Here is a 278,659-nt window from a genome sequence, read left to right as displayed (position 1 = left end):
TTGAACCTGAGCATTGTTCTGCTTCCTGTAGGAGTAATTCCTTCTTGGCGGGTTGCTCTGAAGCTCCTTGAAAAAATGTCTGTTGAAGTTCTTAGCTTAGAGCCTGGCACATGCTCAGTAATGTTAGTTTGTATTCTCCTTTCCCAAGAACAGCAGACAGCTTCCAGGGGTTTACGGAACTGCTACTCTGTCCTTATTGAAAAAGCATGGAGTTTGTCACGGGCCACTGGAAAATGTCTTCTGGGTCTAGGCCGGCTGCCCGCCCAGCTGCTTACGCCCAACAGCACTTGGGTGGAATCCTGGCAGCTGCTGATTTCTTCCTCCCCCTCTATAGGGTGAAGGCCATGCCGCCCCCTGGGAAAGTTCCTCGGAAGGAGAACCTGGGGCTACAGTGTGAGTGGGGGTCCTGCTCCTTTGTGTGCTCAGCCATGGAGGAGTTCTGCGAGCACGTCACTCAGCACCTGCAGCAGCACCTGCAGGGCTCCGGGGAGGAGGAGGAGGAGGAGGAGGAGGAGGACCCGCTGGGTAAGGAAACGGGACACAGCAGGGGAAAGAGCTCGAGGGTTGGTGGAAAAGCTGATTTTCCTTGCTGCACAGGGGGAAGGCAGCCGGCAAGAGTGGTGGTTTATTTTCCTAATTGTGCTTTTTTTTTGCTTTGTTTATAAAAGCACTGTAGACTCATTATAGAAAACTCATTCAACAAGGATATATGGAATGAACCTGCCATCCTGCCATCAAAAGTCAATTACTGGGCTCCCCTGGTGGCGCAGTGGTTGGGAGTCCGTCTGCCGATGCGGGGGACGCGGGTTCGTGCCCCGGTCTGGGAAGATCCCACATGCCGTGGAGCGGCTGGCCCCGTGAGCCATGGCCACTGGGCCTGCGCATCCGGAGCCTGTGCTCCGCAATGGGAGAGGCCACAACAGTGAGAGGCCCGCGTACCGCATCTCTCTGCATGTGTATACATAAATTAGATAGATATGATTTTATTTTTTTGAAAAGGATCATATTGTACAAGCTGTTGGCAAGCTGCTTTTTTCACTCTCTGGTAGTGTCTTTCAATTTTTTTTTTTTTTTTTTTTTTTTTTACTGTGACCACCAGTTAGGAATACATCTTACTTATATCACAACCCTGTACACAAAAGTTAAAAAATACTAAAAACAATACTTGCCTTTATTAAATTCTCTCTGAATTGTTCTATCTTATTCTCTTTCATTAAAAAAAAGTGTGATTTGCAGTCCCCTAAACTGATTTCACTACCCACTAATGGGTCACAACACAGTTTGAAAAACTCTGTTCTACAGAAGGTATAGAGACACCTCTCCTTCCCCCACCTCAAATTCTGTTTTGAGTCTAGTGACTGCGAACTATAACTCATAGCTTCAAAAGTCAAGTAATATTTATACAGAAGAGAAATTAGGGGATTATTTTTAAAAATATCTACTTTTCAAAACAAGTAAACCCTTATAAAGCAGTGGAAATTTGGTGCTTAGACAGATGCTAGAGAGACAGGAAGTGGAATTGAATAGTCCTAGGGAATAGTCCATCCTAGGGAAGGCCGATCTTGGGCAGCATATGGGGGAAAGAAGGACTTGCGGTTTGACAGGAAGGAGTGGGAGGTGTCTCAGGTTCTCGGGAACAGCAGAAACTCGGAGCCACTGTAGCAAATGCCAGCCACACCTGCTGTCTCTGAGTCACTGGCACTGGGACATGCACACACTGTCCCCCTACCTAGACCGCACTTCCCCTCCACCTGGTTGCAGTCTAATATTTATACATGTGATTATTTGATGTTTTTTTTCTCCCTGACTGAAAGCTGTACAAGGACAAAGACTGGGACTCTTTTTTACTCGTCGTTGTATCCCTGGTGCCTGGCACACAGTTAGTGGTCATTAAATACTAGTATTTGCTGAGTGAATTCCTGGCATACCAGGTCAGTCTGGCATCCTCCCTTGCTGCTAAGTGGACGGAGAGCTCTGGAAAGTATCAGACTCTTCCTTCTAAACCCCTTTTTGCAGAGGAAGAATTCTCCTGCTTGTGGCAGGAGTGCGGCTTTTGTTCTCTGGACAGTTCTGCTGATCTTGTGCGCCATGTCTACTTCCACTGCTACCACACCAAGCTGAAACAGTGTGGGCTGCAGGCCCTGCAGAGCCAGGCTGACCTCAGCCCCTGCATCCTGGACTTCCAGAGCCGCAACCTCATCCCTGACATCCCTGACCACTTCCTGTGTCTGTGGGAACACTGTGAGGTCAGCAGGCAGAGCCAGTAATAGGGGTGGAGGGAAGTTGGGGATCTCAACTAAAGATGCCTTGACCCTCTCAGGAGGAGGAGTTGTGGCTCGTGGTCTTTCAGGGATGCCCTGTATTCCTGAGGTTCCCGCTAGCAGCCCTCCTACATTTCTGGGTAGCCCCCTTGCTCAAACTTTCCTATCCCCACCAAGTTAATTTGGGAGAGAGCCGAGAAGCCCCCTTTGGACACCTAGGGGTAAGAGTCCCTCCACCCACCCTCAGTCCTTACCCCAAGTTGCTCCTGGCACAGAGCTCCTTCGACAATCCCGAGTGGTTCTATCGGCATGTGGAAGCTCACAGCCTGTGCTGTGAATACCAGGCAGTCGGCAAGGACAACCATGTGGTGCTGTGTGGCTGGAAAGGTAGGGCCACTCTTTAATTTCTGACCTCTAAAGAAACCTTGGGGTTGCTAAGGGGCCAGGGCAGCTAGGGGTGGGACCAGTCCTGCAGGGCAAGGTTGGCTGCTGACTGGAGAGACGTGGGGGTACCAGAGCCTACTCTGAGGGTTTGTAGCTGAACCTGACTGGACCTTCCTTCCCAGGCTGTACGTGCACCTTCAAGGACCGCTTTAAGCTTCGAGAGCACCTCCGTAGCCATACCCAGGAGAAGGTGGTGGCCTGCCCCACCTGCGGGGGCATGTTTGCCAACAACACCAAGTTCTTAGATCACATCCGTCGCCAGACCTCGTTGGATCGTAAGCGGTCGGAGCAGGGGCATGGGTGCAGGCTTGGAGTGGAGGTCGGGGGCACATTCCCAGGAGAGGGGACCCCTGAAGGTATCTGCAAGTTGGCTGCGTCTACCTTAAGGGCTCAGTCACCTACCACAGTCTCTGCTGATAGAGACTCATTAGACGTTGTTATTCCATGCTTACTGTGTGCCACAGCTCTTATCTCAGTGAATCCTAGCAGCAGCCCCATGAGGTAGGCCTCTTGTCCACGCTTTTGGCAGATGAGGAAACTGAGGCTCAGAGAGGTTAAATCGCTTACCTGAGATCACACAGCTAGTAAGTGGTCAAGCCGGAATTCTAATTCAGCTTCTCAACTCCAAGTCCCATGCTCTTTCTGTGATACTATGTCCGTCCATAGTTCCCTAAGCTCCCCGCTCCTCCTCTGGTGGTTCCCTTCTGCCTGGGATGGTTCCCCTCTCCCAGCTTGCTCTCCTCTCTGTGCCTCTCCACCATCCCTCACAACCCACCCTCTCTTCTGCCCGCCCCACCACAGAGCAACACTTCCAGTGCTCTCACTGTTCCAAGAGATTTGCCACGGAGCGGCTGCTGCGGGACCACATGCGTAACCATGGTGAGTAGCTGGCCATGCCTCTCGTCCCGGCCCACCCTCCAAGCTTCCACTAGCCCTCGGATCACAGCCTCCTCTCTGCTCCTCAGTGAACCACTACAAGTGCCCTCTGTGCGACATGACCTGCCCACTGCCATCCTCCCTCCGAAACCACATGCGCTTTCGCCACAGCGAGGACCGGCCCTTTAAATGTGACTATTGTGACTACAGGTAAAGGGAAACGGGGACTGGAAATCAGAAAACTTGTGTTTCAGGGTCCCCCATGCCCTCTGACCCCTCCTGACCTCTCTCGGCAGCTGCAAGAATCTGATCGACCTCCGGAAGCACCTGGATACCCATAGCAAGGAGCCAGCCTACAGGTGTGATTTCGAGAACTGCACCTTCAGTGCCCGGTCGCTCTGCTCTATCAAGTCCCATTACCGAAAAGTGCATGAAGTGAGTGGGGCTGATGGTGGGGAAGGGCCAGCAGAAGTGTCGGGGAGCCTGGGGTTCGGGGGGAATCTAGCCTCACTCTCCCTCCCCTCCCCCCCAGGGAGACTCAGAGCCGAGATACAGATGCCATGTGTGTGACAAATGCTTCACGAGGGGCAACAACCTCACCGTGCACCTTCGCAAGAAACACCAGTTCAAGTGGCCCTCAGGGCACCCCCGTTTTCGGTATGCTCCTCCCAGATTCCCACACTTTTTCTTCATACCTTTCAACAATTTAGAGACCTTGAATTTGATGGTGCTTTGATGTCCACCATCTCCATTTAGGTTCAAGGAACCTCGAGAATAGTGGTGGGGCAAAGATTATTTTTCTGATTTTTGAATCCAAGGCACAATGCCAAAAACAGTAAATGGCGCCCAAAGCCCTGTAGCCGGAACCAGGGTGTGAGCCCAAGGGTCCTAATCTGTAGCTCCATGGCCTGCTCATAAATCCTTTGACAACACTACTGTCCAGTACAGATAATTCCTCCCTCTCCCCTTCCCTCCCCTCCCTTTCCTTTCCTTTTTTTTTTTTTTTTTTAAATTTATTTATTTATTTATTTATGGCTGTGTTGGGTCTTTGTTTCTGTGCGAGGGCTTACTCTAGCTGTGGCAAGCGGGGGCCACTCTTCATCGCGGTGCGCGGGCCTCTCACTATCGCGGCCTCTCTTGTTGCGGAGCACAGGCTCCAGGTGCGCAGGCTCAGTAGTTGTGGCTCACGGGCCTAGTTGCTCCACGGCATGTGGGATCTTCCCAGACCAGGGCTCGAACCCGTGTCCCCTGCATTGGCAGGTGGACTCTCAAACACTGCGCCACCAGGGAAGCCCTCCCTTTCCTTTTTGAGTAATGATCCTTCTTGCCTTTTCTTCTAAATATTCCAATAAAGACCTCTTTTGTCTTTTACCTCCATCACTTAGAATCCCAGAGCTGCTTCTTTCCCCCATATTTGTCCCTTACCTCGCCAATCTCCAGGCCATTTCTGCCTCCTCCTGCCCTTGTTTGCTGCCCTCTGTGCTCCTCCTTCACCAGGTACAAGGAGCATGAAGACGGCTACATGCGGCTGCAGCTGGTTCGCTATGAGAGTGTAGAGCTGACACAGCAACTGCTGCGGCAGCCACCAGAGGGATCGGGCCTGGGAGCATCACTGAATGAGAGCAGCCTGCAGGGCATCATTCTAGAAACAGTGCCAGGGGAGCCAGGACCCCAGGAAGAGGCTGAAGAGGAAGAGGAAGGTGGGGGTGGTGAGGGGACAGCCCTCTCGGCCTCTCAGGACACTTCTAGCTCTGTCATCCACGTGGTGAATCAGACCAGCGCCCAAGGTGAGCGAGAGATTGTCTACTATGTGCTGTCTGAAGCCCCGGGAGAACCACCTCCAGCCTCTGAGCCGCGCTCCGGGGGCGTCATGGAAGAGCTTCAGGGAGTAGCTGAGGAGCCACAAGTCCAGATGGTGTGAAGGCTGCAGACCCTGACCGTTGCTACCCCAGACCCCAGCTGGGGTTTGAGCCGGGCTGGTGGCAGTGCCCCTAGTGGGCAGCCCTTGCCAATGGATGCCTTGAGGAGTGGTGCTGAGAGCGGTGCGGTCCACTCTGGACCCGGCTTGCATCATTCGGCAGACTGAGGGACTTCCCTTTTGTGCCAGGCCACATTCTGTGGGGATCCTGAGGAGTTTGGATCCTTTGGGGGGGCACCCTGGTTGTGTGTGTTCTTGTAGAGGGGGCTAGTGTCAGGCTTAACCCTAACCCCCAGACGTGCTAGAAGAGTGATTGAAATCCATAATCAACTCACATCCATTCCTGTCTTTAGGGGTCCTTAGGCCCAGGGGTGACATGTAACTGATCCCTGCAAGGGCCCTTTCCTCACAACCAGCCAAGGCATTTCCCTCTAAATGGTTCCTCCTGCAAACCCCAAGGACTTTCATGGTCATCCTCAGGGATGGGATTGGAGGCACTGAGTATGTGCGTAACAATTGTTTTTGGTAATAAAAGAAACACTTGGGCCATTACTCACGTCTTCTTCCTTATGTTTGGTGGTATTAACTAGATAATGAGGAGATACAGCTGCCCAGAAGAGGAGCTGAATAATTAGGAGCTGAATAAACCCCTTTTAGTGACTGGGGTTTGTTTTGTTTTGAACTGTCCTCTTGTTCCCTGCCCCCCTCCCCCACACCCCACCTTTGGTGAAACTTCTTCATTTCTTCTTGGAACATCTACCATCTCTATAGAGGTCCCAGGCACAGGCCAGGAGTGGGCAGTAGAACACTCTAGGACGGACGAGTGGGGCTTGCCAGGAAGCCAGAGCACCCAGGCTGGCCCCACGCTCTGAGTGCTGGTTAGAAGCCAGCGCCTCTGGGTTGGGGGTTCTTTACCTGTGGAGCTGTGGGACTAAGAAGGAGGCTTAGGGCGGAGGGTGGATGTGGAAGCCCTAGGGAATAGCAGGTACTGGGGGTCCAGGAGCCAAGTTAGAAAGTTGTGTATCTGAATGTGCATTTTCCTGAGGAAAGGGGTCTGTTTTTTCAGTAGATCCTCAAGGGGTTGGAACCCTCCTAAACAAGAACCATTTTTTTAGGCCTGTCCAGTCACATCTTAGTGCTCTGTGTCGTTCTTAGGGTCTCTGCCACTCTCAGGGGGTCAGGGAAGTACTCTCAGGGGTCTTGGATGGGCAGGAAGCTGCCCCCAAAGTGTTGTTTTAACACTTTTTAAAAAGGACTAATTCTTACTACAAAAACTGTGTGCCTATTGCTGAAAGAATTAGGAAAGAGAAGTCTCTTCATTAATTCCATCAGCCATTTACTGAGTTCTTCCTATAGTCCGGGTTTTGTGACAGGTGCTAAGGATACAAAATGGATAAACCCAGGCAGGATCTGCCCCGGAGGGACTTGCAGTACAAAGGCGAGGAAAGACCTAAATGGAGTGAGGTAAGTGAGAGGCCTGTCAGGAGTGAGTGGAGTGAGAGGCCTGTCAGGGTTCATTGAGGAGGCTCAAAGCAGGAGCTGACAGTATTACTTGGCCAAGGGATCAAGAAGGGCTCTGTCAAGGAAACAACTAGAGCTACCATCTACAAAGGGGTGGCCGGTTTTTTCTGAGCAGAGGAGACTAGGTCTGTAAACGAATCTAAAGGGGTACTTTGTGGTCTGCAGCACAGAGGGCAGTGGGTTGTGGAGAGAGACAAGACTGGGAAGGAAGGCGAAGCCGCCCAGAAGGACTGCATCAAGTTTTAGAACGGTGATTCTGCCAGTGATGGGGAGTGAGAGAGCAGGCAGATGCAAGTTAGGGGGCTGCTGGTGCAGGAATTCAGGCAAGAAATAATGAGGGCTTTAAGGTCAAGTCAATGTAGATGTTCACTTCGCCTCTGCAAGAGCCCCTTCAAGAAATAGCAACATGTTCTCTAACACCATATACGAAAATAATCTCAAAATGGTAAAAGACCTAAATGTAAGACTGGAAACCATAAAACTCCTAGAGGAAAACATAGGCAGAACACTCTTTGACATAAATTGTAGCAATATTTTTTTGGATCTGTCCTAAGGCATAGGAAATAAAAGCAGAAGTAAACAAATGGGACCTAAATAAACATAAAAGTTTCTGCACAGAAAAGGAGACCATAAACGAAATGAAAAGACAACCTACAGAATGGGAGAAAATATTTGCAAATGATATGACCAATAGGGGATTAACATCCAAAATATATAAACAGCTCATACAACTCAACGTCAAAAAAACAAACTGACTAGAAATTGGGCAGAAGAACTGAAGAGACATTTTTCCAAAGAGGACATGCAGATGGCCAACAGGCATATGAAAATATGCTCAACATGGCTAATCATCAGGGAAATGCAAATGAAAACCACAATGAGATATCACCTCACGCCTGTCAGAATGGCTGGCATCAAAAAGAACACAAAGAACATGTTGGTGAGGATGTGGAGAAAACAGTACACTGTTGGTGGGAATGTAAGTTAGTGCAGCCACTGTGGAAAACAATATAGAGGTTTCTCAAAAAACTAAAAATAGAACCACCATACCATCCAGCAATTCCACCCCTGGGTATATATCCGAAAAAAACACAAACTAATTTGAAAAGAACGTGTACCCCAATGTTCATAGCAGCATTATTTACAATTGCCAAGTATGGAAGCAACCTAAGTGCTCATCAACAGATGAATGAATAAAGATGATGTGGTATATATATACAGTGGAATACTACTCAGCCATATAACAGAATGAAATTTTGCCATTTGCAACAATAAGGATGGACTTGAAGGATATTATGCTAAGTGAAATAGGTCAGACAGAAAGATAAATACTGTATGATATCACTTATTTGTGGAATCTAAAAAATACAACAAGCTAGTGAATGTAACAGAAAAGAAAGAGACAGATATAGAGAATAAAGTAATGGTTACTAGTGAGGAGAGGGAAGGGGAGAGGGACAAGATAGGGGTAGGGGGTTGGGAAGTACAAACTATAATGTATGAAATAAGCTACAAGGATATACTGTACAACATAGGGAATATAGCCAATATTTTATAATAACTAAATGGAGTATAAACTTTAAAAATTGTGAATCACTATATTGTACACCTGTAACATATAATATTGCACTTCAACTATACTTCAATAAAAAATAAATAATTTTAAAAAGAAAGCAGGACTTCCCTGGTGGCACAGTGGTTAAGAATCTGCCTGCCAATGCAGGGGACACGGGTTCAATCCCTGGTCCAGGAAGATCTCACATGCTGCAGAGCAACTAAGCCCATGCACCACAACTACTGATCCTGCGCTCTAAAGCCCATGAGCCACGACTACTGAGGCCGCACGCCTAGAGCCCGCGCTCCGGAACAAGAGAAGCCACTGCAGTGAGAAGCCCGCACACCGCAACGAAGAGTAGCCCCCACTCACTGCGACTAGAGAAAACCTGTGCACAGCAACGAAGACCCAATGCAGCCAAAAATAAATAAATGAATAGATAATTTTATATATATGTAAAAAAAGGCATTGAGAAAGATTTTTCTTATTTTTTTTTTAAATGGCAACATGGAGGAGAGAGGAAACGCAAGTGAAGACTTCCATAAGCAAAGCCACTGAATCTCCAGGCTCACGCCTCTAGGATGCTGTATCAATTTCAGCACCCACACCCTGTCCTTCCACTAAACAAGTATAATTCTGCTCCCCCATCAGGCCTTCGGGTAACTGAAGACAACGGAGGCTTCTTCGGGCTAAGCGCCCTCAGTTTCTTCTAAACCTGTGTCGTGTAGTTTGGAGTCCCCTCTCCACCCCCGTGTCCTTGGGGCCTCTAGTTTTGGTGGTTACACCATGCTCTCAGTTTAGTATGAAGCCGCTGCCCTCGGAAGCCCCTAAGCCTTTACATGTTCTGTTATTGCCCAAGCTGTGCTTCTTCACTTTAGATGTTTGCAGTGGTTATCTTGGACCCAACAGCAAGCCCTCGTGTTTATCCTCATTAAATTTTGACCTGTGAGACTCGGTGGACAACTGTCTCCAAGTGGTAGTGTAAAAGGTTGAATAGAACAGGGCCAGAGGCAGACCCCAAGGGCAAGTCATTAGAGGCCTTTCTCCCAGTCTAGGCGAGATGAAGCCTAAAGGCTCTGAACCCTGATAAGACTGTGGTGCCCCATTCTCCGTGTATAATTCAAAATGAAAATATTAAACCCGGAAGCAACTACAAGTAAGTACATGATTATACTTTCAAAATATATATTTATAAACTATCAAATTCTGGTCTCAATTTTTTTCTTTCATTTTTTGGGTGCCCTTGGTTTGCTGGTGTTCTAAGCAGTGGCTGGGGCTGCCCCTTGAGGGATTTCTCCAGCATTACTGATGCCATTCATTCCTCAGCTGAGCAGTGCCTTCAGGATCAGGCCAGCACCCCGTGAAAAGGGCCTTCCCTACCAGTCATACCAGTGACACCCACACCAAATCCCATTGCTTGGTCTGGACCATGGGGAGTGCAGGAGACATTTTGACCTGCTACCATGTGATTCCAGTTCTCCAGGAGGAGGGGATCCTGGGCTCTGTGTGCGTGCGTTAGAAAGCGCCGGACCGGAGAAAGGGGTTATTGAGTCTAAGCAGCGAGAGGCCTGTGGAAGAATATAGAGGCTGGGGGTGGGTGACAGCAGGTCCCTGGAGGGAGGAGGGTGCCAGTACTAATTCGATTGCCTTAAAATTTCATCTAGAGTCAGACATCATGGTGCCTGAAGATTAAGGAGATACCCTGTCTTACTCTTCTCAAAGGGGTGGCGGTAGGAAGAGAGGGCAGGTGGCCCAGGAGTGTGGAAGCTGATGCTTCATTTTTCTTAATTAGGGCAAGTCCATAACCTCACACAAGAGCACAGAAGAGCTGAGTGGGTAGAAAAGAGAAATGATTCTCCAAGATGAGAAGAGGGAAGAATAGTCATGGGGAATCAAGTCATTTCTGTGAGATTGTGACCTAGTGAATATAGGCTCCCAATGAATGAATGAATTTGCTCAAGATCAGGAATCCCACGGTGCACTTTGCGAATGAGGAGCATACTCATTTCATGTACAGTAGCAGAGGGGTTTGAGGCTGAGAGGGAAGGTAGGGGGAGATTGTGAAAACTTTTCATAGCATGCTAAATAGCTTGAATTTCTTGACTGAGCAAGGAATATGGAGGACAAGTAGATAGACAAAGCTTGGAAAGTAATGGAGACATCCCTTGGAGTAGAGGGAAGGCAGGATGGGAGGGGATGTGAATTTAGTTTGTAGGAGGTGTAAGGTGTGAGAGGGATTTCATGCCTGGCAGTCTCTATTTCCTTGATAGAGTAGGGATGAATGTTGTTGAGGGATAATTTGTTGGATTAAGGAGATTTATAACAACTGTCAAGTTTTAGAAATGCCATTTATAGATATAGGAGTGAGATAGATCACCTAACAACTCAGCAGAGGCGGAAGACCAAGATCAGGCAGTGGCAACTTCAACACAACCAGACACTTATGTAGCAGATACCAGCACCCCCGGAGCAAAAGCAGAAGACAGACCACTGGGTTGATCCTTGGCCATGGCTTGTCTGCTTGGACATGAATTGCCTAGGGTCAAGGAGCAGGGGTAATTAGAGCATCCAGAGAAGGATCGTGAGTTCAAAACTGGGCAGGGAGGCCCTAGGAGACTAGTTAGAATCAAATACAGTGAGCCTCTGAAGATCAGAGGGCAGGAGGGAAAGGCGGTCAGAAAAGGGACATTTTTAAAGTATTTTTTTAATTGAAGTATAGTTTCTTTTATAATTAATTAATTAATTAATTAATTTTGGCTGCGTTGGGTCTTCATTGCTGCGTGCAGGCTTTCTCTAGTTGCGGCGAGTGTGGGCTACTCTTCATTTCGGTGTGCAGGCTTCTCATTGTGGTGGCTTCTCTTGTTGCGGAGCACAGGCTCTACGCACGTGGGCTTCAGTAGTTGTGGCACACGGGCTTTAGTAGTTGTGGCTCGAGGGCTCTAGAGCGCAGGCTCAGTAGTTGTGGCGCACGGGCTTAGTTGCTCCGCGGCATGTGGGATCTTCCCGGACCAGGACTCGAACGCATGTCCCCTGCATTGGCAGGTGGATTCTTAGCCACTGTGCCACCAGGGAAGCCCTGCTGAAGTATAGTTGACTTACAATGTAGTGTTAATTTCTGCTGTACAGCAAAGTGATTCAGTTATATATATACGTTCTTTTTAATATTCTTTTCCATATGGTTTTTCACAGGATATTGAATATAGTTCCCTGTGCTATACAGTAGGACCTTTTTGTTTATCCATTCTATATATAATAGTTTGCATCTGCCAACCCCAAACTCTCAATCCATCTCTCCACCACCCTCCCTCCCCCTTGGCAACCACAGATCTGCTCTCCATGTCTGTGAGTCTGTTTCTGTTTCATAAGTAGGTTCATTTGTGTCATATTTTAGATTCCACATATAAGTGATATCATATGGAATTTGTCTTTCTCTTTTTGACTTACTTCACTTAATATGATAATCTCTAGGTCCAGCCATGTTGCTGCAAATGGCATTATTTCGTTCTTTTTTATGGTTAAGTAGTATTCCACTGTATATATGTACCACATCTTCTTTATCCATTCATCTGTTGATGGACATTTAGGTTGTTTCCATGTCTTGACTATTGTGAATAGTGCTGCTATGAACATAGGAGTGCATGTATCTTTTCTTTTTAATTTTATTTATTTTTGGCTGCACTGGGTCTTCGTAGCTGCACGTGGGCTTTCTCTAGTTGCGGTGATCAGGGGCTACTCTTCGTTGCAGTGCGCAGGCTTCTCATTGCAGTGGCTTCTCTTGTTGCGAAGCAGGGGCTCTAGGTGTGCAGGCTTCAGTAGTTGCAGCACGTGGGCTCAGTAGTTGTGACACACGGGCTTAGTTGCTCTGCGGCATGTGGGATCTTCCCGGACCAGGGCTCGAACCTGTGTCCCCTGCATTGGCAGGCAGATTCTTAACCACTGCGCCACCAGGGAAGTCCTATCTTTTTGAATTATAGTTTTGTTTGGATGTATGCCCAGGAGTGGGATTTCTGGATCATATAGCAACTCCATTTTTAGTTTTTTGAGGAACCTCCATACTGTTTTCCATAGCGACTATACCAATTTACATTCCCAGCAACAGTCTAGGTGGGATCTCTTTTCTCCACACCTTCTCCAGATAGATTTTTTGTAGATTTTTAAAAAAATTGTTTATTTATTTATTTGGCTGTGCCGGGTCTTAGTTGCGGCATACGGGAACTTTAGTTGTGGGATCTAGTTCCCCGACCAGAGATGGAACCTGGGCCCCCTGCATTGGGAAGGCAGAGCCTTAGCAACTGGACCACCAGGGGAGTCCCGTTATTTGTAGACTTTTTAATGATGGCCATTTTGACCAGCGTGGGGTGGTACCTCATTGTAGTTTTGACTTGCATTTCTCTAATAATTAGCAATGTTGAACATCTTTTTGTGTGCCTATTGGCCATCTGTATGTCTTCTTTGGAGAAATGTCTATTTAGGTCTTCTGCCCATTTTTCAATTTGTTTTTTTGTTGTGAAAAGGGACATTTTAAAATGGAGCTAGTTAGGGCTTCCCTGGTGGTGCAGTGATTAGGAATCTGCCTGCCAGTGCAGGGGACACGGGTTCGAGCCTTGGCCCGGGAAGATCCCACATGCCGCGGAGCAGCTGGGCCCGTGCGCCACAACTACTGAGCCTGAGCTCTGGAGCCCGCAGGCCACAACTACTGAGCCCATGTGCCACAACTACTGAAGCTTCCGCGCCTGGAGCCCGTGCTCTGCAACAAGAGAAGCCACGACAATGAGAAGCCCGCGCACCGCAACGAAGAGTAGCCCCCACTCGCCGCAACTAGAGAAAGCCCGCGCACAGCAACGAAGACCCAACACAGCCAAAAATAAATAGATAAATAAATTTATAAATAAATAAATAAATAAATACAATGGAGCTAGTTGGAGTGCCAAGTATGTCTACAAGAAGTAGGCTGCTGAGTAGAGATAGGGGCATTGGAATAGCGGAGATCAAGGGAAATAAGGCATTTTGAACACCTACCAGCAGTGGCCTTTCTCCCCACCCTCCAGGGGAGTTGGCCTTGTGTTTGGAGCAGGGGAACAAGTCCCAGAGAAAAGCTGGGCAAACAGGCTGGTCTCAGGCAGGTTCCATGCAAAGGGTACAAAGGGGTGTGGTGGGAGTTCAAGTTCTAGGGGAAGGAAGACGGCAAGCTGAGACTGGGAGGCAGAAGGTGTGTGAGTTCTCAAGGAAAAAGAGACAGTGACTCGGGCAAAGAACCTCGGCAGGTTCGAAGAACTCCTCATTTTCTTCTTATCAAAAGGAAATGGGGCTTCCCTGGTGGCGCAGTGGTTGAGAGTCCGCCTGCCGATGCAGGGGACGCGGGTTTGTGCCCCGATCTGGGAGGATCCCACATGCCGTGGAGCGGCTGGGCCCGTTGAGCCATGGCCGCTGAGCCTGTGCGTCCGGAGCCTGTGCTCCGCAACGGGAGAGGCCACAACAGTGAGAGGCCCGCATACCGCAAAAAAAAAAAAAAAAAAGAAAAAAAAAAGGAAATGGCGGGCTTCCCTGGTGGCGCAGTAGTTGAGAATCCGCCTCCCAATGCAGGAGACACGGGTTCGAGCCCTGGTCCAGGAAGATACCACATGCCGCAGAGCAACTAAGCCTGTGCGTCACAACTACTGAGCCTGCGCTCTGGAGCCCGCGAGCCACAACTACTGAGCCCACGTGCCACAACTACTGAAGCCCGTGCACCTAGAGCCTGTGCTCTGCAACAAGAGAAGCCACCGCCATGAGAAGCCCGCACACCGCCACGAAGAATAGCCCCCGCTCGCCGCAGCTAGAGAAAGCCCGCTCGCAGCAACGAAGAGCCAATGCAGCCAAAAGAAAAAAAAAAAACTTATTTTAAAAAATTTAAAGAAAAGGAAATGGAACTACGTCACAGGTAAGAAATGGAGAGATAAATACCACATTTTAAAAATATACTTCAGTATTGCTTGATTTTGTTATATATGTTATATTCTCATATTTTTTAACAATAAGGATTTTTTTTTAAAAGGCAACAGCCGGGACTCTGCCTAGTAGGTACCCCTCCACTGCCCGGACTCAGGTGCCTATACCCACCTTTACTGACTGTCTCCAGCAGCCTCCCGCTTTATCTGCCACACTCTCCCAGGCCTGAGCTGCAGTTCCCCAAGTGGCCAGCAGAGGGTCCTTCCACTGACAAATACAGTTGAAAATCTTTCTATCCAAAGATGAGAGAGAGAGAGGGAGACTGTCAGGGTGGACCAGAAACCTGGGGTGGTGAAAGCAGAACTGGGTCGGTTCCAAAGTCCACAATCCAATTCCTTTCCAGCTCCCATAGGATCCTGCTATCCCCCTTTCCCCATAAGTCCATAAAGCTCCTTATCAACTGCTTCTCCCACAAATCCCTGCCCAGAGCACCCTGTGTCTGCTAGATTAGCTCCCAGCACTAAGCTGAGGCAGGAATTTTCTGCTTCTGCCTTGCTCCTCACAAGGCAGTTATCACCAACACTTACCTATCTGGGTCTAGGGCACCTGTTCTGGATGGAGGCTGGCTTGGTGGTGGGAGGGGAGGCTCTGGGATGGGAATTGGGGAGGATCCTAGAAATAGGAGAGGATCAATTGCAGGGAATGGAGGAGGTCTATTTGAGGAAAGGGGAGGAGGATCCATTTTGGGCATTGAGGGAAAGACCATGGTAGGAGATTGGAAATTCGTTCGGAGGATGAGAAATCAAAGCATGCCCCCAGATTAGCAACATCAGCATAACCTGGGGACTTATTATAGATGCAAATTCTCTGGCTCTATCCCAGATACTGACTCAGAAACTCTGGGAAGGGGGCCTCGTGATCTGTGTTGTAAGGAGCCCTCCAGGGGATACTCATGTGTGCTAAGCTTGAGAACTACTGCTCTCGAGTTACAAGGTCTCTTCCAGGAGTTAGAGGTGTGCGTTCTACGGAGTCAAAGTTCTGTCTTGGAAGGTATGTGGAAGGAGTTGGGGGTATCTCCCAGAATGGGAAGGGTCTCTCCTAGTGGACCTCTAGAAGGTTGGAAAACTTTTATATCCTAGAATGGGAAGAAGCCTGTTCAGGGGAGTGGAGACGGATCTGCTTCATAAAATGGGAAGGTGACACTATTAGGGAATGAGGAAGTTGGACATAGTAGATCAAGTCATCGTTTAGAATGTGTAGTCTAGGTTTTGGATCCCTGGATCCATGACATGAGCTGTGTGACCTCATACTTGTACTTAACATTTCTGAGCTTCAGTTTCCTTATCTGAAACATGGGAGGATAATACTGGCCTCATAAATTTGTTGTGGGGACTGGTTAGACTGTTTATTCAATACATGGCTATACAGTGGGTTTCCTGTGCACAAGTTCTGGGAATTCAGGGGAGAAAGAGACAGACCTAGCTCTTTCTTCAGAGATCATATCTCTATGCTGAGAGCCTAGCACGTAGCAGGTATTCAGCAAATGTAGTTTCCCCTCCTTTGCCAAGGAAATGGGAGATTCTTCTGCAGGAAAAGAAATGACCTTGAACCATGGTAAGTCTGACCTGGAGAGTAAGGATGTATGATCTGTTCTTGAGAATTAACAATCATCATCTATTGCTAAGCACTTGAACATTTGAATCTCATAAGAACCTTTTCTTCTGAGAGGCAGATATGTAGGATTTTTTTATCATCCCCATGACATGGATGAGACTCAGAGAGGTGGAGAAATTTGCTTGAGTACAAAACTAGTAAAAGCACAAAGGGTAGAATGCAAATCTCCTGACTGCAAATTCAGGACATGGAAGATGTGTTCACAAAATGGGGAGAGGGTGTCCTGTGTCCTAGAGAATGGGGAGGCCTGTTTCAGGGAAGAGAAAGACTTTTAGTGGCTGCATGACAGGTGTTCTAACCCAGGGAATGGAAGGTTCATCAGGGCAGTGGTTCTCAACTTTGCCCACTCAGTGCGATCAGTTGGAGAGCATTTTAAAATACTAATGCCTGGATCCTACCTCAGAGATCAGCATGAACTGCTTTGGAGTGTTATCTAAACATCTTTTTTTTTTTTTTTTGCGGTACGTGGGCCTCTCACTGTTGTGGCCTCTCCCGTCGCGGAGCACAGGCTCCGGATGCACAGGCTCAGCAGCCATGGCCCACGGGCCCAGCCGCTCCGCGGCATGTGGGATCTTCCCGGACCGGGGCACGAACCTGGCAGGCGGACTCTCAACCACTGCGCCACCGGGAAGCCCTAAACATCTTTTTGAAAGTCCCCAAGTGATGCTAACTCTCAATCAGGGCTGAGGACTACTGCTCTGGGGCAGGGGGTATGAACCGCACAGGGTGGAAAACTGGCAGAAGGCTTGGAAATGTTGGTCTCTGAAGATAGGGAAGGCTGTCCTGAGGAATGGGGACAGAGCATTTCTAAGGGAGGGGAGGAAATTTTCCTGAAAATTGGAAAGTTGTATGCCAGGGAGTGGGGGGGAGTGTCATTAAGCTATGGAGTTATCTTGAGAGAATGAAGAGCCTGTCTAGGAAGTGGAGGGAGACAGTCCATTTGGGAATAGGGTTCCCAGAGGCTTCATAGCAGAGAGGACTTTAGGGTTTAAGCCGTGTTCTGTTACCAACTAAATGTGTCCTCTTGACACATGGTTAACCGTACTATGCCTCAGTTTCTTTATCTGTAAAGAGAGGTTGTAACACCAGCCTCATAGGGGTATTGTGAGGATTAAATGAGAGAATGCAACTGTTGGGGGGGACTCTACAGTAGAGCACTGGGGGTTAACTTGGAGAATGGGGGTTCCTGAGGAACAGTGGTGATGTGGCGCATGGGGTCAGGGGAAGGTAGAGAGGGCTGTATGAAACTCTAAGTCACAGGGTGGGGCCTGGAGACGTCCTGCAGGGGCCGCCAGCCTCCAGGCTTCAGAGAGGCTGGCAGAGGGGGGGACCAGCGGGCGAGAGGTTTGACTGCTAGTAACCTCTCGTCTGCTGCAGCAAGGAGAAGCCTCAGCTACAGCAGCAGTACCAGCAGCCTCCCCTCCCATCCGTCTCTGCTGTGGGACAGGTGGGAATTTAAAAGCTCAGGTCACGTGTCTCTGCTGGTTAACCTACTTACCCCTTGAAGACTGGGGCGGGGGCAGGCGGGGGCCAAGAGGAGTTGCCTGAGGAAGGCGCGGAGCAGGGGAAAACCCCAAGAGTGCTCTGGGCACTTTTGAAGGCTTGTCGGGTGAGGGAGAGAATGCACACGTATGTGAGAAGACGCCAAAGACAGTGTTCTGTGAGCCCTGTGCACGCCCTGGCACACATGTGCCCCCAGCATCAGGCAATGCCTGTCTTAAAGGCCTGAATTTGCCTGGGAGCATAAACATTTCTACAGTTGGAGCAGGCTGTGCTCTGGGTACCAGTTTAACCTTGGAGCTGCCTGCAAGCTCTCCCAAAGCAGCCACGCTCTGTCTCTTTTTAACTAGTCTCCTCGCCCTTAGAGAGGGAAAGGGTAGGCGGGGGAGGGGTGGGGGGAGGGAGGATGTCCCACGATTCTTGCTTTCAAAGCATTTTTATCTAGTTTGGGGATTCCCAGGGGATGCCTGAGCTCAAGGGCCAGAACTGAGGGAAATTAATGGGGGGTGGTGGTGGTGGTGCAGACAGGCTGACAGCTCCACAATCCCTTGAGAGTGACGGAATCTGCACCCCCAATTCCCCTCCCCCTCCGCCACCACAGTTGTATAGTCTGTAATCCAGGGACGTGTCCCCACTGAGTGACTTCAGCTCTCCCTTCCTCAGTGCCACCAAGTCGGCCCTTCGCTACCAATTCCCCAGTCCCGGGTCCACAACTGCACTCGCTGCGGCACCCCACGTCGCCGACGCGTCGCTCCCCTTCGCCGTCCTCGCCCCCCGCGGGCTGCGGGGCGGCGCGGGCTCTTTAAGAACAGCGGGAAGGGCGAGCAGCAGCTTGGAGGAGAGCGCAGTCGCCCGGCGGGTTCGGGAGGACAAGGTACCGAAGATCGGGCTCAGGGAACCAGGTGTGCGCGGCCAAGCTGAGTAGGGGCGCGCCCCTGTCGCCCCTCCCCAACCCTGTCATCTCTCTTCAGACCTGAGGCCCGAGCCCTCCCCTGTCGCCCGCCCCGGCCCGGCCCCGGCCCGGCCCGGCCGCCGGGACCGGGAGCCGGGACGCTGGTGCCGCAGCCGAAGGCAGGTAAGAGGGCCTGGAGTCTCCATCCTCCGCCCGCGGCAGCGCTAAGCATCTCGGCTCCGCACCGGCCCGGGGGCACCTCAAGGTGACCAGGCTTGCGGAAGATGGGAGGGGGATGAGCCCGCCATGGGGGGCTTAGTTGGCAGTGGGGATTTTGAGTCCCGGTGGTGCGCCCATCTCTGGGGAGAGCCCAGGGCGCGCGGACCGAGGGGCGCAGGCGGGAGGGGCTAGCCAGGGCGTCTCGCCCAGGGATGGGGAGGGAACGCAACGGGAGGCCCAGAGCCTCCTCTTCCTCCGCCTTCTCCTGGTCCACCCTGTGCTCACCCTGCTACCCTGACCTCCTAGCCTGCAGTCTCCGCCAGCCTCCCCTTCCCACCCACCCCCCATCCAGTCCCCTGGGGCTGCTGGCCTGCGGGGTAAGGAGATTAGAGCCTCCGTGGGGAGGAGGGAGCGGGTGCGGGCTTCGAGGGGCCGAGCTGGGGCCAGGCTAGGGCTGGGGCTGCCCGGGACCGAGGAGAGGTCGGGACTGATCGTTGTTGCGCGGGGAGTGGTGGTTGGGGGAGGGCAGATGCTCTGGCGGTGGGATGTGGGCTGCTCCCAGTAGCTGGTCTACTCTGAGAAGGAGGTGGGGAGTGGGGGCGAGGGCACATTAGAAAGCAAAGGAGCTCTGAGCCAGGGATCGGGGTCTGCCCCAAATTGAGCAGGCCCTCTCCCTGCAGGCCGGCGGCGGCGTGATGGCGGAGAAGGCGCTGGAGGCCGTGGGCTGTGGACTAGGACCTGGGGCTGTGGCCATGGCCGTGGCTCTGGAGGATGGGGCGGAGCCCCCTATGCTGACCACACACCTGAAGAAGGTGGAGAACCACATCACCGAAGCCCAGCGCTTCTCCCACCTACCCAAGCGCTCAGCCGTGGACATCGAGTTTGTGGAGCTGTCCTATTCCGTGAGGGAGGGACCCTGCTGGCGCAAACGGGGTAAGGGAGCAGCCTGATGGGGAGTTGTGAGCCCCCATGAGTTGCCCCTTTGGGAGCATGAGGCCTGGATGTCCCCTCATCTGCAAATCCGGCAGGAGCGGGTCCACTAAAATCTATGCACCTCATTCACTGTGCACACAGCTGAGGTGCCGGGGGTCTGCACTCCCCCTACACCTGTAAGCACCATGGGACACTAGGTTCAATTGGTTATTTCCTCTTCCAAGTTGACACTATCACCTCTGGTCCATGAGGAGTTTTCCTTCGTTGTTTCAGGTAGAGCTCCTGCCTCTGAGGGCTGATATGAGAAAGTAGGGGCTGTGCTGCAGGGGTTGTCCTCAGTGGTTAGCAAAAATCCTTGGACCTACAGAGCTCTGCTAATTTTAAAAGATGTTCTCATTCCTGTCTTCTTACTTCGTTCTTGCCAAAGTCCTCCGAGACATGGAAGGTGAAGGCTTGACAGGATAGATGACATCCATGTATTAGTAATAAGGAAACTGAGGCCCAGAGAAGTTGAGTAACTTGACCAATGTCACACAGCTAATAAGTGGCAGACTTGGGACCAGAAGCCAGGTTTTCCAACTCTCCATGCAGCGTTCCTTTCTCTCTCTTAACTTCCCTGTTAAGCATTCCCATCTCCTCCTTGTTTCTCCCATTAGGACAGTGGGGTAAGGTCTGGCTGGGGCTCTGAGTTCCTTTGAACCCTAAGCATCTCCTGCATCCCTTGCAGCTTTTGCCCCCCACCCCACCCTCCCTGCCCTGGGCAGGTTGAGCTGGGAATAGGGAAGCTGGGGTTTTCTCCAGAGCCCGGGTGTGGATCAGAGGTGGAGCTGGGACATTGTTCTCTGAGGTTTAAGAAATGTTTGGGGTGCTTCAGAGCAGGGCTGAGCCTGAGCTCTCTCTGCACTCCCTACCCTCACTCCCACGAGGGACCAAAAGGTCACAGGGCTTGAACCACTGGAAACTGAGGTATCCGGGCTCCGTGCTCAGCACCTTAACCCTAAGCAGCCTCTCGGCTACCTCCAATGAGGAGGTAGTTGTTATTTTCCTAGCCCTCACAGTTTTAAGGAGAAATGAAGATACAAAAGAAATGTGTCTAGATGGGCCAGCTCTCTTGCTTCAAGCCACCAGCCACAACAAATGGGCACCCCTGACCAGGTCCTTCCCTGCTTTGTCCTTGCCAGCCCCATTCTGCTTTACTGGCCATTTTGCCGTCTTGTCCATCCCTTGCCCCTTTCTCTGCCCTCTGTCCTCCCCTTTCTGCCTTCTCTTTTCACTTGAATCCCTGTCCCCTTCTCTGGAGGACAGAAGGCAATCAGAGGTAGGCAGAGAGGAAAAAGAGCAAGGGGCGTGGAGAGAGGGAGATTTCTGTCTTTCCCACGTAAGGATTTGTCACTCACCTCTCCTAATTACAAAGGACATTTCTTGATTTTTAAAACCCTTTTCTATTAATTATTATTAATTATCTTACTTATTATTCATAGTAACCTTATTATGTCCTTGGGAGGAGATATACTATCCTTATTTTATAGATGAGGAAATGGAGGCCCTGAAGGATTGACTTCATAAAATTGTGAAGAGAGTTACTGACTGAGGCAGACCTAGAACTGTGGTGGGTCTCCATCCTGAAGGCATGGCAGGCCCCTCCCATGCTGAGCAGTTGTGGTCCAGCAGGAGTCCCAAGACATGGGTTCCTAGCCACTTGTAAGCTGTGTGACTTTGGGCAGGCTGCTTACCCTCTCTTGGCCTTACTTTCCTCATCTGTAAACAGGGATGATAAGAATACCCACCACACAGGCTTGTTGTGCGGCTCAGCTGAGATGTTAGCTGTGAAAATGCTTTGTGAAAGGCAAGCATAGGGTGATACTTGAATTCGGCAATAGTGTTCAATCGAGTGCTTGGTGGGGATTAAATGAAGGGAGGGGTCATCACTGTCAATTTCTTCCCCTGCAAAAGAAATTGCTTCCTGTGAGTAGCTCTGAAAGGCATACACTGGCACACACAACCACACATCTTCCTAATTGACGGTGATGATGAATGAGGCAGAGGGTCGGAATCCATGACTTCCCCTCTCCCAGTAAAGAACTTGCTGTGTGTGTGACCTTGGGTAAGTCACTGGATGTCTCTGGGCCCCAGTTGCCTCATCCATGTTGCTACAGCAGTGACTGAGGCAATGAGCTTTGTAAACTGGAAAGCACCATACGGGCATTTGGTGTGATCAGGATCCCAGAGTGGGCAGCAGCTGATCCCCTGTCTGACCGGATATGTCCAGAGGGACGGCTGGGTTCTGTGGAGGGAGGGTGAAAGATCACATCCCTTCACTGCCTCTGCTAAGGAGGTAGAATGGAGAGGGAATTGGGCTCCGTACGGGTGGGAGGAGGGTGGTAGTGAGCAAAGTACCTGGTAGGGGATTGGTGTTTCCGCCTCACTGAGGCAGGTCTGCAAGCACAGCAGGCAAGGCCAGCCTCCTTGGCTTCATTCCTCTCCACCCACTTGTCTCACCAGTTGACTCCATGGAGTCTCTGCCCTTTGTTCCCTGGATTGTATTACATATATGCTGTTGTATAGCAGAGCTTTTCCTCCCAAAGCCTGGAGAGCCTCTGCCTTCCTTTTCCATTTTGAAATGCTGTTCATCCTTCAAGACTTAGCTCAAATGCCACCTCTTCCATGAAGCCACTCCTGATTTTCCCCTTGCCCTTCCATCCTCATCAATTCCATTTTCTGCATTCTCATTGCACATGATTTGTACTTCTGTTATAACCCTTATTTTATCTTTCTTCAGATCCATAGATGGTTTCTTGTCCATCTTTTTAACCTAGACTATCACCATCTTGAGTGCAGGAACTATGTCTTCCTCATTCTTTTGGTGCACTGTCTGGTACAGAGCTTGGAATGTAGTATATATCAATAAGCGCTTGCCAAATGGGATTAATTATAAAATGTCACTTGTTTTTAATGGGCTCTATGTGCCAAGCACTGTGTCATATGCTTTACATATATTATCTCATTGAATCCTTATAGCAACCCTATGAGATAGGTATTATCATCCTCATTTTACAGATGAGGGACCTGGAGCTCAGAGAGGTTAAGCAACTTGCCCAAGGTCACACAGCTGGTAAGTGCGGAGCCAGAATTTGAACGTAGATCCACCCAACTCCAAACTGGTTCTCTTAATGCATATGCTGCCTCCCAGTGAGTGAATGAACGGTGAGACTTTACTGGGCCATGTTAGGGTCTGCAGAGACAAGCCTGGTGGGCAGAGAGAGCACCCCGAAGAAGGCTTTTTAGAATGAGGCCAAGGCTCTGAGAACACACACTCATAGAACCAACACTTACTGAGCATCTAGTATGTGCCAGCCAGTCTGCTAAGGTTACAAAGACCCTTCCCCCAAGGAGCTCACTGACTAAGAGGCTGGAGGAGGGGAATGAGGGGCAGGCACATGAAGTAACAAACGTGTTGACATATGAGAAGTGCTGTGGGAGTGCAGAGGACAGCCAGCCAGCTCAGGCTGGATCGCTGGGAAAGCCTTCCTGGAGGGGATGAGCGAGTGGCCGCTGTGTTTACAGAAGAGTAGAGTCTACTGTAACTTTGATCTCCTCTCCACGCCCATCCGTCAGATGTGGAGGTTTTCCCACGACCTTCAGAAGAGCACTGCCGGGCTTCCCTGGTGGCACAATGGTTAAGAATCCGGCTGCCAGTGCAGGGGACAAGGGTTCAAGCCCTGGTCCGGGAGGATCCCACATGCCGCGGAGCAACTAAGCCCGTGCGCCACAACTACTGAGCCTGTGCTCTAGAGCCCGTGAGCCACAACTACTGAAGCCCGCGTACCTAGAGTTTGTGCTCCGCTACAAGAGAAGCCATCGCGATGAGAAGCCTGCACACCGCAACGAAGAGTAGCCCCCCGCTCGCCGCAACTACAGAAAGCCCGCGCGCAGCAACAAAGACCCAATGCAGCCCAAAATAAATAAATTAATTAATTAAAAAAAAAAAAGAAGAACATTGTCACCTTGGGTACTTTGACATTAGTGGTGGTCGTTTCTAGGGGGACGGGATGAGAGGGTATAGGTTATTGTTGGGGCTCTGAGGGTCTCTCCTCCATCCTAACCAATTCACAGTGAGCAGGGACTGCCTATTTCACTGACAGCCATGGCTCCTAAGAGTTTGGGGTGTCTCTGTTCACTGTAGCCCTGATCAAAAGTTCCTCCCTCCCTCACTGCAGGTTATAAGACTCTCCTTAAGTGCCTATCAGGTAAATTCTGCCGCCGGGAGCTGATTGGCATCATGGGCCCCTCAGGGGCTGGCAAGTCCACGTTCATGAACATCTTGGCAGGATACAGGTGAGGACAAGGCTGGGGTAGAGTGGGGGCAGGACCAGGCAGAGGGGTCCCCTGGGGAGCACAGAAGTTGTTCTGAAGTGACGCTGAGCCCCATCCCCAACCAACGTTCCTTCAGGGAGTCTGGAATGAAGGGGCAGATCCTGGTCAACGGGAGGCCGAGGGAACTGAGGACCTTCCGAAAGATGTCCTGTTACATCATGCAGGACGACATGCTGCTGCCACACCTCACAGTGTTGGAGGCCATGATGGTGAGAGCAGGGTGGCCAGCCCCTCCTCCTAGTTCTCCCTGTATCTGCTGTCCCCGTCCTTCCCATTGGCTAAGGGGTCAAGCCTGTGCCCCCTCCCACACATATCTGATCCGCCTTCTCTCTGGGCCCCAGGTCTCTGCTAACCTGAAGCTAAGTGAGAAGCAGGAGGTGAAGAAGGAGCTGGTGAGTGGGGGAGGGTGGGGGGAGGGGGATGGGACAGCTGCCCTTTTCAGTGCTGCTGAGTTCTGGGGCCCCCGAGTTGGGTGGTAGGAGAGGGGTGGCCAAGGCTGGGACATCATGCTTCAGGGAGATGCTTACTTAAATTGGGGTGGTGCTGGGGGAAGCAGAGACTCTGAAGCTGACCTGGGGTGGGTGGGCGGCCGGGCCAGGTGACAGAGATCCTGACAGCACTGGGCCTGATGTCCTGCTCCCACACGAGGACAGCCCTACTCTCCGGAGGGCAGAGGAAGCGCCTGGCCATCGCCCTGGAGCTGGTCAACAACCCACCTGTCATGTTCTTTGATGAGCCCACCAGGTATCTCTCCCGCTCCTCTCCCACCAGGATGCCTCCTCCCCTCAGCCCAGAGCCAGGGCTAGAGGCTGCATCTGCTCCACTGCTGGAGACAAGAGCATGTGTTTGCAGCCTCCTGGGACCAGAGAAGGGCTCCACCCCTGCCAGTCCTGTTGCCATAGCAGCCCCATCCTTCACCCTAGCAGAAATCCCGATGTCCTCCTTGACAGATGTCGCCTCGCCTGCTCCTTCTCTCCCCCACAGCCAATCAATCGCCAAGTCCTGCTTTTTCTACGTTCTTTTTCCATCTCTCAGATTCACCCCACCCCCATTCTTAGTGCCAGTGCTTAAATTCAGGACATCATCAACTCTTGCCTGCATTTCTGCAATAGACTCCTATCTCCTCATCTCCAGTCTCTCCCAGCCCATCCTTCTTCCAAACTGCAACCAGAGTGAACTTTCTAAAAGAAAAGTCTGGCAATACTCACTCCCCTGCTTAAAAATATGCAGTGATTCCCATTTGCCCTCAGAATGAAGTCAGAGGACTTACAAGGTCCTGGTCTGAACCTATTTCTCTGGCCTCACGTCTTGCTTCACACTGTCTTGTATTTCATGCTCTAATAATACTGAATCACTTATAATTCTCTTAGTCCAGCCATGTGTTTCATGCCTCTGAGCTTTGCACATGCTGTGTCTTCTGCCTGGAATGCCCTTCACCACCGCACCTGCCCTTCCTCCCTCCCTCACCTGGCTTCGCTCTTTCTTCTGCCAGACGCACTCAGGAACCTTTTCTGACTCCCCTCCAACACCTTTGTACAACAGAGCTGAATCCTCCCCCCACTTCACCCCATGTTTCTACAGCATGGTGCACATTACCTCAAATGATCTGTGCATTTCTCTCTCTCTCCCTCCCAACCAGAGTCTATGTCTTATTTATTCATCTTTGTAATCCCAGTGCCTGGCATTCAACAGGTGCTTAATAATAGCTTGTTACACCTAACAGTACTCTGGGCTTCTTGGTACCTCCAAATGCCTGAATCGTACAGTGTGGATGGGATAAAGCGATGGCCAGGGTGACCCCCTTCCTGCCAGCTCCCTCGCCCTCATAGCAGCTGCCCCACCCAAACAGTCCCTTCCCTTGTCTCTGCCCACCTCACCCCGCCCCCTGGTGGCCTCTCTCTGGACAGTGGTCTGGACAGCGCTTCCTGTTTCCAAGTGGTGTCCCTCATGAAGTCTCTGGCCCAGGGGGGCCGTACTATCATCTGCACCATCCACCAGCCCAGTGCCAAGCTCTTTGAGATGTTTGACAAGGTGAGGGTCTCTAGGACTCAAAGGTGACCGGCCTGCGATAGGGAGAGGGAAGGGGTCCGTAGAGGTGTCGTGGGGCCTGCCTGACCCGCTCGTGGTGTTTTCCTTGTCCTTCTCTTTCTGCCTCAGCTCTACATCCTGAGCCAGGGTCAGTGCATCTTCAAGGGCGTGGTCACCAACCTGATCCCCTATCTGAAGGGGCTCGGCCTGCACTGCCCCACCTACCACAACCCAGCTGACTTCAGTGAGTGGGGGCCTGTTGGTAGGGGCTGGGTTATGGTGGCGGGCCAAACCTGGGGGTTCAGATCATGCATTTGGGCCTCCCAGGGGCAGAGATCTCACTGTCGCCTGCCTTCCGCGCACACCCTAGGAAGGGCTGGCTTGCCCTTGGGAAGCAAGGATAGATCTTAGCTGAGCACACCCCTCTGTGTCCCCCAGTCATCGAGGTGGCCTCTGGCGAGTACGGAGACCTGAATCCCCTGCTGTTCAGGGCTGTGCAGAATGGGCTCTGTGCCATGGCAGAGAAGAAGAGCAGCCCTGAGAAGAATGAGGTCCCTGCCCCCTGTCCCCCTTGCCCTCCGGTGAGTAGGGGTGGAGAGGGCAGAGTGCAGAGTGGGGGAGGAGAGAGAGGACCTTGGACATGGCCCTGCCAAAGAGGACATGCCCCAGAGGCATCACAACCACTGGGTACTTAGAAAGAACCCAGGACTTGGAATAGATCTGCTATTAGCTGTGTGACTTTGGGCACATTACTTAACCCCTCTGAGCTTCGACTTTCTCATTCATTTGTTCAACAAATTCTTACTGAGCATCTGTAGCACGTTGTCCTTAGTGCCACCTGGTAAGCAAGACTGAAGCTGTCTCTGGCCTCGTGACCAGTGTGGTTTACTATCATCACTAACTTGGAGGTGATGATACTTATTTCACAGGGTTATTGGGGGGACTGATTAGATCATCACACAAAGCTCTTCGCACCGTAGCTGGTACAGTTGGTGTTCATTCCATGCCAGCTCTTTTCCTTAAGTGAGATACTATAACCCTGGAAGACTGGGAGGGTTATTGTTGCTGTTGTCATCATTATTTTTTTTTGTCATCATTATTATCATTGTTAATAATATTGTGAAACTGGTGGCATAAAGGTATTATACCCTTAGGGTAAATGTTTTCAATGGATTAAAGAGTAGTGACTGGGGAATTCCCTGGTGGTCCAGTGGTTAGGACTCTGTGATTTCACTGCCAAGGGTGTGGGTTCGATCCCTGGTCGGCCAGTAAGCTGCGCAGTGCGGCCAAAAAAATAAATAAATGAATAAAATAAATAAAGAGAAGTGACTGATCTATTAGTAGCCCCCATGGGTGTCCTTAACTCCTTTCTATCTCCTCCCTCCCAAGTTTTTTCTCCCTCTTTGTGTCTCGCTCTGAATCCCACTCTGATTCACACCGCTAAGGCCAGCTTCCAGGTACCCAACTCAATGGTGGAGAATTCTGGAGGACCCTTGCCCCAGGGACGGGCTCAGGGGTTTTCCCACCAGCTGAGCTGGGTGCGTGGTGGGGGGTAGGGTAGGCTCACCTGATCCAGTGTCCTCCCTCCAGGAAGTGGATCCCATTGAAAGCCACACGTTTGCCACCAGCACCCTCACACAGTTCTGCATCCTCTTCAAGAGGACCTTCTTGTCCATCCTCAGGGACACGGTGAGACATCAGGTTGGGGGAGGGGAGGCTGGCATAAGCCTGGCCTTGTTGGGTGTAGGATCCCAGCAGCTGGGATGGTGATGGGGCCCCTCCCCCAACAGCTCCCCCTAATGCCCCCTGTGGGTCCCTGTGCTTGTGAGGGCATGCCCACATTCCTACCCAAGTGTGACCTGCCCATCCCTAGCCTGTGATCCATCCCCACTCCTCGTCATCACCCCTCACACAGGTCCTGACCCACCTGCGGTTTATGTCCCATGTGGTGATCGGCGTGCTTATTGGTCTCCTCTACCTGCACATCGGTGACGATGCCAGCAAGGTCTTCAACAACACGGGCTGCCTCTTCTTCTCCATGCTCTTCCTCATGTTTGCCGCCCTGATGCCAACTGTGCTCACCTGTGAGCCGAGCTGCCCTGGGCGTGGGACGGGAGTGGGAGGCACGGGGTAAGCCCAGGGTGCTGGACAGCTGTGCCTAATCGGCCTGTGTCCTCAGTCCCCTTAGAGATGGCCGTCTTCATGAGGGAGCATCTCAACTACTGGTACAGCCTCAAAGCGTACTACCTGGCCAAGACCATGGCCGATGTGCCCTTCCAGGTGAGCCTCTTCCTCCCCCGCCACTGCCTCCCTCCTGTCTTGCTCCTTCCATCCTTGCTTGCTTGCCTCCCTTAACCTTGTTACCTGCCATCCTTTCCTTGACTTCTTCTCACTTAGCAACAGGTGGTGAGCACCTACCATGCACCAGGCTCCATGCCAGGCACTAGGGATATAGCAACAAACATGATGGAAGTAGTCCTGACCTTGTGGAACTTATGTTCCGGTGAGAATAAGAGAGGACAAACAGAAAATGATGAAAATAACAGCCCTACAGATGACTCTGTGAATCTTATTCGAGGCAGTAGAGAATAGCGTGGGCTCTGGAGCCGTTCTGCTCCTCGTTAGCTGTGAGACATTGGGCAAGTCACCTAATCACTCTTTGCTTTAGGGTCTCATCTATAAAATGGAATGATGCTTGTATCTACCTCGGGATTGTTTATGAGAAGGAAATGAGTTAATACATGTAAAGTACTTCCACTACCCTGTTCCAAGCACCAGGGCCACCAATAATCCGTAGGGCACCTTTAAGCAAGTTAGAAAACGTGTCCCTTCCTCAGGGTGGAGGCTGCACTGTGCTAGGGTGAGAAGAGCTCAGCTGGGGCTCCACCTCTGGTTGCCTCTTGGTTGGGCGCCTTGTGCAGGGAAGAACTTGCCCTACTGTACGTGGTAGGCTCGGTCCCTGTCCTCCAGGAGTTGATGGCATCCAGGGGAACAAAACCCTCTCATATATACAGTTAATTAATTAACAATATAAGGAATATGCTGGTCCAGATGGGAAGGACCTTCAGAGAAGTCACCGTGCCTGAACGGGTCCGAGCGGGCCTGATGGAAGAGGTGAGACTGGAGGATGAATGAGGTTCTCAGAGCCGGGGTGGAAGGGGATGTGTCAAGTTCATGCGACTGCGTTAACAGGAGTGCAGAGGCCGGAGCAGGCACGGATGCTCTAGCAATTGCTGTCCTGGAGGTTCTGCCTGGGGGGAGTGGAGGGTCTTGGCCTCTGCCCAGCCCTGTGCGCACTCCCCAGGTGGTGTGCCCGGTGGTGTACTGCAGCATCGTGTACTGGATGACAGGCCAGCCAGCTGAGACCAGCCGCTTCCTGCTCTTCTCAGCCCTGGCCACCGCCACGGCCTTGGTGGCCCAGTCTTTGGGGCTGCTGATTGGAGCTGCCTCCAACTCCCTACAGGTGAGGGGCTGGTGGGTGGCGACCCCCAAGAGGGGGGACGGAGTCTGCTGGAAGGAATCAGGGGCTGGCCTAAGGAATGGGATGGATCTATGGGAAACCTGGGGGCCACCCCAGTCCTGGGTCTGTCCAGATCACCCCTGTGACGGCCCGGTCGCCTTCCCTCCCCTCCAGGTGGCCACATTTGTGGGCCCAGTTACCGCCATCCCTGTCCTCTTGTTCTCCGGTTTCTTTGTCAGCTTCAAAACCATCCCCACTTACCTGCAGTGGAGCTCCTACCTCTCCTATGTCAGGTCGGTGCCCCTTCCTCACCATCTGCCCCTGCTCCTCCCTGTAGGAGGCCACGCCCCAAGCGTGAGAGATTGCACCTGGGCTCTAGCAGTTTGCCCAGGGAGCAGGGTCCCTGTGCTCTGTGTCCCGCTCTGATGCCCTTGCTTGCCTAGGTATGGCTTTGAGGGTGTGATTCTGACCATCTATGGCATGGAGCGAGGAGACCTGACCTGCTTGGAGGAACGCTGCCCTTTCCAGGAACCACAGAGCATCCTCCGAGCGCTGGATGTGGAGGATGCCAAGCTCTACATGGACTTCCTGGTCTTGGGCATCTTTTTTCTGGCCCTGCGGCTGCTGGCATACCTTGTGCTCCGTTACCGGGTCAAGTCAGAGAGATAGAGCTTTGCCCTGGCCTGCGCCCCAGCCCCTGCAGCAGGAAGCCCCCGGCCCCGGCCCTTTGGGACTGTTTTAACCTTGTAGACTTGGGCCCTGGCTGCTGGTGCAGCCGTCCTCCCCTCTCTCAGATCCTCCACAGGCTGGCTGTTGGACTGCGCTCCCAGCTGTGGCCCTGGGGCTGGGGGTGCCAGGCCTCCCCGCCACGCCCAGGAGTCTTCCCAAGTTGATGCGATCTGTAGGTCTGTAGCTTCCTCCCTCCTCTTTCCAACATCTGCATGCAAAGACCACGGGGAGGCTGCCACCCGCCTTCTGCCCCCACAACTCCCCTCCTCTGTTGTCTGTCTGGGAGCCCCAGGCTCTCCAGGCCCCCTGACAACTGACCAAAGTGGCCCCCCTGGGGGTCCCCACCACACAAGTGTTTCTAAACTGGGCTGTTATAAGGTTGGTGTTCCAGGGCTGGGCCCTGGTGGGGTCCCCTGGATGTCCCATTTGGACGTTGGAATGGAGCAGGGATGGACTCTGGAAGTCTCTTCCTCCTCCTCACCTCTCCCTGCCCCTAGACCCTGGCTGATTTGGACAATCTGTTGGGACAGAAGCTGGGTTTTCTGTCTGGATCATCCCTCCCAATCCTGGGGATTGGAGAGGCCTGGCGCCGTGGGCTGTCCCCTGGACTCCTCCCCGTCACCTCTGGTGGGGGCTGGGCCTGTGGCACCTCTGCAATAATGTCTGTGTTTCTCTCCCATCCGCCACTGGAACTGGAGAATGCACTTTATTCTCGGGGGTGAGTGGGAGAAGACCCAAGCCTCCTTTCTCGCTGCTCGCCTGGTCCCACAATGCTCCCTCACCTCTCCTGAGTTACAGGCACATATATGCGAACAGGCAATCTCAGCCCTACACACGCTCGCTGTCCCGCTGTGGCTCACAGGAAGAGTGATGGTGGTGGTGACGGTGGGTGCTGTGGGAAGGGCTGTGTCAACCTCCTCCTGGGGATTCCGCATTGATTCTAAGGATGAGGCTGGTGCTGCCCGGGGCGTCTCCAGGATCTGCAGGTGTCTACCCACCAGTCTTCCCTCCCTCCCTCCGTCCCAAGCCAGGGGTGGCACAGGGCACCAGCTCCCTGGAGTGCAGGAGCCCACACGAGCACAAGCATGAGCATAAGATGGACTTGGCCGCTGCCACCCCATGGCTCTTCTTTTGTGTGTCAAGCTGGCGGTCTCACTCCCCCTCTCCTTCCATGGCCACTTGCTGCTCATTCAAACTCTTGTCCGCGTCTCTCCACCTGCTTTCTATCAGCCAAGGTGGGCCCTGGGCACCAGAGCAGCATGCCCACGGCACCAGAGCGACAGACACACCTAGAACATGTCTAGCTTTCCTGGGGGTGCGGGTCCAGGCTCATTCTTCTTCTGATTTCACCTTCCCCTAGGGCTCTTGTCCCCCCTTTGTCCTGTACACACACCTCTCTACCTTCCTTGCCCTGCCACGGATTCTCCCCATCACACAGAGATGCCAGTTGTATTTGTGGGAGTTCACCCATTATTAATAAAACCTATATTTATACAGTATGCAGTGTGTAAATGTGTGTGGGTCTGGCACCTGGTACCATGGGCCGTGAGAGCTCTTGGCAAGTCTATGAGCTTCAGGGAGGCTGTGGCAGGGGATGGGAAGTCAAGCTGGTGAATGTGTATCTTATGGGATATTTGTATCAAGCTTCACGTCTTACAGATGCTTATGTTCATTATCTCAAGGGAGTGTCAGGTCAACCCTGCATTATCTCTCACGACAATCCATTTTGCAGATGAGCGAACTGAGACTTGGATTAAGTAACTTGCCCAAGGACCCTTAGCTAATGGAAGCGGGAACCAGCTCTGACAACCAGGTCTTCTGCCTCCGGACTCCTCATCCTTGGCCTCGGCCCAAGATGCTTGTTACTGGTGGATCTGCAAGCTTCGTGCAGGGGCTCTGTGTCTGTTGCATAGGTGCATTCTTGCCTGAGTGATATGTGACTCTCTTTTCAGAACTCACTGAGCCCTGGTTCCCCAGTTGTGCCTATGGGGGAGTGGGGAGGTTAGGGGCTGTGAAGGCAGTGAGAAGCAGAAAGCCCCAGGGACCTAAGCCCCAGGATGAGGGTGGCAGGAACCCCACTGGGCTCAGCACAACTTTCCTCATTTCTTCCTCGCTTCTTTCCTACCAAGCCACACTCCCATGGCCAAACCATCAACCACCAGGACTACAAATGGCTCTGGTAGCCTGAGATTTGGAGTAGGCAATTGTCCAGAAGGTCTTGAGGGCTGGTGGCAGGATGACCCAAGAAGCAGTACCTTGTCTCTCCCTCTTCCCTCCTGATCCTGAGCTTGGGGACTAAAGGAAGGGGCTGCCATCAGTCCTGCTGGCTGCCTGGAATACCCTACTTGTGATATGCCCTGGGCTAGGGTAGGGCCCCATCTATGACCAGATGGGTGCTTGCCTGGAGATGGACTAACTTTGTTTCTTATGGGGGTGGGAGCGGGGCGGGGGTGGGAAGTGGGGCATGGGAATGGGAAGTGGGAAGTCTGAGTCCTAGCTCCTGGAATTCTAGCTAGCTTGAGGGGGCTCTCTGGGCGCCACCTTCTCCCTGGAATGATACCAATACGTGGCTCCTAAAAGTCAGAGGGCACAAAATTCTGCCACTATATAGTCTTTCTTAAGATTCTTCATTTTTACTCTTTCTCTTTTAAGATGAAATTTAAAATACTCCCCAAAGAGTAAAATTTGTAAGTTCACACATCTGTAAGTTCCCCTTGGAGCTAAAGGAAATGAACAGCCATTCCAGAGCCAGCAAGGGCCATTCAGGCCCCGAGAACATTCGTAGAGCGGCTCACATATTTGGGAAGAAAGCTCTTTTGATTCTTGGAGCACCCCCATGAGGCTACTAGGATGAGTATGATCATTTCCTCCTTTTACAGAGAAGGAAACCAAGGCTTGGAGAAGCGACTTGAGCGAGCTCTCAAGATGCTGTGCTCTTTGCCCTGGAGAACCACCTGCAATTTCTCCCCCCACCGGTCTCAGTAACCTGCAGAGGGGGGGCATCCAAGCATGTTTTGAAATGGGCCCACTCTCCCTGAATGCCGAACTTCCTGGACCCAGAGATCATTTCCTTCAACGCAGCTGCCTTCTGTGACCGGGTCTGTGCAAGGTGCTGGAGGGCAGAGATGACCAAAGCCCTTCTCTGCGCTGTGGCTCTATAGCACCTGCTGCCCCAACCTGAGGTCCAACGACAGAGCACATGCCCACAGTGTGACTCACAGTACTTCTGTCTGCAAGAGGCCAGTCAAATTATATGTTATTAATAAAACCTACATGGCTGTCGTGCCCGCTGAGGGGTGGGGGAGGGGAATGTCTTGCTCTGAGCTGCGTCCAGTAACACAGCCAGGGGCCTGTCAGTCTCACGTGGCTAGGTAAGTGGAGTGAAGCTAGAGGAGTCCTCCAGGCCTGAAATGTCACCCCTAAGATCACATTCACAGCGTTACTCTACCTCCTCTGCCCGCACCCCATCCTACTCCTCGTTCAGATCTTTGTTAAAATCAAATGTGCTCTTTTCCGTGCTGCCTGGAATGCCCTTCTCTTCTCTGGCTTTTTAAAATTTTTATTTATTTATTTTTCCGGGCCTCTTACTGTTGTGGCCTCTCCCGTTGCGGAGCACGGGCTCCGGACGCGCAGGCTCAGTGGCCATGACTCATGGGCCCAGCCGCTCCGCGGCATGGGGATCCTCCCGGACCGGGGCACGAACCCGTGTCCCCTGCATCGGCAGGTGGACTCTCAACCACTGCGTCACCAGGGAGGCCCTATTTTTATTTTTTAATTGAAGTATAGTTGATTTACGATGTTTCAGGTGTACAGCAGAGTGATTCAGTTATACGTGTATGTATATATATACACATATATATTCTTTTTCAGATTCTTTTCCATTATAGGTTATTACAAGATATTGAATATAGTTCCCTGTGCTATTTGTTGTTTATCTAATTTATATGTGGTAGTGTATATCTGTTAATGCCAAATTCCAAACATATCCTTTTTGGTAACCATAAGTTTGTTTTCTATGTCTATGATTCTATTTCTGTTTTGTAAATAAGTTAATTGGTATCATTTTTTTAGATTCCACATATAAGTGATATCATATGATATTTGTCTTTCTCTGTCTGACTTACTTCACTTCGTATGATAATCTCTAGATCCATCCATGTTGCTACAAATGGCATTATTTCATTCTTTTTTATGACTGAGTACTAGCTTATTATTATTTATTATTATTTTTTTAAAAATATTTTTTGCCTTTTAATTCTTTTTTTTTTGGGGGGGGGATACGTGGGCCTCTCACTGCTGTGGCCTCTCCCGTTGCAGAGCACAGGCTCCGGACGCGCAGGCTCAGCGGCCATGGCTCACGGGCCCAGCCGCTCCACCGGCATGTGGGATCTTCCCGGACCGGGGCACGAACCCGCGTCCCTTGCATCGGCAGGCGGACTCTCAACCACTGCACCACCAGGGAAGCCCGCTTATTATTTTTTTAATGTTTATTTATTTATTTGTTTTTGGCTGCATCAGGTCTTAGTTGCTGCACGTGGGCTTCCCTCTAGTGGAGCAGGGGGTCCAGAGTGCGTGAACTCTGTAGTTGCAGCCCGTGGGCTTAGTTGCCCCACAGCATGTGGGATCTTATTTCCCTGACCAGGGATCGAACCCACGTCCCCTGCATTGGAAGGCAGATTCTCAACCACTGGACCACCAGGGAAGTCCCCCAGCTTATTTTTTAAGATCTAGTTCAAATGTCACCTCCTGTGCCAGAGGCAGTTAGTAACTTCCTCTCCCAGGCTTTCCTAAGGCTTCTATCTCCCTCTGAAGTACCATCATTTGGGCCCCCTGGAGAGGAGCTGCTATGGTCTGGTCCCTGTTCACCTTGTTCTGGTTGCTCGATACTAGCCCAGTACCACGTGTTCAGTGAAAAAACAGATGTTTACATGTATAAGTGAAATATCCCCACAGTCCTCAGTCTGGACGGAGGGTAGAGATCATAAAGCCCTCTTCTCAGCCCTGCCCAAGGCTCCTCTCTACCAGTTCCCGACTGCACACCTCCGTTCAGTACAGCCTGTGTTTGCATGTGGAGGGATACCCTGGCTGTGGGTGGTGGGAGGCTCCTCCATCGGTTACGTGGGCCCTGGGTGTGCCCGGTATGGAAGCATAGGGATGAGGCTGGGGTCTTTGAGGACCAGGAAGCCCTAGGGCCAGGCTATGGTTGGGTGCCAGACAAGAGGAGCAGGTTGAGGTGGGAGCTGTCCCTCAGCCCCATTCTTCTGCCTGCCTTGACCCAAATGACCAGAAGCCACACACAGAGGTGTGGGGTCTGAAGAGAGCCAGGTACAGAGGGAGGACCCAAGAAGACCTTGACTCAGATCTCCGTTAGGAGGCAGGCTGAAGCGGTGAAGAGGCACAGAGGGAAGAATGCCCTGGGGATGGGGGATGGGGGATGGGGGTTGCCTCGGGAAGGCCCCGGATTCTTGTTCTTCCCCTTCCTAGTTGGGTCACCCTGCGCAAGTCATTTCACCCTTCCGAGCTGCAGTTCCTGCATCTGTAAAATGGGCATAACAAGAAGCCCTGCCTGGGTGAGTAATGCGATGGAATTGGCGCTCAGTGACCTGCAGAGGGCAGTCCCCGAGGCAGGGCCCGCCTGGATGGAGGGCTGTACCACTGAGGGTGCGGGGAGGAGAGACAGATGGCGAAGAAGTCCCCGCCCCGGGCCTGCTCTCCGGGACACTAGCCCCTCTCGCCATCTCCCTCCTCCCAGTACTCGGCGGCTTGGAGCGCCTGGGATCGTGCTCGCGCTTGCCCGCTGCCGGGCCGGATGCCAGGGCTGGCAGGGCTCCGCGCAGGCGGGCGGGGCGTGCAGGAAGCGCCGTGCGCGCCGGGGCCTCTGGGAGCAAGCGGGAGACTCTGCCGGCGACCGGCTCCCGGGCCTGGGCAGCGGCGGTAAAGGTCTAAGTAGCAGGGGCGGGGCGGTGCTGGGCTAGTGCCACTAGGAGCTGGCGGCTGGGGACGCGTGGGGCGCAGCCGGTGCTCTGAGAGGTGGGCATTCAGGCGGGCTTTACTCTTGGGCTCTGAAACCAACTAGAACTAGGAAAGCTGGGACCCAGTTTAAGAGGAGGAGCTCTGAACCTGTGCGAGCACAGACCCCGTACCTTTCCTGCTGTGCCCTCTCCTTTTCTCACTGCCCTGGAGACCAGCGGTGATCTTCCGACAATTGGCCTCATATCCCCATCCCCACCGCCAGTCCCATCTAGAGTCAGAGGCCCTGCAACTGATTTTATCCCACTGAGCTAGTTTCCCCAAGCTTTTCCAGCTTTCCAGGGCCGTCTCTTAACCCTTCTATACTCCCGCCCCCGACGCCGGGACTCCTGGTCTGAGCCCCAGGCTGCGCCTCCACTGGTTGGCCCTGCTGGCAATAGGGCCCAATGCACCCAATTCTCCCTAAGTGTGCTCTGCCCTTAAGGAGTCACATCTCAGTGGAGACCAGGTGCCAGATAGCTGTATGCTTCATTTAAGGGAGCTCAGAGGGATCAGGAAAGACTTCCCAGGAGAGAGGACCTTTGACCAGGTTCTGAAAAGATTGGGTAGGATTCTGACAGGGGAGAAAGGTCATTTCAAGCTGATGAAAGAGTATGAACAAAGTTAGGGAAGTGGGAGCAAGAATTCAGTAAGCCTGGCCGGTGAGGTACGGGTCAGGGGGAAACTCAGGAAAATAGCTGGTGTGGGCCAGGTGTTTGGACGCTACATAACCTAGGATTTTAGGGAGGCGATTGGGGTCTGGGATCAGGGATGGTAATGGAATGAGACTGAAGGCAGAGGCCACTAAGGAGGAGGAGGGTCTAAGTTAGCACAGGGTGGTAAGGATTATGCAATAGGAACAGGCTGTCAAAGTACTGGGAAGAGGAACCGGCAGGGCTGTTTCCACTGTGTGAAGGAGGGGGGAAGGATTTGAAGACAAGTGGAGGAGGGGGGAAGGATTTGAAGACAAAGAGGTCAGATTTCGAGTAGAAATCACGTGATTGGGAAGATTTGCAGTAAAGTAACTGGAAGGGGAGGAGGGATGCTGAGTTCAGTTCCGCGAGCGTGCGTGCGGCTTGAAGCACTGGCAGGATGTCCATATGGAGATATCAAATAGGAAGTCATTCATTCATTTATCTATAATTTATGCCAGCCTCAAAGGCAGGTTACGTAAAAGTCACAGAGAAGATAAAATGATCAAACCATTAAAACTCAGCTAAAAGGACCTGATAGCTAGGGAAAAACTTCAGAGGAGAATAGATGATTGTTACTGGAAAACGTTGGCTCAGAAAAGCCACTGAAAATGAACACCGGACTCATAGGAGCGTGCTGGCAGCCAAGCAAAGTAAAGGACACCTAAATAAACAGTTCACTAGGCTGGAATTCAGGAGAAAGGTGATCGTGAAGCCTCAGGGGAGAACCAGTGGGTGGTAGGATCACTCAGGTGGGGAATGTAGAGGAGAGAGGTCTGAAAGCCAGGCCAGGGCCTTGGTGATGCTGGCATTTAAGGAAAGGCTGATGTGCTCCTGAGGAGGAAGGGCCTCCCTTGGCCTGCATGAGAGGTGGGGTGGGAAAGTGGGGGTGTGTGGGGTCCATTCACACCATTCTTCCTGCAGCGGAACAGGATAGAAGGTGGTGTGCTCAGTCCCCCAGGCCCTGACCTTCTCTCCTGCCATGAGGTGGGGCTGCCATTTGCCTAGGGCCTCTTGGGGCCCTGGTCTGGGAAGAGTACTCCAGCCAGCAGGTGAGCAGGAAGCAGGGGTTTCTGTTGCCACTTCTCCCTTTCCAGAGTCCAGATGGCACCTCCAAGAGAGAAGGGATCCAGACACCAGGCATGCTAGTCCCAGCTCCGTGATTTACTAGCTGTTGGCCTTGGACAAGTCACCGTACCTCCCTGAGCTTCCTTTTTCCCATCCTAAACTAAGGGAGTCAGACTAGATGATCTTTGAGTGTCCCTGTAGCTACATAAGTCCAGGAACACTTGTCTGATTTCATTTTGCATTCAATGAGTATTTATTGAGTGCCTGCTACGTGCCAGACCCCATGCTAAGTTCTAAGTAGGTACTTGTGAACCGAAACAGATGTGATCCCTGCTCTCATGGAGGAATGGGGGTGAGTGTGTGAATGAATGTTAATCAAATAATTACATGATGAAATATAAAATTTCATAATGACTGCTACAAAGGGGCAGTACATGATGCTATGAGAGCAAATGATGGGGCTTTGATGTAGGTGTGGGGTCTGTGTATTGTTGAGCTAATGTGGGTGAATTCTGGATGCTGTTTCTTCCTTCTGCTTTCTCTCTGTAGATGAACGGATCCCCTTCCTGATCCACTGGAGTTGGCCCCTTAAAGGGGAGCGCCCCCTTGGGCCCCCGAGGTGAGGCCTCAGTGTCATACCTTAGGACACATCTGGGCACAGCAGAGTAGCCTGGGAAGGGTCAGGACTTGGAGAGAGCTTGATCTCCTGGGGAGAGTTGGTTTTCCGGGGCTGGAGAGGGTACAGACTCAGCTACCAGGCCTAAGCGGAAGTTAGCTTATATCATCCAGAGTACAAGTCACAGTGGTCAGCCAGAGGGAGGACCGGTGGGAAGTGGGTGGAGTCTGGCAGTGGTCAGTCTGAGTTCCAGGCAGGCAGTCAGCAGTGGGGGACTGGAGGGGTAGGGGCAAGACCTCAGGCCCTGGGAAGGGTATGAGAGTCAGATGAGGCTCTGGACTTGGTTGTCCAGAGTCAGGCCTGGATCTCAGGAAGCCAGCAGTTCATCAGTCCAGGCAGGCCTGGACTCTGAGCCTGTGCAGAGCCTGAGCCCAGTAGCCAAGCCCCAGCTCATCCCTTTTCCTTGCTCACAGGGCCTTTATACGCCATCACGGAAGCTCAGCGGGCAGTGGTCCCCCATCAGGGAGGCACGGACAGTTGTTCCAGGGCATCGCTGCAGCTGGTAAAGGGACTGGCTCCTCAGTCAGCCTGAGGAGAGGGGCTGCTGGGCTCCCAGTGTGGGGGTGGGTTCAGGGAACGTGGGGAAGAAGGGCTTGGAGAGAGAAACAAGCAGGAAGGAGGTATAGAGGATCCATTACAATCAGCCATTAGTGGACCCACTCTCCCTGGCCCCATTATCCATCTGCCCATGTATCCCTTCCTGCAACATTCATGCAGTGCACACTTATGATGTACAAAGCACTGGGAGGGATATAACATCCCTACCTTCAACACACTGCCTCTAGCGGTCAGGTGAAGATCACACATGGATAATCATACAGCCAGTCAGCCCAGACTCACCCTCACTCGTTCCATGGCTTCCCACTTTCTGCCACAGGGGTCCAAACTTTCTGGACAGTCTGAGGGAGTCCTGTGTGTCCAGCACCACTGTGGGTCCTGGCATCTCCTGGTGCTGTGTCTTGACCCTGCAGCCTGACCCTACCACCTCCTTAAGCTCCTGCATTTCTCAGCCCCTCTCCCTGACATCTTCCCTTTGCCTTCCCATCCAGAAGCTATCCAGCGGCACCGCCAGAACCTGGCCGAGTGGTTCAGCCGGCTGCCCAGGGAAGAGCGCCAGTTCGGCCCAACCTTTGCGCTAGACACGGTCCACGTAGACCCTGTGATCCGCGAGAGCACCCCTGATGAGCTGCTTCGCCCACTGGCTGAGCTGGCCCTGGAGCATCAGCCACCCTCTGCTGGGCTCCCCCCACTGGCCCTGTCTCAGCTCTTTGACCCAGATGCCTGTGGGCGCCGCGTGCAGACGGTGGTGCTCTACGGGACAGTGGGCACAGGCAAGAGCACGCTGGTGCGCAAGATGGTCCTGGACTGGTGTTACGGGCAGCTGCCAGCCTTCAAGCTGCTGATCCCCTTCTCCTGCGAGGACCTGTCATCCCTGGGCCCTGCGCCGGCCTCCTTGTGCCAACTTGTGGCCCAGCGCTACACACCCCTGAAGGAGATTCTGCCTCTGATGGCCGCTGCTGGTTCCTGCCTGCTCTTTGTGCTCCACGGCTTGGAGCACCTCAACCTTGATTTCCGGTTGGCAGGCACAGGGCTTTGCAGTGACCCGGAGGAGTCAGAGGCTCCAGCTGCCATCATCGTCAACCTGCTACGCAAATACATGTTGCCCGAGGTGAGTGCACCCTGCTCTGCCTCCACTGTCCCCAATTTGCCCCCTCAGGATTTTCGTGTCCTGAGTCCGCATGCTTAATGGGTAGGAACGTAGGCTCTGGGTTAGTTCAAATCCTGCCTCTCCACTTCCAAGCCGTGGGACTGAGCAAGTCAGTAACTTCTCCAGGCTTCTGTTTCCTTCTCTCCTTGAGTTGTACTGAACAAATGAGATACTGCCTATGAAGTGCTTAGCATAGCGCCCTGGATCATAGTGGGTGCTCAGTAAGTGTGAGTTATAACTACTGTGGTCGTCATTATCTTCATCCTTGAACACTCAGTCTTCAGGGACTCCCTGGCAAGTGAGGCAATCAGGACACAAGGGTCTTTTTTTTCTTTTTTATGAATTTGTTTATCTTATTTATTTTTGGCTGCGTTGGGTCTTCGTTGCTGTGCACGGGTTTCTCAAGTTGTGGCGAGTGGGGGCTACTCTTTGTTGCGGTGTGCGGGCTTCTCATTGCGGTGGCCTCTCTTGTTGCAGAGAACGGGCTCTAGGTGCACGGGCTTCAGTAGTTGCGGCACGTGGGCTCAGTAGTTGTGGCTCGCGGGCTCTAGAGCGCAGGCTCAGTAGTTGTGACTCACGGGCTTACTTGCTCCGCAGCATGTGAGATCTTCCCGGACCAGGGCTCGAACACGTGTCCCCTGCATTGGCAGGCGGATTCTTAACCACTGAGCCACCAGGGAAGCCCACAAGGGTCTTTCTTAACTCTCAACCATGCTCTTCCCAGGCCAGCATTCTGGTGACCACCCGGCCCTCTGCCATTGGCCGCATCCCCAGCAAGTATGTGGACCGCTATGGCGAGATCTGTGGCTTCTCCGATACCAATCTACAGAAGCTCTACTTCCAGCTCCGCTTCAAACAGCCAGACTGCGGGCACGGAGCTGGGGGGTTCTCAGCCACGCCGGCTCAGCGTGACCACCTGGTGCAGATGCTCTCCCGGAACCTGGAGGGGCACCACCAGATCGCCACTGCCTGCTTCCTGCCCTCCTATTGCTGGCTTGTCTGTGCCACCCTGCACTTCCTGCACGCTCCCACACCAGCTGGCCAGACCCTCACGAGCATCTACACCAGCTTCCTGCATCTAAACTTCAGTGGGGAGATGCTGGATAGCACTGACCCCTCCAAGTTGTCCCTGATGGCCTATGCAGCCCGAACCATGGGCAAGTTGGCCTACGAGGGGGTGTCCTCCCGCAAGACGTACTTCTCTGAAGAGGATGTCCGTGGCTGCCTGGAAGCTGGCATCCAGACGGAAGAGGAGTTTCAGCTGCTGCACGTGTTCCGCCGGGATGCCCTGAGGTTTTTTCTGGCCCCGTGCGTTGAGCCAGGGCACCTGGGTACCTTCGTGTTCACTGTGCCCGCCATGCAGGAATACCTGGCTGCCCTCTACATTGTGCTGGGTTTGCGGAAGACGACTCTGCAGCGAGTGGGCAAGGAAGTGGCCGAGCTCGTGAGCCGTGTCGGGGAGGATGTCAGCCTGGTCCTGGGCATCATGGCCAAGCTGCTGCCCCTGCGGGCCCTGCCCCTGCTATTCAACCTGCTCAAGGTAACAGCCCTAGGATCCCAGGCTGCCGGCCCCCATCCTCCTCGTTCACTCTTGCTCCTGCCCAGAAGGAAACTGCTTCTTCCTGCATGACCGTGAATCCTCTTCTTGGCTCTGTTTCAGATTTGGGCAATCTGGCTTTTAGTGGGAATGGGTCATAAGGAAGGGGGAGAGAGAAGCCGCAGGCTGGGGAAGGCTTGGAGGGGAATCTAAGGGTGCAGAGACTTTCATAACAATCCCGTAACTCTAAGGATAGGTTTTTATTTGTTTTTGGTTTTTTTTGTTTTTTGCCTCTCTCCTCCTAGTCTTTGTTGCTGGGCAGCAGGGGTCACTACTGTCCAGGGTCTGTCCTGTGTTTTGCAGGTCCAGAAACCCAATTGTATCTGTTCCTCAGAGATGATTAGATGCTGGGAGTGATGTCTCATCCTAACTTAATCACCAGAGGCAGGTTTATAAAGCAGATGCCGTTTTATTCATTTATACCAGGAGGATAAATGGCATTGGTAATTGGCTTAGGACAGTCCATCCTGGGTGCAGGTCTGCTCCAGAAACCAAATTACAGGCCTGAGGACTGTGCTGTGAGCAGGGCGGATGTACTAAGTTTTTGATGGGAAGAAGTAGCCACTTTCGGCTGATGTCTGCCGGGTGCCTTGTAAATGAAATATAATTATGATCCCTTTTTTTAAAAAAATTATTTATTTTTGGCTGCATTGGGTCTTTGTTGCTGCGCGTGGGCTTTTCTCTAGTTGCGACGAGGGGGGGTTACTCTTTGTTGTGGTGCTTGGACTGCTTGTTGCGCTGGCTTTTCTTGTTGTGGAGCACGGGCTCTAGGTACATGGGCTTCAGTAGTTGTGGCACGTGGGCTCAGTAGTTGTAGCTCTCGGGCTCTAGAGCGCAGGCTCAGTAGTTGTGGCGCACGGGCTTAGTTGCTCCGCGGCATGTGGGATCTTCCCGGACCAGGGCTCGAACCCATGTCTCCTGCGTTGGCAGGCGGATTCTTAACCACTGCGCCACCAGGGAAGCCCTATGATCCCTTTTATAGATGAGGAAACTGGCGCTCACAGAGGCTAAGTAACTTGACCAAGGTCACTCAGATAGTAAGGAGAATAACTGGGATCTGAGTGCAGGTTTTGTGTTTCTGAGTCCTGTGCTCTTTACGCCAAACCTTATTGATGTACTATGGATATTTCTAGGAAGCTATGGCGCCTTGCTAGGTAACCCTGGTCCTCTTTAGAAATGTTTCAGTAATCGGTCTTGGGGAAGCAGAGCCCTGGTGAGCTGACAACATTTTAACAAGTTTTCCTTTTTATAGGCAGCAAAGCCTCAGGGTTAAAAACAGGGATTCTGTAACGCAGCTACCTGGTTCACATCCAGGCTCTGCCACTTACTAGCTGTGTGACCTTGTACAAGTTACTTAACCTCTCTGTGCCCCAAGGTCCTTATCTGTTAAATGAATAATAATAGATAATAATAGAATCTATATCATTGGCCCCATATGAGGATTAAATGTCTTCATCTGCAGGACCTGGCACATAGTAAGCGCTATTTAATTGTTTGTTAAACACAGAAACAGTCTCAGGCAGCCCATCCCTTCTTACACCATTGCCTCAGGCAGGGAGGTAATGGCCATTGCTGAGGCCACCCACCTCTTTGAGGATCTGCTTGCCTCATCTGGATTGCAGTGAGAGGCTGTGGTCTCCTGACAGGATTCAGAAAGCCACTCAGTTACTTAAGGGGACACCACACCCCTAAGCCCTCTCGGAGGGAGGGTTGCCTAGCAGAGGATGGGTCCCATCTGTTTCTTTATGAACCTATTGATTCATTTTCCCAGAGTGACAGTTTTTGTGTCTTGTCTCCAGATGCTTGTTGGGGGAGGGGCACTATAACCTCCATGGTGGGAACCTCGCCTATAAAAAGTGAAGAAGACACATGAGAGGAGGTGCCACAAAACAACCTGGTGGCTCCTGCCAGAGGAATGGACCTCTCCTTTCCTTTCAGAACCATTGCAAGGATGGCAGCTGGTGTCGCCAACCTCCCAAGCATTCAGTTCTTCAACAAATATTTGAGTGCCAGGCAATGTGTTAGATTCGGAGGAAAAAGCAACAGGACCCCAGGTTTCTGCCTTTTCTGATCATACAGTCTCAACATAAACATGTCAACATAACCATGTGATTAAAAATTCTGGGAAGTGCCTGGAAAACAAAGTTCCAGGTGCTATGGAAGTATGTAAGCGGGGAGGGGGAACTGGTTTGGGGGGAGAAGTAAAGCCTCTCTGCAGGAAGGGCTTTCAATCTGATCCCTGGAGGATTAGCCAGAAGAACTGGGTGTGGGGGGGGAACACTCCAGGAAGAGGGCACAGCTCTGAAGGAGGAACAACCTTGGCACTGTCAAAAAACAAAAAAAAAAAGAGAGAGAGAGAGAGAGAAGCCGAGAGGACAGGAGCAGAGTGAGCGAGGGTGAGAGGCTGTCATGAAGGCGCCGTGGCTGACAGGGGCCTGTCAGTGAAAAATTGATCAATAGTTCATCTGTTGCCAGAAGGGGGACCCCTTCCAGGGCCTGATAACGAGCTTTTTTTTTTTTTTTTAAATAAACGTATTTATTTATTTAGGCTGCATTGGGTCTTTGTTGCTGTGCACGGGCTTTCTGTAGTTGCAGTGAGCGGGGGCTACTCTTCGTTGCGGTGTAGCGGGCTTCTCATTGCAGTGGCTTCTCTTGTTGCAGAGCACGGGCTCTAGGCGCACGGGCTTCAGTAGCTGTGGCTCGCGGGCTCTAGAGCGCAGGCTCAGTAGTTGTGGTGCACGGGCTTAGTTGCTCCGCGGCATGTGGGATCTTCCCGGACCAGGGCTCGAACCCGTGTCCCCTGCATTGGCAGGTGGATTCTTAACCACTGCACCACCAGGGATGTCCCTGAGAGCACGTGCTTGTGTAACACTCGGAAATCAATTGTCTGAGGAGACACACGTACTGACAAAGCAAAAGACTTTATTGGGAAGGGCCGCCCAGGCAGAGAGCAGTGGCGTAAGGGAGCCCAGGAGAACTGCTCTGCCACGTGGCTTGTAGTCGCAGGTTTTATGGTAATGGGGTTAGTTTCTGGGTTGTCTCTGGCCATTCATCTTGTTGGCCCCTATTTAGTCTGATTCAGGGTCCTTCCTGGTGGCACACGTGTCTCAGCCAAGATGGATTCCAGTGCAAAGGATTCTGGGAGGTTGGTAGGACAATATTATGGGGCTGGCGTCTCCTCCCTCTTTTTGGCCCCTCCTGAATTCTCTAGTTTTTGACAGCAGCACCATGTTCCTTATTGGGAACTCCTCTTGTGAGACAACTCATGCAAGTGGTCATCATCGTGCCTGGCCAAGGCGGGTGGTTTTAGTCAACGGTTCCCTAACACATCTAAGAAAGAAATGGAAATTTTAATTCAAGCCAATCTGAGGATTATAACCCAGGAGACAGTCTCTCAGAGAGTTTTGAGAACTATGCCAAAGACATAAAGAGGGAGGCCAACGTATTCAATATATGTGATTTTGGCAACGGGGGTATGTGTAATCAAACACACATCGCAGTAGAAAATTGCACCTAGTCACGAGGAACAGACATCTCAGTTAATGGTTTTAGTGCTTTTCTAAGTATGGAAAGATGCAAGAATCCGGGTTCGTAAAAATTTCTCCTGAAATATCGAAGGACCAGTTCTGTCAGTTTTCCCAAAGCACACAGTACCTTATCCTCATCTTCGCCCTGAATTCCTTTCAAGGTTGTTGTAGCCAGTGACTGCAGTGGCTGATGACTTGACTTCGTAGAATTGGGTGGTGGGCGACATTCTTTATTTTACAATCCCTTCCCTTTCAGTCTTAGTTTCAACCAAGGTTTGGGAGGCATTTCGTGACCTATTTGTTCCACAGCACTAGGAATGCTCATTCCCAGGTCAGGCAAGGATTTCACCGATAGGTCACTCAATGTGCTATTAGTAGACTAGACCCTATTAACAGTAGCCAAAATCCTCTGGACCTCTTACTAGTCCGTTGTGATCCAAGGAACGGTTCCCTCTTGTTGTTTCTTCCCTTATCTAGAGTTACACTATTACAGTCATTCATCTTATAGAACTATATATTTGATCGATTGTTCCAAGTCACCTAATCATCGTTAATTTTTTTGTGTGTGTGGTACGCGGGCCTCTCACTGCTGTGGCCTCTCCCGTTGTGGAGCACAGGCTCCGGACGCGCAGGCTCAGCGGCCATGGCTCACGGGCCCAGCCGCTCCGCAGCATGTGGGATCTTCCCGGACCGGGGCACGAACCCGTGTGCCCTGCATCGGCAGGCGGACTCTCAACCACTGCACCACCAGGGAAGCCCCTCATCGTTAATTTTATCTGAGACTCAGTCACACATTTGGTAATGCAAGAAACAGCAATCTTATAAAATAGGCAAATACAAGTAATATAGCTAGTAGTATTAATAGGATCATAAGTAAGTATTGAAGCTAAGATCTTCCACAAGGTGAGGCCCAGTATCTCCTCAGGTCTCTGAGCAGTCTGTTTTGCACCAATCTCTATCTTTAAGGAAAATGATATATTGGCATTGTACATGAAGTTCACCGAAGATGTCTGCATATACAAGGCGAGTGGTGGGTCACTGTGACTCCTTACAGGATTGAGAAAGGAATGTTATCTTCTAAGGAGTTACGTGGCTGGCGCCAGAAGGCGAAAAAGTGATCTTTATGATTGAGCGGGTATTTCTGCCATGGGGGAGGTCTAGTTAAATGCATAGTGCAGATGCACCATGCACACTGGAGGGGAGGGAGGAGGCCCAAATGGGCAGAGAAAAATTTCATGTTTAAATTTTTCTTGTCTTTCCTTAAAATATGAATTTTATTTCATGAGGCCGAATCGTGCAGGGTCTGAAGCAGTAGGAGCAGCATCCGTCATCGCTGCTGTGATGACGATGATGGTGTTGAAGATGATGATGTATTTAAACCATCTAGCCCGGTACCAAGCTGAATGCATAATATATGCTAACTCCTTCCCACCGCGCTTGGGCTTGAAAATGTACGGGGTGTTTGGGAAAAAGAAAGAATTTCCCAGTGTCTGGAGTACGTGAGACGAGTGTTGAGAGGTGACGCCGGAAAGGTCACATTGGGGCCAAATTACGCCAAGTTTTATATTCCACATGGGCAGTGGGGAGCCACGGAAGGTGCTGCAGCAGGGGGAATAGTATGATCAGACGAGTCGTGCTCAAGTTTAAGGGAGATCACCAAGCTGGAGCAGTCAGGAAGACTGCACCTTAAGCTTAGGCCAGAAGGCTGAACAGCACGCAGTAGGCTGCAGCGCCCTCACCCTGCTTCTCTTCCAGGTGGTTCCACGTGTGTTCGGGCGTGTGGTAGGTAAGAGCCGTGAGACAGTGGCCCAGGCCATGGTGCTGGAGATGTTCCGAGAGGAGGACTACTACAATGACGACGTCCTGGACCAGATGGGTGCCAGTATCCTGGGTGTGGAGGGCCCCCGGTGCCGCTCGGACGAGCCCACAGAGGATGAGGTCTTTGAGCTTTTCCCCATGTTCATGGGCGGGCTTCTCTCTGCCCATAACCGGGTAGTGCTGGCTCAGCTTGGCTGCCCCATCAAGACCCTGGATGCCCTGGAGAATGCCCAGGCCATCAAGAAGAAGCTGGGCAAGCTGGGCCGGCAGGTGCTGCCCCCCTCAGAGCTCCTTGACCACCTCTTCTTCCACTATGAGTTCCAGAATCAGCGCTTCTCCGCCGAGGTGCTCAGCTCCCTGCGCCAGCTCAACCTGGCGGGCGTGCGCATGACACCCCTCAAGTGCATGGTGGTGGCAGCTGTACTGGGCAGTGGAAGGCATGCCCTGGACGAGGTGAACTTCGCCTCCTGCCAACTGGATCCTGCCGGGCTGCGCACGCTCAGGCCTGTCTTCCTGCGTGCCCGGAAGCTGGGGTGAGGCCCTGTCCTTGTGCACGCGTGGAAGAGAAGGTGCTTGGGAAAGCAAAGGGAGTGAGGAAGGACCAGGGGCTGGGGTGAGATCTGGTACGGGTGGAGGTGACAAGAGCTACAGAAGGGGACACAGCTGTGGACTACAAGAGGCAGGATGATGAGGGAGGGGCCCGGTGGGTGGGCAGGCTCCATGCCGAACTCCTTCCTTGGTTTCTCACCTCCTCTCTGCCCACCTTCTGCTGCAGCTTGCAACTCAACAGCCTGGGCCCCGAGGCCTGCAGGGACCTCCGAGACTTGCTGCTGCATGACCAGTGCCAAGTTACCACCCTGCGGTGAGTGCCCTGGGAGGGGGCTCCATCCTGCTGGGCAGCTAAGGTCAAGGGTGAGCTCCCCACCTCCCAACATGCCTGGAACAGGCGCACCCATGCTGTAGTAAAGAAGGCGGGAGTGTAGACCTTGACCTACTCCCCACCCCACGACGTCTAGTACAAGCAGCCAAGCAGGGGGAAAGATGCCACCAGCCATAAATTGGTGCTAAAAAAGCCTCTTGCCTGGCTAAAAGCAGCCTGGGGTGGGGGAGTGGAATAACACCCAGGCTGGTTACCTGGTAACGACGCCACTGATTCCCTCCCAGGATTTTCCCTGTCGCCTCACAAGGATGACCATGACGCTGGGCACTCAATAGATGCTCCCAAAGTGTTGACTGATTTACTAGCAACCCAGACGCTGGGTTCCTGATTTTGGGTTGGAGGAAGGGGAGGTGAATGAGGAGGGAGGGAGAGGGGGATGGGGAAACAGGAAGGGAGGATGAAGCAGGGGCTGGAAGGGGGGGAAAAAAGGAGCAAGAAGGAACATGGTAACGAGGAAGGGGAGAGGGAAGAGGGGAGTCTCAAAGGAGAATGGAAGGCGGGAGGAGGGGAGGGAGAAGCCGGCTTCCACCCCACCCTCCCTCCTCTACGGTGAGCCTCACCCCCGTTTCTCCATTCTCTTTACCTGGGCCTGCATTTCTCTGCGTCCAGGCTGGTCTCTGCCCCAAGCGGTGCACCGTTTTGGCCCAAGTCCCAGTGCTTAGCACAGAACATCTGCTAGGGGCCCTCATAACCTTGGGGTGCTTGTGGCCCTAGGCTGTCCAACAACCCACTGACGGCGGCGGGTGTGGCCCTGCTGGTGGAGGGGCTGGCGGGAAACACCTCGCTGAAACACCTGTCTCTGCTGCACACGGGCCTTGGGGATGAGGGCCTGGAGCTGCTGGCTGCCCAGCTAGACCGAAACCAGCAGCTACAGGAGCTGAATGTGGCCTACAACGGCGCTGGCGACACAGCGGCCCTGGCCTTAGCCAAGGCTGCCCGGGAGCACCCTTCCCTGGAGCTGCTGCAGTGAGTCTTGCCCTCCACTCCCATCTCCCCACCCACCCCTTGGTGACTGGCCCTTCCCCTGCCCTGATTCTCCACCACCATTTCTGCTAGGGTCCTAGTGGCCCCATTTCTATTGACCCTGGTCCCACTGAATTCTAGCATCATCCCTGCCTCCCAGTGGCCACCACCCTCCATCTCTGGCTTATTGCAAACACTTACCCCGTTGCATTTCACAAGCAGGGGAACTGTTATGAGACCGCTTACTCTCTGTCCACCCACCCTCTGCCCCTTCTTCTCAGAGCTGAACAGCATCTACTGTTCTCTCTCCTGCTAGCCTCTACTTCAACGAGCTGAGCTCAGAGTGCCGCCAGGCCCTGCGGGACCTGGGGAGCACCACTGAGGGCGGTGCCCGGGTCGTGGTGTCGCTGACAGAGGGGACAGCAGTGTCCGAGTACTGGTCAGTGATCCTGGGTGAAGTCCAGCGGAACCTCAACAGCTGGGATCGGGGCCGGGTCCGGCGCCACCTGGAGCTTCTGCTGCGGGATCTGGAAGATAACCGAGGAGCCACCCTTAATCCTTGGCGCAAAGCCCAGCTGCTTCGAGTGGAGGGCGAGGTCAGGGCCCTCCTGGAGCAGCTGGGAGGCCCTGGAAGCTGAGACAGTGGCAGCAGTGTGTGTCCCCTGGCCCCAAGCCGCTTCTGTCTGTGGCCTCCTAGCTTGCACTACCGCTTCCAGAAAGATCCCTTCGGGGCTGGAGGCAAAGGAATGGGCACCGCTGTGCCAGTTGCTCTCCTGGGGCATGTCCAACCAGTGCTTCCGAGTCTGGGGTTTTCAGGGTCGTGGAACACGCTTCCCCTCCCTTCGGCTAGAAGGACTGAAAGATGTGGCGTTTTGGTGGCCCCACCTTGTCCTGTAGCGCCACCACCAATCTCCTCTTGGACTGTGCCACCTGGGGGCACACTTCTTTTGTCGGCCTTGCCAGGGGCCTTGCCATCCAGATGTGTTGGAGGGCCTCCGCGTCCTGCCTTTATGCTTTCTGGGGACACCCTGGGACACCCAGGATGCCAGCAGCCACTTTCCTCTCACTGGTGCTGTGTCCTCACCCTTGTTTCCCCTTCACAATGGTACCCAAGCTTGGTGGCCCCTAGGGGCGTGGGTGCTGACTTGCTGCTATTAAAGAGCTGTGTCTTCCAACTACTGTGGAGTCTTTTTTGCCTGTTGCTTTCAAGAAAGGGTACTGTTTTGGTCATTCTGGTTAAACCACTGACCACTTTCTGTTGCAGATGTTTCTTGGGCACTAGTTTCAGAGGCCCTGAGGGCGGCCCAAGAACAAGATGTCAGCATGGAGGTAGGCCATGTTGGGCCATAGGGCTCCTGTCCTCCTTCTCACACTCTTATTCCAGGCTTGGAATTACAGTGCCCAGCAATTACAGTGACCTTTCTCGCGCGGAGGGGGAACTGGGATGGCAGCAGAGTCTCCTGAGAAAGTCGGGGCTCGAGAATAGGGCAGGAGGGACAGACACACTTCCCCAGAGGACAAGACTCTCCTCCCGTTAACCATTACCGACCGCTTCTAAGGCAGCGTCTTGGAGGAGGCGGGACGTGGCGGGGTAGGTGGGAGGGCCAGCTGGTTTCGATGGACCTTGTCCCTGCACTGAGCCTGGCTCGCTGATCCAACCATGCAGGCAGCTGCAGGTAAGAGGCCAGGAGAAATCCTCTGCGGGGGGCTTTAGGGCAGAGGGCAGATTGGAAGGCTTTGGGACCAGGACACACTTGGTACTGGGGCTTGGAGCCCTGAGGCAAGTAGACTGGAAGTCAGGAGGGGAGAGGTGAGTGGTTGGATGTGTCTGCCTTACTGGTCCACGCCCTGTACTGATATGCTCGGACTTCCGTGCATATCAGGAGGCCTTGGCCGGGGAGGGGAAGGAAGGGGAAGGGAAGACCCTTTTGGAGCGAGTCCTGAATTTGGGGGTTCCCCGAAGTCCTTTCAGTTAATGACCATGGAAGAGGAGTCTCGGGGGGGCAGAATGTGCCTCTCCTCCCCTCACCCCTTCTTTTCCCAGCAGATCTTCAGGACACAGCTTCCTTGGCCCCGTAAGTGCTGTGCTGTGAAGGACTGGGGCAAGGGGAGGAGGGATTGAAGGTGGGGAAGTTCTTCAGCTGCCATTAGCCATTAGCACCTCAAGGCGAGCCTGGGACCCAAGTCCGGATGTCAGTTTTCTCCTACCTGCTTGACTTGCTTCCTTGCAGGAAGTTTGAGTTTAACCCCAAACTGGGCATTGATAATCCTGTGCTCTCCCTGGCTGAAGACCACGAGCCCTCTGGTAACCCCCCACCACTTGGGGCAACCGTTTCCTTTCCCCAGAGCCACCAGGGCTCCACACAGCTTCCCGTCTCCTTGGTAACCACTCACTCTGTCTCCCTCTGATAACAGCCTTGGTGGGAGTATCCACGTGGCGGTGGAAGGGGGCCAGGCATTTCCTGTCCCCGCCACTCTGCCTGGTCCGTGTTCAGTCCCCCTGCCCAATACCTAACTGGGCAGAAGCCTGTCTGGTGTTCTATCACAGGGCAGGGTCTGCCAGACACAAGGTGACTTGTACTTGGGTCATGTCCCCTCTCCTCCCGCTTTTCTGCTGCCCACCTCCCCTTCCAGATCTCTGGAGCCTGGAACGACCTCGCTTCTATCTGCTCAACAGAGAAGAGGGCAGGAGTTTTGGCTTCCACTTGCAGCAGCAGCGGGGCAGGGCTGGGCATGTGGTGTGCAGGGTGGAGCCAGGCACCTCTGCCCAGCGCCAGGGTCTTCGGGAAGGAGACTGTATCCTGGGGGTGAACAACCATGTCGTGGAACATGAAGACTATTCAGTGGTGAGGTTGGGCTGGGACCCCTGTGGTACAGGAGAACATTCTATAGCACCTCAGGGAGACAGAAGCCGGTTGGTCACCTCCCTGGGTATATGGGGGCAGGACCCAAGCTTCAACCTCCCCCATCTCCCAGAACTTAGGGACGCCCAGGCCCGAATGGTTGCGTGAAGGTCTCCAGAGAGCTGGTTCCCATGGTGAAAAGTGTAGCTTCCAGGGAGGGGAAGCTGGCAAGAGGGGCCAGCCCAAGCCTGCTCCGTGTGCCCACCGTTCAGGTGATACGCCGCATCCGGGCCAGCGGTCCTCGGGTACTGCTGACGGTGTTGGCGCAGCACGTGCGTGAGGTGGCCCGAGCTCAGCAGGGAAACGACGCCCACCTCTGTCCCACGCTCGGCCGAGGGGTCCGGCCTCGGCTGTGCCACATAGTGAAAGACGAGGGCGGCTTTGGCTTCAGTATCACCCAAGGTGAGCTTGGAGCTCGGGAGGGCTCAGGAGGGGGCTCTCAGCCCTGCTCTGGGCAGGCAGCAGGCAGGGACTTGCTGTTTGTGCTTCCAGGACATCGGGGTCCTTTCTGGTTAGTGCTGAGCACTGGAGGAGCAGCTGAGCAGGCAGGAGTGCCCCCTGGGGCCCGGCTGCTAGAAGTGAATGGGGTCAGCGTGGAGAAGTTCACGCATACCCAACTCAGCAAGAAGGTATGACTGCCTGTTTCCCATCCATCCTCACCCCTCGGGCCTGGTCCCTGCCTCTGGAAGCAGACTCCTCCTCCACACGCCTAATCGCCTGATCCGATCTTGTAGCTGTCACCATCCTTCCCTTTATGCTCTGTGCTGGGTCCTCCCCTCCCTTCCCTAGTGCCTCATTCCTGGGCCTGGGGAGAGGGGCTGTGAGGAGGCGCCTGCCTCTGCCCTCCCTACCCAGGTGGTTGACGCTGATGCCCTGCTGGGTCCCCACAGCTTTGGCAGAGTGGCAAGCAGGTGACCCTGCTGGTGGCAGGGCCAGAGGTGGAGGAACAGTGTCGCCAGCTGGGAATGCCCCTGGCTGCACCCCTGGCAGAGGGCTGGGCACTGCCCACCAAGCCCCGCTGTCTGCATCTAGAGAAAGGGCCCCAGGGCTTCGGGTTCGTGCTCCGAGAGGAGAAGGGCCTTGACGGTAGGCTTGGTGAGTGAGAGCCCTGGGGGCAGGGAGGGAAGGTGGGCCTTGGGGTGGGCACACAAGTGTATATATACACCTCTCAGTGCACACAAGTGGTGGCCCTGGCTGAACCCCAGCCCGGGCCTCCTCCTCTTGTGTAGCCCTGGGTCAGTCCCCCGGTGTGCATACGGTGGCCTGGGCCGGCACTGGGGGTCAGTGGGGAAGGAGCAGTGAGGATGTCTGCATCCCAGGTCAGTTCCTGTGGGAGGTGGACCCAGGACTGCCAGCAGAGAAGGCCGGGATGCAGGCTGGGGACCGGCTGGTGGCTGTGGCTGGGGAGAGCGTGGAAGGGCTGGGCCATGAAGAGACAGTGTCCAAGATCCGGGCGCAGGGCTCCTGCGTCTCGCTCATCGTCGTCGACCCCGAGGCTGACCGCTTCTTCAACATGGTGCGAGCTGAGGGGCGGGGGCTAGAGAGAGTGCAGGAAGAGAGCAGGGCTCGGGTGGGGGAACAAGCAGCATGGTTTGTCCTATCTTCCTCTTTTCCAGGTTCGCTTGTCCCCACTTCTCTTCTTGGAGAGCACAGAGGCTCCTGACTCTCCCCAGGATACCGGCTCAGCCTCTCTGGTTGAGACCAGGGACCCACCAGTTGAAGACACAACCGTCCCACGCGGCTTCCGCCAGTGCTGCCTGTACCCTGGGCCTGGCGGTGGCTATGGCTTCCGACTCAGCTGTGTGGCCAGTGGGCCTCATCTCTTCATCTCCCAGGTGACTGATGCCCCAGGGACCTTGGATCTTTTCAATCATTTGCCTCCTGACAAGCCTTCCTCTGCTTCCCTCCCAGAGCCTCAGTACACCCAGCAGACTTTTCCGTGGTGTTCCAAGCTCTACATTCCCCCCCACCCCATTCCACCAGGTGACCCTAGGAGGCTCAGCTGCCCGGGCGGGACTGCAAATGGGAGATGTGATTCTGGAGGTGAACGGGAATCCCATGGGCGGAGAGAATGACCTGGAAAGACTTCAGCAGCTGGCTGAGGCGGAGCCACCCCTATGCCTGAAGCTGGCGGCCAGATCTCAGCAGGGCTTGGAAGCCTGGATTCCCCCAGGGTCTGGAGAGGTGAGGAAGAAGAGACAGATGGACTGTGAGTCAGCCAGAAGAGGACAGAGGGGAGCCAGAGCAGAGGGCAGAGTGGGAAGCTGCAGGGTGAAGCAGGGTGGGGCACTCAGGTTGGGACTTTAGGCCATGGTACGTGGGGACAGAAGGACCCAGGGAAGAAGCCCCATTCCTGGGCATCCCAGTGAGGTGGGGGGGGCACAGGGAAAGGGAACTCTTCTGGTCTCTGAATGACCTCTTCCCTTCTTTCTCTGCTTAGGACTGGGCTGTAGCCTCAGATCTACTGTAGCACCCCCCATGCCTGGCACAGATCTGCCCAAGCTTTCCTGTCTCCACTCTCCAGCCTGAGGTGGTGGGAGCTGAGATGCTCTCTTTAAACCAGAAGCTGCAGCTCTAGGACTCCGGATACCTCCATCACAGGATAGTCCTTGGCCTCCCTCCCTTCCCATGGGCCCACATCCTAGAAGAGGGTGTGGCCAGAGGCCTCAGGTGCGCCCATGAGGGATTCTCCCCTTTGATTCCAAAGGAAGTCACATGGGATCTTTGGGAGCTGTGCCCCAAGAATGAAGATCTGCGTGAGATGAGTGGTATGATTTTGTGATTTATAACAAGAAATATATGTGTGGCCTTCATACCCTTTCCTGGCACAGAGCTCCTAAAATCCTTGGAATTTCCTAAGTAGTAAGAGAGAGAAAGCTGTCTTCTGTTTTTGACAATAAGCCCCTTTCAACTACACCTAGTTTTGTTAATGAGGTGACTCTTGAAAAGCACCTGAGAATGGGGCACTGGTTTCCAGGGGAACCAGTCATGTGATTAGAGGTTTGGAACTTTCAGTGCCCCACCCCCACCCCTACCCTCAACCTCCTGGGAGGGGAGAGGGACTGGAGGTTGAATTAATCACCAGTGTTCAATGGATCTTGCCTACATAATGAAGCCTCCATAGAAACCCAAAAGGACAGTTTCAGAGAGCTTTCCGTGTTGCTGAACACGTGGAGGTGCTGGGAGGGTGGCGCACCTGGAGAGGGCGTGAAGCTTCCATGGTCATACCTCGCCCGGTTTATCTCTTCCATCTGGCTGTTCCTGAGTTGTGTTCTTTATAATAAACTGGTAATCTAGTAACTAAACTGTTTCCCTGAGTTCAATCACTCTAGCAAATGATTGAACCCAAGGAGGGGGTTGTGGGAACCTCTGATTGATAGCTGGTAGGTCAGAAGCACAATCTCTGGACTCGAGATTGGTGTTGGAGGTCGAGGGCAGTCTGTGGGACAGAACCCTTAACCTGCGGGATCTGATGATACCTCCAGGTAGACTGTGTCGGAATTGAGTTAAATTGTAACACAAAAGTTAAATTGTGTCTACGGAGAATTACTTGGTGTGGGAAACCTCCCTCCTCCACGTTTCACCAGAAATGAAGTAGAACTGAGAACGTTGTAGCAAAATAGAGAAGAAACAGAGTTTTCCCTTTCCCGGCGGGCTGTGGGGCCGGCTAGGATTGAAGCCACCTGGAATTTGCCCTAAGCATGACTCCAGGACTGTTGGGTATATTGCAGGAACTTGGAGACCGGCTGCACCTTCCCTCTGTGGGCACCTTAGGATTGTGGGAGCTGGTGCCTGGTCACCGTTGGTCTATTATAGAAATGGCCTTTCCCCACAAATCTGGCTGCCTTTGTTTGTGTTGGTGGGGGTAGGGTGACCAAAAGGGCCTCAGGCTCAAGGGGTGGGACCCAGTTTCTCTAGGAGAGAAGTTGAGACCTTGTCAAATTTCTCTCTTCTTATTCAGTCTCCAGGGTAATGGGTCAGCCCAGAACTGAGATGTTCCTATGAGGGGCACTCATCTCTGCCCAAAATCACAGCCCACAGTCCTGTTGAGTTCTACATACAGACAGCGTTATTGCTGGGGCCTCAGAGGGCCCCAGAGACTAGAGGCTCACAGTCAAAGATCCAGGGGGTTGAGTCCAAACTGGCGGAGCTGCTCCTTGTGCCGGGCGTGGACGGCTTGACGGCTCTCAGTTTGGCCGAGAGCCAGTCCAGGCTGTCCTGCAGACACCAAGCTTCAGATCTCAGGAAGGGAGAGGGCTGGCTGAGGGGTGTCCCAGGTTGGTCTGTAAGCTTTCCTGGACAGTGTTTTCTCAAAGCTCTTATTCTTCGTGGGTAGGCATGGTTGTATCCCCTGAGGATAGAGCAGAGTTCCCTACGGAGATGCTTCTTTTCCTTCCCCCGGCCTGTCATTGTCACATTAGCTGGGATTTTTTGGGGGGTGCTGGGCACTGGGATGGCTGGCCTTCAGAGGGTAGGGCTTACATGTAAGATTTCCTCGTATTTGGCCTCCATGTCTGCCACGTGGGCCCGAAGCTGAGCCAGAGATCGGTCCCACTCTCCAAGGGCCTGCAAGGCCTCTCTCCGTGTAGCCCTCAGCCTCCCTTTGGCACATCTCTGGGGACGGGGGCAGAAGGATGAAAGAGGACAGGACGGTGACACTCCACCCTTGAACAGAGTCTCCAAAGGGACCCAAAGAGCAGAACTTGAGTGGGATCATTCCAGACTTCCCCAGAGCCATCAACTTTCCCATAGTTCCTATAAAGAGCTGAAATATACCATTAAGGTAGAGTAGAGAGAGTGGGCTTGGGACAAGAGATCTGAGTCCCAAGTCTGGTTGTCATTTACTACTTGTGTAATGTCTGACATCTCTCTCTCTGAGACTCAGTTTCTTCATCTTTATAGAGAAAATGACCCATACTTCACAGGCTTGTTGTGAGAGTTAGATGTGATGATGTATGGGAAAGCACCTAGTAGGCAGGAAGTGCTTCATAAATGCTGACTGCATTTAAATTTGAGATAAGGCAAAGATGAGGAAAGGGGCTCAGGGCCTGCATGGCAGATAAGCAGCTCTTGGATATCTATAGCTAAAATAAAGCTATTTTAGGATAAGAAAATTTGAGGCCAAAATTGTGGAAAATCTGTGCACCATGCTAAAACTTTTCAACTCTATCCTGTTACCAAGATGGAAGAGAACAAAAGCTTATATATATATATACACACACACACACACACACACACACACACATACATGTATATGCTTATTTAGAAGCTCTCTCATTTATTAGCAAATAGTTATTTAGGACCTACCATGCATTAGGCCTTGAAGATAAGGAAATAAGTAGTTAAACAGTTTCATTTAAGCTTGGTTTCATTATAAAAATCAGCCAAACTGAGCGGGAATATGTTTTGCTGATGGGAGACATGGTGGCGGTGGGGAGTGAGAACTGGATTTGAAGACACCACTGAGAGAGGGAAATGGGGCGAGAGACTTAGGTCTTCTTCTTTTTTTTTTCTAAATTTATTTATTTATTTATGGCTGTGTTGGGTCTTCATTTCTGTGCGAGGGCTTTTTCTCTAGTTGTGGCAAGTGGGGGCCACTCTACACCGCGGTGCGTGGGCCTCTCACTATCGTGGCCTCTCTTGCTGCGGAGCACAGGCTCCAGACGTGCAGGCTCAGTAGTTGTGGCTCACGGGCCTAGTGGCTCCGCGGCATGTGGGATCCTCCCAGACCAGGGCTCAAACCCACATCCCCCGCGCTAGCAGGCAGATTCTCAACCACTGCGCCACCAGGGAAGACCAAGGTCTTCTTCTTATAGCTTAAGATTTTTTTTTTTTGCTGTCCTGAACCGTCTGCTGCGATTCTCAATGGTGGGAAGGTCAGTAGGGAAAGCAATATGAGAGCTTAGATTGCAGTCTTCTAGAGAAGAAACATCCTAAATCCACCTCTTCAGTCTGGGCAGCAGCAGTGATCCTCCGAGAGAAAGGGCTTCGAGGGTGGGGAAGCTGATCTAACTGCGCCCGAAGGCCCCTCACTTCCTCCTCCAGCTGCCTGCTGTGGGGCTCCATCACCTCCTGCAGGGTGCAGCACTGACGACTCATGTCTGTGGTGGGGATGGTGGGTGGCCAGGGACCCAGGTGGGGACAGAGGGATGGAGAAAGGATGGGAAGTTGTGAGTAGGGAGGGCTCTGCTTGGTCCAGTGGGGCAGATACATAAAGCCCTTTTGGTTCTTCTTGGGGTGATTCTGAGAAGCTGGGGAAGGAGCTAGGAAACAAGGTCCCCTTCCCCCTGCCACTCAGGATGGGGATTCAGGCCCTTCTCTCCATTCAGTCCCACAGGGTGAATGAGATAAAGGCTGTGGCTGCGTATTGTAACCCACACAGCATCAAGCGTGTGGCATGGGCCATCATGGAAGGCCCCTGCCCAAGATCCCAGAGGCCTTTGTTTGGTTCCTTCAGGATTCTTGTGTGTGCTGGGAAGGCTGAGACTAGGCATGGCAGATGCGAGTCCTCCTTGTCTCCCTACCCAGCAACCTCTGGCCCTCTTGGGTGTCCTCTTCCAGGCCCCTGTCTCCTGCCCACCTGCTTAATCAACTGCACACCTGCATATATGGCCTTCCCTTCACTCCAGGCCCCCTCCAGTTCAGCCTCCAGTTCTTGTATCCTCAGCTTCAGCTTGTCTTCAGAAGCCTTGGCTTGGCAGGCCTCATCCCTCCACAGAGCTGTGAACAGTCCCAGAGCAGCCCTCAGGACTGGCTGGGGACCCCACTAAATCAGCCCTGATGGCCTTGATGGACTCTGCCCACCTTTGGAAACCTGGCAGCAGGCTGCCAGTCTCTCATTGTCATTCTGGTGTTTGTATTTTTCCCCCTTAGAATCCTACAGGCTCTTCGTCACTAAGAACCACAAACTCCCTCTGTGTTCTGGCTATGAAAGATAACTGCCTTGGGACTTCCCTGGCAGCCCAACGATTGGGACTCCATGCTTCTACTGCAGGGGGTGAGGGTTCGATCCCTGGTCGGGGAACCCTCATTCCACGTGGTGCGGACAAAAAATTAAGAAAAATATAGCTGCCTTTATCAGCCCTTACTGCCCACCGTTTCCTCACAACCAACTCTTGACAATCTTTTTCCACTAGGGGATGGTTAGAGATCAGCTCAGCCCTCTACCGTAGCTCCAACCCTTCAAGCTCCCAGGGATACAGAAATGCCCATTGTCCCACCTCTATTGCCCCCAGAACTTCCACTCTTCTTACCCAAGTGGTCTTGGAGCATCTCCTTTTCCAGCAGTGCCAGCCTGTGTATGGATTCAGTCTCCACATCTGCCCTGGCAAGATGGCAGAGCCTCAGTTTGTCAGGATCTCAGCCTTACCTACTCCCCTCCCATCCTCATCCCACACCCTGGACTTTTTTTTTTTTGCAGGAGATCTCAGGACCACTAAATGAGGGATCTCTGATGGCAAAGTCTAATGAGTTCACTGCCCAGCACATAGCAGGTACTCAAAAGATGTGTAATGAGTACATAAGGAAGGCACAGAGCCAGAGGGGCTCAGATGGGCATGGGTGCTGATGTCCCCACTTCCCCAGCTCCATGGAATCTGGATGCAGATACGAAGGAGGGTCAAGACAGCTCCGTCTTATCGGGCAGAGGGCTGAATTCTCTCTGGAGGACCTCTGCTCGGTCTCTGAGCCAGAACGTGGAGAAGCAGGGGGCACCCACCTCCACCCAGCCTGACTCACCAACAGCTGCATTCCTTTTCTTCTTCTGTGTCCCAGGTTTTGTCCCTTTCTCTTTGGTCTTAGGTCGTATTTCCTTGCTGTCCTGGGGGAGAGAGGGGACTCGTAGTTAGGTCTGGACAATGGAGATGCTTACCTGACCCCTAGACTGAACCAGGAGTCTCAGGAGAATTAGTGTTCTAGTCTCCAACTCTGTCTCTTATACTTTTCAGAAGCTTCTGTTCTTGGTTTCCTTGGAAACTTAGGCAAGGCTGAGGCCACTGGGAAGGATGGAGTTGTTTCTCTCTATCGGTCAGGTTCTAAGTACAGAAATCATTCCTCTCAATCCTCTTTCAGAGAAAACAAAGCTCAGTACCTGGTCCCTTCCCTCTTCCCATCATCCTTACCCTGCCTCTTCCTTTCTGCAAGACCCTCTCTTGCCTCTGTCGTGTCTCCCTGTGGTGTGACCCACTCACGAGGAGGGGCAGAGAAAAGGCCCAACGATCTAGGAGCCAGAGGAGGAGACTGGGTTCTGGGAACCAATCCAGAGTGGCAAATTTCTGTCCGGGGCGGGACTGAGAACTGGAAGGTTGGGTTTCTGGAGGCGGCATGTTGTCCGGGCAACTGGGAAACATGGTGTTCATAGGAAGGTAGAAGGGACTAAATACAAAGCTTAAAATACCAAGGTCTCAGAGGGCCAATACTCTCCTTATCCCCAAATCCTAAGTGTAGTTTGAGGAGAAAGGGCTTTGGAGCCGATCATCTATGATTCACTTCTCTGTAGCACAGCCTGCAATTTGGAGACTTACAAATTACAGATTTACACATCTGAAATAATGCTGTTGTGCTGATACAGAGGAAAAGGACTGACAGTAGCCATTTTGGGCAATTTACACATCCCAAGGTCTCATCAGCAAAATGACATTATTAGGTTTAAAACTGAAGCTCTCCTTCAGGAAGGCACTCTGTGGTGTATGAAGGAAAGAAGTGCAGAAGAAGGTGGTTGAGAGAGTTTCCCCTTTCAGAGAAATAAGACGCAGAGGAGAGGTAGACCCAGGACCCCAGGGTGTTGACATAGAGAGATGCAAATGGAGAAGAAAGGGCACTGGTTAGAGATAGAAGCTGTGAGTTGTTTTCCCCTCCGTCTGGATATGTAAACTTGAGCAAGCCATTTAAACTTGCTCAGCCTCAGTTTCCTGGTCTTGAAATATTTGATTTTGGGGAATTCCCTGGCTGTCCAGTGGTTAAGACTCTGCGCTTCCACTGCAAGGGGCACAGGTTCGATCCCTGGTTGGGGAAATAAGATCCTGCAAGCCACAGCGTGCGGCCAAAAAATAAAAAAGAAATCTTTGATTTTGTAAATCTTGAAAGGCCTGGATTTCCCCTGGGTATTTACAGGACTACCTTCTCTCATTGTGACTTAATGTATTGCTTCTTTTCCCGTATTCCTGTCTGTGGTTGACTTTCAGACAGGTGCTGAGAAAATACCTTGCTTGGCTCTCTGCAGTACTGAGTTGGTTGGGGCTCCCTCTAGTGGACTTACTTGACCTTCTACTGAGTCTCCTGCGTTTTTCTTTCTTTTTTTTTTTTTTTTTTTTTTTTCCGGTACGCAGGCCTCTCACTATTGTGGCCTCTCCCAATGCGGAGCACAGGCTCCGGACGCGCAGGCTCAGCGGCCATGGCTCACGGGCCCAGCCGCTCCGCGGCATGTGGGATCTTCCCGGACCGGGACACGAACCCGTGTTCCCTGCATTGGCAGGCGGACTCCCAACCACTGCGCCACCAGGGAAGCCCTCCTGCGTTTTTCTATTTAAATTATTTACTGAGCAATGTTGGGGGGTTGCCCCCCACTTAGGGATGCTTCTTGCTGGAGTCATGAAGAGTTGGAAAAATAAATCTGGGGAAGGGACAATAACGAGTGGTTTGCCCTGGTCAGCAGCCCTCGTCCCCTACCCCCTCTCTCCAGCCCTGTGCTATTGGGAGCCTTGTTGCCTGTCTGTCACTGGGATCTCTGGACACCATACTGGCTAGAATGAAAACAGCAGAAACTTCAGGGCTTTTCCCCTTGCGGATTAAGGGAACTGCAGACTCTTTCTTTAGATATTTCTATCTCTGTCTTCCTCAACATTTTTTGGTCATTTTTGGTCAATTGCCTGTTGTCAGGAACAGATCTGAAGAAATAGCCATGAGATCTGGGGGAAAAAAATCCTTCCTCTAGGGAGCAGGCAGATTCAGGCAGAGACTGAAGATATTTATTTGTCACCTTCGTGGCTGCAGGGTACCTCTCTGACCCCGGGGACATTTTACAGAGTAAAGAGAAGAAGCGGCCTTGTCCTTCCCGTTGCTTACTGTTCCTGTACCTCAGTGTCAGATAACCTTGGGCACATCTCCCAAATCGGAGATTTTGCTTCTAATCTTGAAGCATGTTTTTCATTTATTCCTCCCCTCCCCCCAGAACCCTCTCTCCTTGAGTAGGAATGCAGTAGAGGTTCCTGTCCTGGTCCTTCCCTTCATCCAGAAGCCTGTTTGAGGACTTTTGAATAGAATAATTAGTGTCTCTGTTGTGCTGATGCACGGAGTCCCATATTGAGGACAGAAATTACAGAGTATAAACAACATATCGTGTCTCAGAAAAGCATTTACTTTTCAAATATCTTCAGTCAACCGACTTTCAGGTGCAGAGAGGATGTGGTTTGGGGCGAAGGTGAAATGGAATAAGAAAATTGCCACAGGTCACATGATGTGATACAAACTGAGCCAGCTGTAGAATAATCCAGGAATGAGAATGACATTGTGATCAACAATTCAACCTCCAGCACATTATGAAAAGAAGCCAAGTGAAAATTGTGAAAGAAAGGCCAATCTTTCTTTCTTTCTTCATTAACCTCAGTTCATAAGTGAAAACAGGAACGATCATTTCAGCACAACTCTGTCTTCCTTTGAATAGGATCCCTTCTGGGGGTTTTAAAGAGATACAGAGGAGAGAAGCGTCACCCTCTCTACTTCATGCAAATGTGAGACAAATATAGGTCATCATATATTAAAAGAAATATGGGACTTCCCTGGTGGCGCAGTGGTTAAGAATCTGCCTTCCAAAGCAGGGGACACGGGTTCAAGCCCTGGTCCAGGAAGATCCCACATGCCGCAGAGCAACTAAGCCCGTGCGCCACAACTACTGAGCCTGTGCTCTAGTGCCCGCGAGTCACAACTACTGAGCCCACGTGCCACAACTACTGAAGTCCACGTGCCTAGAGCCCGTGCTCCGCAACAAGAGAAGCCACCACAATGAGAAGCCCGCACACCACGACGAAGAGTAGCACCTGCTCGCCCCATCTAAAGTCCGTGCGCAACAACAAAGACCCAACGCAGCCAAAAATAAATAAATAGATAAATAAATAAAAAAGAAATATGGCTTACTACAGCAGAAAAAGAGTGCAAATTTTACAATTCCATTCTATACAGACCATACTGAACATAATGCAAATTGGAAGCCTTAAACCAAGCCAGAGATGTACAATGATGATGTACATTGTGAAGATGACCTACAAGCTCATACACAGCTCCAAGGGTTAATTTCTTAACCTATATTCCATAAAATCTAGGATTTGACTACGAGGGGAAAAAGTACCCTTGCATGTCTATAGTGTGCTAGGTACTGTGGAAGACCAAAGTCGATAAGACAATATAGCATAAATTAATGTGTGGCAGGTGAGAAATAGATGGTTATGGAAATTTAGAGGAGGACTGTCTGGAAAGGAGGACAATATTTGAGTTGAGTATAAAAAAATGGATTGGACTTTAGTAGCACTCTTTAGGCAGAGGGAATGCTCTGAGTAATAGTGATGAAAAAAGAAAGAATTGTGGTATTTTGTGAGTTGGTGAGTCACCCAGCATGGGATATATGTACTGGAGTAGTACAAAACTGCAAGGTAGTTTGGAGTTAGATCATAACTGCTAATTTCATTCAGGAGGCAATGGGGAGTGTTTAAAGTGTTTTCTTTTGTTTTGTTTTGTTTTATGCTGTCAGACCTATACGTTAGGAACACTGGTCTGGTGGCAGCATGGATTGGAGGTGGCAGGGAAATCAGTGAGGAAAAGGTTTCAATAGACCAAGGGAGAGGGAAGGAGAGCCTGCAACTAAGGGTGGATGCACTAGGGATGGGAAGTTTTGACAATTATCTAAGAGCTTTGCCTATATGTTTTCTTTAGACGTTTTAACTCTTTCTAGGTAGGAATTGACTAATGGAAATTCTACTGATAGGAAATAATAATTTTGACTCTGCAATCAATCTTAGATACAGGCCATTGAATTACAGACAAGGATATTTTTTCCCCTCTTACAGGACTGTTTGATAAGCTTAATTCCCTAATCAGTCAAGAGCTTTGTAGAAGAGCTAGGTGGGGAATCTAAGGAGGAAGTGAGTACTTATTGAGACACCAGGGCCTGCATATTCCCAAAGCGGAGGCTCAGAATTAGCAAATTGGGGCAGGGCACTTCCTTCTTTGGGAGAGAGGTTCTTTTTTTCAAAGTTTTCAAAGGAACTTTGAGACTAGAAAAGTGGAAGTGACTGGGAACCGCATTACTGTTCCCTGGGAGGAGCGAGGACTCCTCAGGCCAGGGCTTGAAGCTCAAGGTTTCCGTGGTCAGGGCTTGATGCTGGCAGTGCCCCCTGTGGTGCAGTGTGCTGCGCAGGGGAATCTTAGGTACATATTCAATTTCCAGAAAAGGAACTTGTGTTCAAAGCAAAAAAAGGGGTAAGTGTTTTGTTTTCAGAAGGGTCAAAGGGCCTGGAAGAAGAGCTCGAGGCCTAAGTGTCTCAAGCCTTTCTGGGGTCTAATCAGGAGGCAACAATCTGCAGCATTCACATTCCTGTCCTTGGTCCTGACTTAACTAGTTTAAAACACTAAGGAGTGGAGAAACAATTTCCGTTTTTCTCCCACAGTGTTAAGAAGCAAACAGCTTTAAGTTCAATTTCCTCATTTGTCAGGTGTGGGGTAAAGACTTGAAGTTCAGATTCTTTCTATGGCCACCTGTCTTAATTTAAATAGCCCAATGACCGCCTCCAGGAGGGTCATCCCACAACCCACAAGGAACACGGAGGGCTCGGCTTCTGCCTAGTGCGCAGGCTCCACGTTAGACCCCGCCCCGCCCTTTCCCCGCTCCTCCAGCAGGGGGCGCAGCGCGAAGGTTCTGCCTGGGCAGCGTCCCCCCACCTCGCGGTAGGGGCGGGGGAGACGGCGCGGAAACTTGGCCGCAGCTTTCCGGGAGCTGTGGCTCGGAAAGGGGTGGCGCAGGAGGGGTCGCTCCCCAGTCCCGACGCGGCCGCCGGCTCCGCGCGCTCCTCCCTCCCCCGGGCTCGCGCTCTCTGAAGGGGCGCGCCCGCGCGGACCCACGCTCCCGGCGCCGCCCACTCCCCTCCCCGCGACCGCCCCTCCCTCCGCCCGGACGGCCGGCGGCTGTGACGGCGGCGGCCGGGAGAGGCCCCTCCTTCACGCCCTCCTTCTTTCCCTCACTTGCAGCCAAGCGGAGCCGGCGGACGCGGCTGGGCCCCTAACCCTCCCCGGGCTATGGCCGGCAATGTGAAAAAGAGCTCTGGGGCCGGGGGCGGCGGCGGCTCCGGGGGTTCGGGCTCGGGAGGCCTGATCGGGCTCATGAAGGACGCCTTCCAGCCGCACCACCACCACCACCACCACCACCTCAGCCCCCACCCTCCGGGGACCGTGGACAAGAAGATGGTGGAGAAGTGCTGGAAGCTCATGGACAAGGTGAAAGGCCTGCAGAGGACCCGCGGGAGCAGGGGTGGGCGTGGGCGGAGGGGCCGAGGGACGGGAAGGAAGGGACAGAGGAAGCTGGGGGAGGGGACGGGTCATGCGAGGCTGGGGAGGCGAGGAGCTGGGGTGACGGGGCGCAGGGGTGGGGAATATGGGGGTGGGGAGGAGACCTGGAGGATGGGGGTCGGCGGTGGGGGAAGGGCTGCGGTTGGGAGTGAGGGAACGTTGAGATGTGTGTTTGGGGTTGCGAGACAAAGATGGGGTGGCGGCTGGGGTGAAGGGTAACTGGGGAGCCACCAGGGAGGAAGTATAATGGGGGTGCAGAGTTTGCGGCTCTGTGTAGGGTGTAGGGATGTGGGTCACGGAATTGGCCCCGGGAAATAGGAGGGAGGGGGTGAGGAAGAGCGCTTGATTTACCGGCTGGGACTGTTAGCTGGATGAGCTCTGACTAGGGAATTAGGTTTACGGGCTCTGGTTGAGAGACCTGGGGTCCTGACAACTCCGCAGGCAAACTGCGCTCTAGGTGAGCGTATAGTTTTTGTTTCTGTTTTTTTTCTTCTCATTAAGATGCAACACCAAGAGAAAATAAATGGGGGGTGTTTAAATGAGCCACGGAAGGAACTTTCCTCCACATCTAGCGCTGGCTCAAGTTTTTCTCCTCCAAAACATTGAATGGGATCCATTGCTGGTGCTGAGATAGATATGCACTGATTAAACCACAAGTTCTGGTCATAACCATTATTTTAGGAGAGATATGTTGACTGAGCGGGTTAGGCAGCAGATTCTGACTTCTTCCAGAACTTCCTCCTTACACACACACTGCTTTTCGTTGGGTTCTACTTTTTTTGGTAATAGAACCTGACTCCTTATTATGGAACCTGACTTTAAACTTGTTAGATGAGCTGCTTTGGTTACTTTTTTTTTTCTTTTTTTTTTAAGCAAGTGTGAAAAATAACCCCACTTTAAGTTTGGCATTTGAGAGAATTTTACTTCCTTATAGTTGTGTCTGTATAGTGAAACATAGTAGTTAGTCCCAAGTATTTAAAAGTGTTTAAACAGTCTAACGGTTTGTTCCAGAGAATTCAATATTTCCTTGCTATTTTTCACATTTATTAGTAACTTATTTTTGCAAAATTCATTCTGCAGATGAAAGGTGATTATTAGAAGGATCAGGCATAGATTGTAAGAGAATGGTGTTATTTCCTCCAGAGTAAAATTGTTTTTCTTTGGTGCCTCTCTGGGCCTAGGTTCCTCTTCAGTAAAGTTCTTCATGGATTGTTTTGCACTAGAAACAGCTAATAAAAGTGACTGTGAAGCACTTGGCAAATATAAATGTTCTATATAAATTCTTAATAAGTCCCGTGTATGAGTTAGCACTCCTGTAGTGCATACCAGTGGTTTCAGAAGCTACTTTTTCACTGTTGGTTTTTCTCATGTTAAGTAATTGGTATGGTAATTAATAAACAAGTATTTGTATGTTGATTATATTGGTGTTATAATGCTAATTTCATTATTAGAAATTGTAATAAAACCATTAAAGAAAGTTAGGCATAAAGGAAATTTTAAATGCATTGACGCCTTGAAAATATATATGGAATATATTCAAAAGCCGAAGATTGTAGGTTTGCATTTTAGGGATTTAGAGTTAATGACTTAAAAAGTTTCTACTGGAATGAAAAAACATTTGCATTTCTAATTAGTTTCTCATTGTATTAACATGGATGTATCAAAATCATATTGATTAGAGACCTCTCCTTAAAAATAATAAACTTTTTATCAAACTTTTGAGTCTATGTAACGTAGTCCTTAAAATAAGATTTCCCCTTAAGTCTTTCTCATTCATCTCTTTAAAGAGTGTGTATTGAATTATGATTTCTTCTGCAGAATGTTTAATTATTTGGGAAGTATAAAGACCTCTCAGTTTTGAGTCAATGCTTTTCAGGTTTCGGTAGTTTCAAGGAAAGTAGGCTTCTAGCTTTTCCATTCTAGCATTGGGAAAGGAATGTTTTATTCTTGTGTTGCTTGTTGTGGAAAATGATTTCTAGTACTTTTTGCCCCATATCACATATTACTGGTTGTGCTGAAATGAAAATAGTTCTTTCTGATGTATTAGTCCAGTAGGTTCATACTGCTTTCTAGATTTTCTGACTAATTCTGTAGTGTTGTTAGATTGCACCGTCTCTTTTACTCTTGCTGTTTAGAGCATAGATGTTCTCTTTTTTCACTTTATTGTTGAAAGCCTTAAATGTATCACTAACCCTTCTTGACTTCATGCCATATGATATAAGTGGAGAAGAACTTAGTGTCAGATCTATAGATGTCCCACACATTTATTGACTTTAGCTCTAAGTCACCATCTCATATCTGTTTTAACCTTGTCGTTGAAGCTAGGTGAATATTATCCCAGCCTATTATTAATCAGTTTATTGGTTTAGCCCTGGGAACTGTCTCCTCTTCTCCAATATTGGATGTATACGGATGGAGAAGTTGGCATAAGTCATGGGTTCTGGTCAACATAGGCCCAATTTACTATTCCATTGCAGAACTTAAACTCATTCTTGGAAAAATGCTTGTGCTAGAATGCTTGCTATTAAACAGAAGATGTGGTCAGCCTCTAGGGGTTTTTTTTGCCACCTCGGTATATTGTAATTAATATTTGTGAGGATACTTGTATGTGAAGAAAGTGGCTAGTAAGTAAAGAGACAGCAGGGCAGGGGAGTGGAGAGAGCAATCATATAAATTGCCTTGAATGTAAATGTAGAAGTATCAAGGTATTTAATTTAGTGAGAGACTCAAAATTCCGTTATGAAGTAGAGTGGGAGTTGGCAAACTTTCTGTCACAGGACAGATAGTAAATACTTTAGGCATTGCTGGCCACATATGCAGTCCTATATTCTTTTTTTTAAAAAATAAATTTATTTTATTTATTTATTTTTGGCTGTGTTGGGTTTTCATTGCTGCACACGGGCTTTCTCTAGTTGCCGCGAGCAGGGCCTACTCTTTGTTGCAATGCGTGGGCTTGTCATTGCGGTGGCTTCTGTCATTGTGGAGCACGGGCTGTAGGCACGCGGGCTCAGTAGTTGTGGCTCATGGGCTCTAGAGCACAGGCTCAGTAGTTGTGGTGCATGGGCTTAGTTGTTCCGCGGCATGTGGGACCAGGGATCGAACCCTTGTTCCTTGTATTGGCAGGCGGATTCTTAACCACTGCACCACCACGGAAGCCCACTATATTCTTCCTGTTGTTTTTACAACTCCTTAAAACTGTAAAAGCTGGGCTTCCCTGGTGGCGCAGTGGTTGAGAGTCCGCCTGCCGATGCAGGGCACACGGGTTCGTGCCCCGGTCCGGGAGGATCCCACATGCCGCGGAGCGGCTGGGCCCGTGAGCCATGGCCACTGAGCCTGCGCGTCCGGAGCCTGTGCTCCGCAACGGGAGAGGCCACAACAGCGAGAGGCCCGCGTACCGCAAAGTAAAAGCCATTCTTATCTTGCAGGTCTACAAAAAAGGCTGCAGGCTATAGTTTGTCCACCTCTGAAGCAGAGCATCATGCTGGCAGTATTTTAGGTCCATGCTATGTTTTTATTTTAAATTAGCTTATGTTAGTAAAACCTTAAGGTGTTCGTTTTTTTTTTTTTTTTTTTTTTTTCTTTTCCCCCCCGTACGGTACGCGGGCCTCTCACGTCTGTGGCCTCTCCCGCTGTGGAGCACAGGTTCCGGACGCGCAGGCTCAGCTGCCATGGCTCAGGGGCCCAGCCGCTCCGCGGCATGTGGGATCTTCCCGGACCGGGCACGAACCCGTGTCCCCTGCATCGGCAGGCGGACTCTCAACTACTGCGCCACCAGGGAAGCCCAGGTGTTCATTTATTTAATGGACTATAATTTATGGGAAAAATGCTTTCCTTTAAAGCATGGGTTTAAAAAAGCATTGTAAAAAGATAATCTTTCTGCTACCTACCTTCTCCTGCTTGCCCTAAAAAAAAGCACCTTAAGTAACTTCCTGTATTTTGGAAATAAGATGCACTTAATAGAATTTATGAATCGGTGTATTTCATTGGACTCTTTTCTCCCTTTCTTCTTACCTTTCTTCCTATGCTTGCACGCTCACTAAATCAGGAGCATAGTAGTGCTAGGTGTAAATTCTTATATTCCAGGAGATTACATTATAGTGATAAGTGACTGTGTGTTCAAAGTGATATGGGATCTCTTAAGTTTAAACATCATGTACATATTTCTTCTCTATCTTAACCTCTGAAGATTGTAAACTCCACGAGGACAGCAACTGTAATCTCTTTATCTCCTGCAGTGTCCAGTCACAAGGCCTTACACAATAGTAAGTGCATTGTAAATATTTGTTAAACTGCTTTGTGTGCCCCAAAGGAATTCTGAAAGGAAAAGGTATGGGGGTGGGAATCATTTTTAATTACATTAAACTTATTTCTTTCTTTCAGTAGTTCTTTGGCGGTATCATCCCTATTTTATGCATACTTAGCCTCAGAGAGGTTATGTAACCTAGTTAATAGGGGAGCTTGACTTGGAATCCAGGATTACCCACCTCCTAAGGCTTAGTTATTTCCTCCATACAGTGACTTCTCAGGTATACAACAAAGTCTTGATAACAAAAGTCATTTTTCAGAAAGTGACCTGTGTAGGTATACAACAGCAATTCTCACACACGCACACACACACACTCTCACACCCGCCATTCACACACTCAGGCAAAGTAGATGTTCTCTTGAATGATGTTAACGTGGTGTTTAACTAGTACCATTAAAAGAAATCTCTTCTTTTAAGTTAAGGGTTTGTGTCTCTTCAAATTATGTGGACTGGTTACTTTGCATGGTTATCATGGAAGTTTGTACACGTTATTCTCCCATTGCACTTAATTCATGCCATTCAGCTCTGATGGCAGCTGTCCTTGATGAAACATCTGCAGTGCGGTGGGGGGCTCTCAGTACAATAAATGTGGGCATTTCATCTTGTAACACCCACCAGGTGGTGCTGGTTCATGTTATTTTTCTTCTAAAAATTGGAAACCCTTTCTGTTGCTATTGTATTAATAAAGTAGGTGTTTATTTTCTGGTAGTCAGCCCCTTCCCAATTTAATTTTAACTCTAGGAATTTTAGTCACCCAGGAATTTGTGATTAAAAATAAAGGTATTGGGATTCATTAAAAAAAAAAGTGATAGCATTTACCACTTTTTATTTCATCTGTCTCTCCCTCCACTAGAGCTCTTCAGGATCAAGGCTTTGTCTTTTTTTAAAATTTATTTTTGGCTGCACTGGTTCTTCGTTGCTGTGCATTGGCTTTCTCTAGTTGTGGCGAGCGGGGGCTACTCTTCGTTGCGGTGTGCGGGCTTCTCGTTGCGGTGGCTTCTCTTTGTTGCGGAGCACGGGCTCTAGGTGTGCGGACTCAGCAGTGGTGGCTCGTGGGCTCTAGAGCGCAGGCTCAGTAGTTGTGGCGCACGGGCTTAGTTGCTCCGTGGCATGTGGGGTCTTCCCGGACCAGGGCTCGAACATGTGTCCCCTGCACTGGCAGGCGGATTCTTAACCACTGCGCCACCAGGGAAGTCCCAAGACTGTCTTAACATCAGTTCCTGTGCCTAACACATAGTACGTGCTGAATGAAGTGCAAACATTTTAACAAAGTAAAATGAGATCAAAACATGTTCCCACATTTTCTATGTGATTAATTAGGAGGATCAGGTAGGGAATCTTTTTTTTTTTTTTTTGAGTGTTTAATTACAGTAACATTTACTAAAAGTAGTTTTACCTTTTTTGGTTATAAGGGTAATATACAGTCATTGTAAACAAAAAGGTTGTGTTGTTTTCATGCCTATTAAAAATTCCCCCAAGGGATGTAAAATTCTCCCTAGTTCCCTATGAAATGTGAGCTCACTGAGCATTTCATGTGATTCATGATAGAAATTTTGAAGGGTATATGGAATAAAAGTAGGGTTAGGCCAGGGAAGAACGTAATCTGCCCCGTTCATTTCATGGCTTTGGTTGAAGTTTTTGGTGACCCTTGCTGTAGTACAACCTGTTTTTAATATGTTGTTTGTTGGCTGTATACATATGGGCAGATTGGTCCCCAAGTCTTTACTTTCAGTGGAGTTCATGTTATAGTCAAACATACGGATAATGTTTATACTATGAAAATCACCCCCCTAATAACTAACCTAGAGCATTAAAAGAAAAATGGACTAAGCATTAGTTTGAAAACTGAGTCTAAATTTCAATCACATTTTCCAATGAAGTTGGTAATTCTGATCTTAGAATTAATTCTGATCGTTAGGTTTGTTGGAAGAGGGGGATTATAACAAGCAAGTCATTGTGAAATGTTTTCATGATTAGCACATTTTGTGCTGGAAGGAAATAGGTGGGAGTAGTCAACCAGGAGCACTGGAAGCCAGCCTCAGCTCTGTCCCCACAATGTTCCTTCCTGCAGCAGCTTCCAAAAGGAGGAGGGGAAAGGGGTGCAGTGATGGTATTGGTGGTACACACCCACTGGGGATTCAAGCCCTAGGAGATGGAATGTCATTGCCATAGAAACTCCTAAATCAGCAATGACCCTGGGTCTCCCCTCTGCAACATTTGGGATGGGTGGCGAGTCTTGCTTAGCAGACTCCTCTGCCTTGGGTGCCTTCTTACAGCCACCACTGACCTTCCCTCTTGCTCTGGGATCAACCACAAGAAATCTTAAAATGAGGCCAACTCACTGCTACTTCATTGAGGGGGATGGGATACTAATTCCTGCCTCCTTCTTTCTTAGAGCTACTTTGAATAGCAGTACACAGGTGTAGCACTCTTTGTGAAAAACAATTTATGAACCATAAAATATGCAGAACAAAATGTAAAGGTCTCCATTTACTCTCATACCGCAAAATGACTGCCCTCTCCAGAGGTAACCAGTGTCTACTGTTTGGGGTCCATCCCTCCAGTCCCTTTTTCTAAGCAGCTCCGAGAAGGCTGGATGGATAGCATTGCCCTTGAAAGATTTATGACTTGAGCAAGTTGTTGCCTTTTTAGCATTTACTCACTAAGACTGATAACCAAGTTCTAATAATTCCTTATATTGCTGAGCAGTTTACAATTTCACATCTGATACAGCAAAAATTTCAAAATAATGTGTCTTATGAGAAAGAAACAGATTCAGAGAGTTTAAGTAATAACATAAACCACCCAACTGATACTTTTGTTTTTTTATGTGGATCTTGAACTGCTGTTCAGACTCTAAGTGATTCTTTTTTTAAAAGATTATTTATTTATTTATTTTGGGCTGCATTGGGTCTTCGTTGCCGCACGCGGGCTTTCTCTAGTTGCGGCGAGTGGGGCTACTCTTCTTTGCAGTGCGGGGGCTTCTCATTGTGGTGGCTTCTCTTGTTGCGGAGCATGGGCTCTAGTCTCACGGGTTTCAGTAGTTCTGGCACGCGGGCTCAGTACTTGTGGCTCATGGGCTCTAGAGCGCAGCCTCAGTAGTTGTGGCGCACGGGCTTAGTTGCTCCACGGCATGTGGGATCTCCCCGGACCAGGGCCCGAACCCGTGTCCCCTGCGTTGGAAGGTGGATTCTTAACCACTGTGCCACCAGGGAAGTCCCTCTAAGTGATTCTTATAAGCCAGTGCCTCTCAGACTTTAACATGAATTCAGATCATCTGGGGATCTTGTTAAAACATAGAGTCTGAGTAGATCTGATGTAGGGCCTGAGATTCTGTGTTGCTGACAGGGATCACACTTCAAGTAGCAAGGCCCCATACCACAGTTGCTTTTTTTTTTTTTTACATCTTTATTGGAGTATAATTGCTTTACAATGGCGTGTTAGTTTCTGCTTTATAACAAAGTGAATCAGTTATACATATACATATGTTCCCATATCTCTTCCCTCTTGCGTCTCCCTCCCTCCCACCCTCCCTAAAAGGTGTTAATTATTATGTTCTTAAATTTGGAAAGTAATACATACTTATAAAATTACACATTTTTAAGCAAAAGTGGGATTTTTAAACAAAAATGCTTCTAGAATTAAAAATTTTTTTTGCTACATTATGGAGATTATCCATGTTAATACTACATGTAGGTCTCCCTGAATAATTATTTTTTATAAATTTGTTTATTTATTTATTTATGGCTGCATTGGGTCTTTGTTGCTGTGCGCAGGCTTTCTGTAGTTGCAGTGAGCAGGGGCTACTCTTCGTCGCAGTGCATGGGCTTCTCATTGCGGTGGCTTCTCTTGTTGCGGAGCATGGGCTCTAGGCAGGTGGGCTTCAGTAGTTGTGGCACGCGGGTTCAGTAGTTGTGGCTCGCGGGCTCTAGAGTGCAGGCTCAGTAGTTGTGGCGCACGGACTCAGTTGCTCTGCGGCATGTGGGATCTTCCCAGACCAGGGCTGGAACCCATGTCCCCTGCACTGGCAGGTGGATTCTTAAGCACTGCGCCACTAGGGAAGTCCTGAATTCTTTTTTTAAGGGGTGTATAAGATTTTATAATATGGATATATATGTTTATTTAACAAATTCATATTGATAGTCTTCTAGGTTATTTCTGATTTTTAATACTAGAAACAATGCTGCAGTGACTATTATGCATTTGCTAAACATTCTTTAGAATAAACTTCTAGAAATGAAATGTACTGGGTCAAAGGAATCATACATTAAAGTTTGAAAAGTATATATTGGCACATTGCCTTCCAAAAAGTCTGCTTTCATCCACAATCCTTGTCTAGTTTGTTGATTTAAATATGGTAGCTGATTCCTAGTTACTTTAGGTGAAAATTACGTTGGCACCTTTTCCACCATCACACTTTCATTAAACATGAACTTTTTGCTGGGTGCTAGGGAGTTAAGGATGACTCAGTCCTCATACTTGCAAACTGGTGATATAACTGAAGGTGTTCAAAGGGATCAGGGAACCCCCTGTGGGAATCATTAGGCAAATCTTTACTTAATCCTTGAGACCAGAGAGGATTGGGACTGAGGAGGGACTAGACCAAGCAGAGAACTCCACAATATCCTAATTCACAGTTGTGCCTTAATTAGGGTCTGACATCCAAAAATGATGCTAAAATCATTTAATCTCTTGTTCATGCTAAGTATTGGTTTGAAGTTGCACTGATAAGTCTGAGAAGAGAATTATATTTTCCTTTTAAAAACAGAATCCCTGTATAAAAACTGCATGGTTAAGCTGTTAGCACATGTCGGTTATTTAATTTCCTACATTGTACTGGCTGTATTTTTTTTTTCTGCAATTAATGTGATAAATGAAAGTAATGAGATTGGTAATTAGTTGTAAGTGACATAGTGCTTTAAATAAATAGTGTTGGGAGGTACTTGAGAAGTGTTGGGTAGTAATTACAGTTCAAGTCCCTGAATGGGTTTTGATAAATCAGTAATGGAGAAGAGTAATTAGAAGTAAAAGACTTTTTTTTCTTGGAGCCATTATCTAGTGATGATATGTTTCTTTTAAAAAAAGTATGGGTTTCTGATTTCTCTTTGAAAAACTGTCATAAGTTTTCATTTAAAAGCTTCACTGTGTAGTTACACTTGTAAAACTGTTAAATCTCTTCAAGTTTCTGAGTTGATTAATTTCTAAAACTTGAAACTTTAAGAAAAGAAATTAATTGATCTAACTCTTAATTTATAGAGGGAGAGAGACCCAGAGAGATGAGTAACTTGCCCAGGGTCACATAGCCAGTTAATGTCAGTCACCAGACTAAGACCCAGGTCTCTGGACTCCTACCCTGGTGTCCTTTCTGCTGTACCTCCTGTTCTCTTGAGCAACTGATTCTTTTAAAACTGTAATCAAATTTTATGTGTTTTATGTATAGCTCACCATACTGAATACTTGCTTTTGAAGCTTAGTGCTTATTTTAATCATGCTTTTTAACATATGAAAAAGTTTGAAATGAAAAATGATTCCATGGATAAGTTAAGGTCTACAGAGATAAAAATACTTAGTCATTCACAGTCATATATGCTTATAGTTTTCTGCCTAGTTAGAAATACAATTCCTTAGTGTTAGAAAAGATTCTGTGTTCAGAACAGAATTAGGCATAGGCACTGTTCTCTGTAACTTTTCTGTTTTTAAAAATTTAGCAATTTCCAAACATAATTTTACTCCTCTTTATTGTAATCATAGCACTTTCCAAATTTTTTCTATTGACCATTGAGCCCTTGGCAGAAGCAAAGGGAGGAGCTAGGCCAGTGAGGAAGCTATTATGAATGGAGTATATAGCAGCTGTGCAAGGATACTGTTGGTTTCCCAGAGCTAAGCATATTTCTTTTTGACATTGTTCTGAATGATGCTGTAAATGTACAGGCAGAAGTAAACAAAAGGAAGGCATTTTTGCTATTGTAAGACTTGGAAAGCAAAATAAAATTGAGAACAGACTAAGCAGGAAAGTATCTTTCGGAAATTTTTTGGTGAATTTTTTACGCTCAGAATGCACATTTGTGCTTTAGAGGTTAACTAAAACTGCCAATTTAACATTCACTGATAAAGGCAGGTTCTTTTGGCTTTTGATGTTTGTTAACTATTGACTTGAATTATTCACAAAGCCTTTTGGAAACTTTTTCCCTAGAGGTTATAAATATTTAGGGAATTTTTTTTTTTCTTTACAGAAGATTTTAATGTCAAAAGAGTTGCTCTACCTATATACTTACTTTATGGTCTGTGTTAGTGTTAAGGAATGCTGATTTCCCTGGTCTTGTGATTGATTTGTCTTTGAAAGATCTTGAGAAAAGCAGGTATTTAACCTACAGTTGATCTTTACAAGGTCACATTCTAAGGAGGGACAGATAACATTTGTGGAACGTACCTGATAGTAGTTTGAAAATGCGAACTAATCAAGTGTTTGGGAGACATTTAAAAACTCATGATATTTTAAATCTGTTATGAGGGGTAATATGTTTTTTCAGGTCATTGTCATTAATCAGCGTTTATTTTATTTTATTATTTATTTATTTATTTTGCGGTATGCGGGCCTCTCACTGTTGTGGCCTCTCCCGTTGCGGAGCACAGGCTCCAGACACGCAGGCTCAGTAGTTGTGGCTCACGGGCCTCGTTGCTCCGCGGCATGTGGGATCCTCCCAGACCAGGGCTCGAACCCGTTTTCCCTGCATTAGCAGGCAGACTGTCAACCACTGCGTCACCAGGGAAGCCCAATCAGCGTTTATTAATTGCTTACTATAGGTTGGGCAGAGCAATTTTAGTTTAGTTTTGTTGTTGTTGAAAGGAAGTATACCTTTTTTTCCAGAGGTATTAGGCGAATAATGCATTTTAACCTGAATTCTTAATGTTAATGCATTTGCCTTTAAATAGGGAGAATATATTATGGGTTGGCATGTGTAGCTCTGGATATAAATGTAAATAATTTGGGGGGAGCTCTGCTTGCTTTGGACCTTTGAAGGAGTGGATACTGTAGTTTTTGCAGATTGTTGGTCACCCTGTTCTTGGGTGGCCTGCTGCCTTTTCTCTATTCCTTGGTTACCAAGTAGTCAGAGACCATGCAGGATTGGAAGGGTAGCTGTGGCATGGCCAGATGGTAGGAATAAGGGTGTCAGTTTCTGGGAGTCAACAAAGGGTGATGTGAGGTCTAACATTCTGTCTTCAATAGATAATTCCTGCCTAACCTGCAGATAAACCTGGTCGAGTTGTATGGAAATGGGGAGGGAACTGGCATTGAATGTCTACTTTATTGGAAACTCTGCAGTCCTTTCATAAACATTTATTATGAGGTGGGTATTATCGCTGTGTTACAGGTAAAAGAACTGAGGCTCAGAGGTTAAGAAATTTACTGAAGGTAAATGACTGAAACAGGACATTCTGATGTGGCTATTTGGTGTGATCTTGTCAAGATACTAAAACATTTTAATTTTAATTCAACACATAAAAGCTTATATTTTAGTCTTCATCATACTGTCTCCTTGTTAATTCCCTGATACTCCACATCTCTCCCTTAATGACCCTCTTCACCTCGCTCTCTACACTTTAGTCTCACTGACCTTTCTATTCCTCAAATCCAAACCTATTCTCATAGGGCTGTTGGATTAGTTGTTCCCTCTGTTTGGGCTACTCTTCTGCTGATTCTACATGACGGGCTCCTTCCTGTAATTTTAACTCTTAGCCTAAATTCACCTCAGAGAAGCTTTCCCTACTCACTGTGCTAAAGTAGTCGTCCAGCATTTTCTTATTATTCTATTTTAATTGTCTGTATAGAACCTGATATTTTTCTTGTTGATTTCCTTTTTGTTGTTTATTGCCTGATTCCTCTCAGATTCAGGGGTATCGTATTTTTACTTCTGCGTCCCAGTGCCTGACATATATTTGTTGAATGGATACGTTGAGAAAAATCAAAATCAGGTGCAATCTTCTTAAACGTACTGCCTTCCTATCTCTGAATCTGTATCTGTCTAAACCTGTCCTCATTCCCTTTCTTCCTGTTTTAAAGGAAGGAGGTGTCCCTTCTTTTAATGGTATTGGGTGTTTAGTGCTCTAGCTGTGTTGTAGATCCCGTTTTCCATTTTCTTTTAATTTATCTTTTTCTCTTCTGGTTCTTTTTCCATATAAAACATGCTCAGTATTCTCTGAAGATAGAAACCTTCGATCATGTACCTCTTGTAGTCTTTGCTGAATCTTGATCTCTTAGTCTCAACATCAGTCTCCCCTAACTCCCTCCATGGACTATTTAAGAACCTACCATTTTAATATTTTTATTATAAATATATATCCTGTAAAAATATATTCTGAATATATTCTTCCAAATGAGGTTTTGGAATGTAACACTTATAAATTGGGTACTATTTATTTTAATTGGTATGAGTTCTTAACTCTGTTGCATTTAGAATATAGCTGTCTTCTGAGGTAGAGTCTTTTTTTCTTGACTATGTTGTTCCCTTTTGGCTTGAAACCCTTGATAGGATGAGCAGCTTCCTAAAACACTGTTAAAACATTCATAAATCATATATTTTTGTTGATTCAGCTTGTCTTTATTTGCCAGGCTTATATAGGGCTCTTTTTCAAGAGTACAGGAAATGATGTACAGAGGATAAAATATTTAGTTTAAAAATTTTAATACTGTCTTACATCATTTGAAGAGACATTAGTAATTAAATTGGAATTTTGCAATTGTTCCAGGTGGACCTAGTGATTCCACTTCTGGGGGATCTATCCTACGGAAATAATCTGATGTTTAGAAGAATAAAATGCCCAAAGATGTTCATCACAGCGATACTTGTAATAGCAAAGACTTAAAAACAGTATAAATGTTAAAGTGGAGGGGATGGTTTAAGATATGGTATGTCTATAGAGTGGAATCATTTAGACATCTTTAAAAAGTTTATAATGAGCTTTTGGTGATGCAAGAAAATAGGCATTTTAAAATATTAAAGAGTAAGAAGTCAGACTTCTGCTTCTACCATTGTTAGACTAGGCTGTTTCGAACCAAATAATACTGCTGGCAACTAGAAAAGCTAGAAGATGTTGAAGAGCTATGAAGGCAGTGAGGAATTAGAGGCCAGGTTCTGGAAGATAAGGAAAGCTCTGAGAGGTAAGCCTTATTTTTGAGGCTGCCTTTTCCATGAGGTCATTGCTGATTCTGGAAGTGATAGCTGAGAGGCTGAATAGAGTTTTCAAAATGCTCATGTCAAAAAAAAAAAAAAAAAATGCTCATGTCAAGGAGGACAAAAAATTGGAATTAGGGCCTGCCAAGGTGGAGGGCCCTGGGAAACACTCTAGGTTTTGGGGTTGGGTCCCTGAGGGCCTGAACTGTAGGAGTAAGGGTGAAACAGAAGTAAACCAGTCTTTACAGGGCACTGAAGACTGAAGCCCAGCTTTTTAATCTTCTCAATTTTGGGTTAGATTAAGATGACCTGGAATTCCTAGTGTCCCTAGCCAAATCTGACTGCTAGAAGCAAAAGTAAATCCTTTCTGGCCTTCCCTGGTGGCGCAGTGGTTGAGAGTCTGCCTGCCGATGCAGGGGACATGGGTTTGTGCCCCGGTCTGGGAAGATCCCACATGCCACGGAGCGGCTGGGCCCATGAGCTATGGCCGCTGAGCTTGCGCGTCCGGAGCCTGTGCTCCGCAGCGGGAGAGGCCACAGCAGTGAGAGGCCCGCGTACCGCAAAAAAAAAAAAAAAGTAAATCCTTTCTGAATAACATCATCCGTAGCCTCAGATTGTCTCTATAAGTTTTTATATACAGTGTTCAGCACTCAATAAAAAATAATTAGGCTTACGAAAAAACAAACTACAACTGAAAACCAACAGGAAAGATTGATAAAAGATACATACAGGGGATACAGATATTTGAGATATCAGTCATGGACTTATATCTATGATTAATGTGTTAGAAGAATTAAAGATAAAATAGAGGGCTTCCCTGGTGGCACAGTGGTTGAGAGTCCGCCTGCCGATGCGGGGGACACGGGTTCGTGCCCCGGTCCGGGAAGATCCCACATGCCGCGGAGCGGCTAGGCCCGTGAGCCATGGCCGCTGCGCCTGCGCATCTGGAGCCTGTGCTCTGCAACGGGAGAGGCCACGGCAGTGAGAGGCCCGCGTACCGCCAAAAAAAAAAAAAAAAAAGATAAAATAGATAATTTTGTCAGAGATCTGAAATGGTAAATAATGAAATAGAAATTCTAGAACTGAAAAACACAAGAACTGATTGTTAACTCAGTGGGTGGGTTTAATAGCATAAAGCTGAAGGAAAAATTAGTGAGGTAGAAGGTAAGTCAGAAAAAAAAAATCCAGACTGAAGCATTGAGAGACAAAAGGATGGAGAATACAGAAAAGAGTATGGGAGGCATATGGAATATTGAGTAAAGGTCTTATGTATCAGTACTTGAAGTTCAGAAGGAGAGAGGAAAGAGAATGGGGCAAAAGCAATATCTGATGAGAAATTGGCTGAGAATTTTCCAAAACTGACAGAAATTATCAAGTTCCAAACTGAAGCTCTATAAACACCAGGAAAAATCCAGAGTAAACTATACCTGGGCACATCGTAGTAAAACTGTTGAAAACCCGAGGCAAAGAGAAATCTTAAAAGCAACCACAGAATGAGACATTTTATCTTCAAAGGAGCAACAGTGAGACTAACAGCCTGACTTTTCAACAGTGACAGTGGCATCTAGAAGGCATTTCTCATTTTATTGCACTTCATTTTATTGCACTTAACAGATAATGCGTTTTTTTGTAAATTGGAGGTTTGTGGCAACCCTGTGTTGTCAGTTGATGATTAGCATTTTTTAGTAATAAAGCATTTTTAAATTAAGGTATGTACATTGTTTTTTAATAATACTATGTCTTGTACACTTAATAGACTATAGTATAGTGTAAACATAACTTTTATATGCACTGGGGAACCAAAAATTTTGTGTGAGTTGCTTTATTGCAATTCTTGCTTCATTGCCGTACTCCCTTTATTGCAGAGGTTTGGTGCCGAAACTGCTATATCTCCGAGGTATGCCTGTAGCTATAAAATGATGACAGAAAATAACTGCCAATTCTTATCCAGGGAAAATAGCCTTTGAAAGTGGTTACAAAATAAAGATGTTTTGAGATAAACAAAAACTGAGGAGAATTTGTAGCCAGCAGCCTATACCCTAAAGGAAATAAATACTAAAGGATGTTCTTTAGGCTGAAGGAAAATGATTTCAGATGCAGTGAAGAGCATTGGGAAGGGGGGTTGTGTGGGTAAATGTGAATGAATATTGGCCGTATAAAATAATAACAGAAGTAATAGTAATAATAATGACTTGTGGACTTTATATGATATATGGAATTAAAATGTGTGATAGTAATAGCACATAACTTGAAAAGAGTAAATGGAGTTAGTGTCCCAAGTTCCTTGCGTTGTCTGGGAAGCGGTAAAAGTACTACTTTATATAAGATTTAATGACTCAGAGATGCATTTTATAATTACTAAGGTATTCTTTTAAAGAGTAGTAAAAGAATATATATTTGGCAAGCTGTTGGGGGAGAAAATTGGGAAAATAAAAAAATGCTTAAACCGGAAGAGGGCAAGAAAGGGGAGGTAAAGGAAGATGAAACAGGAGAGATACATAGGAAACAAATAGTAAATTATTTTATTATTTATTATAGGATCAGTACTTATTAAGTGAACCATATGAAATTGCCAGTATTTGACCTACCATAATAACAGTTTCATAGTTGAAGTGTAAACAGGTCAAATTGGTTAAAATCAGAGATCGTCAGAATTAGAAGGAAACCAGCTATATTCTGCATGACAAAGTCATGCATTAAATGTAAGAATACAGAAAGTTTGAAGATAGAAGAATGGAAAAAGATACACCATGCAAACACCAACCCAGGAAAGTTGGTTTAGCTATATTAGATACATTAAAGGGGACTTTAAGGCAAGAAGTGTTTCTAAAGAAGGATATTTCGTTGATGAAAGTGCAGTTTACCAAGAAGAAAATAAAAAGGATGTTGAAAAAAATAATACAGTATTATAATTGCATTGATTTTTTTTAAACAAATGGAAAAAAGGAAAAAGTAGTTCAGTAGTTCTTATGATCTATCGTTACTAAAATGTTAGTGTTGTCAAACTAATCAGTCTTTGCATTTATGATTTAAAAATATTTTTTTAATTGGAGTATAGTTGATTTACAATGTTGTGTTAGCTTCAGGTGTGCAGCAAAGTGAATCAGTTATACGTATACATACATCCACTCTTTTAGATTCTTTTCCCATATAGGTCATTATAGAGTATTGAGTAGAGTTCCCTGTGCTATACAGTAGGTCCTTATTAGTTATCTATTTTATATATAGTAGTGTGTATATGTCAATCCCAATCTCCCAATTTATCCCTCTCTCCCCTTTCCCCCACTGGTAACCATAAGTTTGTTTTCTACATCTGTGATTCCATTTCTGTTTCGTAAATAAGTTCATTTGTACCATTCCTTTAGATTCCACATAAAAGTGATATCATATGGTATTTGTCTTTCTCTGTCTGACTTACTTCACTCAGTATGACAATCTCTAGGTTCATCTGTGTTGCTGCAAATGGCATCATTTCGTTCTTTTTTATGGCTGAGTAATATTCCATTGTGTATATGTACCACATCTTCTTTATCCACTCCTCTGTCAATGGACATTTAGGTTGCTTCCATGTCTTGGCTACTGTAAATAGTGCTGCAGTGAACATGGGGGTGCATGTATCTTTTCAAATTATGTTTTTCTCCAGATATATGCCCAGGAGTGGGATTGCTGGATCATATGGTAGTTCTGTGTTTAGTTTTTTAAGGAACCTCCATACTGTTCTCCATAATGGTTGTACCAATTTACATTCCCACCAACAGTGTGGAAAGATTCCTTTTTCTCCACACCCTCTCCAGCATTTATTATTTGTAGATTTTTTGATCATGGCCATTCTGACCAGTACGAGGTGATACCTCTTTGTAGTTTTGATTTGCATTTCTCTAATAGTGATGTTGAGCATCTTTTCATGTGCTTTTTGGCCATTTATATGTCTTTGGAGAAATGTCTATTTAGATCTTCTGCTCATTTTTTGATTGGGTCATTTGTTCTTTTGATATTGAGCTGTATGAGCTGTTTGTATATTTTGGAGATTAATCCCTTGTCGGTTGCTTTGTTTGCAAATATTTTCTCCTGTGGGTTGTCATTTTGTTTTGTTTATGGTTATGATTTGCTTTTGTGTCTTAAGAAATACTTCCTCTCTGAGATCATAAAGTTCAACAAATATTTTCCAAATTTTTTTCTAAAAGCTTTAAAGTTTTTTCTCCACACAAGATCTTTAATTCATCTGAACTTTACTTTTCATGTAACCTGTAAGGGATGTAATTTTTTTTCCCATATGGATAACCAGTTTTCCAGTAGTTTTTCTCTTGAACTGATTTCTGTGTGTTTTTTTCTTTTTTCTTTTTTTGGCCACACTGAACGGCATGAGGGATATTAGTTCCTCTACCAGGGATCGAACCCGTGCCCTCTGCAATGGAACCACCTAGTCCTAACCACTGGACCTCCAGGGAATTCCTCTTGAACTGATTTGTAATGCCACTTCTGATGCTGAATTTCCATACATGCGTGTCTCTGTTTGGGCTCTCTTCTTTTCCATTTGGCCATTTATCTGTCTTTGGTCAACATCACACTATTTTAATTATAAGATTTAAAAAAGTCTTGATAACTCATTGGGTAACTACCACCTACTTTGTGACTTTTCAAAATAGGCTTGGCTGGTTTTGGTCTCTTTTTCTTCCGTATGGGTTTTGGGATCAACTTGTTAAGTTCCATGAAAAATCTTTTTTGGAATTTTGATAGGAATTGCACTGCATTTATATACTAATTTGGGGGAGAACTGACGTCTCCTTAAACATGATAGGGTTCTTCATTAATTTCTGTTTTTATGTTCTTCAGAGAAGTTTTGTAGTTTTCTTCATAAGAGTGTTACACATTTTTTGTTAGCTATATTCCTAGGAACCTTAAATTTTTATTTATGCCATTCAAAATGGCAGCAATTAAAATTACATTTTAAAATTATTTATAAAATTTTTATGAATGCCATTTTGGTTTTTTTTTTTTTTTGGTATATCAGTTTTGAATCCAGCAACCTATTAAACTGTTTTGTTTCTAATGTTTTGTCAATTCTTTCATTTTATTCATGGACAGTTATATCAGCTACAAGTAAAGTAAAATTATTTTCTTTCTGTTACTTATATTTTTACCACCTATGTATGCATATTGCATCAATATAGTTTAGAGGGATATCTTTGTAATAGTAATGTAGTCATATACATGTAATTGTAATGTAAATATTTTGTTTCTGGTTTCTTTAGATTTACTTTGTTTGAGAGGAGCATCCACGTGGTAGTGTATTGTTGCTACTAAATATACTACAGTTTATCCACTCTACTGTTGATGGACATCTGGGTTGTTTGCAGTTGTTAGTTGTTACACATTTTTGTATGTGTATCCCAGTATACCTTTCCAGGCGGAGATCTGCAGGTTTGTAGGGCATATAAGTCTTTAGCCTGACCATACAGTGCCGAGCTATCTTCCAGGGTGGTTTTATTAGTTTAGATTCCCACCAGCAGTATTTGAAGGTCCTTGCTCCTTGCCAGTGGTTGGCATTGCCAATTTGGTGTGTGTAGTGATAGTATCTAATTGAGAGCTTACAATTGTCATTTTAATGAAATTAAAATGATTAATGAGATTAAGCACAATTTCATATGTTTATTGGTTATTTGGATATCTTTTGTCAAGTTTTTATTCAAGTCTTTTGTCCATTTTTGGGAATTCCCTGGTGGTCCAGTGGTTAGGACTTCATGTTTCCACTGCTGGGGGCACGGGTTTGATCCCTGGTCGGGGAACTAAGATCCCGTGTGCTGCGCGGTGTAGCCAAAAAAAAAAAAAAAAAAAAAAAAGATAGTCCCTATCTTACTGATTTGTAGATGTTCTTTATATATTCTGGATATGTATGTCTGGATATATACATATTGTAAATACCTTCTCTGATTTTGTACATGTGTTTTTACTCTTTTGTGGTATCTTAGAAGTTCTTTTAGAGTATAGTAGAATTTAATTAATATTTTCCTTTATTAATGTTTTTTATGGTCCTGTTTAAGAATTTTTTCTCCATCATGAAGTAATGAAAGATAGTTTTCTTGTCTTCTAAAGCTTTATTTGCCTTTCGCATTTAGGTCTAGAGCCCATCTAGGTTTTTTGTTTTGTTTTGTTTTTTGCATAGTGTAAGGTAAGGATTTAGTTTGATTTTCTTTTTTTCCTATATGGATTGTTCCACTACTGTTTTTGGGAAAGATCACTCCTTTGTGATGTCAAGGGTCTATATATGTGTGGGTCTTTTTCTAGAATTTTCTGTCCCACTAATTTATGTCTCTTCCAGACACACAAAAATCCACATAAATGGAAAGTACTAAATAAGATGGTAGGAATTAATACAAATTATTAGTCATTACAACAAATATAAACTCACCAGTTAAAAAAAAAGATTGTTACATTGGATTAAAGAAGTCTAACTATATGTTCTTTAAAAGAGACCTACTTAAAACTAAGAACTGAGAAAAGTTGAAAGTAAAAGAAGGTAAAATGAATTAACCAGGCAAATTCTGAGAGTTCTGCATTTATATGGGAAGGAATGGTGTCTCAGTTCAACGCTTTGCTGGGTCCAAGGCCTCTGTGCTCCTGTCCCCTAGTGGTTGTTAAAGCTCTAGGCTCCTACGTTACTAGGTTTACCTCCCAGGGCAGCCTCGTTCTTTATTTCTGCCCCTGGAAATTTTCTTTATTCTGCTGTGGCGTGAGCCATGCATTTCAGAGGAATTCGCCATGCTTCATCTAGCATTTTTTAGGCATGTGTGTGGATGTCTTCCCCACCCCAATTGTTTAGTCTTCTATGTGTTGTCTGAACTGTTAGATATGGTTTTAAGAACCCACCCTCTAGGGAGACTACTAAAAATGTAAAGTGATTGCCTGTGGGTGTGGGTGTGGGTTAGGGATCATTTCTTATATTCTTGTGCATTTTTCGTATTTCTGCAAAAGAGCACATATTTTATAATTTTCTAAACTTAAAAAAGGAAATTGCCCTTGAGATCCTCCAAGTAATAGCCCTTCTTTTCCATTTGTTGCAGGTGGTGCGGTTGTGTCAGAACCCAAAGCTGGCGCTAAAGAATAGCCCACCTTATATCTTAGACCTGCTGCCAGACACCTACCAGCATCTCCGCACTATCTTGTCAAGATATGAGGGGAAGATGGAGACCCTTGGAGAAAATGAGTATTTTAGGGTGTTCATGGAGAATTTGATGAAGAAAACTAAGCAGACCATAAGCCTCTTCAAGGAGGGGAAAGAAAGAATGTATGAGGAGAATTCTCAGCCTAGGTAATGGAGAATACTACACAAATATTTATTCAGGTCTGTGACTGCCTGAATAGGTAACACATAGAAATAGTTGAGTTGGTTTTAATTTTATGTCAACAAGAATAGAATGCAAAGTTGACATTTGACTTAAAGCTGTGTTTGGTATAAAAGGTTACCTTGGAGTGTATTGATCCATCCGTAGCTCTGATTATTTGTTTACCTCTGAAAAGTCAGTGACTTACAGTCATGAAGATGAGTTGGAGGCAGTAGGTCTTTCAGAGGCCCTGAAGATCATGAAAGTTTGTGGATAGGTGAGAGTCTGAAAGAAAGAAGTTGGGGTTGGCAGTAAACAGTAAGAGGATTTTGCCCGAGCTGGTAGCATATTAGGTAGGTTATAAGTATGGGGTAATAGGAAAAAAATTAGCCAGTAGTTCGGATAACTGTTTTTTAAATAAAGCCAAGTGAAATGACATTTCCTTTATAGGTAAAGTAACTTTTCAAATAAGATAGAATAGAATACTTTTCAGATAGAATTGGCAAAATGCAGTTAATTCAATAAACATTTGAGGGACCAATAGGTATTCTTTTGTACTTATTAAATACTAAAAACTATACTGACTGTCCCATATGTTATTGGCTTGGTTGTTGTATATTATGCACTGGGAGAGAAACAGGTTGATTGTATCCATGGTATAGTTGTGTTTGGTTTTGTCTAGTTGGAATTAAATATTAACTCATCTGGAACAAGTAATAAAATGTAAATTCTATTATAATTTTTAGGGAGTAACTTACTCTTGAGAAGTGACTTGAATTGGGAGGGACAGTAATTTCTGAGGGCATTCAGTTAGCATGCCGAGCACTAACTTACTAAATGGTATCCTTGTAGTGTTTGACTCTGTTGGCTTAGATTCTGGGAACCTTCATCTCTCACTTAAAATTTTACCCACATCATTATTCATGTTACCTTTACTGGGACCGATTACTCAGGTTTGGTCCAGAGTATTAGTATTTTCTTCTTAAAAAGGTTTCTGGTAACTGAATTCAATCTGTAGGAACCTTTGTAACATCTCATTTATGTGAAAATGAACTTTGTCCATTTAAATTATTTAAATTTCATGACTTTTGTCGTTTTGTATTGCTGAATTAAAAAAATAATTTTGGACTTTATTATGTACCAAAACTTAAAAATTTTATTTATTATCCACAGTGTACTAGGTTCTAATTCTAGGCGGTGAAAAGGAGAGTTAAGTATTCAATTCTGATGTCATGTGATAAATACTTTAATAGAGATATGTACAAAATGCTGTATGAACACAGTTTTACCTAGTGGCATCGGGGAAGGTGGCACAGAGGAAGTGTTATTTGAGCTAGATTTTGAAGGGTAAGTAGGAACTTTCTAGGCAGAGAAGTGAAGAAAAGGCCTTTAACACAGTGGCATGAAAATGCAGGCTCTGTTTGTTTAAGGAACGTGAGCGATCTGGTTTGGCTAGAATTTGGGGAGATAGATAAGCTGGAAATATGGGTTGGAGTCAGATTGTAAAGAGCTGTTTTTTGACCTCAAGACTTTCTCCTATAGATAACAGGCTGCCATAGAACAGGTTTTTTTTTTTTTTTTTTTTAATAGTGGAATAAAAATTGTAGATTTTTCAGTCTTCTTAGACACACTGAACATTGTTTGACTTTTTTTTTTTTTTTTTTTAAATGACACAGTTCGTCACTGAGAGGCAGAATAGTCTACTGGTTAAGAAGAGGAGGGACTCTGAAGCCAACTGCCTTAGTTTGAATCTTAACTTTTCCACTTAACTTAGCTGTGTGATTCTTCGGTTTCTTCATCTGTAAAATGAGATAATAATATTACTTTCCTTGTAGGATCGTTGGGAGTTTAATAAGTAACTAAATGTTTGGTACTTACAACAGTGATTGGCACGTTGCAAGTGATAAGTGGGTTAGCTCTTATTATATTAATCATCTTCATTATTTTCATTACTATAAGTATAGATTGTTGTATCAGGCTGTTTATCATTGGTACTGCCAGAACCTAATGAAATGCGTAGACCAATTTGCCCTTACTAAATGGCTTCACACAATGCTTGTAAGTTCTTTTACCTTTTTAACAAAACCTTACTGTCAGTATGTCTGTCCGTATCAATTTCATTTCCCCTAATATGAAGCTTTTAATCCACTATAGGCTTTGACCATACAGCCAGGTTTGTACAAATTATATATAAAGTGAGAATAAATAAATTTGAGGTGAGAATACATTTTTTTTTTCCCAGTAAAGGAAAATATGTGGCTTTACTGTACCATCTTTGCGATCTGTATTTTGGTTGTTAGGAGGCTTTTTTTGTATTCAGTTTAAAAAATTGAGATATAATTCATATACTATAAAATTTACCTTGTAAAGTGTATAATTTAGTGGTTTTTAGTGTGTTCACAAAGTTGTGCAACCATCACTACTATATAATTCTAGAACATTTCTGTCACCCCAAAAAGAAACCCCATGTTCATTAGCAGTCACTCCCCTTTACCCACTCCTGCTTCCCTCCAGCCTTTGGTGATCACTAATATTTACTTTCCGTCTCTGCGGATTTGCCTGTTCTAGACATTTCATTTAAGTGGAATCATGTAACATGTGGCCTTTTTTGTCTGGCTTCTTTCACTTAGCATGTTTTCACGTTCATCCATGTTGTAGCATAGAATAGTACTTCTTTCTTTTTTATGGCTTAATAATATTTTATTGTATTGACATTTTGATTATGGACATTTGGGTTGTTTCCACTTTTGACTATTATTAATAATGCTGCTATGAACATTTATGTACAATTTTTCGTGAAGCTCTATGTTTTCAGTTCTATTGGGTATATACCTAGGACTGGAATTACTGAGTCATATGGTAATTCTATGGTTAACATTTTGAGGAACCACCAAACTGTTTCCACTGCAGCTGCACCATTTTACATTCCCCAAGCAATGTATGGGGGTTCCAACTTCTCACCAATACTTATTATTATTATTTTGGTTATAGACATCTTACTGGGTATGAAGTAGATATCTCTTTGTGGTTTTGATTTTCATTTCCCTAATGAGTAACATAATGAGCAGTCTTTTTACATGTTTATTGCCCACTTGTATATGTTCTTTGGAGAAATGTCTGTTTGAATCCTCTGCTCATTTTTTTTTTTTTTAGCTTTTTTGCGATACGCGGGCCTCTCACTGCTGCGGCCTCTCCCGCTGCGGAGCACAGTCTCCGGACGCGCAGGCTCAGCGGCCATGGCTCACGGGCCCAGCCGCTCCGCGGCACGTGGGATCCTCCCAGACCGGGACACGAACCCGTGTCGCCTGCATCGGCAGGCGGACTCTCAACCACTGCGCCACCAGGGAAGCACCCCGTTTGAGATTTTTTTTTTTTTTTTTTTTTTATATAATAGTGTTTATTTATTTTTACTTGTTGACAGTTTGCTTTATTTATTTATTTATGGCTGTGTTGGGTCTTCATTTCCGTGCGAGGGCTTTCTCTAGTTGTGGCAAGTGGGGGCCACTCTTCATCGCGGTGCGTGGGCCTCTCACTATCGCGGCCTCTCTCGTTGCAGAACACAGGCTCCAGACGCGCAGGCTCAGTAATTGTGGCTCACGGGCCCAGTTGCTCCGCGGCATGTGGGATCTTCCCGGACCAAGGCTCGAACCCATGTCCCCTGCATTGGCAGGCAGATTCTAAACCACTGCGCCACCAGGGAAGCCCCGTTTGAGATTCTTAATGAATTTTAGGATTAGCCTGAATATTACTACCAAAAGGGCAGCTGGAATTCTAATAGGAGTTGCAGTGGACCTCTAGATCAATGTGGGGAGTATGGCCATCTTAACAATACTAAGTCTTCCCAATCTATGAACATGGAATGTCTTTCCATTTATTTGGGTCTTCTTTAATTTCTTTCAGCAGCATTTTATTGTTTTCAGTGTATAAGTCTTTTGCCTCTTTGGTTAAATTTATTCCTAAATATTTTTATTCTTTCTGATGCTATTATAAATGGAATTGTTTTCTTAATTTCATTTTTGGATTGTTCATTGCTGGTGTGTGGGAAGAATACAGTTGAATTTTGTGAGGTTTTGTATTTGACCTTGTATCCTGCAACTTTGCAGAACTCATCTATTGGTTCTAGTCGTAGTCGTTTTTTTTAGTGGATTACCTAGAATATTATGTAAATAAGATCATGTTTGCATGATCTTGCATGAACTCTATTTGTATGCAAATGATGATAGTTTTACTTCTTCCTTTCCTTTGTGGATGCTTTTTTTCTTGCCTAATCGCTCTGGCTGGAACCTCATATGTTGAAAAGAACCTATGTTGAATAGAAGTAGTGAGAGCAGACATCCTTGTCTTGTTCCTGATGTTAGGAGGAAAGCTTTCAGTCTTTCACCATTGAGTATGATGTTAACTGTGGGATTTTCATAGATGCCCTTTATCAGGTTGAGAAAGTTTCTATTTTTTTGCTCAATGTTTTTGTTTTTGATCACAGAAGAACGTTATAGACCTTTTATGCTTTGTTCCTGCTTTTTCTTCTTGGGAGAGAGAAAATTTGTAGACTTGTAATATTCTAGAAGGAGTGAATATTTTGAGTTGCACTAAGGGCAAGAATGCAGGCAAGCCTCAGGAATAACTGAAACCATGGTTGAAAATGCTACCAGGACACTGCATTCTCTCAATGCAGATTAATGTCTGAATTGTGGGGAAATCTGGCCTCTGCTACACCCAAGATTTACATCTTACAGGTTTCTTACGGTAGCAGAGCATCTACCTCTTGGTTCCAGTTTTGACTTAGGCTTGGTATAGATCAATTGATTATCTCTGGACCAGTCAACTCTGGAAAGAAAAGCTAAGTGCTGTGATTAGTCCAGCGAGGGCAAGGTGTCATCTCTAAACAAACCTGCTATGGCTTGGGGAACATATCTGTTCCCCCAAAGCCATGTACATGAGGGAATTTGTTGCCAGACTGGATGTTGAGGAGTTAATCCCTTAAATATTCTCTAGAAGAGTGTACATAAGTGTACCTATCAGTATATAATGTAGTTGCTTCCTGGTTTTGTTTTAGAGAGGATATTAGGTAAATTAACTTCTCTAAAGATATTTGCCCTCATTCTTCTTAGGCTTTATAAAAAATTAATTCAGCAAAACCATAAGCTGCTTTCTTGCCTTTTATCTTTAACTCTCGTTTTTGCGCCTGTTTTCGTTAGAGCGCAGGACGTTATAGTAGAAGCTGAATGGGATTATACAGTGCAGTTAATTTTAAATTGTCATTGTCTTATTGTATCCATTTTGGAAGTAAGATGAAACTTTTCTGTTGTAATTATGTTGTCTTTTTAGAGGTAGTTATAAACTGAAATTGTCAAATTTTGGTTTTGTTGTATTCAGCCAGGAATAATTCAGAAATAACTAAAAGCTTATGTGCTAACCATTCATTAAAGAAAAAATAGTAGTGAGTATTTTCTCTGTGGTAGGCACTGCTCTAAGAACAGCGATAGAGCAGTAAACAGCTCTCATGATGCTTATAACCTTATGTTCCCTCGTTTTCCATTAGTTTCCAAGCTATAACCACTGAACTAGTATTCTTTTGGTTTCCAGATTATCCTCCAGTGGAAGAGTGGTGATTCACAAGCTAACAGCAGTATTTGTACTGCTATAGTTTTTCCCTAGCACCCTGAAAATAGGTTTCAAGTGTGCCAAATCCTATTGGTAGATAATGGTGGCTTAGAACTTTTTGTTGAGGAGTTTGGGCTTGGTGAGAAAAGATTCCCACTTACATTAGGAATGCCCTTTTTTTTTTTTTTCGGTACGCGGGTCTCTCACTGCTGTGGCCTCCCATCGCGGAGCACAGGCTCCGGACGCGCAGGCTCAGCGGCCATGGCTCACGGGCCCTGCCGCTCCGCGGCACGTGGGATCCTCCTGGACCAGGGCACGAACCCACGTCCCCCGCATCGACAGGCGGACTCTCAACCACTGCGCCACCAGGGAAGCCCAGGAATGCCTTTCTTACAACTGGGAAAGGGGCAGCACCAAGCTCCTGTATCTTTTTGGTTCAGGAGAGAGATGATGATGGCTTGAAACAAAGTGGTGGTAGTAGAGATGGAAAGAAATGGACAGAACTTGCTGTGTTTTAAAGCTAGCATAGCATGATTTGCTAATGGATTGGATAGGTTTCTGGTTTGAGTCAGTGTATAGATGGTGTAATGGGAAGCCATGGAAAGGTATAAAACGGGAAAGTCATAATCTGATTTTTCTTCTACAGTGATAGTATTGGCTGTTGTGTGGGAAATGGATTAGGCTTGTGGAAGTAGCAATGATGGAAGTAGAGGGATAGGTTAAAAGGTTACTGCTGTATACCAGGTAAGAGATGAGATAGTATAGACTAAGGATGAAAAAGTTGAAAGGAAGAAAAATGGACCAATAAGAGGTGGACTGGAGCTAGACTCAATAAGAATTGCTGGTGGATTGGACAAGAGAAGGGTGAGAAAAGATGACAGGGAAGAATCAAGGATGTAGGTTTGTGGTCATTAACTCTGTCAGTTGGTGGCGGCAGTTACTAAAATGGGGAATTCAGAGTACAGATGTGGGGAGAAATACATTGAGAGAGGGGAATTAAGAGTTCCATTTTGGACAACTTTAAGTTTGAGATATGCTCATGAGCCATCTAAGGTGATATGTCAAGCAGGCAATTGGGTGGCTATATTAGAGTTTGGAGTTCAGAAGGAGAGGTCTGGAATAGAGAGAGAAATTTGGTGATGTTCAAGAATAGTATTTAAAGCCATGAGAGTGGGCAAAATCATCTGGTGGGGGAGAGAAGTCAGCAAAGCAGATTTAAAAGGAGGCACAACAAAGGAAGAAAGGAGAGAATAGATTAAAGTAGTAGGCAAGGAATAAAAAAACAAAAACAAAAAATTCTCTCTAAAAGGGGAACCCTCCTGTACTGTTGGTGGAAGTGTAAATTGGTGCAGCCACTATGGAAAACATTATGGAGGTTCCTCAAAAAACTAAAAATAGGGCTTCCCTGGTGGCGCAGTGGTTGAGAGTCCGCCTGCCGATGCAGGGGACACGGGTTTGTGCCCCGGTCCGGGAGGATCCCACGTGACGTGGAGCGGCTGTGCCCGTGAGCCATGGCCGCTGAGCCTGCGCATCCGGAGCCTGTTGCTCCGCAACGGGAGAGGCCACAACTGTGAGAGGCCCGCGTTCCGCAAAAAAAAAAAAAAAACTAAAAATAGAGTTGCCATATGATAATAGCAATCCAACTCCTGGGCATATATCTGGACAAAACTGTAATTCAAAAAGATACATGTACTCCTATGTTCATAGCAGCACTATTCACAAAAGCCAAGACATGGAAGCAACCTAAATGTCCACTGACAGATGAATGGATAAAGAATATGTGGTGTATGTGTGTATATATATGTACAATTGAATAGTACTCAGCCATAAAAAAAAGAATGAAATAATGCCATTTGCAGCAACATGGATGGACCTAGAGATAATCCTGCTAAGTGAAGTAAGTCAGACAGAGAAAGACAAATATCATTTGATATCACTGATATGTGGAATCTAAAAAAAATGATACAAATGAACTTATTTACAAAACAGACTCACAGACTTAAGGAACATACCTGTGGTTGTCAAAGGGAAGGGGAGTGGAGGAGGGATGGAGTGGGAGTTTGAGGTTAGCAGATGCATACTAGTATGCGTAGAATGGATAAACAACAAGGTCCTACTGTATAACACAGGGAACTATATTCAATATCCTGTGATAAACCATAATGGAAAAGAATATAAAAAAGAATGTATGTATATGTATAACTGAATCTCTTTGCTGTACAGCAGAAATTAACACAACATTGTAAATCAACTACACTTCAATTTAAAAAAAAGGAAAGAAAAATAAATAAGTATCCTCCCTTCCCCCCATCCAAATTCTGTCTAAATAGAAAATTAGCAAAGGAAATAAATAATCCATGAAAGAAGAAGCATAAAAGACCAAATATGAATATTAAAGAACAGTCCAATTTGTTAGTCATAAAATAATTTTCTTTTGACCTGAAAAATTGGCAAAAAAAGGGAAAAATCAAACAACAAAAGGAAAAATCTACTTATAATTAGTGTTTAAAAGGAGGGTATAGGAATGTGAGTACTCTCATACCTGGTGGTGGTAGAATGAAACTGGTTTAGCCTTTCTGTCTGGAGGGTGATTTATATAGAAAGATTTAGAATTTTGCTCAATAGTTCCACTTTTAGAAATTTATCAGAAAGAACAGAAAAGGGATTTGGGTTAAAATACAATTACAGAGCCATTCATTTAGATGCTATATATGAAAGGCAAAACCTAGAAACAACCTAAATGTCCAGTGTAAGATGAATTACATAAACAAGAGAAGATATGGTGTACAATGTAGACACTAAACATTTTTTGTCGATGAAGATTAATGATAGGCAAACAATGTATTAAAGAAATAGGTGAAGGTGTCAAAAGGTACAAATTTCCAGTTATAAGATGAATAAGTCCTGGGGCTATAATGTACAGCATGACGACTATAATATTCCTATAAAGGAGAAGAAAAGAGACCACAGAATTGTATGTATAACTAATAAGATCAATTTTTGTAAAAAGTAAGAAATATAGAAAAAACCTGGAAAGAATGATACCAAAATAATCAACAGTACTTATTTCTAGGTACTAGAATTAGAGGTAATTTAAATTTTCTTTCTGTTTATATGTTTTCTAAATTTTCTATAATTAACATATAATCAACCAAATTGTATTTCAAATGAAGAAAAAGATGTGATACCTCTTAGGTGACAGCTTGGATTCACAAGGACGATCCTGGAAAACCTCCCATTTCTTGTAGTAACATGATTGGTAGATTCAGTTGAGTTCAGTGAACCTAGTCAAAGTCCTAAGTTCCCAGCTTAAGAGGCTAGAAAACTGGGCTAAAATGGAGAAGGTGAAGTTTCATGGCGGTGGAGAAGTCACATTTAGTTCTCAAAACCATCCTGTACAACTCTAATATGACAGTGCTTGCAGACCAGCCAATCATAAGTTACTATGGTTTGTTAATATGTGATAATAAGATCTTAAGAAATTCTAATGTAGGGGTTGGCTGAAATTCTAATGTAGGTGTTGGCTGAATAAGTGCCTAAAGTACTGTTTGTTTGCTTTAAACCAAATATCTACTTTGCTGTGTAGAGCTTTTATTAATTAATACAGTTTTCTCCTCAAGCTTTTTGGTTTCAGGACCCCTTTACACTCTGTAAATCACTGAGGACCTCAAAGAACTTTCATGTATGTGGGTTATATCTATCAATATTTACTATATTCAATATTAAAACCAAGAAATTGAAAAATATTTAAATATTTAAAATAACTATTAACATTTAATAATAACGGTAACAAGCCCATTACATGTTGACATAAAAACATTTTTTAAAACATGAAGACATTTTAATGGAAAAAAATTTTTTTCAATTCTTTTTTTTTTTTTCCTTTTGGCCACGCCGCACAGCTTGCAGGATCTTAGCTGCCCGAGGAGGGATTGAACCTGGGCCACGGCAATGAAAGCCTGGAATCCTAACCACTAGGCCACTAGGGAACTCTCTGGAAAATATTTTAAAAAATAAGTAGTTTTACATTTTTGCAAATCTCTTAAACTGCCTCAGTGAACATTTTATACCTTGTTACATTAACATTCATTGGTCTGTCTTGCACTTGGAATGAATCTTTAACCCATGCACGATTTTGTAGCATCATACCTTGGTCGCTTGGAAAATATTGGTTCACTAGGTTATGTAGATTTTCAAGTGTTGACACATCATTCTACAATCACATTCATTAATTAAATATCATTAGAAAAGTTTTATTTGGAAACTGTTAAGCTCATAGTGGAGAATAGGCTTTTTTTTTTTAAATTCTAATTTTTGCTTAAAAGCTTGAGTTTTATCATTGACAACAAAAACTATCAGTTGTTTTCCTTGAGGTGACAGGTCACTTTGTTTATTTTGGAGAAACTGTCAGCCAAATATTCGAGTCTGAGTAACCATACTTTGTCTATTAGTCATTCTTTTAAGTAGAAATGGTATTCCATGCCATGTATGAAAATCCCACAGCTAACATTATACTCAATGGTGAAAGACTGAAAGCTTTCCACCTAACATCAGAAGTAAGACAAGGGTGTGTGCTCTCACCACTTCTATTCAACATAGGTTCTGTTCAACATATGAGGTTCTAGCCAGAGCGATTAGGCAAGAAAAAGAAGTAAAAAGCACCCACAAGGAAAAGGAAGAAGTGAAACTATCTCTATTTGTACATGACATGATCTTGTTTGTAGAAAATCCTAAGGAATCTACTAAAAAAAACACCATTACTAGAACCAATAGTTGAGTTCTGCAAAGTTGCAGGATACAAGATCAAATGCAAAACTTTACAAAACTCAATTGTATTCTTTCTACACACTGGCAGTGAACAATCCAAAAATGAAATTAAGAAAACAATTCCATTTATAATAGCATCAAAGAGAATAAAATATTTAGGAATAAATTTAACCAAAGAGGCTAAAGACTTGTACACTGAAAACAATAAAATGCTGCTGAAAGAAGTTAAAAAAGAACGAGATAAATGGAAAGATATTCCATGTCATAGATTGGGAAGATTTAGTATTGTTAAGATGGCAGTACTCCCCACATTGATCTATAAGTCCAGTGCAATTCCTATTAGAATTCCAGCTGCCCTTTTGGTAGAAATTGACAGGCTAATCTTAAAATTCATTAAGAATCTCAGTAGGACTTCCCTGATAGCACAGTGGTTAAGAATCTGCCTGCCAATGCAGGGGACATGGGTTCAATCCCTGGTCCAGGAAGATCCCACATGCTGTGGAGCAACTAAGCCTGCATGCCGCAACTACTGAAGCCCACGCGCCTAGAGCCTGTGCTCCACAACAAGAGAAGCCACCGCAATGAGAAGCCCATGCACTGCAACGAAGAGTAGCCCCCACTTGCTGCAACTAGAGAAAGGCTGCACGCAGCAACAAAGACCCAATGCAGCCAAAAAAAAAAAATCTCAGGGGACCTCAAAAAAAACAAAGCAATTTAGAAAAACGACAGAATTGAAAGACTCACACTTCCTGATTTCAAAGCTTTACTACAAAGCTACAGTAATCAAGATGGTGTGGTACTGGCATAAGGACAGACATATAGACCAATGGAATAAAATAGCCCAGAAATATACCTTCACACATATGGTCAATTAATTTTCAACAGGGATGCCAAGTCTTTTCAACAAATTGTGCTGGGAAAACTGGATAACCACAGTCAAAAGGATGAAGTTGGACTTTTACCTTATATACAGAAATTAAGTTTAAGTGATCAAAGACCTAAATTTAAGAGCTAAATAAAAACCCTTAGAAAATCTTCATGATCTTGGATTGGGCAATGATTTCTTGAGTTATGACACCAAAAGCATAGACAATAAAAGAAAAAATTGATCATTTGAACTTCATCAAAATTGAAAACTTTATCCATCAAAGGACACTAACAAGAGAGTGAAAAGACAACCCACAAATTGGGAGAAAATTTTTGCAAAACATATATTTGGTAAGGGATTTAAATCCAGAGTATGTAAAGAACTCTAACAACTCAACAGAAAAACACACACACACAAAAACCCAATTCAAAAGCGAGCAGAAGATTTGAATAGACACTTCTCCCAAGAAGTTATACAGTTGGCCAATAAGTGCATGAAACGAAGCTCAATGTCATTAGGGAAATGCAAATCAAAGAGATACCACTTCACACCCATTAGAATGTCTTATGAAAAAAGGGAAACTGACAAAAGTTGGCAAAGAGACATTGGAGCCCTCATCCTTTGCTAGTGGAGATGTAAAATCGTGCAACCACTGTTTAAAAAGTTTAGTGGTTCCTCAAAAAGTTGAAAATGGGATTACCATATGATCCAGTGATTCTTCTAGGTATTTACCCCCAAAGAATCAAAAGTAGGGACTTGAACAGATATTTGTACACCCGTGTTCATAGCAGCATTTTATGGTAGCCAAAAGGTAGGAACAACCCAAGTGTCCCTCAGTAGATGAATGGACAAGCAATATGTGATGTATACATACAATGGAGTATTATCCAGCTATAAAAAGAAATGAAGTTCTGATACATGCTACAGCATGGCTGAACCTTAAAAGCATTGTGCTAAGTGAAATAAATCAGACACAAAGAGACAAATATTGTATGATTACACTTATATGAGGTATCTAGGCAAATTCATAGAGACAGAAAGTTAGAAATGAGGTTACCAGGAGGCTGGGTTGAGAGAGAGTAGGTAGTTACTGCTAACATTTCTGTTTGGAATGATGAAAAATTCTGGACATGGATAGATGTGATGATTATACAACGTGTGGATGTACTTAATGCTACTGAGTTGTACACTAAAAAATGGTTTAAGTGGTTTACAAAAAAAGGTATTCCACCAAAAGAGCGACTACTTCAACTATTTAAACATTGCGCATGTAAATCAACTATGCTCCAATAAAAAAATTGTTTAAAAAACAACAAAAAAAAGACATTGTACAAATGCGTTTCCTGAGGACAACTGTTATTACAACAGGAGTGCTTTTCATGTACTTCTTATTTTGTCACACACAATGTTTTTAAAAATGTCCTCAATTTTCAAAATTTAATAAAATTAATGGTGTTTCCTGCTTCATCAAGGACATTCTTAAGTGCAACTCGCATTTTGTTTTTGTTTTTACTGCAAGTCATGGTGAAGAGTACAGTGCCTACATGTACAGTTCAGTGCCCCTGCCTTGATTCAGCTAAGGCACCAGCAGACTCAACCCAACTTTGTGCCTTCAATGCAAGTATCAACACAGTGGAAAAGATGAATCATGTGGTGTCTTAATATCATTATGGAAATAATTTTAACATTGCAGACCCTCTGAAAGGGTCTCAAGGACTCCTAGGGGTTGCATAACACACTTTAAGAACTGCTATATTGACGTCCACATTTCAAAAATGCTATAGCCATTTTTGAAAGTGATTAATGCTGCTGTCATTTAGGTACTGTTCCTTCTAATCTCTTAAAGGGTAAACTTGTTATACTGTTCCAATACTGCTTTATAATTCTGGCGCAAGGCAGGCTAATCTTACCCCTTTTTATGTTTGAACCATTGTACATTTCAAGGGAACAGAATATCAAGGCTGGTAAATAGATTTTAATAATTGCTGGTCCTGTGGATAGGTTGTAGCTGCTTAGATTGTTGTCTCGAGGGGTTCAGTGGATAAAGTTTCCTGGGTGGAATAGAAATGTCTTCCTTGGACTTGGGAAAGAGATATGACAATGTCATAATTTGCTCTTTGTACTATTTTAATCTAAAATTTATAGTTTTGGAAAATTTTTATCTTATAATTTCTTCAGAAAAAAATTCTTTTGTTCCCTTCCTTCTACTCTCCTTCAGGGGACTCCATTTATATATATATTTGGCCACTTGATATTGTCCCACAGGCCACTGGTGCTCTGCTCACTTTTTTTCCAGTGTTTTATTTTGGGGAGTTTCTATCACTGTGTTTTTGAGTCAGTTAATCCTTTCTTCTGCAGTAGTTAATCTGCTGCGAGTCCCTTCCATTTTAGTTTTCATCTCTAGAAGTTGGATTTAGATCTTTTTTGTGTTTTCCACGTCTTAACATGTACAAGAGTTTCTCTACCTTTTTGTATAAATAGAATATAGTTATAATAACTTTTGATATCCTTGTCTGTCAATTCTGTCATCTGTGTCACTCATGGATTTAATTCTACTGATTTGTTTTTATCCTCACTAAGTCATATTTTCTTGCTTCATTGTGTGTTTGCTAATTTTTGATTGGATGCTAGACATTGTTAATTTTACTGTGGTAGGCGCTGGATACTTTGTATTCTTATAAATATTCTTGAGCTGTGTTCTGGGATACAGCTGAATAGTTTGATCCTTTTAAACTTTGTTAGGCAAGGCCAGAATAGCTTTTGTTTTTTTTAATTAACCTTTTTTTAATTGAAGTATAGTTAATTTTGTAATACAATGTCATGTTATTTTCAGGTGTACAGCAGTAATTCTCTCTATATATGTATGTGTGTATATATACTCTTTATCAGATTCTTTTCCATTATAGATATTGAATACAGTTCCCTGTGCTATACAGCAGATCTTTGTTTATTTTATATATAACAGTGTGTATATGTTAATCCCAAACTTCTAATTTATCTCCCCCCGCCCCTTATCCCCTTTGGTAACCATGAGTTTTTTTGGTATGTCTGTGAGTCTATTTCTGTTTTGTAAATAAGTTCATTTGTATCATTTTTTTAGATTCTACATATAAGTGATATCATATGGTATTTGTCTTTCTCTGTCTTACTTCATTTAGTATGATCATCTCTAGGTCCACATGTTGCTGCAAATGGCATTATTTCATTCTTTTTTATGGCTGAGTAATATTCCATTATGTGTGTATATGTGTGTGTATACGGACGCGCACACACACACCCCACATCTTCTTTATCCATATATCTGTTGATGGACACTTAGGTTGCTTTCATGTCTTGGCTATTGCGAATAGTGCTGCTCTGAACATTAGGGTGCATGTATCTTTTCAGATTAGAGTTTTCTCTGGATATATGAATAGCTTTTAATCTAGCCACATACTAGATTCTACCCGTGCTCTACCCATCTACAGATTTCCACCCCCCTCCTTCTCCTTTATGAGAACTGGGGAGTGTTTGCTGTACTCCTTTCAGGTGGTTCTTTCCCTGTGTTCATCAGTGCTCAGCTGTAGATCTCCTAAGCTTCCTCTCTCTATGCAGCTCTCTCCTCTCTTGTATTCTGTACTGAGGACTCCAACTGACATGGTTTCCCCAGACTCACAATTCCGTCTCCTCAACTCAAGAGACTATCAGGCTCTGCCTGAGTTCCCCCTCCCAGTTCTGAGGCCTAGAAACTCCAGGCAGTAAGTTCAGTCAGTCATAGAGTTCACTTCCATTTGTTTCCCCTCTCTTAGGGATCACAGTCCTCTGCTGCATGATGTCTACTGTCTGGAAACCATTATTTCATACGTTTTGTCCAATTTTTCAGTTCTTTCGAGGAGGGTAAATCCAGTCCCTGCAGTTCCCTCTTGGCTGAAAGCAGGAGTCTCGGTCTAAAATTTAATTTGGGATTTTTGCAAATTCAGATGCCATTAATATTACGTGCTTGCTCTATGCCTGAAAAGTTCAAATGTGGTCTAGTCTTTCCTCGCTCCCTACCTCGCCACACATATTAACTGGGTACTCTTTCTCTTATGTTGAACAAAATGAACATGGCCTTCGCCTTTATGTATTTTACACTTTATAAATATGGGAACCGAGGCTCGGAAAGTTAGAATATGTTACCCAAGTACATACAGCTAGTAAGTGCCAGGGCCCCCCCCCTTTTTTTTTTTAAGCTAATCTACCACATGTTTATTACCAATTACTTTGGTTTTCTTTGTTTGAATGTAAAGGAATGATGATTGTGTATTTCATTTCACATTGCAGAAATGATCCCATGGAGGCCATATTTCAAGTAGTATATGAAATGGTAAACTACATAAACTTGGGGAAGTTAAAACATTTTAATAGGCATGTCATTTGAACACAAAAAATACCAATACTGTGATTTACTACAGCACTAGGTATTCACATAGCAAGAGAATTTCACTCATAATATTTCTAATAGAGCATAGGCTTGATTATGCAGATAGAGAGAGAATGTGAAGGTACCCTCCCTTGCTTCCCCTCGAAGCATCAGTGATGACTTTTATAAAACCAGAGCAGTATAGAGAAGTAGGCAGTGAATGTCAAGTAGAATGTGCAAAAGCCTTTTCTAATCACGTTGCTCTAATAGTGCCAACCAAGACTTGCTCTAAAACCATAGTACTTGTGAAGTCTACAACTGCATTTAAATTAGAACATCTTAAAGAACAAGCTCAAAAGCTGGCTACAAGAATTTTTTTTTTGCCTGGCTGTAGTATACAAAGCAGCAAATGCTTGTTAGAGGTACCTAGTAGTGAAAATGTTAGAAGCATTATGAACTTGAATCCTGGCAATGTATTTTTTTTTTACTTACTGTGTATTGAACCTGAAATATATATTATCTTCAGAAAGCTTAAATCCTATGTATTAAATTTGTTAAAGAAATGGAATAAAAAACGTTCGTTAACATTTTTCTTTCCTCTTTGTTTAAACCCTCCCCCCACTCCTTTACATGCAAAACACTCATCCTGCTTAGTGTCTAATAAAATATATCTAAATGATTTAAGTATTCAGAGTTAATATTTCTTAACTTGTTTCATTCTTATGGTATTTTTCTTATATTATTTACATTTAAAATAATTAGTTGAATGTCTTATTTTCCCTGTAATGTTGAACCAGATTATAGTGATCTCTTTTCTTCTATTCTTCTGTTCTAACTTCAAAGAGCATGATTAAAAAACCACTTAAGAAAGGAAATCTTTCATCATTATTGCTGTTAACAGCGAGCTTGAGCTAAGTTCTCTTGACAGGAACTTTTGTGAAGGGCTCTTTAGGCCTGTATGTGACTGAATATTATCTATTTTATTTTTTATCACTGGATTAAGGTTTTATAGACTAGGTGAGTGATTAAGGTACTGCGTAATTGCACAGTTTCTCAGTGTGCCTTTCACTTAGTGGCACACACACAGGTCAGTAAACATGTAGTATGGTGCCATGAGGTTAAAGCAGTCGTTGTGTTAGTTGCTAAGTGTGTGAGCTGGGTCAGCCAGATGGACTCCTCTGCCATTTACTATCTCAGTATATGACCTTAGACAAGTTACTTCTCTTTGCCTCAGATATCTCATTAAAAGTGCTTTCGTAGGATTGTTGCGAGTATTATAATGAATAAGTTAATCTTTAGAAAGCACCTAGAATAATGCCTGGTTCACAAAAAGCAGGACCAAAGTATTTGATTTTTTAAAAAAAAATTAGAGATATACACTTATTGAAAAATTATGGGAGGGAGCAAATTGTTAAGAAAAATGTATACACTTCAAAATAGTTGAAGTAATAAATTTTATGTCATGTATATTTTATCATAATTTTTAAAAAAGAAATGTCATGGTTCACAGGCTACTGAAGTTTTCTTTATGCAAGTATTCATTAAGCAAGTATTTTTGAGATCTTGCTCTCAGTACATTCCAGGTGAACATCAAGCTTGAATTCATAGGTGGAAGGATGATCCTGTATAGAGACGCCATATTCTCTTGGTGTCCTGTGGAGAGGAGTGTTTGAGTTGAGCACAGTTGGCTGTATCATGAGACTGGGCTCCAGGAAAGGGACTCAACCTACCCCAGTATACCCCTGCACTCTCTCTTTTTATGGGGGTAAATGTGATAAGTGAGGTAACAAGTGTGAGTCTTGGGTGCCACCTATTTACAGGAGTTGCTAAGAACCAGCTGTCTGGTAACTAGAGACTGCAGAGGTCCCTTGGGAAGATGTTAGGAGGAGCCCCTGGTCCTAGTTAGCTCGTTGCCAAGCAATCCAGGAAGAGCAAGATGACTGACCAGTCAGGAGTCAAATGCAGTAATCCAGGTAGGATGATGGTGGTTTGGACTAAGGCGGCAACTGAACTATAGTGGAAATAAAGTCATTGGCTCTATGAATTAATCATATATATATATTGCATATGAATAGCTTATTCCTCTGTTTGCTAAGTAGTTTTATTCTATGGGTGTACCACAATTTGTTTATCTGTTCACCTGTTGGATGTACATTTTAGTTGTGTCCAGTTTTTGGCTATTATAAATACAGCTAATAGGAACATTCATGTCCAAATCTTTGTGTGGGCATATATTTTAATTTCTTTGGGGCAGATATCTAGGGTGATATATAATGCTTCACTGGATTCTATTTAATAGTCGTTTAGGATTTTCCCATCTATTCTGGTAAGTGAAATTAGCATATAGTTTTTTTCTCATGGTCTTTGATTATGGAAGTAATCAAAATGAATGAGTTCTCTTTCTGTATTTTTGAACAGCTTGTAGAAATAAGAGCTTTTATGGGGAACGTATAGCAAAAATTCTTCCATAATGCCATCATGGTCTAATACGCGTGCTTGTACACACATGTGTATATGACTGTGTCTATGTGTGAGAGCAGGGAATGGATTTTGATACCTACTCTGTTTAATGGTTTTTGGTTTACTCAAGGTTTGGAATAGTCCATTTCCCCTAAATAAGTTTAAGTATGGTGCTTGCCATATAGTAAGCATTCAATGTTTATGAAATAAATTAGTGAAAATTACTGGAACAGAGTTCATTGTATTCTGTTATTAAATTACTGTTTATATTTTTAGTTATGTCTCTAATTTTGTTAGATTTAAAGTTTGTGCATTCTGAAGATTTTTACAAATTCGTCATGAGAGGTTTAATTTGGAACTCTTATGAAGCTTTTAAATTTCTTGTATTCAAGTCAAGATACATTTATGATTTTTCTCCATTTTTTATATATTCTTATGCTTTATTTTTCCCCATTCATGAATATACCTCTGCTCCTCTGACAATAATTGAAATTTTATCACGAGTTTTACTTTACTGAGTAGTAAACACAGTAAATGTTGTTTACTTTTGCACAGTGCCTCTAATACTTAAGTTCCATATAAGTTTTCCTGCTGGGAAGTATGATAAATACCGCTGAATAGGTGTTAGAAGCCCTAACATTTGAGAATCTTTGAAGAAGTGTTAAGAAACTCATTGCGTTTTCATCAACTCAGTGTGTTTCATCTGCATAGAAGATACGGAGAAACAAAGATTGGGTCTCAAAGAGTGGCATTAATTCTGCCTCATGTGAGAAAAACTAAAAAAATTAGCACTATATTCTTATAAAGGTGAATATAGCACACTTAGAACATTGATTGCCCAGTGTTTCCAAATATTTTTCACATGGTTTTGTTTTTAAATAAGAGAAGCCTGCCACTCCTGTCCTTTTCTGACTCCATCATACTACCTACCCCCCTACTCCCAAAGGGAGAAATTCCAAATCTTTTCAAAACTGTACTTCAGTTTCTTTTTAATTTTCTTTTTTCTTGGCCACACAGTGTGGCATGCGGGATCTTAGTTCCCTGACTAGGGATCGAACCTACGCCCCCTGCATTGGGAGAGTGGAATCTTAACCACTGGACCGCCAGGGAAGTCCCTCTTTTTAATTTTTAAAATTTTATTGAGATGTAATTGGCTTACAGCATTATTTAAGGTTAAGGTGTGCAACATGATTTGGTAAAAATTCTATTTCATTTTGGTTATCCTGTGTGAGGGAATTAGCAGACAGGTCATTCCCAACAGTGTCAACAGTCTTATACATGATTTCACAAATCTGTTTCCCTACTTGCTCCTCTTTCCCAAGCTGCCTGCTAGACATGCCATATTATTATCTTTCAGACATCTCACCCTCGGCATGTCTGAACATTGAATGTATCCTCTTCATTAGCAAACCAACTTCCTCTTCTGAGGTCCCTCAGTTAATATTATGTAGTGGTGACAGGTGTGAGTTACTGAGATTGCGTCTTGGATTAATTTCTTTCAGCTGAGGTTTGTTAATCTATAAAGTGAGGATAATAGAATCAATCTTAGAGGATTGTGAATGAAAATTAATTAAATAATAAAAAATATAAAATGCCTGACACATAGTAAGCCCTTTAAATGTATTAGCTTTATTAATATATATATATTTTAAGACCCTACTCTCAGCTGCTCAGGTTCAGTTTCAGGTTCATCATCTCTGCTCTCCTACTCAGTCATCTCATCTGCTTGGTTTTGCTTCTGCAGTATCTCTCAAATCTGTCTTATTTTACTGCCCGTGTTCGGGCTCCCACTACCTTTCTACTGCAGTACCATCCTGATTGAGCTTTTTGCTTTTGTCGTGTCCTCACTGTTTCATCTTTCATACTGCTTGCTGTCATTTATGGCCTCGAAACAGATTCGATGTCACTCCCCAGTTCCAAACCCTTAATGACTTCCTGCTGCGTTTGTAATATCTCTCACCCCGGTAGTTAAATCTCTACATTTTGAGTCCTGCCTGTGTTATTCAGTTTTATCCTATGCTACCATGATTCTACATTCTAGCCATGTCCGTTTATTTTCGAGTCCCTGAACTTTCTTCTACTGAGCCTTTGCTTTGGTCATTCCCTTGGCTTAGAATCCCTTTCCCTTCCATATTGTCTGTTGAAATCCCATCTATTTCTTTAAAATCCAAGAAGCTTCCTGAATTATACTAGTTTTAATTAGTGCTTCTCCTACCCATGCTCTTGTGACTCCTTGTTTTTATTGATACTTCACTCTTGCACTCACCAAAGTCTGCCTAAATGTGAGTCTGCTTTGATAACTAGTCAGGGCCAGGAACACCTTCTTTCCTGTGTTATCTGATGTCTTTATTTATAGCTTTTTAATAAAAGTATGTTGAATTTGATAAAAATACTAATTAAATACTAACTAAATAAGTAAAATGCTAATACCAGAGTTTCACAGAGACATAGAATCTTGAACTTGAGGAGGATTATTTTTCATGGAAAATATATTGAAGAAAATGGCAGTGATGAAGACTTTTCTGGTATTGATGCCTCCAAACAGAGGAGATGCAGATAGATATAGAAAATTTCATTATCTTTCCCAAGTTTTGAGAATAACAAAGTTTAGTAGCTACTCTGTGTTTGTTCAGAGCAACAGTATATATATATATATTTTTTGAAACAGTATATTTAAATGGAAATGGATGTCTGATATGTCATATACTCAGGAGTTAAATAATTAATGATAATTAGATATACTTTCTGTATACTTGATTAGATTGTATTAGAGCTGTCTCTTGCTCGGTATATAATTTTCTTTGTCTGTCTATGTATCTATATACTTTTAAGTTTATTTTTTAAGTTCACAGGGTAAAACTTCTGAAAAGTGCTTGGTGGTTTTTGTCATTTGTTGGGGGGAGGGTATGAGAAGTTTTGGAGATTTCTGTATTATGTTACTGATGTGCTTGTATGTTCTTTAAGGAACTGGTATAGAGAAATAGTAATCAGTTCTCAGGGTTAATATGCTTTTAGCTGCAGACAGATGCTCCAGTGTATGTAACTTACATAGCTGTCTTTCAGAACTTGGGTTGAGTAAATTCAAAGGTTGTTTTGAAATATAGAGAAGTCTGATTATATTCTTGAACTCTTTAGGAAATAATGATGATAGTACCATAAGTTAATGTAACTTAGTGAACATTTGCTGAATGTTCACAATGAGTTTTAAGCTATTTTTGTTTTTTTCCAACCACACTAAAACCAAAGGTATTAACTTATAAATATTATGTCTCTATGGTGTGTGCTTTAATGAGAATGTATCACATTAATCATTTAAAAATACTGACTTGGGCTTCCCTGGTGGCGCAGTGGTTGAGAGCCTGCCTGCCGATGCAGGGGACACGGGTTCGTGCCCTGGTCTGGGAAGATCCCACATGCCGCGGAGCGGCTGGGCCCGTGAGCCATGGCCGCTGAGCCTGCGCGTCCGGAGCCTGTGCTCCGCAACAGGAAAGGCCACAACAGTGAGAGGCCCGCGTACCGCAAAAAAAAAAAAAAATACTGACTTGGGTGTAAGTGATCTGTTTTACATGAGTTAGGAAAGAAGGAATATATCTGTGAAAAAATAAATCTTTTCCAATAGTGACTACAGTGGAGAAGCATGGCAAATACTGCCTTAACCAGGTGGTCAAGGTTAACATCACTAGTGATGTCATGTGGACTTCATGTACCCTCCAATATGATGTGTTGAGATAGGCACTTCACTTCTGTGATATTGTGTCCATAAACTCATAACCCCAGTCAGAGCATGAGAAAAACATCGGCTTTACATATTGAGACACGTTCTACAAAATACCTAACCCCAGTACTCCTCAAAACTATTAAGGTCATGAAAAACAAGGAAAGACTAAGAAGCTATTACAGACCAGGGGAGACTAAGGAGATGTGACGAATAAATATAATGTAGTATCCTAGATTGGATCCCAGGATGGTTAAGGACGTTAATGGAAAAAACTGGTGAAACCTGAATAAAGTCTAGGGTTTAATTAATAGCACTGTACTGATGTTGGTTTCTTAGTTTTGGCAAATGTACGACAGTAATATATTAAGGGAAACCAGAGCTGAATGAGAGGTATATGGGAATGCTTTGTACTATCTTTGCAACTTTTCTGTAACTCTAAAATTCCAAAATAAAAAGTTTATTTAACAAATAAGTAATATTTTTCAAGTCTATAAATGTATTGAATGTCTCTTAAGTGCAAGGCAGTGTGCTCGCCACTGCAGGGCATAGAGTGTGTAAGGTACCTTCACTGCCCCTGCCCTTAAGGAGTTGTCATCCAGCTGGGGAATAGGACAACTGATACAAAGTAGAACATGATGAAGCCAGTACAGAGTGTGAGCAAGATGCTGTAGGGGTGTGGGTGTGGGGTGTCTGAGTTTGAAAGTAGACATTGAATGAAGACTGGGAATCCTTCCCCACCCGCCCCCCCTCCCCCGCCCCTAGCGTCCACACCAAGAAGATAGCATTTAAAATGAATTTTGAATGGGCAGGACATAGGTAACCATAGTCATTGGAAAGGAAATACGTATCATACCAGCAAGCCTGGGCTCTTGAATCACAGACCTGCTCTGCCACTTATTTGCTCTGTGACCTTGGACAGGTTATTTGATGTCACTAAGTCTTTGTTTCTCCTTGTAAAATAGGATTAGTAATTTCTATTTCAAAGCATTATTATGAGAATTAAATGAGGTATACATGTAGCTTAACAAAGTATCTGATACACAGTAAGCTCTTAATGTTAACTATTAGAGAAGGAGAGGACGTATATTACTGATGTAACACCATCACTGAAGGCCTGGGGCCTGGAAAGTATAGAATGTTTTGGGAAATATTGAGTAGTATCTGTCTAGAAAGGTGAATCAGGACCATATTGTGAGTGTTTTGACTTACAAGCAGAGCAACTTGAACTTTTTTGGTGGTTATTGGGAAGTCATTGAGGATTTTGGTGTAGAAGGATTAAGGAGATTGAGTCTGTGTTTTAAGATTAATCTGATAGAAGTACGAGGGGCATGTTGGAGATTCTCATGTGGGCTGCTGCCTTCCCTTTTATCTAGTGAATTAGATTAGTGTTTCTTTAGGTTTAAAATTCTATGAAACAGCTCAAAATGCTCTGAATGATAATGTTGTAATCTGTTACCATGTAACTTGGGGGTCTCAGAAGCAGGACCATTAGTATATTATCAAATATACTTAATATGTTTAGTGAAAAAGGCCATTGATATTTTTAGATATATGGGCTTAGAATTTTTTTGAATAGGTGATGCTTTTTGCCTCGACACCCCTCTTTTTTTTTTTAGCAGCTTAAGCAGATACGAGTTAAACAGTACTTCATTGACTTCCTGTGAAGCTTTGTTGAAAGAAGTTCCGTTGTATCTATTTTTAAAGCTGATTACTGTGAGCAGAGGACGCTGCTATTGAGTTATAAATGTCATCTCAGTATGTTCTCACTCAGCATTCTTTGGATGACACTAGTGTTTGCATATAAGGTTTTGGAGTTTAATGAATAGAAAAAGCAGCACAGTTATCACTGAAACAGTACCAGTAAATGAAATACTTAAAAACATTGATCACTTCACTATTGAGCAGTATAATTATTTATCATCATTTATGTAGGTTTTACAGTCCACACCATGGCTGAATGGCAAAGAGTGAGTTATATTGTGACCTCATTTGGGAAATATTTTACAGCTCCAAAATGGCATTGTATAATGTTGTGCAGTTTGTCTGTCAATCATTGTATTATGTTAATCATTCTGAAACTTACCTGCTGGGAAGTACAGGATCATTGGGTCTACAGATATTATTAAAATAGATTATTGGGGTTTTCCCCCAATGTTTTATTATAAAATTTTTTTATTATAAAAGTCAAACAGAAATTGGGAGAATTTTATAATAATTATATACATATTAACTAAATTATTGTTTTCAAAAGGAAAGCTCCACTTTCTTCTCTTTTTAAAAATCAAAAAGATTTCTGAGTGTTTGAACCATTTTCACATGTGATAGTATTTTCATATAGCTGAGATGATTTTTGATGTTTCCATGTTATTTCTTCAGAAATGATAAAATTCTTTGAGTAAAATAATTCACTACAGATTCTGGAATTTAGCCAGATCCCTAGTGTTACGAGTAGATAACAGTATTTTAATTTATCCCCATATATGGTTCATACAATTAACTGTTCATTTAAATTCCATAAGATATAAGTTTATTTAAATTCTTTGCAGGCAGAAATAAAATATACTTTTAAAAATTATTATTTCTTGACATAATTTCTAGCCTGTCACATAAGGATAAAGTGCTAGCTTTCTTTCTCTCATGTCTTCTTCAATATTATGAAAGTAAACTGCTGAAGTTAAGGTTTCTTTTCCAGTTTCAAATCAGTGATATAGCATAAATTTATACATTTTTATAAATGGAAAGATATCTTTAAGAGTAATTGGTTCCAGCTTCCTTATATTACATTGGAATTAATGGAGGCCCAGAGAGATTAAATAACGTCACAGGACACAATAAATTAATGCTAGACCAGGAAATACATTTTAGATTTCTAGTCGTCTTGACTATTATTATATATATTTTCAGGTACTCCTTTGTAGAAAGAATAAACAGAGCATGCTTGTCAGTTATAGAATTTATCTCTGACTGTCAAAATGGAGTTTCAGAAAAAGTAACCATAAGTGAGAATATCTTTATGACTACATTGGACTGATTGTTTTGTAAGTCATCATTTAATATTTTTCTAGAAGATCTCAACCTCTCTCTCTTTTTTAAATAAATAAATATATTTATTTATTTATTTATTTTTGGCTGCGTTGGTCTTCGTTGCTGCACGCAGGCTTTCTCTACTTGTGGCGATCAGAGGCTGCTCTTCATGGGGTGTGCAGGCTTCTCATTGCGGTGGCTTCTCTTGTTGCCGAGCACGGGCTGTAAGGCGTGCAGGCTTCAGTAGTTGTGGCACGTGGGCTCAGTAGTTGTGGCTTGCGGGCTCTAGAGCACAAGCTCAGTAATTGTGGCGCACGGGCGTAGTTGTGGCGCACAGGCTTAGTTGCTCCACTGCATGTCGGATCTTCCCGGACCAGGGCTTGAACCCGTGTCCCCTGCATTGGCAGGCGGATTCTTAACCACTGCGCCACCAGGGAAGTCCAAGAAGATCTCAGTCTTTTAATATTCATTTCTCAACAGTCTTTTTCTTCTTGAAACTTTTATTGTACTTCTAAGCGATGGAACATTCTCATTAAAACAAAAAAGAGTGGTACTACTCTCCGTACTTGTCTTAAACATTAATAAATACATTTTAACATAGAGGTTAATATATCTCCCCATACTGTGTTCTTTTTTCCATTTCCTCTTTCTCTGCAAGGTACTTTGTGGCCAAGAGTTACAAGGCAGCTTGTTTTTCAGTATTTTGTGTAATAGAAAATGCATTGGTTGGCATCATTTGAGGAGTTTTCTGTTTATCTCATATTCATATAAAGGCTACTTTCCCACACTGTCTTGCTTGCTCTATAGAAATGGTGATTGTGGTTTCTATCAGATTGTATTTATCTTTCTACTTTTGAAGCTGAAACAGAAGCTATAATTGTGCATTTAATTTTTATATACTTAAATATTAGTGACATATAAATCTTAGTCCCTTACTAGCTGAAATTATGCACAAGAAAATGTATACCATTAGTTTAGGCCTGAGGTACAAAGGTACATTGGCTTTTAGAGTAGGACCTGAGGTAGGGGGAAAATAACTCACACCAGTCTTGAACCTTTTTAAAAATTGACACTGCATACTGAATCAGCATTTGATTATGGGGAAGTTGTGAGAGGACAAGAGAAGGCAAGGTGGAAGCTATAGAGTAGAATTTGCAGTTACTTAGATGTAAATGGTTAGCGTGAAAGGTAGTAAAAATTACCTTCTTCAAATACTGAGTTAAAGAAAAGCTTGTATTGATCCTACTTGCTGCTACTCAGAGAAAGAAAAGTTTTGTCTTCAGGGCATTTACAAAAAATAGAACAATTGTGTTTCTTTGTGGATATTTGGAGAAATGTTAGAACATATTGTATGAATTGAAGTAACTGCTGACAGAATTTTGAAATGTATTGCTTACTTGTAATAAGCCCAAATATCTATCATGCCTCATTGTTCTAAGTTTACATGTTTAGACAGATTTTGCTGATTAAATTCTGCCCTATACACTGTAGACACTGAGCCATAAGCCTAAGGCCTTAAAATGTTATTGAAACAGAATTTAAACTTGGACCACTTACAAAATACCCTGACCCATGGGCTTTTGTAGATTCTTTTTTTTCGTTTTAAGAAGTGTGATGCTTACAGTGCACATCTCTGGTGGTTTTAAGAAATGTAAGCTGGCTTTTTGGGGGATGCATCCTTGAGTATGAAAGTGTCTTAAATTGATTTTCAGTAACTATTTCAGTCAGCACTTCAAATTGCTCTTAGGCACCTGGTGACATTACATCTTTGCGGTCAATAACTTTCACCTTTTTGTGGCTTACTTCACAAATTAAAACTTTTTGTCCATTATATTTTGGTATGTATATTTTATCTCTGATCTAGCATAGTACTGGATACCTGGTAGATTCTCAGGGGAAAATTATTTAAAGAGTCAAAGATGCTGACATGGCCCAGTCATCCAAAGACTCGCTTCCTGCCTTCTCTTCAGAATTGGCTTAAAAATCAACAATAAGAGAGGTTCCTAAGACCACTCCCTCTAAAACGGCAATCTTAACATGCCTCTCTTCTCATACCCTCCTTTGTTTTTCTTCAAAGCCTTTTTCTCCTACTACCTGATATTCTACCATGGGAATGTGAATGCTATAAAACCAGGAATTTTGTTTTGTTGCATTGTTGTATCCATCCCTAGTGCCTAGCACACAGTATGCAGTCAGATGTTTTCTAAAGGTATAATAAAGGTTAGAAATTATGCCAGATGCCAAAGGGTTATAAATATATATCAGAAATGAATTCATCCCTCATGTACACAAATAACTGTAGTACAAGATGGGTTCAGATGACATAAGAGAACTTCAGTGAAAATACTGGGGGTATTTTAGAGGTTTATTACTTCTAGCTGGCTTCTTAGGAAATGACAGTTAAGCTGTGTCTTTTGCAGACTAAGGAACAAATAAGCAGTGGTTCAGAGGTGCAAAAGTGAATAAGGGTAGTATGTATAAGAAGAGGTAAAACGTTCAGTTTGAGTAGAATATACTAGTGAAATTAGTTATAAAGGTAGGTTAGACCCAGGTTAGTGGAAAGTCTAAAAATCAAAGTTGAGTTTGGATTTTGTCCCACTGGTACTGTAGAAATTGGTTTTCCCCCCCTCCTTGAAAGGCAGTTATGTGTGGTATGATTGAACGTGCATGGGAATAGACTGAAGATGGAAGTTTGAATTATGGAGTAGGTAGGCGCAGGTAGCAAGGAGTGCATATTAGAATAATAATACAAATTCAAAGGTAGGATTGACAACAAATGATTAGCAAATTGACAAGTCAGATATGGAGAATAAAGAAAATGGAGGCAGCTAAGATGACTGACTCTAAGGTTCTGAACTTGTGGGAAGTAAGATGGTGTTGTCATTAAATACAGAAAATAGAGAACATGAAGAAAGAGCAGGTTTGAGAAAGAAGGTTAGTTTATTTATTTTTTAGAAGTATATTTATTTAATTCCAATTAACAAATTTGTTTTTTTAAATTGAAGTATAGTTGATTTACAGTGTTTCAGGTGTATAGCAAAGTGATTCAGTTGTATATATATATTCTTTTTCATATTCTTTTCTATTATAGGTTATTACAAGATACTGAATATAGTTCCCTGTGCTATACAGTAGGTCCTTGTTGTTTATCTATTTTGTATGTAGTAGTGTGTATCTGTTAATCCCAAATTCCCAAAATCTGTTATTACCGCCCCACCCCCACCCCAATCCCCAAGGAAGGTTAGTTTAATCTTGAATGTGTTGCTTTGTGGTGCTAGCGTTTGAATGGAGAAATGCAGTAGGCAGTTGGAAAGCTACTAAGGCCTAAGATTTGGGAACCTTTTGCAAAGCAGTTTTTGAAGCCTTGAGATTGCAAAGGAAGAGTCAAGAGGGAAAGAAAGGAAAGTGATGGAGAGCAAATTCTTGGGAAATAGTTATGTTAGGAGAATAGAAAGAATAGCCAAAGGAAGAACAAAAGCAAGTAGGAGAACCAAGAGAGGATGACGTTGGAGCGACTAAGGAAAGACATTTTCAGGAAGAAGTAAGATTCAAACCTGTTTCTTGCAGAAAGAGTTCTGTTGTAACCTTGGGAGTATGATATATGTATTGTGTGGGCCAAAAGGTTCGTTCAGTTTTTTCCATAAGATGGCTCTAGTAGCACTTGGTTGTCTTTAACTTCATTGAAAACAATTTTGTTAGGTTGTATGTGACAGCAGTCATATCAGTGTGCATTTAAAAAAAGACTTATCAGAATTGGTGAATTTTTGTGTAGTCATTTTAATATTGAAGATGGAAGAAAAAAGCAACATTTTCAGCATATTATGCTTTATTATTTCAAGAAAGGTAAAAACGCAACCGAAATGCACAAAAGATTTGTGCAGTATGTGGAGAAGGTGCTGTGACTGATCGAACGTGTCAAAAGTGGTTTGTGAAGTTTCATGCTGGAGATTTCTCGCTGGATGATGCTCTATGGTCGGGTAGACCAGTTGAAGTTGATAGCGATCAAATCGAGACATTAATTGAGAACAATGAATGTTATACCTGGTGGGAGATAGCCGACATGCTCAAAATATCCAAATCAAGCGTTGAAAATCATTTGCACCACCTTGGTTATGTGAATCGCTTTGATGTTTGGGTTCCAAATAAGCGAAAAAAACCTTCTTGACCATATTTCCGCATGCGATTCTCTACTGAAACATAATGAAACATTCCATTTTTAAAACAAATTGTGACGGGCGATGGAAAGTGGATACTGTACAATAGTGTGGAATGGAAGAGATTGTGGGGCAAGCGAAATGAACCTCCACCAACCACACCAAAGGCTGGTCTTCATCCAAAGAAGGTGATGTGTATTTGGTGGGATTGGAAGGGAGTCCTCTATTATGAGCTCCTTCTGGAAAACCAGACGATTAATTCCAACAAGTACTGCTCCCAATTAGACCAACTGAAAGCGGCACTCGACAGAAAGCGTCCAGGATTAGTCAACAGAAAGCACATAATCTTCCATCAGGATAAGGCAAGACCGCATGTTTCTTTGATGACCAGGCGAAAACTGTTACAGCTTGGCTGGGAAGTTCTGATTCATCCGCCGTATTCACCAGACATTGCACCTTCGGATTTCCATTTATTTCGGTCTTTACAAAATTCTCTTAATGGAAAAATTTCAATTCCCTGAAAGACTGTAAAAGGCACCTAGAACAGTTCTTTGCTCAAAAAGATAAAAAGTTTTGGGAAGATGGAATTATGAAGTTGCCTGAAAAATGGCAGAAGGTAGTGGAACAAAAGGGTGAATACATTGTTCAATAAAGTTCTTGGTGAAAATGAAAAATGTGTCTTTTATTTTTACTTAAAAAACCAAAGGTACTTTTTGGCTAACCCAGTATTTTCTCTGATACACGTTTTTCTGCTATACTGTTTAGCATAGCTCTTTACACATAGTAGGTTCTCAACAGCTTAGCATATCCTAAGGGAATAATGGACTCTCTCCTGCTTATCTTTAAGGATTAACATTTGGCAAAATGTTATATAAATATTGAGTGCAGTCAGGTGTCCTGCAGAAGTCTTTGGGAAGTCATTGGGACTAATTTGTGCTTTGCAGATTTTCTGTCATGTTATCTGTGATATATTCTCGATAGTTTCTATTTTTGTTGCCTCTTTGGTAAAATAGTAAAAGTCCTAACCAGCAATAATTGAAGGCTCTTAAAGTACCAGGAGGAAAACAGTTAATGGAGTTTAGGGATTGGATAAGTGCTTGTATTTTTTATCTTACTTGAGCTATTTAGCATATGAATTATTTTAGACTGTCTTCAAAGAATATTAATTTTATCACTTTTGTAGGTGCTTTCAGAAATAAGAGACTAGAAAGAATATAACTTGATACAAGTGCAGGAAGACAAATATCAAAAAACTGAAGCTGATTTGTTGAAAAGCTGATTAGAAAGATTTCAGCAGTGTTTTGCAGAAAAGTTAGGGCTATAGGGACTTAGTGCAGCATTTTATCCAGGAAAGACAAAGATGGGACTAGTGGTGACCCTCCAGTATAGCATTAAAAGAGAAAAATCTATCTGTATTAAAGAGAATTTTTAGGCAATAAAATTGATCATGAATTGACTTGAAATTTCATAGTCCCCTTGTGTGACAAAAATTGACTTTTAAAAAAATTAATTAATTTTATCTTTGGCTGTGTTGGGTCTTCATTGCTGCGCGTGTGGGCTTTCTCTAGTTGGGGTGAGCAGGGGCTACTATTCGTTGTGGTGCACGGGCTTCTCATTGCGGTGGCTTCTCTTTGTTGCAGAGCACGGGCTCTAGGTGCATGGGCTTCAGTAGTTGTGGCATGTCGGCTCAGTAGTTGTGGCACACGGGCTTAGTTGCTCTGCGGCATGTGGGATCTTCCCAGACCAGGGCTCAAACCCGTGTCCCCCTGCCTTGGCAGGTGGATTCTTAACCACTGCGCCACCAGGGAAGCCTTTATTTTTAATTTAGATGAATTATGGTAATTTAAACATCCAGATTAGTTCATGCAAAGCAGGAAATAATATATTTTGCTTTCCTAACATTTCTTTTGTGAGTGAATGGTTATATCAGTGTACAACTTCTTACACGTATTTGTTGAGTCCTCTTTACCTGTCATCCTAAAAAAGTAAGTTTGTTCATGTAAGTTTATGCTCAGTTATTAGATCTGATTAATTTAAGATTAAAAGTCTTTAAATAGATTTCTGTTAAATTTTTCTTATTTACCATAAAACATTGAACAGAGGGAAAGGAGTAGACCTAGTGAATGCAGCAGTCTTTCTTGCATTATAAATTACACACCTGGTATAGTGAATTCAGCACATTTAAAATAAAAATAATTTTATGTGTTCATTTAATCATTGCACTTCTGATCATTTGTAGGCGAAACCTAACCAAACTGTCCCTGATCTTCAGCCACATGCTGGCAGAACTAAAAGGAATCTTTCCAAGTGGACTCTTTCAAGGAGACACATTTCGGATTACTAAAGCAGATGCTGCAGAATTTTGGAGGAAAGCTTTTGGGGAAAAGTAAGACTCAAAATAATGAATTTGAACTACGAAGAACTGAAGCTTGTGTTTTGGGTTTTTGTTTAGTTTTTTATTGATGGAATATTTAAAACATGGGAAACAGAAAAGTAATATATGTGTACCTACTTCCCAACCTTTTTTTGCTCTGATTATTTTTTTTAAAAGAAATAAACCTTTGCAGTTCCGTTGAAACCCACGCTCTTTGACTGAATGCTCTTCTCTTTCTTTACTCATCCATTATGCTGTTAATGGACATTTACATTTCAAACTATTTGCTGTTGCACAACAGTGCTGCAGAAAGCAAAATTGTATTTGTCTTCATATGCAAGAGTTTCTCAATAGTTACATACCTAGAAGTGGGATTGCTGAGTCAGGGGGTTTCACATCTTCTGCTTTGCCAAATATTGCCTAATTGCTTTCCACAGTGGTTGTACCAGTTTATATTCCTATAAGTAGTGCACACATGTTCCAGTAGCTCTGCAGTTTGACTAACACTGATGATATGAATTGGTATCATATTTTGCTTTATATTCCTAAATGACAAGGGAACTTGAGCACCTTTTCACATTTGTCACCAATTAAGAGTCTTATTCTGATCTTCCTATTCCTATTCCTGACTTGTCCATTTTCCTATTGAGTTGTTTGTCTTTTTCCTATTGTAAGATACCAACTCTTTGTTAGTCACTTACATTAGAGATATTTTCTCCTAGTCTACGGCTTGTCTTTCCACTTTGTTATATTGTCTTTTTGATATTCAGAAGTCTTATATTATATAGACAGATTTATGAGACAAGTTTATGTTTCTAAGTATTAATATAAATGTTCTTGAATATCCCCTGAAATTTTGGTTCAAAGAACTGAAAAGGTAGAAAACAATAAAATTTTTCAGTTGAATATACAGATCCTAATGTAAATCTCTCTTTAAATGCTTTCTTTCTTTCTTTTTAATTGAAATATAGTTGACGCACACTATTAAGTTAGTTTCAGGTATATACTACATATTGATTTGAAGTTTGTTAAACGCTTGATTTATTTAAAAAAATCATGTTTAAACATTAAATATAGAATAATTAGTGATTTTTAAAAACTTAATTGAAGAGAATGGGAATGAGTTTAACTTTGTTCCTTTAACTTAATAACTAGCTACATTAGAAAAGAGTTTGAAACGCCACTTGTTCTCTTACTTTCAGGCAGGTGAATACATAAACTTTTCAAAGGCAATGAGATTTTATTTTATTTTTTAAGATCTTGAGAAATAGAAATCCCACAATATCTTTTGCTAGCCATATCTGGGGTTTAATCATTCTTATGTTAAATAATTTCTTCTTCATCTCTATCAGAACTCTGTTCTTCCTGTACCTTAAGCCTATATTCCTCTAGTGAAGTCCTTGATAGTGTGGGTTCCTCAAAAGAACACAGAGTGTTTTATGTGCTTTTAAAAAGTTAAACACAAGCTTTCAGTTAGTAAAGATCTGGACACAGATTACATCTGTTATACAAAAAGGATAATCTTATCTCTCTTTCCAGTGCTTTTCTAATAGAACAAATGTCTGAAGAAAGATGAGAAAGGGAATGAACTTGTAGCATTCTGCCGAAGAAAAGTAGAAAAAGATGTCTCTATTATTAATTTATTCATTAGAAAGTTAAGAAATGTATCATTTATGCCCTTTCTGTTCTCAATGTAAAATATAGTTCAGCTTCTTTAAGAAAATTGAAATTGATATTGAGAGCTTAATGTGGCTCTCTTTTCCTTGAATGTAGCAATGCCTGAAATTATCTGTTATCTCACTCTGCCTTCTCTCCTACCCCCACTCCCATCCTAGGACAATAGTACCTTGGAAGAGCTTCAGACAGGCCCTTCATGAAGTACATCCCATCAGTTCTGGGCTGGAGGCCATGGCTCTGAAATCCACTATTGATCTGACCTGCAATGATTATATTTCAGTGTTTGAATTCGACATCTTTACACGACTCTTTCAGGTAGGATACTAAAACGTTGGCTAAACTAGTTATTGCTATTTTTCTGAAGAGAAACCTTTTTAAAAAATAACATTTGGACATTTGGGATTTTGCCTATTATGAAAATATTTTTATTCATTCTAGAAACTATAGCCAAAAAAAAAAAAGGTTAAAACTACTCTATTTTATATATACAAATTTTTTTGGTAAAAAGAATATATAATCTGCTTTATTCCCCTCACATTTATAACCTTTCTCTATTATTAAATATTCTTCTTTGCATCATTTTAATGGTTGTAGAACATCCTAAAGTTGGGTATAATATATTTAGTGAGTTCTGTTATTGAACATTTATGTATGTTTTCAGCTTTTTCTCCTATGGTATTGAAATTCTTGATTGTTAATATTGAGATGTATTGATGCTCCACAAAGAACTCACTTCTTTCTTTTTCTAAAAACAATGGATGTATATGCCACCTTGTGTAAACCTTTATTTGAAACTTCTTACTTGCACATCTAGGCCTTGCCCTGTTTCTCTGTTTTTGTTTGTTGTTTAGCCTCACTACTGTTAGTTAGAGCTGCTTGGAAATTTTCTGAATTTCATTTTGTATAGTTAAGTTTCTCCCTATAAGCATGTGTAATTTTCTTCTTAGCTTTTCAGAGTTCTTATTTCCCAAACATGTTTGTCTTCCCTTAAAGTAACAACATGATTGAAAATATGTGACACTAAATGGAGAATCTATAATTGAGAATTCAGGTTGTTTTTCCTTTTGTTCTTCATTGCTCTGAGGCTGGTTGTATGTCTTGAGCCAAATGGTCTGATTGATCTCTTGTTTCCTTAGCCCTGGTCTTCTTTGCTCAGGAACTGGAACAGTCTTGCTGTAACTCATCCTGGTTACATGGCTTTCCTGACATATGATGAAGTGAAAGCTCGGCTCCAGAAATTCATTCACAAACCTGGCAGGTCAGTGCAATGAAGCAAAGAGGTTTATTCATATGAACTTTATTCTCCTGTGACCTTTGCTGAAATAGAGGAAACATGATCTTTTACTAGTTCCCCAGTGACCACATTTCTGCGGCAGAATTGATATCTGTTTATCAGAGGAATTGACATATTCAGATACTATGATTTGATAAATGCTTTCAAGCCACTTAAGAATTGAGCTTATATGTCTTTTGCTTTTGGTCTGAAGCCATTAAAGAATCTATTATTGATGGTCCTTTTGATTTTTGTCTCTGTCTTGTCTTTCCACCCTAATGCAAGTATGTATATTAAAGATTTTGTTTCTCTCTGTTCTCAGTTACATTTTCCGGCTGAGCTGTACTCGTCTGGGTCAGTGGGCTATTGGGTATGTCACTGCCGATGGGAACATTCTCCAGACAATTCCTCACAATAAACCTCTCTTCCAAGCGCTGATTGATGGCTTCAGGGAAGGCTTGTAAGTACATACTGTTTGCCATCTGCTAGAGTCTGGGAACTTAGGGGCTGTAAAACTGCATCATTAATGACTTTATTCCAGGTTTCTTCTACAGATAAAGATTCAGGACACATATTGACAGGTTATATTGTAGCCCCCGCTATTGGGGCTATTGGATTTTCAGGTTCAGTAGGACTTTGGTTTTTATTTTGGAAGGATTCCTTGAGTGAAATTATTTTTCTCTACTACTTCACTTGTTACCCTGAGTAAATTTTATCTTTCTTTTTTTCTAAATGTTAATTTATTTTCAAATCTATACTAGATTTTAAAATATACCAATTAGCAGAAAACGTTACCTGTTATTTGACTAGCCAACATCAGAATGATTAGATGTTCCTGATGGCAGCACGCTCAGCGGCCTTCATCAGCCTTCATCCTAACTTCGTTTTGAGTCAGCAGCATTTCTTCAGGCTGTGGGCTTTTGTAACCTCTGCTAATATTTATGACTAAGTTCTTATTTATTCCAGAATTGCTATTCCTTTTGGAATTCAAATTGATTATCAGTTGGTAAGCACTAAAAATACTAACAGTTGACCAGGTATCAGAAAACGACTTGTGTTTTAAAGTGATTAGGAAAATCCATTTTCCATCATGCATCATCTCAGTAACACTGGAGCTGAAAGGGCTACTTCCCCAAATGTCAGAGCAGTTTGATGCTAGAAGCTTCCTGGTAGTTGATCTCGGTGGCTTAATTTGCTTCTTGTTACATTTCTTTTAAATTAACAGACTTCTCTGGTGGTCAGTCTTTAAGTTAGTGTCTCTCTGTGTTAAATCTGTAAACAAAGGTATTTCAGGTCTTTGGTCAAAGCAAATGTCATTTAAATTAAGAATTTCCACTTTGTGGCCATCCACAGATTAAAATAGGAGTTGGTAAACTGCGGCCCACAGACTAGGTGTTTTGGTACAGCCTGCATCTAAGATAGTTTTTCCTTTTTAAAGTGTTGTTAAAAAAACAACCAAAGAAGAATGTGTGGCACAGACTTATGCGGCTTGCACAGCCTGAAATATTTACTCTCTGGTACTTTACAAAAAAGTTTGTCAACCGCTTGATTAAAATAGAGAAAGAGTATCAGTGTTTGGAGAGTATCTTCTTGGAACTGATCTGTGTTATTTAATTTTTTTGAAGTACTAGTAAAATTTATCTTTGCACTTATGCAAAATTGCTCTTTTAGAATGAGAGAATTCCTAGATAACATTTGTCTGTATTAGTAAGCAGTGATAAATTGGCTTCAGTAGAACCCCAAGATTGGTTACTCTTTTTATAGCTATTTGTTTCCTGATGGACGGAATCAGAATCCAGACCTGACAGGCTTATGTGAACCAACTCCCCAAGACCACATCAAAGTGACCCAGGTGAACTTTGTTTTAAATTATAACCATATTACTAGAGCCAAGCTTTTGTATAATACTTTACAGAACTGACAGTAGAATTATATTAAGTGATTGGAACACGTAAATTTTAAACCATTGACTAGATTAGTGAATTTAGGTGTGTGTGGCTTCTTTTCCTTTTTTTAAATAAATTTATTTATTTTAATTTTTTTTGGCTGGGTTGGGTCTTTGTTGCAGCGAGCGGGGGCTACTCCTCGTTGCTGTGCGCGGGCTTCTCATTGCAGTGGCTTCTCTTGGTTGCAGAGCACGGGCTCTAGGCATGCGGGCTTCAGTAGTTGTGGCTTGCTGACTCTAGAGCATAGGCTCAGTAGTTGTGGCGCACGGGCTTAGTTGCTCCACGGCATGTGGGATTTTCCCGGGCCAGGGCTCGAACCTGTGTCCCCTGCATTGGCAGGCAGATTCTTAACCACTGCGAGACCAGGAAAGTCCTGTGTGGTTTCTTTTTAAACTGTGCTTCTTAAAATAGGGCCAAAGGACTTCTCTGGTGGTCCAGTGGTTAAGACTCCGTGCTTCCATTGCAGGGGGCACAGATTCGATCCCTGGTCTGGGAACTAAGATCCCACATGCTGCAGGGTGCGGCCAAAAAAAAAAAGGACCAAGACTAGGTGCTTTCTGTTTTAATTGAACACTGTTGTGACACTTTCATACAAGCAAAAGTAGTATTAAAAGTAACAGTTTTCAATTTTCCTGTTTTTAGCATTTACAGTTGCAGTCATTCATTCAACAGATATTTGCAATAGGCTGAATAATCTCTTAATTTCTTTTTAATCAAAGGAACAATATGAATTATACTGTGAGATGGGCTCCACATTCCAACTGTGTAAAATATGTGCTGAAAATGATAAAGATGTAAAGATTGAGCCCTGTGGACACCTCATGTGCACATCCTGTCTAACATCCTGGCAGGTATGGATCCAAACCATGCTCTTTTCTCAGCTAAGTAATGACAATGAAGAATTGGGGATTATATATCCTTTACAGATATAAAGAATGGCCTGGTTTGTGGGGTAGGTTCTAAACTTTTGATTCTTTTTTCGTTTCTAGGAAATGTATTTTTAGTGGACGAATATTTTAAGAACTTTCAGATGTGTCTGTTACCATCTCCTGTTTCCTTTGCAGGAATCAGAAGGCCAGGGCTGTCCCTTCTGCCGATGTGAAATTAAAGGTACTGAGCCCATTGTGGTCGATCCCTTTGATCCTAGAGGAAGTGGCAGCCTGCTGAGGCAAGGAGCAGAGGGAGCTCCCTCCCCAAATTATGACGATGATGACGATGAACGAGCTGATGATTCTCTCTTCATGATGAAGGAATTGGCTGGTGCCAAGGTAAGCTTCAGTTTTAGAGACTGTGGCAAAATCCATTATCAGTTGTGTCCTAAAGCAATAGAGCACTTAATGACATCCAAAATACAAGGAGTAACAATAGCTAATATTTATTGAACGTTTACTGTGTGAGAAAAGATGATGCTAAGTACTTTACTTATTTTAACTCATAATCTTATACTGATACATATTCATGTAACCATATGAGTAGATATTACTGTTCTCCTCATTTAGCAGTGGGAGAAACCAAGGCACAGTGAGGTTAAGGAATTTGCTGAAGGTCACACAGCTAGTCAGTCGAACCAGAATCTGTGGCCAGACATTCCGGCTTCAAGGCCCATGCTCTTATTGTCTGTATGCTAGAACTGGGCTCTATTCAGATAGCTTGGTAGAGAAAATGAGGGATGAGTAAAAGAATTGGACCCATTTTGCTACTGTGAACAGAATACTTTCTCCTTGTCTATTTTTCTAATGGAGTCTTGGCATTGGAAAGTTAGGTTTGGGCGGGAGAAATGAGGCACCGTTAACAACCAAATAAATGGCAGCTACAGTGATTGGAGGGTAATAGGAGGTACCATACAGAAACTAAAACTAGAAAGGTCCTAGTAAAGATGGGAAAGATAAAGGCTAAGAAAGTATGTGAACAAGTTCTGTTACGTCAGTGGTAGGGTAAAACAGGGATTTATTCACTAATTAGAAGTAAGGCAGTCATTGAAGATTTTAATAAATATAGGGCAAACAGAGGTTCTAATATGTTGTCAGTTCTCTAGTTTGGACTGTTATAACTTCATAGGAGGCATTTGTTTGTACAAAAGAAGCTTTCTTTTATACCAGCACCTGACTGCCTGGCACATAGTAGGTGCTCAATAAATATTGAAAGGATGGATTCCATCTCTTAAGTGATTGTATCCAGTGTATCTTTTCCTTTCTGTCCTCAATGTCACTGCCTTATTTCAGGCTCTTATAATCATCTGTTCGCCCCGCTTCCAGAGTCATTGATCTACAGCACATACCTTGACTACCTTATTCCTTTGCCTCACACTCTTTAATGACTTCTCATTACTTAATGGATTAATAAGTCCATTCTCTTTTCTAGGCACTTTGCCCTGGTAATCCTTTCCACTTTGTATTTTGTAATCCAGCAAGACTGAACCACTAAAAATTTCTCCATGCTTTTGTCTTGATAGTTTCTATGTAATTTAGCTCAGTTTTCATTTCCTAGGAAACCTTTCCATACTCTACCCTGTTTCCCCCATGCCCAAGACCCACAAATAATCTAGGTCTGGCCAAGTGTTTCTGCGATGCTATAAATATGTCTGCCATAGAACTTATCACCTTGTAATATTATATTAAAAGTATTTCCTGGGAATTCCCTGGCTGTCCAGTGGTTAGGGCTCCACGCTTCTGCTGCAGGGGGCACCTGTTCAATCCCTTGCCGGGGAACTAAGATCCTGCATGCCACGTGGTGTGGCCAAAAAAAAAACCAAAAGAAAGTATCCGCAGGGGATTGGGTCCTGGAGTCCCAGCGGATAAAAAAAATCTGCAGATGCCCAAGTCCCTTATGTAAAGTGGCACAGTGCAATGAATACAGTCGGCCTTCCTCACTCATTTGGGTTTGGCAGAATTCAGTTCCTTGCCGGCCGTAGAATTAAGATCCTCGTTTCCTTGCTGGTTGTCAGCTGACGGTATTTTTTAGGGGCCAGCTACATTCTTTGGCTCCTGGACTCCTTTCTTCCTCCTTCAGTCATGAAGGTTCTCAACTTTTAAGGACTCATGTGATTAGATTGGGCCCACTTGGATAATCCAGGATAATTCCCCTATCTCAAGATCTGTACCCTTAATCACATCAGCAAAGTTCCTTTTGCCAAGTAAGATAACAGATTCGCAGATTCTAGGTTTTAGGGCATGAACATCTTCCTGTGGGAGAGGGGACCGTGATCATTATTCTCTCTACTACAGTCCATATAACAGAATGCTCTGCAGAGTGAACTCAGTTTACATATACTTAAGTGGAAAGCTGTCAATGTGTATTAAATTAAAAAAACAATTGTATATTATATATAATATCACCTTATTTCTGTTAAAATTATTTAGTTACAAAAGAATTATTTTAACATGCATGGGGGCAAAATTGGATGACTACACAGTACATTACTATTATTTCTGAGGCTACAGGATCAGAGGACTTTCATTTTATGGTATGTTTGAATTTTTCACAGTTAACACATATTACTTTTGCAAGCTGTTTGTTGTGCTAGTTAAGTAGCTCTCTTGAGTGCTACATGGGATAAGAAACCTAAGACAAAGGCCCAAAAGGAGATAGTAGTTTTATTTGGGAAGAGAATATATATACAGGTGAAACACTATTTAATACAAGCCAGACAGTGCACATTATTCTAAATTGTTGGGTACACAGTCTAAGTGTTATAGGACTTTAGAGGAAAGAAGAAACTTAACAGTTTTTTCTGTAGCTAATATATATAAATGAGATTAAATTTACTCATTTAAATAAAAGTAATAAATGCATACTGTAGGGCTTCCCTGGTGGCGCAGTGGTTGGGAGTCCGCCTGCCGATGCAGGGGACGTGGGTTCGTGCCCCGGTCCGGGAGGATCCCACATGCCGCGGAGCGGCTGGGCCCGTGGGCCATGGCTGCTGAGCCTGTGCGTCCGGAGCCTGTGCTCCGCAGCGGGAGAGGCCACAGCAGTGGGAGGCCTGCGTACCGCAGAAAAATAAATAAATAAATAAATGCATACTGTAAAAATTCAAGTAGAAAAACAAACAGCTTCATATATTGTTTTGCACTTGGCTATTCTGTAATTCATTTAGTCTCTTCTTAATGGACATTCCTGTTGTTTCCAGGCTTACACATATGGACATTCTTTTGCAAGTCTGTCTGTAGGGTAAATTTCTAATAGTGGAATTGCTAGATTAGAGTATGTCCATTTAAACTCTTTGAGAGAGGAGAGGGATATAATTAGTGGTGGGACACGTGGGAATTTCAGAAAGCCATGGTGTTTCATTTCTTAGCTGAATGATAGGTTCTACGTGGGTGTTTCATCTTTTATTATTCTTTGTACCTTATAGTTCATTATCTACTTTGTATGAATAAAATACTGGAATAAAAATATCTTAACTTTTTTTGGATAGACATTAAAATTTGTTCCCAATTTTTTGTCCTAAAGTCGCTCCCAAAGTATATGAGACTATGAGAGTGTCTGTTTCGTCATATCCTAGTAGCTTGTTGTTGCTTTTTGCTGTTTGTTTCGTTTTGATTTTTTTTTTTTAATTATTTTTGGCTGCATTGGGTCTTCCTTGCAGTGCACAGGCTTTCTCTAGTTGCGGCGAGTGGGGGCTACTCTTTGTTGCGGTGCGCGGGCTTCTCATTGCGGTGCCTTCTCTTGCTACAGAGCATGGGCTCTAGGCACACGGGCTTCAGTAGTTGCAGCACGGTGGGCTCAGTAGTTGTGGCTCGTGGGCTCTAGAGCACAGGCTCAGTAGTTGTGGCACACGGGCTTAGTTGCTCCACGGCATGTGGGATCTTCCCGGACCAGGGTTCGAACCCGTGTCCCCTACATTGACAGGTGGATTCTTAACCACTGTGCCACCAGGGAAGTCCCTGATTTGTTTTTAAAATAGTGAATCTACTTTTTAAAAAATTCCATGTGATCAGTGCACTTGGATTTTTTTTTTTAAGTTTAAAAGAATTGCTAAAAGGTTTACAGAAATGTCAGTTCCCTGCTTCTACCCCCTCTAACTCCTGTGTCCCATTCAGATTTTTCGGTTCTAAAAGCTGTTCCTTAACCATACTATACTGCTTTCTCTGGATTCTGCAATATTAGTTATCTGTTTAGAAAAGGATTTAAATGTCTTATCTCCCTCCTTCCTACTCCCTATCTTCCGACTATAGTTAATTTGAATGTTTTTTGGTTCTGTCAGTATTCAAGTGATTTTTGCTCCCTATTATATCAAGTAATATACTACAATGTGTTGATAATTACTTTTGCTTTCTTTTACAACCTTCTGCTTTTCTGAAATAATTGATTTACTTTTATTTCCTTAGTGTTCAGTTTGTACCTGTCACGACCACGTCTTACCAAACATCCTCTTGATATGATTTTCTGTGGAGTAAATTCTATTAGCATATTAATATAGTAGATATTATGTTATATAGTATACTAATATATGGGAGTCTGCCATGTTTTGGCTCCAGTCTGGACTGGTTTTTCGCTGGGTGTGCTGCGTTCCATGTCACCCTGAGGTGTCTCCCCTCACCATCATCGTGGGACATCATTGCCTCTTCTTTGTGTTGGAGTGCCTATTTCTTAACTTCCTTGTTTGGGTGGAGTATGCTCTCAAAATAGCTTTCTGTGAAAAGGTGAGAGGTGAAATTTTTGAGACGTTTGATATCTTAACATGTCTCTGTTCAACCCTCAAACTGACTAGGTACAGAATTCTAGGTTGAAAAAAAAATTTAGCTCTATGAATTGTTACAGCCTCAGTGACTTCTAGTTTCTAGTGTATTTTTGCTCTTTAGTACCTCCTTTCCCTCTATCCTCAGAAGCCTTTAGGATATTTTCCTTATCCTTGATTCCCTGAAAATTTAAGTGTTTTGTTGGTTGGTTGATTGGTTATTAGTTTTCTATTCTTTCTTTGGGCTAGCTATGCAGTGAACGCTTTCTATATGGATATTTATGTCCCTTAGGTCTTAGAAATATTCTTGTATTTATTTCTTTGATAATTTTGTCCCCGTATGTGCTTTTATCCTTTTCTGGAACTTTGTTGTATGTTGAGATAAAAAAACATCTCATGGGTCGGTTATGATATTGAAACATGAATTGAAGAATATGATTAACTCAATCCTCTGCCCTTTAGGAATGAGGAGGAGGGATGGATGGTGAGAGGGATCAAAATAGGCAGAGAGGGCCTTCCAAATTGAGAAACAGCTTGAACAAAGTTAGGGAGGTAGGAATTCCAACACAGGGCATTATGGAAAATGCTGTTGGTTAGGGAGACCAAATTAGACTTGAGAAAGCGAGGCAGGAAAGTGACATTTTGTGACATGGGAAAGTGGAAGTTACTGATGGATGGGTTTTGAACTAGTGAGTATTTAAGGATGGTTAAGCTGGTAATGGTGAGCAAAATGATTTGGTGAGATAAGAATCTAGAAGTTGGGAGAATCACTAGAAGAAGGGGGTTTTAATAAATCAGGTCTGAAGTTGGTAAGTAGAATGAAAAGGAAGATATAGATATGAGATTATTTTATGGGAAAATCAACAAGATGCAGTGACTAGATATTGATGATGAAGTGAGAGTTAGTTTGACTAATCACTTTTCACTTCCTTAACCCTTGAGCTGTTTAGCTGCTCATGCTGCATTGACATGGAGCCCGTTTTCTTAAGCATGAGTAAAAGCAAGTAGCTGATGATGCAGCCTTTTTTTCCCTCATTCACCTCCCAGCATTAATGATAGGACTCAGTATGGGGATGGTTGTTTCTCTGTCACCTTACATAAGTGCTTGTAATACATGTTTGCCTATTTTCCATCTATTTTGCTTTTAGGGAATGCAAATGTGAATTAGTATTTTGTATAAATTCTTGTATATCTCTTGACAGCTTACTTGGACAAGCTTATCAGCTACTCATCACCCTGCTGTAGGCAGGGAAATGGAAAAGGTTATACATTTATTTGTTTCTTTTGATTTGGCACCTCAATTTTTAGAATACAAATTGACAAAAAAAATTATCCCTTTTAATTACTGAATTGAAATAGCATTTCTTTGGAAGAACTAAAGATGCTTTTTAGTAATACCATAGATCATTTTCTCTTAAAAATCTCTTTTGTTCTTTTAATCACAATAACCCATGGAGAATTTATTAACTTTGATTTCTTTCCTCATTCCGTCCCTTAATCATTATTTTCCTAGGTGATTTGTTGAGAGGTTAATGTATGCCCCTTTCTTTTAATATGATTTTCTGTTTTTAATCTTGGAAAGATTTTTTTCTTTTTCTGAAAAGGAAAATATGGGAAATTGTAAAGTTTTCTAAAATTATAAACTAGGAAGCTTTTTATGTAGCACATATTACATTTTGCCTGTAGCTTGCATCTGCATGGTATTTCCGTGATTGAGAGCGCCCTCTTCTGGTGACATAGAAATAATTCAGGAAGCACTACCTTAAGCCAAAGTCAGGCTCATTGGTATATTCTGTGTTCATGTAGTACTTGTTGTGTACGTCTTTCAGAGGAGTTGAGAGGTGCCATTCCTCCAGACAAGAATAACCTATTAGGAAATTTTTTTGTGTTAGGTGGAACGACCTCCTTCTCCATTCTCCATGGCCCCACAAGCTTCCCTTCCCCCAGTGCCACCACGGCTTGACCTTCTACAACAGCGAATATCTATTCCTTCAAGTGCTTCTGGTCTTGGAACTGCTTCTAAGGTAAAGCATTATCCATTTCTACATTTTCTGAGTCTTTGTTGTGTATTAGTGGGGTTTGATTGATTGCTTCCATCATGCTTCCACAGGCTCCTTCTGGCTCCCTTCATAAGGACAAACCATTACCAATACCTCCCACTCTTCGAGATCTTCCACCACCACCCCCTCCAGACCGGCCATATTCTGGTGGAGCAGAAACACGGCCTCAGAGACGCCCCTTGCCATGTACACCAGGCGACTGTCCGTCCAGAGACAAACTGCCCCCTGTCCCCTCTGGCCGCGCTGGAGAAGCATCATGGCTGCCTCGGCCAATCCCCAAAGTACCTGTAGTTGCGCCAAACCCTAGTGACCCCTGGACAGGGAGAGAATTAACCAACCGGCACTCACTTCCATTTTCCTTGCCCTCACAAATGGAACCCAGAACCGATGTGCCTAGGCTTGGAAGCACATTCAGTCTGGATACCTCCATGGTGAGTCCTGATTTTGAAATTATTTATCTTAATAACAAACATTCGTGGATGACATTGAATGGGTCAGTTCTGTGGTATGTTTTGTACAGGATTCAAGGATAATATTAATCCCTACCCTCAAGAAGTGTATTGTTAATATGTTTGTTAATGCAATAAATGTGTTTCTGGGTGTGTATGCCATGAGTAGTATAAATAGAAAACACTTCAGTTTTAAAGAAAGGAGAGATTATTTCTAGATAGAGCAATCATGAGGGCTTATGGAAAGAGTGGCATCTGAATTTGAAATATTCTTTCCAAAGTGGATACAGTTTTAAAATAGACCTACAATGACAGAAATACTCAAGATGTATTGTGGGATAAGAAGTAGTTTAGTTTGAGAAAAACAGAAGTTTTGGGTATCAGAGTAGGAAAAGGGGCTAGAAAGGAGCCTTGCTGCTAGATTAGAGCACTTTGTATACCCCCTCCCAAAAGAATTGGAATTTATTTGGAACAAATGAAGAGTACGTGAAGATTAAATTAGTGGAGTGACGTGACCAAAATGATGGTTTAAAGAGAGGAATCTAGGAATAGTATGCAGGATGGATTGGAAAGAGAATAGATTGAAAAAAGGGAGGTTAGCAGTCCATTGGATAAGCATGAGATAATGGGTCCAGAACGGGGGGTGGGAGAGGTATATTCCTTCTTTTGTTGGTTCGTTTATGCACTGAGCAAAAAAGTTTGCCCTCACAAAGTTAACATTCCACCGGAGGAAAGATGGAAAATGAACAAGATACGTTACAAAACATGTAAGATAGTGGATGCCGACGAATGCTGTGGAGAAAAATAGGGTAAAAACAGGGTATAGGGAAAGTTGGGATGGGGCAGGTACATGTAGGGATGGGGTACAATTCTGAGCAAAGACCTGGAGTAGTGTGGGGAGTGACCTGGAGCAACGGGGGATGAGGGAAAAGCAAGTGAGTTTGGGAGAGTCTATTTGAGGAATAACGAAGGGGTCTCATATAGCTGGTACTGGGTAAACGAGGGGAAGAATCCTGGTCTAGGAGCAGGAGGGGGAGCTGGTTTAGGTCGAGACTTTAGGGAGCATGAAACAAAGACCCAGAAAGGCTTGAAAGCAGTCAGTGGGTGGAAAAAAGGATGAAAAATCGCATACACACACATATACACATGCACACACCCCAAAGGTTTTGAACCTGGCTAACTAGCGACAGACATGTTGAATTTGAGATGAGCCATTGAAGGAAGAATTGTCCAGTAGGTAGTTAGAAATCCAAGAAAAAGATGGAATTGGAGGGTGAAGTTAAGAAATCCTGTGGTCCTTAAATGAACTATGTATTTCTTCGTTGAAAGGGAAAGGGGAGGGTAACTTAGCATTCAAGTGGCATTTATGTGATAGGCGGTCTAATTGGTGAGAGCGGATTAGGTTTGACTTTCTGGTGGCATCAGTATAGAAAGATGTATAGATTTTTTAAGCTAGAATGGTATTTGTGCAGACAGCCAGTTTCCTCAAATCTTTCTAGAATTAAAACAAACAAAAAAAACCCATTTCCTAGAACTGTCTCCCTAACCCTTACATTTGAACTTTCAAATATACTTTTGTCACACATAATAATCCTTAAGCATGGCATTGGGGGAGAGGTCTGTGTCTGTATGATTGTTCTTGTTATTTTGAATAGATTAAATAAGTAAGAGGAGATACTTAGCTGTATTAAGAAGGTTCTTTTTTTTTTTTAACACTTTTCTTTCCAGAATACGAATAGCAGCCCATTAGCAGGTCCAGAGTGTGAGCATCCCAAAATCAAACCTTCTGCATCTGCCAATGCCATTTATTCTCTGGCTGCCAGGTAAGTTTACTAAAATTATATTTCATACAGTAGAGTTGATACTTTTAAACAACTTATTTATAGAAAATTTAGAAAACCCAGAAGAGTATAAAGAAGAAAATTAAAATTGACCTGTATTTCCATTATGTAAAAATTATCATGTTTTGGACTGTTTCTTTCCATTATTTGCTCTGTGTATATGTACATAGATCAGTCTTGCTGGGGCTCATCAATTTTACTAATCTTTTCAAAGAAGCAATTTTTGTTGGGTTTTGTTTTTTGTTTTTTAAATATTAATTTATTTGGCTGCACTGGGTCTTAGTTGCAGCACATGGGATTTAGTTCCCTGACCAGGGATTGAACCCGGGCCTCCAGCATTGGAAGCATGGAGTCTTAACCACTGGACCACCAGGGAAGTCCCTAAAAGAAATTTTTAAAAAAGCCAACCGGGACACTTTCGCGGTGTGGCCAAAAACAAAAAACAATGAAAAGGTCAGCAGCAATCATTTGACCATATATGTGAGGATTTGTTGATACTTCTAGGCTTTCCACTCTATTCCATCAGTCTATATGTCTGTCTTTATGCCAACACCACACTCTTTTTTTTTAAAAATTTATTTTATTTAATTTATTTATTTTTGGCTGCATTGGGTCTTCGTTGCTGCGTGCAGGCTTTCTCTAGTTGCTGCGAGTGGGGGCTATTCTTCGTTGCAGTGTGCGGGCTTCTCATTGCGGTGGCTTCTCTTGTTGCGGAGCTAGGGCTGTAGGCGCGCGGGCTTCAGTAGTTGCGGCTCACGGGCTCTAGAGCGCAGGCTCAGTAGTTGTGGCGCACGGGCTTAGTTGCTCCGCGGCATGTGGGATCTTCCCAGACCAGGGCTCAAACCCGTGTCCCTTGCGTTGGCAGGCGATACTTAACCACTGCACCACCAGGGAAGTCCCTGGACCATTTTTAAAGTCTATTGAATTTGTTACAATATTGCTTCTGTTTTATGTTTTGGGGTTTTTTTTTTTTTTTTTTTTTTGGCCGTGAGGCATGTGGGATCTTAGCTCCCTAACCAGGGATTGAACCCACACCCACTGCATTGGAAGGCAAAGTCTTACCTACTGGACCGCCAGGGAAGTCTGGAGTTTTTGTATTTGTGCAAAAAATGTCACTGGGATTTTGATAGGGATTGCATTTAATATGTAGGTCACTTTGGGTAGTACTAACATCTTAACAATATTAAGTCTTCCAATCTATGCACATGGAATGTGTTTCTGTTTATTTGTCTTCTTTAATCTCTTTCAGTGGTGTTTTGTAATTTTTAAAAAAAATTTATTTATTTTACTTATTTATTTTTGGCTGCGCTGGGTCTTTGTTGCTGCACATGGGCTTTCTCTAGTTGCGGCGAGCGGGGGCTACTCTTCGTTGCGGTGCACGGGCTTCTTATTGCGGTGGCTTCTTTTGTTGCGGAGCACCGGCTCTAGGCGCGCGGGCTTCAGTAGTTGTGGCACGTTGGCTCAGAAGTTGTGGATCGCAGGCTCTAGAGCACAGGCTCAGTAGTTGTGGCCCACGGGCTTAGTTGCTCCGCAGCATGTGGGATCTTCCCGGACCAGGGCTCGAACCCGTGTCCCCTGCATTGGCAGGCGGATTCTTAACCACTGCACCACCAAGGAAGCCCTGTAATTTTTATTGTACAAGTCTTTCACCTCTTTGGTTAATTTAATTCCTAAGTATTTTCTTCTTTTTGATGCCATTACGAATGGAATTGTTTCTGAAATTTCGTTTCCAAGTTGTTTATTGTTCATGTATAGAAATGCAACTGACTTTTGTGTGTTGACTTTGTATCCTGCTACCTCGCTGAGTTGATTTATTAGTTCTAACAGCTTTTTTGTTGAGTCTTTAGGGTATTCTACATATAAGATCACATCATCTGAAAAAACGGAGATAATTTTACTTCTTCCTTTCCAATTTGGATGCTTTTTATTTCTTTTTCTTGCGTAATTGATTTGGCTAGAACTTCCAGTACTATGCTGAACAGAAATGGTTAAAGTGGGCATCCTTGCCTTGTTTGTGATCTTACACGAAAAGCTTTCAGTCTTTCACCCTTGAGTATGGTGTTGGCTATGGGTTTTTCATATATGGCTTTTACTATGTTGAGGTACATTCCTTCTATCTATTTTGTTGAGTATTTTTATTGTAAAAGGGTGTTAAGTTTTTTCAGATGCTTTTTCTGCATCAATGAGATGATCATGTGGTATTTTTTTCTTTGTTGATATGGTGTATTAGATTGATCAATTCTCATATATTTAACCATTCTTGTATTCTAGGTATAAATCCCACTTGGTAATTCATTGTATATAATCTTTTTAATATGCTGCTGAATTCTTTTTGCTAGCATTCTGTTGAGGACTTTTGCATCAGTGTTCATAAGGGATATTGGTCTGTAGTTTTCTTTTCTTGTAATGTCTTTGTCTGGCTTTGTATCATGGTTATGCTGGCCTCATGGAATGGGTTCCCTCTTCAATTTTGGAGAAGTTTGAGAAGATTTGGTATTAGTTTGTCATTAAATGTTTGGTAGAATTCACCAGCGAAGCTGTCAGGTCTAGGGCTTTTTTTGTTGTTGTTGGGAGATTTTTTGATTACTGATTCAATCTCCTTACTAGTTATAGGTCTATTCAGATTTTTTTTTCTAATTTATTTTGTTTGTTTATTTTTGGCTGCGTTGGGTTGTCATTGCTGTGCACAGGCTTCCTCTAGTTTCGGTGAGTGGGGGCTACTCTTCATTGCAGTGTGCATGCTTCTCATTGCGGTGGCTTCTCTTGTTGCAGAGCATGGGCTGTAGGCACACAGGCTTCAGTAGTTGTGGCACACAGGCTCTAGAGTGCAGGCTCAGTAGTTGTGGCACACAGACTTAGTTGCTCCACTGCATGTGGGATCTTCCTGGACCAGGGCTTGAACCCATGTCCCCTGCATTAGCAGGCGGATTCTTAACTACTGCGCCACCAGGGAAGCCCAAGTCCTCTGTTTCTTTACTTATCTTCTGTCCTCTTGTTCTGTCCATTATTATGAGTGGCGTATTGAAATCTCCACCTGTTACTGTAGAGCTGTCTGTTTCTCCCTTTAGTTCTGTCAGGTTTTACTTCATATATTTTACTGTCATTCGGTGTATAAATGTTTATAAGTTTTAAATCTTCTAGTGTATATAATGTTCTTTGTCTCTTGTAACGTTTTTTGATTTAAAGTCTATTGTTTCTGATATTAGTATAATATCAGAGTCTCTTATAGACAGCATATAATTGGATCGTGTGTTTTAATCCAATCTGCCAGTCTCTGTCTTTTGATTGGTGAGTTTAACTTATTTATATTTAAAGCAATTACTGATAAGGAGAGACTTCTGTCATTGTACTATTTGGTTTCTGTATGCCCTGTAGTTTTTTATTGCTTGTTTCCTGCATTACTGTCTTCTATGTTTAGTTGGGTTTTTGTGGTGAAATGTTTAAGTTCCTTTTGCATTTCCTTTTGTGTATATTCTATAGATATTTTCTTTGTGGTTATCATAGGGATTACATTTAACATCCCAAAGGTATAACACTATAATTTGAATTTATGCCGGCTTAACTTCAATAGCATATAAAAACTCTTCTCCTTTACAGCTCCACCACACCCATTTTGGTTGTTAATCACAAGATTACATCTTTATACATTGTGTGCCCCTAGTTCTTTTAAACGAGTTCATGAACTAGTTCTTTTAAATGCATTAGTTTCCTAAATTATGCAGAAAAAGAGATTTGGAGTTACAAACCAAAGTTACAGTAATAGTGGCTCTTACACTTTCCCTTTAAATGTATTGCTGTCTTAAATCATGTGGAAAAAACCAGAAGGTACAGTTACAAACCATTGTTACAATAGTACTAGCTTTTATAATTCTCCATGTACTTACCCTTATTAAAGTCTTTATTTCTCCATACAGCTTGAAATTACTGTCTAGTGTCTTCATTTCACCCTGCAGGACTCACTTGAGCATTTCTTTCAGGGCAGGTCTAGTGGTCATGTACTCCCTCAGCTTTTGTTTATCTGGGAATGTCTTGATTTCTCCCTCACCTTTTTTTTTTTTCCCCCGATACGTGGGCCTCTCACTGTTGTGGTCTCTCCCGTTGCGGAGCACAGGCTCGGGACCCGCAGGCTCAGCGGCCATGGCTCACGGGCCCAGCCACTCCACGGCATGTGGGATCTTCCCAGACCGGGGCATGAACCCGTGTCCCCTGCATCAGCAGGCGGACTCTCAACCACTGCGCCACCAGGGAAGCCCCTCTCCCTCACTTTTGAAAGACAGTTTTACCAGATACAGGCATACCTTAGAGATATTGTGGTTTTAAGTGTGCAGTAGCATTATGTCTAAAAATATATATGTACATACCTTAATTTAAAAATACTTTATTGCTAAAAAATTCTAACCGTCACGCAGGCCTTCAGCAAGTCATAATATTTTTACAATAGTAAAATCAGAGATCACTGATCACTGTAACAAATATAATAATGAAAAACTTGAAGTATTTTGAGAATTATCAAAGTGTGACACAGAGACTTGAAGTGAGCAAATGCTGTTGGGAAGATGGTGCCAGCAGCGTTGCTTGATACAGGGTTGCCACAGATCTTCAATTTGTAAAAAACACCATCTGTGAAGTGCAGTAAAACAAGGTATGCCTGTGTAGGAGTCTTGGTTGACAGCTTTTTTTTCTTTTAGCGCTTTGAATATACCGGCCCACTGTCTTCAGGCCTCTAAAACTTCTGATGAGAAGTCTGCTCATAATCTTATTGAGGATCCCTCGTACGTGATGTTTTGCTTCCTTCTTTATCTTTGTCTTTTGAAAATGTGGGTCTTTTTGAGTTCCTTTTCCTTGGAGTCTACTGAACTTCTTGGAGGTTTATATTAATCATTTTGGGAAGTTTTTGGCCCTTATTTCTTCAGATATTCTCTGCCCCTTTCTCTCTCTCTCTCCTGGGACTCCCACAATGTATATGTTGGTCCTTTGGTGGTGTTATGTCCAACAGCTCCCTTGGGCTCTGTTCAGTTTTCTTCAATACTTTTTCTTTCTGTTTGTTCCTCAGCCTTGATAATTTCCATCGTTCTGTCTTTCAAGTTCATTGATTCTTTCTTCTTGGTGCTCAAATCTGCCTTTGAATCCCTCTAGTAATTTTTTTTTTCATTTCACTTGTACTTTTCAGTTCCAAAATTTCTTTTTTGTTTCTTCTTAGGTTTTCTGTCTCTATTGATACTTCCATTTTATTCACATATCATTTTCTTGATTTTCTCCACATCTTCCTTTAAAATCTCATGGAAGTCACTTCAGCCAGAGCAGGAGGGGCTTACAACAACGCTGGGAGGTGCAACAACAGTGGTTGCTGCCCCTTTGTCAGCACCTCTGTGAACAGGAGCAGCAATCAGCAATCAGAACACAGATTCCCAATATTTGGAGGGCTGAGTCCTTTGTGCCACCCTGGCTCCTGCAAGCTGTGTGCAGGCTGCTCCAGGAGCATTTGCACAGCTGCCTGCTATGTGGCAGGGTTGAGAATGGGTAGCTGCTACTATGCTAAGAGCTGAAATTAACAGCAATTTAGCCTCCCAGTCTTCACCTGGAAGTTACAAACCTTCAACAGACTCTAGAGTTCCAAAATAGTTACATCAGACAACTTCTACCTTCTTCCCAGAATCCTTGTTGAGTATCTGCTTTTTGTTTGTTTGTTTTTGCGGTACGTGGGCCTCTCACTGCTGTGGCCTCTCCTGTTGCGGAGCACAGGCTCCAGACGCGCAGGCTCAGCGGCCATGGCTCACGGGCCCAGCCGCTCCATGGCACGTGGGATCTTCCCGGACCAGGGCACAAACCCGTGTCCCCCTGCATCGGCAGGCGGACTCTCAACCACTGCGCCACCAGGGAAGCCCGTATCTGCTTTTTGTTTCATTGCTTTCTCCTCTTTATTTTATTCTTCCAACTTCCTTTAGGTTTTATTTGTTATTTTTCTAGCTCCATGAGATGCATGCTGTATTAATCTGCTCAGGCTGCCATAACAAAATACTATCTACAGACTGGGCAGCTTAAGCAGCAGAATTTAATTTTCTCATAGTTCTGGAGGCTGGAAGTCCAAGATCAGGATGTCAGCATATTTGGTTTCTGGTGAGGAATCCTTTACTGGCTTACATGCTTGCATAACCTTCTCAGTATGTCCTCACATGGCCTTTCCTTGACACATGTACACACAGAGAGGTAAAGAGAGCAACAGCAAGCTCTCTGGTGTCTCTTCTTATAAGCACACCAATCCTACTGAGTCAGGGGCTCATCCTCAGGACCTCATCTAACCTTAATTCCTCAGATGTGGCCCCATGTTCACAGACAGCCACACTGGGGATTAGGGCCTCAAAAGTAATTTTGGGGAGGACACAAACATTCAGTCCATAACAGATGCTGTAGCTGCATTCCACAAATTTTGATATGTCCTGTTTTCATTATCATTCACTTCAAAATATATGGTTTTCCATTTGTGATTTCTTCTTTGACTCATCAGTTATTTATGTGTTGCCTGATTTTCAAACATTGGAAGATTTTCTGGTTACTCTTCTGTTACTGCTTCCTAGTTTCATTCCAGTGTGGTCAGAAACCATACTCTGTGATTTCAATTTGTGCTATTTGTTGAGACCTTTATTGACTAGTTTATGGTAAATTCCATACATATTACTACCTTCATTTTATAAAAATGTATCTTCTGAAGTTGTTGGGCACAGCATTCTGTATGTGTCATTTTTTAACTGTATTCAACTATACTATCTTCCTGCTGATTTTTTTTTTAAAGTCTACATGTTCTGTCAAATACCAAGAGGAGTGTGTTAAATTCTCCCCCTATAATTGTGGGTTTCTCTTTTTTCCTTTAGGTCTATCAGTTTGTATTGTATATGTATTTAGTATATGTAATTAGGATACATAGAAATTTAGAATTATCAACTAAATGATAATTGTTTTGATTATTCCATTTACTCTCTAGTTCTGCTTCTAACCAGCTTTAGTCTGTTTTTACTTATATTAAAATGGCCACATCAGCTCTCTTGTAGTGTTTGCATGATCTTTTTCCATCCTTTTACTTTCAACTTTTCTGTGTCCTCATTGAAGGTATGTTTCTCATAAGTAGTATATACTTGTTGGCTTTCTTCCCCCCTAAATCCAGTCTAGCATTTTTTTGTTTGTTTGTTTAAAAATAATTGGAAGGGGCTTCCCTGGTGGCGCAGTGGTTGGGAGTCCGCCTGCCGATGCAGGGGACATGGGTTCGTGCCCCGGTCCGGGAAGATCTCACATGCCATGGAGCGGCTAGGCCCATGAGCCATGGCCGCTGAGCCTGTGCGTCCGGAGCCTGTGCTCCGCAACGGGAGAGGCCACAACAGCGAGAGGCCCGCGTACCACCAAAAAAAAAAAAAAAAAAAAAAAAAATAATTGGAATATTTGTTCCTACTCTTTCCTCCATTTTCCCCATCTTTTCTGTGTTCATTTTTTCCTACTTTCTTTCTTTGGGATTAAAGTATTTTTTATTATACCGTTTCACTCCTAATACTCTTTTAACAGTTACCTCAGGGATTCCAACGTATCCCTTTGACTCATTAGAGTCTACTTTGAATCAGTCCCTCTTAACACTTCCTGGACATTTAAATTTCCCACATATTTATACTATAGCACTCCTCATTTCTTCCTGCTTTACCACACTTCCACCTGGAACCTTTTTCCTTCTGCCCAAATCACTTCCTTTAGAGAGGCAGGGTGTGGCGGGGAGAGAAAGAGGAGGGGCTGTTAGCGTATCTTCTATTAATGGATTCTCTCAAATTTTGCTTGACTTAAAATATCTTTTATTCCACTTTCATTTTTTTTAAGATATTTTCACTAAACATAGTACACTTGACCCTTGAACAACTTGGGGGTTAGGGACGCTGACCCTCCCCGCAGTGGAATATCCAGATATAACTACAGTGGGCCCTCTGTATCCACAGTTTCACATCTGCAGAATCAGCCAACTGTGGCTTGTGTAGTACTGTAGTGTGTATTTATGGGGAAAAATCTGGGTAAAAGTGGACCCGTGCAGTTCAAGCACATGTTGTTCAGAGGTCAGCTGTGTTCTGAACTGGAGTTATTTTCTTTCAGCACTTTAAAAATATCATCCCACTGCCCTCTGACTTTCATTGTTTCTGTTGGAAAATTAGCGTAATGTTGCCCCTTTAAGGGCATGATTCTTTTTCTGACTACTTATAAAACCTTTTTGTTTTTGCATCCCAGCAGTTTCACTATAATGCGTCTGTGTAGTTTTCTTTATATTTATCCTTCTAAGGTTTGTAGAGTCTATGGATTTTGTCATTTGATGTTTTTAATCAGTTTTAGAAAATCTCAGCCACTGGGAATTCCATGGCGGTCTAGTAGCTAGGGCTCTGCACCCTCACTGCCGAGGGCCCAGGTTCAATCCCTGGTTGGGAAGTAAAATCCCACAAGCCGGGCAGCGCGGCCAAAAAAAAGAAAAGGAAGAAGAAAGAAAGAAAAATTCAGCATAGAAAATCTCAGCCACTATTTCTTTTTTCTTTTTTAAAAAATTTTTATTGGAGTGTAATTGATTTACAATGTTGTGTTAGTTTCAGGGGTACACTGTTTCTTAAAATACACTGAATAGTGCAGTCTCTTTCTCCTCTCACTCTGTGACTCCAGTTACCTGAAAGTTCTACCTTTTCACCACACCTCATATAGCTCTTATGCTCATTTTTGTGTTTTCCATTCTTTTTCCTCTCTTTAGTTGAATCTGAATAGTTTCCGCTCTATTTCAGTTCCCTAATCTTCTGTTTTGCAGTTTCTAATCTGCCCCAGGATCCATCCATTGTATTTACAAATACTGTGTTTTTAGGTCCTAGAATTTCCATGTGAATTAAAAAAAACATTATTCTGTAGTTTTCTAATAAAATTCTCCATCCTCTGTTTTAATGGAATATATAAATTATAATTATTTTAAAGGCCATGTCTTTTACCTCCAACTTGTCTCTCTAGTTTGGCAAGACAACCAAAGTACTACTACTTTTTGCCTGGTTTCTCAGAATCTAGTCCCACTCATACGTGATTTAAGGATTCGCAGTAGCTCTGGGGAAAATTACAGGCAGAATTTCAAACCTACTTCTCTACTGTTCCCTTCTCCAGGATTTTTGACCCCTCGTGCCTTGGCCCAAATTCCAATCCCTCTCTCCTCAGTCTCTTGAAACTACCTTGAAACCCCAAGTTCAGAACCCCTAATATGGGGCTTACTGTAGTGTATTCTCCTTTTCTCTGGAATCTTGGCCTCTCAAATCTTGGCTGCCTGGTTGCTCTCCAATGCCTTCTTTCTTTTGCATATTTTCCTGCTTTTATAGCTAGCTGTTCTAGGCAGATGGTTAGACAGTGCTTGTTACTTGGCCATAGCTACAGACATGTAAAGTGTATATATGTTTTAGATCAAGATGTAGTTTTATGTTTTCCCTTTTTTTAAACTTAGCATTATATCTTGGGCATTTCTTCCTATCAGTTAAAAAGTTCTTCAAAATCCTCACTTTTTTTTTTTTTTTGATATTTATTTATTTATTTGGTTGCATGGGGTCTTAGTTGCAGCAGGCAGGCTCCTTAGTTGCAGCACATGGATTCCTTAGTTGTGGCGGGTGGGCTCCTTAGTTGCAGCTCCAGAGCTCCTTAGTTGCGTCTTTCAGGCACCTTAGTGGTGGCACACGGACTCTTTAGTTGTGGCATACATGTGGGATCTAATTCTCTGACCAGGGATTGAACATGGGCCCCCTGCGTTGGGAGTGCAGAGTCTTATCCACTGTGCCACCAGGGAAGTCCCCCAAATCCTCACTTTTAATTATTGCATATTATTATGTAATGTGGCTGTAATATCATCTATTTAATCATTGCCTGTTGTTGTCTATTTATTTTGTTTAAAAGCTTTTACTGTAATAACTTTGCTTCAGTGAACATCTTTTTACATAGCCAGAGATGCAGCCAAGGTAGAATTACTGTGACAAGAGAATGTGAATGGTTTAAAGTGTGTATTGCCAAAATGCTTAATGAGTAAGAGGTGCAATTGTATATTTTTATTAACATCATCAACAAAAAGAATTAAAATTTTTGGATTACCCTTTTAATGATCCTTTTCTCTTTATGAAAACAGTATGTGTTAATTATAATAATATTTAGAAAACACAGATAAGTGATGCTAAAGGAATAAGTTATCCATAATCTTACCACCTAGAGTCAGACCGTGATCAGCAACATGTGACATGCTCATTGCCAGTCTTGTGTGTATGGAATCATGCTGTACATGCTGTTTTTCACTAGGAATATCTTGAACATCTTAGGATGTTATATATTTCTTCTACAGTGATTTTCAAATTATTTCAGATAGTTGCAAAGCAGTTCATTCTTTTTGTTTTCTTTTTCTGTTTTTTATTCTTCATCTTCCAGACCTCTTCCTGTGCCAAAGCCGCCACCTGGGGAGCAGTGTGAAAGTGAGGAGGACACAGAGTATATGACTCCTTCCTCTAGGCCTGTGGGACTTCAAAAGCCAGAAGTGAAGTGGCCTCTGGAGACAACCCAGAGTTCACGGTAGGTTCACAACAATCCTATCTGGGAATCAGCTGACACCAACTCACCTGTTTGGCTTGCTGCCTGCACATAGCATTACCCAGCCAGAAATGAAGCAGAAAGATGTGTGTAACCTCTAATGTTTTAAGCTTCTTGCAGCTGTAAGCAATTCCACTTAATGTTTCTTCAACATCACAGTAATTCCAAAAACATACACAGCTACTACTAGTAACAAGAGTCAATCTTTTTATATGTACTAGTGATACTGGCAAGAGGAGGGTGGAGATTCTTGATAGAATCAGGGTCTAGAGAAGTTGTGAATAGGTATATCTTAATAAGTTTGCAGATAACAGAGTTCTGTTTCTGAAGATCATTATGCCACTTTCCTTCTGGTCCAGAGCCTGTGATTGTAACCAGCAGATCGATAGTTGTACATACGAAGCAATGTATAATATTCAGTCCCAGGCGGCACCGTCTGTCACAGAGAGCGGCACCTTTGGTGAGTAGTCGTTCTGCTACGTTAACAATCATTGATGTGCCGGAGGAATGAGCCTGTAATGTTTGGCCAATGAGAACTTGACCTACGCGGAATATTCGTAAATAATTTTCTTGGCAAAATACCTTTGATCTATGGCAGTAAAACCACCTCCTCTGTTTTATTTCCCATTTACACAGCTAGTTCCTTTTGTGTTTTTCATCCTTCTAGGGCCTGGAGGCCTTTGTGTTATATGGCCTGGATCGGCAGTGCTGACAGCTAGCTCCCTCTTATTCCCATTGCTTTTCAACACTGATGAAATTCTTGTGTGTGTGGGTGGTGAATACTCAATTCCCATACTAACTAGCTTACCAAGTTGAAAGTTCAAGAAGGCAGTGCACACAGCAGGGCCCTTTGGCTGATCTTCCAAGGTGAACTGCAGATGAAAATGTTGAATGAATGCTATAAAGTGGTGCTTGAGTCTTGGACATCAGTGACTGTTAACCTTGGCAAGGGTAGCTTTTGACACGTTCAGAAAAGTAGAGCTGCAGGATTGGTGCAGATCTTATTTTCCCTGTTTCTTTTATCTCTGTGCACAGGGCCACACGGTGTTTGGCCCCTAGTGGTTATTCGGTAACCATTTGATTCCGTATGTGTTTGAATGAACGGATGCCCCCGTACTGAAATGTTAGAAGGTGAAGTACGTTGGAGAAAGAAGATAACTGCACAAACTGTTCTCTAGGTGAAGGGAATTTGGCTGCAGCCCATGCCAACACTGGCCCTGAGGAATCAGAAAATGAAGACGACGGGTACGATGTCCCCAAGCCACCTGTGCCCGCAGTGCTGGCCCGCCGCACGCTCTCTGACATCTCCAACGCCAGCTCCTCCTTTGGCTGGCTGTCTCTGGAAGGTGATCCCACAACGAGTGAGTCTCCAGGCTACCTTGGGTTTGTCCTGAAATGCTGTATGCCTTCTTATTTATACTGAAACAGAGATGACTGCCTGGTGACAGTAAGTCAGTAGCTGGAAGGAGTGGACTGAAGCGGGAGGAAAGCTGGTCCTGGGTCCCAAATTAGGAAGTTAAACTGTATTCAGGCTCTTGAGGATTTTGCCAGACTTAGAAATGAGGTTGTTCCTTAAACCCTGGCTCTTCCTGTGCTGGGGGTAAGTGTTAATAGGATTTCTGGCTCTTTTGAGCGTGCATGGTGACAGTAGTAATTCATTTTGATGGTTCAGACCACACTTCTGGGCGCTGTCCCTGTCCCATTGGAGAGGAGGTGTGCCAGCTCTGGAAAGCACACTGAGTAGGCCTGGAGCCAGCCCGCATTTGAGCCTTGACTGTTAAGGACTGTTCTTCTTGCACCTGTGGCCGCCTGGGAGGGCAGCAGCCAGAGTTGCTGTCACTTTAGAAATGGAAGACAGCCTTCAGGACAGCTGGTGAAAAGGATACATGGCACCAGTTGCCCAAACAGGCAGTGGTCCCCACCCACCCAACCTTGTTTAATGCTTCTTCACTGCAACCTAGGCTTATTTCTGCTTCCTTATTTGTATAGGGAGAAGTTTAGTGTCTTCTCTGGCCCCTCAGACGTGTTTTTTAACTAATTCAGGCAGTGATGTGTGTGAAAACTTGGTGCTCAGTGTAAAGCGTGGTGCAGGTGCAGGTGTTCTGTGTGGAGGGCAGCGTGGTCCCTGTCGGTAGGACAGGCGCGTGGTGTCTTTAGAAGGTTGTTGTGCTGCGAGTGGAGGAGGCTGTAGACAGAAGCCCTTGAAACTGTAAAACCCCGCCTTGTGACCGCACGTGTACCTGACGGACAGTAGGTCCATAATATCTCGTATTAGCACATCGTTATCGGATGAGGATTCCCGCCCCGCCCCGAGTTGCAAACATTCTCTTTCCTCTTTCTTCCAGACTTCACTGAGGGTTCCCAAGTTCCTGAGAGGCCACCCAAACCGTTCCCTCGGAGAATCAACTCTGAACGAAAAGCAGGTAGCTGTCAGCAAAGCACCGCCGCCACCTCACCGCAGCTCTCCAGTGAGATTGAGAGCCTCATGAGTCAGGGATACTCCTACCAGGACATTCAGAAAGCTCTGGTCATCGCCCACAACAATATTGAAATGGCCAAAAACATCCTCCGGGAATTTGTTTCTATTTCTTCTCCTGCCCATGTAGCCACCTAGCACACCCACTCCGTGCCGCAGCTTAGAGGACCGAGGAGCCGGGAGCTCTTGCTCGAGTAGCACCTAAAAGGGCAGAGAGGTTCCTTTGGAGACTTCACAATGAGGTCTTGCCCTGTGTGGGATATCACATCTGTGGTTCCAAGATTTCAAAGCAGTGGAATGAGAATGGAGCAGCTAGGATGTTTTATTATTTTATTTGTTTTGAGAGTGCATTTGAAGGTGTCCTTCAGTCCCTCCCCACTTGGAGAGAGTGTGGATTTTTATTAAGTGGTAGCCTACCTGGGGAACGGTCCAGAAAGCAGTCGGAGAAGCACTGTGCTGTAAATCCTAATTGAGGACTTAAGACTTTCTTAGGTTAAGGATGTGGTTGTGTGCGTCTTGTCTGTCTGTCTGTCTGTGGTTGTGTGTGTCCTGTGATTATAAGATTTACCTGCTGTGTGTGTTAATCCCAGGCAGGGAATTAGCACAAGAGGTTTAAGAAGGAATCTTAAAGACTGCCAGCAACTGTGGTTTTATACCCAACCCCAGTGTGTATTACAACTCCAACACTCCCCTTTGGCTTGGATTATAATGTGCATAGCTGAAGTCTTGTATTTTTAAAACACCCTCCCTCTGTCCTTTCCTCAGTCTCCTCCCCCCTCCTCCTCCTTGGCGTCTTGTCATTGGCAGTGGGCTTGCTATGACCAGCCTTACTGAAGCCGAGCAGCTTATAGGATGTTCTTTATTGTGTGTGATGGTGTTGATTTGTTTGGTAGATAGGTGGGAAAAAAGTACTGTTGCTCTATCATTATGGTCCTGTTTGATACTCGCAGCGAACACTGGTCACTCCAAAGCACTGTTTCTATAGGAACATTGAGTCTGTTTTGAAAAAGGTGTTTTAGTTATCCTAATGACATAGTGACTGATTTGAGATAGAGGCCTTCAGATACATTCCACGCCCTCCCCAGAAAATAGTCTGTGGGAGTCAGTTGCCTTGGTGCCAGGTGTGTGTTCTAATGTAGGTCACGAGGTTTTCTACTTAATGGGAAGGGAAAACATTTGTTTCCAGCATGGCTTTCTGGCCCAAATACCATGAAGCTCTTAGGAAGCTCCATTCACACGCTCTTTACCTTGTTGTACATAAAATGCACAAAACAGACAATAAAGATTTATCTCTTCAGTTTTTCTTCCCAGTGAATTTCAGCTTATATGGGTGTCTCCCTTTGAATATGAGCCAGGTTGTAGTTTCAGAGATGAGTTTTTCCTTTGCCCTTTAAGGAATGGGGGGAATACCACCCATGGTAGCACAGCATTCTGCTGATACTTAGCACCAACCCTACCTTGGTGCCACCCTTGCTTTTCTCTTGTGCCTATGGCTTTGGGAATGTAACGTTTCCTTCTTCCTTTCCTTCCCCTTTCTTCTTCACGTTAGGTCCTATGTACTCTTTAGTGACTGCATTCCCCACAGTAATTAGACATCACTGGGTGTAATAAATGACTTCACTGCGGACAGACAACATGTGAAAAGCCCTGCAGCTTGTGCCATCGCCAGTTTGTAAAGAAGACTCAGAGTCTTGTGTGGGGCACCGTTGGTACGTTCCTGCAGATCCTGCCAAGACACCACTTGAGTTCAGTTAGTTCTCTGGCCAGGGCCTCTTACTGACTTCCCTATAGCAGTGTGTAACCTTCCTCCTTGTCAGAAGCAAGCCTGCACTTTGATAAATCTACCTTCCTCACAATCTAAATCATGGTTTTGTCATGAGATCCAAAGAGAAATGACTCTCCTTACACCTGTTTTCTTTCCCATCTTGTCATCTTTGGACCTAAAACTTGATCTAACTCTTCTCTTGGCTTTCAGCTACTCCTAGGTCTTTTGATTTTCTCCTCTTGCCTCAGAGCCATTTATGTTCCCAAAGGAGATAGTTCAGGGCGTTTTGCTGACTTGCTGTGGTTACCCAGTGTCTCCTCTACGTGGCAGAAAATAATACAGCCCCCACCAGGTGCAGGAGGGCCTGAATCGCGATGGAGAGGGCAGAGGAAAGCGGCAGAGAGTAGGAAACAGTAACTAGCATCTCCTTCTCAAAGCCAGCGTAGTGTTTCACTTGTGGTAGCGTTCAGTTTTGCACTTTGTTTAGATGTCGAAGGCCTAGACAGAGAACTAGAGAAAATGGCCGCAGTCTGCATACCTCTCCACACTGGAATTTTTCCTTGTCTGTAGATACTGCCCGTGGTCTGAAGATCTATCAAGAGAACAAAGCACTGGTTCTGCATATCTGTTGCCTTTTCAGAGTGCATCCCAAATCTTCTTTGAAGATTATGTCCTCACTTACCTAGGCTAAAGGCAGGTTCATCCTTTCTTTTCATAACGGAATACGCTTGAGGCGCGTCAGGTCAGCCCCCAAGCTAGGTGCCAGATCCCTGTGTTGAACGTGGGGATCCAGGTTGAACTAGGTGTGCGCCATTGCATGGCTTGGTTCTTAGCTTGTCGGCCATGTATCTGCAGGTGTTCAGGGTCTTAGACCATTCCGTGAGGGGTTTTCTCTTTGGATGCTCTGAGGTCACGCCTGGGTCCACGCCTGAGATTGCCAGGTGAGGCTCAGGAAAGTTTTTGCGTGGCTTTTGTGTTGAGGATATTTCCAAAACTTTAACTTCTTCAATTTTCCTTTGACTAAGGCACCGATAACCCATTCTTCGTCCTGCATTTGTATGGCAACTTTTAATTCTTTGGCTCTGCTGTGATTTTAACTAAAATTGACCTTTCACAAGTGGGCTTTGAATTTCGCCATTTTCGGCAAACACATCCCCTTTCCCGCTCTTAATTACAAATGGTTCCTCCTCTGTTACCTGTCAGGTAAGTAAGGTAAAAACCACTTTGATGTTTTCCTTTTTCTCAAGTGCACTAGGCTGTTCTGTTCAACCTGGCCTCTGCTTCCCCACGTCTCCCTGGGTTGCTTTACACAGCCGGCCTTGTTGCCGGGTGCCTGCTTTGCAGTACGTAATCAGCTGCACTTGCTGTACTCCTTCCATTGAAGTCAGGAGTTATCAAAGTGGAAAAACCCTGTGGGCTCAATGATATACCTCCCTTTAGGTAAATAATAGATTAGGCAGTTTATCGTCTCAGCATTTATGTGTTAATATTTATATAAATAGTGATATATATCTGTGGATGGCCATTCTCTTCCACTAGCTCTCTCTGTCCCCCGTGTCACTCTACGTATTCTGCCATTCTTCTGTTCTTTTGCTCCCTATACAGACTCTCAACACCAGGACCCAGGGTGTGGGGTGGTACTATTAGTATCATTTAGCTGTTTTGTGGATTTAAAAAAAGAGTTGGGGGGTTGCTATTCCTCACACTTAAAATATTTATTTCCTCTATAGAAAGGTAAAATATATTTTATGGTCCAGTCAGCAATCTTACACATGAATTTTTGTATATTTGCTTGCAAAATAGGGACCAGCTATATGTTCCCTTTAACAAGATGTAGACCTTTTTGTGTGTGATCAGCCATGGCGTTAGTGCAGAATATTCTCCTACCTCACATCATGAAAGGCGGAGGGATATAGGCCCTCTTTCCAAACTGTAGGTGGAGGGATATAGGCCCTCTTCCCAAACTGTAAGTCCCCCTTCTTGCTGTTGGCCCTTCTGACTCTGCAGTGACCCCTGCCCATGGAATAACGGTGTTCTGACTATTGGCTTGGCTCTAGCATTGTGTTTGTTCATTAAGCAAGTGTTTATGAGTGATTACCATGAGCCTGAAGTGTCAGCTCTGTGTTCTCCCCTGCCACCATATGGTGGTTTACTGATGTTGAGCGGTTGTACTTGGGCTGTCTAGCATGTGCATTTGGCCCTAAAATAGCCGTTCCCAATAAGATTGTGCAGGTTACATTCACAGCTCTTTTATGTAGACATTTCCTTATAGAGCTGTCCTGGTTAAAAATCAGTTCAAGACACTCCCATTAACCCCTATTGTCTTCCCATAGCTTTGACAATGTCTGGGAGAGTCCTCCATGTAAATCTCATGGATACCCACCATTTTTATGTGTTTAAGTAGAATCTGTTTGGTGGTGGGTTGGTATGTTGGCTCAGAGTTGCACAATAGGGCAGTTAAATGTTTAAGTAAAGCATCTGCCTACAGACCCCTTTCCACTCTAGTGCCTTCCTTGATCTTTTTACTGAGCTGCCTGTACCTCTGATCCCCTTTGTAAGGAAGTTTTCTTATCACCCTTCTGGGACCTCTCACCATCTCCCATTCTATATGGAACTTGTTTTCCAATCCTTCAACAACCTTTCAGCTGATCCTGTGTCTTAGAAGGGCTGAAGGTGTGCGAGAGGGATGGGCACCTGTTTCTGGGTCCTGACCTTCAACCAGTTGTTTGGTCTCCCAAGAGCCAGGCAGTAGCATAGGTTGAACTCAGTCAGTTCTCAGAAACGTCAGCCTGTATCTCTAGGGGTACGGAGCTTAGAGACCGTAGAACTTAGTATGAAAGTCAACACGTTATTATCCTCCTAGACCTTCAGGCCCTAGCAATTCTATCTAAAGTATTCTCAGTTGGCATAAAGCATTACTATTTCTACTTTGATCTCAGTCTGCATTAGCAGTCTCTCTTTAGAAATGCGTGTAGCCATGTAATGCACGGAGATGGATGCATAGTGGAGGAAGGTCAGGGCTGTATCTTTGACCGTCCTGTTGAGCAGTCCTTTGGATGCAAGAAACAGAAGGATTAAAGCAGGGGAAAGGACGGAATCATACGGATGCAGGGTATTTCCCAGAACCCAGGATAAGCGGTACAGTTGATTCTGCATGGAGCTGAGAAACTTTGCAGCTAGTCCTTTCTCCTGCTCGTCGGTCTGTCGGTATGCATGGCCCCAACACAGGCACCCCAGTCCTCACGACCCCCAGCTCACCATTAAATGGGATCACCGTTTTAACAGATTCCCAGTGCCTCTTGGTTCATATTCTCAAGAAAGACTATGATCAGCCCAGCACATGGATCAGGTATCGACCCCCGACTTTGCCACACAGGGCAGAAGCGGCATGCTGGTTCAGATGGGAAGTAGGGGCAGGGGGAGGTTCTCAGGGAGGCGGGGATAGATACCCTAAAATACTTTACTCTAGTAGTAAAACTTAACCATACTGCTCTTCTGAGAGTGGAAAGGCAGACATGGGACTATGTCTGGGACTTGGAGGAAATGCTTAGGTTAAAGTTAATTTAGGTTACTGTCTTCTTTGTTGCTTTATTTCCTGTTTTTCTTCCCTTTATGAGTCTTGGCATCCAAGATTTCTTACCTCCCTCTTTAGGACCAGTTTCTCCTGTTCTGGAGCTAATCTTTTCTTAGGTGACATTTCTTAGCCTTCATTCAGTCTCAGGTTTCTAGGCTTCTTTGATTTCATTTAGAGAGCAGATCACAAATCCACTGTAGCCCCTACCCATGGACTTCTGGGCTCTCTTCAGGCTTTAGTGCTGAGAACATACTCATTCTATGGGCCCGTGGCCTGCCTCCCTCCAAGCCTTCCTCCCCACCCTTTTATCTGGTCTTTCCTCTATGAGGGGAGCTCTGCAGTAATATTCTTAGGCAGGCCTTCCGAGGTACCTCAGAAACTACTTTGCCAGTAAGAATTTATAAAGTTGGGACAGTTGCCAGGATATAAATTAGGTATAGATTCCAATTTAGAGAAACTTTTTACTGAGAGCTCTTTAGACAGGATGCATTTGTCCGCCCTGTCCAGTTGCTTCCTTTGTCGTCCTATAGTAAAGCCTTTATTTTTTGGTTTTTTAAAACTGTGCTTCTGCTTGCCTGAATCTTTTGATCTTATTTATCTCATCCGGGAGCCTGTCCAGTGTTATTAAGGCATTTCATAATCACTTATAACTTTTTTAAACTACTGGAGTCATTTGATGTACACAGAAGTAACCTAATAATCCAAAGATATACACTGAGGCCCGTGATGAAGGCTGGGGCCTGTGTGTTCGAAATTCCCTTCTAGGCGCCAGAATTAAGGCAGAGGGATAGCGGTGCCACTCGCCTTCACAGAGTTCTAGGAAATCTGGGTTGGTTTCAAAGGCGAGCACCAGTTTTTCTTGGTTCCAGAAAGTAGCCCAGGAGTAAGTGGGGGAGATCGGGGTGGGGAGAGCGAGGCCTGCCTGGAGGCTTACTCGCAGTTGGCTGGAGAGCATGGTGCCAGAGGGCCAGCTGTTGACTAACAGACTAACAACTGTTTGGAGATCTCACTGCCTCTTCCCTTGTTCAGTGCTTGAGAAGAATGTGGCTGACCGCTCCCTGTGTTTGTGGAGAGCAGAGGCTGAAAGCGAACCTCGCGTCTCCTACTGGTTTGGCAGTGGAACAAATCAGAGTTCTGATTGCCTGGCCCCGTGTTCTTATTCAGTCCCCAAAATGAATGTGTGAGGCGCTCTCCCGCAGTTCTCCTTCTGCCCCTGGGCCGGTTTGGGAGGCCAGAGGAGTACTGCTCCGTACGTGCTCTCTGAGCCTCCTCAGGCCCTGCGCTGCCTCCATGCTGAAGCCCTGAAGTGGGGTGTGCAGTGTGCCCACGCCTGGCACTCTGGCATGGGCGCTGATGTGCCCTTTGTGTCAGTTCCCTCCGCCCTGTCTACCTCTGACCCTGTCCTGGGTGAGGGTGGCCATGCTTATGGCTGTCTGGAAACTGAAGAGGCAGAGAACTGCTTACAAGTCTGTAGACCACATGTTTTCTCTTCCTTGGCTTGTTCCTTCTGCTGTCTGGGTGAGTGAGCCATGCCCATGAGAGTGGATACCTCCTCTCCTGACCTGCCCTTCTCAGCACTGTTTTAGTGTCTTGGCCTTGACCTCCTGCTGAAACGTGTGGTAGGGGTGTGGCAGCTATGAGGTACCTCCTACATCTGCTTTCTGGCTGTGGTGACTTGGGATTTTTAACCTTATATATCTTTTTTTTCCTTTATTCAAAACAAAACAATTTTTAGCACACTGAAAAAAAAAAAAAAGCCAAACATTTTGTGCCTTTCTAAGGCAGCACTGTATCCCAGGCTGCATTTTAGGACTTAATATGGAAATACCAGAGTCTTAGCTCCTCTACCTTGAGTGTCATTAGTCCCTCTGGTCTAGGGGAGAGGAAGTGCTCCGTGTGCCTGGGGAGGTGGCCCCCAGGTGCAGCGTGTCCGCGGTCCCTTCTCCCTGCCACGGTGCTTAGTTGGAAGAAACGAGCATTGTATCCCAGGATCATCTGGTTGGTTCCAGTCAGAATCTCAGTTATCAGGTTGAATGTTCTGTGTTCAGCAGGAAGAGACAGAACGTTCCATGATTTCCAGGCATACTCTGGACCATTTCAAGTGACCCAGCCTCCCGATCCTATTAATGACCCAACTTCATGGAACAGTGTAGGGTGGACCCTCCCGAAAAGGGGAGGTGGTTTGGTTGTTCGTTTTGTCTTGTCTTTTTGCTGGGTCCTGAACTGGCCTAGACCTCCTGCCTGTCCCTTAGACTTGGCTTTCCTTTCATTTGAAAACTTCAGACATAGAGCATTAAGCAACTAGTGCCCTCTGCAGGGGCGAGTTTTCCCCTGGGAAGGGCAGCAAGGACCACATACCGGAACAGAAGCCTGTCCTCAGTATTGTGGCCACTGTAGGTTTCGACCAAAAAAAAAAAAGTTTTCTGTATGATGACATTTTACTTATCTCTTTTCCTTTTCTCACTTCTTCCCTGCCTTTAACTAATAAAGAATTGGGAGATAGAAACAATTCTTTTCAAAGTCCTCCTTATTCAGGATTTTGACATTCTTGGCCTGGGTGGGGCTGGAGAGAACTTGATACTTTTCTCCAGAATGAAGAGTCCCATTTGTATATCAGTGTTAAAAATAAAACAAAATGAAAACTTAGATGAGATTTTTGTGGACTATTTTAAAAATGTGTCATTAATATAAAAAAATTATATGAGCAGTATTTAATCATTCTCACCTGTAAAGAATAAAACAGAAGGTAAATATTCTTACAGAGAATAGCAGAGCTTTAAGATTCATTTTCATTTTAAGTCCGTTTCTGTTTTGCCAGTGTATTAATGTTTAGAGGTTCTGTTATACTAATGTTATTTATTAATTTTTTTCATTTCCATACACAGTTAACTAAAGAGCTTTTTCAGGCACCCATGTCTGTAAAAAAATATTTTTAAATAAAGTTTCTTTTGTTGTAGCAGACCCGAGTTCTTGGTCATTTGTGGGTTAGGGAGTGATATATCGGGGAGCTATGGGGCCAGATGCCTACTCGTACCAGTTCATCAGCAGAAGTCTGTTTTGCTACCTTGAGGGCAGTCTCAGTGACAGGGGAGGGGCAATAGCTCCTTGCCAGCAGCTCGCCAGGCTCTGCAAGCTGCCCAGATAGAGCAGGGCGGCTTTGCTGCTCAGTAGGTTCATTATCCCGTGTTAGAGCTTGAGCCCTCTGCTCAGAAGCAGAGGTAACCCCCGGTCCCTGCTCCCAACTGCAAAGGGTTTTGTGTTCCTTTTGGTGCAGTGCCAATTCTGGAGGCCCCAGGCTGCTGTGGTACCCCATGATGAATAAAAAACAGTGTAAGATTTCTGGGACAATTAAGCTTTATTTTTCATATATATACACATATATAAAAAGGAAACAATTTGCAAATTTACAACCTAACAAAACCATATATATACACACACACGTACGCACAGACACACGCAGAGACATACATACCCCAAAGCTCTAGCCAGGCCCGTTTCTCATCTCCAAGTACCATTCTCCCATTAGGGCCTTTCTTCTAAGGTCTAGGCCCATTAGCTCAGGCTGTAGAAGTCTGGTGCTAATATAACTTTATAGCCTTAACCCTCGTAAAGGACAGTCTGGACCTCATCTCCAACCCCTACCCCCAGCATTCAGTCTTACGTGATTCCTTGAGAGGGTAGGGGAGCCAAATGAATGCAGGGGCTCGGGCCCAGTTGCCTTAACTCTGGAAAGCGGCACCCAGCTTCCTTACTGCAGGGACAATGAGATACACCCAGGATACCTTTTAAGGGACGACACCAGGTCCTGACTTCTGCCCAGAGAAAGAAAAGAGTGTCGCAAAGGGGACTCCAGAGGCAGGCAGGCAGGCTGGCAACTGCTTCTAGATACTGCTGGGGTCTCTCCAGAACTGGTGTGAGCAACATACGTCACCAGCAGAGAGAGGCCTGGGCTCACCGCATCCTTACTTCAGTGATACAGCTGAATTATGAAGCTAGCCCTGGAGCAGTGGAGCAGGAAGTCAGCTCAAGATAAATAGGCTACCTAATTCGGCTGCTGGTAGAAGACAGGTATTTACATCCATATGTGTAAAGAGGAAACAAGTTCTGCAAGAGACTCTCCTGTGTGCTTCTGGGATACCGAGGCCCCCTCCTTGGCATGAGCGTCACTCAACAAATTGAGACAGTGGTGGACAGGTCCCTGAAGAGGGGGCCTCCAGGGCCACGTGAGGTCCTTCTCAGGACAGCTCTGGTCCTGGCCCATGTGCCCTCTGAAATGGGGTCTGCAGGTGAGCTGGAGGGGGGTCTTCTGTGTTGTCCACTTTAGAGGCTTTGGTGACCATCCTGAGTGCTGGGGAGGAAGGTGAGCAGGGAACAGGAAATGTTCCAGGCGGGGGAGGGAGCGCCGTGCGATTCGGTGGGCTAGTGCCTCAGATCGATGTATTTCTCTCCCTAAAGATGGGTGAAGAGCAGAAGTGAGGGGGGTGTTCAGAGACACTGACCAGGGTTTAAGGTGTGAGCGCTAAAAGAGAGGAGGGACCAAAGCCACAGCTGATGAACTAGGTGCAGCCGCCTGGAGGGAAGAAGCCGGGGAGGGGGTGGGGATGGCAAGGCGGGGAATAAGAGATGAGGACCCCGAATCGCACTGGGCCACACTTCACACCTAGTGACGTGAGCCGCCAGCTCTGCTCAGGAAATGGTGATGGGACGGGGTCTTGCTCTCAGTCCTGGCAGCTACCCTCTCTCGGGGTCCCTCAGCCACCTGCCTGGCCCTATCGTCTGTGCGTGGTGTTAGGAAGGCAAGATGGGGCCGGCTCCCCATCTCCAACAGGGAAGGATGAAGGATAAAGTTAGTGTTCAGCAACCGTCAGCCCCTGCCACTCCCGGTGCCTGAAGATGTGTCAGGCTCTGGCCACAGGAACTGCCTCCTACCTGGTCTCCTGGAGCCCTCTTGTCACCGTTGCTGCCCTGAAGGAGGCCCATCTCTTCTGGGAGCTTATCTGACTTAACTTCAACTACAAATTCGCCCTTACGAGACGGGGGCAGCGTGCTGGGAGGAGGGAGGGAGGCAAGAGGTTGGCAACTCGGGGGCAAGTTGTTGGGAGGGACGTGGGACTGGGTACTGAAGGGCTCTTAGGTGCTCCGGTCTGGCTCAGGGAAGGGCCACAGGGGTGAGAGGGAGGAGTGTGGTGGACGGAAGCTGGGTAGTGGCGGTGAGGCGGGGAGCGCTCAGACCCAGGGTCCCCCTCCTGCTCCTAACGGCTCAGTGGGCACAGGGGCCAGCAGGGCAACATCCCTGAGGAGGCAACAAGCTGGCAGCGTGAGATGAGGTGGGGCGCGGGGTGCCGGGTGCCGTGCTCACATCTCTTGTTTGCCTGACCGTCCGCACGGCAGCTTGCCCTTCTTGTAGAAGAAATAGAGGACAGCGCCCAGCACAGCCAGGACCAGGACACACACGGTCACGGCCACGATGACCACACCCTTGCTTTCGGGCTCTGTCAGCTTTTTCTCTGTCCCAAAAAGACACCCCGAGTCACTCCCTGCCCCAGGCTGCCATGTTACCATTGCGGCCCCGCCCAGCCCAGGGCTGATGGAAGATGGGCTGCTGATCGTTTTCTCGACAGAGCTCCCCTGGGCTCCCGGTCAGGGCAGAGTGAGGACGCCCTGGCACAACCCTGCTCCCGATCCAGCCCAGCTCACCTGTGGAGGTGCTGTTGGCTCTAGCATAGGGACTGACGGTGGAGGTGCTGAGGCTAGTGCTTCTGTTGGAGTCTGGGGTGAAAGAGGTTAAACAGATGGGGGGGGGGGCGTGGGATAGGAACGTGCCCTGCTTGGGCTTGCCCCCACCCCACTCTGCAGGACCAAGCCCTTACCCAGCTCCAGGATAATGACGGTGGTGTTTCTGCCCAGGGAGTTGGAGGCCACGCACTCGGCACCTGTCTCCAACAGCTCTGGGGTCACAAGGACGTTCAGGACGCTCAGGACACTCTGCGGATCTTGGTCCTGTTCGCTGGCCTACAAGGAAGGAGACGCAGTTCGGGGGTGGGGAGGATGCTGGGTCGTGGCAGCAGAGCCCGCGCAGGGATGGACGAGAGCCTGGGGGGCCGCCATGTGCCTGCTCACCGTGCCATCGACGCTCCAGACGACGCTGGGCCGAGGATGCCCTGAGGCCTCACAGGACAGATTCAGCATGGAGTTCTCCTTCACCCACATCTTCCTCTCCCTCAGTGCCATCCACGGGGACCCTGTGGCAGGGCGGGGAAGGGTGAGACAGCAAACCCTGCCCGCCTGCCACCCCCCTCCCCACCAGAGCCCCCCAGGGCAGCGGGTGGCTTTCGGTCCCCAAAGAGCTTGAAACCACCCAACTCAAGGTGGCTTCAAGGGGCCACCTGATCTCTGCCTAGGGCCTCACCAAAAATGGCCACGTTGACGAGCTGGGTGCGGTTCAGGCCGGGAACGCTGGGCACAGATGCCACGCAGCGGTAACCTCCCCCTGTCTCCCGTTTCAGGTTGCGTAATTGGAGCACAGGCCCCTTTGCCAACACCTTGCCTGTCTGGGGTGAGAGATGGGTCAGAGGTCACTCCTAGGCACACCCACCCCACAGCCCCTTGCCCCGGAGACCTGAGCCCACCTGGGTACCTTTTCTCTCAGCCACTGGAACTCAAGGTCCTGGTTACTCTCTGCCTCACAGGTCAGGGTGAGGCTGCTGCCCTCCTGGCTCTCGGGGGCTGCGGGGCTCACCCGGACTTCAGACACATCTGGGGACGCAGCAATCGTGTCAGGCAGGACAGGGTGGGGCAAATTCCCTCTCGCCCCAGCCTGGTCCCCCTGTCCTGGGCCCCCAGCCCCTCACAGTTCACCACCAGCTCCTGCTGGTCGCTCAGCAGCGATGCCGTGCTTTCCAAGTCCAGGCCCTGACATTCGTAGAGGCCGCTATGCTCCTTCCGGGCGGGCTCCAAGACCAGGACCCCGTTGTCATCGGTCCTCTCTTCCTCCATCTCCCTGGTGCTGAGGTTCTGCGAGAGGACAAAGGCATGATCAGAGTGCGCCTCCACCCACTCCTGCTGCCCCCCTGCACCCAGAACAGAGGCCCCGCACCTGCTTGCCGATGCTGAAGTGGGGCGGGGGGTTGCCATCAGCCAGACACCTGATCTCCACGCGGTCCCCCTCCTTCAGCATCCCCTCAGGCTCCACTTCCAGCCACACTCTCTCTGCCGGGTCTGCACAGGCAAAGGGGGCAGCTCTCAGCCCAAGAGCTAGCAGGACCCAGCCCCACAGCGATGGGTCGGTACTCACAGAAAACAGGGACAGTGACCTCCCTAGATTCCTTCATGTGGTTCCCACTGGGCAGCCGATAGCTGAGCTCGCAGTAAAACTGGGCATCTTTGTCCTCCTTGGTCAGCTGTGCCTTCAGAACGCTCCTCAAGGTGTACAGACCACTCGACTCCACGATCTGGGACGACTGGATGTGGACCCCTGGGCAGGGAGGAAGGGGCGAAGGGCTCGGCCTCAGCTCCGCCTCCAACCCCACCCTATGATCTCCTGGGTCGGCGGAATGGCAGGGGAGCCCTTGTACAGAGAGGGCCAGGTACCAATGCCAGCTGCGGCCCTTCAACCCAGCAGTTTCCTGCTCGAAATCTACCCTAGACAAACACACATAGGCACACATACAAGGATGTGTGCAAATACTGCTGCAGGGATTTAAAAAAAAAGGAAATGAGAAAACACTCTGGACATCCACTAATGGGAATGAATGGTTAGCTAGACTATATTATATACACCGTGTGAAATGCCGGCAGTAGGAAAACGATCAGGTAGATCTAAATAGAGTGACCTGGAAAGATTTCCAAGACTTGTCGTCAAAAGGAAAACAAGGTTGTGTAACAACGTATAGCGCACAGTGTCATTCAGATCAGGGTTTCTCGACCTCAGCACCACTGACGTTTGGGGCTGGACATGCCCTGTGCCCTGTAGGATGTTTACAGCATCCCTGGCCTCTACCCGCTAGATGACAGTAGCACCTATCCATTTGCGACAACCCAAAATATTTCCAGACACTCAAGTGTTCCGGAGGGGAGCAAAATCACCCCTAGTTGAGAACCACTGATTTAGATAATAAAAAACAAAAGCCTATGTAGTCCTAGATATATTTACATGTGTGAGTAAGTACCTAGAAGTAGGCTAGAAATCAAGGATTGCATCCGTGTGAATACATACACACTGATAGCACAGCTATTTCTGGGAATGGGTCTGGGGCAGGAAGGAAATTTTCCTTCTAGATTTTCCATAGTTTGAATTCTTATGAGAATATTTTCAAGGATCACTTGTGTACTTAAAAAAAAAAGTGAAATAGGGACTTCCCTGGTGGTCCAGTGGTTAAGACTCTGCGCTCCCAGTGCAGGGGGCACGGGTTCGATCCCCGGTCGGGGAACTAAGATCCCGCATGCTGCGTGGTGTGGCCAAAAAAAAAAGTAAAATAAAATGCAAGGTGGTCCCCATATTGTGCCACAAGCATGGCTTTTAAGGGCAGAGAGGATGACTTACGGTTCTTCTCCTCCTTCAGGGACTGGCTGTTCTTGTACCAGGTGACTTGAGGAAGGGGGTACCCATTCCTCCCCACACAGGTGGCAACCTAAGGAGGACAGGGTGTGAGTCTCCCTGCCTCTGCGACCCCGCCAAGCCCACCTTAGCTCCTGCCTACCCGCCGGCCACCCCGGCAGATCTCACCTCCCCAGGCTCCTCACTGTTCACAGAAATGCCCAAGGCATTGACCTGGATGAGCGGCTCCTCCGGAGCTTCTGCAAGGGAGAGAAATGGGGAGGGGCATGGGGCCACCACTTCCAAAGCCCCACACTGCCCACAAGGCACGGACAGGGCACTCACTGTAGACACGGAGCTGGATTCGGTGCTCCTGGGACCGAGGGCGCTTGCCCTGGCACAGGAAGATGCGCTCATCGTGGGGGGTGATGCCTGTTAGGGCCAGAGTAGTCCCTTTGTCCTGGAGGCTGAGCCGATTCTGGTACTCCCCAGGTTCGCTCTGGCCCTGGCCCTGACGCACGCGGAAGATGAGTGTTGGCTTCTCCTTGTGGACCTAAGGGGAGGTGGCAGGGAGGAGGTGAGCGTCCTGGGGCTACATGAAGGGCAGAGCCTCCCGCCCCTGCTGCCCTCTCTGGGGCCCAAGCACTCACAGAAAACCAGTCCGCGTGGCTGAAGTTGCCCGGGGAGTGGGAGGGGCCACATTTCAGAAGGGCCGTGCCGCCCACTTCCACCTCCACCAGCTCCGGGTCGGGCTGCTCAGCCTCTCCAGGCACACCTGGCGGGGAGGGGATGGGGGAGGAGCTGTGTCAGCTCCAGCTGCTCTCCATGCCCTCCACTCACACCGCCCGCTGCAGCTGCTCTTCCTGCCACTTCGAGGGTCTGAAGGGCACTGTCCTCTCCTACCCCTCAACCACTCTTTACCCCCGAACCCTGGGCCAGCCCTCTCCCGGTTCAAGGGAGTTGGGGATGGACATTTCTGGTCATTGGAGCAGAGACCCTGAGCACCAGGAACCTCCCAGATGAGGCTGGCAGAGGGGCAACCCAGGCTCTGGGCCAAGAGGAAGGCCCCTTTCCTTCCAGGCTCCCTCCTCCCCGGGTGAGCTCAGAGTGTGGGAATGCAAGGCATGTGCCAGGCCGGGGCACACAGGCCCTTTTTGTCCCCACACCCAGAGGAAGACATCTCTACCCTTTGCCCCCCCCCACCCCTCCCCAAATCCCCCATAAAACCCAAAGGGCAACCCTGGCCAGGAGGCCCTTATTTCATACTCCTTAAGCCGCACCGCCGTGAACATCCGACACTCTCAGGGGACCCCATCCTGGGAGTCTTGTGAGTATGGAGGGGTCAGAGTCACGGAGGGGGCCAGAATCTCTCCCCGGGGTCAGGGCAGGGGTCAGGCCAAGGGCCAGGCAGTGGGCAGGAGTGACGTCAGTGGTGCTAGTGCGCTGCCCGCCCCGCGAGGAGGTGATGTCACTCCATACCATCTGGCTGGACTCGGGTGCCTGGGTGGTTGGCCTGGGCTGGCTCCCAGATAACAAGGGCAGATGGAGTGGTCTTCAAGCCAGAGCAAAAGCTCCACACCCCTGACTCCGTTTCCCCAGAGCTAGAAGAGCAGGGCCGGGTGGGGCTGGACCTTCTGCAGCGGGTGGAGCCCGATTTAGCCCTTTCCCCAGAAGGGATTGGAAGGCGGCAGCCAAGGGTACCCCAGGGACACCGTCGGCATGGGCACGAGGCCATCGAGTTGGGTATTGCTTAGATACCCAACCAGGGTATCTAAGCCAGGCAGCGGCTGGAGCCCGGGAAAGGGAGCCAAGAGAAACAAGCGACACCGTTGCGGGCCATACAAGGGCAGCGTCAACCCGGGAGCTCCCGGCTCCTAGGCAGTTCCAGAGAAAAACTCCGAGGTGCAGGGGCGCATTTCCCACCTGAACTTGGTCCCATTCCGGGAGGTGTAACAAGTCTGGGGCGCTTCCACTCTGGTAATCCTCGATCCCTCGTCCCTGACACCTGTGATCCCGTCACCCGGGTAGGCGCGAGGCGACCCACACCGCCCTCCAGGCTTTGCCAACGCCCTGCCGGGGTGGGAGCCGCCGTTCCTCCCCATCTCGCTCACCTCCAGCCTGGCTCGAAGCCCAGGCGGGAGAGGGAGGGGTTGGCGCACCCCTCCAGCTAAGAAAGCTGCCTTTCCCAGCAACAGGCGGGCGCGGGATTCAGGATTTGGGGATGCGCTGTAGAGGCGCCTCCCGCCAAGGCTCCAATCACGGGCTCCCCAGAGAAAGCACCTGAGAAAAAGCTCTCACCAGCGGCCCCAGGGACTTGGCTCCACCCCTTCCCGCTCCAGGCAGCGGCCCCCTCCCCGCCTCCCCAGTTCTGCTCCCGGGAAGGTCTGGAATAGAGGCTGCAAACTGGCTGCAAAGAAGAGTTGCACGCGCGCAACGCGCCGGGTGCCTGGGACCCGGAGAGAGGAGCGCACGACGCAGCGCAAAGCCCCGGCCCCCGCCGCGATGCCAGCTCTCCTCCCGGGCACGCTCCGCCGGACTGCCGGGCCGCTCCGTTGGGGGCGCGGGCCCCCCCAACCCCAGCGAGCTCACTCACCCGCGGCGCGGCGACAGCAGCAGCAGGCGGCGATCAGGAAGGCGCAGATGAGCCCGGACCGTCCCATGCTTCCCGGCCGGAGGGCGAGAGCGAAGTGAGGGAGCTCGCAGCTGCCGGGGGCTGACGTCAGGGGGGCGGGGGAGGGGGCCAGAGCGCCGAGGCTGGCCCGCCACGCCCCGCGCAGCCCCCCCCCCCACGCCCCCGCCCCGCGCGCCGCAGCCCTAGGGGGCGGGCCCGGCGCCGAGATGCCCGGAGCTGCGCTGCGGAGCCGCGCGGCGCGGGGTGGGGGTAGGCCGGAGCCTTCCTCCCAGCCCCCAGCTGGGGAACGGAGAGGGGGCGGTGACAGGTGTCTCCGGGGCGGACTGCCTGGCCGAGGCGGCAGCGAGGAGAAGCTGGCCCGGATACCCGGAGCCCCGCGGGGTCAGACCCCCGCCGCGCTCACTCCTGCGCAGCCCCAGCCAGCCCCTGTAGCCCTGGGGGACCTCCTGGCGGGGGAGCCGCCGAGCAGGTTCTTGGTGTCCCTGATGGGGGCCTCCCTCCCATTTAGGCTCTTCTCCCCGCCTCCTCCTCCACCCCGCCGGACCCCTGCCACAGAGAAAATCGGGCTTCCCAGAATGATTGCACCACTGCAGCTGCCGCCGGCCTGGCACTGCCCCCAAGCCTGGCAGTCCTGGCAGCTTTGAGGGAAGAACACTGAGCCGGGGCCCACAGACCCAGAGGTACCTGTACTGGCGAGTGGAGATGGTGTTCTAAGGACTGCCCCTTCCACCCCAGCTCCTGCGAGTCCGTCTCTGACTAGAGGAAGGAGGGAGGGGCTGAATTCATAGGCCCAAGGTTGTCACACTTGTCCAAGCCCAGATCTTGAGAATTCTGCGTCTGCCCTCTTCACTCATTGAGCCCAGCCTGGACTCACTTTCCTCTTGCCTGAATGAAGAAAAGAGGGGGAAGAAAGAGTTAACAGGTGCAAGGTCTCCAGCTTGACCCCCAGCACCTGTTGCTGTTCCTGAGGGTTGAAAGGACCCCCTGCAGCAGGGCTCCGCCCCCCTCTACCAAGCCCCCTAAGCTCACCTATGGCTTATGGCTCAGCAGCTGGGGGTAGGGGATCGGAGGAGGAATCAGAACTGACTCCAGGCAGCCCTGCCCGAGTGGGATCTGCCACACAGTGAGGTGAAGGGGACCCTGCAGCTCCTCTCATTCCCAGACCCTGGGTCTTCTGGCCTCTTGAACTAAGGCCCTGGCAAGTGAGACGGACTTGCCTCATAGAGACCCCAAGCACCCTGGCCCTGGGAAAGGGCTCCACATCCGCGGGGACCCCTTCAACAGGGAGGGTCAGAAGGGGGCCTGGATTGGGGGTAGAGTCCTGTCACCAGGCAGGCAGCCTTGCTGCTGGCTGGGGGAGGAGCAGGGTGAGGCAGCAAATGCCAGAGATGGGCAGGTGACTTGAGAGGATGCTCTGGGATGGCGTTTTGATGACGCGGAGATGACTCTCAAACCACATCAGCCTCTTCTTTCACAACCTTGCTGACCCCCTCCTCACCTCCATTAGTTTCCAGCCAGAGGCTATGCCAGGTGGGCCAGGCCAGAGGCCTGGCGCCTGGGGGAGGGGGAGGGGGTGGGGGGGAAACAAGAGGAGAATGGTGCTTCCCCATCCCCCAGAGTGAAGGTATAGACTGGCCCAGGGCCCAGAATGGAATGGATGCGTTTGCTTGTCTGCAGGGGCAGGAGTGGGAATGGCTGGAGGATGCTGTTTGCCCTGGCAGGCTCGGAGCGGGCATGCTGCTCTGCTTCCCTGCCCCACCCCCTTCCCTTCACTTAACACCATTAACTAATCATTCTCCTCTCTCTGGCCTGAAAACAAAGCCAGCTAACCACCAAGGACGGTCAGTTCTTAATTCTTCTTCCGTCCTGAGCCGAGTGAACGTAGGTGGGGGTGGAGAAGCTGCCTCCGCAGTGAAGGGGAAATGAGGTTAGAGCCCAGGGTGACATCCGTGTCCTGCACGTCCCCACCAAGGAAGCACAAAGACTGTCCTTTAAGTAAGCCAGTAGCTTGGGGCGATCTGGGCTGTCAGAGGTCAGGGGGCAGACAACTCCAGGACAGCTTCACCAGGGGGGCACACTAGGATTCCAAACCAGAAAGAGGTCAGGACTTTGGAGAGGACTCGGAGGGGACTGGAGACAGAAGAACGGGGAGTGACGGCAGCACAGGGTGAAGGAGCAGAAGGTGGAGGGGATCAACCCTCCAACTCCTCCAAGATGCCAGGAGACAGAGCTTCAGCAATCGCGGGAAAGAGAGAAGGCGGCAAGAAGAACTTCCAGTGACAGAGGACGGAGGTCCAGCAGGAGGGAGATCAGGGAGGCCGCAGCAGGCCTTCCGTCGGCAGATACTCTTGCGCCTGGACTGGGGTGGAGGCGGCCTCGCCCAGAAGCAGGCCAGGATCAGAAGGGCCCCAGGCCACAGTCCTAATGCCCTGCCTCATTTCTCTCCGAAGGAAAGGGTAGGAAGGCTGCCTTCCTCCACCCCCGTGGTTGACCCAGGCCACTCAGACACGAGGGGATTCGCGGTGCAGAATGCCCTCGGTGTGTCTCATGGGCATAGGTCTGACCACAGGTAGAGAAACTGAGGCTGGGTGGGGTGGTGGCCTGGGTCTGGGTCCCTCAGCTCCCGTCTCCAGGGTGAGCGGGGGCTTTCATTTCATTGTGCCCCCCCCCACCCCGGTGGAGTTGGAGGTCAAAAGACAAGGCTGGGCCTGCCCCTGGGGGCTCGCTGGGGTGAGATTAAACCCAGGAGCCCTCTCTCTCTCTCTCATAGTGGGTACAGTGGTCTCCCACTCACCCCTCTGGTGGAGGGGCCTTAACCGGGAGGATATGAGGAGGGCGGGTTGGGCGGAGGAAGGAAGCTTAGAAAGGCAAGCTTACAGCTGCAGTGAGAAGGAGCTGCGGGTGGAGGGGCGGGTCAGCAATGTCGGCCATGACCAAGGCTGGGCGTCCTCCCCGGCCTGGCTGCAAAGCAGGGTTCGGTCTGAGTCTTTGGAGGGGAGGAAGGAGAACTTTTCCAGAGTCGGGATCTGAGCTGGGAGAAGACTGTGCTGAGGGAGTGAAAAACTGGGTAGGAGGAGGGTTGGGGGGCAGCTGCTGCTGAGGACATCAGCGGGCCAGGAAACCGGATACTGCGGGGCTGGGTGGGAGATGCTGGGGAAGAGGTTGAATGGGGGGAAGCAGCCCCTATCCTGGCCGGACGCAGTCTCACCCATGTCCTTCGCACCTGACCCGGGGGCAGGAAGAAGGAGGTGCGGCCTGGATTGAGGTGTGCCCCAGAAACACCGTGGAAGAGGAGGTGGGGGACTTGGGGGGGGGATGGGAGGGGCTATTTTTAAACTTGGAAAAACCGTGAGTGCGTTCATCTCCACCCTGAGTGCTGGAGGAGGCAAAGGACCCATTGTACAGGGGTGCAGAGAAGGGGAGGGGGAAGGGAGGTGGTGGCACAATGGCGGGGATTATGCTGGAGCAGGCCGGGGAGAGGAGGGCGGGGGAGGGGCGTCTCCGTCACAGCTGGCCTACTGAACTCTGGGGTCGAGCCAGGCTGGGGCTTGGACAGGGGTTTTCCCACTCTCACAAAGCCCCCCTCTTGGGGAGGTGGGGTCTGTCTCTGGCATCCGGTGTCGCCTCCTGGGGAGGGGTCTGCGGGTGGGATTCCCACAGCCTGGCTTTCCCAGGGTCTGACTGCGGGGTCTGTTCCCAGGCTCCCAGCATTCCAGCGACTCCCCTGGGAGCTGCTGGCCTCCCCTCTCAGGCCCTTCTCTGCCAGGGAGTGCGGGAGAGAAAGAGAAAGAGGATGTGGGTGCATGGGGACACTTCCTGGAGACTAGGGACCCATAAACTGAGAGAGGATAGCAGTGGGTGGGGTATACTGAGGGGGATCACATCCTTCCCATCCTAGCCCCCGCCCTGTTGAGCCATCCTTCAGACCGAGATTGTCCCTCTAGTCCTCTCAGACCCCAGGGGCCTCTCCACGTGGGCAGCCCTCCAGCACCCAGGGCCTCCGCCCAGGGGATCCCAGGAGCCCCTGCTCCCCAGGTCTTGACCGGCGGAGGCCGCGGGGAGGCGGGGCATCCGGCTGCTCTCGCACCAATCCAAACATTACCATAAATGCTCAGGCCGTGGCGGGCCGGGGAGGGGCTCGGGCAGGGGACCCTGGGGCTCTCCGGAAGCCTCGAATCCGGTCTCCAGGCCTTTCTCAGCGAGGACTGGTAGTGGTGATTCAGCCTCCGCTTTGGGAAGTGAGGGGGGCAGGGGCAGAGTTGCGAGCAGGGGTGGGCTGGGGTGTTGGGGAGAGAGCCAGGCTGCGTGAGGAGTCCCTGCGGACGGCCTCCCGGGGGTGCAGTGACCTCTGATCGAGGAGAGAGTAGGACTGCGCAGCCAGGATTTCGGCATCAGAGCAGGGGTGCGGGCTTCTGGGTCGCCCTCTAGCCCCGCTGGATCCACTCCTGTCAGCTGTAAGAATGGAGCGTCTCGCTCCCAGTGCTGGGTCTCTGCTCTCTGGCCTGGGAGGACCTAAACATCTTCCCACTTCCTCCTGCCATCCTAAATTTGGAGAATGGAGCAAGTTGGGGGCAGGGGGAGGGCACAGGGCAGGATGCTGGGAGCCTACACCTCTCCCCCTCAGGGAAGTTCACATCCGCTCCCCAAAATACCACCACCCAGGAGGAGCAGTGTCCCCAGAGAGCTGTTTAAATTTGACTTTGAGTTGTCCCTGAGGAAAGCCTAGGTAATCTACCAGAGAGGAGCCTACAGGAAGCCTAGGGATCCCGGGTTCTGCTGTGTCTCCTCCCTGAAGGCCACTTCTGCATTGCGTTTTCCCTTCCACACAGAGCTTTGAACAACCCAGGAGGAGCCCTGGAGGAGGGGAGCCTTGTTCCACTGCACCCCTGCAGGGGCCTGCGATCCCCTCTGTAGTTGCCACAGCTGATCTTGGAGGTGGGGAGAGAGAGGGGTGGCAAGTCGATGACCTGAACCCTGCCTCCCTGACCCATACCCCAGGGCCCAGGGCTTCAAGGGGACTTGAAAAGTGGAAGGCTTCGGAGTCAGAGAAAAGCCCCAGGGGCTGTGCTCTCCCTGGCACCTTCCCTTTGTGTCCCAATCACACTGGAAAGTGCTGGTTCAACTTTGGTCTCCAACACCCGGCTGTAAACTCCATGAAGGAGGCTTTGAGACAACACTGCCATTTAATTAGCTAATCTTGGGCAAGTGGCCAAACCAGTGACTGTTCAGAGGGGACATGGCAGTGCTCGGAATGAGAGAAGAAGCTGCTCATAGCTAATATTTGCACAGTGCTTTACAACTCAGCCCGTCACTTAAGGGTCATTTTCATCACTAATGTTTATCTTGATCTTTGCAACAAAAAATGACGAAACAGAAGTGAAAAGAGTTACATGACCTAAAGTCAGGCAGCCTGTGAGTCACGGAGCTACGTTTTCTTCACTGTGGTAAAATACACATAACATAAAACTTACCCTCTTAACCATTTTAAGTGTACAATTCAGCGGCGTTAAGTACACTCGCAATGTTATGCAACCATCACCACTGTCTAGTTCCAGAACTTTTTGATCACTCCGAGGAGCTAAAATTTGAACCAAGGTTGATGTAACTCCAAAACCCGGGCCCCACACCTGTCATGATTTACAGCCGAATTTAGTAAGCATGTCATGGAAATGAAAGCAGCGGATTGGAATATCACCGAATTATGTGTATAAACAGGAAATGCAACAGGGGTTCAGAAGAGGGAGCATCCACGTGGACTCTGCCTGCACTTGCCAGGAAAGGCTTTCTGGAGGTGCGGCGGCTTCAGTGAAAAGTCAAGTTTAGATAGAGCAGGAGTGAGGATAGATCATTCCAGGCAGGGCAAGTGGCACAAGCAATGAGAGGGGGTGGGGAAGAGAGAAAGGGGCATGCACAGTGAAAACTGCTTCTTCTGTATAAGAAGAGCTTCAGCATGGGCAACTGGCTAGAAGATCAGGCTGATGGGGGAGGCTGGGAGACCTTGCTTGCCATTTGCATAGCAAGCCCACTGCTTTCACTTTTATTATACGTTTACTTGGAGTGTCTTAAGGAGAGCTTCAGCCACTGCTACCACCTGTTGGTACCACCCTTATGCAAACAGCTGGTACTAAATAAACTGTTACATGGCTAAATAGAAATTCAACAGGGTAGAGGGTGCATCTATGTGAGAGCTTGGGCAGATGAGGTGAAGTTAGGTCATGGGGGAGGAACTTGGATCTTGAGATAGAGTAGGCAATGGGGAGCCACTGCAGGTTCTTGAGCAATGGCATAATGATGTGATGAAATTGAAATTTAGATTTATAATGGTTTCTTTATTTCTTCTCTGCCTGAGAGCGCCCCCTGGCGCCCCTAGTTTCAATTGTTCTCTCATCTTATGGAGTAGGTGGGAGGATGGGGTTACTGAAAAGCTGGACTGATGAGTTGCAGAAACCAAACTCTTAGGCCTCATTTCAATTCGTCCTGAGCGATGACAGCACTGCAGTACAAATAGAGGTGACATGTGGACAGATAGGGTTTGCTTTGAAGGAAAAGGGCATTGTGGTGGCTCCCTTCTCTGTCTTGTAACTGAACTAGGATATCGTGTTTAGAGTACTAAGTTGGGGGCGGGGGATGGGATGATAACTAAGACGAGGTCCATGTGCTTGAGAGTTCTGTACTCTAGTGAGGGGGACAGACAAGTAAACAATTAGAATACAACGTGCCAAGTACTAGGGTGCAAAGATGCACGTGAAACAGTTCCTTAACTCAGCTTGAGGTGACCAGGGAAGGCTTCCTGGAAGAGTTGACACCTAGCTTCAAATTAAGGGATAATGGTAGGTACCTGGGTAAATGGAGTGTGACAGCATGCTCTGTGCAGGAGACGACTAGCGGTTGGTTAGTATCCTGCAAGGGAGGAATGAATTTAGTGAGCGATGAGGCCAGATTACAGAGGATTTGTAAACCCTGGTAAATGATGTAGCACAGCAGGGTGTGTATAAATGGTTTTGAGTAGGGGAACACCTGCCAATCAGTTTAGATCCATCTGAGTTCAGCCCCAGAGGGACAGAACCAAAGGTCCCACTTTCTAAGGTCCCATTTCCCCTCCCAGCTTCCTCCTCTCCCTTGGGTGACTGAGGTTGGAAACTTCCAGCCGCTTCTGGGGAGGCTGCTGCTACACCTGGGTTATGGCCTTATTTCAACAAGCCAATCCATCCCTCTGATCATAGCAGCTCCACACTAGAGTGAAAGATAAGCATGGGAGGGACCTTGTCCCTTATGTCACCCACCATGACTGAGAGCCTCTTGGTAGCCTTTTCTCCTAACCACATCCAACTTGAGGTGGGACACAACACTTTTGAGTCCCCTATAAACAATCTTTGAATAAACTCCACTCAGTGGAGTATATGCAGCTGTTAAAAGGATTAGGACACTCCCTATACGCTGATATGGAGTGATCACTAGAATGTAATTTTACTTATTTATTTATTTGGGGGTCACTGACACTTTTTATTGAGGTATAGTTGATGAAGACTACAGTTTTAAATTAAAGCTTGATATAGAATGCTACATGTGGAATGCTACCTTTTGTGTAAGAATATTTTATATTATCTACATCTATATTTATGCTTTCAAATAGAAACAATGAAAGGACCAAACCCACCAATATTTGTGTGGCCAGGTCAGATACAAATGAAGGTTGAAATATTTGAATTATTTGAAGGCTAACCAACTCTGTTAAATATGCTCTGTCCTCTTACCTTGACAAATAGCCTTTCTAATGACAAAATTAAAAAATATGTGAAGCTGTAGTTTTTGTATGGCAAAGTCAGCAAAATAGCCAAGATAATTTAATTAAACTATCATTGCACGTGCCTGGGTGTTCTCACGTTGGCCCAGCAATGCTTGGATGGATAATAAAGCCATATGCAACTCATAGTTATTATATAATATTCCATTAAATAAATTCTTCTTGCCTTCATTTTGCCAAAATCCCAAATGCATATTCTGTTGCCAGTAATGCCAAATTAACTTACTTTTCTTGAGTTGTTGTTCTTAGATGTTTACAAAATTAATTTCAATAAAGAGAGACTTTGCTCCAAGCTGAAATTATTACTAATATTTTTAAAGCAATACTTAGATCAGAATTGAATCATAAATTTTGTATGTCATATTCAAATATTATAAAGGAGTCACAGATTATAAATATTAAAATAATAAATTTTAATATTTTATATTATTTATATAATTTATTTATTATAATAAATATATTTATTATATTATTAAATTTTAATAATAAAAATATTAAAATATGTTTTCATCTTATAAAGCTTTATCATTATAATTTTCAACATATTTTAAACCAATATCTAGCTCCATTTGCTGTTTAAGTTTTACTTTTTTCAAATTATTCAGTGCTAACCTATTATTTTAAAAAAAACCCAAAGAGTAGTATTTTGCTACATTTCTTCAAATCTCTCTGCAATTGAAACTGTAATTTGAACTTGACCAGAAGTTAGTCTCTCTAGAAATTAGTCTGGGGATTACTTGCACGTGATTCCTTTCCTTTAGGCCCATGCAAACATTTTTATTTCCTTGTTTTAGTTTCTGTGTATATGTATTTAACTCTATTTTGAAATAATTTCAAACACTCAGAAAAGTTGCAAACATAGTATAGAGCCTTTGTATATACCCTCTGCCTAGTGTCAAAGGTGATTAACATTTTGCCACAGACTTTGCTTTTTTTGGCTGTGCCCTGCAGCTTGCGGGATCTTAGTTCCCCGACCAGGGATTGAACCCGCGCCCTTGGCAGTGGAAGTGAGGAGTCCTAACCACTGGACCGCCAGAGAATTCCCCAGATTTTGCTTTTTTATCCTCTCTAAATTACAATTTTTAATAAAATTTTAACTAAAAATTTTTATTTGATATGTGTGCACTTATGTATAATTTGAGTTTATGAATCATGAAAGTAGGTTGCGTACGTCATGCTCCTAGGTCCCTTAATACTTCAGTATTTCCTGAGAAGAAGGATATTGTCCCATACAACCACGAAACAGTTACCAAATTTAGAAGATTTAAACTGATACAAAACATTTCTAGTCTATAATCCATATTCCAGTTTGACAAGAGTCCCAATAACGTCCACTGTGGCATTTGTCTTCCCCCTCTGGTACAGAATTCTCTATTGCCTTTAGTCCTCAGATCTCATTACTCTTCTTTAATCTGCAACAGTTCCTCAGACTTTGCTTCATATTTGTCAATTTGGAGTTGTCTGGTGTAATCTTGTGCTTAAATTAGGGTTATGCACCCCAGGCTGGAATACTACATAAGTAATATATACGTTAGCATCCCTTAATGGTTCTGGCCTGAACCAGTTTTTACCATGATGGTTTTATTTTATTTTATTTTTAAAATTTAATTTTTATTTTTGGCTGCGTTGGGTCTTCGTTGCTGTGTGTGGGCTTTCTCTAGTTGCGGCGAGCGGAAGCTACTCTTCGTTGCGGTGCGCGGGCTTCTCATTGCGGTGGCTTCTCTTGTTGCGGAGCACGGGCTCTAGGCGCACGGGCTTCAGTAGTTGTGGCTCGTGGGCTCTAGAGCGCAGGCTCAGTAGTTGTGGTGCATGGGCTTAGTTGCTCCGCGGCATGTGGGATCTTCCCGGACCAGGGCTCGAACCCTTGTCCCCTCCATTGGCAGGCGGATTCTTAACCACTGAGCACCAGGGAACCGCCTATGTTTTCTTATTTCCCCGTCTCTCTCACACAGAAGGTACCATACGATATATAATATTTTGCACTTTGCTTTTTTTCACTTAAAAGTGTAAACTGGGGCTTCCCTGGTGGCGCAGGGTCCACACCCATGTTCACAGCAGCACTATCCACAATAGCCAAGAGGTAGAAGCAAGCCAAGTGTCCACTGACAGATAAATGAATAAACAAAATGTGGTCTATTCAGACAATGGAATATCATTCACCCGTAAAAGTGGTTGAAATTCCGACACATGCCACAACGTGGATGAAACATGAAAACATCATGCTAAGTGAGAAAAGCCAGTCACAAAAAGATGAATACTATACAATTCCACTTATATGAGGTATCTAAAGTGGTCAGATTCATAGAAACAGAAAATAGAACGGTGGTTTCTGGGGGTCGGGGGGAAGGGGAAAAGAGGAGTTTTTATTTAATGGGCATAGAGCTTCAGTTTTGCGAGGCAAAAAGGTTCTGGACATCTGTTTCACGATAATGTGAATATACTTACCACTACTGCACTGTTTGCTTAAAAAGGGTGGAAAAGTTAAATTTTACTTTATGCTTTTTTTACCACAATTAACAAAACAAAAAACCTACATATGCATTTACCTTTTGACCCAGATATCCACTTCTAAGAATTTACTGTTAAGACACTTTCAACAAAATGAAAATTTATTGTAACATTATTTATAATTGTAAAATATTGAAAATTATCTAAAAGTCTGAACAGGAGATTGTTTGACAAAACTCTGGTAGGTAAATCCAATGGAGTACAATGCAGCTGTTAAAAAAAAAGGAATAAGGAAGAACTATTTAATATAGGGTAATTTCCAGTTCACACTTTTTTTGTTGTTGTTATAAATTTATTTATTTTATTTATTTATTTTTGGCTGCGCTGGGTCTTCGTTGCTGTGCGAGGGCTTTCTCTAGTTGTGGCGAACAGGGGCTACTCTTTGTTGCAGTGCGCGGACTTCTCTTTGCAGTGGTCTCTTTAAGACCCTGCTTTCAATTCTCTTGGATATATACCCAGAAGTGGGATTGCTAACTCATATGGTAGTTCTATTTTTAGTTTTCTGAGGACCCTCCGTACTGTTTTATATAGCAGCTGTCCCACTCCACGATCCCACCAACAGTGCACAAGGGCTTATCCTCTCTATGTCCTTGAGGACACCTGCTATTTTCTGTTTCCTTGATAGCAGCCATCCCATTGGGCACAAGGTGGCATCCTTTACCAGCACCTCTGTCAGAACCAGAAGTGCCCAGCATCCCCTCATATGCCTGCTGGCCAAATGCACATCGTCCTTGAAGAAATGTCCTTTCAGATCTTCCGCCCATCCCCAATCAAGCTATTTGATTTCCTGTTGTAGAGTGGTAGGAGCTCTTTCCACATTCCAGACACAAACCTTCATTAGATACACGATCTGCAAATACTTTCCCCAGCTCTGTAGGTTGTCCTCCCTACTCTGTTGATTGTGTTCCTTGATGCACAAAAGCCTCCAAGTTTGGTGTAGTCCCGTTTGTCTATTTTTTCTTTTGGTGCTTATCGTTTTGGTGTAATATCCAAGAAATCATTGCCAAGTCCAACGTCATGAAGCTTTCCCTCTATGTTTTCTTCTGGGAATTTTAAAGTTTGGGGGTCTTATGTTTAGGTCTTTGTTCCATTAAAAAAAAAATGTTTATTGGAGTATAGTTGATTTACAATGTTGTGTTAGTTTCAGGGGTACAGCAAAGTGAATCAGTTGTACATATAGATGTATCCACTCTTTTTTAGGTTCTTTTCCATATAGGCCATTACAGAGTATTGAGTAGAGTTCCCTTGTTTATATAGTGTAAGCTAAGTGTCTAAATTCATGCTTTTGCATGTAGCTATCCCAACACCGTTTGTTGAAGAGACTGTCCTTTCCCCATTGAGTAGTCTTGGCACCTTTGTTGAAGATCATTTGACTATATATGTGAGAGTTTATTTCTGGCTCTCTATTCCATTCATTGGTCTATATGAATGTCTGTTTTTTGTTGTTGTTTGTTCTTATGCCACAAGGCCTGCAGGATCTTAGTTCCGGGGCCAGGGATTGAACCCGCGCCCCCTGCAGTGGAAGCATGGAGTCTTAACCACTGGACCACCAGGGAAGTCCATGAATGTCTGTCTTTATGCCAGTACCACACTGTATTGATTACGGCAGGTTTGTAATAATGTTTGTGTAGATATTGCCAAACTCCTCTCCACTGGCGTGGTAACATTTTACTTTCCTACCAGCAACGTATGAGAGTGCCTGTTTCTCCAGTGCCTTGCCAACAGAGTGTACTGTCAAGCTTCATTTCCTTATAGTTTATTAGAATGCAGCCTCTTTAGCTTTAGGTAGTATTTTGAAATTTAAAAGAAAGTATTTCATCCTTTTGAAAATAAAACAACTACTGGACATGCAAAAGTCACGGATCTTACATGTTTCACAAAAATTAACAGTCTCATAGACCTAAATGTTCAATGCAAGACTCTAAAATTTCTAGATAACAGGAGAAAATCTAAGTGATCTTGAGTTTGGCGGTGAATTTTTGGCATACTCTGTGAAAGAAAAAAATTGTTAAATTGGGCTTCATTAAAATTAAAAACTTAAGTTCTGTGAAAGACATTGTTGAGACTGAAAAGACAAGCCACAGACTGGGAGAAAATATTTGCAAAACACATATCTGATAAATAACTGGTAATCCCCAAATATATTTATAAAGAGCTCTTAAAACTCAAAAATAAGAAAACAAAAAACCCAATTTAAAAAATGGGCTAGGGGCTTCCCTGATGGCACAGTGGTTGAGAGTCCGCCTGCTGATGCAGGGGACAGGGGTTCGTGCCCCGGTCCGGGAAGATCCCACATGCCGTGGAGCGGCTGGGCCCGTGAGCCATGGCCGCTGAGCCTGCGCGTCTGGAGCCTGTGCTCTGCAACAGGAGAGGCCACAACAGTGAGAGGCCCGCGTACCGCAAAAAAAAAAAAAAAAAGGGCTAAAGACCTCAACAGACACCTCACCAAAGAAGATGTAGAGATGGCAAATATCCAAAGTTGTCAGCGTCATTTGTCATTGGGGAATTGCAAATTAAAACAAGGAGAGGGATTTCCCTGGTGGCACAGTGGTTAAGACTCCGGGCTCCGAGTGCAGGGGGCCTGGGTTTGATCCCAAGTCAGGGAACTACATCCCACATGCATGCCGCAACTAATAGTTTGCATGCCACAACTAAGAATTTGCATGTCACAACTAAGGAGCCCACATGCCGCAACTAAGGAGCCTGCGAGCTGCAAATAAGGAGCACGCCTGCCACAAGTAAGGAGCCTGCCTGCCGCAACTAAGATCTGGCACAACCAAATAAATAAATAAATATTTTAAAAAACCCAACAACAAGAAGGAGATGCTATGGCACACCTATTAGAATAGCTAAAGTCCAAAAACACTGACAACACCAAGTGCTAGAGAGGATGTGGAGCAACAGGAACTCTCATTCATTACTAGTGGGAATGCAAAATGGTACAGCCACTTTGGAAAATAGTTTGGAAATTTCTTATAAAGTGAAACATACCCCTATCATACGATCCAGTAATCATACTCTTGGTATTTACCCAAATGAGTTGAAAACTTAGGTCTACATAAAAACCTGCACACAGATGTTTATAGCAGATATATTCATAATTGTCAAAACATGGAGGCAACTGCGTCATGTCCTTTAATAGGGGAATGGATAACTGGAAGGTAATCCATACAATGGAATATTATTCAGGGATTAGAAAAAAGTGAGCTATCTAGCCATAAAAAGAAATGAAATTGAGTTATTTGTAGTGAGGTGGATGGACTTAGAGTCTGTCATACAGAGTGAAGTAAGTCAGAAAGAGAAAAACAAATACTGTATGCTAACACATATATTGGAATCTAAGAAAAAAAAATGGTCATGAAGAACCTAGGGGAAAGATGGGAATAAAGACGCAGACCTACTAGAGAATGGACTTGAGGATATGGGGAGGCAGAAGGGTAAGCTGGTACAAAGTGAGAGAGTGGCATGGACATATATACACTACCAAATGTAAAATAGATAGCTAGTGGGAAGCAGCCGCATAGCACCGGGAGATCAGCTGGGTGCTTTGTGACACCTAGAGGGGTGGGATGGGGGAGGTGGGAGGGAGGGACACACAAGAGGGAGGAGATATGGGGATATATGTATATTTATAACTGATTCACTTTGTTATATAGCAGAAACTAACACACCATTGTAAAGCAATTATACTCCAATAAAGATGTTAAATGGGGAAAAAAAAAGAGCATATGCAAAAAAAAAAAAAAAGTGAGCTATCAAGTCACAAAAAGACATGGAGGAACCCTAAATACATATTGCTAAGTGAAAGAAGCTAATTTGAAAAGGCTATGTACTGCATGATTCCAATGATATGACATTCTGGAAAAGGCAAACCGATGGAGACAGTAAAAAGATCAGTGATGGTCAGGAGTTGGGGCTGGGGGTGAAGGAGAAAAGGGATGAACAGGTGGAGCACAGGGGATTTTTAGGGCAATGAAAATATTCTGTATGATATTGTAATGGTAGATACACGGCGTTATACATCGGTCAAAACCCATAGGATGTACAACACCAAAAGTGCACCCTAATGTAAACTACAGACTTCAGTTAGTAATAATAGTGTATCAATATTGGCTCATCAATTGTAAAAAAACAAAGAAACTAAAATAGTCAAGCTTAGATTTAGATTTGTTAAACTTTTGCCAATATTATTAATAGTAAGCAACAGTCCATCTCAAATACATGTGGGTAGCAAGAATAATTTCATTTTCTACTTGTGACCATGATTTACTCTTTATTTGAGAATCTTCTGTTGTTTTGCTTAACTCTTCAAGTTCTTTTAGCATCATGTGTTAATTATATCTACTTGTTTTAACAACCTGTAACCAGAATGCTCGTCATGCTTCCAAGAAGGGTTGGTAGGTCAGATGTGATAGGTGTCTTCCTAAGATGTTTCAACTTTGGGTAGATCCAGAAAATATTGTATATAATCTTTTTAACATTCCAAAGAAAGCCATCATGATCACAGTCAAGGTAAGGTCTAGTAACAAGTTCAACTATGTGCCACACAGGGTATATGGCGCAAAAAAACGCTTCTGGATTTTTCGTTAAAAAAATGACCTGGGGGCTTCCCTGGTGGCGCAGTGGTTGAGAGTCTGCCTGCCAATGCAGGGGACATGGGTTCGAGCCCTGGTCTGGGAGGGTCCCACATGCCGCGGAGCAACTAGGCCCGTGAGCCACACTACTGAGCCTGTGTGTCTGGAGCTTGTGCTCCGCAACAAGAGAGGCCCGTGCACGGCGATGAAGAGTGGCCCCCACTCGCCGCAACTAGAGAAAGCCCTCGCACAGAAATGAAGACCCAACACAGCCAAAAATAAATAAATAAAATTAAAAAAAAAAAATGACCTTGTTCACCTTTATTTTTACTAAACCATGTCAGTCCCATTATCATGAACTTGCTCTCAACATCCTTTTAAATCAATGCCTAAAATTGTAAGTTGCTTTTTTCCAGTCCTTCCCTTAAGTCAGAACAGGGCTAAAACCAATTAAATACGCACACATATTTCATCCAGACACACATATAGACAAATTTTTAAAAATATGAATTAATATTACAAATGTTCCTCAGCCACTATGGCAAATACTGCATTAATTTCTGAGTATTTCTGGAACCACAAACTGGAACAGGAAGAAAAGAAAGAGGATTTGACTCGTTAATTAATGTATTTCTTTTCTTCCCTAAGTGCTTCAATGGCTCAAATCCTCCCTGGTACAAACCACAGGTCTTTGTGGCATTTTGGACAGTCACCTCATGTTTCCAGGACGCAGATTATGAGACGTGAAGTGATTCTCTGGACCTGAACAGCGTTATTACCAGAGCTGATGTTTAGGGTTATGGGTTCTCCTGTACCGGTGCCAAGCCTCGGATCCTGATTGAAAGAGGAAACTATTTTTTGGTATGTTTGTGATTTGTGAGGCTACGGGGGTACTGGGAGGGAACAGGGTGGAGGGGGAAGGATAAAAGCAAACCTTTCCGTTTTTTGCTTTTTGTTTTTGGCTGAGTTGCGTCTTCGTTGCTGCGCGCGGGCTTTCTCTAGTTGCGGCGAGCTGGGGGGTGGCGGGTGGGGGCGGCTACTCTTCATTGCGGTGCGCGGGCTTCTCATTGCGGTGGCTTCTCTTGTTGCGGAGCACGGGCTCTAGGTGCGCGGGCTTCAGTAGTTGTGGCTCGCAGGCTCCAGAGCTCAGGCTCCGTAGTTGTGGCGCACGGGCTTAGTTGCTCCGCATCATGTGGGATCTTCCTGGACCAGGGCTCGAGCCTGTGTTCCCTCCATTGGCAGGCGGATTCTTAACCACTGCGCCACCAGGGAAGCCCAAAAGCAAACCTTTTAGGAATGTACCTTTTTATATGGTGTTGATTTGGGGACCCTGTAAATGATTTGCCTGATTAAAAAGCCAAATTAAATCAAAAAGGAAAAAAATCCAACTCTAAGACCATGGCAGTAATATGGATTTTACTGAATGCTTGATGGGGAGATGAAGGGGAGGGTTATAGTACACACAATACCACAAAACAAAACTCCTGAATTAGACATTCTTTCTGGTTTTATCCCATCTCTTAATCCTCAAGGCTGAACAACCTCTAAAAACCCCTTCTGTTGTCCCAGCTAGCATCTCTCACCTAGCAACACAAAAGCCCTGCACTTAGCGCAGCAGCAGAAACCAGCTGTTTTTCCGGGAGGCCCCTGGGCCAGATGTCTGAGAGTTTTAGGTCATACCACTATTATCTTCCATGACACAATTCTGCAGGGGTAGCGCCTCCAGGCATTAAGTTTTCTCCAGATCTGGCTTATTTTCTTCTCAACCACTGCAACTCACACTAGTAAGCAATTTGAACTTCCTCCCTAAAGTCAGGTGCTGTTAGTTCTTTCGACCAACACTCTCCAGTCTTCCAGCCTCCAAATAGAGGACGACCCCTGCTTTGGCAACAGTCAGTTTGAACCAGCTGTTATCTGAAACACAGTCCTAGAAAGGAACATTATCGAGTCAGTAGAGATACTGCTTGAGTCCAGACCCAACCCAACCACAATGATCACCTCAAGGGGAGTGTTAACAACCTCTCAGCACTGGGGAGCGCCTTGGCTTCTCTAAGGCGGGGGTCATCCGAGCACTTCTTTTGCCTTGTGGTAGCATGGTACTTTCTTATATTTCTAGCTTAAGAATGGATAGCATTTTGCAGTAATTCATTTGTCACAAGAATTTTGGCCACAGGTCACCTCTGCCTGCCCACAACTAGAACGCCCGCAGAGTCAAAGGTTGTGGCTTGTTTATGCTAAACTAAGCTGGTTTTGGCTTAGTGTGTCTCAGATCACTCAAAGGGGAGGCTAATTAGTCCCAGACTAATGGAAATATTGTCTTAGAGGATCCTGCCAACTTCAAGGTCTTTCTCGGCCTGGAAAGCTGGCTGGTTAATTACACACAGTGCAGGCACAGCAAATTTGCTGAGTTTGATTTTGGACACATTGAGTTTGAAGCACCAGTGGGATATCCAGCAGCTGTCCAGGAAGCATGTGGAACCTGAACTTTACAAGAGAGATTCAGGCTGAAGACACAGATTTGGGAATCATCATGTAGAGAGGAGAGGGGGCCATGATGGAGACAGAAAGAATACAGGAGAGGGTAAGGTCCAGAGGCCAAGGGTGGAGGAAGTGGTCATTGATGTCAAGTGCTGCAGGAGGATAAATTAAGAACATAATAGTGTTCACTGGACAGGTAAAATTTCTGAAGAGGACAAGTTATGCGTGGTGGGTTCAAGTATCTTGAAGAGGAGGTGGGCATTTTCTCCAAGATTTGAAATTAGGGGAAAAATGCAAAATAAGACCCCCAGCAACAATAACCACAACAGACTGTGATCTGGGCAGGAGGTTAAATAAATCTTTATATTATTCTCCTTTGTTTAGAGAAATTAGCATTTTGTGGCTAAAGCATAGGTGGGGTTGGGGGTAGAAATAGACTGTTCTGTAATATAAAATAACAATGGGAAGTCGGAGTCTGATGGCTAGAGAAAGGGAGGGGAAACCTCCAAAGGAAGAGGAAGACAAAGGGAAAACATGTCTCAGAGAAAACATTAAGTTGGGCCTGACAGATGTGAGAGAGAGGCTGGGGAAAAACCAGTGGAGTTTTAGAAGTTGCAGTCCTTGCCCTGCACTATGGTGTAACCCCTATTGGGAGCCCCTTGTTTCAGTAAAGGTGTGCTGCGTCCCTCACCTTCGTATGCATCAGTGGTGCTTTGGGGAAGAAAGGATTCAGGCAGTATTCAGGGTGGGGTGACAGAGACAGACACTTTCAGCAGTCCAGGCCAGAGTGGAGATGAAGAATTCAATGTGCTAACTAAAAACTGTCACTAGCCACCATAGTCACTGACCTTCAACATCCCCTGAAAGGAGTTCAGGGCAGAGATCAGGAATGAGGCACTCTGTGCTCTGGGAAAAACTGGCAGAACAGGCCTTCAGATAGTTATTTTCAGGAGAAGATTCTACGAGCCCAAATTCTTGCATCTTCTCACATCTAGAAAAGCACTTAAATCATTAACGGAGACATCTGCTCCTTGTGACCAGCAGCAACCTTCTGCCAAAATGTGTGCTGAATTGCACGTATGCCCCCCTTACCAAAATTACACATATATTCACCTCTCCCCTTACCTCTTCAGAGTAGTTCCTCAGAACTATCTCAGAGGCTGTCTCCTGAGCTATAGTCCTCATTTCACCCCAAATAAATCTTAACTCACGACTCTCATGTTTTGCTTTTTTTTTTTAAGTCGACAAATGCAAGCAGGAAATTAAAGCAATGGAGGCCAGGGGAAGGATAAGACCTCCAAGTATCCTTGGGCTTAGTAGAGAACACTAGGCTTCCCAATATACTTGGGATAGGATCTTAGATATTTTGAAGATTATTTGAATATTAAAGAAGAGGGTAAATTTTTGAGGAGCCTACTAAGGGTGCCCAGGCAGATATCTAACTAGAGCGTTCAAGTAAACAAATTAGTAGGGCCTGGGCTAGGAGGGTGAGCTATTTCCGGCATGTGACCTCCTTTTCTCACTGACAATGAGGTAATCTCCTGAGGATGCTGAGAAAACGTGATAGAGCTTGAGGAAACAGTTTGGAAATAGCACTTTGGGAATCCCCTATCACAATCTGTTTCCCCTTGAACTACTTGTGAGCAGGCACGTCTTAAACATTTTTTGTATCCTCATTTGTACAAATACAAATCCTCATTTGCATTTGTAGCAGGCTCAATAAACGACGGAATAAATGGATGAATGGAGGAGGACGAACGACTGAGTCTGAGGCTGCGGAGGCGGTGCAATCTTAGAGCCCAGCTCAGAGGCAGTGACCGCCAACCCGCACCTAAACAAATCAAGGCTGGAGGCCAAGTGAAAAGAACAGCGCCCACATTATCCCAGTCCAAAGTCCTGCTCCTTTAGGGGGCGGGGCTAGGGGGGGCAAGTTCACCTCTGCCCTTCAATTGACCAATCCTCGCCTCAAGGGGGCGGGGATTTCAATCTGTTCCCCCCCACCCCTTAAAGTACTAAATATGTTTGGGCGCCGTTCAAACGGACCAATGAGTGCTCGATGTTGCCTGCGCTTGGGCCTCACCGATTGGTCAGAGTTCGTCGTCCCTCCCTCCTTGTTACGCCTTTTGCCCCACCCGGTAGCACACAAGATGGCGGCGCCCAGCGGAGTAGAGGCTGCGCCTGGGGTTTGCTGAGGCTCGTTCCCTTCCCCGCTGCTCCCTTGGGCGCGAAGCGCCGCGAGCCCAGAGGACGGGGGCCGGGCGGGGACAGAGGCACCTGCGTAGCTGGACCGCGAGCCCGCGCCCAGCCTGCGCCGCCCCCACCCGGCCCCGGCCTGGCCCGATCCCTTCCGTTCCCGGTCTCCCCTCGTCTGACCCATTGCCTGGTCGTGGTATGCCACCACCAGGCCTCCAAAGCTGAGGTTTCTCCTCCAGCCCGGGATCACCTCCACTTTAGAGATGTTTGGGCTATTTCCTCCCAAAGAGCCCGCCTTTGGGGCTCCCGGACCGGCATCTGGCCCCCTTTCCCTCCGTTGAGACTCCACTTCCTTCTAACCCACTTCTTCCTCAGATTCTCCCTGTACTGGAGACTGCTCACTTCCCTTCCAAATTAATCCCCGACCTTCTCCTTCCCCCAAATATTGACAGCCCTGACACCCCCCTCAACCGGGAGCCAGACTTCCTTTTGGACTAACCCCCATAGCCCTATCATGGAGGCTGTGTACCTGGTAGTGAATGGGGTGGGCCTGTTGCTGGATGTGCTGACCTTGGTGTTGGACCTCAACTTCCTGCTGGTGTCCTCCCTCCTGGCTTCCCTGGCCTGGCTCCTGGCCTTCATCTACAACCTGCCACATACGGTACTGACTAGTCTTCTGCACTTGGGCCGTGGAGTCTTGCTGTCACTGCTGGCCTTCATCGAAGCCGTGGTTCCCTTCACCTTTGGGGGCTTTCAGGCCTTGTGTACCGTACTATACAGCTGCTGTTCTGGCCTGGAGAGCTTAAAGCTCCTGGGGCACCTGGCCTCCCACGGGGCGCTTAGGAGCCGGGAGATCCTGCACCGGGGTGTCCTCAATATGGTCTCCAATGGCCATGCTTTGCTGCGCCAGGTCTGTGACATCTGTGCCATCACCATGAGCCTGGTGGCCTATGTGATCAATAGCCTGGTCAACATCTGCCTTATTGGCACTCAGAACCTCTTCTCCCTGGTGCTGGCCCTGTGGGATGCAGTGATGGGACCGCTGTGGAGGATGACGGATGTAGTGGCTGCTTTCCTAGCCCACATTTCCAGCAGTGCTGTGGCCATGTCCATCCTCCTCTGGACCCCCTGCCAACTGGTACTGGAGCTCTTGGCCTCCGCTGCCCGCCTCCTGGCCAGCTTTGTGCTTGTCAATGTCACTGGCCTGGTGCTGCTGGCTTGCGTGCTGGCAGTGACAGTGACTCTGTTGCACCCGGACCTCACCCTGAGGCTGGCCACCCAGGCGCTCAGTCAGCTCCATGCCCGGCCATCCTACCACCGGCTCAGAGAGGATGTTGTGCGGCTCTCTCGCTTAGCACTGGGCTTGGAGACCTGGCGCCGAGTCTGGAGCCGTAGCCTGCAGCTGGCGAGCTGGCCTAACCGGGGAGGGGCCCCTGGGGCCCCCCAGGGTGGCCCTAGGAGGGTGCCCTCAGCCAGGACCTGGCGACAGGACGCTCTTCCTGAAGCTGGGCCCAGATCAGAGGCAGAAGAAGAGGAGGTCAGGATGGCCAGAGTGACAGCTGCCCGGGGCCGGGAGAGGCTCAATGTGGAGGAGCCTGTAGCTGGGCAAGACCCATGGAAATTGCTGAAGGAGCAAGAGGAGCGGAAGAAGTGCGTCATCTGCCAGGACCAGAGCAAGACGGTGCTGCTTCTGCCTTGTCGGCACCTGTGCCTCTGCCAGGCCTGCACTGAGATCCTGATGCGCCACCCTGTCTACCACCGCAACTGCCCACTGTGCCGCCGGGGCATCCTGCAGACCCTCAACGTCTACCTCTGAAGACTCCCTCCCCGCCTGCCCATCCCTCCACGCTCCACACAGCCACCTGCGCTAGGACAGCATTCCCACCTGATCTCTGGGTCCCAGCCTGAAGCCCCTCCTGCCGCTATGGCCGTCCTGCCGAGCCTCGGAGCCATACGTCCAGGACATGGAGATGGGAAACTCTGGAAGACGGTGGCTTGGCTGGGGGCAGGGTAACAGCTTATCCTTACCCAGTGGGTCCCAGTGATGCCGAGGGTGGTGAGTGTGTCACTCCGCGAGGCCCTGAGACTGTTCTCTGTGGACTCCCCTCCACCTTGCCAGGGCCCACCCAGATACCTGCGTGTGGGGCTCCCCCTCTCCGCTTCTGGTTGTTCTGTGGGGGTTGCAGGTTCTCTCCCTGCTCCCTTCCCACTTCCTCCCCCGCTTCTGCAGCCACACACATCAGTGTCATTTGGGTGTTGTGGCAACTCAAGGGCTTTGGAATGATCTTGAACATTTGCTTTCAGCTGGAGCCCCTGTGCTCTGGCAGGCTTTGGGGGTAGTGTCTCTCAGGTGCCCTTAGAGCTCCTTCTACCAGTCATGATCTTACGAGGCTCCCTTCTGACCTGACCCAACAGCTGGGATGAGAATTAACCCCCAGGTGTGTGTGTGTTTGCACCTGGCTTTGGGACCATGTGCCCTCTGACACCCCAGCACCACTGGGAACTGCAGGGGGGATAGCCAGATTTCTACTCCTATCCCTTTCACTCCCCACATCGCAGAGTGAGAAGGCATTCCCCTTCTGTTCGTCTCTCCCTGGCATCGGGGAGGGCAGACTGTGCACATTTCACTAGGGTCCAAGTACAGAAGGGGCCAGGGCCGAGAGGCATGCAGGTCCTTGAGGTGTCTGTCTGGCCCAGGATCCAATGAATGAAGTTCTGTTACAGCTCTGACGGCCTCTGTGTGCATCCTTGCAAGGGCGAGCCGTCGGTTAGGGTGACGGATGCTGCAGCAGGGTCCTTCGGTCCTGCCGGAGTCACAAGTGTGGTTGGTGGGGGACCTGGCAGAGAGATAAGATAGGGTGCCTTGGGGAGAGCCCCTGCCAGGTGTGGCTGGCTTTGCTTTCACCCTGTCTGATTTGTGCCCTCTCACGTGCACAGCTTTTGGAAAGCTCTCCTTATCTTTTCTATCTTTCCAGAATTAGCCCTAGGAGAGAGGAGTGTGAACTTGCCCACCCTTTGGGTCAGCCCTCCCAGCTTCTCCTCTGGTGCCACTCTTCCCAGGAGGGAACTTGGGGTTCCTACTGCCTGGAGTCCAACCTGCCCTCAGATCCCTGGAGGAGTTGGTGCTTGTCGTTGTGACTCTTGGCATAGAATGGCGCTGTGATGGGCTGGAGTATGGCTGTGGGGCCTCCTGGTGGACAGCTGGGAGGCCTGTCTCTAGCTCACTGGGTCCAGTCGCCGTTGGTCATATCCATCCTCACATGACCTGCAAGGCCGGGGGGACACTACCCCATAATTGTATGTTAAATCTAGGAGCGTGATGCCAGGGACAGCCTTCTGGAAGGGGGTGGGGGAGGGGAAAGCGGTAGATGGGAAGAAACTCCGAGGAGAGGCCCCTCCACTTTCTCTTGCGTTGAGAGCCTGAGCTGATGTGGGCGGGCCAGCCCGGGTTTGTTAGTCTTCGGGTCGGGGGTGGGGCAAGGAGAGGAGCCTTGGAGGGGCTTTGCGGCTAGCCTCAGACTGAGTGGTGTGGCCCGGTTCAGTGAGTGACTGTTCCCCACATGCACCTTGGAGTTGGGAGGCCTGAGGAAGGGCTCTTTTTTCCCCTTCCCCCAACCCTGGAGAGGGAGCTGAGCAAGGGGAGGCTTGGTTCCTTCCAGTCTCTGTTTAATGTGAGGATAAACATTTTATGAGAGAAGATAAACTTCCTGAGCTGGGAGCAAATAACCCCTTTTCCTCCACCCCCATCTGGAGTCCCACTGGCGGAGCTCAATACCCTTCCTCCCCCTAACCACCTTAGCAGTCAGGAGCTCAGCTACCTAGGGTCATTGCTGCATCCTGGAACTGGGCTGCCCTCTCGTGGCCATCTCCAAGATGACATCTCTAGACACCCAGGGACACTCCACTCCCCTGGCATGGGGGACAGAGAAGCTTTCCAGTCATCTAGGGACCAGGCAAGTAGCCAGAGCAGCCATGAATGAAAATCCTGGCTTCCTTTCTGTTGGTCAGGGCAGGGATGTGTGTGGTGAAGTCCCACCCAGTTCATATGACATCTCTGAGTTAGAAAAAGGGCTCCTCCTTCTGGGTGGCCAAAGTCTGACACCAGGACACCCTCCTCAGCAGGGGCTCCCGTTCACAACCTCCACCACTTACCAAGCAGGTCTGTGGAGCGGCCTGTCCTTCACCTGGGCCTGCTTCCTGTATCTCCTGGCCCATAGCTCCATCCAGCCCAAGAGCCCTCCCTTCTGCCTGAGCACCCTCCCCACCCACCGTCCTCCCTCTTCTCCCCATTCTCAGAATCAGGGCATCCCCACCAGTAAAGAAGAAAGGCTGAAGCCAGTAAGAGGGTTTTTGTTGTTGTTTTAAGATTTATTGAATGATCTCTGAGAAAAGGGCCCAGGAGCAGGAGGGATGAGGGAAGACCCAGAGAAGCAGAGGACTGGGAAGGGAGCACCCCACCTTGGGGTCCTGGGCCAGAGCAACTGCGGGGACTCACACCTGCCAGCACACCGCCAGCACGCTGCCTGCCAGCACTCCTTTGGTCTAGGGCAGAAATCCAGCCACTGCCCCGTGCTGCCAGCCCTGATCTCAGCCTCTGTCCCCATCCCCTGCCTGCAGCAGAACGGAGAGGCCCCCACCCCACCTCCGCGGTCATTCACAACATTCCAGGGGGGCCAGCCCTCCTGGATGACGTGGCTGTCAGTGTCATGCCCTCCTGCCCTTTGAGTGAGACAGCGTGCGCTCACTTTCCAGTGGGCATCAAGCGAAGACTGGGGAGTTGTGCCAGTCAGAATACACTAGAAATCCAGAGAAGGTGCTGTCTGTCTTGATGCTGGCGTAGATGCCAATATAGTCACCCACGCCCACCTGTACCCACACCTGGTCTTTGGGCTCCAGCCTCACCATGGTGCCCCCGGAGAGCGAGGCTGGCTTGGGCCACCCCCCGAAGAACTGGAAGAAAGAGGCGATGGACTCTCCATTCTTGACCAGATCGAACTGCAGGCTAGCCCGGTAGACGGTGGCGTGGACGGCGAAGTAGTAGACCCCGGGCACGTGGCAGGTGAACTTGCCGGTGACGGCGTCGTAATGTCCCTGCTCATTCACCAGCACGCGGTCGAAGGGTAGGGGCGCGTCCGACGGCGGGGGCACCCGGCTCTCTGAGCGCTTGGCACTGAAGGCGGAGCGCGGAGGCACCGAGCACTCGCCTGCCGGCCCGGCCGCCCCCACGGGGCCTGCTTCTCCTCGCGGCCCGGGCTCCCCACGCGGCCCCGGGAGGCCTGCAGGGGTGGGGGTGGGGGGAAAGCGGAGCAGTTAGGGCGCGCCCGCCGCGGGCCTCCAGCATCCTCCCTCAGCCTCCCACCTGCCCCTTCCCGGGCGGGGCCGCCCTGCGCCCCAGGACCCGCTCCACGCTTCCTGCAGGCCTTGGGGCAGATCTGAGTGTCCCAGGGGTTCTGGCTCCCGCAGCTGAGTCCCTCTCTCCCGGCTCCGGCCGGGTCGGACGGGGACGGGAGCGGCGCCCCCTAGCGGCAACCCCGAGCCCCGGGACCCTGGGAGCAGGAGAGGGGCCGCACTCTTACCAGCCTCCCAGCGGAGGCGCTTCTTACCCGGCCTCCCGCCCTCGCCTTTCTCTCCCGGAGCGCCGGGCGCGCCGTCGCGGCCGTCGCGGCCGTCGCGGCCGGGCAGACCCTGGCTGCCATGGTGGCCCGGCGTGCCGGGGAGGCCGGGGTGCCCCGGGCACAGGCTGGGGATCTTGTTGTCGTCCAGCGGGGGCGAGCCGGCCGCCAAGCCCAGGAGCAGCAGAGCGAGGAGCGGCCTCATGGCGCTGGCACGCGGAGCCCGGACGCCGCGGGCCTCTGGTCGTCTGTGGGCTGGGCAGGACAGGAGTCGGGACCCAGAATCCTGGGACCTGCCTCGGTCCCCGCCCCGGCGCAGCCGGCTCGGTCCCCACCCCACTGCCATGTCCCTGAGTGAGGCTGAGTGGCCTCGAGGGGACGAAGAATGGGGCGCCCCTAGACCCAAGAACCCCGAGAGCACTGCGCAGGGGGAAGGAGAGGCCGGCCCTCTCCCCACCACCACCCCGGGCCGGCGTCCAGTCTTTCCCACAGTCCCCTCCCCCATCCCCATTTCCCCGCCCCCCCCCCCTTCGCGACCAGACTCACCCCCCTCCCGGCTCCCGGGGCTGCTCGCTCTCTCTGTGGCCTCCTTCGGGTCTCTCGCTACTCCGGACCCTCCAGTTGACTCCTGCTTGCTACCTTCCTTCCCTGCGCTTCTCTCTAGCCAGGCGCCCCCTGCCCTAGGCGTCCCCCTGGTCCCGGTTCGTTCCTTGCCGGCTCTGCTCTGCTCCTCCCAGACTCCAAGAGGAAACCAGTTGTTCAGGGGCCAAGAGCCCGGGCCGGGAAATAGCAGGGAAATAACTCGTGGTGTCGCCCGGCGGCCGGCCAAAGTTTGGTGGAGAAAGGAGGGAGAGATTTGAGGCGGGCGCAGAGGCAGAACCATGAGAAACAGACGCTCAGGGCATCTACAGCTCCAAGGAGCTGGAAGGAGAGATGGTGCCACGACGGAGATCAAAGACAACACTCTAGTCCAGGAGAAATAGAAGCTGAGAACCGAGGGTGGACGGTTCTAGAAGCAGTAGACAACTGGATCCCCAGGGCTCAGAATAGGGGCTGCCACATGACTAGGCACTGGATACATTTTTTTTGGAATAAATGAAAAAGTGAGAAAGAGGGTGGTAGAGAGCCTGAAAAAGCAGATGGAGGTGAGGAAGGTAGAAGGTGGGAAATTGGGGTCAGAGGCTTGGGTGGGAAGCAATCTAGATGATCACTGGTACAGTGTGGAGTCAGGCCAGCTGTTTGCAGCAGCTGGGGCAAATAAAAGGATAGGGAAGGATCTGGCAGGGTGGGAGGGTCCCGTTAGCCCCGCTGAGGACTCCTCTTCCCCTCCCTGGGAGGACCCAGAGGGGATGGGCAGAGTCCCATGCTGGTCCCCTTCCTTTGCTCCCCTGCCTGCCCACCCTGGTAGGCAAAGGAGGCTGGGCAGCAGAGGGCAGGGGCCCGCCTCAGGGTCAGGGCTGGGCACAAGCCTCCAAGCCAGCTGCCTCAGGCAGCCTGTTGCAGTTAAAGGGCCAGGGGGTGCCCAGTAGTGCCAGGCCAGACTGGCACTGGCGCTCTGCCTCCTGGCAGACAGAGCGGCAAGGGGGAAGGACACTGCCTAGCGGGGTGCAGTGGGGCACAAGTAGCCCACAAAGGAGCCTCCGGAAATTCTGGTAGCAGGGCAGGCTTGTCAGGCTCTGTGGAAGGAGGAGACCAGCCCTCAGGCACCCTGCTCCCCCAGTTCCCTCCCCTCCCTGGGGGTTCCTCCTTATCTCTCCCTGGAGCACCTTGTAACCTCTGAGGACCTCCACCACCTCCTCCTGGGTGGCCATGCCCACCCAGATGTTAGGGAAAGCCGTGGTGTTGTAGCTCAGACCGATGCACATCTCCACCTGGACAGGTTCACAGGCCAGCTCTGCAGGAGTGGGAGGGGAGGGTCACTCTGGGGAATACTCACTGGCTGTGTGAGCTGGGACAAGTCACCTAAGCGCTCCCTATGGGTCAGACGGGGAGAATCAAAGGAGATAACACAGAGAGATGCTTTATCCATGTCGAGGATTCCTGTTTTCCTTGAGAGCCTACTCCAGGCATCATTCGCCAGCCCTGGGCATCATGCAGGCACGTCTATGATCTCAGGGAGCTAGGGGCACCAACATTGGCAGGACCAGGGCATCTGGAAGGAGCTCCCCCGCTCTCCCCCCATCTCTGAGGTGGGCCCTGGAGAGGGCCTCCCTGTGTGACAAGGCTGGATGGGCTCTTGAAGCCTCAACCATCAACTCCCAGATTCCCATTTCCCTCGGGGGTGACACTAAGTACCCTTGCCACTCCTGGGGGAGAATCCCTCCAGTATTTGGTGGAGTGGTCCAGAGTCAGGCTACTGGGCCCCCCACCCCATCAGGGAAGATAGGGATGGCTGTTATGACACGTGCCAGTGGGTTTCTAGGGATGGGCACCCGGTCCGCTCAGGCCTGCCAGCCCCCCTTGCGGTGCCCTGGGGCAGGCTCCTCACCTGGGGGTGGGAGCAAGGGGATGCTGCAGTTGTCATCGCTGCTCTCTGTGCAGTCTCTCCACATGCCACACATCCACTGCAGATTCTTACACCCTCCATCCCGGCAGGAGAACTCTCCGGGCCCACAGGGGTCTGCAGGCACAGGGGGCATGGCAGTGCCCTGGGACATGCCTGTACCCCCACTGCCTTCACAGTGCCCTGACCAGGGTCCAGAGCCCTTCCCTGTTCTCCTGGAGGTGCCTCCACTGCCCACACTCACTCGCCCAGGGCCACCTACTCTCTGTGGCATTGAGGGCCCGGTAGGTGGCCGAGAAGCCCCCGATGCTGATGCCATGGTCTGTCCTAAAGAGCACAGCCAGCTGGTGGTGCGAGGAGATGAGGCGCGGAGGCGGCTCTGCTCCACAGAACCTGCCCAAAGCAGACAGCAGTCCTGGCACGGGGCCCCCCCGCAGACGCGGCACGGAGCTGGGTGCTCTGGGCGATGCCAGAGGGGATGGGAGGCATAGTCACTGACTCATGGGACTGGAGAGGAAGACACACATGTTCAGGAGACAAAGTACTAAACAAACGAAACAAACTGCTTGAACTGGAGCCCCTTCGACCTGGGGAGAATCAGTGAGGGTTCTGGGGGAAGCTATAAATAGACGGGGCAGGTGGGAGAGCTGGGACGGGGAGGAGCCTCCTGGAGGAGGAGGAGCAAAGGTGAGAGGGACAGGTACGAAGGTGAGGAAGGACGAGCCTTTTTCAGGGTGACAGTGCGGGGACCTCCAGCTTGGCGCAGGTGAAGACAATGAAGCTAGTGCGTGTGTGGGCCGGTTTGTAGGAAGCCTTGACCTCGGACTCTGGAGGATGGGGTTTATCCTCAGCTCCTCCCCGCTGGCTCCGCCAGTACCTGCCCAGGAGGCTGAGGGCCCCTGAGTTGCGGGTCTCATACACTTCCACGTAGTCAAACTTGCACTCGTCCTGAGCTTCCAGGCTGAAGTTGTGGAACAGCAGTTCGACGCCATGTCCAGCGGGCACCGAGATGTGCCAGGTGCAAAGCTGGGGGAGGGCACAGGTGGAGTAATTTATGGGTTCCTTCTTCTGTCCCGATCGGGGCCTCCAGGCTTGAGCTCCAGATGGGCTTCCCCCTGCTGCAGGCCGGGTAGGGAGTGGGTGGGCCCTGCCCACACTGCTCGCATCATCGGTGGTGGCGGAAGGGCCTTTAACTTATGTGGTCTCAGAGATAAGCTTACCCAGCACAGGAACATGGATACCTAGTAAGCACTTAATATTGTTCTCTTCCTGCCTGCTTGATCTCTGACCTTCCCAAGTACAAGGCAGCCTCTGCCATGCTGTTCTCAGTCGCACTAACCCGGATGCTCAGGTGTGCCCACGCAGGCTGCACCACCCTCCCTATGGAGCGCTGGCTTACCTGTTGGTGAGGGTACTGCTGCAGGTAGCTGGGAGCAGAGAAAGTGCCCTGGAGCCCAGTCAGGTTCCCCCCACACCCTGTAGAGAGGAGGAGGGGCTCATGAGTTTGCCAGGGTCTGTGCCTTCGCCCGGTAGGGCGAGCAGGGATGGCAGAGAAGAGTTTTGGCTGTGCCCGTGGGGAGACAAGTTCTGGGCCAGAAGAATGACCAGGCAGGTTTGGAGCTGGGCCAGGCCTGGGGAGGCCAGCCTGAACCTGGATCAGATGCCTGAGGACAGTACCCGCCCTGAGGCTGGCCGGGCCCTTACCCGAGAACTTGGCGCTGCAGTTGGCCTCGTCACTGCCATCAGCGCAACTGGCAAAGCCGTCGCACACCGAGTCGGGTAGCAGGCAGACGAGCTGGTCGCAGGGGAACTCATCGTGGGCACAGCTCCCTGGGGGCGGGCATCTGGATTCAGAACCCCCTAGAATCTCTACCCCTTTTGCAGGGCTGGGAGTGGCTGGAGAGGGGGGAAGCGGACAGTTGACAGGTAGCTGGGGACCTGGCGGGAAAACACTCACCATGACCGGGGGCCACGGCCTGGTACCAGGCATGGAAGCCAGATCCTTCCACGCTGCTGTCGGAGACGAAGGCCACGCGGAGGTGGCTGGCATTGGTGTTGAGTGTCGGGGGAGGCACCCTCCCACACACTCTGCAAGAAGCCAGATTGGGAGTGACGGAGGATCAGAGCTCAGGGCCAGCCAGAGTGGAGCCTGCCTGGGCCCTGCGGTCCTCTTCCCTCAAGCCCCGTCCTGGGGACGATGTGTCCAAAAGGTTCCTTTCATTTCCAGCAGAGCTCTGACCTCCCTAGCTCCTGCACGTCCATTCTTGAGGCATTTATCCATGGGAAAGATATGTGGGAGCTCCAATTTCCAGATTTGGAAACCAAGGTCAGAGAGGGGAAGTGACCTTCCCAAGGTCATATAGCAAGATGGTGGCAGAGCTGGGCCCAGAGGCCAAGCCTCTCCGTTTCCTCCCAGTCAAGAATTTCCCACTGCAGTTCCCTGGTTCTGCCCTCCAGACAGTGGTTCAGGAGGGGGGTGGGATCTCCTGGGGGCAGAGGGACCCACCTGAGGAGGGGGCCTTCAGGCTCGGGGGAGATTTCCAAGCGATCAAAAAGACAGGAGGCCACGCTCTCCACGCTGAGAGCTTCGATCTTGAGCTGTATTGCGTGGTCTGTGGCCACTTGGATATACCACACGCAGTGGGCGTTGGGTGGGTAAGGGTCTGGGTAGTCAGGGCTGCTGAAGAAGCCCCTTGGGCCAGGAAGGAGGCCCCCACAGGCTGCAGGGACGGAGGTTAGAGTTCAGAGGTCAAAAGGAGAGAGACTTGTTTTTATAAGATGCCTCTTCCTGGCCTCCCCTCCCCCCTGCCATCTTGGGCCCTTCTCCGGGAAGATCTGCCCCGTAGTACTCACTCGACTGGGGTGCGGGGCTCACGCCTGCCTCCGGTTGCCCTTTAGGGGTCCCAGTTGCCTGAGAGGTGGTGGGGATGGGAGTGGGGGTGGAGCCAATGGTGGTGAGGCCTTGGGAAGGCAGTGGATGATGGGAGGGCCCGGACGCGGCTGTAGCCTGCAATTCTGGAGGCGGGAAGACGGGGGAGTGGGATTCAGAGGTGCTGGATCTCTTGCAGGGCATGGGAGACTCATGGAGGCCTTGGGAACTTACGGGCCAGGATGATGGCCACCAGCAGCCCCAGCAGCAACAGCAGCAGGCTGGCCAGCAGGAGGACACACAGCCAGGAGAAGTGGCAGTCAGGCTGCAGCCCTCGGGGACGCCGACCTGCGGGCAGGCGGGGTGGGCTTTTGAGACCCCTTTCGCTTGGGCATCTCTCACACAGCCCTTAGCCGCTGGGCCTTTCTGTCCTACCCAGCTCACCCCGTGAGATGGTTACCATGCCAGGGAGCTCGGGTGCTGCAGCTGGCGTCCTCCTGGAGGCTGGGTAGGGGGCAAGGTGGCCCTGATTCAGGCTCAAAAGCAGGATTGCAGAATTCAGTCTGAAGGGAGAGACTTGAGGGCTGAGGGCCGGTGGCAGCACTGCCTGGCAGGTGTGTTCACTGGGCACTGCCAGCCCTAGGTGGGCATCTGGGTCTTGCGGGAGTGGTCCTGTATGACCCTTACCTTGCTCAGCTCTGTCGCCTCCACGCAGAGGATGATGTCTGAGCAGTCCTTCATGGCTCTAGGCTCTGCATGGCTTTCTCGAGTCCCTGCGACAGCCCAAGACCCCAGAGGGCCCGCTCCCTGCCCCGAGGCCGCCTCTCAAAGGGGCAGCCTCTGCTCCGCTCCCTGAAGACGAGGGCTGCCAGGCTAGACCAGCTCTCCCGCTGCCCTGGGCAGACTGGTTCCAGGCTGGTTCTGGCTACTGGCTATTCTGTCTCTGTGTGGGGGAAGGGACAGCAGGCAGAAGGAATCCGCAGCGGCATGAAATGGTCCCTTAATCCAACTCAGCTGAGGATGCCGAGGTCGAGACCCTGGCACAGAGCAGCGGTCCTTAAAGGCGCAGGCTGAGAACACCCGTGGAGGAAGCTCGGTGCTCTGTTGGGGGTGTGACCAGGGGGCTGGCCACCCCATCTCCTAACCTCACTGAGGTGCCGAGTGAGTGTCTGAGGGGTGCTGGGAAGGAAGGGAGACAGCGGGGCAGTTTTACAGGCACGAGGGAGCCTTCGAAGCCAGGTGTGACGGTTTGGCAGCTTCAAGGCCTGTGAGTCCTCAAGGTCCTGGACAGACCAGCAGCCCATCGCTGCTGGCCATCAGGGCGACCGAGGCATTAGCCAAGCTGGGTCTTTGGCAGTCCCCCTAAAGCACCTGGGTGCCTGGGACAAGGAGATAAGTGTTTCTGGGCTGCTCGTGTCTGTGCTGATGTGAGTCGGGGAGCTTGAGGGGTTGGCTGCCTCAGCCCGTAGGAGAAAGGGCAGTGGAGGAGGTGACGCTGCCCAAGGCCTTGGACGGGTCGGTCAGGGCTGGCCCTTCAGATGGGCTGTGGAATCCGGCAGGTGGTACCATCTGCTGTTGCAGGATAGAAAGCCTGCCCTCTGAAAACTACATCACTCCGTGACTCTCTTTCTCCACGAGCGAAGTTCTCTCGGAAAATCCCAGCCTGGCGCAGCTGTCCTCGGGGAGAAGGGAAAGGGCTTGTTAATCTGTTTTGTGTTAGCCGTGCTCACGCTGAGTTGGGTAGGGCAGGAGGTGGGGAGGCAGCATAATATTTCTGGCTACTGTTTGTAGAATGTCTGTTACGTATTAGGCCCTGGGCCAGAGGTCCTACGTGCAGTTTCTCTCCTTGAATCACTCTGGGAGGTAGCATAACCATTTTACAAATGATGGCCGAAGGCTCCGAGAGGTTAAGTAACTTTCCCAAGGTCACATCAGCTTCCCCAAGATACAGAGACAAGAGTTGAACCCAGGGCTGGGTAAATCCAAAGCACATGTTTTCTCTGACACATGTCTTTTTTTTTTTTTTTTTTTAAATATTTATTTATTTATTTTTGGCTGCGTTGGGTCTTCGTTGCTGCTCACGGGCTTTCTCTAGTTGCAGTGCGCAGGATTCTCATTGCGGTGGTTTCTCTGTTGCAGAGCACGGGTTTTAGGCGTGCAGGCTTCAGTAGTTGTGGCCCTCAGGCTCAGTAGTTGTGGCTCACGGGCTCTAGAGCACAGGCTCAGTAGTTGTGGCGCATGGGCTTAGTTGCACCACGGCATGTGGGATCTTCCCGGACCAGGGCTCAAACCCATGTCCCTTGCATTGGCAGGCGGATTTTTAACCACTGCTCCACCAGGGAAGCCCCACACATCTTTCACTCTACACTGGCCTAAGGCAGGCTGGTGACAGAGGGGAACTAAGTGAAGAACCCAGTGGGGAGAGAAGAAACAAAGGAGACAGATTCTGCGATCCCCGATCCCCCGCGGCAGCTCTCTTCACACTCAGGAGATCCCCCTCAACACCCAGCTCCTCTCCTTTCAACCCCTAGAGGGCCCGGGGCTGCTTTTGTCTAGCGGACAAGCCTTTCCTTGGTCCTAAGATGTGAACTGCTTTTAGAGGGTTTGAGAGGTCAAAAGTATTTCTATAATAACACGTAGGTGTTATTTGTCCTTCTCCCTTTCTTTCCTTCCTCTTGAGTGAACAGCGTGGTTTCCAGAGGCTGCATGATGTGAAGGAGGTGAGAATCCAGTTAATGAGATTTGCAAAAATGTAAAACAAAGTTATCCTTCTTACTAAGTTCTTTTTGTTTTGGAAAATGTAGTTTTAAAAAAAATGGGGGCTTCCCTGGTGGCGCAGTGGTTGAGAGTCCGCCTGCTGATGCAGGGGACATGGGTTTGTGCCCCTGTCCGGGAGGATCCCACATGCCGCTGAGCGGCTGGGCCTGTGAGCCATGGCCGCTGAGCCTGCGCATCCGGAGCCTGTGCTCCGCAACGGGAGAGGCCACAACAGTGAGAGGTCCGCGTACCGGGGGGAAAAAAAAAAAAAAAAAGGGACTTCCCTGGTGGTCCAGTGGTTAAGATTCCATGCTTCCACTGCAGAGAGCACTGGTTCGATCCCTGGTCGGGGAACTAAGATCTCACAAGCCAAGCCATGCGGCACGGCCTAAAAAAAATTTTTTTTGTTAAATGTTATTTATATTAGCATGTAAAAGGTTTGCTGTTATTTTAAAATTTATTTAAAAATTAATAAGAAAAGGGACTTCCCTGGCGGTCCAGTGGTTAAGAGTCTGTGCTCCCAATGCAGGGGGTGTGGGTTCAATACCTGGTCGGGGAACTAAGATTCCATATGCCGCGTGGTGTGGCCGAATAATAACAAAAAAAAAATTAATAAGAAAATATTTTAATTCCTTTCCATTCTGATTTTAACACGGTAAATGTTAATAGCTATAACAGCCAGGGAGACTTCTTGGAAGAGGTGGGCATTTAGTCTAAAGTTAGAGAGTTGAAAAAGATTTTAATAGGTAGAATTTGGGGGTTGGGTAGGGATTCCAGAAAGGAGGGGATACTTAGCACTATGGGCCTAAGGAGGCTGGGTTGTAACCCATTTTAAGCAGGGAGTGGCTTGGTCAGATCTGGGTCTCAGAACAGCCCCTGTTTGTGGGAAGGTGGTGGAAAGGAGGCAAGGGGGAGGCTGGGAGGGCCAGAAGCTTCTCTCTGGCTTTGCCATTGCCCATGGCCATCCTCCACGACACCCCTGGCTCTGCTGGCACAGGTGCCCTTGCGACTGGCTGCTTCATGGACATGTTCCTAGGGGAGAAGGTCAGCCAGGCCAGGGGCCAGGTCAGGGTGGGAGAATGGCACCGGTAAAGGGACAATGAGAGAAATAGAACAGACACCCCTCAGCTCATCAGCTCATTTGACCCTTATAACAGCCCTGGGAGCCAAGGTCAGGGAGGTGTGTTTGTTCCCATTTTCCAGATGTAACTGAGGCACCAGTTACCAGGCTGGGTTTCAGAGCTGGGTCTGTTGGATTCCTGATTCTCAGCTTTTGGTCTTCCTTTCCTTTTCTTCCCTTCCCTTTCCCTTTCCCTTTCCCTTTCCTTTCCTTTCTTTCATTTTATTTTTGGCTGTGTTGGGTCTTTGTTGTTGCATGCAGGCTTTTCTCTGGTTGTGACGAGTGGGGGCTACTCTTCATTGCAGTGCGTGGGCTTCCCATTGTGGTGGCTTCTCTTGCTGTGGGGCATGGGCTCTAGGTGTGTGGGCTTCAGTAGTTGTGGCACACGGGCTCAGTAGTTGTGGCTCGCAGGCTCTAGAGCACAGGCTCAGTAGTTGTGGTGCACGGGCTTAGTTGCTCTGCGGCATGTGGGATCTTCCCGGACCAGGGCTCGAACCCATGTCCCCTGCATTGGCAGGCGGATTCTTAACCACTGCGCCACCAGGGAAGCCCTCCCTTTTTTTTCCTTTCCTTTCTTTTACATTTTCCATGTTCTTTCTATAAACCGTGTAGAATAGCGGGGGCGAGAGGTACTGTGGGCAGGGACTCCTGCAGGCTATGTGTGCAGAGGACGCCTGGGCTGTGAAGCCCTGGGAGGTTTCAGGCCTGTGGCCATTGAGCTCCAGGTTGCTTGCTTCGTTCTTGGCTGCCTCTTGGGCTTCCTCTTCTTCCTTTGCAGGCCCCGGGGCCTCGGCCTTCTTGCCTCTTCCTTCTCCGGGGGTCTCCCCATCTCCCCCACTGCCTGCAGGGACACTGTGTCTCCAGCCCTCCCTTTTCTTGCTGCTGTGGGGACGTTTGCATGGACTTTCCTGCTGACGGCTATGGGTAAAACTAACAAGCAAAGGGAAGTTAGCTCTTTTCTTGCTCAAGTGATTTCTACACCCCCGGAAGCTCCACTGGGCTTTTGCTTTTGTTCCTGCAAGCTTGGATCCTGGCAACTCGGCCTGGCTGGCTATCTGTGGCTCCCCCCGACCTTTTTTTTTTTTTTTAAATTTATTTGTTTTATTTATTTATTTTTGGCTGCATTAGATCTTCACTGCGGTGTGCGGGCTTCTCATTGTGGCGGCTTCTCTTGTTGTAGAGCACAGACTGTAGGCACGCGGGCTTCAGTGGTTGTGGCTCCTGGGCTCTAGCGCGCAGACTCGGTAGTTGTGGCACACGGGCTTAATTGCTCCGCGGCATGTGGGATCTTCCCGGACCAGGGATCGAACCTGTGTCTCCTGCATTGGCAGGCGGGTTCTTAACCATCATGCCACCAGGGAAGCCCTCTCTGGCCCCTTTATAACCAGGAGGGGCAAGGCCAGCTTGAGGTTAGCTATCACCTTCTAGACTCCGGCTCACTAGCTCTCCCTCCTGCTGGCCCTCCAGCTCCAACCCTCCACTCCAGCCAGACCAGCCTCTTCCTTGTCCCTGGCACACTGTACCCACCCTACCTGTCTTTGTCCAGGCCTGTGCTCTGATCTGAATGCTTTCCTTTTGCTGGCTCCCAGGGCCAGCGTTATAGATGTGCATTAGGACTTGACTCCCCGCCACCCTCCCGAGATCCGTCAAATACTCTCTCCTCTCCTTGTTCATTGCCACCCCTACCCTTGACTCTTACCCTCTGGTTCCTGGATCTTTAGTCTCTAGGAGCCCGGATGCCTGCAGCTCCATCCCAGCCAACCCACTGCCGTCTCCAAGGGGCAGGTCACACCGAGTATCAGGAAATCAGAAAAGCTCAGCCCTTGGCTTTGGAATGCCCAACCAGTGGCTCTGCCTCACTAACTCTGTGTGGTTTGGGCGATGCTGTACTTACTTCACATTCCTGAAAAGTCAGAGGCACCCTGAGAGGCCAGGGGAACTCAGCATTTGCTGAGGATCACCCAGCTAAGAGAATCTTAGTGGAGCATTGATGGTGCAGTACTGGAAATAGAGGTGAGGTGGGGGAAATAGACATTCGTTGAGTACCTACTATGTGCTGAACACTCACAACTCTGAGTAGCTCTTGTTATGCTCAGATTACAGAGGTGGAAACTGAGGCTCAGAGAGATTAAGTAATTTGCTTGGACTGGGAACGCTTGGACTCTGCTGTCTCCTGCCTCCTGCACAGGTGCTTGTTTGTGCCCCTAGAACAGTGAAGGACGGGACCCTCAGAGACGTGTGGGCCCAGGTATGCGACAGATAGTGCTGGTTTTGCCCTTGGGTGTGTGCATGTGTAGAATCAGGGAGTTCCCTGGTTACGTTGCTGTTGAGCTCAGTTGATAATAGACACGGGGTTGGGAAATTTGCTGCAGAATGTCCTGCAAAATGCTGTCAATTATTCGACCAAAAGGAAGAGTATTCAGATGGAAAGAGATCTGCGTGGGGAGTCAAGATCCCTGGGTTCCGTCCTGCCCCCGCCACCGATGAGCTGGTGGACTCGCGGCTTCTTTACAGCTCGTGTCCTCACTGGCAAGGTAAGAAGGTGGAGAAGGTGACCCTTACGGAAAGTGGTATGCATTTTCTGAGCACTGATCACTTTAAAACGTATAAACTCTCAACGTGGAATCAGGGAATCAGAGGTGTGCAAGTCCTCTAACGTAGGACTTGTACTTAGGGAAAAAGTGACTTGGAATAACACTTGAGCTGAGACCTTCGAGGTCCTCTAGTCCAATCTCCCTAATTCACAGATGAGACACTAAGGCCCAGAGGGAGGGAGGTTCTTGCTCAAGGTCACACAAGAACAGGTGCAGGGAGAGCTCCACCCCTAGGGAGAGGCCTGTTGGGATGCCAGCAAGGAATGGGGGAAGAAATCCCAGTTGCTAGGAGGCAAAGCTGATGGGTAAGGAAACACGGGGACAGGTTGTGTTTGGGGATCTGTGCAGCACTAGCACCTGTTGCCATGGGGATGAGAAAGCACCACAAGTACAGAAAGGAGGGCTGGGAGCAAGGGTGGAGGGGGCTGAGCCCCCACCCTCGATGTTAGTTATAGTCTGTCTGTTCCCCAGTGGAAGACAACAAAAGCACACAGGTGGCTTCTACCTCCAGTGAAGAACTAGTCACAGGAGAGGTACAGCACCTTACATTGATTTGAGGCTCAGCCATCCATTTTGCTCTAAGCCTAATGTTTCCATCTTGAAGGTGATCCTGTTCACTTGTGGTTTGGGGGAAATTATTTTTCTTGCATCGGGCCCCTTCCAGGGCAGGCCGGGGAGAAACCTCAGGCTTGAGTCACTCTTATTTTCAATCCTTTCTGGGAAATGCTACCCACCCCCCCCGAAAATGGCCGCCTCCAGTCTCAGCCCAGGAGGTGAGTGTGACAGCAGGTGCCGCTGGGAGGGAGAGTGACAAGCAAGGGAAGGAGAGATAGGCCTTGATTTCTCAGTGTGTGGAGCACGGATGGCAGTTAGGAAAATTCCCCATAAAACACTTTAAGCTCAACTGGTGGTGACTTAAGTTTCCCAAGTTCTGGGATTGGTGGCAGAAATGGAAAATCTGAACAAGTCTGAGAGAAAACACAAGGAGCCAAGTCCCTGGGGACCCCAACGAGGCCCTCCCTCCAAGGAGTTAAATCTGGTGATGTCTTGAAAACACCATTTTAGAGAACAACACCTTTAATGTAAAGGCTGCTGTTTCCAGTATTAGTGGGGCAAGTTGAGATCTTTCATTTAATTTATTGAGGACCAAGCCTTGATCACTCCACACCCAGGCATAGCCACTCTGCTCTAAGAGCAAACGTTGCTGTATTCATCTCTGCTGGAGAGACCTGTCTTAGCTCGTCACAGGTCTGTACAGGCACCCAAGTGCGTCAACAGAGAACCACCAGAGTGCCCCTACTAGCAGTTAAAAAGCAGATAGTCCATTTAAAGTGATGTCCGTTAGACATGCTGATTTCCTTAGGTGTGAAGCCAGGGTTGTGGTCACGTGGGAGACGCACACTGAGGTATTTAGAAGTGACAGGACACCTTGCCCGTAAATGTTTTGCCCCAAAGAATAAAGTATACATAAACAAATGTGGCAAAATGTTAATGTATCAGTGAATCCAGATAAGGAATATAGTGTTCAAAATGTGTACTAGTCCAGCTTGTTTTTTTTTTTTTTACAGAATTGAGAAGTTTAAGCTAAGAAGTGGGTAGTTAACTTTGTCCAGAACTTGGAATCTACAATCTGATTGCAGCAGTAAACTACCTCCACTGATAGGCTAGGAGCGCTTCCTGGGTTCAGACCTGTCCCAGATCAAGATTCCATCACGTACCAACTTACTTCTCAAAGCTATTATTTATTCTGTACAAGGTTCCACTGTACATCACACATTCTTCTCCTCTTGCTTACACAGTAAACAAGTGTACACCAGCCCTTTGGCTCAGGTTCACAGGTCTTCCCTGGAGAAGGGTGTCAGGCCAGTTAGACTCAGGGTGTCTTTTTCTGATGCTTCCTGGGAACACTGGAAAGTTCTGGGCTCCGAGGGGCACAGGTGGGGCCCAGCCGTGTGGGTGTGCAGAGGGCTCTACGCACAGACCTCCGTGCCTTGGTGCGGAACAGCTGTTTTCTAGGGGGCAGCACAGAGTTTTGCCCGACTACTTAGGGCAGAGTCAAGCCCATGGGAAAGAACCATACAACTGAGGCAAGATGTCCCCAAACACCCAGGCTCCAGCTCCCAGGTTGGACTGTAGACTGATGCCGAGAGGAGCTGGAGCTGGGGGTGGCATGGGCATCCCTGAGAAACTCGGTCCAGAGGGCCTACGTCAGGAGGCTCTGAGAAGGGCGCGTGGGGCAGGAAGGTCGGAGAGGAAAAGCAAGTTAAGGAGGAATAAATTAAAGGTGAGAGAAGCTCGAGGTTAAGGGGCTCCTGCTATCCTTCCAACAGCTGGGAAGTAGCCCGGGACTGGGTTAGAGGAGGCTGGCGGGAAGAACTTGATAACACTATCAGAAGAAATCTCCTTTCACCTGCTCTCCTCTTCACCTCACTGCAATGCAAAACAAGCCAGGGGCTACGGGCGCGACCCTGAGGCTCCCCGGCGCTCTGAACATGGCACTGGGGAAAAGGGAAGAGGCTGAGGGATATTTCAGGGAGGGGCAGTCACCCCCTGGTCCCCAAATGCTATAAGGCACAATTCTTGGAGGCAACTAGATTCCATCCAAAACGTTAAAAAAACAAACAAGAAACCTGTCAGAGCCCAGGTCTACTGTGGCTGTGCTTGGGGCCTGGCCAACTCCCACCTAGCACCACTGGGGGCTGGCACGAGAAAAGCTGTATTTTGAAGAATTAAGGAAAAAAGAAGAAAAATGACCAGCACAACGTCCCAGCTGTGAAGAGGTGTGAAAGACAGCATCTCCAGTCTGAAAACTTTAGTTACGGTAAATTAAAAAAAACAGCTGGGCTCTTAAAAACCAAAAACAGCTTTTTTCAAAGACGTCCCCTCATCTGTCCCCCCGGAGTTAGCAGCGTTAAGAGGGCTCTTGGCTCATGGGTGTTTCTCTCGCTCCTGGGCCGGTGAAGACGGGCAGCGATCCTCCCCAGCTGGCTCCAGGAGGCGCTGTCTCTCCGGGAGGCCGGGGCTGGAGCCGCGGCCAGCGGGCCAGCGGATGAGGAGCTTCTCCCCACAGACGGCTGTTTAATCACACACAGGAAGAAACCACAAGCTTACAGATGCAAACACGAGAAGCCGAGGGACACTGTGCTGGCTCGGTCTGTGTCCTGCCGGTCTTCCCTGCCAGGCGGGGCTCGGGGGCAGCAGGCTCCCCACCCCAGACGCTGGCCAGGCTGCAGCAACTCCTGCTCGGCAGCTTCACTTTCCTTTAGTTTTCGCTTATTAGTCAGGTGGGTTTTTATTTTTTTTGCCTTTTTTGGTCTTTTTAAAAAAACTTAGGGTGTAGGGCCACCACGGGGAAGGATGAGGTGTAGCTCGTCGTTGCTACATGCGGGAGGGTGGACTGGCCAACTCGTAGAAGAGCAAGTAGGCGTCGCTGGTGCGCACTTGGCCGGAGGACATGGGGGAGACGCTGTGGAGAGAAGACAGGTCAGCCTGGCGGCCGCGGGGCCCCATGACACGACAGAGTGGCTGGGGGAGCGTGAGGGCCCGTCTCTGAACTACTGGACACCCGAGGCCACCCTCTTCTGGAGGGTCTTCAAATGCATAGCACCCCTTTTGGCCCTGACCTTCTCTGGGTGAGGTACAGGTGCCTGACGGCCGGGAGCCGCGCTCGAGGCCTGTCTCACCTGGAGTCATTGAACGTGTGCCATTCTCCCGTCACCGGGCTCCGGCAGTAGGCTGTGTAATGGCCGCCCATGGTGGTTCCGGAGTGATTGGACACAGCATACAGGTTGTAAACAGCGTGGTCTGAGGAGGAAGCACAAGGCGTCCAGCCCCCGAAGCATCCCTTGCCCCCGGGCCCCCCACTCCTGCCGCTACTCCCAGTTTCCACGTCTCACTCCTTAGCAGCGTCCCTCCACCTCTTGGCCTCCCCGCTGTACCTTAGACACTTGTGCCTCCGTTCTGCGCCTCCAGTGCAGAAAAATACTTACTGGTGTTTTCTGAGGCAAATTCTCTCAAGTCCAGGTCTCTTAGTGGGAAATTCACAAATGTTGTAAGCTTGCTGGTTCGTATCCTGGATTCTGAGAACCGCTTCAGATCTGGTATTGGTGTGAGTCAAGGACAGACAGGGTGGCAAGAACAGAGTCCGAGAACAGGAGACAGAGCCCCTGAGGGTGACTGCACTTCTCAGGAAGCAGAAGGGCACGCGGGAGGAGAAAAGCCGCCTGACGTTCTGAGGTTCCTACTCCATTGGCCCTCACCTGGGCCCTTGTCATCAGTCACTCTCTAATGTCAAGTCCCTGCCCTGACGAGCTGAAGGATACGGAGCACCAAGATCTTTGGGAACCTCTGGATGGAGAACTTCTTTATACACCGCTTTCTGGCTCGGCAGCGACAGCACGTCTGAAAGACAGGATAGACAGAGCTGGGAAGGACTCACGAGAGAGGCCAACAGGCGAATCCAGCAACTCCTAGGCTGGTCCGCCCCCGAGAGGGCTCGGGGAGATGCACTCTCGCTGCCAAGGAGGGTGACTTACTGGCTTTTCATCGCCATCAAGCACATCCTCTTTGGTGAAGAGCCTCATGCAGTCCATTAATGTCACCTCAGGATAACCTCGCTGGGAGAGAGAAAAATGAAGGTCAGAGGTCGCTGACATGAAAAGGTAAGAGCGGGAGTTTCAGATGCAGGGGGACAGGGGTGCGTACCTTAGCAATGGGCAGAGACAGGTCCCAGAAGGGATCAAAGACTGTAGAACAGTAACCACAATCAGTACACGTCAGGGAGCTCTTCAGCTGCCCGACAAAGAGATCTGGGGAGAGACGGACATGCGATGCTTAAACACTGTGTCTCCTTTCTCACCGCTCCCGCCTCAGACCTTTGGGTGCTGGGCACTGGATAGCAGGAGGGGTCCCCGGGAGAATGGGCTTCTCATGCTCTGCTCAGGCAAAGCACTTAGCAGGGAAGGCAGGCATCGCCCCCCGTGCCCGCACTTACCCCCGATCCGACTGTCTTCCCGTTCTAGATATTTCCTCCACATCTGGCGCCCTTTCTCATCATCACTAGGACCCAGAGAGAGAGGAAGACAATTGGGTCAGAGCTCAAACCATGATAAGTTTAAAGGCCTAGGGATCTAAATCCTTAATATCCAAAATTCTCCCCAAATCATTACCCCCAAAGAAGTTTGTGTAGTTCTGCCCCCAGCACTCTCCTCCTACTTACGGAAGATGGTCGAAGTTTTCAGGGTTGGACCTGGGCCTCGCTGTGACCCGGTTCACCTCATTGTGGAGCCCGTCCAGAAGGAAGCGAAGAAACTCCTGAGCGTCCTGCTGACTGAACCCGAAGAAAAGGGAGTGAGCGACACCTCTGGCCCCTAGAACCTGCTGCTGCTGCCACCCACCCCGGGGAGGTCACGTCCCCAAGGCCCTTACTTATAGCCGACGAAGCGCGGTGCGTATCTCTGGATCTGGGTCTTGAACTCAGAGGGGCTCACCACATCATTGGGGGATGAGGTCCATATGGTCTGGATTAGTTTTGCAAACTCTATTGGAAGGAGAGGGTAGAGAGGGGCGTGGAGGACAGCTAAGCCATTTTCTCTACGAAATTCTTAAACTAGAGTCCCAACTAAAAGAAGCCAAAGAAAGAGAAATAGGAGAGGAACACATGACACACAACTACTAGTGCAGCGACAGCAGAGTGGGAAAAGCGTCCTGAGGGGGAGCAGGGCCGCGCCCCTCACCTTCCATGAGGGCTGTGTGTGCACTGCTGCTGTGGCCGAGGTCCCGCATGTAGAGCCTCTGGAGGCAGTAGTCCCTCAGCTCCCGAGTGTTGCTCAGGCACTGCAGAATGGAGTTCATGAAGCACTGCGAGAGACCACCTGCATGTCAGCCGCGGAACAAAGACCCTGGCTGGCATGTCTAGTTACGTCCTACCTAGAGCCCTCTGGTCCATCGGGCCCAGAAATGAATCCTCCCACAGCCTCAAGTGCCTCTTTTTGTAAGTAAAGCGGTGAAGTGAGGCAAGTTCCCACTGCTGGCACAGGTGATGTAACTGGTTATTTACTACAGAGGTGTGCAAAAGGGAGTGGGGGAGCTGGACAGAAGTGGGTGGGTAGTGATGGCTGTCCTCGAGGAGAAGGATCCAGGACAGTACCTAAGCTGCCAGTTCAAAGGGCAACTCCTCTTCAGCAGGGCTTCCTGCTGGGGGCGGGGCTGAGGAAGAGGTCGGCAACTTTGTAAAACACCAGCCAGGAAGGGCAGGTACCAGCTGGCCTAGCGGGTAGGGAGGGAGTTGGCTGGAGCCAGGAGGGGACTCTGGTTAGACGGTCCCAGTTGGGATGGTAGGGAGGGGCCTCAGGAAAGAAGTGGGCTAGGAAGAACTCACCGTGTTCCCAAGGTTTCGGAGACCAGCCAGACCCTGGGTACTCTTAGAATTCTGTAAGCAAAGAACACGTGGCATATTCAGGCTGAAGGAAGAGGCCTGGCCTATGTTAGGTTCTCTCTGCAACTTTCTGCCAGTTGTAGCCACTGGCATCAAGCCACACACATTATTCTCTCTTCAACTTCAGTCTACGTACGTTGTAGGCAAGAGGGGTGTGGAATGCCTGTCATTTTCGACACACAAGAAAAATGTTCTTCGAGGCTTTGCTTTCTTTTATCGACTACGTGTTTTCCCCCATCTTTATGTTACCTTTCATTCTCTGCCATATTGGAGACTGGAGATGAGAGCCAGAGACCAGGAGTTCACATACCTGGCTCCAAGAAATTTCAGGCCCCAAATCCAGGCACTCTCTCAAATGACCTCCATCAGTATCCTGACATGCCTGATGTCTAAAGCAGCTGTCACAATGAGCACTTCAAGGAGGTCTTGCAAAGTTCAATGACAAAACATCTCAACTGAGTCTAGATCTTCATCTGGGGAAAAACCCTAGTTGGCCTGCCATTCTGAACCGCCAGAGACAGGTGGAATTCCTTCCAGCTGAGCTCAGCTCCTGAGGGCTGATTAAAGCCTGGGAGAATCCTCCTCGCCTGGTTCAGGTTTCAACACCCTGACTGGCCACCGGCTGGGAATCCTTCTGATGGCAGGTTGGGCCAAGCAGAGGTGAGCACCTGGCTGAAGGCGCTCCTCTTGCTCTTGTCCCTACTGTGGAGGCTGGTGAGGGGGTGGGAGGGAGAAAAGGTGCTCCGGCGAGGACTCTGAGCGTGTTTGTCCAGGTCTCTTGGCTGACCCTGGCCTGACCTCCAAGGAGTCAGAAAACCTTCAGGCTCAAAGGGTTAACGCATCGGCCTACAGATGAGCCTTCCACCCTCCGTCTCAGGGAGGGGACCTGGGAGCAGGCAACTCTGGAGCAACACTGGCTGGGGCATGCGTGGGGCCAGCTCAAGCCTGATCAGAACAGGAGCCTGAAATAACTCAGCTAAAATTACTCATGCCGTGTGCTGTCAGCAGCTCAAAGCCCATGAGGTTGTCAGCATAAGGGGGTGGGCTGGGGAGAGGCAGGCTGAAGGAGGGCTTTTCTCAGGTATTGCCCCGCTGATCCCACAAGTGGGAAGATCCTTCCTTGCCAATTCTCAGGTCTAACACTAATAGGTAGGGAAGGAAATACCTAAACCAGCAGAGAGACCTGCTGTCCACCTGCAGCTAGAAAGAAAAGCCTATTGGCAGCAGGTGGGGTACAAACACCCGCTGAAGAACAGCAGTGTATGGCCCCAGACACAGAATTTAAATCTTCACGACAATCTCAGTAAACCCTGATGCTCCAGTCAGAGGGCCACAACAGAGATAACTCCCCGGACAAAGACCTTATCAGCATTTTGAAGTAGACATGGGGCCCAACAGAAACACTGATGTCTCCGTGTTGCCCATTCGGAACTAAACGTTAAAGCCTGCCCACGACCGAATACCTGCTCTTTCTTCCCCAGGACACCCACTCTTACATCTATTTCCGGCAGTGCTTTATTAGTTCTTACCCCCCCTCCCCGTGCCTCAGACAACATCTGTCTAAACGGGCCACAGAAGCAAAGCATTCTACCGCTGGTGACTGTCGCTGTCCACCAAAGGGGGCCCGTGGCTGAGGCAGTAGTCATGCAGCTCTAGTGGGGGTGGGGCAGTGGGAGACGGGAGGCATCTCTCTAATGAAGCATTCCTGTGGTGTTGACACTTTTAACTGTGACCCAACAGAGGGAAGGTCAAGGAGAACAGCTCACGACCTACGGTTACTATTCTCGAGGCTCTACCCCTGCTTATGGCCTGGCGGGTGGAGAGATGGGGGAGGCTCCTTCAAGGCATCGCTGGGACCCTCTTAGTTCTGGGTTGTGCCTTTGTCTAAGATTTCCTGAGCTCAAAACTACTTGCCAATTTCTAAGCACTCTGTGTAGAAGGCGGCTGGGTAACAGAAGTCAGGGGGTGGGAGCGGAGGGGAGAGCAGGGCTGTTCTCTGCCCAGCCAGATATTCTTCTGCCATGAATAGGAAATCAGGAGCTGCAGGGAAAGTCAGCAGTTTCCATTCCAGAGAGAAACAAAATGTCCCAGGAGTGACCTTTCTTACGGGAAAAACAATCCTACCTCAGGGCCGACAGGGAGAGGCCCAAACTGGAGAAGTGGGGAGAGACCCTGAACAGCCAGCCTCTCACCAGGAGACAAGGAAATGACTCCAGTTGGGATGCTGGAACTCAAGTGCAAAGAGCAGAGAAAGTTCGGGTCAAGAGCTTCCTTAAAATTAGCCATCAGCAAACCTAATTTGACTCGGTAGCAACCACTGTTCTTGAAGGTAGATGCCACCTCCATTGCCAGCAAACAGACAGCATTCACCTCCCAGGGAAGGAGCAGGGGCCTCATAAGAGCCTGTTCTATGTTAACGCGGGGGAAACATCTGGGAACACGAGTCATAGAAGAAAGGCTGATGGAGGTTTGTGTCTTCACACTCGAGACCCCAGGAAAGGGCTTTCCAGCTTACTTCACCTGTGCCATGAGGGTCAGCCATGGCCAAGGAGGCTGGTATGGCCCTGGCACGGGGCAGTGCACACACTGCCAACACGGGAGCTGGTGCTGTTACATAAGACTTGTCAAGCTCTGGCCCCCTCTCTCTTCCCCGAGGGGGCAGTGCCCAGCCTTTAGCCCCAGCATCACTCTGGGGCGGCTACGTCATTTGAGGGATCCAGTGCCCACTTAGCTGAACTGGGGAGGGCTGGGAAGGGAAGGGACGTTGACCTCTTTCCCCGTCTGCAACTCCTCTGCCCTTCACGGGGTCAAAGGACCCCTGTTACCGACCCTCTGGGAAAGGGCCTTTTGGAACTGAGTGTCGGGGAGGCGGCCCCTTTCCCACCAGCCTTTCTTGCTGGGTTTGGCCTTGGAGGAGTCACGCCCGCGGGGTCCAGCGAGCTGCCCGTTCCCTCACACACCGAGAACTAGTCAAGGTTACGCTTTCCTGCACCTGTCCTGATAGGTGCCAGGAATTAAGAGTCCAAGAGCCACCTAGTGCAGGGGTCGACGAGAGGGAAGGGGAAGGGGGGTTCGGAGGACTCAGGGGCTGGGACCTCAACAAGGGGTGGGGGCCGCGAGTAAGCGTGAGATCACTCGGGGAGGGGCGTTCCTTGCCGGGAGACCCTGGGAAAGGAGGGGTGGGGGCTGAGGACGCTCCGTGCCCGGGCCCGGCGCGCGGCAGCAGGGGGCGGGAGGGAGGGCATCCCGGGGAGGAGGCGGAACCCCAGCCCTCGGCGTTGGGGGTCCCGGAAAAGGGCCCCGCGTACCTTGGCTTTGTTGAGCAGGAGCCCCACGAAGGTGGAGAGCAGCAGGGAAGGGGAGAGAGGGGAGCGCGGCCGCAGCTCCTTGGCGAGGGCGGGAAAGGGGGCTGCGGGGGGCTCCTCAGGCAGGGTCACGGTGTACGAGGTGCGCATGCTGACGGGCGGGTGGCGGGCTCGACCCCTCGCCTAACGTTGGCCAAGGGGCCAAGGGGGCGCGGGGTAGTACCGCGCGATCCCACAGCCCGGACGCCCAGGCCGGCGAGGCCGCCACAGGACACCGTCCGCGGCGCCCGGCGGCAACCGCTACGGCAGGCAGATCGCGTGCTCCTCCGCCTCAACCTCCGCGGCGCACGCCGCCAACCGCCCCTGCACCGGCTCGCTCTCTCTCTCTCTCTCTCTCTCTCTCTCTCTAGCAGACTGGCGGCCCCGCCCGCGCCGCCGGCCGCGCGACGTCAGCGCTGGGGCGGGACCAGGGCTCCAGCTCCGCCCCCGCTGGGCCCCGCCCCCGGCCGCCAGCACGCGGACCCGAGCGAGGCTGAGACCCCGCCAGACCCCGCGCTTCCCGCGGGTCCGCCCACCGCCTGGCTGCCCCCAGCCCCCTGCCGCCGACAGAGCCCGCCGGCCGCAGAGACCTGGCAGCCCCCGGGGGCCGGCAGGACCGGAGCGCGGAGTCCGGCACCCACCTCGGGGTTGGGACTCGAGAAACTGTCTTTGAGGCCCGCAGAGGACACGTCTCCAAGGACGAGTGTCAGCCGGGTGAGCTTCCCCCAAGGCGGCAAACGATTCCTAACTTTTTGGGGGCTGCAGATCATTTTGAGAACCCGATGAAAGCCCTGTACTCATTTTTTTTCAGGGAAAAATGCACCCACGCACAAACTTTTGCACAGCATTCAGGGGGGATTCAGCATTCAGGGCTTTCTTGGAGCCCAACATCGACACAGACCGTGAGGGTCACAGGGCCCAGGTTAGGAAGGTAGATTTCCACGGCTTCGGCATTGAGCACCCCTCCTCCCTCCAGCCCTAGTTTGGCCCACTGTCAAGAGAGGCAATGCCCATATTTTTATATGGTATAATACATCACCGTACCTTTTGGCCCCAGGAAGGAACCTTTAATGGCCTCTTCTACCCAGTTACCCAACTCCATCTCTCCTAGAATCTCAAATTTTGATTTGTTTTCGGGAGATGGGGAGAAAGTACCACCACGGTGGAGAAATAGGTGCTCAGCTGGTGTGGGGTGAGTGTACTCCTCTGACCCGAAAGGCAGCAATGCTTGAAGGTTTCTGCTGCTCCACCCCCCTCACCTATCAGGGACCCACACAGAATCTGCCTGGAGAAAGTATCTTGTTTGGAGCTTGATGGGTATTTTTAGCCAGTATTTTTAGCATTTAAAAATACTCTGGGAGGCAGCAGTGTGTGCTGTTACTCATCTGTGGCCTCCTTCTGTTTCCCTTGGCCTGTCATCCCCACATGTACACGCACACGGCACACACGACCACAGCCACATGGGGAGTGTGTCCAGGACGCATGTATGGCTTGTACCCCAGGCCTCCCACAGAACAGCGATTTTGTGCTACTGAGGGGGGAGCGCAGACGGTTGCCCCTGTGTGTTCCAGCAGCGGTGGTGGGAGGAGTGCGCAGGTGGCAGGAGCTGCAGGGCGTTCTCCTGGGTGATAAGTGAGGCTTGATGTTAGGAGGGGTGATCTCCACAGTCACTCTCCTTGCCGGGTGACCAAACCTGGACCCTGGACAAAATGCAACAGCCTTTTCCTCCATGCTTCCTTCTTCCTAACCACACCCTTCCTAACCACACTGTCTGCAGCAAGGCTTGCATTTCATCACATCACTCCCCTGCCCTGAAACACCCGACTCTTCTATCCATTCTGGAAACCTCAGGTAGCCCTGTCTGTGAGACTGTCATCCATAGGCCGTACGACACCACTGTCACCACCCTCACTCTCTCTGATCCCCGCTGCCAACCAACCTGCTTTAGCACTTGCCTTCTCTCGCTTAAAAAACAAAATTGCCGGGCTTCCCTGGTGGCGCAGTGGTTGAGAGTCCACCTGCCGGTGCAGGGGACACGGGTTCGTGCCCTGATCCGGGAGGATCCTACATGCCACGGAGCGGCTGGGCCCGTGAGCCATGGCCGCTGAGCCTGCGCGTCTGGAGCCTGTGCTCCGCAACGGGAGAGGCCACAGCGGTGAGAGGCCTGCGTACCGCAAAAAAAACCCAAAAAACAAAAACCTGCCACCGATGAAGTACTTACTAAATGCCAGGCACTGCTAAGTGCTTTATATATATTAGCCCAGCTAACTTGCATAATAACACAGTGATGTAGCAACTATTACCTCTATTTTCTAGATGAAGGAACTTAACCCCTGAGAGGTCAAATGACTTTCCAGGACCACGTAGCTGGTAAATGGCAGCGTGGGGCTTTGAACCCAGACAGGTCCTACAGCAAAACCCATGCTAGGAACAATTACCAGGAGATTCTGGAATGCCTTTCCTGTTCTCTGCCAGTTACCAACCTGTAAATTCTGCTCAAAACTCATGTTTTCCACAAAGCCTTCTCTAATGAACTCCACCCAGCTCGAAACACCATCCCTGTATACCCTCAGTCTACTAGCATTCAGTTTCCACTGTATGAATTTGTCTTAATATGTTTATCTTTGTGTTATAAGTGTCTCTAAGGCTTCTGTAAGTGGTCTGAGCTTGTGTGTTGATTGTACCATCACACTGATACCTCCTGAAGGGCGGGGCTGTGGGTTCTCTTAGTGGGTGCTTAATAAAGATGTTGAGCTCATCATGAAAGGGGGCCAGAGCAGGCTCTGCTGGCCATCCTGGAAGTCCCACTGAGCCCAGAGGGTGGGGCGAGTCTGGGTTTGCATGTCGATTGCATGTCGAGTAAGTGAGCTGCAGGAAGCGCTGTCTATCAGGTGCTCACCCCCTGGAGCATTTGGCCTGTCTCCCCATGACGTAGGCCAGCCACCCCGGGACATCATGACATTCTGCCAGCTCTCTCCATCTTTCCTGGGATGCGGGAGGTTAGGGGCATTGCTGGGAGAGGGGAGGCCCAGCTGGAGAAAGCTCCTGCATGGGAGCCCTTTGAGAAGCCGGGGCGGGAAGAATTCCCACAGGGTCCAGTCTTGTCAGGCAGGTCTGACGGCTGCAGGACACCGCCGAGGAAGAACCGTGGTCCTTTCTCAACTAGCCAAGCCCCTCTGAGACCCTTTCTCCTCAGTGCCATTTCGTGAAGTGGGGTGGGTAAAGCATATGGTCTTCTGGGATCTGAATCTGGCTCCGGCTCCATGACTTTCTGCCTCAGACACACTGAGCTGATCTCTGCAGGGCTCATTCCTGCAGCCCGAGACGGCCATTTCTCAGACCCTGTGCTTGGCCTGCCTCCCCCGTAGGTATTTTCTCACCTCAGATCCTTCCTGGCACGGATGGAGTATTTAAGTAAATTAAAGTCAGCGTTAGCTCTACGAAGGCAAGACGGCGAATACCTTGTTCCCTCAGATCTTAGTGGGCAGCTTGGTCCTGGATTTGGAAACACTGCTTAGGCCCTGCTCCTGGGCGCACCTGCTGTTACCACCGCAAACGGGACAGACTGGTGGCCTGATTGACTGAACTGGTAGGGGCTCAGAGTCCTTGTTAGGAGGTTTGGCTTTCTGCCCACGAGTGCCCTTGGGGACGGAGGGCCAGCCAGCGGTACCTAGGTCTGTAGGAAGCTCCGCCTCCCTGCATCACTCAGACTCCAGGAGGCCAAAAGCTCTGTACTCCTTTGAGCCCCTGGGCAGTCCGGCCTGAACCAGCTGGATTCCAGAGGCCCACACACTTCCCTCTCTCGTTTATACCTCTGTGTGGGGCACCAGTTTCTACGGACCCATTGAGGTGAGAGGGTGCAGGGGGCCACGTGTGCAGCTCTGGGCCCTGAGCATGCTGTTCATTTCTGTAGCCGATGGTCAGTGGAGCGGCTCTCCCGGGGGCAGGGAACATTTTGCCAGGCTTGGATTAACTTCTGCCTTGCTGAGCCCACCCCTGCGCCACGTTAACTCGTGGAGATATCCCCGAGGCGGGGTGGAGGGGGAGGCAGGGAGCACAGTGCGGGGCACTGATTGAGAAAACGAGCCCGGGGAAGGCAGCACCAAGGCCACCAGCCAGGTCAGAGCCCACAGCCGGTCTTCAAGGGCTGGAGACATCAGTGTCTGGCTGATTCTAACCACAGACTACAAACCGACTGCCCTTTCTTTCTCAGCAGCTAGTACTAGTCCTGGCCGTGGGACTCCTCTGGCTTAAGGGCTCCTCTGTGTGACCTTCCTATGCTGTCAGCACAGATTCAGGCCCTGAGGAAGTTCAGCCTCCTTTGGGTGGCCGAGTGGGTGAGGACAAGCCCCAGGGTCTCAGGCTGCCAAGCTGGACAAATAAGACAGCAGGGATGCAGTTCGGAGTGGCTGAGTAAACAGTGAGAAGGCAGGGGACGGAGAGGAAGGTCACTCCTCTCACCCAGGAGCCCTAGGGCAGCCCCTGCTGTCCTCAAGTAGTTCTCTTTGGAGTAAAACTCCTCCCTTCCCCCTACTGCTTGGCAGCAGTAAGTCCAAAGTCCCACCCGAGAGAAAAATCACATGACCTCCGCTTATATAATCTCCCTGTCACTGAACAGCTGGAACCCGAGGCTTTGCGAGATGAGTCAGCAGCCCCAGTGGCAAATAGGACCCAGGTGCCCAGGCCGTTTGCTCCTAGCAACAGGTCCCAGAGCAGAGGGCACGGGTGTGCAAGAGGCCGGGTCAGGCCCTGCATCTGAGCCGCAGATGCCCGGCCCGTGGCCTGTGTTCTGGAGGGCCCCAGGAAAGGAGGAGGGTGGCCTCGGCAGGGCTGAGGCCAGCAGGCAGAATGCCAGGGCCGGGGAGGGAGCAGCTGGAGGGGGTGGAGCGGAGGAGGATTAGGATGGATTGTAGGGGTTAAAGCGCAGCCCTGGAAGGGCTCAGTGGGAACAGCTTGTCCTTCCATAGGCCCAAGGGAACAGGAGAGGTGGGGCAGAGGGGGGACGTGACCAGGTTGGGTGCTTGGGTCCCTGGCTCTCTGCAGGGCCAACTCACCTGGCCTGGCTTCCTGCCTTGGAGTCCCCACTGAAGGTAGTGAAAGGTTTTTGTTTTTATTAATCAGTTCTGAACCAACACACCTCCCTCCTCTCCAGTCTGTCATAAGGTGGAGCCTGGGGCAGCCCTCACTGTCCTAGGCTGAGCTGCACCCTCCGTGGAGTGGCATTTTGTTGGTACTTAAGCAAGCTGGGGGTGAGGTGGGGGGGTATTCAGAATTCTTGTCCCCCTACACCAGTTCTTCACCCATGTTCAGCTGAGTCTGTGACAGTCCGAGTTCACGTGGGCTGTTACTATTAACAAGGGGACTGAGTCTGGTTAGAACTGTTCTAGTCCCCGGTGGGCGGTCCTGCTTGTGACCTCCCTTTACTGTACTTCAGCTGTAGTTCAGGTCAGCTACCCTGAGAGCCCTGGGGCCACGGCTGCCCCAGAGGAGTCAGATCATGCTGGCTCCGCCCCAGGATGCACTTCCTTCTCACCTTTGTTCCTCCCAACGGGGGTCCCCTCTCCCACTCTAGTCAGCTGTCGAGTGCCCCTTCTTTTCCATCATCTCCTTTCCCCCCTTAAGTTTAAACCGACTCTCCCATCACATGTTACTGGTTTCAGATTCCTCCACATCCATTATTTGCTTTGAACCTCATGACATCCCTGGGAGGTGGGCAGGGCAGGCATGACCATTCCCTTTCATGGGTGAGGACACAGCTCAGGTGAGAGGTGTCCAAGGTTAAAGAGGCAAAATGTTCTTCCAGCGGTCAGAGCAGCCCATCCCAGCCTCGGATGACCTCTCCCTTCCCCATCACCTATGACACTGCAAAACACCTAGGGAGGCCTCCTACTGCCGCTGTTTTTGGAACTTATCTCCCCAAGTTAGTTGTGCATATGCCCGAGGGCAGGGGCCATGGCTCACACCTCTCCTGCGTCCTGGAGCACCTGGAAGGGGGCAAGGAGGACTGACGTGTATGCAGCACCTACTACGGGCCAGGCCCTTTCACACGCAACCTTTGATTCCTCACGACAGTCTATGAAGTGGGAACTATGATTGCTCTCGTTTCACAGAGGAAACAGGTTCAGAAGTTCAGGAACTTCTCTGAGGTTATGCTGCTAGTAAGCGGAGCACCGTAAATGAATGAATGAGACAGTAAGGTCCCCAGATGGAGATCGGAAAAGAAACTGGACCTGGTTCTAGGCAGAAGTGGTCCAGGCCCCACGAACAGGGATGTTCTCACGCCAGCAAGATGTAGTCAACTCCAGAGGCGAGGGTGAGGGTGGTGAGGAGAGAGAGGGGTGAGGTTAGAGGGCTGAGGGTGAGGTTAAATCAACGTCTTACACCACGGAGCCCACGAGGGGCGTTTCCCAGTTGATAGCATCTTCTGGAGCAAGAGCTCACAGTGAAACCCTAGCTCAGTTGTCGGGCTGCTGGCTACTTCCCTGTGTTGTGGGGTTGCTTCTGGACGGGAGGAGGGACGCTAGGGTGGCTGAGTTTGCTCCGGGTCAATCTGCCACTCCTCTGAGGTCCTCTCTCAGAATTCCCCTCACCCTGGCCCTGGGGGTGGAGGTGGGGCCGGGGTGTCCCCTGTGGAAGGGGTGGAGGGCAGCAGGCTCCAGGGAGGTTTGGAATATGCCTGAGTGGGAAGGAGGAAGCCCTGCTCTCCTGGGATTGGGCCTGAGAGTGGCTCTGCAGTTTAGTCTGTGGAGGGGAGGTTTTTGGACCTCAGTGTGCTTGAAGATTAGCTGACAGTCTTGTGAAAAGGGCAGATTTCCAGGCACTGTCCCTAGAGAATTTGATTCGGGGCGGGTCTGGGTGGGGCCCAGACCCCTGAATTGTTAAGCTGTGTAGGTGATTCTGAGGTAGGCAGTCTGCAGACCCCACTTTGAGGAACATTGAGCCCCGTAAAGAGCCCTTCTCGGGCTTCCCTGGTGGCGCAGTGGTTAAGAACCCGCCTGCCAATGCAAGGGACTTGGTTCGAGCCCAGGCCTGGGAAGATCCCACATGCCGCGGAGCAACTAAACCCGTGTGCCACAACTACTGAGCCTGAGCTCTAGAGCCGCGAGCCACAACTACTGAGCCCACGTGCCACAACTACTGAAGCCTGCATGCCTAGAGCCCGTGCTCCACAACAAGAGAAGCCACGACAATGAGAAGCCTGCGCACCGCAAGGAAGAGCAGCCCCTGCTCACCGTAACTAAAGAAAGCCTGCGTGCAGCAGCAAAGACCCAACATGGCCATAAATAAATAAATAAATAAATAAATAGCCCTTCTCTTTTGAGCAAAGAGAGGGTGCCCCTCAGAGGCCTCTAGCACCCAAGCCCCTCCACTGAGAGCTGTGCAACACCAGACCTGTTCAAGGGAATCACGCTCCACCCCAAGCGCACGTGCCCTGAGAGCATGTCTTTCTCTCCCGGGCCAGCTCTGTCGTGTGCCACTTCTCGTCCCTCCGACATAGCCAGCCCTGCCCTTTCAGGGCCTGAACGCTCTGGGAGGCACCAGCCTTTGCATCTCCCATGGCACCTCACAGATGGCCCAGCAAGGCCAAGACTCTCTAAGTAATGGTATCAAAGTTGTCCTCCCAAGACCTTTAGTTATGACGAGTTTCAAGATCCGTGCCTCAAAGCTCCACCCCTATCTTGCACCCCTGCTCCATTTTTCTGGACAAGCCCCTTAAGCAGCATTTCTTGCTATGGCATAGCTATTGTTTCCAAGAGACACGTGTCCTAAGAGTAGGAGAAGAGTACATAGAGTAACGAAGGCAACACAACACCCAGTTCTCCTGCCCATATGCTTGCCTGTCCATCTACCCACCTACTCATCCACCCAACCATCCATCCATCCATCCATCCATCCACCCACCCACCCGTCCAACCACCCACCCACTCACCAATCCATCCATCCATCCATCCATCCACCCACCCACCCACCCGTCCATCCACCCACCCACTCACCAATCCATCCATCCATCCATCCATCCATCCATCCATCCATCCATCCACATGATAAGCACGTCAGCTGAGTTCTACACTGAGCTAGGCACATGGTGAGGGATCTAGAGATCTGATTTCTTTCTCATCCTATGAGAGCTCACCATCTAATGGGTAAACTAATGACTACAGAAAAGGCAGAATTGTAGTCAGTGCCCCAAGAGAGGTGTGTTCAGGGATTAGATGTGGGTGGGGCCACGCCAGCCTTTACTCTGTCTCTAGCAGAGCCTCTTCCCTTATTCGAGCCCAGGCACTATTGGAGTAGAGAGGGATTGGATCGTCTAAAGCCCTAGACAAAAAGTTCTGCACCATTTTCTCCAAAGACACATGAGGACAACTCCTGTCCAGACACCCTGTCCTGAGCCAGGCAGGGTCCATCAGAGGAGAGACCCTCTTCTCCTGATGTCTTATGTCCCAACGTTAAGCCACGTCTCTGGACTGGGAGGTGAAAGCCTGAGCAGGAGGAGAGATGCAATCAGGGCCAGGGGGCCTCTCTTACCACGGGGCACACTGGTGGTCTGGGGGCCTCAGCAGTCAGTCCAGGATGGGGCAGGGCCTGCAGGGGACCCTGGCGTGTTGGGTGGGAAAGTAGAGGATAAGAATCCCAGTGTACGTGAGGGTAGCTGAGCATTTCCAAGATGACTGCTGGGCCATCACTCAGTGCACGGGTCATGAAGTGGGTTTCCTGGGGAGAGTGGGAAAGCCCCTGGGCAAAGGCATCAAACCATGAGGGCACCGGACGTGCCGAGGTTACTTCCCTGGCTCATCCCCACCTGGGCTGCAGGAGCAGCCACTGTGAGGCCTGGGAAGAAAAACCTCTGCCTTCGATCATCGGTCAAGTTGGGAGTCCTTTCCTCATCAGTGGCTGCCTCCCCAGCCCATCACCGGGTCCCTCGGGCAAACTCACCATGGTGTTTCGCCCTGGGGAGCTGGAGCAGCTGGACACAGGGGCCTGGCCCTTGCCCTTCTCCCACAGCGTGTAACGGCCACTCGGTCGGTAGGTGGGGCTGAGGACTTCAGGGACTCGTGAGTGAGGGGCCTGGGTGGGCACCTGCGGTGCGCTGCCCTTGCGACCATAGCTCTCCAGGTAGTCGGCCAGGTACTCAGAGCGGCTGGCTGCCTGGTAGAGCCCCTGCAGGGCACATAGCTCCTTGCGCGTGCGGGCCAGCATGGGGCCGCGGCCCAGGTCTAGCCGGTAGCTATCTGAGGTCCGGAGGCTGGAGAAATCCCGGGCCAGGTCTGATTGACTGTTCGACTTCTTCTGGGTCAGGGTTACCCCCTGGTCGCGGGCATTGATGGGCAGGTAGCTGAGGGAGCTGGTGGTCACTCCATAAGGGATGCCACTGCCCCCGCTGAGTCCACTCCCTGAAGGCCGCTCGGTGCCCCGAGTCTGGCTCTCCGCACGCTTAGCACCCCCGATGACATCGGGTCTCAGCAGGGGGCGGCCTCGGTCATAGTCCAGGATGGAGGGGGAGCCATACGTATGGGGACGGGTGAGGAAGCTGGTGGGGGGGCTGGGCTTGAAACCAAGCTTCTCCTTCTCCAGGAAGGAGGCAGCCAGGTTGGCCCCGTAGGAGGAGGGAGTGTAGGTGCCATAGCCCGATTTGGCATAAGGGGCATCTGTGTAGCGGGCCGATTCTGTGTAGCGCTTCAGGGTGGAGGAGAGCTGGGACATCCTTCAGGGCGGCACTCAATGGGAACTGGGAGCCTCATGGGCTGAAAGACAAGGAAAGCAGTTGTCAGAGGGCCCTGCTGGGGGTCAGGCTCCCACTGTACCTGCTCTCCATCCCCAGCTGGCCAGACCTCAACCAGGGACCACACAGTCTAATTCCACGAGAGGCTGGCCCGCTGCTGAGACGCACCTCTGCATTTGCGCGCACGCGCACAGGCATGCAGGTCTCCACGCACCCGTGCTTTCACACCTCAGGGAAAGCATGAGAGCTGAGCTGGCTTTCATAAACCACACCGGGCAATCCGTCTCAGCACGTCCTGGCCACTCCAATTGCTCCCCTCAAACACCCCAGGGTGAGGCAGGGACTGCCCTACCTCTGCAGCCCTTCAAGCAACAAATAGTATTCCAACCCAGGTCCCATCTGCTTCCTCTCCTCAGCTTCTGCAGATACTCCCGAGATGGGGGGATGCCACCACCCTCACCCCCTGGATTGGAAACGCTGGACATTTCAAGAGTTAAGACTGCTCCCTTGCTTTCTGACCTACGGGACGAGCAGGAGTCTTTAGCGAATCTTACACTGTCTGAGCTGACATGACCTGAGAGGATCACTTGGCCAGATCCTTGATGAGAAAAAGGAGGCCCATGTGGTTTGGGGAAGGCGGCGATGAGTGGCTGAGCAGGAGCCTGACCTTGGTCTCCAGACCCAATCCCAGAGTTCTTCCCTGGACATGGTCACCTGCTGCGGTGGGGGATCCTCGTGTGGTAGAGCCCACCGTCTTCACTGATCTAAGACTTCTGTTTCAAGTGGAGTCAGGGCCCTGTGGCCTCCCAGGGGTTCTCCCCTACCAGCACCCATCACAAACTGCTCATGGTGATAATGACTTGTGCAAAGGGGGCCCCCTAGAGGCTAAAATCCTGCACTGCAGGCAGCACTCCTGTCCCTACCCCCAGTCCTTGCAGCTGGGGTGGGTCCGCTGAAGGAACACAGAACCTCTGAATTGAGGAGTTTTGAGAGCCCTAAGGGGTCATCCATCTTTTTTTTTAAGTTTCATGTCATATATATTTTATCACAAGTAAAAGAAGACATTTCCACATCCATCATCCAATTGAATCTTCCCAAGGTCCCAGGGAGTGGGCAGCCATGACCACACTTTACATAGAGGACACTGAAGCAGACAGGGGCGAAACAGCCCGAACCAAGTCTCACCGCAGAGACATCAGATTTGGGAATCCATCCCAGATTTCCCCACTGCTGAAACAAGGGTGATTATCAGTTAGATGCATTGCACCTGTTACCTACCCTCACTGTTAAGGTTGCTTTAGTTGTTGCTACAAAAGGCTTGCACATCCTCCAGATCTTACTCAGACTAAACCGGAAGATGTTTGCCCAAGTTGTTTTTCAGGAACTTGGAGTCAGCTGTGTCCAGTACATGCTCCAGCCAATTAAGACTGGTTAGGACCATCAACCCCTTCCTGGGCATCTGAGAGTGTCCACTCGATGAAGGGGTCATCCATCTTAAGTTCTCTGTTGTACAAATGGGAAAAGCGCCGCTGACTTGCCCAAGGTCACGCACTAGCAGGCCCAGGGCTGGCGTCCATGTCTCTCAGATTTCCAGCCCAGTGCTCTTCCCACTTTACCTCGACTCAGCACCCCCATCACATTTAGGCTCATGTGGGGGCCCGCAGAGTCCCTCCATCACCGTGAACATGCAGGCTTTATCTATAATGGAGCTGGAGGGCAGAGGTGCTTGGAGGGAGGAGCAGGTAGGATCGGGCCTCTTTCCTTGAGGGTCAGCAGGGGCTCCTGGGGCGGTGAGGGTGCAGAGTCATCCAGGACCCTCAGAGGAGTGTGCGTAGGGGCCGGTTTTGATGTGCCCCGTGGCTGACTAGCTGGGTGATTTTGCCCTAGTCATTTAACCTCCCAAGCCCCAATTTCCTCACCTGCAAAATCAGTATAATAATCATCATTATGATTCCTGCCTCCCAGGGTTGTTGCGAGGAATAAATGAGATAATGACATGTGAAAGCTCTCAACAATGACAGTGGTTATTATCTCCTCCCCCAGCCCCCGCCAGGCAGCCCGGCTCCTCCCTTTGTAGGCCTGTAATAACGTCAGGGCTGGCTGTCTCCTGCCTGGCGGGCGATGAGCGGGCAGTGGGCAGAATCTAGCTGTTCGGCAGCCAGTGGCTCGGGCAGCCCACAGCCTGCCCCAGCCCGCAGCCCCAGCCCATTAGGGCAGAGAGGAGCTGGTGCCAAGCCTCAAGTGCTGAGGGCCAGGCAGAGAGCTCGAGAAACAGTCCACGTAAGGCGTGAGATAGGTGCAGGGGTGGGAGGTGAGCAGGTGGCACCTTCCATATAGGCCCCAGAACAGAACTTGTAGGCCCTGCCAGAGACCTCCAGCCATTTCAGTCTAGGCCGGCATCAGAAAGGCATGACTTATAAGTTATCGTCCACCCTTTTCCCGCCCGGCCCGGAGGCCCCCTACCCTTCATGTACACTCCCTCCCCACTGTGTTCCCACCTCCAGCATGACTTTCACCCCTTTCTAGGAAAAGAGAACTGGAGGAGGGCTAGGGGAAACCACAAGCTTCCCGCCCATCTGCTTAGCTTTCTGGGGTCCAGAGAAGGAAGAGAATGAAGGCTGAGAGAGGCCAGGGGGAGAGACAGAAAGAGGCACAGGGGGCGGGGGCGTGGGACCAGTCCTCCTCGATTTCACTTTGGAGAGCGCCATCAATAATTCAAAGTCAAAGAGACTCCAGGTCTCAGGAGCTGGGCTCTGGGACACCTGGCAGCCAATCAGATATGACCCCACCCCACCCCACCCCCACCAGGGCAGGAGCTCGTACCTCCTCCCCTCGGGCCTCTCTACGCCTCCCCACACTGAGGCTCCCAGGCAATTGGTATTCTGCAGGCAGTGCCCCAAGCTTGCGACCTCTCCTGGCCCTGCTGATGCAGAAGTGCTGGGGCCAAACAAGGTGCAGCAGACGGGGACAGACGGCCCTGGGATGGCCCACAAGTAACACTGGGAAGGGTTGGGGTCTGGAGGTGGAGCCGTACCTTCCAGTCCCCAGAATCGCAGGAGGGCTCCTAAGTCCCCCTCTCCTGTCTACTTCAATCTGGCAGGCAACTGGCAGACCTGTCCCTCCCTGCAGCCTCAGGTGGTCATGCCATCACTAACAGCCCCCTGGAAGCTGCCTCTCAGCGCTGGCAGCTGGTTTACAGCTCCCCTGTCTGGGGAGAGGGTCCCTAGTGGGGCTGAGGCCTTGACATGCCTATCCCCTCCCCCAACCTCCAGTTTCACTCTTGAGGACAGTGCCAGCCAGCATCTTTCAGGTGAGCAGACAGCTTGGATTGGCGCCCCTTGCATTACCTGGCACGGCTGTCCCTGGAGGCTGCAGAATGCACCCCGGGCGGGAGAGTGGGCCGGGGCCCTGGCTACAGCCTTGCTGCGCAAGACAGGGACAGGACGGGCACTCACATGGCCACGAGTCTCCTTGTTGCCAAAGGAACGGCCTGAACTGAATGGCCCTTTCATGGGGCAGTGGGAGGCCAGCCGATTGGCTGTGATCCCCCGTCCCCCTCCCTGCCCAGCATGGGGCCCCTGCTGCCCGACTCCTTTCACTGTTTACCCAGAGCTGGCAAGTACAGGCATGTGGTTCCAGGCAGTGCCTCCCCAGGTGCCCGCCACCTCAGACAGCAGGGGCAGCCTCCCTGGCCAGCCTCCTCCTCCGTGCCATCTCACCGGGGCCCTCGGCTTTTCCCTGCTCTGCCAGGCTTCCCTCTCGCTTTGCTCAGTTTCCGTCTCTTGGGAGGTGTGGTGGCATCCCTCTTCCTGAAAGGATGAGTGAGCCAGCTGGCCACTGTCCCGCCAGCAGGTACTGAGCACCCCTGGACCAGGCATCACCCTGAGTGCTTCTCGGGCTGCCTCTCATTTCTCAGCAGCCCGAAGTCCAACACTCATACAGCCTTCCCCGCGCCCCTGGCTTACAAACAACATTTGAAGGTTTAATTTTTTTACATTAAATTGAAATTCAAAATATTTTCATTCAAAATTTTAAAAAAATAGACAAGAAATTTAAATAATGAAACATTCAAATGAAGCATTTAGCATTCATATTTCTGAAGTTATTAAAGCTTAAAACTGCACTAAGACGTCTGCGTATTAACTCAACCCTCACGACTGCCCTAAGCAACAGGTGCTATTATTATGCCCATTTGCAGATGAGGAAACTAGGGTTCGGGGAAGTGATGTGGCTTTCCCCAAGGTCACACTGGGAGCAGTGACGGAGCTGGACTGGGACCTACCTGGGCTCTGCCTGCTGACAGCTACCCTGGAGCCAACCCCCCCACCTCCCTTCTCACTTCCCTGGCCTCCCCCTGAGCTGGCACAGGGTGGGGGGCCTGCAGCATGGGGTTGAGGGGGATCCAGGCATCCACTGTCTAGGCAACAGCATGGCAGCTTCAGACTCCCGAAGGAGCTGCCCTTCGAGTTTCCACTGCAGGCGAATGAAAGCGAAGCCAGGTGCAACCTGAGCCCCAGTATGATGCTGATCGGCCGAGACATGGTCCAGGAGGCCTCCATTTCACCCATGATGCCAAGCTCCTGCATGTCCCCTGGCACCAGCATCTGGCCCCAGCCAGGGCCCTTGGCCCAAGGCCTGGTTATGGACATGCCCCCCAGCCTCCTACCCTTGCTGCAGCTCAGCCCACCCCCCGAGGTACCCAGACTAGGTGAGTCAGGGGTTAAAATGAACCCTATCTTTCTGGGGCCACCAGCCCTTTACGTCAGCCACTGTCATTTCCTGTTGCTCACGTGAAGGGCTCCGTAACCTGCCCAGCCAGGGGAGGGACTTGCTCCCCAGGAATCCCTGGCACTCCTGGCCCCCAGGGTAGGGGATGGGTGATGCCCAACATCCCAGCAGCCTTCACGGCCCCTCTCTGCCCAGATCTGCTGTCCTTTCTGGGGTGAAGGCGTGCCAGCTTCTGTGGCCTTGCCACTGCCTGGATAGAGAGCCCCTAGCTGGGCTTCAGAGGTGCGCCTCAGCCGGATTTAGTCCCTTCCCTCCTACTCAGGTGTCCGGGACAGGTGAGTGGGGAATCCCAGCCAGTTCCACTAGGTGCTTGCGAACCTCCACAGTGGTGACCTCAGAGCTTCCCAAAGCCGCTTGCTAACAACATCGGAATGAGACAGTGAGACAGCTGACCTTGAAGGGTAAAGTGGGCTGAGAGAGGGGCCCTGTCATCTACACTTTCCAAGCCGCATGCCCAGCTGCTGGGGCACTGTCTACACACAAGCGTCAATTCCCAGGTTGAGGAATGTCCCGGCCAAAGTAGAGGATGCAGGTGGAGTGGAAGGTGAGGGTGAGGGGTATTTGTGCTCTCATAGTCTAGGAGTTCTGTTTACTCCTCTCAGGCCCACTCCCCTCCAGCCTGCCACTAGCGGCTCTGCCTCTCGGGGACTGGCACCCACCCCACTGACCCACCAGTTTAGTGCCTAATATGCCTTGGCAGGGGTCATCCAAGGGGCAGTGGGTCCCTCTCAGTCTCTCTAGATCCCAGTAGTTACCCAAGTGCTGGGAGTGGGTGAAGAGGTAAGATAAAGAGACTGGGGATTAGAGCCAGAATCCTGCCTGGAGGAGAAGAGGTGGTTGGGCTTAGGGCAGTGTCTCTATAGGGCGCTCCTTGATTTGGGGTTGGGAGGGGGGTGGGCATCGCTACACTTCCAAGAAAAGGCAAAGATATGGGCCCCCGGGCAGTATTAGAACACTTAAATTCTCTTTTCCAACCACCCTTCCAGGCACTCTCCTGGTACCCACCCCAGGGGAGAGCCCCAGGCTCCCTCCCTCTCCTCTAGGGCTTCATTGTTCCTCCTTCTGGCCTCTGAGCCCTTGGTCTTGTCCGTAGCACCTACCAGGCCCGGTGGGGCGGCCTCTCATATGCTCCCCCAGACAGACAGGGCTCCTCCAAACAGACAGTCCAGGGCCCTCTGGACAATGGCCCTGTGAAGTTCGGACATCAAAGGGGCAGTTACTGACCTGTGTCTGGGGACACTGGACAGGATCTGGGGGCTTCTCCTTCCCCAGCAGGGCAGGGAGTGCAGTGGCCAGCCCAGAGGCAGGGCTCTGACTCGGCCGGGTAATCCGGAGCTCAGGTTACCGCCTCCGATATATATAGTATCTTATCTGACCTCACGGAGATGGCTAGCTCCACTCGCTGGCATTCCAAGCTCGGGGAGAATTAAAGGGGCAGTGGCAGGCCCTCCCCTTGAGGTGGGCCGGTGCCAGGCAAGGAGATCCTATGAGACTGTTTGAAAGGAGGCATTTTGAAATGGAACAGAAGGAGGATTCAAGGGGAAACAACTGGAAAGAGGGTAGAGGGAGGCGGGTGGGATTAGGCAAAAATATGGAGAAGGAGGTGTCAGTCGCTGAACTGCAGAAGAGCAGGAAGCCTCAGTCCACCTCCTTTAGTTTTGAAACGGAGGAGACCTAGAGGCAGACAGCAGCTCGCTCAAGGGCACACAGGTAGGGAGAGGCCGGAGGGACCCCTCTCAGGTTCCCGGTCCAAACTCTTTTATAATGGACTTCTAGGCCTGGGCTTGTATTCTGGGGCTTTCCCTTTTATTGGCTCTGAGACAGTGGGCAAGTCACTTAAGCTGTCTGGACCTTATTTAGTCTGTAAAGCAAGAGCAATAATAATGCTGTACCTCACAGGTGTGAGGGTTAAATAATATTTGTAAATTTCCTGGCCCATAGTAAGAGTTCAAGAAATGATAATTATTACTAGATTGAATACTTCCACTTATTATTATAATCAGTGGTAGTATTTGTAGTAGTACCTCCCGGGTGAAGCTTGCTAGGGAGAAAAGGGCCTCCAGGCCACCCTGCGGGAGTGCTCTGTTCTAATGCCAGAGATCAGCGCCATGGTTTTCTGAGCTGGTCCATGTCCCATAACTGGCAAGGCAAACGAGCCTTGCCCTATTCCCAGATGTCCAGTCCACCTATCAGAGAAGGGCCAGGCCCACTTGGGCTCCTTCCTCCTCCACCCAGAAAAATATAGCGAGTGCAGATTCCCCCAGGCTACCGGGAGCAAGGCTGGCTGCTCTGCTGTGTCCACTCTACCTGCAGGAGTGCTCAGGATGCCGAGCCTACGGAGCGGGGCTGGCTGGGCAGGGTCACAGGAGGAAGCTGCTGCATTCTTAACCTCTGGGGCCTCGGTGCTCTTGTCGGCTCGCAGTCTGTTTCTCCTGTTTCTCGATGGCTCTCCCTGAGCACTGGGAATACCCGGGATGGTGCCTCCACCCCGTCTCAGCAGAGGCTACTGACTCAGCTCAGGTCACGATGATGCACTTCAGAGGATGCCCTCGTACCTGGCCCTCATTCCAGTCCTCCTTCCGACTCCAGCTTGGCATCCTTTACAGCATCAGAGGAGTGGTGGCTACTCCAACCCCAGCCCAACCAGCTCTCCTTTCCTCCTTTTATGCGTCCCCGACTTGGGGACCTTCTCATGCCTGTGCCTGGGGAGGTGAGCTCAGCAGGATGCAGCTCAGGCCCATTCTAAGAGCAGCCAGATGAGCAGGTAGATGTTCACACCTTAGCTAGAATGGGTTGGCCAGAGCTTCCTTAGACTTAAGTATAAGTTACTTGCCTTGGAGCACCGCGTGCCTGCTGCCGGTTTGGGATTGGTGAGAATTTCAAAGATGCCTCTTTCTGGTTTGGGATTGGTGGAAAATCTCTTCCACTTGACTGCTACCCTCCCCCCACCCCACCCTCTTTGGCAAACTGACCAGACACAGCCCCCAGGAGCTTTGAGAGGAGGGAGTAAATGAGCTGCCACGCACACGTGGGGAGGGGGTTGTCAGGGTCCAGGCGTCACTCTCAGCCACATCCCACACAGGCCTCAGAGACCTGGTCCTGCCCAAGCACCGTTTCCTTAGAACACACTGATCAGCACACAGATGGCTCTTCCCGGCACCCTAGGCTGTCAGCTGGCAGGCCCCCGCCCCCCCATACAACTGGTACCCACAGCTGGAGATCCTCGGCGCAGCTGGCGCTCGCCCTACATTTCTAGTGCCCATTCTGCCCAGGCTGTCGTTGACACCTCACTTTCTGAGCCTCAAAAGGCACTGCCCTCCGCATCCCCCCTCCTCAGTCTCAGACAGGTGGCACGTACCTGCCTCTTCTCCGACGACGGACGAGTCGAGCCGGGCACAAGCATGGAGCTGCGGGTGAGTCCGGGCCGGTACTGGAGCAGCGCAATGAGCAGCAGCTGACGCAGAGGGCTCCCTGGCCTCGGCTCCTGCCCGCCTCTCCCGCACCTCCGCAGGGGGCCCGGAGAGGACCTCCCTGGGAAATCGGCGCCACCCAGCGGACAGCTGCCTCATTGCGCCGGGGCAGGCAAAGCGACAGCCCGCGTCTCGCGTCACTGAGACGCGTCACTGCTATTGGTCTGTTCCTATTGTGGCGTCATTAGAGCCCCGCCCGGCCAGGATCTCTCAGGCGACCGATATATGCAGAGAACCACGTGGAGGAAAGGCACGCGAGTTTGGAGGGGGTGGAGCACCTGAATATGACACGACGGGACAGCTGGAAGGTATTGGGAAAGAGGAAGGGTCACGGGGAGAAGGCTCAGAAGTTGAACCCCAGGGCGTATGTATCAGCCTTCAGTTTTTAGGGAAGGCTAAATGTTCCCGCTCCTTCCCACCGGGCTGGGAGAGGGCCAGTTCTTCTGCCTCTTCTCTTTTTCGCTCCTCTTTCTCTACTCTGCTCATTTTACTCGCACGAGACCAGTGACTGATGGTGCCTCCTTGAGTGGGTAAACGGTGGCACTGAGTCAGTGGAAGAGATTCTCTTTTGTCTTTCAAGAAAAAGCTGAGAGGAAACTTGAATTTTTGCGGTTCCCATTCTTTGTGTATAACCTTTCCCCCATCCTCCACGGTGGTGAAGAAAACCACACAGCCAGGTAGATTGGTGCCAAGGCAAGTCCAGGTTTTCAGTTTCACCTGGACCATCAGTCCTTCCAAGTGTCCTTAGCTCTTTCTCTTCTCTTTGGCTGGTATTTCTGTCCATCACCACCCTCCTCAAGTCCCTCGAGTCTTCTATTTCCTAGAGAAACTAGAGGCAATCAGGAGGGAAGCACTTAAAGTTCTGTGTACAAACATAGCCGAATCCATTCTTAACTCTGCTCCAGAAGCAGTGAAAGAGGTGTCCCTCTTTCTTGTCCAAGACAAATCCCTTCTGGATCTCAACTCTTTTGTTTCCTTAATGTTACCCAAAAACTGGGTTCGCCTCTTGGTGGGTGTTGAGCCAAAAGACACAACCAGGCCAAAGATCAGGAGAAGGAAGCATGTTTTACTTGCAGCAAGTATGGAGAATACAAGGGATCTTCCCCAAAGCAGTGTCTCCCTGAACAGCAAAACTGGGGAAGTTTTAAGCTAAGAGTGCTTGCGTATTCCTGACGGGGCTTGAGCGGAATTCAGCATAGAACTGGGTCAAAGTTGGGCTTCCCTGGTGGCGCAGTGGTTAAGAATCCGCCTGCCGATGCAGGGGACACGGGTTCGAGCCCTGGTCTGGGAAGATCCCACATGCTGCGGAGCAACTAAGCCCGTGCGCCACAACCACTGAGCATGAGCTCTAGAGCCTGCGAGCTGCAACTTCTGAGCCCGTGTGCCGCAATTATTGAAGCCCGTGTGCCTAGAGCCCATGCTCGGCAACAAGAGAAGCCACCACAATGAGAAGCCCGCGCACCGCAACGAAGAGGAGCCCCCGCTCGCTGCAACTAGAGAAAGCCCGCAAGCAGCAACAAAGACCCAACGCAGCCAAAAATAAATAAATAAAATTTAAAAAAAAATAAAGAATTGGGTCAAAGTTTAACAGAGAGCTTTAGTTGATTGAAATTAGAGTGTGAGAAAAGGTCAACATCATTCCTTAGGTTTGTACCAGTCTAGGGTCTCAGCAGATAGTTACCATCCTCCACCTGGTTGGGGGCCTTAGTTCCAGCCCAACTCAAAGATTTGCATCAGATTGTTATGTATATCCCTTGAGGAGGAACTAGGGCTCTGTTTTATTAAACTATTGTTCACTGTTGCTTACTGGACTATTGTTTTTTTTTTTTCCCCGTGTCCTCAAGTCATTCTCTATGTCTGCGTCTTTATTCCTGCCCTGCCACTAGGTTCATCAGTACCATTTTTTTTAAAGATTCCATATATATGCGTTAACATATGGTATTTGTTTTTCTCTTTCTGACTTACGTCACTCTGTATGACAGACTCTAGGTCTGTCCACCTCACTACAAATAACTCAGTTTCATTCCTTTTTATGGCTGAGCAATATTCCATTGTATATATGTGTCACATCTTCTTTATCCATTTATCTGTTGATGGACATTTAGGTTGCTTCCATGTCCTGGCTATTGTAAATAGTGCTGCAATGAACATTGTGGTACATGTATCTTTTTGAATTATGGTTTTCTCAGGGTATATGCCCAGTAGTGGGACTGCTGGGTCATATGGTAGTTCTACTTTTAGTTTTTTTTGTTTGTTTGTTTGTTTTTTGCAGTACACGGGCCTCTCACTGTTGTGGCCTCTCCTGTTGCGGAGCACAGGCTCCGGACGTGCAGGCTCAGCGGCCATGGCTCATGGGCCTAGCTGCTCCACAGCATGTGGGATCTTCCCAGACCGGGGCATGAACCCGTGTGCCCTGCATCGGCAGGTGGACTCTCAACCACTGCGCCACCAGGGAAGCCCTACTTTTAGTTTTTTAATGAACCTCCATACTGGTCTCCATAGTGGCTGTATCAATTTACATTCCCACCAGCAGTGCAGGAGGGTTACCTTTTCTCCACAGCCTCTCCAGCATTTATTGTTTCTAGATTTTTTTGTGATGGCCATTCTGACTGGTGTGAGGTGATACCTCATTGTGGTTTTGATTTACATTTCTCTAATGGTTAGTGATGTTGAGCATCTTTTCATGTGTTGTTGGCAATCTGTATGTCTTCTTTGGAGAAATGTCTTTTAGGTCTTCCACCCATTTTTGGATTGGGTTGTTTGTTTTTTTTGATATTGAGCTGCATGAGCTGCTCATATATTTTGGAGATTAATCCTTTGTCAGTTGCTTCGTTTGCAAATATTTTCTCCCATTCTGAGGGTTGTCTTTTCGTCTTGTTTATGGTTTCCTTTGCTGTGCAAAAGCTTTTAAGTTTCATTAGGTCCCATTTGTTTATTTTTGTTTTTATTTCCATTTCTCTTGGAGGTGGGTCAAAAAGGATGTTGCTGTGATTTATGTCACAGAGTGTTCTGCTTATGTTTTCCTCTAAGAGTTTTTTTTTTTTTTAATTTATTTTTTTGTGGTATGCAGGCCTCTCACTGTTGTGGCCTCTCCCTTTGTGGAGCATAGGCTCCGGACACGCAGGCTCAGCAGCCATGGCTCACGGGCCTAGCTGCTCCGCGGCATGTGGGATCTTCCTGGACCGGGGCACGAACCCATGTCCCCTGCATTGGCAGGCAGACTCTCAACCACTGCGCCACCAGGGAAGCCCCCCTCTAAGAGTTTTATAGTGTCTGGCCTTACATTTAGGTCTTTAATGCATTTTAAGTTTATTTTTGTGTATGGTGTTAGGGAGTGTTCTAATTTCATTCATTTACATGTAGCTGTCCAGTTTTCCCAGCACCACTTATTGAAGAGGCTGTCTTTTCTCCATTGTATATTCTTGCCTCCTTTGTCAAAGATAAGGTGACCATATGTGTGTGGGTTTATCTCTGGGCTTTCTATCCTGTTCCATTGATCTATATTTCTGTTTTTGTGCCAGTACCATACTATCTTGATTACTGTAGCTTTGTAGTATAGTCTGAAGCCAGGGAGCCTGATTCCTCCAGCTCCATTTTTCTCTCTCAAGGTTGCTTTGGCTATTCGGGGTCTTTTGTTTTTCCCCACAAATTGTAAAATTTCTTGTTCTAGTTCTGTGAAAAATGCCATTGGTAATTTGATAGGGATTGAATTGAATCTGTAGATTGCTGTGGGTAGTATAGTCATTTTCACAATGTTGATTCTTCCAATCCAAGAACATGGTATATCTCTCCATCTGTTTGTGTCTTCTTTGATTTTTTTCATCAGTGTCTTATAGATTTCTGCATACAGGTCTTTTGCCTCCTTAGGTAGGTTTATTCCTGGGTATTTTATTCTTTTTGTTGCAGTGGTAAATGGGAGTGTTTCCTTAATTTCTCTTTTTGATTTTTCGTTGTTTGAACTATTGTTTCTTGACTGCTTTTCCTTTGTTTCTGCATTCCCTCCCTTCCCTTAATCTCATTAATTACTGAGACTTGTTCAAGGGCTGGCATTGTGGCCAGGCTTAGATCACAAAATAGCTTAAGCCAAAAATGACTTCTCTTCCATCAAGAAAGCCATGCCCAGTTCTCTTTCTCCAGGGACCTTCTACCCCATCTGCTTACCTTCGGACCCTCATTGCATCGCATTTTACGGACAGCTACTGGACACTCCAGGTAGTCTTCTAGGAACTGAGGATGTAACAGTGAATAAAACAGGCAAAGTACGTTAAGGGGCTTACATTCTAGTAGAAGTAGAAGACAGTAACCAAATAAGGAAATAAGTAAAATATATAGTATTGGATGGCAGTAAGAGCTATGGAGGCAAATAAAGCAGAGGGGATGATACAGAGTGTATAACGTGCCATCAGAGGTCTCAATGAGAAGGTGACATTTGAATGACCTGAAAGAGGTGAAGGAGTGGGCCATCTAGAAATCTGGGCAAAGAATGTTCTAAGTAGAGGGAACCGTAAATGCAAATGTGCTGAGATAGGCATGCGCTTGCCACCTTCCAGGAAGAGCAAGAAGGTCAGTGTGGCTGGAGTGGAGAGAGTGGAAGATGAAGTCAAAGAGATAAGGGAGGACCTCACCTTGCAGGGCCCTAGGCCATTTCAATGACTTTAACTTTTACTCTGAGATAGGAGCCATTGGAGGATTTTGAGCAGAAGAGGGACATGGATGTCATTTTTGCTTTAACAGAGTCCCTTCAGCTACTGTATGGAGGACAGACCTGAAGAGAGCCAGAGTAGAAGGAGGAGACTGCAGTCATCTGGTAGGAGGTGATGGTGGCTCAGGTTAATGTGGTAGCAGGAGAGGAAGTGAGAAATGGTTGGATTCTGGATGTATTTTGAATGTAGAGCCAACAGGGTTTCCTGATGGATTAGGTGGTGTGAGAAAAAAGGACTTTTTGGTCTGAACATGAACTGAGGATGTATAGGCTGTGGAAGGAGCAGATTTGGGAGTATAGGCTGTGGAAGGAGCAGATTTGGGAGTATAGGCTGTGGAAGGAGCAGATTTGGGAGTATAGGCTGTGGAAGAAGCAGATTTGGGAGTGGCGGGGAGGTCAGGAACTTGATTTAACACATATTAAGTTTGAGATGTCTATTAGGCACGTCATGATGCCACGAAAGAGGCTGGATGCACACGTTTGGCAAAGTCTGTGTTGGAGATATAAAATTGAGAGTCTTCAGCATACAGATGTTATTTAAAGTCATGAGATTAGAAGAGATCACCAAGGGAGCAAATATAAATAGAAAAGAAAAGATGTGCAAGGACTGAATCCTGGAGCTCTCCAACATTAAATGGTTTTAGAAGTGAGTAGGAACCATCAAAGGACATGAAAGGAATGGCCAGTGAAGTAGGGGAAAAAACCACAGGAGGTGATGGTATGCTGAAAGCCAAGAGAAGAGAACCTATCAAGGAGGAAGATCAATTGTGTCAAATGCTGCATGTGGGTTAAGTAAGATGAGGTTGTTGGTGACCTTGACAAGAATGGTTTTGGTAGTGGTGGAGTGAGAGTTGGGTTGTGGGTGGTTCAAGAAAGAATGGGAGGAGAGGGAGGGACAAGGTATAGACAACTCTTTTTAAAAAATATTTATTTATTTATTGGGCTGCGCCGGGTCTTAGTTGCTGCACATGGGATCTTCGTTGCCACGTGTGGGATCTTTGTTGCGGCATGCAGGATCTAGTTCCCTGACCAGGGATCGAACCTGGGCCCCCTGCATTGGGATGGCGGAGTCTTAACCACTGGACCACCAGGGAAGTCCCCTAGACAACTCTGTGGAGGAATTTTGTGGTAAAGGAAGGAGAGAGATTGGGTGGGAGCTAAAAGGAGAAGTGAGGGTAAGATGTTACCTGAACAACCTGGGGTCTGCTCTCCTGTGCAAAGTAAAGCCAATCTACTGACACTGGGCTGTAGTGAAGGAAAGTGCAATGTTTACTGCAGACACCAAACAAGGGGCACAGGTAGCTAATGCTCAAAAGAAACTCGAACTCCCTGATGACTTTCAGGAAAAGGATTTAAAGATGGGGTGAGGGAGAGGGTTGTGGGGGTGTGTGATCAGCTGGTAAACATTCTTCTGATTGGTTGGTGGTGAGATAATCAGGAGTTACTATCATCAAGCTTCTGGTTCCAACTGTCTGGGGTCTAAGTGTTTGTGGTCAGCATGCAGTTAACTTCTTCCACCTGGTGAGGGTTTCAGTATCTGCAAAACAGCTCAAAGGACATGGCCCAGAATACTATCTGTAGCCCTTGAGGAGGAACTAAAGGTACTTGGCTTGGTTTAACGGCTAAACTCTAATTATTTTGTCTTGTTTGACTGTTTTCCTTTGTTTCTGCATTTTCTCACTTCTCTGATTAAATTTGTTCTTGGAACTCAGGGAAGCCCTAGGAGGCTAAAGTTTTTCTACAAACAAGAGGCAGGCAGAGGACATGGGAAGGTCTGTCCCGGGAGGGCCCCACAGGGTCCTGCTCAGCTACAAAGAAAATTTTTTAAGTTGATGAGATTATATGCTTGGATGTTGATGAGAAAAAGCCAGTAGAGTCAGAATAGACGATGCGGGAGAGAGATCAGTGGAGCAACGTCCTTGATGAGGTGAGAGTGGATGGGATCTAGTACAGGAGTGAGGGCTTGGCTTCGGCCAGGGCACAAAGGGTACATCCAGGGTAAGGAGAGAGAAGGCACAGTGTTTGGGCACCGATGTAGGCAGGTGGACGGATGTGGTGGGAGCTAGTGGACGTTCTCTCGGATGGCCTCTTTTCTCTCAGTGAATTAGGAAGCAAGGTCAGCTGAGAGTGAGGATGGAGGAAGGGCTGGAAATTTAGAGAGGTGTGCGTGGGGGGCGGGAGTGGTAGTTAATAAACTAGCCATCTCGGGGCACTTAACTCTGAGTGTGTATCAGAATCACCTAGAGAGTCTGTTAAAGCCCCGTCCAGAGTTTCTGATTCTGGAGGTCTGAGGTAAGCCTGAGAATTTGCATTTCTAACATGTTTCTGGGTGATGCTGAGGCTGCTGGTCTGGGGTCGGCCCTTTGAGAGCTAGCTAGCGCGTGCCAGTGAGTGGGAGAGTGCGAATGAATTGTGGACATACAGTGGGATTGTCAGGCAGCATCAAGGGCCCATCCGAGGTTAGAAATCGTGGATTGGAAGTGTCTCCATTCAGTATTCTTTCCCATCACATTCAGTCACTGTCCCTGGGTAGAGTCCTGCCTTTAAAACTTTCATTTTCTGCCAACTTTCCCTTTGACATGTTAAGTGTCCCAATTCTTCCCCTTAAAAGCATGAAAATCTCGCTAATTCCCTGGCGGTCCACAGTGGTTAGGACTCTGTGCTTTCACTGCGAGGGCGTGGGTTCAGTCTCTGGTCGAGGAATTAAGATCCTGTAAGCTGTGTGGAGCGGCCAAAAAAAAAAAAAAAGGAAAAAAAAAATGAGTTCATATACATGAAAAGCTCTCAGTAGTGCCTGGCATGTAGTGAGTGCCTAAGATCACTGTGATCTGCTACTCATCCGTCAGCTACTACTTGTATGGGCTGACGACGCCCAAATCTGTATTTTCAGGTGGCCCTCACTCCTGAGTACCAGTCGTAATTATCCAAATGCCTCCTGACATACCCTTGGACATCACGTCAGTATCTCGATTTCAGCACGTCCAAACCTTAAACTTATCATTTTCCAACCGTTTGTTCCCCTTCCTTTAATCCCCACGTTTATGAACGGTGGCATCATCCAGTTTGCTACCAGAAATTTGCTAGTTTCCAAGTTCTCTCCTCCCATAGTTCTCAAACAGAGGTATTCTCTTAGTCTCCCAACTCAGGAGACATAACATTGTTTTTCTGTGACATTTCTCTTTGGAGCCAGCCCCTCTTCTACTGCAGTGGTGAACACTGAGTTTCAGTCACTTGATGGAATTGCCCCTCCTTTCTCCAGGGATTGCCTGAACGCCAGGGGGTTTCCCATACGTATTTGCTAAAGCCCTGGAGGAAGTGGCCCTTGTTATTAAGTGGCCATCCAAGTGTCCACTGGGATGTCTGCTTCCTGGTTGCTGCTTGTGTGGCCTCGTTAGGTTTGATGTGTCTCTGCTACCTCTGGGTCACTCTGGGACACTTGAGAATTATTTTGTGGCTTCCAGGCCCCAGAGTAGCATGAGAAAATATGATGCTGTCCAGGGTTCCAGCTGTGTCCAAAATAGGCTGCACTCTGCAGTCATTTCCTCTTTCTGGGGGCCTGTCCCCTATCTGAGGACCTACCCAGGATGGGGCGGTGGGGATCCACAGTGGTCAGATCTCAAAACCCTCTCTGGGTTTTTTGCTGTCTCTGTGCTTTTCCTCTGGCTTTTGTCTGCTGGTAGGCATGCTAATGGGAGGCCTGGCTCTACCCAAGATATTTTCTCCACATCTTCTGTCCAGGCTGTGGCTCCTTTCTGTCTTATTAAGGGTCTAGGCAAATGAGATGTAAAAGCCAGAAGTGGCTTCCCATTTTTTCCCCTGGTTTTTGCTGTCACATCCTTCCACTGAAGCATAAACACAAAAGCTTGGCTGGTTAAAGTGGGGCTATGGGGGTAAAGGGACGCCAACAAAAATAATATTTAAAAATATCACCATATTCACTACATCTCATGGAGATCATATCTTTTATTTTTAAAAAATAGTTATTTATTTATTTATTTTGGCTGCGTCGGGTATTGGTTGCTGCACGTGGGATCTTCGTTGTGGTGTGCGGGCTTCTCTCTAGTTGTGGCGTGCGGTTCCAGGGTGCGTGGACTCCTCGTTGCGGCACGCAGCTTCTCTAGTTGAGGCGTGTGAGCTCAGTTGTTGTGGTGCGTAGGCTTAGATGCCCCGTGGTATGTGGGAACCTGCGTACCCTGCATTGGAAGGCAGATTCTTTACCACTGGACCACCAGGGAAGTCCCCGGGGATCATAGCTTTTTGATTTTCTTTCTTTTGTTCCCCTAAGGTTCTCCTCTCTCCATTGCTTCTGTCTTAGTTCGGAGTTTCATTCTTATAAACCTCCTGGTTTGGCAAAATTTTCTCCTGGTTTGGCAAAATTTTCTCCCCAACCCCGAGGGTCAAGTTGCTGGAACAGTAGGAGGTTTTTACACTTGAAGACCTCTGATGAAAAATAAGATTAGGAAGACTGAGTGACCTATTTAATGCCCAATAAATACTTTATCCTGACTAAAATCAACACTAACATTTAGCACGTGTAGTAAAGGAAATATCAGTAACATTTTACAGATCTGAAGTTAGCAGTAATATGTATATTGTAATTTCTACTCATCATCCCTGGGTGATTTCATCTTTTTAGGCTTTTCCTGCAGTTTCAACAAGAGGGTGGTAAATCTAGTTTGTTTTGATACAGGTGATGTGTAGTTAGTTCTCCTCACGCCAGGTACCTTCTGCACGCAAGTGATATCTTCTGAGCTTTGGGATTTCCAGATGCTATGGCCCCCACTGGTCCCATCATGGTCTTCGAGCCATTTGGGGGAACCCTCTATAAAGGGTGCCTATCTGAGATTGGATCGTATGGTTTTTTTTTTTTTTTTTTTTTTTTTTTTTTGTGGTACGCCGGCCTCTCACTGCTGTGGCCTCTCCCGTTGCGGACCACAGGCCCCGGACGCGCAGGCTCAGCGGCCATGGCTCACAGGCCCAGCCGCTCCGCGGCATGTGGGATCTTCCTGGACCGGGACACGAACCCGTGTCCCCTGCACTGGCAGGCGGACTCTCAACCACTGCACCACCCAGGAAGCCCAACAGGCAGATTCTTAACCACTGCGCCACCAGGGAAGCCCAAAACCATCCTTTAAAAGTTGCAAGTTTTCAGTTTCTAGAGAGGGAGAGACTTCACCTTGTGGCTGACTCTTTACGTTGGGAAAATCACCACAAAGGGCTTGTAGTTTCCTAGATGTAGAGCAAGTGTCCAGCACTGAGCTGAGAGGAACGTTAGCTCTGATGGGTGGGAACTGTCTTCTGCCCTTCTCGCTCTTTAGAAGGCAGTGGGGAGAAAGCATTTCTTGGCTCTGAGTTTCGAGCACTCTTGCTGGGTCTGGGCCCAGCGGGTGTGTACAGGGGCCGAGGTGTGAGACAGGGGCACGGAGGGCTGGAGGTGATGGAAGGTGAGAGGGAGCGGGGTGGATGGCGGACATCCTACAGGCCTACTCATGGCGCACACGGCTGGCTAACGTGGACATTTTGGAATGAAATGAGTTGACGTGTGTTGTGAGTCTGGGTGAGTGGCTGTTCGGGTTAGAGGCGTACCCCAGCCTGTGCCTCGGAAGGAAGTGGAGTTTCCACTGTCAGTTGTGCTGAGACAGGCAGTAAAGAATGGGAGGTGGTGGACCTTAGACTCGCGGTGAGAGGCTTTCCCCTCTCCAGGCCTCCTGACACTGTGTTCTGGGCTCTGAGGCGTTGGTGTGCTCCGAGCATTCCTGGAGCTGACCCTTGCCTCAGGGAGTGAGGCTGAGAAGTGCTCCTTTCAGGGCCCTCCTGTCCTTGCCCTGCCTCCCCTTCATGAGTTTGCCTGAGGTGGGATAGCTCAGCGGTTCAAACAGCCATGGTTCCCACCCATGGTCTGGTCCAGCTCTGTCCAATAGAACTTTCTGTGAGGACGGAATGCCACCAGCCACATGTGCCACTGAGCACTTGAAATGTGGCTGGTGTGGCTGAAAAATTGAAATTTTAGTTTACTTCAGTGCAATTTGTTTAAGTCTAAATACTCACATGTGGCTAGTGGCTACCATATTGGACAGCTCGGGTCTAGATGGCAGGAAACCATGAAGCTGTAAAGCCTGAAGCCTGAGCCCAGAGCTGTGACGCTGGCTGATGTCATCAGAGGACACGGAGGCTCCAAGAGGCTGTGTCACCCTGTGTGAGGGGTGGAGCTGCCCCAGAAGGCCCCGCAGCAGGAGGGGGCGGTGTACTGAATGTGCCAGGGCTCCGGCTGCCAGAGAGTGGGCCCCTCCCGCTGCTGACACACCGGGAGCCCAGGACGGTGGGACCGGGCATCAGGCCATAGTTAAGCTGTTTGCCTACCGTCCCCCAGTGACTGCGTCAGGCCAGTCCTACCTGTCTGGCTCAGTCCCCAGAGGTCCAGAGAGTCCAGCGCATCCATTATCAGCACACCTCTCCTGTAGCATTTCCTCGCCTGGGCCAGGTCCCGCCCCACCCCCTAAAGCCCCTTGTGCCCAGACACTCCTCTGGGGTGGGCAAGCTCTGCTTCATCCTCAGCCTCTTCTTCAGAGGTTCTCTTGAGCTCCGGCCTTAAATGAAACTCACTGTTCCCTGAGGACACCATTTCCCCTGAAGCCTCCTTCAGTGGAGTCTGCTTTTGCTCTGACCCTCACACACCTCAGGGTCGGGAAGTGGGGTTTGGGTTTCCTTGGGCTGCCATGACTGGGTGGCTTCAAGCAACAGAAATTTGTTTTCTTACACTTTTGGCCAGAAGTCTAAAATCGAGGTGTTGCTGGGGCCGGGCTCCCTCTGAAGCGTCTAGGGGAGGGTCCTTCCTGGCCTCTTCCAGCTTCTGGTGGCCCCAGGTGACCCTTGGCTGGCGGCAGCGTCACTCCAGTCTTTCCTGTGCCTTCACATGGCCGGCTGCTCTCTGTGTCTCCTGTTTCTCTGTGTTCAAATTTCCCTTGTCTTACGAGGACGCCAGTCTTTGGTTTAGGGTCCATTCTAGTCCTATGACTCCATTTTAGCTTGATTACATCTGCAGAGACCCTATTTCCAGATAAGGTCACATTCTTAGGTACGGGGGATTGGGACTTGAACGTACCTTTGTTTTGGGGGGTGGGCCACAGTTCAACCCACAACAGGTCGGGTAAGTGTTCTTCCTCATTTGCTCTCTCCTTCAAGCGCCCCTGCTGGATCTCCAGGCACCTGGTTACCCTCCTGCCACCCTTCTTCACTGCTGTCCCGTGCTGGCTGCAGGTCGCTTGTCTCCTGGCTCACTGTCTTCCTTTCTCCCCCTTCTCTTTCATCATCCTCCATGATTTCAGCAGCCATGTGGATACTCCTTGCAACCCTCTGGCCTGTCAGCTTCTGGCCCCCTTTACCTCCTCTCCCCTCTGACCTCTTCACATCCTGACCCACTTAAGACTCTTTTTTATTTTTTGGCTGCCCCGTGCAGCTTGTGGGATCTTAGTTCCCTGACCAGGGATTGAACCCACGCCCCCTGCATTAGAAGCATGGAGTCTTAACCACTGGACCACCAGGGAAGTCCCTACAATGGATCATTTTAATCACTGCTTTGCTAACTTCCTCTATTCCTTTGCCCCTCCTTCCCTCTGCTGCTCGTGCCTGGAAAAACCTGGACCCTCCCTGAGGCCATCTTCCCTTCCTTGGTATGCCTGCACCCATGCAGGTGAATGACCCTCGAGAAGTTCACCCAATTAAGTCCCCTTTATATTCATGGCCACACACCTCAGATGGGTCACACTCAGCACTGCCCAGCCCTTCTATTATGTTTCCATGGTATGTTTATTTTCCCACCGTATTAGTTTTCTACTGCTGTGTAACGCATTACCAGAAACCTAATGGCTTAAGACACCCATGTATTGTCTCACAGTCTGTAGGCCAGAAGTTCTGGTGGGCTCAGCTGGTTCTCTGGTCAGGGTCTTACAAGGCTAAAATCAAGGTGCTGGCCAGGCTGGCTGTTACCAGGAGGCTCGGGGCAAGATTCCACTTCCAAGCTCATGTAGGTTGTTGCCAGAGTCCAGTTCCTTATGGCTATGGGTGTGAGGTCCCTGTTTCCTTGCTGGCTGCTGGCTGGGCTCTGCCTTCTGCTCCTAGAGGCTGCCCACAGTCCTTCTCATGAGGCCAGTGGTGGCACGTTGAGTGACCCTTGTGCTTCAAATCTCTGTCTTCCTCTTCTGCCACTAGCCAGAGAAAGTTCTCTGCTTTTAAGGACTCACGTGATTTCATAGGCCTACCTGGACAGTATTCCTCTTTTAAGATCAACTGTGCCATTTAACATAACACCGTCATGGGGGTGACATCTCATCTCAGTCACAGATTCCAGGGATTAGGGGTATAGGATCTTGGGAGGCTATTTTTAGAATTCTGCTTACACTCCCACCTTTTTTTTTTTTCAGTCTGAATCTCATATGGGTTTTTTTTTTCTTTTAAGGTCAAATTTATTGTCATAAAGTTATTCATAATACATTATTATTTTTTCCTTGTTGGTTATCTATTTTAAATATAGCAGTGTGTACACGTCAATCCCAAACTCCCCATCTATCCCTCCCCCCAACCCTTCCCCGCCCGGTAACCACAAGTTCATTCTCTAAGTCTGTGAGTCTGTTTCTGTTTTGTAAATAAGTTCATTTGTATCAGTTTTTTTTTTTAGATTCCACATAGAAGTGATATCGTATGATATTTGTCTTTCTCTGTCTGAGTTACTTCACTTAGTATGATAATCTCCAGGTCCATCCATGTTGCTGTAAATGGCATTATTTCATTCTTTTTAATGGCTGAGTAATATTCCATTGTATATATGTACCCCACGTCTTTATCCATTCCTTTGTTGATGGACATTTAGGTTGCTTCCATGTCTTGGCTATTGTAAAGAGCATTGCCATGAACAGAGTCCCCCAAGGACACTGCTTCCATGTTTTTCTCTGGATATATGCCTGGGAGTGGGATTGCTGGATCATATGGTAGCTTTCAAAATAAAGTTTTTAAAAAAATAAAATTAAAATTTCTGACTACAGTAACATGTATGTGGGAGGGGGTAAGTAGAGTTATAATATCCTAAGGGCCTTGATTTATCCATAAAGAGGATAAAGGATAAATTTGATTAATTTAAGAATTTGATAGGTTAAATGTGCATATTGAATCTTAAAAAGAATCCCCTGGGGCTTCCCTGGTGGCGCGGTGATTAAGAATCCGCCTGCCAATGCAGGAGACATGGGTTTGAGCCCTGGTCCGGGAAGATCCCACATGCCGCGGAGCAGCTAAGCCTGTGCACCACAACTACTGAGCCTGTGCTCTAGAGCCCGTGAGCCACAACTACTGAGCTTGCGTGCCACAACTACTGAAGCCCGCGCTCAGTATTTTCGTGCCCTAGAACCCGTGCTCCGCAACAGGAGAAGCCACCGCAGTGAGAAGCCCGCGCACTGCAACGAAGAGTAGCCCCTGCTCGCTGCAGCTAGAGAAAGCCCACACACAGCAACAAAGACCCAACGCAGCCAAAAATAAATAAATAAATTTATTTTTAAAAATTTATTAATGTGTTTCATGCTGCTCTGGTTACCTGGGAACTTCTCACTTGGGGTTTCTTTCTCACAAGGCTGCAGTCAGCAACTGCTGGGCCGGGAGTCATCCAAAGACTCACCTGAGCTGGATGTCCAGGATGGCGTAGTGACTCGGCTGGCAGTGGATGTTGGCTGTTGGCTGGGAGCTTAGCTGGGGCTGGTGACTGGAGTGACTGCATGTGGCCTCTATGTGACTTGAGCTCTCAGAATGGTAGCTGGGTTCCAGGAGGGTGTGTCTCAGGAGTGAGCATTCCTGGAGAACCAGGTGGAAGCTGCAAGGCTTCTTATGACCTAACTTTGGAAGTCATGTAGCATGATGTCTATCATACGCTATTGGTCATAAGCAAGACACAGGCCATGCCAGGCCCAAGGGAATGGGATTACACAAGGGCATATTTTATTTAGGGGGTCATCTTTGGAGACTAGCTACCATAGTCACCAACAACTTGGTCCTCGTCTTACTTGACTTCTTAACAGAAGTGGACCTAGTTGATTGCTCTTTTTCAAAACTTTTCCTTCTCTGGCTCCGCTAACCCCTGGCTTTCCTCTTTCCTCACTGGCTGCTCTTTAGTCTCCGTTGTGTCCCCCTAAACTCTAAGTATTGGACCACCTCAGATTCTAGGCCTGGGCTCAATTATTTCTCTATAACACCTCCCTGCATGATCTTACTTGTCCCGCGGTCAGTGCCTACCACCCAAATGCTGATGTCTGTCGAGTTTTCTCTAACTCCCATCTCTCACCTGTGCTCAGGACTGGGAGAGCCAGCTGTCTTCTCGATACTCCATTTGGATATCTAATGGGCATCGCAGATTTAACAAATCCACTTCTCCACCCCAGTATTCCCCATCCTTCTCTGTCTCAACACATGACATCACCATCCACTAATTGTTCAAGCAAAAACCCAAGGGTCATCCAGGATTTCGTCTCCTTTCCTTTCAACACTCCACCTCCATCTAAACCACTAGTAAGCAAGTCCTCTCTGGTTTTTTTGGGTTGGGCATTAATATATTTCTTTAAATACATTTGATTTATATTGTTTAGTAAACTAATAGAGACTAAAAGTATTACTAGGTTTATAATGTAAAAGCAGTCTGTTACCCCATCCTACATTCTCATTCCCCAAAGCAACTACTCTCAACTATTTCAGCTAGTTTTTCTGCTATTTACTTTACTTTTATATTTAAAAATTTCTCATATAGCTAGCTATTTCTTGATTTTTCAGTTTTAAGTCTTATCCGTTGACTTTCACCTCTGGAAAATGAGGTTTAGCTCTCTTAATGCCCATTTTCTCCCCCACTAAACACATGTACTTAGTCTTCTCCCATCCTCCAATATAGCTTTATCACAATTTTTGGTTAAAATCACTGTTTAGTGTTTATATTAGTATGACTCTATAAATATTTCACATCTAAGCTGTGTAATGTGCTATATGATTAGAATTCTTTTTTTCCTCCCTCTGGCGTTTCTGGAGTTAGTACTTGCCATCTTTTTTTTTTTTTGGTTGTTGAGAATTTAAAAAAACCCTTATTTAAAAATAATTAAAAATTTACAACAGTTACAAAAATAGTATGACGAGGTCCTGCGTACCCTTCATCCAATTTCCCCCGATGGTAACATTTAAAAAAAAAAAAAATATATATATATATATACACACACACATATTTATTTTGTTTGCACAGGATCTTAGTTGTGGCATGCAGGATCTTTGTTGCAGCATGTGGGATCTTTTTTGTTTTAGTTGCGGCATGCATGTGGGGATCTAGTTCCCCCATCAGGGATCAAACCCGGGCCCCCCAAATTAGGAGCATGGAGTCTCACCCACTGGACCACCAGGGAAGTCCCCAGTGGTAACATCTAATACAACTGTAGTACAGTATCAACACTGGGAAAATCGATATTGGTAAAATCCACAGACCTTACTCAGATTCACCAGTCCTCCCAGTTTTAACTCTGTACGTATCTCAAAGTCACCATTTCTGTTTTTGCCATGCAATTTTTGTCCAAGCTACCATCATCTCTTTTAGGATTATGGCAGTATCCTTCTGATTTCTTGCTTCTGCTGTTATTCTTCTCCAGTTCATCTTCAACAAAGCAGCAAGAGGGATCTTCTAAAAACATTATTAGAACAAGTCCTTTATCACTTCCCTATTGCCCTTAGAATAAAATTCGAACTCTTCACCATGACCTCCAAGGCCCTGTGGGACCTGGCTTGCGCCTACCTCTTCAGTGACTTTTCTTTTTTTGGCTGCTCTGCGTGGCTTGTGGGAACTTAGTTCCCTGACCATCGAACCCAGGGCTCCTGCAGTGAGAGTGCCAAGTCCTAACCACTGGATCTCCAGAGAATTCGCCTCCAGTGACATCTTGTACCCCTCCTCGCCTGGACACCTTGAACCCTTTGTGTTCCCTCCGTCTGATTGGTTTACTTGCTTCATGTCCATCTCCTGTACCACAACATAAGTTTTATGGGGAAGGAACTTGTCTGTACCATTCACAGGTCTCTTCTCGTTACCCTGCACAGATAGTTACACTCCCTGGCATGGGGTGCACACTTAGTAAATGTTTGAATGGATATGACTGGGGCAGGGACCCTAATGAAGGGGCCATGTGCTCTGAGGGCTGTTGTATCAGCCAGCAGTTTTGTTGCCTGAGAGGGGCTGAGGCCTGTCCTCGGACTAAACCCACAATGGCTTCTACTTCCCCTCCCCAAGTCTTTCAGGATATAGAAGAAATAAAATAACATTTCTCTCTTTGTAATCAGCTTACGAAATAGTAGAGCCTGCTTTTTGTGCTAACTCCTACCATGACCCCTCCTCTGGGAAGCCCTCTAGCCTGGCTAGGGGCCCTACAGATGTATTCTCATAGCACTTTACTGAGGTAAATTTTACATTTGAGGAAATTCACCCATTTTAGTGTACAGTTTGATGAGTTTTGACAAATGTAAGTGCTCGTGTAAGCACACCAAAAAGTTCCCTTGTGCCTTGGCTGTTTCCTTTTTTTAAAAAAAAAATTGTGGTAAAATACATATAACCATTTGGTGGCATTAAATACACTCACATTGTTGTGCCACTACCACCACCATCCATCTCCAGAACTCTTTCATCTTGCAAAACTGAAACTCTGTACCCACTAAATAATAACTCCCCGTGTCCCCTCCCTGTAGCCCCTGGCAACCACCATTCTACTTTCTGTCTCTCTAAATTTGACTTTTGGCTTTGTGTGTGTGTGTGTGTGTGTGTGTGTGTGTGTGTGTGTGTGTGTGTGTTGTGTGTGTCTGTGTGTGGTAAAAAATACATATAACATTTACTGTCTTAACCATTTTTAAGTGTACAGTTTAGTTGTGTTAAATAACAGCTTCTTTTTAAGGTACATTTAGGTTCAACTGTGAGTGCAGAAACTCCAAATAAGAGTAACTCTGACATGGTATTCCATGGCTGCTTTGACAGTTCTAACATCACTAGGAACCCAGGCTGTTGTACTTTGTGATGTAACATAAAACTTCTATCTCATAGTCCAAGATGGCTGCTCCATTTCCAACCATTGACTCCACATTCCAGCCAGCATGAAGGTAAAAGGGGTTGAAAAGCGCACATTCTCCCTTTAAGAGCACTTCATAAAAATTGTACACATTATTTTGTGCTAATGTTCCATTGGACAGAATTTAGACACATGTGCACGTCTTGCTGCAAGGGAGCTGGGAAATGTAGTCTTTATTCTGGACCATATAATCTAGTTCTAATTTGTGGGTCTATTGCTGAGAAAGAAAGAGAGAATACATGTTGGAAAACCCTCAAGCAGTGTCTGCCACAGCTTCTCTGCCTCCTAGCACCAATCACTGCACTGAAATCAATTCCTCACTTCTTACTGGGCTGTAGATTCCTTCAGCCAGGGGCTATGTCTTTTACCTCTTAGCACAGCCAGGTACTTAACGTTTTTTGTACAAATAAATCATTCCAGCACTACTATCTTATTTTATTTTTTATTTTATTTTATTTTAATTTTGGCTGCACCGCACGGCTTGCGGGATCTTAGTTCCTTGCAGTGGGGGTGTGGAGTCCTAACCACTGGACAGCCAGGGAATTCCCCTATCTTATTTTTATTTATTTATTTTATTTATGGCTGCGTTGGGTCTTTGTTGTTGCACATGGGCTTTCTCTAGTTGCAGTGAGCGGGGGCTATTCTTCATTGTGGTGCGCGGGCTTCTCGTTGCGGCGCTGTCTATTGTTGCGGAGCACAGGCTCTAGAGTGCAGGCTCAGTAGTTGTGGCGCACGGGCTTAGTTGCTCCGCGGAATGTGGGATCTTCCCAGACCAGGGATCGAACCCGTGTCCCCTGCATTGGCAGGCGGGTTCTTAAACCACTGCACCACCAGATGCGCCTCCCGCCCCCCCCCCCCATCTTATTTTAGAAATCAGAAAAATGAGGCATTGAAGGGTGAAGTGACCAGGGTCATCTAGCCCAGGTTCCCACTGAATTCAGGAAGTTGCTTTCCTGCAGGCTGGACAGGTGGCCTCCACTGACCATGCCCACTGCCAGGCACTCCTGCCTCTGCAGCTGGGCGGCTCCAGCCATCAAAGGCCCCTTCCGGTGTAGAGCCACACTTGGCCTCCGCAGAGCTCTCCCATTGGTCCTACACTGCCCTCTACAGCATGTGCCCACTTCCATAGCTTCCCTGCCCCCAGGTCTTCCCTTTGCCAGGCAAAGACGCCCCCCGGGAGTCTTCACATGACATGATACTCCCGAGGGGTGGGACACATTCGGGGCCTGAGAGCCCTGGGCAGGAGGCAATCCCACCTTTGTTCTGAAGCCCTGCTTCAGGGTTAGCAGGAGGCAGCTGACGACCCTCACGCTTTGCCAGAACTCTGAAGGACTCCAGGCCCACTGATTCCTCAGGGGTAGATGAGGAAGTGCTTTACTCCTAACCTGGGACTTGCTGCTTTCACATGTAAAGACAAACCTGCCCATCACAACACGGGAGCTGCAGACACAGTGAGGACAGGGACATCATGCTGGGGGGGCAGGGGCTGGAGGATGTGTGTCACGGGTCCCCTGGACCCTGGGTACATTTATTGGTTGGCCAGAGAAAGTCCCTGCGTCTCCCCACGGTGACCCGCCTTGTTCTTCCCGAGGGAGCCCCTAGGTGTTGGGAAGACCCTCACGCTGCGCCGTGTGCAGGTGCTCCTGTCTCAGTGGACGGATGTGTGGAGAGGGGCTTCTTTCTCTTTCTACTGAGCAAGGATTCCACGCCCTAAGGTAAGGACCAAGATGGCCAAGGGGGATGTGGGGGAGGGGTGAGGAGGAATGGGAAGGGGCTCGGTGGGGTGGGCTCTGGGCATGTGTGCAGGAACCAGGGCCGGCCCCAGCCCTCTTTGAAACTAGCCAAGTCCCTGAAGATGTGCCGCATCTCTCTTCAGCTCTCCTGACGTGACCGGGGAGGAACTGGCTGCCGCCATGGACTGGCCCCAGGAGCCCACCGCAGCCCCGGCCCGCAGTCTTTCTGGGTTGGCTTGTGCTGTGAGGCCCGACGGCCCTGCCTTTAAATCGTCGAGCCCCTTCCCAGGCCCAGGCCTGTTCCTTTCTTCTCTGTCCCTGCCTTCCTATAGCCCCTGGACCTCAGAGGCCTCTGTGTCTTCTGAAGCTAAGCCCACTCGCCGTGGCCTTGGGCTCTCCTCCCACAGGCGTGGCTGCAAAGGGGCCCTTGTTGAGGGGCCGCTAAACTCTTCAAGGAAACAGTGCCAGGGTGACAAAGACCACACAGGAGGCTCACACAGGCGCCAGGGTGTCATGGCTTCTCACAGCTGAGGCTGCACGCCTGGCTTCCCAGTTCCTTCCAGAAAGACCTTCCAGCTTTAGCTCTTACTACCCCGAGGGTGGCATTTGAACTCCCTTCCCCTACAAAGGCTCTTCATTTTTTGGCTGCAAGCAGGGCACAGCAAAAGGGCCCTGTGTCCAGGCCGGCTACACTGTCCTGAGTGGCCAACAGCCCACGTGGGGGTGGGTGGGTCCCTGTGGTCGGTGACACGGGCAGCTCCCTCTCTTCCTTGAGCGCTTCTCTTGCCCTCTTCCGGCCTGGCCACTACGGGGGTCACTGGCAAAGCTCAGGTATCAGTGGGAGGTGTCGCAAGAGTGGGAGTCAGTGGCGTGAGTTTAGATCCTGGGCCTTTAAGCAAATGCTCAGAAAAACCATCCTACCCAGCGCTAAATACCAAATGAGTCAGCTTCTGGGTAGTCACTACTGTCCTCCCCCAGATTCCCTTCTGGGGGCTGCCTCACTCTGGCAGCAACTGAGACCCAGAACCACCCTGTGATGCTGTTCTAGTCCCTTCTACCAGGGGGCGCTTTCTACTCAGTGACTTTTAGGGGAGGGAGCTGGGGACGGGCCTCAGTGTTCTCTCCCCACCCCCAGTGCTTTATGTGGCCATGTTGGAGTTAAGAAGAGATGCTTGTCCTCACACCTTGATGATGAGGGCAGCTCCCGCGTACCGCCTCGCTTCCCGAGCCGCCCCTCTGTGCTCCTCTCTATAGCAGCTGTAAGCTGACGGGGCATTTCTGAGAACATCCAGACCCCAGAAGGCAGACTCCGTGCCTTCGTGCCTGTTAGCACGTTCTGGAACCGGCGCCATGCGGCTTGGCCCACACATGGGGCAGGTGAGTCCACAGAGAGGGAACATTTGTTTATTTGGGCAAACGTGCCGTGTTAGAGTGGTTCTGAGAAGCTGGGCATGCAGTGGTCCACCCCTGGGGGGCAGGGGGGGGGAGAAGGGCTGCAGAAAGCAGGGATGGGGGAGAGGAGGAGGTGGCGGGTCGGGCCTCAAGGCTAAGGGAGGGGGGCGGGCCTGGGGAGAGAGGAGCAAAGCAGAGACAGACAGGAGGACAGATTCCAGAGGCTTGGTTTTATTGTACAGTATTCTTTTTCCTCAGTGAGATGCCATAAGCTGGGGTGGCACTACACACGGTCACAGGACGGGGAAGAGCCGCCGGGTGCAGAGCTGGCTGCTGGGAAAAGCCACCCCTCGAGGCATGTCCACTTATGGGTATCACCCCACGGCCAGCCCTAGGCCCCCGAGAGGTCCCTGAGGAGGCAGGCCTCTGGGGCGGGGGCCTATCTGAAGGCTCGGGCGCTGCTGGGGGAGGACGGAAGAGCCTCCTGGGGGACACGTGGGCCGAACTCCGTGCGGCTCAGCCAGGGGCTCCACCTGATTCACTGCCTCCAGCTCTGAGTTCTGGAAGCTCCTAGGAGCTTGGGATAGCCTGGGAGGGGGCCTGTCCTCCTCTGCTACCTCCCAACTGCTGGCCGAGCCAGTGCGAGACGCTAGCTCCCATTTTTAGCTTCCTCACTGGGGGGAGGGATGATGGACCCTGCCTTCCACCTGCCTCACCAGCCCATCAGCACTGCTTCCCGGGCAGAATCTGCATTGTCACTGGACCAGACGCCGGGCCCGAGGCCCCTTGGGGACTTCTGCAGGGTAAGAAGGCGGCTTTTTGCTGTGACGGAAAGTGCTCGTGGAGACGCTCGGTTCTCTCCTCACAGGATGGGCCACAAACGCTTGGCAGCGCCCTCACATCCGGGGTCTTCAGGCGCCATCCCTACTGCTGAGGGATGTGCTAGGGCCAAACACACCCCTCCCCCTCCTCGCCCAGGTCTCTCCCAGGCCTCTAGTCCTGGTGGGCAAGGATGACCGGCCCCAGGGACTGATACCCCTCCCATCCCCTCACTCTCCATCAGGTCCCCAGCCCTGGCTTCCCTTTTCGCGAACTGCCAAAGAAAAGGTAGGATAAGTCCTAAATCAGACAGAAGCAGCTCTGGAACTAAGGATACAAATAGGCAGTGGCGTGCGGAGAGGGTAGGGGGTGGCAGTGGGGGATGGGAGATGATGGCATGCAGCAGTGGGATTCCTTAGGGGCGGTGGGGTCCCCACTTCTCCCCAAGGTGTGTGGGAGGTTGGGGGGAGGGGGGTCAACTGACTCCGAGAAGTAGGGTCTCTGGACGGGGCCTCGTGGCTTCCTGTATTCTCCATGGGCCCAGCCAGTCACAGGGAGATGAAATCCATGGCCTGCAGGAGGGGCAGCGAGAGCAGAAGCAGGAGCAGCCACGAGGTGCTCTGGATCAGCAGGCTTGTGCCTCCGCACTTGACCAGCGTATCTGTGGACAGAGGACGGGGCAGAGGGGCAGGGCGGGAATGCAGAGCGGCCGGGGCTCGGGCAGGCCCAGGCCCAGGGCAAGGCTGCTTTCCCTTGGGGAGGGTGGCACCGGGATATCTTGGCTGGAACCAGGGCCAACCTGGTCTGACAGAACCAGCCACCTTTCCCATTTGCAGGTTCCTGGGCCCTTGAACAAATATCGTCACGAGGAAACTGTGGGCGAGGCAGCTGTGCCATCCTGCTTTCCAGGTGGGGAGAAGGAGGTCCGGGGAGGCCGAGTGATCTGCCCGCAGTCATGGGGGAAGCGTGTGCCACACCACTCTGCCCGTCTGACCGTCCCCTTAGACCTTCCCCCATTCACCCTGAAGGTAGCGATTCCGCCGGGCACAGGCAGCAGTGGGCGGAAGGGGAGAGAAGTTATGGGACCACTCCCTATTGCGGCCCAGCCGAGGGGACTGCCAGCTGTCCCAGCCAGCCCGTTCCTCCCCAGCCTGCCTCTCCCAGCTTCCTTGGTCCTGTTGGGGGTTTGCCTCACCTCTGAGCACAGAGACGTTCCTGTTGGAGACGATGGGAGTCTGACCAGAGAGGTGGAGTGCGCACGTGTAGGTCCCCTCATCCTTGGTGGTGAAGCCCGACAGGTAGAGGACCTTGAGATTGTACTTGCTGAAGAAGTTGGTTCGGGAGCGGTATGCGTGCTCAGGGACCCCAATGGTGCCAAAGAGTACGTGCTTCTTCGTCTCACGGGTCAGGCTGAACTCGTACTGAATGGGCAGGTTGGTGGTATTCTCATGGCGGCAGTCTAGACGAAGGCTCTGGTCCACCAGGCAGGCTGTCAGGCTGGTCACCTTCTGCCCACGGGCCACCTGTAAGACTGGCACCAGCAGTGCCCCCTCCAAGTTGGTGAGGACCTGTAGAGCAGGGGGCCTCCCATCCACATTAACAGTAGAGAAAGGCCTGGCCAGGGAAGGGCACAGGGTCTGCTCTCTGAGTACCTCTCCCCGCCCAGAGGTCCCTGAGGGCCAGTCTACCTTCCCTACCGCAGGCCCCAGCCTACCTCCCTCTACTCTAGTCGTGGGTCCCACCAGTATGTTCCAGGGGCAGGAGACCTTGGGGGAAGTTGATGCAACATCCTGGTTCACACTTGGAGATTCCAACTCAGTATGGGGCAGGCTCAGTGAATTGAGTTTCCAAAAACCATCCCAGGCAGTCAGAAGATCAACTAGGTTGCTCAGCTGACTTAGGGATAAAAGGAGCCCTCTCTCTCCTTTAGTCACCTCTACTTTCTGAGGTCATGAGGAAGAAGCTAGCTTCTCTGAAAGGAAGGCAGCCAGGGTGCTTGGAATCCCAGCCCTGCCCCTTGCCCAGTACCTGTCAGCAAGAGAGTGATGCCAATGGTAGGGTTCATGGTGCCGAGAGCTCAGTCCTGGATCTGGGGGTGCAACAGGATGGGAATCAGCCAAGAGGTGGGGCAGGTGCACCCGCACTTACTGCCAGGGCTGGGGGCCCCTGGGAGACATGCCATAATGGCCACAGTGGGCATCCAAGCCCCTCTCTACAGCCCTCTCCCCTCCCACCTCTCAGTGAATGTGACACTGCCACTCAGCCCTTCCCCATCTGGGAAAGCAAGGGGGTTGGAGAACACACCCTTCCGTGGTGTGTATGTGTGCTGAACCCTTACTAGCTGGGTGGCTTTGAGTGACTTTAACTTGACCGTTTCCTCTTTCAGGAAGTCAGGGACTTCCTAATTTTTTAATCGTAAAATTTGCAGAACACCCAATTTATTATCTTCACCACTTTTAAGTGTACAGTCTCCAATCTCCAGAACCCTTTTCATCTTGCAAAATCAGAACTCTCTACCCATGAAACAAAACCTCCTCATTCAGGGCCTACCTATTTCTCGTTCAGAAGAAAATCCCCAGTGCCCAGACAGTTCCTGGCATACAACAGATGCCCGAAAGGTACTGAATGAACCTGGGCTTTAGATACCCACAGGGTTGTGATGGGGATTAAGAAAAATGACAGACATCTGGCACTGCTGGAGATTAAGTGATCCACGGCCTTAGTCCCCGGCCTCTTAGATGAGCGTGGTCGGGTATGTGTGGGGCCCCAGGTAGGACCGTACTTGGCACACCGCTAAGGGTGTTCCCGACTGTGTGTGGGGAAGGCGACAGTGCCATCCTATTGCATAGGTTCTCTGCATCAGAACCAAGATGTTTCCAATTGTCCAGCTCTCTGGGCAGGATTCCTGGGCCTGCAGCTTTCCAGTCCAGCTTCGGTAGCCTCCCTGCCTAGGCTCTCTGCCCTGTCTTTTTTTTTGCAGCCTAGGCTGAATCTATATCCCGGCGAGGCGACACACAGCGGGTAGCCTAGCCCGTCTGCAGCAGTGCTCGCCAGGGAGAGGCCACAGCAGGGGCGTGTGCCTGCGAGTGCGCGGGGCCGTGCCCTGGTGCGTGCGCCCTGCTGAGCAGGGCGCGCCGCTAGCCGCGTCTAGGGTCCCAGGCGCTCAGCCCAGTGGGGGGAGGGGGGAGGGAGGGGGGAGACTGGGGCTCCCGGGTGCCTGCGGCTGCAGTCGGTTCCCTCTCAGACCCCTGCTGAGAGGGACCCGGAGGTGCCGTTGGGGAAGAAAGGGGGGTCGACATCTGGTTTAGATTAGCATACGCTGAGTTACAGAGGGGGTGGCGAGCTTGGGATCTAGGAGAGGAAGCGGGGGAAGCAGCGGCTAGAACTAGAAAGGAAGAAATGGGGCTGGGACTCAAGGGGATGTAGAGCCAAAGGGAGGGGTAGACAGCTGGAGGGGAGGTGCAGTCTGCCTTTCCTCGGCCTTGCGTCCCCGCAGCTCAGAACCCGGAGAAGCTTTGCTCTCCCTCCTCTCCAGCCCGCGTTCGACTAACCCCACCCTTATTCCGTGTCCCTATTCCAAGCCTCTCCTTTCCCAATTGAGGTCCTTCTTCCCCCTCTCTCATCCTTTTCCAGTTCTCGCCTCCCCCGTCTGCCAGCCTTCCTCCCAGTCCCCGCCCCAGCCCCCGCCCGCGGTACTGCGGTTTCCCGTTCCTTGGATGCCCCGCACCCAGCCCGCAGCGAGGTCGCAGGGCAGAGATATCCTTCAGTTTGCGGTCCTCTGCTCCCCCAGTTTCACCGCCCCCCACCCCTGGTCCCGCCTTCGCAGGCTGGCTTTGGGGACGTCTGGCTGGAGAGCAGAACGCAAGGCTTTCCTTGGCGCCCTTCCTCCCGGTTCTCCTCCAGCACCCCAGCCCCAGGCGAACGTTCCCCAGCGGGCGAAAGTTTCGCCGCGACCCCCGGCCTGCAGCAGTTGCGTCCGGCTCCTGCCCCTGCCTGGCAAGCAGCCCCCTCCTCAAGCACTGAGCGGCTCCTTCCCAGGGCGCCCTCCGACCGTTTTCCGAAGCCTCGGATCGGGAGGGCCTGCCTGGGCGCCAGGGGGCCTATTATCCCTGCGCCCCGGGTCCCGCCCTGCCTCTGGCTCCTACCTGGGCTCCGGTTCTCGGCCGCAGCAGCCTCCTCCAAACGCGCTGCCGCCTCCAGTTGCTACACCCTGCCCGGCGCCCGCAGTTTTCATCAGGGGTGGGAGAGGAGGAGCGGGGAGGGCCCGGGGGCTCGGCCAATCAGCGGCTGAGTGGGTAGCGGAAAAAGGGTGGCAGAGGGAGGAGGAGGCGGTCCGATATTGGTGCGGGACTGTGGCCGTCCGCAGCCAAAGGGGGCCCTCACTGTGGCTGGCGGACCTGACCAGGGATGGAGGGGTTCAGGACCCTGGAGATCAGGGTGAGGCCGCTAGCCGCTTCCCAGAGCCCCGCCAAGGCTTTAATCCTTTCTTCTGACCTAGGTTTCACAAGCCTGTGGGAAAACCAAGGGGTAAGGGATGAATGATGGAGGCCAGCAACTGAGCCCCCTTAGGCAGCGCCCATGCCTCCTCGTTTCCTTTTCAGCTGGAGCCCATCTCCACAGGAGCCGCCAGTGAGAGGTTTTTGGTGTTGGAATATTCCAGGTTTTCTCCAAAGGAAGATGGTAGGGTGTTTTTCCACATTGGAGCAGCCCTTCAGAAGCAAGGCAGCACCTGGTCTTTCCTGGTCCCCAGCCCTGCTCCGCCCCCTCACCCAGCCTAGAACACCCGGCCCTTCAGCGACTTTCTGCTCTTGGGCACACTCTCCCTCGGCTCCTGGGCTGGCGCTTCCTGGTGCAGACAGCTAGAAGGTTCTTCTCAATTTCATGTACCCCTCCTGCCCCCACTCCCACCCAAGTCCTTGAGTACTGTCTGCTTGGTCTTCAGACAAGGGAAAGGGTGCCGCCCTCTATCAAGCGTTCTGCTGGGCACATTACATCCATGGCTACAATCTGCTGGGTTCATCTCAGCCCACTCTCCATCCCACTTCATGGTTAGTAAGTGGGAGAGCTGGCCGGTTGACTTGGGGTGTGGAGCCCCAAGTCCTCAGTGCTGAGCCACTCCACGGCTGCATCCCAGACCGGTGGGAGGGGGAAATTGTGGAACTGTGGGAGAGGGGAGGAGACAGGACCAACTAGAAATGGATACCACGCTTTTAATCCCCTGGGGCACCTGTCCTTGCCCCATTTATTTGATGTCATCAGAGGCCCTTGGATTTTTTTTTTTTTTTTTAACAGCCAGTGCTAATGACTTGTCTCTCCCAGCCACGGGTGAGGTGAAGTTTTTGAACAAAGATCTATTTGATTGAGTTGCATCCTTGTGGCCTCTTTGTGAATTCTGGTGGGGACATCCTGTGGGCTGGCCCTGCCCCCCTGCTTACCCCTTCTCCTATTCTTTCACAGACATTGGGCCTGGCTCCCTCACTGCAGTTTCCATTAGTGTGATGGCACTGTTGGAAGCCATCCCTGGGCTTGCAAATGGGAGATTCATTTCCCTCTCCCTCCCTTGGAGGTTAGGTGGCCTCCCAACGCTTACAATGATGGAATTTTCTAACGGGAACAAGCCTCGCAGATGGTCAAGTCCAGGGGCCCTTGGCTCTGCTAAAAAACAGAAGCTCCTGGGGCACTTTATGAGAAATGCAGCTGCCCCTGCCCCCCTGGGATCTCCCTAGTCTAGTAGTAGAGCTGCCTGAGTCTGCACTTTTCACAAGCTCCCAGGCCTGGGACCATCCCTCTTCAAAGATCAGGTGACCTGGCTTCTCATTGTCTGGAGGGTAACTTTTAAGGCCCTGGATGTCCTGGCCCCTGGCAGCCGACCTCTACCACCACCTCATCTTTCCCTTCCATCTTCCTGCTGCATTCAATACGTGCTAGCCTCCTCCTTGGCACGCCACGCAGTGTCTTTCCTGCTTAACAGCTTTCTGGTTCTCAGTCCAGGGATCTTTCCTATCAGAGCACAGTTGCTTTAGTTGCTTTAGCTTCAGCCTAACCACCCCCACCTCGCCACCGGAACACACACACACACACACACACACACACACACACACACACACACACACACACACACACAGAGGGGGCTGGAGGTGGTTCCTTTTTTTGGCAAGACATGAGGATACCCAGAGGCCCCTTAACTACCGGAGATATCTGGGCTCTGTCTGGACAAGACCCTGCATGCTCTGTTTTCCACTCTATGGCCCAGTCTCTGAGTGTTGCTGGTTGGAAGGCCTAGCTGTGCTATTTTGATAAGTTTATGAGGACCTGGCCTATTTTCTGGGTCCCCAAGCACTTCACTTCAGGAAGGGGTGGGGAGTGTGGACTCTAGAGGGTGCGGCAACTGTGTGTCTGCTGAAGCAAGGTCTCCGGCTGGACGGAGTTAATGGCTCAAGTGAGACATTTAGGGGCTGGGATGGAACACAGGGTGGTGATGGGGAGGAGATTGAAAACTCCCATTTGCTAATGGCACAGGATAGGAGTGCTGAAAGCAGGAAGGGTTTAGAGGAATCCACCCAAGGCAAGATTTACTGGCAGACTGTGGCTGCCCTGTTGGTCCCTTAGATCTTTCCTCTCCCATCATCTCCAGTTGCCTCATCTAGAGACACACAGAGTAAATACACCTCTAAAAATGCACATTCCGGGACTTACCTGGTGGCGCAGTGGTTAAGACTCTGCGCTCCCAGTGCAGGGGGCCCGGGTCCGATCCCTGGTCAGGGAACTAGATCCCACATGCATGCTGCAACTAAGAGTTCACATGCCAAAACTAAGGAGCCCACCTGCCACAACTAAGACCCGGCGCAACCAAATAAATAAATAAATATAAAAAACAACCCACAAAGTAATAAAAATGCACATTCCTTTAGGATGACCAAGGGACTACCAACCATTCACTCTTTTTATTGCCCTATTTCATCAGATTGTCTTTTTAATCACAGAGGTGGCAGAAGCCATCTCATCATTTTATAGCTGGAAAATGAGGCCCACAAAAGATAATGATTTGTCAAAGGTCAGACAAAGATTTTGGAGCACAGGCAAGACTAGCTAGATCCCAGATCCCCTGACTCCATGTACAGTGCTCTCCACTGCTCCCAGGGTGGGTCTTCAGGCTTCTGCTAGACTGGCTTCCCTGGTGCATGGTGAGATGAGAGGAACAAGGCCAATGTGGGGTGCTCTGAACATAGCTGTCAGGTTGCTGCTTTGTTCTGATCACCTCCTATTCACTCTGTTGATAAGGGAGGATTCCCAGATTCCCACCCTAGGGTTTTGGAAATGATTGAACACATGACCCCTGACACTGGACAGATGTGATTGACAGCAGTTTATTAGTCACCTGTATTCACAGCCCGGAGGAAGACACCACATGCCAGGCACTGCCACTCAGGAGCTGCACTCAGGAACAGTGAAAAAGCGGGAGCTGTGAGGCAGGCTTTGTCGTACCCAAAGGGTGGAATGCTCATTTCCCGCAGGAGGATATGATTGGCTTGTTTGAATAATTCTGTGGGCTGGCAGGGAACGGAAGCCTGATTCTCAGGGATAAGCAGGGATTATACCTGGTCCCTGTGAAAAGGAGGGTTAATTGACCAGAAGAACTTATCAGCAGAAACTGATAATTGGGAAGGAGAATTTGTGGTTAGGCCACTTGAGACCTTCCCAGTTGGATCACATGTTAAGACAGCTTTTGAGCCCTAATTCTGGGCTAATTGAGGCCACACACCGGCCCTTCCTTGCAATGGTCTATTTTTTCATTCTAAGGTTATACCTTCCCATTTTTTTGAACTGATGGTGGTAGGTGGTGTGTTTTTAATGTCCCTTCTAGGCACAAAAAGTGGTAACTTTCTGTTGCTCCCCAAACTTCTTTGGAAATATGAGTAGTCTATGTAATTGAAAAATCTTGGAACCACTGCTTGACCCTCTGCTTCCTCTCCTAATCTCTAGTTGAGGTCAACTCCTTGAGTGAGGTCACTCCCTGAAGAAATGCATGTTTGGTTGGAGAGTATGACAAAAAAGAGAAGTTTCTCTTAAAATGCAGGGCAGAGGGCGAGAGGTCAAAGCACCAATGGAGATAACACTTTCAACATTTATTTAAGAAGGTTTATTCATGAATGCTTAACTAATCAAATAATTAAAAGACATTATTTTTTATTTTTAAAACTTTATTTCTTTATTTACTTTTGGCTGCTTTGGGTCTTCGTTGCTGCGTGTGGGCTTTCTCTAGTTGTGGCGAGCGGGGGCTGCTCTTCATTTCAGTGCGTGGGCTTCTCATTGCAGTGGCTTCTCTCGTTGTGGAGCACAGGCTCTAGGTGCGTGGGCTTCAGTAGTTGTGGCATGCAGGCTCAGTAGTTGTGGCGCACGGGCTTGGTTGCTCTGCAGCATGTGGGATCTTCCCGGACCAGGGCTCGAACCCATGTCCCCTGCATTGGCAGGCAGATTCTTAACCACTGTGCCATCAGGGAAGTCCTGAAAGACATTATTGTTAGGCACAATGTTCTAGACACAGGACTAGACCCTGGGAATACAAAGATCAATAGAGCACAGTCTGCCTTCGAAGGCTTGTCCAGTGGGGGAGATGAAAATGGTAAATAGATAGTTAGAAAACAATAGGGTAAGTGCAGAGGTAGAGATGTGTGTAAAGTATTGTGGCAGCTCAAAGAAGGGACAACTAATGACCCAGTCTGTCAAGAGAGGCCTTGTTGGAAGAGGGGAGGCATGAACTGAGTCTAAAGAAAAATGGGAGTTACCCAGGTGTCGTAGATTGTTACAGTACTGCCCTCCAATGAATCATGTATCCTGATATCCATGCCCTCATGTGATCTCCATCTTCATTGACTCTGGACTTGGCCATGTGCCTTGCTTTGGCCAATGGGCTGTCAGCAAATGAGATGCAAGCAGAAGCTTGATAAGTGTTTGTAGTTGGGACTTGCCTTCTTGGAATTCAGTTGCCACGTGAGAAAGTTTGAGCAACCACGTAGAGAACTGAGGTGCCTCAGTTTGTATCAACCACCACTTGGGATCAGCTAGCCCCCAGTTAACCTGCCACGTGATCACAAACACACGTGTAATCCTAACTGATGCCCCCGAGAACAGAAATGAACCACCCCCAATAAGCCTCCTAAGGTGGTTTTAAAACCTGGGTAGAAATTCTTTGATCTTCCTTTCTCAAGAAGTGAAGTCTGTGTCCCACCTGAGTCTTAATGGATTTGTGACTGCTCCCACCGACAGAATATGACAGAAGTGATGCTAAAAGGCTTTTGAATTCAGGTCTTAGAAAGGCCATATAGCTTTGACTTTGTTTTCTGGGACACTTGCTCTTGGCACCGCCATATGCGATGTCTGACGCCCCTAAGGCTATGCTGTTGAAGCCCCCGTCTGGTGGAGAGGCATCATGTAAACACTGTAGACCCATGTGAACCTAGCTTTCAGAGTCATTTCAGCCCAGGCTCCAGTCATGTAGATAAAGAAGCTTCCAGACAATCCAGCCCCAAGCTGTTTGAGTTGTCCGCCTAACTGTTAGAGTTTTCAAGCTGAGGCCCCAGATATTGTGGGACAGAGACAAGTCTGAATTCCTGATCCACAGAATCCGTGAACTTAATAAAACGGTGGTTGTTTGAAGCTGTTGTTTTAGGTGATTTGTTACGTAGCAATAGGTACCTGATGCATAAATTGGTACCTAGAAGTGTGGTACCTAAACATGCTTTAAAAACCTAAACCTGGGGCAGTGGCTTTGGAACTGGGTGGTGGGCAAAGGTCTACATGATAAGCAGCAAGGAGGCTGTAGTGCAGGCTGGAGGGGCTGTGAATGAACTGGTGGGAGAGGCTGGGAAAGCAGTAAGGAAACTGCTTGGGGGCTGGACCAAGGGTGACTCGTGTCATATACGGTGGAGAAACAATTGGCAAAAACATTGCTTTTGGTAACAGAAAACGCACCTACTGAGTGTGGATTTAGCTAAAGGGATCTAGAGACAGAATGCTGAAAGTGTCATTTGGGTGCTTCTAGCTGGCATGATAAGGTATTATAAGAGAGATGAGCTAAATGAGGATCTGTCCAGTTTGCTGAGATGGAAAAGAAAACTGGTCTCATTTCCAGCCTCTCCAGCAGGCAATAGATTCTCAAAGTGAGAACTAGCCTAAAGGTAAAGATTAAATCAAGCATATGATTGTGGAAACTTCGTTCAGACCCCAGGAAGATTTAAGATGGTGCTTAGTAGACCTTCTCAGTTAAACAAAAGGGTTTCTGAGAAAATTAAGGCTGCCGTCCCATAGCAGAAATAGAGTCTTCTTGAAACTAATTATGCCTGTGACTTTTGGTGCGCAAAGTGAACCCAATAATACTCACAGAAAACCCATAAAGTTTTAAAGAGTATTGTATTGGCAAAGACTCTATCAGTTTGGACTCAAGGGGAATGACACAGTTAAAAATGAAAAGAGGCCTTGGGCCCCCCAACTATCTATGGACAGTAAGCCGGCCAATATTCACACAGGCCTTTTCTTATGGAAAAGAAAATCCTCTCAGAGGGCAGAACCAAGAGCCCAGAGGATATAACTAGAAGCCAAGGGGAACTGAGCTCTATTCAAGTCACATTCCCTGCCTCTGGAGTAGGGGGCCTGATAATAGTGCCTGGTTGGATTCCAGAATGGCTTTGAATTCCATGATTGCTGCGTGCCTCCTGTTTCTCCCCCTTTTCAGGGAGCATCTATTGGGGTTATCCTGTCCGTGATTTACCGTTGTGTGCTGGGCACGCGGGGAGCAGATTTCTTGTCTTGTTAGCCCACAGCCTTCTGGATCCAAAGGAGCCACACCCGAGGCGTGGTACCCCAGGAGATTCAGCCACATCCAGACCTGCTGCATGTTATGAGATCAAGGCCTTTGAGCCTGCTGTCGTGATTGGATACTACTTCGGGTGTTTTGGCAGGGGGTGTATATTTCACACGTGGGAAGGCTGTGCATCATGAGGGGGAGAGGGCAGACTGTGGTAGATTGCTACCTTCATGGCTCCCCAGGGAGTCACACCTCTTCCATATTGATTCTGGACTCAGCTCTATGACATACGTTGGCCAATGGGATTTGAGCAAATGCGATCAGGCAGAAACTTCATAAATGCTTGTGCGTTAGGGCTTGCTGCTTCTTTTTTTGGTTTTCATTTTAACAGTTTTTAACGAAAGTTGTATGCAAGATTACTTTATTCCTGCATCTTCTCAATTGTTTCTTTCTTATATTTGCCCTTTTCCTTTCCTACTTGGTGAGATTTGGCTTTACATGCGAGGATCTTTTGCGGTCTTTATCCAGCTTTAGTCTGGTGATAACCACCTTGCTGGAGTGAATGCCCACATGGACAGTCGTACCATTAGCCTTCTCCCACTGCACTCGTTCATTGCAGATGACATATTTCTTCCTGTAAACCTGGACTACTTTGCCAATTTGCTGCCCTTTGTAGTGCCCTCGTACAACCTGAACTTCATCGTCCTTTCGGATGGGCATGGATCGAACATTGTACTTCTGTCTCAGCTCTTTAGAAAGAGGGGAAGACATAATCTTCCTGCGCATGTGGGAAGGTGCACTGAAATTCCTTTTCTGGTTTTCTATCAGTCAGAAGTCACAAAGGGACTGAACTTCATTTTGGCCGCCGGCACTTCAGCGATGGCTGTAAAAGGGAAGAGGGCTTGCTTCTTAGAACCCAGCTGCCACGTGAGGAAGCCCAAGCTAGCCGCGTGGAGACAGCTCAACTGAGATGCTCCAGTTAACAGCCCCACCGAATTGCCAGGTATTGAGTGAGATGTTCTAGGGTCGTCCAGCCCCCAGTCCACCTGTCAACTGACCACAAATGCATGGGTGAGCCCTGTAAGTCCGTATGGAGTACAGGTGAGCCGTCCCAGCTGACCCCTGACCAAACTGCTGACTCACAGAATGGTTGTTGCCTTTAGTTACTAGTCCAAGTGGTTTGTTACACAGCAATAGATAACAAATAAACCAAGTGAAGAGAAGCAAGGGCATTTAAGGTGAAGGAGAGGGCATGAACAAAGGCATAGAGACAAAGCAAAGCAAAGCGGATGTGGGGAAATACAGGTGGTTTGGGGTTGCCTGTGGCAATGAATGTTGAGAGGGATCGCTGGCGAAACGGAAAAGACCCAGTTGAGGAACATGGGTAATGTGAGGTCATCAGAGTTTTATCAGAAGGGTGCAGAATGGCCAGAGAGATGCCTTCTTTCAAAAGATTACTCTGGGGTGGTGTAGGGGATTAACAGAGGGCCACATGGAGCGTCTCCTGCTCAGCTGGTCCTTTCGTCTTGTAGTGGGTTCAGAGCAGAGGTAGAGAGGCAGAAGGCAGCTTCTGGGGGAACAGGGTGGTGTGATAGACACTTCCTTGACGTCAGGGTCCGTGTCTGCCTTATTTACTGTTGTATCTCTAGGGCCTCCGGGTCCTAGCCCAAAGCAGATTCTTAATAAATATTTTTGAATGAACATATAAAGAAATAAGAGCAATCAAGTATCGTCGGTGCTGTTTGTCAGGCAAAAAAGGCAGGAAATTCCAAGGAGAGTTTGGGAGAAAGTAGTGGTTATTTTTCTGGAAAGAAGAAGAAAGGCGTTTCCAACAGAGGGAGTCTCAGAAACAAAGGCATGGAAGTGTGAACTGTGTCTGGGGAACAACACATTCTGAAGTTCTGTGTGGTTCACACATGGAGTGGGCAGGGGGAGTGGAGGGATGGTGCCTGAGATGTGGCTGGGGAGGGAGAAGAAGCCAGATCACAGAAGACTGGATTTATAAGGCTAAAGGTTTTAGACTTCATCCAGTAAGCAGTGGGGAGCCATGGCAGGCTCTGAAACAGGGAGAAGTGTGATGAGACTTGCTTTCTGGAGAGATGAGTGGAAACTGATGCGATGGTGTGGGATTGGAAGGATGCACAGGACTGGATGCAGCACAACTGGGACCATAGGAGTTCGGTTGAAGGGGATGAGGGCCTGAAATGGGGCAGGAGCAGTGGAGATGGAGGAGGTGGGACAGATGAGAGAGACCCACATGGGAGAATTCACAGCACACGGGCACTTCATAGGTGTGTTTGGTGAGGTCTGGCAAGAATTTCCAGGTTTTTGGTGTGGTTGCTCTGAAAGAAGAGAAGAGATGAGGCAGCTTTGGGGCAAAAGATCATGAGTTCAATGTCAGCCATGTTGAGTTTGAGGTCCTGTGGGACGCGCAGTGCAGAGGTCCAGGCTGGGGCTGAGGAGCAAGGTCTGAGTGGAAGGCAAATGTCTAGTAGGTGTTGGCAAATAGGTGGTAATGAGCGCCCAGGGGGCACTGTGGTCCTAGAAGAAAACAAAACCCAGGACAGGACCTGAAGGAGCACTGGTGTTTAAGCCACAAAGGAGTGTGAGAAAGTGCCAGAGGGATAGGAGAGCCAGGAGAGAGCCACGCCCCAGGCATGGGCAAGTGGTCAGTGGTGTCAAGTAAAGACTAAAACGCATTCATTAGATTAGCAACAAGGTGGTCACTGGGTGAGGGCAGTTTCAGAAGCTGGTGGGAGCTGAGGTCTGAGGTCATTGTTTAAAAATATAGGTTTTATTATCATTTAGATATGGCCGGGCCAGCAGATGAGGAGATGACTACCACTGAAAAGGTAGTTGGTTATATTCATATATCTCAAGAGGGATGCGCGCCACTCTACGGGGGGTGGGGGTGGGGCTGCACTGGGAGGCACTAGTGTGGGAGGCGAAGGCAAAGGGGAAATTGTGGGCAAGAGCCATTTTTGTGGTTTCTGTGGGAAGGGACAGATGAGGCAGATTAAACAGGTTTAGGACTGGCTAGTTTGAATAATCTCAGTGGTCTCTGGGGCACAAGGGTGTCTGCAGTTGGCTGGTACCTGGCCATGGGATGATTAGGGCAGGTGGCTAGTGATCTGGAATGTGAGAGCCTGATAAAGGAGATGGTTGAGGGTGTGGGCACCCTCAAATCCGATTGGTTAATTGAATTAGATTGGTTAATTAGTTTGGTTGATTGAATTGGTTGGTTTGCATTTGAAAGGTGCACTGGTGGGTGAGTGGTTTACTACTTCCAGGAATTGGCTGCCCCTGGGAGGGGCGGTCACCCCAGATGTCAAAGCATCAGAATACAGAAAATAAACTACCTGGTTAATATAGTCATGGGTTGGGCAGTGAGTCGAAAAAGACTGAAGACGTGAACCTTGTATGTGAGGAGCTGCTGGTGGTTTCCTCTTCTCTCAAAGGTGGCTAGAGGTGGTGAGGGGGGTTGCTGGTTTCCAAAGCAAAGGACTGGAGTCTCCCATGAAGGTCAGGACCTGCCCGCTGGTGAGATCTTGCTCGTGCCCATCTCCTGGGCAGCAGCGCCTGGCAAAGATTCTCGAGAGCATGGGCTGTGGGGCTGCTGGGCTTTTTCAGGCTCAACCTCAGGGTTTTGGCTCGGCTGAGCTCGGCTCTTCTCAGTCTGCACAAAGTCAGAGGAGGGCCAGAAAGGGCTGTCTGAGAGGTGAGAATAGCCCCCCTGAGTCCTGACTCAGTCTCTCCAGTAAAGGGAAAACAGATTAGCAGTTTTTTGGCGGGTACCGCTGTGCCTAGGGATAAACAAGACTCATCCTTGTGGAATGTGAGCAGAGTTAGCATTTTTTTTTTATTGGCTTTTGGGGAAAACAAAAAAATACGGGCAGAGGTCCCACAGCTGTCTGAAGCCACCTCCACCTTAACTTTCCAGAGCCAGGACACATCTTGGGCAAAGCTGCCTTGTAAGCAAGCTGTTACCTCCTGACTCGCAAGCTCATGATATGTTAACTCCTTCTGAAGAGGCTGACAATTACCCAACACCCCTTTCCAGCTGGCTTCAGCCAATAGAATTGCGGCATGCAAATGCAGCATCCTGCAGCTACTCTGGGTCAGGCTAATCCAAAGTAGGAGGAATTTTCTCTAAGAGGGGAAATTCAACTCTTAGACGGGGAAAATGAAAAAAAAATAGAAATCTTTTCTTTATGTTGGAGGCATTTCTGCTGCTCGTTGGCAGGAAGGAAGGGAGGAGAATGTCGATGGGTATTCTTTTTTCCGAATGCACTGAGTAGGAAAGCATGTGTTTCAGCTTCTCTGGTGAGAGCATGAGGTACAGTCCAGGAGTCTGTGTGATGCTGTGTGTGGGGGGGTGGGCAGTGGTGGTGGCTGGAGCTCTCTGTTCACTTAGACACTCCCCCCAGCCCCTCTCTTCAGCTTTCCCAGGAAGATCTCTGTCCATCCAGCCTTCCAGGAGCTATTGGAGGAATGGGTAGACCCGGGGTGGGGAGTGACTCCGAGTACAAAATCTTTGTTAGCCCAAACCCTGGGAGTCATCCTCTCTTGCTTTCACCCCCATAACCTCTGAGTTATGAATTCCTCTGAGTTTGAATTCTACCTGTAAAATGCTTCTTGAAGCCCGCTCTTCTTTCCACCCTCATTGACACAGCCCTAGCCCTAGTACTCATCTTCTCTCACTCGGAGTATTGCAGCAGCCTGCTAATTGGTCTCCTGATGCCGGTTTGTTGCACATTGCTCCACAGTGCTACCAGAGTGATTTTTTCCCCCGAAACCATGTTTTAAAAATTTTTTTACATACTTAAAATGTTTGCAATGCATGTATGTGGTTCTAAATTCAATGATACCAAAGAACATGGAGTAAAAAGTAAATCTTGATCAACTCCTGTCCTCTAGCCATTGCTACAGTTGTTAGCAATCGTGTATCCTTCCTGAAATAATCCATGAATATAACATTGCAAGTCTGTGTTTTAGAGGAGAGGTATGGAGCACACACAAATGCAGTGTTTTATACATTTTGCTCTGCATCTTATTTTTTCACTGAACAATGTCTCTTGAGCATCATTTTCTTTATATATCAGGACATATGGATTTGACTAATTCCCTTATCAGTGGTATAATATTCCATTTATGATCATATTACAGGTTCTTCAACCAGTCCCCTATCAGTGGCTATTTAGGTGATTTACAAACTGTACTATTACAAACAATGCTTCAGTGAATGATTTATACAAATATAATTTTACATGTGTTTGATCTATCAAATTTCTTAGGATTTGAATGCCTTTAAATATTATTACTAAATGTCCAATTCAAATTATATTACTAAATATTTTCCCTCTTGCAAAAATGAAGAACATGTTTATAACTTCAGTCCAAACTCTTTCCTGAGCTCTGGCCCATTGATCAACTATTACTTAGTAGAGCCACGTGGAGATCTGATATGTCCTAAATTGACCTCCAGTCTTTTCCACGGCATAAATGGGACCCCCATCAGCACAGTTGCTTAAGCCAAAAACTCTGAAGTCATCTATGATTACTTCATTTCCCATGCTGCCCACTCACATCTCCCGTCTACCTTCCATAAACCTTTTAACTCCACAGCCTCCTACAGCTGCAGCCTTCCACCAAAATAATTTCACTGCTACCACTCAAAGCTTACCTCATCTTTCCTCTGGACTAATCCAGTCATAATAAGAGTAAATGGCTTATAAAGCACTTTCTATGTGCCGGGCACTGTCTAAGTGTATTGCAAACACTAGTTCTTTTTAATCTCAAAATAACCCTCAAGGTAGGTGTACCATTTTTAACCCTGTTTTACAAATGAGGAACTGAGGCACAGAGAAGTTCATCAACAGGTATGAGGCTGAGCTCTTGAATACTATTTTCAACTGTTCCTTAAATTTCCTAAATAATCCTCCTTGTGCCCCTTACAGGCCATTTTCCAAATCAATGCTCTTTTTAGACATGGAGCAGATCATGTCGTGCTCCTCTTTAAAACTCTTCAGTGGGGACTTCCCTGGTGGCGCAGTGGATAGGACTCTGTGCTCCCAGAGGGAGCAGGGGGCCTGGGTTCAACCCCTGGTCAGGGAACCAGATGCCACATGCATGCTGCAACTAAGCATTCGCATGCCACAACTAAGGAGCCCGCGAGCCAAAACTAAGGAGCTCATCTGCCGTAACTAAGACCTGGTACAACCAAATAAATAAATAAATATTAAAGGGAAAAGATATGGGGATATATATACATGTATAGCTGATTCACTTTGTTATAAAGCAGAAACTAACACGCCATTGTAAAGCAATTGTACTCCAATAAAGATGTTTAAAAAATTAAATATTAGAAAAAAAACCACATTTGCTAAAAATAAATAAATAAAACTCTTCAATGGCAATATTTTCTCTTTTTTTTTAGACCAAAACTCAAATTCCTATACGGGACTGCATGTGTAGGCTCTGCATTTCTCTTTGCCCTACCTAGCATCATCTTCCTGACCAACATCACGCTTGACAGTCTGTCTTTTCGTCCTTGGATATTTCAGTCCTGTCCCACCTCATCTTCCACTGTTACTAATCTTCTTCCTCTTCCTTTTATTTTTATTTTTTTTGCTGTACGCGGGTTTCTCACTGTTGCGGCCCCGCCCGCTGCGGAGCACAGGCTCCGGACGCGCAGGCTCAGCGGCCATGGCTCACGGGCCCAGCCGCTCCGCTGCATGTGGGATCTTCCCGGACCGGGGCACGAACCCGTATCCCCTGCATCGGCAGGCGGACTCTCTACCACTGAGCCACCAGGGAAGCCCTTCCTCTTCCTTTTAAAAAATACCTTAATGAGATTTTCTAGGTTTCTTTATTTGGGTCATGTATGGTCTTAAAAAAATATATATCTAGTTTTTTTTCATTACACTTTTTTACATTACACTTTTTAACCTAGTTTTACATTACACTTTTTAACCTATTAGTGTTATCATGTACATAGATACTGATGTTTGAGAAGCATATTTATTGAATTGGAAAGACCTTGCGAATCAATGTTAAGTGAATTAAATGTTTGTGAAATGCTATACAGCTCTGTACTGCTTAACGCAGTACAGTAACACATGTGGCTATTTCAATACATTTAAATTTAAACTATCTAAAATAAAATAAAATTAGAAATTCTGATCCTCAGTCACACTCGCTCCATTTCAAGTGCTCAGTAGCAACTGTGGCTAGTGGCTACCGTGTTGGACGGTGCAGATATAAAACATTGCCATCATTGCAGAAATGTCTGTTGGACTACATTGTTCTAGAATTTGATCCCATTTAAAAATAAAGTATATATATCATATATATGTTCATATAGATGTAGATCTATAAATGGTATAGGTTGTCTTTTATAATATGTATTTAAAATATATTGTTTTCTCTTTATAGAATACACCATTATTAACTAGAGAGGATATTCTAAATTGTTGAATATTTAAAGATCACCACATTTTTTTGAGAAATCTCTACTTTGCTGCATTTAAAAAATATATACTGCTTCATAGACATCTACTTAAAAAATTCCTATTTCATTCAAGGGAGAGTAACACAGTTAAACTTTTTCTTCATGATGGGAGGATCTGATTTCATAAGCAAATCCCCCAGGAGAGTAAGAAAGAGAGAGAACTGGACAAGCCAGGCCACGCCCTCCAACTCATCTCCTTAAATGCATGCTCAAGATGCCTGCACTTACTTTAGCCCACTCAGAAAACAGAAGGCAAAGCAACACTTCCAGAAATGAATGTTGCTAAGGATGAAGGGAATGGGGCATGCCCATTTATTAGGGTCCCCCTGAGGTTTCCCCAGTACAAACTCTGGCAGCTACCTTTTATCCAGCTCCTTACTGGGTAGCGTGGGGCCTCGCGTCCCTGCCTCCTGAGCAATGTGGCTTCACTCTGGGGGCCTGGAACCTGTGGGGGTCAGGAGGCTTGGGGGAGTGTTAGGAAGAAGGGCGGGGGTCTTGTTTGTGCCACCTGAGGCTGAGGGATGCACTTCAGGAAGCCCCTTATTCTCACAGGAAGAGGCAGAATGGGGCGAGCTCCCCCCTACTATTCAGACTGCATTTCCTTCAGTTCCCAATGGTGCTGGGTTGAAATTTAGGGAGGGGACTAGGGTGAGGTAAGACACTGTCTGGGGTGCAACATTTCAGAGGATGCCCAAAACCTCAGTGACAGAGATAAACAATATTTTATTGGCAATATTTCAAAAACCAAAACAAATGCAAAAAAAGCCGTGATGAACAAAATACCAGCCTTTGAAACAAAGACTGGATCTGAGTCAACACTTACACGATTCACATTGCTTGCATCGCCTTTATCCTGGCCCCGTCACAAGAGAAGGACTGTTGTCAGCATCTTAAACGTAGCAAGAAGAATTGCCTTTTTAAAAAAGTACAAAACAGAGAATTCTCTGGTGTTCCAGTGTTCCAGAGTTCCAGGTTAGGGCTCTGTGCTTTCACTGCCGGGACCCAGGTTCAATCCCTGGTCAGGGAACTAAGATCCCACAAGCCACAAGGTATGGCCAAACAAACAAACAAAAAACAATAAAAAAGTACAAAACAAACTTCCTTTTATTAGAGTATAAAATACATAGAAGACACAGCACACATCACCTGTACAGAGTTCGCTGAAAATTTTCACAAATTCACGCACAAGGGCAGCCAGAACCCAGCCCAAGAAAGCAAACCGACCAGCCCCCCAGAAGCCACCCTTGTGCCCCTTCCAGGCACGAGCTCAGGATGAGGTTAACCCCTAGCCTGACATTTCCCCCCCCCCCAAAAGAAATTTGAGCTGAAATTCACACAAAATACAATTAACCATTTTAAAGTGTATAATTCAGTGGCATTTTATATACTCACAGTGCTGTGAGACCACCACCTCTATCAAGTTCTAAAACATTTTCATCTCCCCAGAGGAAAGCCCTGTCTTCATTAGGCAGTCATTTCTGATTCCCCCTCCCCGCTGTCCCCGGCAACCACCAATTTGCTTTCTATCTTTAGGGATTTACCTATCCTGGATATTTTGTATAAAAGGACTCATATATGACCTTTTGTTTCTGGCTTCTTTCACTTAATGTAATGTTTTCAAGGTTTATCCCTGTTTAGCAGGTATCTCTTCTTCATTTCACTTTGTGGGTGAATAATATTCCATTGTATGGATAGATGACATTTCACTTATTCACTCATCCATTGATAGACATCTGAGTTGTCCCCACCTTTTGGCTGCTGTGAATAGTGCCTCGAATAGTGTGAACATTTCTGTGCACACTATTTGTTTTAATAAGTATTTGTTTGAATACTTGTTTTCAATTCTTTTGGATATATACCGGGAAGTAGAATTGCTGTGTCATATGATGATTATATGTTTCACTTTTTGAGGGAACATCACACTGTTTTCCACAGAGGCTGCATTACTTTACATTCCTACCCATGATGCACAAGAGGTCCAGTTTCTCCACGTCTTCCCTACCACTTACCTTAAAAAAAAAATTACAGCCTTCATAGTGGGTGTGAAGTGGTATGTTATCAGGGTTTTGATTTGCATTTCACTAATAACTAATGATGTTGAATATCTTTTATGTGTTTACTGATTGTTTGTATATTTTCTTTTGAGAACTGTCTATTCAAATCCTTTGCTCATTTTAAAATTGGGTTGTCTTTCTGTTGTTGAATTCTAAGAGTTCTCTATATATTCTGGATGCTAGACATTTTAAAGATATATGATTTGCAAATGTTTTCTCCCATTCTTTAGGTTGTCGTTTTGCTTTCTGGATGATGTCATTTGATGCACAAAAGTTTTAAATTTACCTAATTTTCCTTTGGTTGCGTGTGCTTTTGGTATCATACCTAAGAATCTATTGCCAAATCCAAAGTTCATGAAGATTTACCTTTTCTTCTAAAAGTTTTATAGTTTTAGCCCTTACATTTATGTTGTTGATTCATGTTGAGTTAATTTTTGAATATGGCATGACATGTGGGTTTAACTTCATTCTTCTGCATGTATATCTAGTTGTCCCACCGTATATTGAAGAGAATATTTTTTCCCTCTTGAATAGTCTGGGCACCCTTGTTAAAAACCAACTGGCCGGGCTTCCCTGGTGGCTCAGGGGTTGGGAGTCTGCCTGCCAATGCAGGGGACGCGGGTTCGTGCCCCGGTCTGGGAGGATCCCACGTGCCGCGGAGCGGCTGGGCCCGTGAGCCTGCGCGTCCGGAGCCTGTGCTCTGCAACGGGAGAGGCCACAACAGTGAGAGGCCCACGTACCACTAAAAAAAAAAAAAAAAATCAAATAGACTATAATAGTATAGGATAGAATAGGATTGAAAGTATGAAAATACATGATATGTAAGGTAGGAATTGCTTTATGAAAATCTGTGGGGGGTGTGTGTGTGTGTGTGCGTGCGTATTTGTACTGGGTTGCTGTGTAAATTGAATATGTTACTATGAGTTGCAGTAAAAAACGGTTGAAAAATATTGAATTGCCACATTTAGCAGAACTCAGTTGCAACTTCGACCTCTTTTCTTATAAGGGAGTGAGTGGGGTGCGGGGTTACACCTAATCAAGGGAGAAGGAAAAGAGAGGGCTCTTTAGGCTGAAAATAACAAGCTCATTAAAATGATGGCTCAAGAACTTTATCTGGGTGGCATTTTTGTAGAAAATGGGCATGAAATATTTTATTTCAAGGGCATGAAACAAAATAACTGCAGTTGAGAAACTGGCTGTCACCATGTCTCCACACCATTGCCAAAGTAAGAAACCCAAGAGCATTATGAAGATTTTCCATCTTTCCTGTCTGTGGAGCTGGTTCATGAAACCCTGGTGCTGGTTATTATTGTTAATTTTAGCAGTAATAATGTTTGCAGTACTAACAATCCTGTAAATTTATTGAGTTATTTCAGCTTTCAAAGATCTTCCCCACCTGTCTTTTCATTTAATTGTACAATGAGCCTGGAACTAGTCAGCACAGGTAGGATTATACTCATTTTATTTTAGAGGAAACAGGCTCAGAGAGGGCAGTCCATGCTCACTCAACCCCCTTCTGTGTTTCCCAATTCCTCCCGGCTATGCTCTTTTGGCATTTGAGGGGACCCAATAAATAAATCCCCTTTCCATGCCTGAATTCACAGCCAATTGAGAGACAGAGACACAGGGTGGAGATAGAAATATCAGCTTAATTATGGGTAAATGCTGGAGTGGACCAGAATTATGACTACTGGGGGCTCAGAGAGTCCCCTGCTGCACCACAGCTTGACCCCAGATAGCACATAATCTTTGATACATCACTGTTCTCACAAAAGGAGAGGTCTCCAGAGGTCCACCACCAAAAACAAACAATCATGGTCTAGTCGTAGAGTGGCTAGAGCCCCATCTGTGGCAGCTAGCGCCTGGGATTTGATGGCGAAGAGCTGTAGAAGGAGCTTCTCACTCCCCTCAGGGTAGCTAAGGTGGCTGGATCAGGGGCTGGGGTGGAGCAGGGTGGTGGGAACCAGCTGGACCAGTAGGCATGGGGGTGGGGTGGGGGGAGAGCCCTGAGGTCGGATCGTATATCCACACCACCATGTGTTCACTGACATTGGAAGGTGGGATGGAGATGCTGAGCCTGGATTCCTTTTCTGAGCCAGATTCTCCATGGAGGCTGAGGTGGTTTTGTTTGGAGGTGCCTTCCAGCAAGCAGAGTACTTAGAGGCAAACCCTCTCTGGAAGAAAGCTTGCTCAAGTTAGGCTCAAAGGACCCTCACAGATTATTACTATGAGCTCTTGAATAAAGATGACCAAACCCATGAGAAGCCAAGTTACTGTGCCTGAGAGTCACAGAAACAATGGACAACAATGAACAGTACATTCCAAGGACTGCAGATGATGGAGTGTCAGATATTCAATATAGACTAGTTATATAGGAAATGTTTAAAGAATTAAACGTATAAAAATGCAGTGCTTCAAAGAAATATAATTACAAAGAACATATAAGAGGAAATTATCAGGAACAAACAGATCTGAAATAAAAAAAACCAAATGTGGTGGTTGTACAATATTGTGAATGTACTAAATGCTACTGACTTCAAATGATTAATTTCAAGTTATATGAATGTAACCTCACAAAAAAGGATCACCTCAAAATGAAAAATGTAATTGTTGAAATGAAAACTCAGTGGATAGGTTTAAAAAGCACAGTTTTGACAGACACAGTTGAAGAAAAAAGCAGTAAACGGAAAGATGTATTTGGAGAAATTATGCAGAATGCCACAAAGAGGAAAAGGAGATGAAGAATATGAGAAATTAAGAGAGAGAAGCTAGAATCAGATGGTCTGATAAATGTCTAATTAAAGGAGAGAAGAGAAAGAATGAAGGACAGGCAGTATCCAAAGAGATTCAAGTCACATCTATCATTAATAGTACAATAAGGAAAAAATGAACAATCCTTCATTTTAGTGGAAGATTTCAATGCATCTCTCTTGATTATTGATAAGTAGAAAAATATATATCAGCAATGGTATAATGAATGGAAACACAACACAGACTTTTTCTAATGGACCTATATCAAATTTGGCATCGAACAATTAGAAAACATTTTTTCCCCCAAGTATACACGGAACATTCATAAAAATTAATGATAAAATTTCCCTACATATTTTAAAGTGTAAGCATTATAATAGACTCTCTGTTTACAAAACAATTCAATAGAAGTTTATAACAAAAGGACAATTTAAAACACTTTCTATATATTTGGGAAAAAAACCCAAAACCTGTCTCATGAATCAAGAAGAAAGCATCGCATATATTTAAACGTAATTAAACGGGCTGCCTTTGAGCCCTCGCCGCGCCTGCGCGTGGCGCCGTGGGCGGGGGGGCTGGGAGGTCAGGCTGCAGCGCCAGAGCAGCACGCGCTTGCGCAAAACTGGGGCCGTCTGCCCCGCGGCGGCGGCTTTTTTAGCAGCGAGCTAGACTGCTGCCCTGGGCTGCAGGGGCTGGGGTCTGGGGAAGACGTCGGGGGTCCTGCAGTCTCTGCTTATTCCTGTACCTGTCCTGTGAGTCCGAGTGTCCTGTCCTCTCCGTGGAAATCAGTGAGACGGGCAGGTTCATTCAACCGCGGCTTGGAGGGCGTCTGCAGGGAGGGGAGATGAGAATCCGGCTGTGGCCTTTAACAGACTGAGCGCTGTAGTGCACTTGACACGAACTGGCTCCCGGTCTTGAGCTGCATGGGCTGAACTCGTCTGGCTGAGGTGTATTCGCGGACTACTTAGAAAAACCGCCGTTTAGGGTCAACTGCTTATTTGGATATGCCCCAGATAGCTTGAACAGCTCACAAAGACAGGGTTCTGTGCACTGCGGGGCACAACACAGGCACCTAAATAAATGCACAGGCACTCCTTCGTAAGCCACGTTCTAGATGATAACGATCCCTCCTGGATTTAGGTGAAATGTGCATCATTTCTGAGTACAAGGCGGCACGTGTTGAAGGGCAGGTATGCACAAGTGCCATGTCTAGCCGCTTTGGTGCTTAATAACTGGAGGGGGGCCCCAAGTTAGCAGGGTTAGTAGGCAGTTGGTGTAAACTCTAGCTCAGGAGCAGGACTTTAAAAAATACGAATCGAGGATAATAGCGCCTACCTTATATCAGGGTGTGGTCTACTTTGGATCCTCTAACAGAACGGGTCCCCTGACCACCCAAGAAACTGAAGCTGCTACTGGCAGCTGAGGGCCCAGGTTTATTCTGTACCACAGTTTATTCTGTTCCTATTATCTAAACAGGATTAAGTAGAAATAACTTAGACGCTTATCTAGTATTTGACATGAGATATTTATTTTGTGAAACAGTGCAAGCGATTGTAAATCCCCACATACTATTTGATTAAGTGCAATAGGGTATAGTCACGTGTAATCTCTTTACACGATAGTGCATCTAGTCCTTTGCCTTTAATTATTGCACAAAAATTATAAGACCAGCGAAAAAGACATGCACACTGATAGGCAAATTGGCCTACACAATGATAAATCAGAACAGTACACTGACTGGAATGGTCCAATAATTTAAGTCAAATGTTTTAATGGTGCAATTAAAGTAATCAAATAAGGGTTCAAATATGTTTTTTCAATATATTAATTTCTTTAAAGTCCTGTTCAGGCAAGGTGCTGTTGATGTTTAAAAAAACACAATTAGCTTTGTCCACAGATGTCAAAAGTTACCCAAGGTAAGTTTGATGTTGAATGCAGCTTTAAACAATTAAAAAATTGTATTGAGTGTACTTCTCAAAGCAAATTATACAGTTTGAGAGAGCCCCGAAACCTGTAAACTAAATGTTCTTACACAAATGCACAAGATAAAGTTGGCAACGTTAGATGTCACATTAAAAGAAAAGTAATTAAAACTGAATGATAATGGAAATACTACAGATAAAAACTTGTAGGATACAGCAAAGATGTTTCAAGGGAAATTTATGGTTTTATATTCTTATATTAGAAAAGAAAAAAGGCTGATGAACATTAATATAAGTATCCAAAGTAAGTGGTTGAGAAAAGAACAACAGAATAGGCTCAAAGAAAGCAGAAGGAAGGACGTAGTGAAAATATGAGCAGAAATCAGTGGAACGGAAAACATTGATGCAGCAGAAAGACTCAACAAAAGTTAAAGTTGGTTTTTCAAGAAGATAAACGAATAGACAAATCTCTGGTGTAATGAGGAGACAGAGGGAGGAAGGGAGAGAGAGAGAAGGAGAGAAAAAGATATATATAATTAACAGTATGAGTGAAAAGAGGATATAACTACAGATACAACAATGTTTAATAAAATAATGTCAACAAATAATACTATCTATGAATTTGAGGTTAGATAAAATGGACAAATCCCTAGAAGATATGTCACTTACCAAAATTCTGAATAGTGCTATAACATTAAAACAAGTTTTATAGGCTTTTACAAGAGAGTTCTTTCAAAAATTAAAAAAAATTTTAATTAGGGCTTCCCTGGTGGCGCAGTGGTTGACAGTCCGCCTGCCGATGCAGGGGACACGGGTTCGTGCCCCGGTCGGGGAAGATCCCACATGCCGCAGAGTGGCTGGGCCCGTGAGCCATGGCCGCTGAGCCTGCGCGTCCGGAGCCTGTGCTCCACAACGGGAGAGGCCACAACAGTGAGAGGCCCGCGTACCACAAAAAAAACAAAAAACAAAAAACAACAAAATCAAAATGGACTAAAGACTTGAACATAAGACCTGAAACCGTAAAGCTCCTAGAAGAAAACATAGGCGGTAAGCTTTTTTACAGAGGTCTTGGTGATGATTTTTTGAATCTGATTCAAAAGCAAAGGCAACAAAAGCAAAAATCAAGTGGGACATCACACTGAAGGCAACCTATTGAATGAAAGAAAATATTTGCAGATCATATGTCTGACAAGGCGTTCATATCCAAAACATGTGAAGAACTCATACAACTCAATAGCAAAAAACCCAAACAATCCAATTAAAAAATGGGCAGAAGATCTGAATAGACATTTTTGCAAAGAACACATATGGACGGCTAACAGGTATATGAAAAGATGCTCAACATCACTAATCATCAGGGAAATGAAAATCAAAACCACAATATCACCTCACACCTGTCAGAATGGCTATTATCAAAAAGAACAAATAATAAGTATTAGTCAGGATGTGGAGAAAAGGGAACCCTTGGGCACTTTTGGTGGGAATGTAAATTGGTGTAGTCACTATGGAAACAGTATAGCATTTCCTCAAAAAATTAAAAATAGAACTACCATGTGATCCAGCAATTTACTTCTGGGTATTTATCTGAAGAAAATGAAAACACTAACTTGAAAAGACATTGACACCCTCATGTTCATTGCAGCATTATTTACAATAGCCAAGATCTGGAAACAACCGAAGTGTCCAGTGACGGATGGATGAATGGGTAAAGAAAATGAGGTATGTATGTATGTATGTATGTATATCATCTATCTATCTAGTGTACACACACACTGTAATGTTACTTAGCCATAAAAAAGAATGAAATCTTGCCATCGTGACAACATGGATGGACCTTGAGAGCATTATGCTAAGTGAAATATGTCAGAGGTGGGTCTGCCCCCTTCCCCTAGACACAGAAACTGGACCATAAAATGAAGTCAATTCCAGGGACTGGGTCAGTATACTCTCAAGACACATGGGAGATCCTGGGTGGGTGGAGATGGTGGGATGCAGGTGGGATGCAGGAAAGAGTCAGGGAGAGGCAACGTCCAGGTCACCAAGAGAAGAAGAAATGGGCCAGTGGTACCAAGGCCAAGAGGCCGGGACATTTCCTGGTCTGGCAACCCGGAGGTTACTGGTGAGCACAGCAGGGGCAGTTTTAGAATATCAGTGGGGGCAGAAGGCTGCAAAGCGGGAGCAAGTAAATGGAAGCTGTGAACAGGTCACTTCCTGGAGAGATTAGGTTAGGAAGGAGAGCTGGGTGGTAGGGACAGCAGTGACAAAGGAGAGGGAAGACCTGCATCCTCCGCCTGGCACCCTGACAGGCCCATAATTAACACTGAATGAATGAATGAATAAATAAACATACAAAGGTCTAATGGTGAAGAGAAGGAGCCAGTGGAAAATATTAAAGACGGGGCAGAAATTTAAAGTGAGCCAAAGGCAGAATTTCAGAAGACAAACTGTGGAGGTTACAGTCTTGTCTAGTGTGTGGGTCTCCATCAAGAGCCTTCGAGGCACAGGATGAAGTCCCTGCTGTGGGTACAGCCTAGGCTGGGAGGTCCCTGATGGAGCTGGACTGAGCTGTAGTCAAGGAGGAGGCCAAGGCAGACAGCCTTGAGAGGTAGAGTCAGGTGTGGAGGCTTCAGTGCAGCCAAACAAGGGGATGAGGGCGGAAGTTGGGGGGCGCTGGCAGCAAATCTTGAGGTGCAGGTTGAGGCGAGAGGTTCAGACTTAGAAGACAAAGGGCAAGAGGGTCCTGGAGGCCTGAGGTTGTGTGGGTGCCGCCTGGGAGCTGGGTGACGGCTTAATGGAGGAATATCTTCCCTGAGATCGTTCCCTGCAGAACTGTCCTGCTTCCTTGCCTGGAACTTCCTGTGGTTACAGTGACTTCTGCTAAAACCAGGGATCGATAAGCCATGGTACTTGTGCCATCTGGAAGGGGCTTGGGGATACAAATTGTATCCCTCTCCCTTCCCCTCCACCACCAGAGATTACACCAGCCACTGAGAAGGTAATTTCATATCTTCTTAATCTGCACAAGCACACTATAATGTATTGTGCAACTTGGGACACTTCTGAAAGTGAAAGGGGATGCTATTAATAATTATGCCAGAAGGACAAGCATAAGCTGGGACCATCCCAGGAAAACTGGGATGTATAGTTCCCTGCCTATAGGGAATCTGATATCAGGTTCTCTGATACAAGCTAAATTTGAAGATGTAGCTTAGATCTCTAGTTTAGATGCGGCCCCTTCTCTCCCACAAATCTAAACCTTGGGAGTTGCATGCCATGGAGCTCTGACAGGCCAACAGAGCAGACTTGGAGGGTCCCTCCCTCTGGGTCAGTCATGTGGAATGGGCCTGCAGGCCTGCCTCACGTGGGCAGATGAGGTACAGGGAATGGTGGGCGTTCTCATGGGTTACGGTAGGGTGGGGCTGTGCTCAGGTGTGTGAACCCCATGCAAACAAAAAGCACAGGAGCGCCTTCCTGGCCAGAGCTCAGGGAGTGCTCAAGGACGTGGGGAAGGGGCAATAGGGCACGCCACACCTGCTTCAGTGGCCCACTCTCCAACAAAACATGGCCCCATGGCATCAAACACCAGAGCATCTTATTAGCTACCGAGGAGCGAGGTGACGGGTTTTTCTGCTGCATTGGCCTCCTTAGGGAGTAAGATCAGGACTCCCGACCTCCATGAGAGGCGATGGAAAGCAGAGGAGAAGTTCTTTTTCCAACACAATCCAGCGTGTGGTCCATCTCCGTCCAGCTGCTGTGTGTGTGAGCCACTATTTAAGATTTCTCCCACCACCTTGCCAAAGTTGGCCTCAGAAAACAGACCTTCACCTCAGGCATCACAAGTTGAAAGGAAGAGGCTAGGGTCACAATTCTTAAACAATCCAAAAAATGAGAACTATGGAAGGATGTGGAGAAATTGGAACCCTTGTACGCTGTTGGTGGGAATGCAAAATGGTGCAGCTGCTATGGAAAACAGTATGGCAGTTCCACAAAAAATTCAAAATAGATCTACCATGTGATCCAGCAATCCCACTTCTGGGTACCAAGAGAACTGAAATCAGGATCTCAAAGAGATATTAGCACCCCTTGTACATTACAGCACTATTTACAATAGCCAAGATGTAGAAACAACGTAAATGTCTATCAGCCAATGAATGGATAAGCAAAATATGGTCTATACATACAATGGAATATTATTCAGCCATAAAAGAGAAGGAAATTCTGCAATATGTGACAACATGGATGAACCTTGAGGACATTATGCTAAGTGAAATAAACCAGTCACAAAAAGACAAATACTGTATGATTCCACTTATATTATGTATCTAAAATATTCAAACTCTTAGAAACACAGTAAAATGGTGGTTGCCAGGGGCTGGAGGGGAAGGGGGAAAAGAAGAGTTATTAATCAATGGACATAAAGTTTCAGTTTTGCAAGATGAATAAGTTCAAGAGATCTGCTGTACAACTCATGTATAGTTAACTTTACTGTACACTTAAAATTTGTTAAGAGGGTAGACCTCATGCTAAGTGTTCTTGCCACAATAAAATAAAATTTAAAAAATTATGCAAAGAATAAAAGACTGGAAGGAAATATACAAAAAATGCTAACAGTGATTACTCTGATTTGTAGGGCTTTGGGTGATTTAAAATATCTATACTT

The 278,659-nt window shown here is 47.9% G+C and overlaps 12 protein-coding genes, 1 long non-coding RNA gene, 2 other non-coding genes and 1 pseudogene across 28 annotated transcripts in view; 8 read left to right on the top strand and 8 right to left on the bottom strand.

Annotated features, from left to right (window-relative positions):
- HINFP (histone H4 transcription factor) overlaps positions 1–6,051 on the top strand; it is a 10,432-nt gene extending 4,381 nt beyond the window's left edge. Inside the window, exons 2-10 of one of the 2 annotated variants that reach the window (XM_027082072.1) lie at positions 335–525; positions 2,017–2,246; positions 2,537–2,648; positions 2,828–2,980; positions 3,507–3,584; positions 3,671–3,791; positions 3,878–4,016; positions 4,114–4,238; positions 5,079–6,051. In XM_027082072.1, the coding sequence (XP_026937873.1) occupies positions 345–525; positions 2,017–2,246; positions 2,537–2,648; positions 2,828–2,980; positions 3,507–3,584; positions 3,671–3,791; positions 3,878–4,016; positions 4,114–4,238; positions 5,079–5,502 (1,563 nt within the window). In that variant the 5' untranslated portion in view covers positions 335–344 and the 3' untranslated portion in view covers positions 5,503–6,051. Of the gene's footprint in view, positions 1–334; positions 526–2,016; positions 2,247–2,536; positions 2,649–2,827; positions 2,981–3,175; positions 3,290–3,506; positions 3,585–3,670; positions 3,792–3,877; positions 4,017–4,113; positions 4,239–5,078 lie in introns of those variants that run through there. The other variant, XM_027082073.1, reaches the window with a different exon arrangement.
- A 12,220-nt stretch (positions 6,052–18,271) lies between these two features.
- On the top strand, positions 18,272–31,811 carry ABCG4 (ATP binding cassette subfamily G member 4). Of its 2 annotated transcripts, XM_027082067.1 has the most exons (15): positions 18,272–18,752; positions 19,469–19,721; positions 23,939–24,056; positions 24,172–24,304; positions 24,437–24,487; positions 24,694–24,839; positions 26,003–26,126; positions 26,253–26,367; positions 26,562–26,704; positions 27,714–27,812; positions 28,039–28,207; positions 28,303–28,403; positions 29,428–29,586; positions 29,758–29,876; positions 30,027–31,811. In XM_027082067.1, the coding sequence occupies exons 2-15, from the start codon at positions 19,484–19,486 to the stop codon at positions 30,250–30,252; spliced, it is 1,941 nt and encodes a 646-aa protein (XP_026937868.1). In that variant the 5' UTR covers positions 18,272–18,752; positions 19,469–19,483; the 3' UTR covers positions 30,253–31,811. The 2 variants fall into 2 exon arrangements, with proteins under 2 accessions (XP_026937868.1, XP_026937869.1); XM_027082068.1 differs by lacking the exons at positions 18,272–18,752; positions 19,469–19,721 and adding an exon at positions 22,779–22,833.
- Positions 31,812–35,888: 4,077 nt separating this feature from the next.
- On the top strand, positions 35,889–50,717 carry NLRX1 (NLR family member X1). 6 transcript variants are annotated; one of them, XM_027082062.1, is made up of 10 exons: positions 35,889–36,246; positions 38,631–38,700; positions 39,171–39,259; positions 39,807–40,426; positions 41,190–42,005; positions 47,345–47,940; positions 48,183–48,269; positions 49,062–49,313; positions 49,627–49,906; positions 50,575–50,717. In XM_027082062.1, exons 1-10 carry the CDS (start codon positions 35,895–35,897, stop codon positions 50,590–50,592), a joined length of 3,180 nt encoding a protein of 1,059 aa, XP_026937863.1. In that variant the 5' UTR covers positions 35,889–35,894; the 3' UTR covers positions 50,593–50,717. The 6 variants fall into 6 exon arrangements, with proteins under 6 accessions (XP_026937863.1, XP_026937862.1, XP_026937865.1 ...); XM_027082064.1 differs by lacking the exon at positions 50,575–50,717 and adding an exon at positions 37,938–38,065 and having other exon boundaries at positions 36,133–36,246; positions 49,627–50,175; XM_027082063.1 differs by lacking the exon at positions 50,575–50,717 and adding an exon at positions 37,938–38,065 and having other exon boundaries at positions 36,230–36,342; positions 49,627–50,175.
- A 131-nt stretch (positions 50,718–50,848) lies between these two features.
- Positions 50,849–55,518, top strand: NHERF4 (NHERF family PDZ scaffold protein 4). Of its 2 annotated transcripts, none has more exons than XM_027082069.1 (9): positions 50,849–51,385; positions 51,945–52,156; positions 52,426–52,615; positions 52,706–52,842; positions 53,104–53,308; positions 53,533–53,729; positions 53,830–54,048; positions 54,197–54,397; positions 54,654–55,518. In XM_027082069.1, exons 1-9 carry the CDS (start codon positions 51,133–51,135, stop codon positions 54,681–54,683), a joined length of 1,644 nt encoding a protein of 547 aa, XP_026937870.1. In that variant the 5' UTR covers positions 50,849–51,132; the 3' UTR covers positions 54,684–55,518. The 2 variants fall into 2 exon arrangements, with proteins under 2 accessions (XP_026937870.1, XP_026937871.1); XM_027082070.1 differs by having other exon boundaries at positions 50,849–51,615.
- Positions 55,519–55,620: 102 nt separating this feature from the next.
- Positions 55,621–60,056, bottom strand: DRC12 (dynein regulatory complex subunit 12 homolog; the record flags this gene model as incomplete). The annotated part of the gene is given in 7 exon segments (XM_027082071.1): positions 55,621–56,395; positions 56,397–56,431; positions 56,696–56,825; positions 58,218–58,314; positions 58,814–58,933; positions 59,467–59,532; positions 59,951–60,056. Coding segments are annotated over 7 exon segments (636 nt in total), but the record flags the coding sequence as incomplete, so codon positions are not given.
- A 5,162-nt stretch (positions 60,057–65,218) lies between these two features.
- Positions 65,219–154,214, top strand: CBL (Cbl proto-oncogene). Its single transcript, XM_027082059.1, has 16 exons — positions 65,219–65,692; positions 86,305–86,552; positions 117,778–117,924; positions 119,748–119,904; positions 120,726–120,847; positions 121,185–121,322; positions 122,627–122,714; positions 123,528–123,659; positions 123,873–124,076; positions 130,378–130,509; positions 130,596–130,976; positions 132,723–132,817; positions 143,282–143,422; positions 143,800–143,900; positions 144,619–144,801; positions 145,786–154,214. Exons 1-16 carry the CDS (start codon positions 65,495–65,497, stop codon positions 146,052–146,054), a joined length of 2,736 nt encoding a protein of 911 aa, XP_026937860.1. The 5' UTR covers positions 65,219–65,494; the 3' UTR covers positions 146,055–154,214.
- On the bottom strand, positions 133,139–133,211 carry TRNAW-CCA (transfer RNA tryptophan (anticodon CCA)). Its single transcript has one exon. It is a non-coding gene; the product is annotated as a tRNA-Trp (tRNA).
- Positions 154,215–154,591: 377 nt separating the features above from the next.
- MCAM (melanoma cell adhesion molecule) lies at positions 154,592–162,493 on the bottom strand. 2 transcript variants are annotated; one of them, XM_027082058.1, is made up of 16 exons: positions 162,385–162,493; positions 160,442–160,566; positions 160,137–160,344; positions 159,981–160,051; positions 159,798–159,885; positions 158,550–158,729; positions 158,352–158,473; positions 158,107–158,269; positions 157,893–158,011; positions 157,665–157,806; positions 157,376–157,497; positions 157,126–157,267; positions 156,953–157,024; positions 156,615–156,762; positions 156,185–156,302; positions 154,592–155,704 (listed from the first exon to the last, which is right to left on the bottom strand). In XM_027082058.1, exons 1-16 carry the CDS (start codon positions 162,449–162,451, stop codon positions 155,675–155,677), a joined length of 1,917 nt encoding a protein of 638 aa, XP_026937859.1. In that variant the 5' UTR covers positions 162,452–162,493; the 3' UTR covers positions 154,592–155,674. The 2 variants fall into 2 exon arrangements, with proteins under 2 accessions (XP_026937859.1, XP_026937858.1); XM_027082057.1 differs by lacking the exon at positions 156,185–156,302 and having other exon boundaries at positions 162,385–162,469.
- A 19,442-nt stretch (positions 162,494–181,935) lies between these two features.
- Positions 181,936–184,707, top strand: RNF26 (ring finger protein 26). Its single transcript, XM_027082054.1, has one exon. It carries the CDS (start codon positions 182,495–182,497, stop codon positions 183,794–183,796), a length of 1,302 nt encoding a protein of 433 aa, XP_026937855.1. The 5' UTR covers positions 181,936–182,494; the 3' UTR covers positions 183,797–184,707.
- Positions 184,708–186,204: 1,497 nt separating this feature from the next.
- On the bottom strand, positions 186,205–188,491 carry C1QTNF5 (C1q and TNF related 5). Of its 2 annotated transcripts, XM_027082055.1 has the most exons (3): positions 188,139–188,491; positions 187,584–187,847; positions 186,345–187,256 (listed from the first exon to the last, which is right to left on the bottom strand). In XM_027082055.1, exons 1-3 carry the CDS (start codon positions 188,473–188,475, stop codon positions 186,739–186,741), a joined length of 1,119 nt encoding a protein of 372 aa, XP_026937856.1. In that variant the 5' UTR covers positions 188,476–188,491; the 3' UTR covers positions 186,345–186,738. The 2 variants fall into 2 exon arrangements, with proteins under 2 accessions (XP_026937857.1, XP_026937856.1); XM_027082056.1 differs by lacking the exon at positions 188,139–188,491 and having other exon boundaries at positions 186,205–187,256; positions 187,557–188,087.
- Positions 188,492–188,594: 103 nt separating this feature from the next.
- Positions 188,595–193,819, bottom strand: MFRP (membrane frizzled-related protein). Its single transcript, XM_027082053.1, has 13 exons — positions 193,652–193,819; positions 193,425–193,527; positions 193,199–193,312; positions 192,949–193,110; positions 192,602–192,815; positions 192,053–192,183; positions 191,800–191,925; positions 191,495–191,571; positions 190,973–191,121; positions 190,358–190,488; positions 190,081–190,212; positions 189,359–189,486; positions 188,595–189,268 (listed from the first exon to the last, which is right to left on the bottom strand). Exons 1-13 carry the CDS (start codon positions 193,703–193,705, stop codon positions 189,044–189,046), a joined length of 1,746 nt encoding a protein of 581 aa, XP_026937854.1. The 5' UTR covers positions 193,706–193,819; the 3' UTR covers positions 188,595–189,043.
- Positions 193,820–202,199: 8,380 nt separating this feature from the next.
- USP2 (ubiquitin specific peptidase 2) lies at positions 202,200–227,211 on the bottom strand. Of its 4 annotated transcripts, none has more exons than XM_027082050.1 (13): positions 227,086–227,209; positions 218,153–218,961; positions 205,815–205,865; positions 205,171–205,270; positions 204,863–204,974; positions 204,654–204,764; positions 204,429–204,493; positions 204,140–204,243; positions 203,971–204,051; positions 203,758–203,836; positions 203,425–203,532; positions 203,119–203,239; positions 202,200–202,901 (listed from the first exon to the last, which is right to left on the bottom strand). In XM_027082050.1, exons 2-13 carry the CDS (start codon positions 218,918–218,920, stop codon positions 202,814–202,816), a joined length of 1,788 nt encoding a protein of 595 aa, XP_026937851.1. In that variant the 5' UTR covers positions 218,921–218,961; positions 227,086–227,209; the 3' UTR covers positions 202,200–202,813. The 4 variants fall into 4 exon arrangements, with proteins under 4 accessions (XP_026937851.1, XP_026937852.1, XP_026937849.1 ...); XM_027082048.1 differs by having other exon boundaries at positions 202,202–202,901; positions 205,171–205,294; positions 227,086–227,211; XM_027082049.1 differs by lacking the exon at positions 227,086–227,209 and adding an exon at positions 226,035–226,484 and having other exon boundaries at positions 202,202–202,901; positions 205,171–205,294.
- A 200-nt stretch (positions 227,212–227,411) lies between these two features.
- LOC113607059 (uncharacterized) lies at positions 227,412–248,143 on the top strand. The gene is made up of 3 exons (XR_003427798.1): positions 227,412–227,505; positions 246,617–246,729; positions 248,002–248,143. It is a non-coding gene; the product is annotated as an uncharacterized LOC113607059 (long non-coding RNA).
- Positions 248,144–248,350: 207 nt separating this feature from the next.
- THY1 (Thy-1 cell surface antigen) lies at positions 248,351–253,185 on the bottom strand. Its single transcript, XM_027082047.1, has 4 exons — positions 253,104–253,185; positions 250,987–251,047; positions 250,154–250,489; positions 248,351–249,619 (listed from the first exon to the last, which is right to left on the bottom strand). The coding sequence occupies exons 2-4, from the start codon at positions 251,021–251,023 to the stop codon at positions 249,507–249,509; spliced, it is 486 nt and encodes a 161-aa protein (XP_026937848.1). The 5' UTR covers positions 251,024–251,047; positions 253,104–253,185; the 3' UTR covers positions 248,351–249,506.
- A 6,841-nt stretch (positions 253,186–260,026) lies between these two features.
- Positions 260,027–261,745, bottom strand: LOC113606992 (60S ribosomal protein L26 pseudogene; annotated as a pseudogene).
- Positions 261,746–272,599: 10,854 nt separating this feature from the next.
- LOC113607215 (small nucleolar RNA SNORA76) lies at positions 272,600–272,750 on the top strand. Its single transcript, XR_003427843.1, has one exon. It is a non-coding gene; the product is annotated as a small nucleolar RNA SNORA76 (small nucleolar RNA).
- Positions 272,751–278,659: the final 5,909 nt, after the last annotated feature.

The sequence above is a fragment of the Aethalodelphis obliquidens genome, unplaced genomic scaffold (assembly GCF_003676395.1).
Source record: "Aethalodelphis obliquidens isolate GAN/ISIS:26980383/991018 unplaced genomic scaffold, ASM367639v1 scaffold46, whole genome shotgun sequence".
NCBI lineage: Eukaryota > Metazoa > Chordata > Mammalia > Artiodactyla > Delphinidae > Aethalodelphis > Aethalodelphis obliquidens.
Note: the sequence above shows the minus strand (reverse complement) of the source record. Positions and strands in the feature narration are given on the sequence as shown.

What these genes read in the sequence shown, in the direction of transcription:
- ABCG4 (XM_027082067.1), top strand. Translation starts at nt 19,484, where the DNA reads ATGGCGGAGAAGGCGCTGGAGGCCGTGGGCTGTGGACTAGGACCTGGG. An exon ending in GATGCCAACTGTGCTCACCT is followed by an intron (nt 28,208 to 28,302) that starts GTGAGCCGAGCT and finishes CTGTGTCCTCAG; the next exon opens with TCCCCTTAGAGATGGCCGTC. An exon ending in CTGCCTCCAACTCCCTACAG is followed by an intron (nt 29,587 to 29,757) that starts GTGAGGGGCTGG and finishes CCTCCCCTCCAG; the next exon opens with GTGGCCACATTTGTGGGCCC.
- MCAM (XM_027082058.1), bottom strand. Translation starts at nt 162,451, where the DNA reads ATGGGACGGTCCGGGCTCATCTGCGCCTTCCTGATCGCCGCCTGCTGC. An exon ending in ACTTCAGCATCGGCAAGCAG is followed by an intron (nt 158,270 to 158,351) that starts GTGCGGGGCCTC and finishes GTCCTCTCGCAG; the next exon opens with AACCTCAGCACCAGGGAGAT. An exon ending in TCCAGTGGCTGAGAGAAAAG is followed by an intron (nt 157,807 to 157,892) that starts GTACCCAGGTGG and finishes CTCTCACCCCAG; the next exon opens with ACAGGCAAGGTGTTGGCAAA.
- NLRX1 (XM_027082061.1), top strand. Translation starts at nt 35,895, where the DNA reads ATGGAATTGGCGCTCAGTGACCTGCAGAGGGCAGTCCCCGAGGCAGGG. An exon ending in CTGCGTGCCCGGAAGCTGGG is followed by an intron (nt 47,941 to 48,182) that starts GTGAGGCCCTGT and finishes CTTCTGCTGCAG; the next exon opens with CTTGCAACTCAACAGCCTGG. An exon ending in TGCCAAGTTACCACCCTGCG is followed by an intron (nt 48,270 to 49,061) that starts GTGAGTGCCCTG and finishes TTGTGGCCCTAG; the next exon opens with GCTGTCCAACAACCCACTGA.
- CBL (XM_027082059.1), top strand. Translation starts at nt 65,495, where the DNA reads ATGGCCGGCAATGTGAAAAAGAGCTCTGGGGCCGGGGGCGGCGGCGGC. An exon ending in AGGAAAGCTTTTGGGGAAAA is followed by an intron (nt 117,925 to 119,747) that starts GTAAGACTCAAA and finishes CTCCCATCCTAG; the next exon opens with GACAATAGTACCTTGGAAGA. An exon ending in ACCACATCAAAGTGACCCAG is followed by an intron (nt 122,715 to 123,527) that starts GTGAACTTTGTT and finishes TTTTAATCAAAG; the next exon opens with GAACAATATGAATTATACTG.
- NHERF4 (XM_027082069.1), top strand. Translation starts at nt 51,133, where the DNA reads ATGTGTCTGCCTTACTGGTCCACGCCCTGTACTGATATGCTCGGACTT. An exon ending in TGGCTTCAGTATCACCCAAG is followed by an intron (nt 52,616 to 52,705) that starts GTGAGCTTGGAG and finishes TTGTGCTTCCAG; the next exon opens with GACATCGGGGTCCTTTCTGG. An exon ending in CTGACCGCTTCTTCAACATG is followed by an intron (nt 53,730 to 53,829) that starts GTGCGAGCTGAG and finishes CCTCTTTTCCAG; the next exon opens with GTTCGCTTGTCCCCACTTCT.
- C1QTNF5 (XM_027082055.1), bottom strand. Translation starts at nt 188,475, where the DNA reads ATGGTTCTGCCTCTGCGCCCGCCTCAAATCTCTCCCTCCTTTCTCCAC. An exon ending in CCCCGGGAGCCGGGAGGGGG is followed by an intron (nt 187,848 to 188,138) that starts GTGAGTCTGGTC and finishes TGTCCTGCCCAG; the next exon opens with CCCACAGACGACCAGAGGCC. An exon ending in AGGCGAGGGCGGGAGGCCGG is followed by an intron (nt 187,257 to 187,583) that starts GTAAGAAGCGCC and finishes CCACCCCTGCAG; the next exon opens with GCCTCCCGGGGCCGCGTGGG.
- MFRP (XM_027082053.1), bottom strand. Translation starts at nt 193,705, where the DNA reads ATGAAGGACTGCTCAGACATCATCCTCTGCGTGGAGGCGACAGAGCTG. An exon ending in AGGCGACAGAGCTGAGCAAG is followed by an intron (nt 193,528 to 193,651) that starts GTAAGGGTCATA and finishes CTCTCCCTTCAG; the next exon opens with ACTGAATTCTGCAATCCTGC. An exon ending in CCCCTTGCTCCCACCCCCAG is followed by an intron (nt 189,487 to 190,080) that starts GTGAGGAGCCTG and finishes CCACTCCTGCAG; the next exon opens with AGCTGGCCTGTGAACCTGTC.
- USP2 (XM_027082048.1), bottom strand. Translation starts at nt 218,920, where the DNA reads ATGTCCCAGCTCTCCTCCACCCTGAAGCGCTACACAGAATCGGCCCGC. An exon ending in TGTCTCTGCCCATTGCTAAG is followed by an intron (nt 204,052 to 204,139) that starts GTACGCACCCCT and finishes TCTCTCTCCCAG; the next exon opens with CGAGGTTATCCTGAGGTGAC. An exon ending in ATTTGCCTCAGAAAACACCA is followed by an intron (nt 203,240 to 203,424) that starts GTAAGTATTTTT and finishes CTTCCTCCTCAG; the next exon opens with ACCACGCTGTTTACAACCTG.
- RNF26 (XM_027082054.1), top strand. Translation starts at nt 182,495, where the DNA reads ATGGAGGCTGTGTACCTGGTAGTGAATGGGGTGGGCCTGTTGCTGGAT.
- THY1 (XM_027082047.1), bottom strand. Translation starts at nt 251,023, where the DNA reads ATGAACCCTACCATTGGCATCACTCTCTTGCTGACAG. An exon ending in CATCACTCTCTTGCTGACAG is followed by an intron (nt 250,490 to 250,986) that starts GTACTGGGCAAG and finishes TGCTGGTGCCAG; the next exon opens with TCTTACAGGTGGCCCGTGGG. An exon ending in GAACGTCTCTGTGCTCAGAG is followed by an intron (nt 249,620 to 250,153) that starts GTGAGGCAAACC and finishes CTCTGTCCACAG; the next exon opens with ATACGCTGGTCAAGTGCGGA.